Source organism: Pseudophryne corroboree, chromosome 2, assembly GCF_028390025.1.
Source record: "Pseudophryne corroboree isolate aPseCor3 chromosome 2, aPseCor3.hap2, whole genome shotgun sequence".
NCBI classification, from domain to species: Eukaryota; Metazoa; Chordata; class Amphibia; order Anura; family Myobatrachidae; genus Pseudophryne; species Pseudophryne corroboree.
The window spans coordinates 128846177-129134534 of record NC_086445.1 but is presented as its reverse complement, the minus strand read 5'-3'; the positions used below and the strand labels follow the sequence as shown (position 1 = coordinate 129134534).

Sequence of the window (288358 nt, the reverse complement as noted above, 5' to 3'; positions counted from 1 at the left end):
GCTTCCGCTGTCACCCAAAGTTTTTGAACTTGTCACTGACTTATTATGAATGCGCTGCAGGTGACGTATAAGGGAGGATGTTCCGAGGTGGTTAACGTCCTTACCCCTACTTATTACAGCTTGACAAAGGGAACACACGGCTTGACACCTGTTGTCCGCATTTCTGGTGAAATACCTCCACACCGAAGAGCTGATTTTTTTGGTATTTTCACCTGGCATGTCAACGGCCATATTCCTCCCACGGACAACAGGTGTCTCCCCGGGTGCCTGACTTAAACAAACCACCTCACCATCAGAATCCTCCTGGTCAATTTCCTCCCCAGCGCCAGCAACACCCATATCCTCCTCATCCTGGTGTACTTCAACACTGACATCTTCAATCTGACTATCAGGAACTGGACTGCGGGTGCTCCTTCCAGCACTTGCAGGGGGCATGCAAATAGTGGAAGGCGCATGCTCTTCACGTCCAGTGTTGGGAAGGTCAGGCATCGCAAACGACACAATTGGACTCTCCTTGTGGATTTGGGATTTCAAAGAACGCACAGTTCTTTGCGGTGCTTTTGCCAGCTTGAGTCTTTTCAGTTTTCTAGCGAGAGGCTGAGTGCTTCCATCCTCATGTGAAGCTGAACCACTAGCCATGAACATAGGCCAGGGCCTCAGCCGTTCCTTGCCACTCCGTGTGGTAAATGGCATATTGGCAAGTTTACGCTTCTCCTCCGACAATTTTATTTTAGGTTTTGGAGTCCTTTTTTTTCTGATATTTGGTGTTTTGGATTTGACATGCTCTGTACTATGACATTGGGCATCGGCCTTGGCAGACGACGTTGCTGGCATTTCATCGTCTCGGCCATGACTAGTGGCAGCAGCTTCAGCACGAGGTGGAAGTGGATCTTGATCTTTCCCTAATTTTGGAACCTCAACTTTTTTGTTCTCCATATTTTATAGGCAGAACTAAAAGGCACCTCAGGTAAACAATGGAGATGGATGGATTGGATACTAGTATACAATTATGGACGGACTGCCACGGTTAGGTGGTATAAAAAAACCACGGTTAGGTGGTATATATTATAATAATAATACAATTATGGATGGACGGACTGCCTGCCGACTGCCGACACAGAGGTAGCCACAGCCGTGAACTACCGCACTGTACACTGGTTGATAAAGAGATAGTAGTATACTCGTAACAACTAGTATGACACTATGACGACGGTATAAAGAATGAAAAAAAAACCACGGTTAGGTGGTATATATTATAATAATAATACAATTATGGATGGACGGACTGCCTGCCGACTGCCGACACAGAGGTAGCCACAGCCGTGAACTACCGCACTGTACACTGGTTGATAAAGAGATAGTAGTATACTCGTAACAACTAGTATGACACTATGACGACGGTATAAAGAATGAAAAAAAAACCACGGTTAGGTGGTATATATTATAATAATAATACAATTATGGATGGACGGACTGCCTGCCGACTGCCGACACAGAGGTAGCCACAGCCGTGAACTACCGCACTGTACACTGGTTGATAAAGAGATAGTAGTATACTCGTAACAACTAGTATGACACTATGACGACGGTATAAAGAATGCAAAAAAAACCACAGTTAGGTGGTATATATTATAATAATAATACAATTATGGATGGACGGACTGCCTGCCGACTGCCGACACAGAGGTAGCCACAGCCGTGAACTACCGCACTGTACACTGGTTGATAAAGAGATAGTAGTATACTCGTAACAACTAGTATGACACTATGACGGTATAAAGAATGAAAAAAAAACCACGGTTAGGTGGTATATATTATAATAATAATACAATTATGGATGGACGGACTGCCTGCCGACTGCCGACACAGAGGTAGCCACAGCCGTGAACTACCGCACTGTACACTGGTTGATAAAGAGATAGTAGTATACTCGTAACAATTAGGATGACACTATGACGGTATAAAGAATGAAAAAAAAACCACGGTTAGGTGGTAGGTATATAATAATAAATAATACAATTCTGGTCGGACGGACTGCCTGCCGTGTGCCGACACAGAGGTAGCCACAGCCGTGAACTACCGCACTGTACACTGGTTGATAAAGAGATAGTAGTATACTCGTAACAATTAGGATGACACTATGACGGTATAAAGAATGAAAAAAAAACCACGGTTAGGTGGTAGGTATATAATAATAAATAATACAATTCTGGTCGGACGGACTGCCTGCCGTGTGCCGACACAGAGGTAGCCACAGCCGTGAACTACCGCACTGTACACTGGTTGATAAAGAGATAGTAGTATACTCGTAACAATTAGGATGACACTATGACGGTATAAAGAATGAAAAAAAAACCACGGTTAGGTGGTAGGTATATAATAATAAATAATACAATTCTGGTCGGACGGACTGCCTGCCGTGTGCCGACACAGAGGTAGCCACAGCCGTGAACTACCGCACTGTACACTGGTTGATAAAGAGATAGTAGTATACTCGTAACAATTAGGATGACACTATGACGGTATAAAGAATGAAAAAAAAACCACGGTTAGGTGGTAGGTATATAATAATAAATAATACAATTCTGGTCGGACGGACTGCCTGCCGTGTGCCGACACAGAGGTAGCCACAGCCGTGAACTACCGCACTGTACACTGGTTGATAAAGAGATAGTAGTATACTCGTAACAATTAGGATGACACTATGACGGTATAAAGAATGAAAAAAAAACCACGGTTAGGTGGTAGGTATATAATAATAAATAATACAATTCTGGTCGGACGGACTGCCTGCCGTGTGCCGACACAGAGGTAGCCACAGCCGTGAACTACCGCACTGTACTGTGTCTGCTGCTAATATAGACTGGTTGATATTTAAAGAGATATTAGTAGTATACAACAATACTATACTGGTGGTCAGGCACTGGTCACCACTCCTGCAGCAAAAGTGTGCACTGTTAATTAATATAATTGTACTCCTGGCTCCTGCTAACAACCTGCAGTGCTCCCCAGTCTCCCCCACAATTAATTATAAGCTTTTAATTTATACATTGATGACTGTGCAGCACACTGGGCTGAGCTGAGTGCACACAGACTGAGTCACACTGTGTGACTGACTGTGCTGTGTATCGTTTTTTTTTTCAGGCAGAGAACGGATATAGCAGAGAGAAGTGAACGGATATATTATATTAAATAAAAGTTAACTAGCAACTGCACTGGTCACTGACTGTGGTAAACTAACTCTGTCTGCGACTCTGCACAATCTCTCTCTATCTAATCTATCTATCTCTATTCTAATGGAGAGGACGCCAGACACGTCCTCTCCCTATCAATCTCAATGCACGAGTGAAAATGGCGGCGACGCGCGGCTCCTTATATAGAATCCGAGTCTCGCGATAGAATCCGAGCCTCGCGAGAATCCGACAGCGTCATGATGACGTTCGGGCGCGCTCGGGTTAACCGAGCAAGGCGGGAAGATCCGAGTCGCTCGGACCCGTGGAAAAAAAAGTGAAGTTCGTGCGGGTTCGGATTCAAAGAAACCGAACCCGCTCATCTCTAATTTTAATATAATATTATGTACTCCTGGCTCCTGCTATAACCTATAACTGGCACTGCAGTAGTGCTCCCCAGTCTCCCCCACAATTATAAGCTGTGTGAGCTGAGCAGTCAGACAGATATATAATATATATAGATGATGCAGCACACTGGCCTGAGCCTGAGCAGTGCACACAGATATGGTATGTGACTGACTGAGTCACTGTGTGTATCGCTTTTTTCAGGCAGAGAACGGATATATTAAATAAACTGCACTGTGTCTCTGGTGGTCACTCACTATATAATATATTATGTACTCCTGGCTCCTGCTATAACCTATAACTGGCACTGCAGTAGTGCTCCCCAGTCTCCCCCACAATTATAAGCTGTGTGAGCTGAGCAGTCAGACAGATATATATAATATTATATATAGATAGATAATAGATGATGCAGCACACTGGCCTGAGCCTGAGCAGTGCACACAGATATGGTATGTGACTGAGTCACTGTGTGCTGTGTATCGCTTTTTTCAGGCAGAGAACGGATTATAAATAAAAGTGGTGGTCACTGGTCACTATCAGCAAAACTCTGCACTGTACACTACTGAGTACTCCTAATGCTCCCCAAAATTAGTAAATCAAGTGTCTCTCTAATCTATTCTAATTCTAAACGTAGAGGACGCCAGCCACGTCCTCTCCCTATCAATCTCAATGCACGTGTGAAAATGGCGGCGACGCGCGGCTCCTTATATAGAATCCGAGTCTCGCGATAGAATCCGAGCCTCGCGAGAATCCGACAGCGTCATGATGACGTTCGGGCGCGCTCGGGTTAACCGAGCAAGGCGGGAAGATCCGAGTCGCTCGGACCCGTGAAAAAAAACATGAAGTTCTGGCGGGTTCGGATTCAGAGAAACCGAACCCGCTCATCTCTACCTTGGATCTCTCTTTCCGGCAGACACAAGTCTGCTGGGGTTCAAAGACCAGCTGGTGAGAAAATTGTCAAGTCAAGCGGAACGCGACCTGTCAACATCTCCTCCTTCACATTCTCCCGCAACTGGGGGTGCGAGGAAAAGGCTCAGAATTCCGAGCCCACCCGCTGGCGGTGATGCAGGGCAGTCTGGAGCGACTGCTGATGCTGACATCTGGTCCGGACTGAAGGACCTGACAACGATTACGGACATGTCGTCTACTGTCACTGCATATGATTCTCTCACCATTGAAAGAATGGTGGAGGATTATATGAGTGACCGCATCCAAGTAGGCACGTCACACAGTCCGTACTTATACTGACAGGAAAAAGAGGCAATTTGGAGGCCCTTGCACAAACTGGCTTTATTCTACCTAAGTTGCCCTCCCACAAGTGTGTACTCCGAAAGAGTGTTTAGTGCCGCCGCTCACCTTGTCAGCAATCGGCGTACGAGGTTACATCCAGAAAATGTGGAGAAGATGATGTTCATTAAAATGAATTATAATCAATTCCTCCGTGGAGACATTGACCAGCAGCAATTGCCTCCACAAAGTACACAGGGAGCTGAGATGGTGGATTCCAGTGGGGACGAATTGATAATCTGTGAGGAGGGGGATGTACACGGTGATATATCGGAGGATGATGATGAGGTGGACATCTTGCCTCTGTAGAGCCAGTTTGTGCAAGGAGAGATTAATTGCTTCTTTTTAGGTGGGGGTCCAAACCAACCCGTCATTTCAGTCACAGTCGTGTGGCAGATCCTGTCACTGAAATGATGGGTTGGTTAAAGTGTGCATGTCCTGTTTATACAACATAAGGGTGGGTGGGAGGGCCCAAGGACAATTCCATCTTGCACCTCTTTTTTCTTTAATTTTTCTTTGCGTCATGTGCTGTTTGGGGAGTATTTTTTGGAAGGGCCATCCTGCGTGACACTGCAGTGCCACTCCTAGATGGGCCCGGTGTTTGTGTCGGCCACTAGGGTCGCTTATCTTACTCATACAGCTACCTCATTGCGCCTCTTTTTTTCTTTGCGTCATGTGCTGTTTGGGGAGGGTTTTTTGGAAGGGCCATCCTGCGTGACACTGCAGTGCCACTCCTAGATGGGCCCGGTGTTTGTGTCGGCCACTAGGGTCGCTTATCTTACTCACACAGCTACCTCATTGCGCCTCTTTTTTTCTTTGCGTCATGTGCTGTTTGGGGAGGGTTTTTTGGAAGGGCCATCCTGCGTGACACTGCATTGCCACTCCTAGATGGGCCAGGTGTTTGTGTCGGCCACTAGGGTCGCTTATCTTACTCACACAGCTACCTCATTGCGCCTCTTTTTTTCTTTGCGTCATGTGCTGTTTGGGGAGGGTTTTTTGGAAGGGACATCCTGCGTGACACTGCAGTGCCACTCCTAGATGGGCCAGGTGTTTGTGTCGGCCACTAGGGTTGCTTATCTTACTCACACAGCTACCTCATTGCGCCTCTTTTTTTCTTTGCGTCATGTGCTGTTTGGGGAGTGTTTTTTGGAAGGGCCATCCTGCGTGACACTGCAGTGCCACTCCTAGATGGGCCAGGTGTTTGTGTCGGCCACTAGGGTCGCTTAGCTTAGTCATCCAGCGACCTCGGTGCAAATTTTAGGACTAAAAATAATATTGTGAGGTGTGAGGTATTCAGAATAGACTGAAAATGAGTGGAAATTATGGTTTTTGAGGTTAATAATACTTTGGGATCAAAATGACCCCCAAATTCTATGATTTAAGCTGTTTTTTAGTGTTTTTTGAAAAAAACACCCGAATCCAAAACACACCCGAATCCGACAAAAAAAATTCGGTGAGGTTTTGCCAAAACGCGGTCGAACCCAAAACACGGCCGCGGAACCGAACCCAAAACCAAAACCCGAAAAATTTCAAGTGCACATCTCTACTTTTAACACCTTGTGTACTGGAAAGAATCTGTTTTTTCTTATTCTATCCTCAAATAGCGAATCCTGATTGGTCTCTTTCTTAATAATTCATAGTTTTGTATATGTTTTTTAATAAATTATTCACAATATCCAAATTAAACATTCTATCAGTTTCCTGGGTTTCACCAGATTCTGTGCTGGAAATACTCCAGGGGCAAACGCAGGATTTGCAAAGGGGGGGTTCCAGATAGATATATATATATATATATATATATATATATATAAGCCAAAGTGCCGGCGCTCACTTGCTGAAATGAAAAATACCTTGCCCTGGTGCCCTCCCGGGTCAAAATGCCCCAATCTATCCAATGTACAAGGCGGCACTCACGGGTCTATATATACATATATATATATATATATATATATATACACATACACACACACACACTGTGATGCGGGTGGCACTTGGCGGACTTGGAGGCAGTTGTGGTGCTTGGTCCTTTGCACCTGTGTCTCATGGTGGACCCCCGTCGTCAGGGATAGCATTGTCCCTGACGACGGTGGTCCACCCCGGGGCAATAGAAGTTTGCTATACAAATATATATATATATATATATATATATATATATAGCATTCCAAGTCAGCCGGCACTCCCTGCTTCTGTACAGCTGGTCCCGGTGCCCAGTGCAGAATTCCACATATACCTCCAAAGTAGCACGGCACTCACAGGGTCTCGTTTCAGCAAAGTTTTAATTGCGGTGTTTCGAGGTTGACGCCTCTTCCTCAGGACACACCAACGAACCCGGTGTTTACATCAACATATTTCGAGGCTAACGCCTCTTCCTCAGGACACACCAACGAACCCCGTGTTTACATCAACATATTTCGAGGCTGACGCCTCTTCCTCAGGACACACCAACGAACGTTCGTTGGTGTGTCCTGAGGAAGAGGCGTCAGCCTCGAAACATGTTGATGTAAACACCGCAATTAAAACTTTGCTGAAACGAGTCCCTGTGAGTATCATACATATGTATATATCATACATATGTATAGATATATACATATATATATATATATATACAGTATATATATATATATATATATATATATATATATATAAAACATACATACATATACAGTATATATATCATTACAAATTTGGAAACCACAACCCCTTGCCAAAAAAAAAAACATAACGAAAAAAAAAGCACAAAAATGATATATATATTGCACGCACAGTTGCACATAAAGAAATCAACTGCACCTGAAGCTGGACGAGTGCCTCCCGCTCCAGAGTGCCAATTCATCCAACTGGCCGCCGCCCCCGCAAGTCTGCCCACAGCTCCCCTCGGCCGGCCACTGCTGCTGAGTACTGTCCTGCAGCTCCCGTCGGCCACCTGGCTGTCTTCCGCTGCCCGCCGCTGCCTGTATCTTCTATGCTGTGGAAAGCATAGAGAGCTGCCGTCAGCTCCGATCTTGGCGGCAGCGGTAGGGATGGCCGCAGCAGTCACTGTAAAGAGACGGAGACAGAGCCGTCTCCGTCTCATAAAAAAAACAAAACACTTGACCCATCAGGGGGGGGGTTTCTGGGTACTCGGAAACCCCCCCTGCGTGCGCCACTGTACTCTCATTATAATCACCCAGTAACATACTCTGTGAATCTGCATCACAGTCAGCATCCAGACCTTTTTGGGATCTGGATCTTTTAGATCCCTGTAAATCCCTTAATCAAGTGGTAACCAAACTTTTTGGAATCACGGTGCCCTAGAATATCAGAATTTTTTTCATGGCGCCCCTAGGCCAAAAATTTCTTATTGAGAAATTTAGAAAGAAATATAACATTAAGTAGATTGCGTTTATATGTCATCCTCAGGGTCAGTAGTGTGGTGAAGGACAAAATTTGCTTCTGTTTGGCCACATATTACATGACTGCCACCAGCACTGGTTTTGCCTATTATATTGACCATGAATAATTTGCATTGGTCCTGGACCACCAACCCAGGGCACCCCTGCAAGTGTCCCGAGGCACCCCAGGGAGCCACAGCACACAGTTTGGGAACCTCTGCTTAATCCTTCTTTAGTGACTACAGACTTTTTCATGCAGTCCATAAGATCCTGTATATTTTTAGACTGTCCAGCAGAGTATATATTACATTCTGAACAAAACTTGTCACTTTTATCTCCAGAAACACTTTGTCACGTGCAACAGTTTGATAGATGTTTCTTTTTACGGGTGTAGTATGTTATGCCAGCGCTTGGGACCCCGGCTCCCAGCATCCCGGTGCTGGGCTCCCAACCGCCGGCATGCAGGTAGCGGGGTGAGCACAAAAGAACCCCTTGCGGGTACATTGGCGCACTACCGCGCCATGCTATTTATTCTCTCTCCAGGGGTGTCGTGGATACCCGAAGAGGGAGAATAATTGTCAGTATGCCGGCTGTCGGGATTCTGGCGTCGGTATGGTGAGCGCTGGGATCCCAATAGCCGGCATATCAAATGCCTTCCCTTTTTACAGGTATTTTTTTTAGCTCCTGCTTCAGACACACTGTAACAGAGAAACATCTATCACTAAACACCCTAACTATCACTATCTACAGACAGACGTGCCCTAAATGAGAACTTACCTCTCCTGGGAACAAACAGGCTTTAGGGGAAAAGGCTCTTTATCCATAGTGTAGTTAGAAGCAGCAGAATCCAATATAAGGAAAGAACAGAGGTACACTCCATGTGTACAGCGGCGTACAGCGCCATACTTGAACCTTTTGACCTCCTGGCCGGGCGATGCCTGCGCACACCGTCCCGCAAAGCATCACGGGATTGGTGGCGTCACTTCCACCCACCTCCAACCAACATACTTCCGCCCTCCAGTCTCTGTAATTGTCGGGACCGGCGGTAATGAGCGGCGGACGGGGGCTAACAATGCAGCACATCATGCGGCTAATGTTAGACCTCCGGTGAGAGCTATAACATCACTTCGCCACGGGTCCCACACCTTCCAGAACCGCGGCTACACAAAGGCGCATATGCTGGGAAATAACACAGGTAAGCCTCATATTTAAAAAATAAAATAAAAAACTGCTGGGAAAAAGCGCCTCAACGTTAGATTAAAATAGAAAAAAAAAATGGACAATTATGATAAACTTATAAAAGCCACGATTGCTGAGAGACTGCGCTTGCCGGAATACTATGTGTGGTATTGGGACAGAGACAAGAAAAAAACAAACGGCTGCGCTGAATGTCAGGAAAAGTGTATATATGAAGAGAGCCAACGTATAGAAAAATACAATATTTATTAATAGAAAATAAAAATGATTGCAAACATGTATACCGGTAATATAGATCTAATGATTAAAAGGATAAATCACACTACAATTATCTCATAATGTCTGTAATTTCTTGTAGTTGATGCTAAATAGCAGACGTGTTATGGATGGTAAAAGTCCGTGTTCCACAGAATAACGTCAATTACTGCTGTACAGACAGATGGTGAACAGGGTGCACACAGTGATTTCCCAATTGTAATGGTTATGTGTCACTGAATTGAAGCAGATCTCAATACCTCTCCGGTGGGCTGGTCAAAGCCGAGCGTCCTCGGCATATGAGTCCTGCAGTGCCCACGTAAGCTGTGCAGCGGAGGGGAGAAACAAAAGCCGTCTACTCACAAGCTGACTGTGGCGGCGTGCGTGTTGGTGCCGCTGGTGACGGGAGAGAACAAAGGGAAAGTCCAATATGGATCTAGGTCGATCTGCACTTTGTAGTTACACCTGAGCAAGGTGTGTGTGAAGGCGGGTCTTGACGCGTTTCGTCACGCTCCACGTGACTTTTTCGAAGGTAGATTCCTGCCTCCAAAGTATCCGGTATTTAAGGTCTGATCGGCTTAATATGGACAGATGTCTATAATCAGCACTTAATTAAAACAAATGTAATGCAGAAACGAAGGCTCTCTTACACAAATAAACAACAAACAATGATTATATATAGCAGAGGTGACTCACAATAGGTAACAATAGCTAATTAATGATCTATTCTAATAAAGTCCGCAGAGGACTAAAATAAACATATAGAGGTTCTTATAATGAATTTATATATTTAGCAAAGTAGATGAATTTAAACCCTTAATAGCTTAGGGTGCTACAATGAGGAAACATTATTTAACAGCACATATTCTCCGTTAATAAATGTCCCACAACATAATGACGTGGGAAAAAACCAAGAGACGACTCCTGGTTAAATGGTAGATCATTAACATTGTCAAAGTCGAAAAATATTGTAATGCATATGCTTTGTACTAACCCCATGCACATGCCCGCTGCTCGTGCACTCAGTCCGCCGTGCGTGCACATATCCGCAATTTGCGTAGGATCGCTCCGGCGATCATGCGCGTGATATGGGTTTTTACGGCGGAGTTTGTGAGCGCGTAGAGGGTTATTAGAACATTACATATTTAACCCAAATAGTGCATTTTGTACCCATAGTTCCCCTACACCACATCAGCGAGTATCAATAGGTTAAACAGTTCCAGGACTAAGAGATTCGCCTTTGCATGATAGGAAGGGTCAGATAAAGGTTGGAAGGTGATGTCTAGTATCCAGCTGTAGGGTATTTTGAGGGTAACATTCCGGTGTTGGTAAGAGAAAGATAGCATGTTCCAGCGTATAGTTATGTGCAGAAGTAGAATATAGATATTAACTGTATTTACTGTATATTATGTATGCGGCGGGAATCCAGAGGATACCACCCACAAGAGCAGTTGGGGAAAGACATCGCCCATCTATTCAAATCAACCTATGACCTCTTCTGTAATGAAAAGACACATCTCTGTGTCCAATGGACAATGAGATTACAGTGACCATTGTACTGTGTATGTAAGTTGTGTATAAAAAGCCCATTGTTGCCTGGCCGGTCAGAAGACTCTGAACGCTTTCTATCTGACTAGCGGAGGACCGGCCGGGTTGCGCTTGCGAACATTCTCACGTATGTACATTCTCTGTAGCCATTATTCTGTTTAGATTTATCTTGTTAGCCTGTAGTGTATGATTTGTACTGTTTTACCTTTTGGAATAATCCACGGTGGCCTTAGAACCCTGTGGTTTCAACTACAAATCGGTGTTGTGTCTTCACTTTCCTGCAAGGGTTTTAAAGTGTATTTATCTGTATAAGGTTTATAAGTCTTGATAAGGTGTACGCACTGTGGGTACTTTATACTGTCAGCGCTACTTAAGGTTTAAGGTATAACATCGTTGCAGTACTTTGCTGCTAAGGGTTTAAAGTGTAATCATATCATTGCAGTGTATCATTAACAAGGTTTAAAGGTTATCAATTGTGTGTGCGCACGCTGTATGTACTCTGTACACTCAGCACGGCGTGGGTACGCCAAGTACGTACCACGTGCGGGACTCTGTACGCAAATAGCGTACAAAGTGCGTAGCATGTGTATTCAGTCTAGCGGCCATAGCAGCTCTTCGGTAAAAAGTGTATCTAGAGGTATAGCTTTACGGTCTAAGATAATATCAGCATTATCAATTGGGAGCTCGTCCGGTTCTTCCTCATACCCGCAGCCTAGCAGGTTTACGCAGACTTTATCTATCAGCAAAGGGCGGAAAGGTATCCCCCGTAAGCCTTCTCTTGGTCGGTGGATACACAAGTGCTGATTAGATAAGCGTCTGCCCTGCATGGTTTGAAGGGATGCTGGAGGGATCCGTAAGGTAAGAACGCAAAAGCTATTTTTAAAATCTGCAAATTTCTGTTTGGCGCCAAATGCGCACACAACACACGCATACACCTGTATTTTGTACTTTGCATATCTGCTCGCATTATTGCCGTAAGCATTGATTACTAGATTCATTTTGACCTGTACTGAGAAAATTTGTTGCTATTTACTTAAAATAGAGTTAATAGTTAAGGAAGTAAGTGTAAGACGCACACGCAGCCTGGCCTAGTTGTAAAGGTTTATACAGTAGAAACTGTGTGTTGTGTTAAGTAAGTGATTATAGTTAAATATCGCTTACATTTATAGAAGTGTGGGATTTGTAGTACTGCGGACGCACGGCCTTTGTACACGTGTCTCGGACAGAGTACGGGACTGCGTATGCAACGTAAAGGTATACACACGTGGCGTGTTTATGCAACGTGCGTAAAAGTACGACCGCTAAGTACAAATCACACAATAGCATTGTTTTAGTTTAGGCGCGACACGGTAGCCACGCGATAATAGCACAAATTGATCAGTTTCCAATATTTAGTTTAAAAAACTTTTTTACTGTAGTACCTCTGGAACTAAGGCTGTTTTATCTGAATGAAAGTTAATTTTCTGTACAGAAAAACCAAAGTGTATATGAGTGAACGAGCGTGAGTGTGCAAACAATAAAGGTTTTGTGGACCCAGGGAATTTGGGATTCCGTAGGAGACCACACCAGGTGAGTGGACACTTGGTGGCGTATGAGTGGCTTGCTCACGTTAACATTGATTAAGGTACAAAGGAGCAAGTAGTAGATAACAGCAGACCAAAAGGTCAGCGAAGTCAGAAAACCGCTGACAAAGTCAAGCGAAGCTCTGAATACCGCAGACCAAAGGTCAGCGAGGTTTTTGTGTAGAGAGCGCAGCCCAGGTGGTTGGCGTAGAACCCATATAGGCCCGTTCAGATAAGCTCCGGCTGAGGTTTCGCAGCCTGAAAAACGATTCCATTGGTCGCACGGTGGATAAGTAACAGTTACCTATACGCTGGGCGATTGGACCACGCGTTCGTGGGTGCAATACTTAGCTCAACGCGATACCCTTTTACGAGTTTTGTGTAAAATTGCGGGATCATAAGCGCTTAGTGTAGCACACGCAACGTGATTTGTGTAAGGGAGTTTACGCTGGTCACTCAGGAAATCTCTAACGACCAATATTTACTGGGAAGGGTAAGTCACTCCCACACATTTCCAGTAAATAGAGGTTACACAGGGGCCCTAGGTTGGGTACGTACCGGTGCTGACGACAGTGCTTAGGTGTATTGGCCAACGTGGGCGTGAGTGGGTGAGAGCACTCGTTGAACTTTCACCGTTGCCTTATAATTGAGTATTTTGTTTTTTTGTAGGAATTAGCTGAGAAGGCAATACCTGCAAAAGATGGGGGCCAGTTGCTCAAGTAAGGGACGATCAACCAGGGTTCAGGTTGATATTCCGCGGCCCAAGGGGTCGGCGAGGTACATAATGTGTGAGAAATATGGATCACACGCAGAGGTTTTATGCAATGAATGGGAACGTATGACTGCGGAAGATAGGGAATCATTCCCTAAGGTAAGCAGTTTTAATCCAGAGGTGTTGCAGAATTTAAGGATTAGGATATGTCTGTTAAAATCCCGAAAAGAAAGGATCAGACACTCAAACTGTTTACATTTATGGCAACGAGAGAGTGATATCCAAAGGGAACTAGCTCACGCAGCCGGTTCCAACCCTAGCAGGAAACTGATAGCAACTGCACCACCTCCACCGTATATTACAGGGGAGAAAGTGGCTACAGACAATGGCATACTAATATATGATAAGAGTGAACTTGATAAATGTATTAATGCTAACCCGTGCAAGTTGTATCCCATCTTAAACTTCCCTCAGGACTACGAGCAAGAAGATGAGCCCAGCACGATATCGGCACTCTCTCTAGCAGCCACCATACAAGACACACAAGTGGGCACGGCCCAACCAGTAAGAACAGTAGCAAAGGCCCATAGCGGAGGGACAGGTGAGGTCGTGTCCACAGGTAAGTACGGTACAGTACATTATGCAGAGACAATTGCACCTCACATTGTAGAAGCAACCCAGAATGATGTAATTGAACTAAATCCTGTCAGGGTGATCGCAGTCCCCAATGGGAAGACTGACGCTCAGGGAATCACTCCCGTCAGAAACATTGCTATGCATTGTCCTTGGTCCCGGACAGAATTGAGGACAATTATTGTCTGAATTTCCCGATCCCAGAAAGGATCTAGCCGCATGTCAGAGGTTTATCAGAGAATTAGGTAACGCCAACGAACCCACAAACAAAGATTGGCGGACAGTGCTACGGGCATGTTTGCCCTCCAATATTGACCCTGTGAAATTCATTGCTGATTGTAAATTAGACGCAGAAGTACCTCTCACTGATGAGTACACTCAGGAGAATGTACGACAGATCAATCTGCAGTTAGGAGTATATTTCCCTAATGTTGTCAAGTGGAATAAAATCTTTTCCATAAGACAAAAAGAAGGTGAAACTGCTTCTGAATATTTCCATCGAGCACTGCAGGAAATGGCTAGATACACTGGGGTCAAGGACATTAAGGAAAATGTACATCATAGAGAGGTAGCTGTGTCCGTATTAATGGACGGCTTAAAAGAAACGTTGAGAACAAGGGTACAAACCACTCAACCTAACTGGAGAGGTATCTCGGTGGCTGCATTAAGAGAGTCCGCTATCGAGCATGATCGGAACATCATTAAGCACAGGGAGTCACAGGGGGATAAGCTGATGACCGTAAGTATCAAAGCCCTGACAACGAAGCCACATCAGCCAAAACCCCAGACCCCTGATGGTAAGTCGTATGTAGTAAAATTTTATAATTGTCAGAGAGAAGGACATTACGCACGGAATTGTAATTATAAAAGCACACATAATGTATATCGACCCCCTAGACCAGAGTATGACTCACAGCATAACACACGTAATTGGGATCAGGGATTGCACAGGAGGAATTATGAGCCACACGCAGGGGAAACAAGGAGGTACCCACCTAGGAGGGACTGGCAGACCTCTGGAAATTCTCAGCTACCCCCTCACATATTGTAGCTGCCAGCGCGCTGCGGGAGGGTCACAACATACAATAGGGGTTAGGCCACACCTGTAGTTTGTAGCCAGTGAAGTTGATTGCTAGCCTTGGAAATTAACCCGAGGTTACAGTTGATGTAGCTGGTAGATCACTACCTTTCCTTGTAGATACAGGGGCGGCCAGGTCAGTGTTAAATTCAACGGTAGGTATGAAAACCACGGGTAAAACAATTTCAGCAATGGGGGTAACAGGAGTAGTGCAACACTACCCTTTAAGTAGACAAACAGAGATTACGATAGGGCCTTTGCAGACCAAGCACTCCTTTTTGCTAGCTGCATCGGCTCCGACTAATCTACTTGGGAGAGATTTATTGTGTAAGATGAGGCGTGTCATATATTGTACTCCTGAGGGTGTCTTCTTAGATATACCCGAGAATCACGTTCAGGAAGTGCAGGATATGTTAGACACCCCACAAAGGTTAATGTCACACTCTGCTGTTATAGACAAGTGTCCATCCAAGGTAGAGGAAATGATCTCCCAGATACCGGAATCCCTCTGGACCAAAGATGGACAAGACACTGGATTGATGGCAAATGTAGCTCCTGTAGTTGTGCAAGTAAAAGATGGTAGGATAGCTCCAAAAATCCCACAATATCCTCTGAAGCCAGAGGTGGAATTAGGAGTGTACCCAGTCATAGAGCGCTTGCTACAACAGAGCATCCTAGTTAGGACGTCCAGCACTGCCAATAGTCCCATCTTCCCTGTGAAAAAGAGTGGGGGGAGGGGTTACAGGCTAGTGCAGGATCTAAGGGGGATAAACAAGATAGTTGAGAGCCAATTCCCCGTAGTGCCAAATCCAGCTGTCATCCTCATGCAAATTCCTCCTACTGCAAAGTTTTTCACTGTCATTGACCTCTGTTCTGCTTTCTTTTCGGTCCCTCTGCACCCTGACAGCCAATACTTGTTTGCATTTACATACAGTGGAGTACAGTACACCTGGACTCGCTTACCCCAAGGTTTCATTGACAGCCCAAGTATTTTCTCCCAGGCTTTGCATGACTGTTTACAATCCTTTCAAACTGAGAGCGGATCAGTATTAATACAGTATGTAGATGACTTACTGCTGTGTTCAGATTCACTCGAGTCGTCCTTGAAAGACACGAAACAGCTTCTGTTTCACCTTTCTAATACGGGACACAAGGTTTCAAGGGATAAGTTACAGTTGTGCCAGACCAAAGTGAAATATTTGGGACATTGCTTGACACAAGGACTTAGACACCTCACCGCTGATAGAATACAGGCGATTTGCGACATGACTCTGCCACAAACCCAGCAGCAGATCCGCACTTTCCTTGGAATGTGTGGGTACTGTCGAAACTGGATCCCAGGGTTCTCCATACTGGCTTTACCTTTGCAGGAAATGGTCTCCTCGAACAAACCAGATCGGATCTCTCACACAGATGAGTCTGAACTGGCTTTTGAGAGACTTAAACAATGCCTATCACAGGCACCTGCATTAGGCATGCCAGATTATGGGAAACCTTTTGAGTTGTACGGTACGGAAAGTGCTGGGTGTGCGGCAGGTGTCCTAACCCAGAGACATGGTGATGCCAGCAGGCCGGTAGCTTACTACAGTGCACAGTTGGACACCGTAGCACGGTCTCTCCCCACATGCTTGCGAAGTGTTGCAGCGATAGCCTTGCTAGTGAGTAAAAGTGAATATGTAGTGTTGGGACACAACCTGACCATCCATACCCCTCATGCAGTATCAGCCTTACTGAACTCTGCCCAAACCAGACATGTCTCATCAGCACGGTTTACACGGTGGCAATTAGCACTAATGGCCCCTGTAAATATCACCATAAAGAGATGCAGCGCACTAAATCCTGCAACTTATCTCCCAGGTGTGCCTGGACAGGCACAAAGGGTGGAGGATGAGACTGATGGTGAAGGAGGATTTAGTACAGACACTGACACACATGATTGTATGGAATATCTGAACCAAACTTTCACTGCAAGACCCGACATTAGTAACAACCCACTGAAAGGCGTAGACTTTACTTTTTACACTGATGGTAGTTGCCACAGACAGACGGACTCGGGAGACTTGTGTACTGGATACGCAGTCGTAGATGACAAAGGTATCATAGAAGCTGAACCCCTGGGCCCACCGCACTCAGCACAAGTTGCTGAGATGGTCGCCCTAACCAGAGCGTGTGAATTGGCTAAGGGTAAGTCAGCCAATATATATACAGATTCTAGGTATGCCTTTGGAGTAGTGCATGATTTCGGGGGCCCTATGGCGCCTCAGAAATTTCATGACGGCAGCTGGCACACCTGTAGCGCATGCATCCCATATAAAAAGGCTTCTAACAGCGATACAGGAACCTGACAGAGTGGCTGTTATCAAGTGCAAAGCCCACACTTACAGTCAAGACCTAGTGTCACTTGGTAACAGCCGGGCAGACGAAGCTGCTAAATCAGCAGCCAGCACCCCCATACAGACAGATATCACACAACTGATGTTATTCAACACCGTCAACACACAAAAATTAAGTGAAATGCAAAATTTGTGTTCTCCACAGGAAAAGGCAGTCTGGAGGTCAAAAGGATATGGCCAGGAGTCCTCAGGACTCTGGACAGATGGACAAGGTAAGCCAGTAGCCCCCAGAGCATATCTTCCAAGCTTAGCTGAGGCGGCACACGGTCTGACTCATCTGGGCAAAGAGGGCATGTGTAAGCTGGTGAGAGTCTACTGGTGTGCGCCAGGATTCTCTTCTCATGCGGGTAAGAGAGCAATGATATGTCTTATCTGCTTGAGGAAGAATATTGGAAAGTCAATACCAACAGAACCATCCCATATCCCGCCAACAGACGGCCCTTTTCAGGTAATACAAATTGATTTCATACAGTTGCCACCCTGCAGAAATTTAAAATATGTGTTAGTTTGTATTGATGTGTTTTCAAATTGGGTAGAAGCGTTCCCCGCTGCCACAAATACTGCTACGTTCACTGCAAAGAAAATTGTGCAGGAATTTGTGTGCAGATATGGTATCCCTAGGATAATTGAAAGCGATAGGGGTACCCATTTTACAGGTGAAGTCTTTCAGGTTATGTGCAAACTGATGGGAATTAATAGTAAGCTGCATACTCCGTACCGCCCACAGGCGACTGCGAAAGTGGAAAGAGTAAACAGCACTATTAAGAACAAGTTGAGCAAAGTGATGACTGAAACTGGATTGTTATGGCCAGAAGCTTTGCCACTTGTATTGTACAGCATCAGAACCACTCCCAGGTCCCCCCTTAACCTATCACCCTTTGAGATTCTTTTTGGTCGACAACCCCATGTAATGATTGACCCCCAGGATGATTTGAAATGCAATAATGAGGTGACTGTAAAATATATGGTTAAGATGAGCCAGCAGTTGAGGAATCAAAACAGAAATCTAAAGCTGGTGATTCCTGACCTACCAAACAGTAATTGTCATGACATTGAACCTGGGGATTATGTAATGATTCGAAATTTTCTACGCTCAGGTTGCCTCATTGACAGGTGGGAAGGACCGTACCAAGTCTTACTAACCAGCACGACAGCATTAAAGGTTGCCGAGAGAGAGACTTGGGTCCACTTGTCCCACTGTAAGAAGGTCGCTGACCCAGAAAGAGCCTGTGACAAAAAGCAGAGTGTAGAGGAAATCGTATCACTGGAGTGCCTGTTCCGGGAAGGTTGAGAGGCAGGACTGTTGTCACGGCACCTGAGCACGGAGAACTACAAGACCAGAGGCGGTTGTCGCACCAAATTTATTTTTACTTTTTATTGTTTTCTCCATCTCCCATTACCCTTTTTTCCCCCATCCTTGCTCCTTTTTCTCTCCCCTTAACAAGATGGACTTACCCCAAGAGACTGCATTCCGGGTTTTCCTGTTGACCCTGTTGTTGACCAGAGCAGTCTGTTTCGGTGAGAGTACCAGAGAGGTCGAGAAAGGATCCGGAATGGGTTCTGATGGCAAGGACGGATTTGTAGAATTCCAAGAGCAACACATCCACCGAGCAAAGGCGAGTATCAGAAAACGATCTGGTAGTCAAGAAACTAGGAGGCACTGTGAAGGGTTATTGGCTGAGGAAAATTGTATTTGTAGAAACTGTGAAAACATAGTTGAGGACGGGTGCATCCAGAGATGTCAGTCCAGCCTTAATATCAACATGGACCGTCATCCATTGAGTGATTATCACTCACTAGTGGGTAAGGTTTTAAACCAAACAGAATGCTGGGTGTGCTGACAAGTACCTCAAGGTCAGAGCAAGTCAGGACTAGTACCGTATCCTTTAACAATAGATGAGGTACTTGAATTACGGGGTGGGAGACCGGTGGACAAGAAATTTAATATTTCTAGGCCCCCTAGTTTGAAGCTCCACCAATATCACGTGGATAGATCCTTAGTTTGTTTCAACATTTCCAATTCCCGAAGCCGGGAAATTGGGAAGTGACATGGAATAACCAAACCATGGCATTTTCACACAGAGCCGACAGAATGCCCGTAGACTCAGAACTTATACGCCAAATAGCCGACGGTGGAAGGTATTTTCGGTACAGGTATACTCTAGGAAGTAGGACCATGCGGGTTGGAGAAGTATCACCAGGGTACTGTGCACATAGCATACAGCCTGATACGTGTACTGAACAGATGAGAGAGTTAGGGATAGGATTTTTCACTTGGAAGGTTTGCAATATGGTAATGTCATATTCTGTCCCATATGTTCTCCCCGATGATGCATATTTCATATGCGGGAGGAAGGCGTATAGGTGGCTTGCCCCAAACTCAGAGGGATTGTGTTACATTGGAAGAGTGTTGCCAGAAGTTATGACCATAACCCATAATAAGATGAAAGACGTTCACCGCAATGCTCAAGCTCCTTACACTCACACTCACTATGAACACATTGTTAAGAGACACCTTATAGATAGGACAGAGCACGCAGCCTCTGATTTGATCCACGAATCCACCGGGATTCAATTCCTTCTCACGTTAGACATCACCCGTACCGCCAGAGAAATTATAAATTATAGATATATCCAAGCGCTAGCGAACCTGATAGATAATATCACAGAGATGTATGATGACACCTTCAGGTATACAGGGAGGGAGTTGCAAGCTTACAAAACGGAACTGATCCAGCACAGAATGGTTCTAAATTATATCACAGCGGTGACAGGCGGGTACTGTGTCACCTTGGCAACTCAGTATGGTGTGAAGTGCTGCACGTACATTACAAACAGCACTGATGACCCAACTGAGGTCATAGATCAAAAGATGGACGATATCTTGCAGTTGAAGTGGGAGTTCCGGAGGAGACACAACCTTACCCTTACTGTTGTGAGTAATGAACTGACCGGCTGGTTCTCAGGTTTAGGAGAATGGGCTCAAAATGTTATCATGAGCGTAGGAAAGTTTCTCCTTTGTATCCTGGGAGTTGTCATAATGATTGGTTTGATATTTAGGTGTGTTCGAACTTTAACACGGTGCAAGTGCAGTACCAAAGTGATGAGTTTGAGGAGCGGGGGCATTGTTACAGCAACTGATTTAATTTATGACCCTTCAATAGAGACAATGTTGTGATAAAACGTGATTCCTCGGTCCATTTCTTTCACCCGTTTCTCCTTTGTTTTCCCTCAGCAAAAATACACCCATCCGGAGAAGACTTCAATCAACACCCAAGAATGATTACGAAAATGTTATGTGAATGTATTGTACATATGTGCCTTATCCTCATCTCTACAACCTTCAGGTAGTGACACACATAGTCGAAAGGTGATACCCACATATTAGCATTCACATGTGTTCCCCCTCCATGTATCATCAACTAAATGTGCACCCCATTTGTTGGAACAAGAAACCGAAAAGAGCTCGGTAGTGTTTGTTGGCCCACTAACAGGCCCTTAATACGGGATGAGAAGGATTTAATGTATACTTCGCAATACCTCGAAGCTTATCTAGAACATATACGGCACGATGATACATGCCCCTCAGACATGAATTTCATACATACATGCTTTTACTATCCCACTAGGTCATACATTTCCCGCCTACACCTCTCCTCCTACCATCCAATTATTTTATGGATAATGTATGTATTTTTATCCAACTATCTGTAGATATTGTATTGTATATTTTTCTGTTCAATGTTTAGATAGTGGCAGTTATTGTTGACTGCCAAAGGGTGGACTGTCAAAGTCGAAAAATATTGTAATGCATATGCCTTGTACTAACCCCATGCACATGCCCGCTGCGTGCACATATCCGCAATTTGCGTAGGATCGCTCCGGCGATCATGCGCGTGATATGGGTATTTACGGCGGAGTTTGTGAGCGCGTAGAGGGTTATTAGAACATTACATATTTAACCCAAATAGTGCATTTTGTACCCATAGTTCCCCTACACCACATCAGCGAGTATCAATAGGTTAAACAGTTCCAGGACTAAGAGATTCGCCTTTGCATGATAGGAAGGGTCAGATAAAGGTTGGAAGGTGATGTCTAGTATCCAGCTGTAGGGTATTTTGAGGGTAACATTCCGGTGTTAGAGAAAGATCGCATGTTCCAGCGTATAGTTATGTGCAAAAGTAGAATATAGATATTAACTGTATTTACTGTATATTATGTATGCGGCGGGAATCCAGAGGATACCACCCACAAGAGCAGTTGGGGAAAGACATCGCCCATCTATTCTAATCAACCTATGACCTCTTCTGTAATGAAAAGACACATCTCTGTGTCCAATGGACAATGAGATTACAGTGACCATTGTATTGTGTATGTAAGTTGTGTATAAAAAGCCCATTGTTGCCTGGCCGGTCAGAAGACTCTGAACGCTTTCTATCTGACTAGCGGAGGACCGGCCGGGTTGCGCTTGCGAACATTCTCACGTATGTACATTCTCAGTAGCCATTATTCTGTTTAGATTTATCTTGTTAGCCTGTAGTGTATGATTTGTACTGTTTTACCTTTTGGAATAATCCACGGTGGCCTTAGAACCCTGTGGTTTCAACTACAAATCGGTGTTGTGTCTTCACTTTCCTGCAAGGGTTTTAAAGTGTATTTATCTGTATAAGGTTTATAAGTCTTGATAAGGTGTACGCACTGTGGGTACTTTATACCATCAGCGCTACTTAAGGTTTAAGGTATAACATTGTTGCAGTACTTTGCTGCTAAGGGTTTAAAGTGTAATCATATCATTGCAGTGTATCATTAACAAGGTTTAAAGGTTATCAATTGTGTGTGCGCACGCTGTGTGTACTCTGTACCCTCAGCGCGGCGTGGGTACGCCAAGTACGTACCACGTGCGGGACCCTGTACGCAAATAGCGTACAAAGTGCGTAGCACGTGTATTCAGTCTAGTGGCCATAGCGGCTCTTCTGTAAAAAGTGTATCTAGAGGTATAGCTTTACGGTCTAAGATAATATCAGCATTATCAACATCATAGGGTCTGGAGTTCGAATCCAGACGAAAGTATAAGGGTGCTAATTCTCTGTTTCTTTCGTTTTTCTCCTGGTCATTATCATTATTATTTTTATTTTATTTTAACTGTATTCTGATGGGTATTTTAACTGTGTATATATATATATAGTTAAAATTGTCTTTTCTCTGAGTCGTCTCATGGTTTTTTCCCCACGTCATTATGTTGTGGGACATTTATTAACGGAGAATATGTGCCGTTAAATAATGTTTCCTCATTGTAGCACCCTAAGATATTAAGGGTTTAAATTCATCTACTTTGCTAAATATATAAATTCATTATAAGAACCTCTATATGTTTATTTTAGTCCTCTGCGGACTTTATTAGAATAGATCATTAATTAGCTATTGTTACCTATTGCGAGTCACCTCTGCTATATATAATCATTGTTTGTTGTTTATTTGTGTAAGAGAGCCTTCGTTTCTGCATTACATTTGTTTTAATTAAGTGCTGATTAATTATAGACATCTTTCCATATTGAGCCGATCAGACCTTAAATACCGGATACTTTGGAGGCAGGAATCTACCTTCGAAAAAGTCACGTGGAGTGTGACGAAACGCGTCAGGACTCGCCTTCACACACACCTTGCTCAGGTGTAACTACAAAGTGCAGATCGACCTAGATCCATATTGGACTTTCCCTTTGTTCTCTCCCATCACCAGCGGCACCAACACGCACGCCGCCACAGTCAGCTTGTGAGTAGACGGCTTTTGTTTCTCCCCTCCGCTGCACAGCTTACGTGGGCACTGCAGGACTCATATGCCGAGGACGTTCGGCTTTGACCAGCCCACCGGAGAGGTATTGAGATCTGCTTCAATTCAGTGACACATAACCATTACAATTGGGAAAACACTGTGTGCACCCTGTTCACCATCTGTCTGTACAGCAGTAATTGACGTTATTCTGTGGAACACGGACTTTTACCATCCAATTACAGACATTATGAGATAATTGTAGTGTGATTTATCCTTTTAATCATTAGATCTATATTACCGGTATACATGTTTGCAATCATTTTTATTTTCTATTAATAAATATAGCATTTTTCTATACGTTGGCTCTCTTCATATATACACTTTTCCTGACATTCAGCGCAGCCGTTTGTTTTTTTTCAAGCCTCATATTTAAAAATAACAAACTGCTACTCCGTACTACCTTAGGAGACAGGAAAAAGACTGAGGAGCATAGTTGCCTACCCTTCCGCATTTCGGGGGAGACTCCCGGTTCACTGTGGAGTCTCCCGCTGCCCCGCAAAATTAAACAAACCTCCCGGATTCTTCACCTCCCGTTGGGAATTTGCACTGTGCGCGCGCGAGTCTCTAAGTGATGGGGGCGTGGCTTTCAAGAGAAGACATCAAATACTTGCCTACCGCCGTGGCTCGCCCTACGGCAATGTCGAGACAAAAGAGTTTAGGTCCACTACACAAGAGAGATCTGTCTTTCTGCATTCCCGACCGCTCACCCACCACAATTACAGAGAGGGGGAGAAGCACAGGAGCCAGAGGTGGACTGCATCCTCCTGCACTTAAGGTACGACAGTCACTTCTGCCGGAGACACTTCTGACACTCACAGACAGCCTGCACTGCTGCAACAGCAGTGAGACGCCACGCCAGCCCACACGCAGCAACTTGACAGACTCTCATCACAACGACCCCCAGGACTTACATTCCACAGTTCGCTGTAGAGCTCCCATTATTGCCGGTGCCCACCACCCCTCCTCCTCCTCCTCCTCCTCCTTCTTCTCTTCCTTCCAATTTCACTCACTGACTTGTCCCAGATTGCTCATCCTTCCTCACCCTGACCCATTTGTCCGGTTTATGGTCTCATGTTTAAGGTTTACACCATGACCTGGTGTCATTTACTGTAGATTTATTGCAGCTACAGTTCTACAGTATCTTGCCCTGCTGGAGAAAGAATTTATGTCAAATACAGCAAAGACAAACACTTAACCCCCTGCTACACATGGCAATGGTCAAAGCTGACTTCAAAAGGCTCATATATATTACAGGTGAAAAAGACGAAGCTGGAGCTTGAATAAGAAGTGAATAAGATGCTGGCCGAATAAGAAGCTAACTTCAGCCTCGTTGAAAACGTATTGATCTGTAATAAGTTCCAGGCATTTGAATGTAAACTCCACTTTACTGTATACAGTATCCTGGCAAATGCACCATAGAGAAGTCAGTTTAGCAGAGGCATAATGCAGTTGTGGGTTGGGGCTGAAATGCCTGTGGTCAGAATACCAACCACGTCATCCCACGTCATGGGTCGGGAAGCAAGCTACCCCTCACCCCCTTACCCCAACCTTCCCTTACTGCAGCCTAACCCTCCTTTACCGCAGTCTAACCATCCCTTTCTGCAGCCTAACGCTAATCCTCCCTGGTGGTGCTTAACCCTGACCCCCCCTCCCCACAGCCAAAACCTAAACCCTCCCTCCCGCAGCCTAGTCCTAACCCTCCCCAGCAGCCTAAACCAAAAATAGAGGTTCAGACTGCAACCCAAAATGTAAGCTGCCCTCCTGTGACAGCGTCTGTCAAAACCACTGTAACATATCTACTTTGTCTACTGTCACAGTGCAGAGTACAGCTCAATAGAAAGAGTTCTGAGAGCATTGTTGTCTATCCTGACTCATGGTTCACGGTAGAGTCTCCTGCTGCCCCGGATATTTAATCAAACCCTCAAATTAAAGGATCGGAGCTCAAGCCATGACACCAGCTGCAAACCCTAACCCTGAGCCCGCTGGTTCCCCCACCCAGCTCCTGACCAGAAAGCAGCTGACAGGAGCTGGAAAGGAAGGACCCCTCCTAACCTTCCACACTTTGACTATCCGCCACCTGGTGAACACTGGTGTTACTGAGCGGATCCCTCCCACTTGGTAAGTGAAGCCCGGGGGACCTTCATCCTACATCTACGAGGCACGGGTATCAGCTGCTCAACAGCTCCTTACCTGGGGTGGCTTTGCTGGGTGCAGCGGAACCGATCAGTGCCCTCCCCCTGCTGTGTGCATGCAAACCGAGACTGCTTCCTTCACCCTACCCTAGCCTGTACTAGTGTTTGTAGGAATCATTCTCCTAGGCCGGTCCTAGCTGCGGAACTCTACGCTGCTAACTTGCCTCTGATTGATCCTGAGATCTACGTTGTACTTTCTGCTGCTGAGCTAAGCTGTCGTTTCCTGGTGTGGCCCTGACCTTAACATCTCAAGGCTCCGTATTCACTTAGGAGAAGCCTACAGTAGGTCCTGTTCCTTTTCCTCTGGATTTCCCACTGACTGTATCCTCCTTCCATGACACTGGACCCTCTTGACCTTACTACTAACTCATATACATTTCCTGCATTGCTGCCTTATGCTGCTAATCATCCTCTGCTCCCTGATTTTAGAGTCAACCATTGTCCCATATACAGTACAAGGAGATGGACCCCTGCGCTTGTTTTTCATGTGTTCCAAAAGTATTTCTATATCCAGAGTACTGTATGTCCATAAATTAATGTATTGTCAGGGTTTATTGGGTATGTGTATGTTTTTTGAGGTGTGTAAGTGGCGTGACATGTATCAGTTAGCAGCAGTGATCTTAAGGTGGGTACACACGGAACGATTAGAGCCATGATGTGGGTGTTCCCAATCATTTGGAACGACACATCGTGCACATCGGTCCGTGTGTATGACCGATACCGATGGTGATGCGTGCACCTGCGGGTCGCTAACGACAGCCCAAGATCATTTGAACATGCAAGAAGTTCTGGGGCTGTCGTTAGCGATGCCATGCTGCCGAATGCAGCATGGCCCCCACTCCCCCCCCCCCCCACTGCGTTTGTCGCTGCCGGCATCGGAAAGTGTGTATGCACTTGACAGTATGAGTACTTTCGTTTTCACCTACCACATACCTCTGAGTGGCAATAGATACACCCATAGGTGGAGCTAGACACACTCTTTGGACAGAGTATGACACCGCCTTCAATGGCGCTCGACGCACTCCGCGTACCGCATTCTACTGCAAACTAGAATCTCCCTGAAACTAGTTTTGAAAAGTAGGCAAGTATGCTGAGGAGGCTATGGGGGGGATGGACTCATATACCCAGAGTGGGCGGTACCTGCTATGAAAAAACTTCCTGTCTAGACCTAGGGGAATGGGATGTAATCCCAGAGTAATGGCTGCCATGGAGTAGCACAGAAGAAATAGGCATTGCTGGTATAGTGATACAGGCATTGCTAGTACAGTATGAGTACCTATGCTGGTATATAATGATACAGGCATTGCTAGTATAGTATGAGTATCTATGCTGGTATATAATGATACAGGCATTGCTAGTACAGTATGAGTACCTATGCTGGTATATAATAGAGATGAGCGCCGGAAATTTTTCGGGTTTTGTGTTTTGGTTTTGGGTTCGGTTCCGCGGCCGTGTTTTGGGTTCGACCGCGTTTTGGCAAAACCTCACCGAATTTTTTTTGTCGGATTCGGGTGTGTTTTGGATTCGGGTGTTTTTTTCAAAAAACACTAAAAAACAGCTTAAATCATAGAATTTGGGGGTCATTTTGATCCCAAAGTATTATTAACCTCAAAAACATAATTTACACTCATTTTCAGCCTATTCTGAACACATCACACCTCACAATATTATTTTTAGTCCTAAAATTTGCACCGAGGGTCGCTGTGTGAGTAAGATAAGCGACCCTAGTGGCCGACACAAACACCGGGCCCATCTAGGAGTGGCACTGCAGTGTCACGCAGGATGTCCCTTCCAAAAAACCCTCCCCAAACAGCACATGACGCAAAGAAAAAAAGAGGCGCAATGAGGTAGCTGTGTGAGTAAGATTAGCGACCCTAGTGGCCGACACAAACACCGGGCCCATCTAGGAGTGGCACTGCAGTGTCACGCAGGATGTCCCTTCCAAAAAACCCTCCCCAAACAGCACATGACGCAAAGAAAAAAAGAGGCGCAATGAGGTAGCTGACGGTGTGAGAAAGATAAGCGACCCTAGTGGCCGACACAAACACCGGGCCCATCTAGGAGTGGCACTGCAGTGTCACGCAGGATGTCCCTTCCAAAAAACCCTCCCCAAACAGCACATGACGCAAAGAAAAAAAGAGGCGCAATGAGGTAGCTGACTGTGTGAGAAAGATAAGCGACCCTAGTGGCCGACACAAACACCGGGCCCATCTAGGAGTGGCACTGCAGTGTCACGCAGGATGTCCCTTCCAAAAAACCCTCCCCAAACAGCACATGACGCAAAGAAAAAAAGAGGCGCAATGAGGTAGCTGTGTGAGTAAGATTAGCGACCCTAGTGGCCGACACAAACACCGGGCCCATCTAGGAGTGGCACTGCAGTGTCACGCAGGATGTCCCTTCCAAAAAACCCTCCCCAAACAGCACATGACGCAAAGAAAAAAAGAGGCGCAATGAGGTAGCTGACTGTGTGAGAAAGATAAGCGACCCTAGTGGCCGACACAAACACCGGGCCCATCTAGGAGTGGCACTGCAGTGTCACGCAGGATGTCCCTTCCAAAAAACCCTCCCCAAACAGCACATGACGCAAAGAAAAAAAGAGGCGCAATGAGGTAGCTGTGTGAGAAAGATAAGCGACCCTAGTGGCCGACACAAACACCGGGCCCATCTAGGAGTGGCACTGCAGTGTCACGCAGGATGTCCCTTCCAAAAAACCCTCCCCAAACAGCACATGACGCAAAGAAAAAAAGAGGCGCAATGAGGTAGCTGACTGTGTGAGAAAGATAAGCGACCCTAGTGGCCGACACAAACACCGGGCCCATCTAGGAGTGGCACTGCAGTGTCACGCAGGATGTCCCTTCCAAAAAACCCTCCCCAAACAGCACATGACGCAAAGAAAAAAAGAGGCGCAATGAGGTAGCTGACTGTGTGAGAAAGATAAGCGACCCTAGTGGCCGACACAAACACCGGGCCCATCTAGGAGTGGCACTGCAGTGTCACGCAGGATGTCCCTTCCAAAAAACCCTCCCCAAACAGCACATGACGCAAAGAAAAAAAGAGGCGCAATGAGGTAGCTGTGTGAGTAAGATTAGCGACCCTAGTGGCCGACACAAACACCGGGCCCATCTAGGAGTGGCACTGCAGTGTCACGCAGGATGTCCCTTCCAAAAAACCCTCCCCAAACAGCACATGACGCAAAGAAAAAAAGAGGCGCAATGAGGTAGCTGACTGTGTGAGAAAGATAAGCGACCCTAGTGGCCGACACAAACACCGGGCCCATCTAGGAGTGGCACTGCAGTGTCACGCAGGATGTCCCTTCCAAAAAACCCTCCCCAAACAGCACATGACGCAAAGAAAAAAAGAGGCGCAATGAGGTAGCTGTGTGAGAAAGATAAGCGACCCTAGTGGCCGACACAAACACCGGGCCCATCTAGGAGTGGCACTGCAGTGTCACGCAGGATGTCCCTTCCAAAAAACCCTCCCCAAACAGCACATGACGCAAAGAAAAAGAAAAGAAAAAAGAGGTGCAAGATGGAATTGTCCTTGGGCCCTTCCCACCCACCCTTATGTTGTATAAACAAAACAGGACATGCACACTTTAACCAACCCATCATTTCAGTGACAGGGTCTGCCACACGACTGTGACTGAAATGACGGGTTGGTTTGGACCCCCACCAAAAAAGAAGCAATTAATCTCTCCTTGCACAAACTGGCTCTACAGAGGCAAGATGTCCACCTCATCATCATCCTCCGATATATCACCGTGTACATCCCCCTCCTCACAGATTATCAATTCGTCCCCACTGGAATCCACCATGTCAGCTCCCTGTGTACTTTGTGGAAGCAATTGCTGCTGGTCAATGTCTCCGCGGAGGAATTGATTATAATTCATTTTAATGAACATCATCTTCTCCACATTTTCTGGATGTAACCTCGTACGCCGATTGCTGACAAGGTGAGCGGCGGCACTAAACACTCTTTCGGAGTACACACTTGTGGGAGGGCAACTTAGGTAGAATAAAGCCAGTTTGTGCAAGGGCCTCCAAATTGCCTCTTTTTCCTGCCAGTATAAGTACGGACTGTGTGACGTGCCTACTTGGATGCGGTCACTCATATAATCCTCCACCATTCTATCAATGGTGATAGAATCATATGCAGTGACAGTAGACGACATGTCCGTAATGGTTGTCAGGTCCTTCAGTCCGGACCAGATGTCAGCATCAGCAGTCGCTCCAGACTGCCCTGCATCACCGCCAGCGGGTGGGCTCGGAATTCTGAGCCTTTTCCTCGCAGCCCCAGTTGCGGGAGAATGTGAAGGAGGAGATGTTGACAGGTCGCGTTCCGCTTGACTTGACAATTTTCTCACCAGCAGGTCTTTGAAACCCAGCAGACTTGTGTGCGCCGGAAAGAGAGATCCAAGGTAGGTTTTAAATCTAGGATCGAGCACGGTGGCCAAAATGTAGTGCTCTGATTTCAACAGATTGACCACCCGTGAATCCTTGTTAAGCGAATTAAGGGCTCCATCCACAAGTCCCACATGCCTAGCGGAATCGCTCTGTCTTAGCTCCTCCTTCAATGTCTCCAGCTTCTTCTGCAAAAGCCTGATGAGGGGAATGACCTGACTCAGGCTGGCAGTGTCTGAACTGACTTCACGTGTGGCAAGTTCAAAAGGTTGCAGAACCTTGCACAACGTTGAAATCATTCTCCACTGCGCTTGAGACAGGTGCATTCCACCTCCTATATCGTGGTCAGTTGTATAGGCTTGAATGGCCTTTTGCTGCTCCTCCAACCTCTGAAGCATATAGAGGGTTGAATTCCACCTCGTTACCACCTCCTGCTTCAGATGATGGCAGGGCAGGTTCAGGCGTTTTTGGTGGTGCTCCAGTCTTCTGTACGTGCTGCCTGTACGCCGAAAGTGTCCCGCAATTTTTCTGGCCACCGACAGCATCTCTTGCACGCCCCTGTCGTTTTTTAAAAAATTCTGCACCACCAAATTCAAGGTATGTGCAAAACATGGGACGTGCTGGAATTTGCCCAGATGTAATGCACGCACAATATTGCTGGCGTTGTCCGATGCCACAAATCCACAGGAGAGTCCAATTGGGGTAAGCCATTCCGCGATGATCTTCCTCAGTTGCCGTAAGAGGTTTTCAGCTGTGTGCGTATTCTGGAAACCGGTGATACAAAGCGTAGCCTGCCTAGGAACGAGTTGGCGTTTGCGAGATGCTGCTACTGGTGCCGCCGCTGCTGTTCTTGCGGCGGGAGTCCATACATCTACCCAGTGGGCTGTCACAGTCATATAGTCCTGACCCTGCCCTGCTCCACTTGTCCACATGTCCGTGGTTAAGTGGACATTGGGTACAGCTGCATTTTTTAGGACACTGGTGACTCTTTTTCTGAGGTCTGTGTACATTTTCGGTATCGCAACCCTAGAGAAATGGAACCTAGATGGTATTTGGTACCGGGGACACAGTACCTCCAACAAGTCTTTAGTTGGCTCTGCAGTAATGATGGATACCGGAACCACGTTTCTCACCACCCAGGATGTCAAGGCCTCAGTTATCCGCTTTGCAGTAGGATGACTGCTGTGATATTTAATCTTCCTCGCAAATGACTGTTGGACAGTCAATTGCTTGGTGGAAGTAGTAAAAGTGGTCTTACGACTTCCTCTCTGGGATGACCATCGACTCCCAGCAGCAACAACAGCAGCGCCAGCAGCAGTAGGCGTTACACGCAAGGATGCATCGGAGGAATCCCAGGCAGGAGAGGAATCGTCAGAATTGCCAGTGACATGGCCTGCAGGACTATTGGCATTCCTGGGGAAGGAGGAAATTGACACTGAGGGAGTTGGTGGGGTGGTTTGCGTGAGCTTGGTTACAAGAGGAAGGGATTTACTGGTCAGTGGAGTGCTTCCGCTGTCACCCAAAGTTTTTGAACTTGTCACTGACTTATTATGAATGCGCTGCAGGTGACGTATAAGGGAGGATGTTCCGAGGTGGTTAACGTCCTTACCCCTACTTATTACAGCTTGACAAAGGGAACACACGGCTTGACACCTGTTGTCCGCATTTCTGGTGAAATACCTCCACACCGAAGAGCTGATTTTTTTGGTATTTTCACCTGGCATGTCAACGGCCATATTCGTCCCACGGACAACAGGTGTCTCCCCGGGTGCCTGACTTAAACAAACCACCTCACCATCAGAATCCTCCTTGTCAATTTCCTCCCCAGCGCCAGCAACACCCATATCCTCCTCATCCTGGTGGACTTCAACACTGACATCTTCAATCTCACTATCAGGAACTGGACTGCGGGTGCTCCTTCCAGCACTTGCAGGGGGCGTGCAAATGGTGGAAGGCGCATGCTCTTCACATCCAGTGTTGGGAAGGTCAGGCATCGCAACCGACACAATTGGACTCTCCTTGTGGATTTGGGATTTCGAAGAACGCACAGTTCTTTGCTGTGCTTTTGCCAGCTTGAGTCGTTTCATTTTTCTAGCGAGAGGCTGAGTGCTTCCATCCTCATGTGAAGCTGAACCACTAGCCATGAACATAGGCCAGGGCCTCAGCCGTTCCTTGCCACTCCGTGTGGTAAATGGCATATTGGCAAGTTTACGCTTCTCCGACGACAATTTTAGTTTAGGTTTTGGAGTCCTTTTTTTTCTGATATTTGGTGTTTTGGATTTGACATGCTCTGTACTATGACATTGGGCATCGGCCTTGGCAGACGACGTTGCTGGCATTTCATCGTCTCGGCCATGACTAGTGGCAGCAGCTTCAGCACGAGGTGGAAGTGGATCTTGATCTTTCCCTAATTTTGGAACCTCAACTTTTTTGTTCTCCATATTTTATAGGCAGAACTAAAAGGCACCTCAGGTAAACAATGGAGATGGATGGATTGGATACTAGTATACAATTATGGACGGACTGCCACGGTTAGGTGGTATAAAAAAACCACGGTTAGGTGGTATATATTATAATAATAATACAATTATGGATGGACGGACTGCCTGCCGACTGCCGACACAGAGGTAGCCACAGCCGTGAACTACCGCACTGTACACTGGTTGATAAAGAGATAGTAGTATACTCGTAACAACTAGTATGACACTATGACGACGGTATAAAGAAAGAAAAAAAAATACTACGGTTAGGTGGTATATATTATAATAATAATACAATTATGGATGGACGGACTGCCTGCCGACTGCCGACACAGAGGTAGCCACAGCCGTGAACTACCGCACTGTACACTGGTTGATAAAGAGATAGTAGTATACTCGTAACAACTAGTATGACACTATGACGACGGTATAAAGAATGAAAAAAAAACCACGGTTAGGTGGTATATATTATAATAATAATACAATTATGGATGGACGGACTGCCTGCCGACTGCCGACACAGAGGTAGCCACAGCAGTGAACTACCGCACTGTACACTGGTTGATAAAGAGATAGTAGTATACTCGTAACAACTAGTATGACACTATGACGACGGTATAAAGAATGAAAAAAAAACCACGGTTAGGTGGTATATATTATAATAATAATACAATTATGGATGGACGGACTGCCTGCCGACTGCCGACACAGAGGTAGCCACAGCCGTGAACTACCGCACTGTACACTGGTTGATAAAGAGATAGTAGTATACTCGTAACAACTAGTATGACACTATGACGACGGTATAAAGAATGAAAAAAAAACCACGGTTAGGTGGTATATATTATAATAATAATACAATTATGGATGGACGGACTGCCTGCCGACTGCCGACACAGAGGTAGCCACAGCCGTGAACTACCGCACTGTACACTGGTTGATAAAGAGATAGTAGTATACTCGTAACAACTAGTATGACACTATGACGGTATAAAGAATGAAAAAAAAAACACGGTTAGGTGGTATATATTATAATAATAATACAATTATGGATGGACGGACTGCCTGCCGACTGCCGACACAGAGGTAGCCACAGCCGTGAACTACCGCACTGTACACTGGTTGATAAAGAGATAGTAGTATACTCGTAACAACTAGTATGACACTATGACGACGGTATAAAGAAAGAAAAAAAAATACCACAGTTAGGTGGTATATATTATAATAATAATACAATTATGGATGGACGGACTGCCTGCCGACTGCCGACACAGAGGTAGCCACAGCCGTGAACTACCGCACTGTACACTGGTTGATAAAGAGATAGTAGTATACTCGTAACAACTAGTATGACACTATGACGACGGTATAAAGAATGAAAAAAAAACCACGGTTAGGTGGTATATATTATAATAATAATACAATTATGGATGGACGGACTGCCTGCCGACTGCCGACACAGAGGTAGCCACAGCCGTGAACTACCGCACTGTACACTGGTTGATAAAGAGATAGTAGTATACTCGTAACAACTAGTATGACACTATGACGACGGTATAAAGAATGAAAAAAAAACCACGGTTAGGTGGTATATATTATAATAATAATACAATTATGGATGGACGGACTGCCTGCCGACTGCGACACAGAGGTAGCCACAGCCGTGAACTACCGCACTGTACACTGGTTGATAAAGAGATAGTAGTATACTCGTAACAACTAGTATGACACTATGACGGTATAAAGAATGAAAAAAAAACACGGTTAGGTGGTATATATTATAATAATAATACAATTATGGATGGACGGACTGCCTGCCGACTGCCGACACAGAGGTAGCCACAGCCGTGAACTACCGCACTGTACACTGGTTGATAAAGAGATAGTAGTATACTCGTAACAACTAGTATGACACTATGACGACGGTATAAAGAAAGAAAAAAAAATACCACGGTTAGGTGGTATATATTGTAATACAATTATGGATGGACGGACTGCCTGCCGAGTTCCGACTGCCGACACAGAGGTAGCCACAGCCGTGAACTACCGCACTGTACTGTGTCTGCTGCTAATATAGACTGGTTGATAAAGAGATAGTATACAATACATACAACAATATACTACTATACTGGTGGTCAGGCACTGGTCACCACTAGTCACACTGGCAGTGGCACTCCTGCAGCAAAAGTGTGCACTGTTTAATTTTAAATTAATATAATATTATGTACTCCTGGGGGCTCCTGCTATAACAACCTGCAGTGCTCCCCAGTCTCCCCCACAATTATTATAAGCTTTGCCTTTTATACATTGATGTGCAGCACACTGGGCTGAGCTGAGTGCACACAGACTGAGTCACACTGTGTGACTGGCTGCTGCTGTGTATCGTTTTTTTTTCAGGCAGAGAACGGATATAGCAGAGAACGGATATATTATATTAAAATAAATAAAAGTTAACTAACAACAACTGCACTGGTCACTGTGGTAAACTCTGTCTGACTCTGCACAATCTCTCTCTCTCTTCTAATCTAATTTCTAATGGAGAGGACGCCAGCCACGTCCTCTCCCTATCAATCTCAATGCACGTGTGAAAATGGCGGCGACGCGCGGCTCCTTATATAGAATCCGAGTCTCGCGAGAATCCGACAGCGTCATGATGACGTTCGGGCGCGCTCGGGTTAACCGAGCAAGGCGGGAGGATCCGAGTCTGCTCGGACCCGTGAAAAAAACATGAAGTTCGTGCGGGTTCGGTTTCAGAGAAACCGAACCCGCTCATCTCTAGTATATAATGATACAGACATTGCTAATACAGTATGAGTACGGGATGTAGTTATGTGACCGACAGTCACAATAACTCCCCCTGCATCCCGAACCCTCACAATAGCGACAGTTGGCATGCCGACTAGAAGGGACTATTCCACGGCACCCATAGAATGGGAATAGAACCTGTGGCTTGCTGCACTCGCCCCCGAGCCCGCAGCGTGGTGCGTTCCCCCCCTCCTTGCCGGCATTCTGCAGGCCAGATCCTGGCATCGGGATGCTGACCGCCTGGATCCCGGCCACTGGTAATGCGGCCCCAACCCATACCTATGCTGTTATAGAATGATACAGGCATTGCTAGTACAATATGAGCACCTATGCTGGTATAGAATGATATAGGCATTGCTAGTACAATATGAGCACCTATGCTGGTATAGAATGATATAGGCATTGCTAGTACAATATGAGCACCTATGCTGGTATAGAATGATATAGGCATTGCTAGTACAATATGAGCACCTATGCTGGTATAGAATGATATAAGCATTGCTAGTACAATATGAGCACCTATGCTGGTATAGAATGATACAGGCATTGCTAGTACAATATGAGCACCTATGCTGGTATAGAAGGATATAGGCATTGCTGGTATATAATTTGTACAGGCATTGCTAGTATAGTATGAGTACCTTTGCTGGTATAGTATGATACACGCAGTGCCGTTTCTAGCGGCGGGCGAGCCGTGCAACCGCACGGGGCGCCCGCCGCGGCACTTTGTTAATCCTTGTCGCCTCTCCCGAGCGCTCCTGCTCGGGGGGCGGAGTTTCGCGAAATTACGCGTTGCGTCGTGACGTCACGACGCAAACGCGTCATTCCGCAAAGCCCCGCCCCCCGAGCAGGAGCGCTCGGGATAGGCGACAAGGAGAACGAGAAGCAAGAAGGAGGCGGCGGCCGGCGCGAGGGACGTGAGGCGGCGGGACCGAAGAGCGGGAAGACGTAAGTATTCTCTCTCTCTCCCCCCCCCCCTCTCCCCCTTCCTTCTCCTCAGCTTGAAACCTGCCTGCCGCTGCCGCACTGTGTAAAATGGGGGCACCTGCCTATGGGGATACCTGCCTGCCACACTGTGTAATATGGGGGCACCTGCCTATGGGGATACCTGCCTGCCACACTGTGTAATATGGGGGCACCTGCCTATGGGGATACCTGCCTGCCACACTGTGTAATATGGGGGCACCTGCCTATGGGGACACCTGCCTGCTACACTGTGTAATATGGGGGCACCTGCCTGCGTACTGTGTAATATGGGGGCACCTGCCTGCGTACTGTGTAATATGGGGGCACCTGCCTGCGTACTGTGTAATATGGGGGCACCTGCCTGCGTACTGTGTAATATGGGGGCACCTGCCTGCGTACTGTGTAATATGGGGGCACCTGCCTGCGTACTGTGTAATATGGGGGCACCTGCCTGCGTACTGTGTAATATGGGGGCACCTGCCTGCGTACTGTGTAAAATGGGGGCACCTGCCTGCGTACTGTGTAAAATGGGGATACCTGCCTGCGTACTGTGTAAAATGGGGATACCAGCCTTCCACGCTGTGTAAAATGGGGACACCTGCCTGCCGCGCTGTGTAAAATGGGGACACCTGCCTGCCGCGCTGTGTAATATGGGGACACTTGCCTGCTGTAATGTGTAAAAAGGGGACTTTTTTATTTTTATTTTCTCTGACGTCCTAGTGGATGCTGGGACTCCGTAAGGACCATGGGGAATAGCGGCTCCGCAGGAGACAGGGCACAAAATAAAAGCTTAAGGATCAGGTGGTGTGCACTGGCTCCTCCCCCTATGACCCTCCTCCAAGCCTCAGTTAGATTTTTGTGCCCGGCCGAGAAGGGTGCAATCTAGGTGGCTCTCCTGAGCTGCTTAGAATAAAAGTTTAGTTTAGGTTTTTTTTTTTTTTTTTTTTCAGTGAGTCCTGCTGGCAACAGGCTCACTGCATCGTGGGACTAAGGGGAGAAGAAACGGACTCACCTGAGTGCAGAGTGGATCGGGTTTCTTAGGCTACTGGACATTAGCTCCAGAGGGACGATCACAGGTTCAGCCTGGATGGGTCACCGGAGCCGCGCCGCCGTCCCCCTTACAGAGCCAGAAGAGACGAAGAGGTCCGGTGAAATCGGCGGCAGAAGACATCCTGTCTTCAGACTAAGGTAGCGCACAGCACCGCAGCTGTGCGCCATTGCTCTCAGCACACTTCACACTCCGGTCACTGAGGGTGCAGGGCGCTGGGGGGGAGCGCCCTGAGACGCAATATAACAGTATATACCTTAGGTGGCAAAAAGAATACACCACATATAGCTCCTGGGCTATATGGATGTATTTTAACCCCTGCCATTTTTACACAAAAAAGCGGGAGATAAGGACGTCGTGAAGGGGCGGAGCCTATCTCCTCAGCACACAAGCGCCATTTTCCCTCACAGCTCCGCTGGAAGGACGGCTCCCTGACTCTCCCCTGCAGTCCTGCTTCAGAATCAGGGTAAAAAAGAGAAGGGGGGGCATTTTTGGCAGCAAATAACGATAATAACAGCAGCTATAAGGGAATAACACTTATATAAGGTTATCCCTGTATATATATATAGCGCTGGGTGTGTGCTGGCAGACTCTCCCTCTGTCTCTCCAAAGGGCTAAGTGGGGTCCTGTCCTCTATCAGAGCATTCCCGGTGTGTGTGCTGTGTGTCGGTACGCGTGTGTCGACATGTATGAGGAGGAAAATGATGTGGAGGCGGAGCAGTTGCCTGTGTTGGTGATGTCACCCCCTAGGGAGTCGACACCTGACTGGATGATTGTATTTAAACAATTAAGTGATAATGTCAGCAATTTGCAAAAAACTGTTGACAACATGAGACAGCCGGCAAATCAATTAGTGCCTGTCCAGGCGTCTCAGACACCGTCAGGGGCGCTAAAACGCCCGTTACCTCAGTGGGTCGACACAGACCCTGACACAGATACTGAGTCTAGTGTCGACGGTGACGAGACAAACGTAATGTCCAGTAGGGCCACACGTTACATGATCACGGCAATGAAAGAGGCATTGAACCTTTCTGACACTACAAGTACCACAAAGAAGGGTATTATGTGGGGTGTGAAAAAACTACCAATAGTTTTTCCTGAGTCAGAGGAAATAAATGAGGTGTGTGATAAAGCGTGGGTTTCCCCCGATAAAAAACAGCTAATTTCTAAAAAATTATTAGCATTATATCCCTTCCCGCCAGAGGTTAGGGCGCGTTGGGAAACACCCCCTAGGGTAGATAAGGCGCTCACACGTTTATCTAAACAAGTAGCGTTACCGTCTCCTGATACGGCCACCCTCAAAGAACCAGCTGATAGAAGGCTGGAAAATATCCTAAAAAGTATATACACACATACTGGTGTTATACTGCGACCAGCAATCGCCTCAGCCTGGATGTGCAGTGCTGGAGTCGCATGGTCGGATTCCCTGACTGAGAATATTGATACCCTGGATAGGGACAATATTTTGTTAACTATAGAACATTTAAAGGATGCATTACTATATATGCGTGATGCACAGAGGGATATTTGCACCCTGGCATCAAGAGTAAGTGCTATGTCCATCTCTGCCAGAAGAGCGTTATGGACGCGACAGTGGTCAGGGGATGCGGATTCCAAACGGCACATGGAAGTATTGCCGTATAAAGGGGAGGAGTTATTTGGGGCTGGTCTATCGGACCTGGTGGCCACGGCAACGGCTGGAAAATCCACCTTTTTACCCCAGGTCACTTCACATCAGCAGAAAAAGACACCATCTTTTCAAACTCAGTCCTTTCGTTCCCATAAGTACAAGCGAGCAAAAGGCCACTCCTTTCTGCCCCGTGGCAGAGGAAGAGGAAAAAGACTGCACCATGCAGCCGCTTCCCAGGAGCAGAAGCCCTCCCCTGCTTCTGCCAAGTCTTCAGCATGACGCTGGGGCTTTACAAGCAGACTCAGATATGGTGGGGGCCCGTCTCAAGAATTTCAACGCGCAGTGGGCTCACTCGCAAGTGGATCCCTGGATTCTACAGGTAGTATCGCAGGGGTACAAACTGGAATTCGAGGCGTTTCCCCCTCGTCGGTTCCTGAAGTCTGCTTTACCAAAGTCTCCCTCCGACAGGGAGGCAGTTTTGGAAGCCATTCACAAGCTGTATTCCCAGCAGGTGATAATCAAGGTACCCCTCCTGCAACAAGGAAAGGGGTATTATTCCACGCTGTTTGTGGTACCGGGTGGATCCTAAATATTCCAAAATCGCAGCTGATTCCAACGACACGTCTACTGTTCCTAGGAATGATTCTGGACACAGTCCAGAAGAAGGTGTTTCTCCCGGAGGAGAAGGCCAGGGAGTTATCCGAGCTAGTTATCCGAGCTAGTCAGGAACCTCCTAAAACCAGGCCAGGTGTCAGTGCATCAGTGCACGAGGGTCGTGGGAAAAATGGTGGCTTCTTACGAAGCGATTCCATTCGGAAGATTCCATGCAAGAACGTTTCAGTGGGATCTACTGGACAAATGGTCCGGATCGCATCTGCAGATGCATCAGCGGATAACCCTGTCGCCAAGGACAAGGGTGTCTCTCCTGTGGTGGCTGCAGAGTGCTCATCTACTAGAGGGCCGCAGATTTGGCATTCAGGATTGGATCCTGGTAACCACGGATGCCAGCCTGAGAGGCGGGGGAGCAGTCACACAGGGAAGGAATTTCCAGGGCTTGTGGTCAAGCATGGAAACATCTCTTCATATAAACATTCTGGAACTAAGGGCCATTTACAATGCCCTAAGTCAAGCAAAACCTCTGCTTCAGGGTCAGGCGGTGTTGATCCAATCGGACAACATCACGTCAGTCGCCCACGTAAACAGACAGGGCGGCACGAGAAGCAGGAGGGCAATGGCAGAAGCTGCAAGGATTCTTCGCTGGGCGGAAAATCATGTGATAGCACTGTCAGCAGTGTTCATTCCGGGAGTGGACAACTGGGAAGCAGACTTCCTCAGCAGACACGACCTTCACCCGGGAGAGTGGGGACTACACCCGGAAGTCTTCCACCTGATTGTAAACCGTTGGGAAAAACCAAAGGTGGACATGATGGCGTCACGTCTAAACAAAAAACTGGACAGATATTGCGCCAGGTCAAGGGACCCTCAGGCAATAGCAGTGGACGCTCTGGTAACGCCGTGGGTGTACCAGTCAGTGTATGTGTTCCCTCCTCTGCCTCTCATACCAAAAGTACTGAGAATCATAAGAAGGAGAGGAGTAAGAACTATACTCGTGGTTCCGGATTGGCCAAGAAGGACTTGGTACCCGGAACTTCAAGAGATGCTCACGGACGAACCGTGGCCTCTACCTCTAAGAAAGGACCTGCTACTGCAGGGGCCTTGTCTGTTCCAAGACTTACCGCGGCTGCGTTTGACGGCATGGCGGTTGAACGCCGGATCCTGAGGGAAAAAGGCATTCCAGAAGAAGTCATCCCTACTCTGGTCAAAGCCAGGAAGGACGTAACCGCAAAACATTATCACCGCATTTGGCGTAAATATGTTGCGTGGTGTGAGGCCAAGAAGGCCCCTACAGAGGAATTTCAACTGGGTCGTTTCCTTCATTTCCTGCAAACAGGACTGTCTATGGGCCTAAAATTAGGGTCCATTAAGGTTCAAATTTCGGCCCTGTCGATTTTCTTTCAGAAAGAACTGGCTTCAGTACCTGAAGTTCAGACATTTGTAAAAGGGGTGCTGCACATACAGCCTCCTTTTGTGCCTCCAGTGGCACCTTGGGATCTCAATGTGGTGTTGAGTTTTCTAAAGTCACATTGGTTTGAACCACTTTCCACTGTGGACTTAAAATATCTCACATGGAAGGTGTCGATGCTGTTAGCCTTGGCTTCAGCCAGGCGTGTGTCAGAATTGGCGGCTTTATCATATAAAAGCCCTTACTTAATTTTTCATTCTGACAGGGCGGAATTGAGGACTCGTCCTCAATTTCTCCCTAAGGTGGTTTCTGCATTTCACATGAACCAACCTATTGTGGTACCTGTGGCTACCAGGGACTTAGAGGACTCTAAGTTGCTTGACGTTGTCAGGGCCTTGAAAATATATGTTTCCAGGACGGCTGGAGTCAGAAAATCTGACTCGCTGTTTATCCTGTATGCACCCAACAAGCTGGGTGCTCCTGCTTCTAAGCAGACGATTGCTCGTTGGATTTGTAGTACAATTCAGCTTGCACATTCTGTGGCAGGATTGCCACAGCCAAAATCAGTAAAAGCCCATTCCACAAGGAAAGTGGGCTCATCTTGGGCGGCTGCCCGAGGGGTCTCGGCTTTACAACTTTGCCGAGCAGCTACTTGGTCAGGGGCAAACACGTTTGCTAAATTCTACAAATTTGATACCCTGGCTGAGGAGGACCTGGAGTTCTCTCATTCGGTGCTGCAGAGTCATCCGCACTCTCCCGCCCGTTTGGGAGCTTTGGTATAATCCCTATGGTCCTTACGGAGTCCCAGCATCCACTAGGACGTCAGAGAAAATAAGATTTTACTTACCGATAAATCTATTTCTCGTAGTCCGTAGTGGATGCTGGGCGCCCATCCCTAGTGCGGATTGTCTGCAATACTTGTATATAGTTATTGTTACAAAAATTCGGGTTATTATTGTTGTGAGCCATCTTTTCAGAGGCTCCTTTGCGTTTATCATACTGTTAACTGGGTTCAGATCACAAGTTGTACGGTGTGATTGGTGTGGCTGGTATGAGTCTTACCCGGGATTCAATATCCTTCCTTATTATGTACGCTCGTCCGGGCACAGTATCCTAACTGAGGCTTGGAGGAGGGTCATAGGGGGAGGAGCCAGTGCACACCACCTGATCCTTAAGCTTTTATTTTGTGCCCTGTCTCCTGCGGAGCCGCTATTCCCCATGGTCCTTACGGAGTCCCAGCATCCACTACGGACTACGAGAAATAGATTTATCGGTAAGTAAAATCTTATTTTTTCCCCACTGTGGTGGGTGTGATGATATCAGATGAGGCCATGCCCACTTTAATGAGACCACGCCCATTTTAATCAGGCCACACACCCTTGTCGGGAGCGCGCGCGCCTAAGGCGCGCGCATGCTTTTTCTTTTTATGGCTATATGGGGGGGGGCACACTTTTTTTTTTTTTTTTTTAGAGCAATGGGGGGGGGGGGGGGGCGCATTTTGAAATCTCGCACTGGGAGCCAAATTGTCTAGAAACGGCCCTGGATACACGCATTATTAGTATAGTATGAGTACCTATGCTGGTATAGAAGGATAATAAGATTTTACTCACCGATAAATCTATTTCTCGTAGTCCGTAGTGGATGCTGGGACTCCGTAAGGACCATGGGGAATAGCGGCTCCGCAGGAGACAGGGCACAAGAATAAAAGCTTTAGGATCAGGTGGTGTGCACTGGCTCCTCCCCCTATGACCCTCCTCCAAGCCTCAGTTAGGATACTGTGCCCGGACGAGCGTACATAATAAGGAAGGATATTGAATCCCGGGTAAGACTCATACCAGCCACACCAATCACACCGTACAACTCGTGATCTGAACCCAGTTAACAGTATGATAAACGAAAGGAGCCTCTGAAAAGATGGCTCACAACAATAATAACCCGAATTTTTGTAACAATAACTATATACAAGTATTGCAGACAATCCGCACTTGGGATGGGCGCCCAGCATCCACTACGGACTACGAGAAATAGATTTATCGGTGAGTAAAATCTTATTTTCTCTGACGTCCTAGTGGATGCTGGGACTCCGTAAGGACCATGGGGATTATACCAAAGCTCCCAAACGGGCGGGAGAGTGCGGATGACTCTGCAGCACCGAATGAGAGAACTCCAGGTCCTCCTCAGCCAGGGTATCAAATTTGTAGAATTTAGCAAACGTGTTTGCCCCTGACCAAGTAGCTGCTCGGCAAAGTTGTAAAGCCGAGACCCCTCGGGCAGCCGCCCAAGATGAGCCCACTTTCCTTGTGGAATGGGCTTTTACAGATTTTGGCTGTGGCAGGCCTGCCACAGAATGTGCAAGCTGAATTGTACTACAAATCCAACGAGCAATCGTCTGCTTAGAAGCAGGAGCACCCAGCTTGTTGGGTGCATACAGGATAAACAGCGAGTCAGATTTTCTGACTCCAGCCGTCCTGGAAACATATATTTTCAGGGCCCTGACTACGTCAAGCAACTTGGAGTCCTCCAAGTCCCTAGTAGCCGCAGGTACCACAATAGGTTGGTTCATGTGAAATGCAGAAACCACCTTAGGGAGAAATTGAGGACGAGTCCTCAATTCTGCCCTGTCAGAATGAAAAATTAAGTAAGGGCTTTTATATGATAAAGCCGCCAATTCTGACACACGCCTGGCTGAAGCCAGGGCTAACAGCATCGACACCTTCCATGTGAGATATTTTAAGTCCACAGTGGTGAGTGGTTCAAACCAATGTGACTTTAGGAAACTCAAAACAACATTGAGATACCAAGGTGCCACTGGAGGCACAAAAGGAGGCTGTATATGCAGTACCCCTTTTACAAATGTCTGAACTTCAGGCACGGAAGCCAGTTCTTTCTGGAAGAAAATCGACAGGGCCGAAATTTGAACCTTAATGGACCCTAATTTTAGGCCCATAGACAGTCCTGTTTGCAGGAAATGGAGGAAACGACCCAGTTGAAATTCCTCTGTAGGGGCCTTCTTGGCCTCACACCACGCAACATATTTTCGCCAAATGCGGTGATAATGTTTTGCGGTTACATCCTTCCTGGCTTTGATCAGGGTAGGGATGACTTCATCTGGAATGCCTTTTTCCTTCAGGATCCGGCGTTCAACCGCCATGCCGTCAAACGCAGCCGCGGTAAGTCTTGGAACAGACAAGGCCCCTGCTGGAGCAGGTCCTTTCTTAGAGGTAGATGCCACGGGTCTTCCGTGAGCATCTCTTGAAGTTCCGGGTACCAAGTCCTTCTTGGCCAATCCGGAACCACGAGTATAGTTCTTACTCCTCTCCTTCTTATGATTCTCAGTACTTTTGGTATGAGAGGCAGAGGAGGGAACACATACACTGACTGGTACACCCACGGTGTTACCAGAGCGTCCACCGCTATTGCCTGAGGGTCCCTTGACCTGGCGCAATACCTGTCTAGTTTTTTGTTTAGACGGGACGCCATCTTTACGTGGGCGACTGACGTGATGTTGTCCGATTGGATCAATACCGCCTGACCCTGAAGCAGGGGTTTCGCTTGACTTAGGGCATTGTAAATGGCCCTTTGTTCCAGAATGTTTATATGAAGAGATGTTTCCATGCTTGACCACAAGCCCTGGAAATTTCTTCCCTGTGTGACTGCTCCCCAGCCTCTCAGGCTGGCATCCGTGGTCACCAGGATCCAATCCTGAATGCCAAATCTGCGGCCCTCTAGTAGATGAGCACTCTGCAGCCACCACAGAAGAGACACCCTTGTCCTTGGCGACAGGGTTATCCGCTGATGCATCTGAAGATGCGATCCTGACCATTTGTCCAGTAGATCCCACTGAAACGTTCTTGCATGGAATCTTCCGAATGGAATCGCTTCGTAAGAAGCCACCATTTTTCCCACGACCCTCGTGCACTGATGCACTGACACCTGGCCTGGTTTTAGGAGGTTCCTGACTAGCTCGGATAACTCCCTGGCCTTCTCCTCCGGGAGAAACACCTTCTTCTGGACTGTGTCCAGAATCATTCCTAGGAACAGTAGACGTGTCGTTGGAATCAGCTGCGATTTTGGAATATTTAGGATCCACCCGTGCTGACGTAACACTACCTGAGATAGTGCTACTCCGACTTCTAACTGTTCCCTGGACCTTGCCCTTATCAGGAGATCGTCCAAGTAAGGGATAATTAAGATGCCTTTTCTTCGAAGAAGAATCATCATTTCGGCCATTACCTTGGTAAAGACCCGAGGTGCCGTGGACAACCCAAACGGCAGCGTCTGAAACTGATAATGACAGTTTTGTACTACAAACCTGAGGTACCCTTGGTGAGAAGGGTAGATTGGGACGTGGAGATAAGCATCTTTGATGTCCAGAGACACCATATAGTCCCCTTCTTCCAGGTTCGCTATCACTGCTCTGAGTGACTCCATCTTGAATTTGAACCTTTTTATGTAAGTGTTCAAGGATTTCAGATTTAAAATTGGTCTCACCGAGCCGTCCGGCTTCGGTACCACAAACAGCGTGGAATAATACCCCTTTCCTTGTTGTAGGAGGGGTACCTTGATTATCACCTGCTGGGAATACAGCTTGTGAATGGCTTCCAAAACTGCCTCCCTGTCGGAGGGAGACTTTGGTAGAGCAGACTTCAGGAACCGGCGAGGGGGAAACGCCTCGAATTCCAGTTTGTACCCCTGCGATACTACCTGTAGAATCCAGGGGTCCACTTGCGAGTGAGCCCACTGCGCGTTGAAATTCTTGAGACGGGCCCCCACCGTCTCTGAGTCTGCTTGTAAAGCCCCAGCGTCATGCTGAAGACTTGGCAGAAGCAGGGGAGGGCTTCTGCTCCTGGGAAGCGGCTGCATGGTGCAGTCTTTTTCCTCTTCCTCTGCCCCGGGGCAGAAATGAGTGGCCTTTTGCTCGCTTGTACTTATGGGAACGAAAGGACTGAGTTTGAAAAGACGGTGTCTTTTTCTGCTGATGTGAGGTGACCTGGGGTAAAAAGGTGGACTTTCCAGCCGTTGCCGTGGCCACCAGGTCCGATAGACCAGCCCCAAATAACTCCTCCCCTTTATACGGCAATACTTCCATATGTCGTTTGGAATCCGCATCCCCTGACCACTGTCGCGTCCATAATGCTCTTCTGGCAGAAATGGACATAGCACTTACTCTTGATGCCAGGGTGCAAATATCCCTCTGTGCATCACGCATATATAGTAATGCATCCTTCAAATGCTCTATAGTTAACAATATATTGTCCCTGTCCAGGGTATCAATATTTTCAGTCAGGGAATCCGACCACGCGACTCCAGCACTGCACATCCAGGCTGAAGCGATAGCTGGTCGCAGTATAACACCAGTATGTGTGTATATACTTTTTAGGATATTTTCCAGCCTTCTATCAGCTGGTTCTTTGAGGGTGGCCGTATCAGGAGACGGTAACGCTACTTGTTTAGATAAACGTGTGAGCGCTTTATCTACCCTAGGGGGTGTTTCCCAACGCGCCCTAACCTCTGGTGGGAAAGAATATAGTGCCAATAATTTATTAGAAATTAGCAGTTTTTTGTCGGGGGAAACCCACGCTTTATCACACACCTCATTTAATTCATCTGACTCAGGAAAAACTATTGGTAGTTTTTTCACACCCCACATAATACCCTTCTTTGTGGTACTTGTAGTGTCAGAAATGTTCAATGCCTCCTTCATTGCCGTGATCATGTAACGTGTGGCCCTACTGGACATTACGTTTGTCTCCTCACCGTCGACACTAGACTCAGTATCTGTGTCTGGGTCTGTGTCGACCCACTGAGGTAACGGGCGTTTTAGGGCCCCTGACGGTGTCTGAGACGCCTGGACAGGCACTAATTGATTTGTCGGCTGTCTCATGTCGTCAACAGTTTTTTGCAAAGTGCTGACATTGTCACGTAATTCTTTAAATACTATCATCCAGTCAGGTGTCGACTCCCTAGGGGGTGACATCACTAACCCAGGCAATTGCTCCGCCTCCACGTCATTTTCCTCCTTATACATGTCGACACACACGTACCGACACACAGCACACACACCGGGAATGCTCTGATAGAGGACAGGACCCCACCAGCCCTTTGGAGAGACAGAGGGAGAGTTTGCCAGCACACACCCAGCGCTATATATATATACAGGGATAACCTTATATAAGTGTTACTCCCTTTTATAGCTGCTGTTTTTATTATTAGCTGCCAATAGTGCCCCCCCTTCTCTTTTTTACCCTGATTCTGTAGCAGGTCTGCAGGGGAGAGTCAGGGAGCCGTCCTTCCAGCGAAGCTGTGAGGGAAAATGGCGCTTGTGTGCTGAGGAGATAGGCTCCGCCCCTTCACGACGTCCTTATCTCCCGCTCTTTTCTGGAAAAATGGCAGGGGTTAAATACATCCATATAGCCCAGGAGCTATATGTGATGTATTTCTTTTTGCCAACCTAAGGTATATCTGTTATATTGCGTCTCAGGGCGCTCCCCCCCCAGCGCCCTGCACCCTCAGTGACCGGAGTGTGAAGTGTGCTGAGAGCAATGGCGCACAGCTGCGGTGCTGTGCGCTACCTTAGTTGAAGACAGGACCGTCTTGTGCCGCCGATTTCACCGGACCTCTTCGCTCTTCTGGCTCTGTAAGGGGGCCGGCGGCGCGGCTCCGGGACCCATCCAGGCTGAACCTGTGATCGTCCCTCTGGAGCTAATGTCCAGTAGCCTAAGAAGCCCAATCCACTCTGCACGCAGGTGAGTTCGCTTCTTCTCCCCTTAGTCCCACGATGCAGTGAGCCTGTTGCCAGCAGGACTCACTGAAAATAAAAAACCTAAAATAAACTTTTATTCTAAGCAGCTCAGGAGAGCCACCTAGCCTGCACCCTTCTCGTTCGGGCACAAAAATCTAACTGAGGCTTGGAGGAGGGTCATAGGGGGAGGAGCCAGTGCACACCACCTGATCCTAAAGCTTTTATTCTTGTGCCCTGTCTCCTGCGGAGCCGCTATTCCCCATGGTCCTTACGGAGTCCCAGCATCCACTAGGACGTCAGAGAAATAGGCATTGCTGCATACCCTCCAAGTGTACCTTTTTGGAAGGTACGGTACCTTTTTTCTATGGTCTGTACCGATTTTTGAGTCTCCATTTTTCCATTGAAAGTATGGGAAAAGGGATGTGACCACTCTCCCTTTACAAGTGGCCACGCCCCTTTCCTAATTTGTACCGATTTTTATGTGTAAAATGTTGGAGGGTATGTTGCTGGTATAGAATGATACAGGCATTGCTAAATATACTATGAGTAACTGCTGGTATAGACTGATACAGGCATAGCTGATATATTATGATGATAAATGCATTGCTGGCATAATATGAGCATCTCATCTGCTGTACCAGTAATAAGAGTATGAATAGAATAGCATGGCCGCTCTTGCCATAAGATAGTCACTGCAGGCTGGAATTATGGGAGTGTGAGTGGTGACACTGGACAGAGCACAGGGCTCTGTGGGTGGCACAGTCGCTTCCTCATGGTCCTTGCTTCTTACTAGCAGGACATCTGGAATGGCACCCTGCAGCCAGTATTGTTGTGGCAGTGCTGCCTGGCTGTCTGCACAACTGCACGGACACCCCCAGGCAGTGCTTTATTTCCCGGTGCTGGCGGCCCTGCCCCCTCCTTGCTACATTATGATGTCATGCATTTAGGGGGTAGGGCCGGCAGAGCTATTTCACATACAAGCACCACCTGTTACAGCTATAGTTTATATAGTATTCCCTTTGGTGCAGTTTCTGCAAGAAAGAGTTATTATGAGATCCTCTGAGATACATACTGTTTGGCAGAGTCACTCTGTACGGCCGCTATGTTATTCTTCAGATCGACGACCACAAGGCAGGTTGGGAAGGAACATCCGTCTCCCTGGCTGTAGGAAAACAGAGCAGATCAGTTATTAGATAAATGAAGGATAATTACAGCAGTGAGGACAGCCCAGTGATGTGTGCCACACTCTTCCCGCTCCTGCCGGACTGGTCTCTTCCAGACAGCAATAGCCCCATTTATCAATGAAACATAACCCCTTTAGCACTCACTAAAGGGGTTACTGCCTACTTTCACTATTCAGCAAACAGTGGTAGACTAAACTTACCGCTGTTTGCCACTGTACCGCTCTCGCCATCTATAGATTGCCCGCAATGCGGACCAAGCACTGCCTTTTCAGCTTCAGCGAAGCCTTGCGGGCATTGCTGGATTCCCGCCGGGTGATACTGTCATGCTCACATGCAGACTGGATGTCACGCATGCGCATGACTTAGAAGCCAGAGGCTGGCAGCATTAGGCTGCTAGCAGCAGAGCGGAGGATGCCGATGAGAATGGAGACAGCGCTGGACCTTGCCAGAGAGGACCGGCATGCACAGGGGCAATTTCCTGGGGAACCCTGTGGAACTACATCCTGCGAAGTGCAGCTCATAGGCTACTATGGGAAGATTGCAGTAGCAGTGGGGGCCAATATCAGGAATGCTTCACATTCCCAATATTGATTGACATCTGGCAGTACTGCATACCCCCATAGAAACCTATGGGGGATGTGGCTGCCGGTGGAAATGGAGATACCTGCTGCGATCCCGCCTTCTTACATTGCAGGGATACAGAATATTTGCAGCTAGCCCCCGAAAATGGGTGTTTTCGGGGACATAATCGCAAATGTTATTTGATAAATAGGCATCTTACTTAGGGCCACATTGGGGGAACTCCAGACCAAACACATGGGCAAACTATATGTTCCCCCTCCACACCCCATCACCACAGGGTCACAGACAAGACTGGAGAGGTGAGGTAGCGAGGGGAGGGCAACTGCCACTGGTTTACACAGTCACCTGTAAGCCCTCATCTGCTCTGTGGTCCCTAGGCCCTGGCATCTGCAATCCTAATATAAGGACACTGTAAATACTCTTTCTGCCTGTGGCACTTGTTTGTACATTACCAGCGTACCTGGTAAATAGAGGCAGCAGCCAATATCTCTTTTCCTTGCCAAATATTTCTCTGAAGTTGTTGTTTATGTGGAGTGGAAAACCTTCTCTTTGTGGACAACATCCGAAACCAGCCTTGATGGAGTCTAGATTGAGAGCAATATAGAAAATAAGATTTTACACTTACCGGTAAATCTATTTCTCGTAGTCCGTAGAGGATGCTGGGACTCCGTAAGGACCATGGGGAATAGACGGTCTCCGCAGGAGACACGGGCACTTTAAGAAAGACTTTAGACTCTGGGTGTGCACTGGCTCCTCCCTCTATGCCCCTCCTCCAGACCTCAGTTAGAGAAACTGTGCCCAGAGGAGATGGACAATACGAGGAAAGGATTTTTGTTAATCCAAAGGCAAGATTCATACCAGCCACACCAATCACACCGTATAACTTGTGATAAACTACCCAGTTAACAGTATGAACAAACAACATAGTCTCGGTCCAAACCGATGAACTATAATAATAATAATAATAATAATAATTTTATTTATATAGCGCTCTTTCTCCAATAGGACTCAAGGCGCTTAACAGATACACAGCATAATATAGTACAGAAAAATAATGAAGTACATTTTTCATAAAATACAGAAACATGAAGATACTAAAAGAGATACTATGGAAATGCTTGAGTAAACAGGAAAGTCTTGAGTCTACTTTTGAAGGATTCTATAGTTGGGGCCTCTCGCACTGTGCTGGGAAGTGAGTTCCATAGAGTCGGAGCCGCATGACTAAAAGCTCGACCCCCAGATGAATTACGGTAGATTCTAGGTACTGCTAAAAGTCCTTCATCTACAGATCGCAGTAATCGAGTGGGGCAGTATGGGATCAGAAGCTGTTTCAGGTACCTTGGGCCTTGGTCATGTAATGCTTTGAAACTCAGTAAGCCAATCTTGAAGAGGATTCGCCATCTTACAGGCAGCCAGTGAAGGGAGTAGAGGATGGGTGTTATGTGGCTGGAACGGGGCTGGTTGGTTAACAGCCTGGCAGCTGTGTTTTGCACCAGCTGTAAGCGTTGCAATTCTTTTGCTGGTAGACCAAGGTAGAGGGCATTACAGTAGTCTAATCGAGATGATACAAATGCATGTATGACTTTTGGCATATCATCTGAGGGAATTAAGTGCTTGATTCTGGCTATGTTCCTCAGGTGAAAGAATGAGGATTTGATTGTGGCTGATATCTGATGTTTAAGTGTCAAGCCATCATCCAGGACAACGCCAAGATTCCGCACATGATCACTGGTCTGTAATTCTGAATCCCCGAGTGTAAGTCCAGTTGGTTGGCTATGCTGCAGTCTTGTCCTTTGATGTTGCGGTCGTATTATAAGGACCTCTGTTTTATCCGGGTTCAGTCGCAGCCAACTGGCGCTCATCCACTCCTGTAGTTCAGCTAGACAGCCATTCAGGGTTGCTACTGGGTTATCAGTGCCCGGAGCAAAGGACAAGTACAGTTGTGTATCATCTGCATAGCAGTGGTAGACCAGGCCATGGCGCCTGATTATTTCGCCCAATGGGAGCATGTATACTGCAAAAAGCATGGGGGATAGTATAGAACCTTGTGGGACACCACATGGCAATGGCACTGGTGGTGATGAGTATAATCCAGATGATACTCTCTGTGACCTGCCTGTGAGAAATGATTTGAACCAGTTTAGGACTGTGCCATCCAGACCACAGAAGTGTATCAGTCGCTCAATCAGAAGCCCGTGGTCCACGGTATCAAATGCTGCCGAGAGATCCAGAAGGATTAATATTGAACAGTCACCTCTGTCTTTTGCCATCAGAAGATCATTTAACACACACACCAGGGCTGTTTCAGCGCTATGTCTTCTCCTGAATCCTGATTGAAATGGATCATAAATATCATGGGTTGTCAGGCGAGTTTCCAGTTGATTTGCAACCACTTTCTCAATAACCTTTCCTAGGAAAGGAAGGTTTGATACCGGTCTGTAGTTGGACATGCAGTCGGGATCTAAATTAGGTTTTTTAAGAAGTGGTCTAACAATTGCTTCCTTTAGGGGTCCAGGAAAAATGCCTGTCTGCAAAGAGCATTGAACAATTTTTGCAAAGACAGGACCGATTATATCCGTACAACCTATTAGAAGCTTGGTTGAGGCTGGGTCCAGACCACAGGTGGTGGGACGCAAAATCCGAGCAATTTCAGCAGTGTCCTTTACATCCACTGGGTCAAAGCTGGTCCATGAAGGCAGGTAGCTTATATTGGCAGGCTTTGTAGTTTGGCTCTCCTTTGATGGCACTGTGGATATTCCAGCCCGGATGGTGGATATTTTATCTGCAAAGAAGTTTGCAAACTCGTTGCATCTTGCTTGGGAAAGGGTCTCATCAGTCTGCAGGCATGCTGGCTTGCACAGCATCTCCACTGTGCGGAAAAGTTGAGCTGGCCTATTGTTTGCTGCTGTGATCTCATTTGACAGGAACTGTGATTTCTTGCGAGTGATTGTCGATTGATATTCTTCGTTATGCTTTATTAGTTTTATTTTGTCATCCACTAGGTTAGTCTTCCTCCATCGTCTTTCCAGTCTACGCCCCCTTTTCTTGAGCTCACTAACACTGTTGTCGTACCATGGAGCTTGACGATGTGGTTTACGAGGTCTTATACGCACAGGGGCGATAATATCAATTGCAGCCTTAACATCCCTATTATAATAACGGACTAGGGAACAGGGATCTTCACAGGCACCCAGTATAGCAGAGAGATCCATATTTGCTGCAAGAGCCTGGGGAGTCATACCCCTCCTTGGACGGTATCTGGTCAACTCCACGGGCAGAGATCTTATTTGAGGGGTTGCAACTGAGAACCAGAGGGAGTAGTGGTCTGACCAGATGACTGGGTTTATTTTTAGGTCAGTGACTTCTAATCCAATCTGAAAGACAAGATCAAGAGTGTGACCACTTTTATGTGTGGCAGAGGGAATTATCTGTGTGAAGCCCAGACCATTCATTGTGCACAGGAGGTCTTGGCCAAGGCGTGAGAGCTCATCATCCACCCATGCATTGAAATCCCCGAGGATGAGCCATCTTTGATGTTCCAGAACCAGGCCAGCAACAGTGTCTGCAATTTCTTGTAGAAATATCTTTCCATCTCCAGGTGGCCGGTAGATGAGAAGTACTCTGAAACCTAATCCTGTCGAACTCTGGGCAGCAATGCACTCAAATGAGCGAGTAGTTTCAATAGGGTGGACCCTAAGTTTAAGTTCATTTTTGAAGCAGATAGCCACCCCGCCACCCCTGCGGTCCAGTCTTGGGTTGTGGATGACAGAGTAGTTTGTTGGTACCGCAGCCTCTAATATAGGTGCTGCATTTTCATCTAGCCAGGTCTCTGTAATACAGGCTAGATCTGCAGATTCAATAAGGTCAGCAATTGTTGCAGTCTTGTTTCTTATAGATCTGGCATTACAAAGGACTGACCTGATTGGGCATACCAGAGGGCCTTCCGTTTTCTTTATGTTAATTGCAGGAGCTCTGGGTATGGGGGTCACAAAGCGAGAGTTGACAGTTCTGTCCTTCCAAACATAGGGCCGTCTTTTGGGTATTACTTCTATTTGATTGTTCTTTGTGTATGGGGGTGAGCAGGTGGGCAAAGGACGTAGATGGTTACCGGGGGAAATAAGTTTCCTGCCTGCTCGCTTCCCACGAATGCGCCTGTTTTTTCTTTTTAAAATGCCAAGGGATTGGAGAATAGAAGCCTGTGATGGTGTGATAGGAACTGCAGAACGTGGTGGGCGGAGTGAAAGAATGAAGCTGGAGCAATATGTATACATTTGGTCATCAATGACAGATTACTATGAGTTTGAGCTGCATATGATGATGAGAGAGGGAGAGAAAGCAGTGTTTTTTTGTTTTTGTTTTTTTTTCTTCCTTTTTGTGTTTTGTTTTCCCCCAATCGGTATTTGGTCCAAAATTCTAATGGGTTTATGAACAAAGTTATTGCTATAACCTATTGGGTATATTTGAAGCAAGTGATAAATAAAATAGCTGCTGATTTAATCAATTATCCTAGCATAGGCAGACTTTTGGGAAGGTGTTAGAAGCCAATTCCTACTGTGTAGGTGTGAAAAGTCTCAGTGTGAGAGGCCTTTGAAGTAGGTTTCTTGTGTGTGGGGGGAAGTGATAACATGTCCTGGGAAATGGATCCTGAGTTGAAACAGTGAGCCTTCAGCAATTCAGAGCCTGAATATACTGATATTAGTAGATTAATGCAATAAGTCAGTTATTAGTTGCTCAGAGAACAGAGGTGGATGATGTCTTAGTGAGGGGCTAGATGTAGCCAAAGATAGGTTGTAATCCACAGTACCTTATCTGGGCAATGTAACCCTTATGTAAGCAATAACTATATACAAGTCTTGCAGAAGAAGTCCGCACTTGGGACGGGTGCCCAGCATCCTCTACGGACTACGAGAAATAGATTTACCGGTAAGTGTAAAATCTTATTTTCTCTAACGTCCTAGAGGATGCTGGGACTCCATAAGGACCATGGGGATTATACCAAAGCTCCCAAACGGGCGGGAGAGTGCGGATGACTCTGCAGCACCGATTGAGCAAACAGGAGGTCCTCCTCAGCCAGGGTATCAAACTTATAGAATTTTGCAAAGGTGTTTGAACCCGACCAAGTAGCAGCTCGGCACAGCTGTAGTGCCGAGACCCCTCGGGCAGCCGCCCAAGACGAGCCCACCTTCCTAGTGGAATGGGCCTTAACCGATTTTGGAACGGCAATCCTGCCGTAGAATGCGCCTGCTGCATCGTGTTACAGATCCAGCGAGCAATAGTCTGCTTTGAAGCAGGGCCGCCAACTTTGTTGGCTGCATACAGGACGACCAGTGCTTCTGTTTTACTGATCCTAGCCGTTCGGGCCACGTAAATTTTCAAAGCCCTGACCACATCAAGGGACTCGGAATCCTCCAAGTCACGTGTAGCCACCGGCACGACAATAGGTTGGTTCATATGAAAGGATGAGACCACCTTAGGCAGGAACTGAGGATGGGTCCGCAATTCCGCTCTATCCATATGGAAAACCAGATAAGGGCTTTTATGTGATAAAGCCGCCAATTCCGAAACTCGCCTAGCCGAAGCCAAGGCTAACAACATGACCACCTTCCAGGTGAGATATTTCAACTCCACTGTCTTAAGTGGTTCAAACCAATGTGACTTAAGGAAACTTAACACCACGTTAAGGTCCCATGGCGCCACTGGAGGTACAAAAGGAGGCTGAATATGCAGTACTCCCTTCACAAAAGTCTGTACTTCAGGTAATGAGGCCAATTGCTTTTGAAAGAAAATGGATAAGGCTGAAATCTGAACTTTTAATGGAGCCTAATTTTAGGTCCAAATTCACTCCAGTTTGTAGGAAGTGAAGAAAACGGCCCAGGTGGAATTCTTCCGTAGGAGCATTCCTGGCCTCACACCAAGAAACATATTTTCTCCATATTCGGTGATAATGTTTAGATGTCACGTCCTTCCTAGCCTTTATTAGCGTAGGAATGACCTCATCCGGAATACCTTTTTCCGCTAGGATCCGGCGTTCAACCGTCATGCCGTCAAACGCAGCCGCAGCAAGTCTTGGAACAGACAGGGACCTTGTTGTAACAAGTCCTGCCTTAGAGGAAGAGGCCACGGATCTTCTGTGAGCATTTCTTGCAGATCCGTATACCAGGTCCTTCGTGGCCAATCTGGAACAATGAGAATTGTTCTCACTCCTCTTTTTCTTATTATCCTCAACACCTTGGGTATGAGAGGAAGAGGAGGAAACACATATACCGACTGGAACACCCACGGTGTCACTAGGGCATCCACCGCTACCGCCTGAGGGTCTCTTGACCTGGCGCAATACCTTTGTAGCTTTTTGTTGAGACGGGATGCCATCATGTCTATTTGGGGTAGTCCCCACCGACTTGCAAACTGCGCGAAGACTTCCTGATGAAGTCCCCACTCTCCCGAATGCAGAGCGAAGTAAGATCTCCGCTTGACGTAGGGCGTTGTATATGGCCCTTAGTTCCAGGATGTTGATGTGAAGACAAGTCTCTTGACTTGACTAAAGTCCTTCGAAATTTCTTCCCCGTGCGACCGCTCCCCAACCTCGGAGGCTCGCGTCCGTGGTCACCAGGATCTAGTCCTGAATGCCGAACCTGCGGCCCTCTAGAAGGTGAGCACTGTTTAGCCACCCCAGGAGAGATACTCTGGCCCTGGGGGACAGGGTGATCCGCTGACGCAATTGAAGATACGACCCTGACCATTTGTCCAATAGGTCCCATTGGAAGGCCCTTGCCGTATGGAATGGCTTCGTGTGTTGCCAGTATCTTTCCCAGAACTTGAGTGCAATGATGTACTGACACTTGTTTTGGTTTCAACAAGTTCATGACTAGAGTCATGAGTTCCTGCGCTTTTCCCTTCGGAAGAAAAACCCTTTTCTGGTCTGTGTCCAGAATCATGCCCAAGAAGGGCAGAAGAGTTGTAGGATTCAGCTGCGACTTTGGAATATTGAGAATCCAGCCGTGTCGCTGTAACACATTCAGTGAAAGTGATACGCCGCTCAGCAACTTCTCCCGTGATCTCGCTTTTATGAGGAGATCGTCCAAGTACGGGATAATTGTGACACCCTGCTTGCGCAGGAGCACCATCATTTCCCCCATTACCTTAGTGAAAATTCTCGGGGCCGTGGAAAGCCCAAACGGCAACGTCTGAAATTGGTAATGACAATCCTGTACCGCAAATCTCAGGTACGCCTGATGAGGAGGATATATGGGGACATGCAGGTATGCATCCTTTATGTCCAGAGATACCAAAAAATCTCCCCCTTTTAGGCTGGCGATGACCGCCCTGAGTGATTCCATCTTGAACTTGAACCGTTTTAAGTAAAGGTTCAGGGGTTTTAAATTTAAAATGGTCTGACCGAACCGTCCGGTATCGGAACCACACACAGAGTTGAGTAGTACCCCTGCCCTCTTTGAAGCAGGGGAACCCCTACCACCACTTGCAGACACAATTTTTGAATCGCATGTAACACTATCTCCCTTTCCAGGGGTTGTTTCGGTAGGGCCGATTTGAAAAAAACGGCGAGGAGGCACTTCTTCGAATTCCAGTTTGTAACCCTGGGAAACAATTTCTATTGCCCATGGATCCACCTGTGAGTGGACCCAGACGTGGCTGAACAGTCAAAGACGTGCCCCCACAGGAGCTGACTCCCTCAGGGGAGCCCCAGCGTCATGCGGTGGATTTAGCAGAGGCTGGGGAGGACTTCTGTTCCTGGGAACTAGCTGTGTTGTGCAGCTTTTTCCCTCTGCCCTTACCTCTGGCAAGAAAGGACGAACCACGTGCTCTCTTGTTTTTATTGGAACGAAAGGACTGCATTTGATAATGAGGCGCTTTCTTAGATTGTGAGGGAATATATGGCAAAAAATTTGATTTACCTGCTGTAGCCGTGGAGACGAGATCCGAGAGGCCCTCTCCGAACAATTCCTCACCCTTGTAAGGCAACAACTCCATATGCCTCCTTTAGTCGGCATCACCTGTCCATTGCATGTGCCACAGGACCCGTCTAGCAGAAATCGGCATAGCGTTGACTCTAGAACCCAGTAGACTAACGTCTCTTTGGGCATGTCTTATATATATATATATATAAGACAACATTTTTTACATATAAATATATATATGTATATATATATATATATATATATATATATATACTAGGGACAATAACATGGTATCCTTATCTAGGGTTTCAATCTCCGCTGATAAGATATCTGTCTACGCTGCTACAGCGCTATAAACCCATGCCGACACAATCGCCGGTCTGAGTAGTGTACCAGAATGTGTGTAAATGGACTTCAAAGTACTTTTACCGCATGCTATCTGCAGGATCCCTGAGGATAGCTGTAAAGTCAGCGCTACCTTTTTGGGTAAACGTGTAAATGCCTTGTACACCCTAGGGGAAGATTCCCATCGTATCCTGGCCCCATAAGAGAAAGGATACTCCCTGAGAATTCTTTTTGGGAAGCTGCAGCTTCTTGTCTGGAGATTCCCGCTCTTTTTCTTCATGAGAGGAGGGAAATTTACCTCAGCTTTCTTCCCCTTAAACATGTGTACCCTCGTGTCAGGGACAGAGGAGTCATCAGTGATAAGCAAAACATCTTTTATTACAATAACCATATATTGAATACTTTTCTGCCAGTTTGGCTGTACTTTGCATTATCGTAGTCGACACAGGAGTCAGACTCTGTGTCGATATCAGTGTCTATGATTTTGGATAGTGAGCGTTGTGAGACTCTGAAAATCTCTGTGACATAGGGACAGACATGGGTAGATTCCCTGTCTGTTCTCTAATCTTTTGTGTAATAATTCATCTTAGCCCTTAATTTCACATATCCAATCCGGCGTCGGCGTTGTCGACGGCGACACCACACACACACACATTTGCTCCATCTCCTCCATAGGATAGCCTTTTACCTCAGACATGTCGACACACACGTACCGACACACCACACACTCAGGGAATGCTCTTCTGAATACAGTTCCCCCACAAGGCCCTTTGGAGAGGCAGAGAGAGAGTATGCCAGCACACACCCCAGCGCAATATGACCCAGGAAAAACACAGCAATTTAATGTTTACCCCGTAGCGCTGTTATTATTATCTGCGCCGAAATATGTGCCCCCCCTCTTCTTTAAAATCCTCTCTTCTACCGTGGTATAAGCAGGGGAGAGTCCGGGGAGCTTCCTCTCAGCGGTGCTGTGGAGAAAAACATGGCGCTGGTGAGTGCTGAGGGAGAAGCCCCGCCCCCTCGGCGGCGGGCTTCAGTCCCGCTAAAAGTGTAAAATTGGCGGGGGCTCATGCATATATACAGTGTCCAGCTGTATATATGCTCTCTTTTGCCAAATAAGAGGTTTATATTGCTGCCCAGAGTGCCCCCCCTGCGCCCTGCACCCTTACAGTGACCGGAGTATGTGAGGTGTATGGGAGCAATGGTGCACAGCTGCCGTACTGTGCGTTACCTCAGTGAAGCTCACAAAGTCTTCTGCCGCCTTTTGAAACCTTCTTTCTTCTCATACTCACCCGGCTTCTTTCTTCTGGCTCTGTGAGGAGGACGGCGGCGCGGCTCTGGGACGAACGTCCAGGGCGAACCTGTGTTCCGACTCCCTCTGGAGCTAATGGTGTCCAGTAGCCTAAGAAGCAGACCCTATCATTTAAGTAGGTCTGCTTCTCTCCCCTCAGTCCCTCGATGCAGGGAGTCTGTTGCCAGCAGTGCTCCCTGAAAATAAAAAACCTAACAAATATACTTTCTTAGCAGGAAACTCAGGAGAGCTCCCTGCAGTGCACCCATCTGCCTCTGGGCACAGTCTCAAACTGAGGTCTGGAGGAGGGGCATAGAGGGAGGAGCCAGTGCACACCCAGAGTCTAAAGTCTTTCTTAAAGTGCCCATGTCTCCTGCGGAGCCCGTCTATTCCCCTTGGTCCTTACGGAGTCCCAGCATCCTCTAGGACGTTAGAGAAAACATGATAAGATCATAAAAAAGGGTGCACAGAATAAGGGGGCAGATGTATTAACCTGGAGAAGGCATAAGGAAGTGATAAACCAGTGATATGTGCAAGGTGATAAAGGCAGCAGCCAATCAGATCCTAACTGTTAATTTACATAATGGAGCTGATTGGCTGGTGTCTTTATCACCTTGCACATATCACTGGTTTATCACTTCCTTATTCCTTCTCTAGGTTAATACATCTGCCCCAAGGTGCTGTAACGCATCGCAACCAAGCAGCTGTATTAGTATTAGTAATGTTAGGGACCCATGTGATGAAGTCACCTGGCCGCGGTACATGGGCCCGCATATTTGCGCAAATGTATGCTAAGAACTTCAATTATACTCCATGTTAATTGTGACGGTTTATTTCAATTATTTTTACTATTAGTGTTCTTAGTGCTAAGAGTGTACATCTGCATCTCTCTTCCTCCAGCATACTACTGTGTGGTGTAATGTGAATAAAGGATAATACTGTGCAATGTGAATAATGGACAATACTGTGTGGTGTAATCTAAATTGGTACTATTCTGTGCCAACGTCCTTTCCACATGAAGCCACCCCCTTATATTTTCTAGGCGTGCACTGGCCCTATTTAAAGCATGGGGGGCCAAAGGAAACTTTTGCACTGAGATCCACAAGTTCTAGAAGCAGCCCTGTCACCAATTTAGGATTTTTAAATATTTTTTCTTTTTAAATGTAACATGCACCTAATTCAGTACAGAAGAGGGGGCGCCAAAAACTACCCTTGCTCCGGGCACCATGGCACCTAGCTACACCTCTGAATAGACCCCTAACAGTCAATACATCAATCCCTGAGCAGCTGGGAGACTGAGACTGGAGAGCTGCAAGAGACTGTCAGAGTGTACTGTAATAAGCTGACCATGGGCAACCACAGGGGAAACCACTGCCTGGGGAAGCCACCTCCTCTGGGAATCAGGTCCCACACTGTGCACTTGAATTATGCAGTATACATATGTTGCCTTATACTGCACATGACTATGGTATATTCTCTACAGTGCATTGCTGTTATTAATCTGGTACATTATCATGCATGCACTAGCAGTATTTACTATATATATTTATCAAGGGGCCCAGCCCATGCTTTGTGGCGGATGGCCACACCCACTCTGGAGGCTGGCCGCACCCCTAAACACAGGCCTCTAACACTGCATTCTCCTGGTGTGCCCTTCGTTTCCCAGTCTGACACTGGGCAGGGAAGACTGGTGACTGCTGACAGCACTGCTACTACAGAGCTGTCAGGAATATAGGAGAGAGGTATGAGACTGTCCTGGTTGCCCATGCCTCACTGGCAGAAGTTGCTGAGTACTGCCCCTAATTAGTCACGCCTCACAAACCCAGTTATAACTCACCCTGACAGCTATGCCAGGCACACATAGTACATAGTAGCAGGGCCAAATGTTTTGCAGCTTACTAGCCATTTATATAAATGTACTTGCTTTGTTTACTTATGTAACTTAGCCATGTGGTTAGAGAAGCACCTCTCCACGATCCACTATACACACTATTGCTGGGCAGTGTCAGTGTTGATGCGGCCGTGGGAGACACGTCACTTCCGGCGGCGACGCACTTCCGCCGGAAGTCAGGCGCCGAGCAGCGCTAAATGTAAACAGACCACTGTGTTTTGATAACAGTGGGTCTGTGTAACAAACCGAACTGGAAAAGATACTGTGGCTAACAGACAATCACCACCACTCATCCAAGGCACCATATCTTTAAACTTATTAAGTATTATACTACTTCCGGTTTCGCCGAAGACGCAAACCGGAAGTAATTTGCATAATTAAGTACTAATCGATGTGGGTATAAATAAGACCTCACTACAGTATGATGTAATCTCCTGATGAAGCCCTAAGCCAGGCGAAACGCGTTGAGAAACTGAACTACCGACTTGCCGACCTACCTTTGCCGACATTTATGTCATTTAAGCTAAGCCATATATTTTTATATATATTTTTTGTATACTTAAATAAATTTGAACTTTTCTTATATGAATTATTGATTGGAGCATTGCTATATTATCCAAAGGTTTCCATATGACCACCACCCTCTGATGAGGACCAGGATACAAGTATTTATACTGACATGCACAAATTATTACTTTATCTGGTACGCATGTAATTTTATGTGAGACGTAAAATTTGACACTATTTTCTGAGTAATTACTACGCTATATAGCGATTCCCTGTCTCCTGACTCTATCTAGATTTCGACAGAGACGTGGACTAAAAGACCAGGGGATCGATAGGCATTGAGTCAAGCCGTAATCCGGTACGCAATATTATTCTTGCGTGTGACAAAAACTAATTTAAAGGATACTACACTATAGGCGCTCTGTTGTTTCTTCCTCTATTTTCAGATTCCCCTTTGGGCTACGCATACCTAGTGGCACTTTTTGAAGAACTGAGCAGCCACCCGTTAAAACGGGGAAAGTGTGGACTGTTTGGCAATTAAACCAAATACAAGTTTTGGAAGAACTCATTTATTGGATTGGTCATTTGACCAAATTTATTTGTGACTTTAGATTGCACTTTTACAGTAAGGAACTTCGCATAATCTGGACAAGCGCACTGATTTACTCATTTACAATATTTCTGGCTACAGGCCTATTAGCATCCTGCGCGAGAAAATGTAAAAGCGCCCCCCCCCCCCCCCCCCCCCCATATGTGCGCGCCTTCGGCATGCACGCGCTCCTGGAAAAGTGGGTGTGGTCTCCTGGGAAAGTGGGCGTGACCTCGTAACTTTATATCATCAAACTATAAATATATTTTCACACCCCCTCTACGCACACAATTAGCAGCCTTACACATAACATCCACAGTAGTGTTCCTTACACACAATGTCTCCAGTATAGTGCCAGATACACATAATGTGCAGTGCCAGCTACACATGACATGCCACGCAGCAGTGCCAGCTACACGTGACATGCCCCCCAGCAGTGCCAGCTACACGTGACATGCCCCCCAGCAGTGCCAGCTACACGTGACATGCCCCCCAGCAGTGCCAGCTACACGTGACATGCCCCCCAGCAGTGCCAGCTACATAAATGGCCACACAGTGCAAGAAATGTCCCCACAGTTCCAGATACATAAATGCCCCCACAGTGCAGATATGCCCCCACAGTGCCAGATACATAAATGCCCCCAGTGCCATATACATAAATGCCCCCACAGTGCCAGATACATAAATGCCCCCACAGTGCCAGATACATAAATGCCCCCACAGTGCCAGATACATAAATGCCCCCACAGTGCAGATATGCCCCCACAGTGCCAGATACATAAATGCCCCTACAGTGCAGATATGCCCCCACAGTGCCAGATACATAAATGCCCCCACAGTGCAGATATGCCTCCACAGTGCCAGATACATAAATGCCCCACACAGTGCCAGATACATATATGCCCCACACAGTGCCAGATATGCCCCTAATGCCAGATACTCTTGTCCCCACAGTGCCAGATGTGCTACCAATGCCAGATACACATGTCCCATGCCCCCAGTGCCAGATACACATGTCCCATGCCCCCAGTGCCAGGTACACATGTCCCATGCCCCCAATGCCAGATACACATGTCCCATGCCCCCAGTGCCAGCCATGTCCCCAGTGCCAGATATCCCCCCCCCCCCCACCTGCCCCCGTGCTGCTCACCGCAAGTCTGCTCCTGTGGGTTGAGGCTGCTGACCGTGCTGCTTTGTAGCCCTCAATCTCCAGCGGCCGCTTCAACTAGGCGCCGGCCCGCAAGCCAATCAAAGCTCGCGGTCCGGCAGCCAATCAGCCTCAGCTGACGGACCGCGAGCTCTGGTTGGCTCACGGGTCGGCGCCGGTTGGCGGGAGCGGGGGAGACAGACAGTGCAGTGCTGCAGGGACGGCTCCAGGCTCCAATATGGCGGCCAGAGCTAGCGGCGCCCATTAAGTGCGGCGCCCTGTTCGGCCGCTCTATTGGAACATGCCTGGAGCCGGCCCTGCTTAGTAGCATATGGATCAAGGGGGTATTCAGCTCCTTTTAGTAGTGAGTCACAGACAAGGACAACCTGCAGCAGGAACAGCCTGGGGAGGGGACGGCCTGAGATTTCCAGTCATGACAGTAGCTGACCAATAACTACGGGGTCACAAAACAGTATACAGTAAACTATTACACCTTATTCCATTGTTTTATCATTTTACATATTATGAAGCCCCATGCCCATTTCCTGTGAGACACAGTAATAGAAACTCGGAGGCAGAACTCCAGAGGGTTACAGGTAGAAGTTCCTTCTATAGCAAGTTCCGTACACCTAGTGAGTGACCATCTGCGCTTCCCAAGTGTTGATGGAGTAATATACCTATCCAAAGTCCAAACTAGTGTGGCTGGATCCACCTTACCCCACATGGAAATGGGAAGAAATAACTTCCTGTATAAATCTTTTTCTAATTTTGGCACTGCACGCCTGGTGTATATCTTTGGAAATGCATCGAGTGTATGAAAGCACTGCAGTTTATAAGGGCAGCATGTCTGTGTAAGACTGAAATAGGAAATCATGTGCAAAATTAGTATTTGGTGTGAGAAGGTGTTACCTTGACCACCGCATTCCTCTGCTTGAATGCTTATCAGGTAGTCTCCTCTGTGTGTACGTTGTATTCTGATGTACCATCTTTTAACCCTGGGTATATCATCACTACCACTGTCCTTTTAAAGGCTGCATATACGCAATAAACACTACTTTTCCTACAAGACTGTAACCATGTGACATACACATACAGATAATAGCTAACACTCTAATTTCATTAATCTATCTATCTATCTAATCCCTTAGACATCCTGGTATGCCTCATTAATGCCGTTACCTATAGTGGACATGTTCTTCGCTAGGAGCCAGGAGTGAAAGTGCAAGAAGGGCAAGTTATCCAATAAGAATATGATGGACACCACAAGCAGCAAGATGAGGTTGACTTGTGCTCGGAGGGTCAGAGTGCCATTCTGCAAGGGGTAGAAAAATTGTTTTTATACTGAATTATATGCAATAGAGTCTAAAACGTTGAAAAATCATCCAAAGTATTACCAACACTAGTCCTCAAAGCCTGGGCCAGAGGTTCTCAAATGTGGTCCTCAAGGCACCCCAACTGTTGAGATTTTAAGTTTATCTATGTTTGGCCACAGGTGACTTAATTAGCACCTTAGTCAATTTGTATAAACCATCTGTACAGAGCCATGGATATACCTAAAACCTGGACGGTTGGTGTGCCTTGAGGACCGAATTTGAGAACCTCTGGCCTAGGCTCTTAGCAGCAATATCAGGTAGACAAATAGCATGGGGATGCAGAGGCAACGGAGTCGGCTGCGGCCGGGCTCCTGCTCTGTAGGGGAGCACCTTTCCTCCTGTTCCGTGTTCAGGGACACCATTCAGTTAAGTTAATTGACAGTCACCGCTATCTCTTCCGTGGCTGACTCCTCTCCCTCACTAGTCCCTGCACCTTACAAGTCACACCCTCTTTATTATAGATGCACATTTTAAAAGTGTCATACCAAGGATTAGAACCCATGACTTAAACACTGGAAGCAGGCACGTTACCGATGCAGCAATTTGCTCCTGTATAGGAAGCATGAAAATTCTAACTATATGAAGTCACTTCTCTGACAATTACAAGTAACTTCATAAAGTTAGAATTCTCAGGCTTTTTATACAGGAGCAAATATCTCCATCTGTAAGGTGCCTGCTTCCAGTATAAAAGGACATGGGTTCTAATCCTGGGTAACACACTTGTTAAATAATTGTTAGAGAAATAATCAGCATTGTGACGACTGGGCAGATCTATGAAGTTTGTGGCTACACACTACATATATCTGCCTAGTTGCAATGGTTTTGAATTGACAATTATGATTAGCTTCATATAATTAGAATCCGCAAGCTAGCTATGCAGGAGCAAATAGCTTGATAAGTAAGGTGTCTATTTTCCGTGTAACAGGTCACGGGTTGCAATGCTGTGTATGACTGTTAAGAATTGAGTGATTTAAAATAAATGACACTGAAATGTAAATATACATACTTTTTTTTTCAGAACACTCCATACACACGCACACACACACACACACACACCCACACACACCCACACACACACACACACACACACACACACACACACACACACAAACACACACATATTATATATATATATATATATATATATATATATATATATATATATATATGTATATAGGTGGAAAGAAATCGGCGGCACTCCAGGACTTCCAAGTAGTAAAAGATGTGTATTAAAACATCACAAAATACAAAATGTGACCGACGTTTCGGGGACCGTAGCCCCTTTTTCAAGGTGTATGTGATGGGTGCAGAAAGCTTACCTTATATGCCGTGAAATACCCGCCAAAGGTGATGAGGACAGACGCCTCTGGCCACTCCGTCTCCGCTGCGCTCCCTGGACTTCCGGGGTCCGCTACGGATGACGTCACGCGTCCGTGCGTCGGGTTGCCATAGTAGCAGCCGCCGCGTCAGATCGCGCTGGCTGGGGCTGTCAGATAAAGAAATAAACAAGTGAAGTATGTTAAAATACGGAACATCCTTGCGATATACAGTTGATCGAGCTTGACCTAATAAAGCAACGTGGCAAAACTCATTATCGTGCAAGAACATGGGAAGGGAAACATAGTGAGGGGAGTGCTGTGTTTATAGTAGTGGAACTGTAAACATGATGATAGCGCACAACCTATATTATATCACATGGACAGCTGTCGCAAACATATTTGCTCTTGCTGGAAAAGAAATTGTTGTAAAAGTTATTAATTATGATGAGTTAGGTGCATAAATGTCCAATCATGGTTACACTCCACAATACATACTGGCTGAAGCCCCTATATCGAAACACCACTAGGTGTGGACAGATTACCTAGTCACCATATAGACGGAGACACCATCAATTGAACACAAAGAGTGGTAAATGATAGGCAGTGGAACCCCGTCTATCTCCTGTACGCTGGGGTATTTTTTGGAAAGTCCGTCTTGTTCAAGCCTTCAAATGTCCCACATGATCTGTCCAGTTAATGGAGAGAGTTCCAAGCAATTTTTTTTTTATTCAGACCCATGGGGCTTGTTGTGTTGAGTTTGAAGATCCATCTCGCTTCCAATCTGAGGAGTTTCCCTCCTCTGTCTCCCCCACGTATAGAATCTGGTACATGGTCTATGATGATGTGCTTGAAGGAGTTAAGTGGATGTCTCATCTCGGCAAAATGCCTGGCTATTGGTTGGTCTATTTTCTTACCAGTCAGGGCTTGATTGATGGCTGATCTGCGTAGGGCCATACGTTCTCTGGCTGTCCTAATGGTTTTACCCACATAGCCTTTGCCGCATGGACATACAATTAAATAGACTATGTATTTGGAGGTGCAGGTTAGGACATGTTTTATATGTCCCACTTTCTCGGACGGGAAATTTAAAGGAAGACCCAGTCAGCATATGTGTACATGTAGTGCACCCCAGGCACCTATAGCACCCAGGGAGTTTCGTTAAGAAATTAGAAGAGGGTATGTTGCTAAACCCAGTTATATCCGAATGGACTATGCTATACTTTATATTCCTTCCTCTCATGAAGTAAGACATGGGTCTCTTGGATCTGAAACACTTGAGATTCTCATCTGTCGCCACTATAGGCCAGAGGGCTCTGACTGCTCTCTGAACCACAGGGCTAGATGTAGTGTATGTGGTCTTCCATGGAATCACCTGATGGGCTGCTTCTTTGGTCTTGGTGGACAATATGGACCCTCTGTCCATTGATAGGACTTCTTCCTTCTGATATTTTAATAGGGACAAATCATATCCTCTCTGGACAAATTTATGGACTACCAAATCAAGTTGGGCCGCCAATGTTGCTCGTTCACTATTGATCCTAGCTGTTCTCAGCATTTGGGACTTTGGTAGTCCTTTGATCAGGGATTTTGGGTGATGGCTGTTAGCCCTTAAAAGGTTATTTTTATCAGTCGGTTTTGTGTATACTGTTGTGGATATGACCTGATTCGAAAATACTATATGGATATCCAGATAATCGGCCTCTGTGTCACTACATTTAAAGGTGAACTTAATCGGTGAGTTACTGGAGTTGATGTCTCATCAATTGTATGAACTTGTCTTCACCTCCTGTCCACAACATGAAAATGTCGTCTATGAATCTTGTATATAGCAAAATATGCTCTGATATACTGTCATCATTGAAGAAAAATGTATTTTCTTCCTGGAACATAAAGATGTTTGCGTAGGACGGGGCAACTGAGCTCCCCATGGCACAGCCCGACTGTTGTTCATAAAATTTCCCGTTAAAAAGGAAATAATTTCTCCGCAGCGTCAGTTCCAGTAATTGTAAGAACAACCCATGTCCGATGCAATTACTGGAACTGACGCTGCGGAGAAATGATTTCCTTTTTAACGGGAAATTTTATGAACAACAGTCGGGCTGTGCCATGGGGAGCTCAGTTGCCACGTCCTACGCAAACATCTTTATGTTCCAGGAAGAAAATAAATTTTTCTTTAATGATGACAGTATATCAGAGCATATTTTGCTATATACAAGATTCATAGACGACATTTTCATGTTGTGGACAGGAGGTGAAGACAAGTTCATACAATTGATGAGACACATCAACTCCAGTAACTCACCGATTAAGTTCACCTTTAAATGTAGTGACACAGAGGCCGATTATCTGGATGTCCATATTGTATTTTCGAATCAGGTCATATCCACAACAGTATACACAAAACCGACTGAAAAAAAATAACTTTTGAGGGCTAACAGCCATCACCCAAAATCCCTGATCAAAGGACTACCAAAGTCCCAAATGCTGAGAACAGCTAGGATCAATAGTGAACGAGCAACATTGACGGCCCAACTTGATTTGGTAGTCCATAAATTTGTCCAGAGAGGATATGATTTGTCCCTATTAAAACATCAGAAGGAAGAAGTCCTATCAATGGACAGAGGGTACATATTGTCCACCAAGACCAAAGAAGCAGCCCATCAGGTGATTCCATGGAAGACCACATACACTACATCTAGCCCTGTGGTTCAGAGAGCAGTCAGAGCCCTCTGGCCTATAGTGGCGACAGATGAGAATCTCAAGTGTTTCAGATCCAAGAGACCCATGTCTTGCTTCATGAGAGGAAGGAATATAAAGTATAGCATAGTCCATTCGGATATAACTGGGTTTAGCAACATACCCTCTTCTAATTACTTAACGAAAGCCCCTGGGTGCTATAGGTGCCTGGGGTGCACTACATGTACACATATGCTGACCGGGTCTTCCTTTAAATTTCCCCTGTCCGAGAAAGTGGGACATATAAAACATGTCCTAACCTGCACCTCCAAATACATAGTCTATTTAATTGTATGTCCATGCGGCAAAGGCTATGTGGGTAAAACCATTAGGACAGCCAGAGAACGTATGGCCCTATGCAGATCAGCCATCAATCAAGCCCTGACTGGTAAGAAAATAGACCAACCAATAGCCAGGCATTTTGCCGAGATGAGACATCCACTTTACTCCTTCAAGCACATCATCATAGACCATGTACCTGATTCTATACGTGGGGGAGACAGAGGAGAGAAACTCCTCAGATTGGAAGCGAGATGGATCTTCAAACTCAACACAACAAGCCCCATGGGTCTGAATGAAAAAATTGCTTGGAACTCTCTCCATTAACTGGACAGATCATGTGGGACATTTGAAGGCTTGAACAAGACGGACTTTCCAAAAAATACCCCAGCGTACAGGAGATAGACAGGGTTCCACTGCCTATCATTTACCACTTTTTGTGTTCAATTGATGGTGTCTCCGTCTATATGGTGACTAGGTAATCTGTCCACACCTAGTGGTGTTTCGATATAGGGGCTTCAGCCAGTATGTATTGTGGAGTGTAACCATGATTGGACATTTATGCACCTAACTCATCATAATTAATAACTTTTACAACAATTTCTTTTCCAGCAAGAGCAAATATGTTTGCGACAGCTGTCCATGTAATATAATATAGGTTGTGCGCTATCATCATGTTTACAGTCCCACTACTATAAACACAGCACTCCCCTCACTATGTTTCCCTTCCCATGTTCTTGCACCATAATGAGTTTTGCCACGTTGCTTTATTAGGTCAAGCTCGATCAACTGTATATCGCATGGATGTTCCGTATTTTAACATACTTCACTTGTTTGTTTCTTTATCTGACAGCCCCGGCCAGCGCGATCTGACGCGGCGGCTGCTACTATGGCAACCCGACGCATGGACGCGTGACGTCATCCGTAGCGGACCCCAGAAGTCCAGGGATCGCAGCGGAGATGGAGTGGCCGGTGGCGTCCGTCCTCATCACCTCATCACCTCATCACTAACACTATAACACCAAGATGGCTGCATCACCTTTTGCATGCTCCTGATCATCTCCATAAAACAGCTGAAATTCACCACAACTGACCTATAAATCATCATAAATATCCAAGGACTTACCTTTAACTTGTTCTACTCTACGCGGACATCTGATCAAAACCAACGGATTGCATTCCTGCGCTGAGATACACACGAGATTGAAACCTCTGCAACTCTCCACTTAGAAGTCCTTCAGTTTGGAATATACTGTGCTCTGATTGGACATCCCAGACAAGGTACTGTGAACTAGGGATGTGCACTTGAAATTTTTCGGGTTTTGTGTTTTGGGTTCGGTTCCGCGGCTGTGTTTTGGGTTCGACCGCGTTTTGGCAAAACCTCACCGAATTTTTTTTGTCGGATTCGGGTGTGTTTTGGATTCGGGTGTTTTTTTCAAAAAACCCTAAAAAACAGCTTAAATCATAGAATTTGGGGGTCATTTTGATCCCAAAGTATTATTAACCTCAAAAACCATAATTTCCACTCATTTTCAGTCTATTCTGAATACCTCACACCTCACAATATTATTTTTAGTCCTAAAATTTGCACCGAGGTCGCTGGATGACTAAGCTAAGCGACCCTAGTGGCCGACACAAACACCTGGCCCATCTAGGAGTGGCACTGCAGTGTCACGCAGGATGGCCCTTCCAAAAAACACTCCCCAAACAGCACATAACGCAAAGAAGAAAAAAAGAGGCGCAATGAGGTAGCTGTGTGAGTAAGCTAAGCGACCCTAGTGGCCGACACAAACACCTGGCCCATCTAGGAGTGGCACTGCAGTGTCACGCAGGATGGCCCTTCCAAAAAACACTCCCCAAACAGCACATGACGCAAAGAAGAAAAAAAGAGGCGCAATGAGGTAGCTGTGTGAGTAAGATAGGCGACCCTAGTGGCCGACACAAATACCTGGCCCATCTAGGAGTGGCACTGCAGTGTCACGCAGGATGGCCCTTCCAAAAAACACTCCCCAAACAGCACATGACGCAAAGAAGAAAAAAAGAGGCGCAATGAGGTAGCTGTGTGAGTAAGCTAAGCGACCCTAGTGGCCGACACAAACACCTGGCCCATCTAGGAGTGGCACTGCAGTGTCACGCAGGATGGCCCTTCCAAAAAACACTCCCCAAACAGCACATGACGCAAAGAAGAAAAAAAGAGGCGCAATGAGGTAGCTGTATGAGTAAGCTAAGCGACCCTAGTGGCCGACACAAACACCTGGCCCATCTAGGAGTGGCACTGCAGTGTCACGCAGGATGGCCCTTCCAAAAAACACTCCCCAAACAGCACATGACGCAAAGAAGAAAAAAAGAGGCGCAATGAGGTAGCTGTGTGAGTAAGATAGGCGACCCTAGTGGCCGACACAAATACCTGGCCCATCTAGGAGTGGCACTGCAGTGTCACGCAGGATGGCCCTTCCAAAAAACACTCCCCAAACAGCACATGACGCAAAGAAGAAAAAAAGAGGCGCAATGAGGTAGCTGTGTGAGTAAGCTAAGCGACCCTAGTGGCCGACACAAACACCTGGCCCATCTAGGAGTGGCACTGCAGTGTCACGCAGGATGGCCCTTCCAAAAAACACTCCCCAAACAGCACATGACGCAAAGAAGAAAAAAAGAGGCGCAATGAGGTAGCTGTGTGAGTAAGCTAAGCGACCCTAGTGGCCGACACAAACACCTGGCCCATCTAGGAGTGGCACTGCAGTGTCACGCAGGATGGCCCTTCCAAAAAACACTCCCCAAACAGCACATGACGCAAAGAAGAAAAAAAGAGGCGCAATGAGGTAGCTGTGTGAGTAAGATAAGCGACCCTAGTGGCCGACACAAATACCTGGCCCATCTAGGAGTGGCACTGCAGTGTCACGCAGGATGGCCCTTCCAAAAAACACTCCCCAAACAGCACATGACGCAAAGAAGAAAAAAAGAGGCGCAATGAGGTAGCTGTGTGAGTAAGCTAAGCGACCCTAGTGGCCGACACAAACACCTGGCCCATCTAGGAGTGGCACTGCAGTGTCACGCAGGATGGCCCTTCCAAAAAACACTCCCCAAACAGCACATGACGCAAAGAAGAAAAAAAGAGGCGCAATGAGGTAGCTGTGTGAGTAAGCTAAGCGACCCTAGTGGCCGACACAAACACCTGGCCCATCTAGGAGTGGCACTGCAGTGTCACGCAGGATGGCCCTTCCAAAAAACACTCCCCAAACAGCACATGACGCAAAGAAGAAAAAAAGGGGCGCAATGAGGTAGCTGTGTGAGTAAGCTAAGCGACCCTAGTGGCCGACACAAACACCTGGCCCATCTAGGAGTGGCACTGCAGTGTCACGCAGGATGGCCCTTCCAAAAACACTCCCCAAACAGCACATGACGCAAAGAAGAAAAAAAGAGGCGCAATGAGGTAGCTGTGTGAGTAAGCTAAGCGACCCTAGTGGCCGACACAAACACCTGGCCCATCTAGGAGTGGCACTGCAGTGTCACGCAGGATGCCCTTCCAAAAAACACTCCCCAAACAGCACATGACGCAAAGAAGAAAAAAAGAGGCGCAATGAGGTAGCTGTGTGAGTAAGCTAAGCGACCCTAGTGGCCGACACAAACACCTGGCCCATCTAGGAGTGGCACTGCAGTGTCACGCAGGATGGCCCTTCCAAAAAACACTCCCCAAACAGCACATGACGCAAATAAAAATGAAAGAAAAAAGAGGTGCAAGATGGAATTGTCCTTGGGCCCTCCCACCCACCCTTATGTTGTATAAACAGGACATGCACACTTTAACCAACCCATCATTTCAGTGACAGGGTCTGCCACACGACTGTGACTGAAATGACGGGTTGGTTTGGACCCCCACCGAAAAAGAAGCAATTAATCTCTCCTTGCACAAACTGGCTCTACAGAGGCAAGATGTCCACCTCATCATCATCCTCCGATATATCACCGTGTACATCCCGCTCCTCACAGATTATCAATTCGTCCCCACTGGAATCCACCATCTCAGCTCCCTGTGTACTTTGTGGAGGCAATTGCTGCTGGTCAATGTCTCCACGGAGGAATTGATTATAATTCATTTTAATGAACATCATCTTCTCCACATTTTCTGGAAGTAACCTCGTACGCAGATTGCTGACAAGGTGAGCGGCGGCACTAAACACTCTTTCGGAGTACACACTTGTGGGAGGGCAACTTAGGTAGAATAAAGCCAGATTGTGCAAGGGCCTCCAAATTGCCTCTTTTTCCTGCCAGTATAAGTACGGACTGTCTGACGTGCCTACTTGGATGCGGTCACTCATATAATCCTCCACCATTCTTTCAATGGTGAGAGAATCATATGCAGTGACAGTAGACGACATGTCCGTAATCGTTGGCAGGTCCTTCAGTCCGGACCAGATGTCAGCATCAGCAGTTGCTCCAGACTGCCCTGCATCACCGCCAGCGGGTGGGCTCGGAATTCTGAGCCTTTTCCTCGCACCCCCAGTTGCGGGAGAATGTGAAGGAGGAGATGTTGACAGGTCGCGTTCCGCTTGACTTGACAATTTTGTCACCAGCAGGTCTTTGAACCCCAGCAGACTTGTGTCTGCCGGAAAGAGAGATCCAAGGTAGGTTTTAAATCTAGGATCGAGCACGGTGGCCAAAATGTAGTGCTCTGATTTCAACAGATTGACCACCCGTGAATGCTTGTTAAGCGAATTAAGGGCTCCATCCACAAGTCCCACATGCCTAGCGGAATCGCTCCCTTTTAGCTCCTCCTTCAATGCCTCCAGCTTCTTCTGCAAAAGCCTGATGAGGGGAATGACCTGACTCAGGCTGGCAGTGTCTGAACTGACTTCACGTGTGGCAAGTTCAAAAGGTTGCAGAACCTTGCACAACGTTGAAATCATTCTCCACTGCGCTTGAGACAGGTACATTCCACCTCCTATATCGTGCTCAATTGTATAGGCTTGAATGGCCTTTTGCTGCTCCTCCAACCTCTGAAGCATATAGAGGGTTGAATTCCACCTCGTTACCACTTCTTGCTTCAGATGATGGCAGGGCAGGTTCAGGCGTTTTTGGTGGTGCTCCAGTCTTCTGTACGTGGTGCCTGTACGCCGAAAGTGTCCCGCAATTCTTCTGGCCACCGACAGCATCTCTTGCACGCCCCTGTCGTTTTTTTAAAAATTCTGCACCACCAAATTCAAGGTATGTGCAAAACATGGGACGTGCTGGAATTTGCCCATACTTAATGCACACACAATATTGCTGGCGTTGTCCGATGACACAAATCCACAGGAGAGTCCAATTGGGGTAAGCCATTCCGCGATGATCTTCCTCAGTTGCCGTAAGAGGTTTTCAGCTGTGTGCGTATTCTGGAAACCGGTGATACAAAGCGTAGCCTGCCTAGGAAAGAGTTGGCGTTTGTGAGATGCTGCTACTGGTGCCGCCGCTGCTGTTCTTGCGGCGGGAGTCCATACATCTACCCAGTGGGCAGTCACAGTCATATAGTCCTGACCCTGCCCTGCTCCACATGTCCGTGGTTAAGTGGACATTGGGTACAACTGCATTTTTTAGGACACTGGTGAGTCTTTTTCTGACGTCCGTGTACATTCTCGGTATCGCCTGCCTAGAGAAGTGGAACCTAGATGGTATTTGGTAACGGGGGCACACTGCCTCAATAAATTGTCTAGTTCCCTGTGAACTAACGGCGGATACCGGACGCACGTCTAACACCAACTTGTTGTCAAGGCCTCAGTTATCCGCTTTGCAACAGGATGACTGCTGTGATATTTCATCTTCCTCGCAAAGGACTGTTGGACAGTCAATTGCTTGGTGGAAGTAGTAAAAGTGGGCTTACGACTTCCCCTCTGGGATGACCATCGACTCCCAGCAGCAACAACAGCAGCGCCAGCAGCAGTAGGCGTTACACGCAAGGATGCATCGGAGGAATCCCAGGCAGGAGAGGACTCGTCAGAATTGCCAGTGACATGGCATGCAGGACTATTGGCATTCCTGGGGAAGGAGGAAATTGACACTGAGGGAGTTGGTGGGGTGGTTTGCGTGAGCTTGGTTACAAGAGGAAGGGATTTACTGGTCAGTGGACTGCTTCCGCTGTCGCCCAAAGTTTTTGAACTTGTCACTGACTTATTATGAATGCGCTGCAGGTGACGTATAAGGGAGGATGTTCCGAGGTGGTTAACGTCCTTACCCCTACTTATTACAGCTTGACAAAGGCAACACACGGCTTGACAAATGTTGTCCGCATTTCTGGTGAAATACTTCCACACCGAAGAGCTGATTTTTTTGGTATTTTCACCAGGCATGTCAACAGCCCTATTCCTCCCACGGACAACAGGTGTCTCCCCGGGTGCCTGACTTAAACAAACCACCTCACCATCAGAATCCTCCTTGTCAATTTCCTCCCCAGCGCCAGCAACACCCATATCCTCCTCATCCTGGTGTACTTCAACACTGACATCTTCAATCTGACTATCAGGAACTGGACTGCGGGTGCTCCTTCCAGCACTTGCAGGGGGCGTGCAAATGGTGGAAGGCGCATGCTCTTCACGTCCAGTGTTGGGAAGGTCAGGCATCGCAACCGACACAATTGGACTCTCCTTGTGGATTTGGGATTTCGAAGAACGCACAGTTCTTTGCGGTGCTTTTGCCAGCTTGAGTCTTTTCAGTTTTCTAGCGAGAGGCTGAGTGCTTCCATCCTCATGTGAAGCTGAACCACTAGCCATGAACATAGGCCAGGGCCTCAGCCGTTCCTTGCCACTCCGTGTGGTAAATGGCATATTGGCAAGTTTACGCTTCTCCTCCGACAATTTTATTTTAGATTTTGGAGTCCTTTTTTTACTGATATTTGTTGTTTTGGATTTTACATGCTCTGTACTATGACATTGGGCATCGGCCTTGGCAGACGACGTTGCTGGCATTTCATCGTCTCGGCCATGACTAGTGGCAGCAGCTTCAGCACGAGGTGGAAGTGGATCTTGATCTTTCCCTAATTTTGGAACCTCAACATTTTTGTTCTCCATATTTTAATAGGCACAACTAAAAGGCACCTCAGGTAAACAATGTAGACGGATGGATACTAGTATACTTATGGATGGACGAGCGACTGCCGACACAGAGGTAGCTACAGCCGTGGACTACCGTACTGTGTCTGCTGCTAATATAGACTGGATGATAATGAGATGAAATCAATATATATATATATATATAATATCACTAGTACTGCAGCCGGACAGGTATATATATTTGTTTCTTTGTAAATGTGACCAACGCTCTACTTATATAAGTAATACTGGGGTGGCAGCAGTACGTGTGAGAGGTTAAACCCAGAAACCTCCAGTATTTAAAGTTCAAACAGGATTTACACAACTGCGCCTACTTGCAAAATAAATTGTCAGTATAAGTGAAAGAACCACGGAATAATATGTAGTATGAAAAATACTGACGTTTATTTGTATATAAATAATATAGGGTCAAAATTTGCTTTTACCCAAATGTATGAAAAAAATGATAGTGATAATCATGAAGTTGGGCAAAGAATGATGATAAAAAAAAAAAAAAAAAAAAAATATATATATATATATATATATATAAATAATATAAAAAAAGAAAATGAAAAATATAAAGTGGAAATGAAAAAATTAGAAAAAATATGTCTAAGTCCCAAAATGTCTGGTGTGAGCAGAGTGTGGCGTCCCACCTCTTTTCCACCTTATTGTCGTTTTTTACTATCCGGTATCACAGTATAGATTGATATTTCTGGATTAGCAGGAATGTTGAATTCCACAGTTAGTCACAGTATCGCTGTGGGGTACCCCAATCTGGACAGTGGTGGGATGAGGTGATCAGGGTGAAGGTAAAATTAAATATCCCCGGACTCCCCGCTAACCTCCTCCGTCCTGTGCAGCAGGAGACGTCCGCAAACACAGACGTCTGCCAGTGTTCAAAACCGGAGGGACGCGGTCATGCCTCTGGGGGGAAGGTATCGACGACTTCTGGACCCACAAGGGGACTGTCCGCCGTGAACCTTCCCTCCTACGGGGTGTATTACCTTTTCTCCTGCGCTCGATCCCGTCACACACTTCCACTCCTTTCTTCTGTCTTCTCTCAGCCTGACGATCGGTGCTCCGCTCTCAGGTCTGTGTCCTCTCGGCCGTGCGGCTCCGTTTCTCCTCCACAGTGTCTCTTGCGAATCAGTTTGTTCCGTCCAGATATATTTCAAAATACTGTTGTTTTCTATAGATGATATGGAGAGTGGTGATGCAATGCTCAGTTCCTTCTCCAACGCGTATCGACCCGTTTGGGTCTTCCTCAGGGAGTCCTTATTCACCATCTTAGTTGAGGGCTTTTTATACCCATACTTGATTGTATCATCCCAAAAAGGGGTGTGTCCATACTACCTCTGTATAAGCTAAATGGATACAATGTGTGTTTGGATTTGTCACATAGTTAAACAGGCTTGTATAAGAAAACGATGATTGCTATTTGTGGCTGTGTGCAAAACCAAAGAAAAACAACTAATAATGTATATAACAAAATAAAATAAAATAGAATAAAATAAACATCTTGTATAATCTTCTTATGTTGATTCTGCAAATAATAAGTTTTAATACTAGAAATAAAAAAACTCTTTTTCTTCGTTTGTTTTAGAAATGATTGATTTAGCCGTATGTATACAATCTAACACAATTCATTTTGTATTTTTATGTTGATATATATTATCAATTTATCTACGGGAATAAAATAAATGAAATACATTGTTTTTATTGACTTCCTTTGATAGTTATTGGTATAATAGAAGATACAGCTTATTGTGAGAAAAGCTATTTCCCAGTAGTTATACCCAATTGTTGTGTGTTATTTAGTGGTTATGCGTAATTGCTGGTTTTTTGAAATACGTGGATGAGCTGAGGTTATGCAGAAGACCTTCACATGATATAACAGGATGTATCTTCTTACATGTTGTTTGTGCACTGGAACATATTTATGATGGTATGAAATGTAATACTGACATTTTGTGATGTCATGCTAGCCATTAAATAAACTAGACGGAATATAGGCTCTGAATATTCATCAGTTCATCACTATTGACCTCACTTCATTGTCTAAGTTCAAACCCTGTGGTCTCAGTGTTTTTAGCGTGTACATCCATCTTAATTCCTCTTTGTTTATTTTTTTCAAAAAGTCTCCTCCTCTCCAATTTGGTGGTACTAACTTAATTCCCAGTATCTTCAAACCTGTCGAGTTGCTGTCGTGTGTTTCTTTGAAATGCTGTGACAAATTGTGTGTTTCTAAACCGTGTTTGATGTTTCTGACATGTTCAGCTATTCTCGTTTTAAGGGGTCTTGTTGTTCTCCCTACATACTGTAGTTTGCACGGGCATTCAGCTAGGTAGATCACCCCTTTGCTGTGGCATGAGATGTGTTCTTGTATATCAAAAACTTCTCCTGTTTTGTTGGAAATAAAGTTGGTGACCCTTTTGGTGCTCACTTTGTGTGTTCTACAGTAGTTGCAGGTGCCACAATGAAAAAAACCTTTATTGAGTTTCTGTCCTAACATGGTAGTCTGTATTTTTTCTACTTTTCTAAGGTGACTATGTGACAATCTTGATTTTAGGTCTGGTGCTCTTTTGTAGATAACTTTTGGCCTTGATGGGAGTTTGTCTGCTAAGATGTCGTCTTCTAGTAGAATATGCCAGTGTTTGTATAGGATTTTTTCTAACTGCCGGTTGTTTGTGCTGTATTGTGTAATGAAGGCTGTTTTGAAAGCTTCATTTGTTGTGTCTTTATTCTTGTATGTTAGGAGGGTGTTTCTGTCTATTTCTTTTGCTTTTTCTAAGTCTTTCTCCAGAGTATCTTCCTTGTAGCCTTTATCTATAAATTGGCATTTCATTTCTTCTGCTTGTGTTTCGAAATCCTCTATTTTTGTACAGTTTTTTCTAATCCGTTTAAACTGGCCTAGTGGGATGCTCTTTAGCCAGTTCGGGTGATGTGCACTACTGTTTAGAATGTAGCTATTCACGTCTACACTCTTCTGAAAGGTTTTTGTATAGATAGTAGAATTTTCTATGAAAATCGTTATATCTAAAAAATTCACTGTCGATTTGCTGTGTTCTGTAGTGAAAACCAAATTCTTATTGTTTGCATTGATGTATTTGAGAAATTCTAAAAGTCTTTCTTCTGTGCCCTGCCAGATGAAGATCACGTCGTCTATGTATCTTCGCCATAGGACCAGGTTTGCCCCAAAGCCATGCCCGCACCATATGTTGGTATCCTCCCAGTGACTCATGAATAGATTGGCATAACTCGGAGCAAACCTGGTCCCCATGGCTGTTCCTTTGGTCTGTCTGTAGTATGTGTCGTTGAACCAAAAATAGTTGTGTTCTAAGATGAATCTTGTGCATTCTATGATAAATTCTGTTTGTCTTGGGTCTAGATTCTGATCTAAAGAAAGAAAATGTTTTACAGCTGTTATTCCCTGTTCTTGGTTAATTACTGTGTACAGTGAGGTGACGTCACTTGTACATATCCAGTAGTCGTCTGCCCAAGTGACGTCTCTCAGTGTTCTGATGATGTCAGTGGTGTCCTTTATGTATGATTTTTGTGTTTTTACGTATGTCTGAAGGTATGAGTCTATATACTGTGATAGATTCGATGTGAGAGAGCCTATTCCTGATATGATCGGTCGACCTGGTGGGTTATGTCTGTCTTTATGTACTTTTGGCAAATAATAAAATATTGGAAGTATGGGATTGTCATTATTTATGAATTCGTGTTCTTTTTTGTTCAGAATTCCTACATCTAAACCTTCTTTTGTTAGTATGTCCAAGCTTCTTTTGTAGTTTTTGGTGGGGTCTTGTGTGAGGGTTTCATATGTTTCTTTATCACTTAAAATTCTGAGTGATTCATTTATGTATGCTTTCTTGTCTAGCAATACGACCCCCCCCCCTTTGTCTGCAGGTTTTATCACTAGTTCTTTGTTGTCACTGAGATCCTTTAATGCGTTTTTTTCAGTTTTTGTCAGATTAAGTGTCTTAGGTTTTGTTTCTATTTTGTCTATGTCCCTTGTTACCAAATGTTCGAATGTGTTGATTAGTGAACCTCTCATGTATTGTGGGTAGAATGTGGATTTGGGTTTTAGATCTGAGTGCTTGTATGTTCTTTCTGCATCTTTTTGTTCAGTGAATGCAATTGGTCCTTTGTTGTAATATTTAGCGAGTGTTAGTTTTCTTGTGAACTTGTGTAAGTCTAAGTATGTTTCAAATTTATTTAACTGTTTTGTCGGTGCAAATTTCAAACCTTTGTTTAATAGGGAGACGTGTTCCTTTTTTAGTGTGACTGTGCTCAGGTTAAATATCCCTTTGTTTTCTATCTCTGGTTGTTGTTCCTTTTGTGTCTTCCTGTTTCTTCCACCTCTACATCCTCGTCTAGTTCTATTAATTTTCTTTTGTTTGGTGTTGCTGTTTTCTGGTCGCAGGACCGGAGGCCTGCACTCTTTCCTAAAAAATGGTCTGCACATGTTTCTTGTGTTATCGGTTCGCTAGCTACTGTGTCTTTCTCAGTGGTGGAGATGTCCTCAAGGTGAGCTGAAACTTGGAAACCTTTTTCTAGGGACAGTCTAGCTAGTTTTTCATAGTCGATTTCTTCTTCAATACTGTATGTGGAAAAATCTGTATCTAAAGTGCTGTCCAGGATAGAGTGATATTGTGTGTCTTCTCTGCTTTTGTTGCCTGCTGTATTGTATGTTAATCTAGGATTTTTTGAGTGCAATCTTGTCATGTATTGTTGATAGGTGAGATTTAGTCTTTTGTACACAGGTGTGGTGTGTAACTGTTTTTTTGTTTTGTTGGGGTCTGTCTTTCTTGGAGTTTTCAGTAAAGTTGATGTGTGTTTTTGTTTAGCTGTGAATTTTTTGTCTGGCTTCTTTTTGCCTATCTTGTCCCTTAGGATTTTTGATTCCTTGGTTGCTATTATGTCCTCCTCTGTTCGTCTCAATCTGTTTTTCGATACTGTTTCTAATTCTTGAAATTCTTTGTCCTCCTTATGTTCTTCTAGAGCTACTTGTAGTGACTCTATTTCTTTCTCTAATTCTTTGAGTTCATTATCGTGTGTATTGATAATTAACTGAATCAGTTGCATGGAGCAGTCTTGTAGTATGTTTTCCCATTTCTTTGTAAACTGTGGATTATCTTTATTATGTGTAGGGATTTTCTTGATTCTAAGACCCTTAGGTATCAATTTGTGTGATAAGTACCAATTAAGTGTTTTATTGTCCCACCATAGTTTGGATTCTTTAGTTGCTAGTCTTTCCAATTTCAAAAATAGATCACAGAATTTGTTTACACTATCGTGCGTGGCAGTAGTGTGTTCTATATTGTTGAAGATTTTGTCCGCCCTACTGGCTCTATCTTTTCTTAAGTCTAGTATACCCATATAAGGAGCTGCTGATGACCGGGTTTGTAGAATCTGTTTCTTTGTAAATGTGACCAACGCTCTACTTATATAAGTAATACTGGGGTGGCAGCAGTACGTGTGAGAGGTTAAACCCAGAAACCTCCAGTATTTAAAGTTCAAACAGGATTTACACAACTGCGCCTACTTGCAAAATAAATTGTCAGTATAAGTGAAAGAACCACGGAATAATATGTAGTATGAAAAATACTGACGTTTATTTGTATATAAATAATATAGGGTCAAAATTTGCTTTTACCCAAATGTATGAAAAAAATGATAGTGATAATCATGAAGTTGGGCAAAGAATGATGATAAAAAAAAAAAAATAAAATAAATATATATATATATATATATATATATATAAATAATATAAAAAAAGAAAATGAAAAATATAAAGTGGAAATGAAAAAATTAGAAAAAATATGTCTAAGTCCCAAAATGTCTGGTGTGAGCAGAGTGTGGCGTCCCACCTCTTTTCCACCTTATTGTCGTTTTTTACTATCCGGTATCACAGTATAGATTGATATTTCTGGATTAGCAGGAATGTTGAATTCCACAGTTAGTCACAGTATCGCTGTGGGGTACCCCAATCTGGACAGTGGTGGGATGAGGTGATCAGGGTGAAGGTAAAATTAAATATCCCCGGACTCCCCGCTAACCTCCTCCGTCCTGTGCAGCAGGAGACGTCCGCAAACACAGACGTCTGCCAGTGTTCAAAACCGGAGGGACGCGGTCATGCCTCTGGGGGGAAGGTATCGACGACTTCTGGACCCACAAGGGGACTGTCCGCCGTGAACCTTCCCTCCTACGGGGTGTATTACCTTTTCTCCTGCGCTCGATCCCGTCACACACTTCCACTCCTTTCTTCTGTCTTCTCTCAGCCTGACGATCGGTGCTCCGCTCTCAGGTCTGTGTCCTCTCGGCCGTGCGGCTCCGTTTCTCCTCCACAGTGTCTCTTGCGAATCAGTTTGTTCCGTCCAGATATATTTCAAAATACTGTTGTTTTCTATAGATGATATGGAGAGTGGTGATGCAATGCTCAGTTCCTTCTCCAACGCGTATCGACCCGTTTGGGTCTTCCTCAGGGAGTCCTTATTCACCATCTTAGTTGAGGGCTTTTTATACCCATACTTGATTGTATCATCCCAAAAAGGGGTGTGTCCATACTACCTCTGTATAAGCTAAATGGATACAATGTGTGTTTGGATTTGTCACATAGTTAAACAGGCTTGTATAAGAAAACGATGATTGCTATTTGTGGCTGTGTGCAAAACCAAAGAAAAACAACTAATAATGTATATAACAAAATAAAATAAAATAGAATAAAATAAACATCTTGTATAATCTTCTTATGTTGATTCTGCAAATAATAAGTTTTAATACTAGAAATAAAAAAACTCTTTTTCTTCGTTTGTTTTAGAAATGATTGATTTAGCCGTATGTATACAATCTAACACAATTCATTTTGTATTTTTATGTTGATATATATTATCAATTTATCTACGGGAATAAAATAAATGAAATACATTGTTTTTATTGACTTCCTTTGATAGTTATTGGTATAATAGAAGATACAGCTTATTGTGAGAAAAGCTATTTCCCAGTAGTTATACCCAATTGTTGTGTGTTATTTAGTGGTTATGCGTAATTGCTGGTTTTTTGAAATACGTGGATGAGCTGAGGTTATGCAGAAGACCTTCACATGATATAACAGGATGTATCTTCTTACATGTTGTTTGTGCACTGGAACATATTTATGATGGTATGAAATGTAATACTGACATTTTGTGATGTCATGCTAGCCATTAAATAAACTAGACGGAATATAGGCTCTGAATATTCATCAGTTCATCACTATTGACCTCACTTCATTGTCTAAGTTCAAACCCTGTGGTCTCAGTGTTTTTAGCGTGTACATCCATCTTAATTCCTCTTTGTTTATTTTTTTCAAAAAGTCTCCTCCTCTCCAATTTGGTGGTACTAACTTAATTCCCAGTATCTTCAAACCTGTCGAGTTGCTGTCGTGTGTTTCTTTGAAATGCTGTGACAAATTGTGTGTTTCTAAACCGTGTTTGATGTTTCTGACATGTTCAGCTGTCACATAGTCACCTTAGAAAAGTAGAAAAAATACAGACTACCATGTTAGGACAGAAACTCAATAAAGGTTTTTTTCATTGTGGCACCTGCAACTACTGTAGAACACACAAAGTGAGCACCAAAAGGGTCACCAACTTTATTTCCAACAAAACAGGAGAAGTTTTTGATATACAAGAACACATCTCATGCCACAGCAAAGGGGTGATCTACCTAGCTGAATGCCCGTGCAAACTACAGTATGTAGGGAGAACAACAAGACCCCTTAAAACGAGAATAGCTGAACATGTCAGAAACATCAAACACGGTTTAGAAACACACAATTTGTCACAGCATTTCAAAGAAACACACGACAGCAACTCGACAGGTTTGAAGATACTGGGAATTAAGTTAGTACCACCAAATTGGAGAGGAGGAGACTTTTTGAAAAAAATAAACAAAGAGGAATTAAGATGGATGTACACGCTAAAAACACTGAGACCACAGGGTTTGAACTTAGACAATGAAGTGAGGTCAATAGTGATGAACTGATGAATATTCAGAGCCTATATTCCGTCTAGTTTATTTAATGGCTAGCATGACATCACAAAATGTCAGTATTACATTTCATACCATCATAAATATGTTCCAGTGCACAAACAACATGTAAGAAGATACATCCTGTTATATCATGTGAAGGTCTTCTGCATAACCTCAGCTCATCCACGTATTTCAAAAAACCAGCAATTACGCATAACCACTAAATAACACACAACAATTGGGTATAACTACTGGGAAATAGCTTTTCTCACAATAAGCTGTATCTTCTATTATACCAATAACTATCAAAGGAAGTCAATAAAAACAATGTATTTCATTTATTTTATTCCCGTAGATAAATTGATAATATATATCAACATAAAAATACAAAATGAATTGTGTTAGATTGTATACATACGGCTAAATCAATCATTTCTAAAACAAACGAAGAAAAAGAGTTTTTTTATTTCTAGTATTAAAACTTATTATTTGCAGAATCAACATAAGAAGATTATACAAGATGTTTATTTTATTCTATTTTATTTTATTTTGTTATATACATTATTAGTTGTTTTTCTTTGGTTTTGCACACAGCCACAAATAGCAATCATCGTTTTCTTATACAAGCCTGTTTAACTATGTGACAAATCCAAACACACATTGTATCCATTTAGCTTATACAGAGGTAGTATGGACACACCCCTTTTTGGGATGATACAATCAAGTATGGGTATAAAAAGCCCTCAACTAAGATGGTGAATAAGGACTCCCTGAGGAAGACCCAAACGGGTCGATACGCGTTGGAGAAGGAACTGAGCATTGCATCACCACTCTCCATATCATCTATAGAAAACAACAGTATTTTGAAATATATCTGGACGGAACAAACTGATTCGCAAGAGACACTGTGGAGGAGAAACGGAGCCGCACGGCCGAGAGGACACAGACCTGAGAGCGGAGCACCGATCGTCAGGCTGAGAGAAGACAGAAGAAAGGAGTGGAAGTGTGTGACGGGATCGAGCGCAGGAGAAAAGGTAATACACCCCGTAGGAGGGAAGGTTCACGGCGGACAGTCCCCTTGTGGGTCCAGAAGTCGTCGATACCTTCCCCCCAGAGGCATGACCGCGTCCCTCCGGTTTTGAACACTGGCAGACGTCTGTGTTTGCGGACGTCTCCTGCTGCACAGGACGGAGGAGGTTAGCGGGGAGTCCGGGGATATTTAATTTTACCTTCACCCTGATCACCTCATCCCACCACTGTCCAGATTGGGGTACCCCACAGCGATACTGTGACTAACTGTGGAATTCAACATTCCTGCTAATCCAGAAATATCAATCTATACTGTGATACCGGATAGTAAAAAACGACAATAAGGTGGAAAAGAGGTGGGACGCCACACTCTGCTCACACCAGACATTTTGGGACTTAGACATATTTTTTCTAATTTTTTCATTTCCACTTTATATTTTTCATTTTCTTTTTTTATATTATTTATATATATATATATATATATATATTTTTTTTTTTTTTTTATCATCATTCTTTGCCCAACTTCATGATTATCACTATCATTTTTTTCATACATTTGGGTAAAAGCAAATTTTGACCCTATATTATTTATATACAAATAAACGTCAGTATTTTTCATACTACATATTATTCCGTGGTTCTTTCACTTATACTGACAATTTATTTTGCAAGTAGGCGCAGTTGTGTAAATCCTGTTTGAACTTTAAATACTGGAGGTTTCTGGGTTTAACCTCTCACACGTACTGCTGCCACCCCAGTATTACTTATATAAGTAGAGCGTTGGTCACATTTACAAAGAAACAGATTCTACAAACCCGGTCATCAGCAGCTCCTTATATGGGTATACTAGACTTAAGAAAAGATAGAGCCAGTAGGGCGGACAAAATCTTCAACAATATAGAACACACTACTGCCACGCACGATAGTGTAAACAAATTCTGTGATCTATTTTTGAAATTGGAAAGACTAGCAACTAAAGAATCCAAACTATGGTGGGACAATAAAACACTTAATTGGTACTTATCACACAAATTGATACCTAAGGGTCTTAGAATCAAGAAAATCCCTACACATAATAAAGATAATCCACAGTTTACAAAGAAATGGGAAAACATACTACAAGACTGCTCCATGCAACTGATTCAGTTAATTATCAATACACACGATAATGAACTCAAAGAATTAGAGAAAGAAATAGAGTCACTACAAGTAGCTCTAGAAGAACATAAGGAGGACAAAGAATTTCAAGAATTAGAAACAGTATCGAAAAACAGATTGAGACGAACAGAGGAGGACATAATAGCAACCAAGGAATCAAAAATCCTAAGGGACAAGATAGGCAAAAAGAAGCCAGACAAAAAATTCACAGCTAAACAAAAACACACATCAACTTTACTGAAAACTCCAAGAAAGACAGACCCCAACAAAACAAAAAAACAGTTACACACCACACCTGTGTACAAAAGACTAAATCTCACCTATCAACAATACATGACAAGATTGCACTCAAAAAATCCTAGATTAACATACAATACAGCAGGCAACAAAAGCAGAGAAGACACACAATATCACTCTATCCTGGACAGCACTTTAGATACAGATTTTTCCACATACAGTATTGAAGAAGAAATCGACTATGAAAAACTAGCTAGACTGTCCCTAGAAAAAGGTTTCCAAGTTTCAGCTCACCTTGAGGACATCTCCACCACTGAGAAAGACACAGTAGCTAGCGAACCGATAACACAAGAAACATGTGCAGACCATTTTTTAGGAAAGAGTGCAGGCCTCCGGTCCTGCGACCAGAAAACAGCAACACCAAACAAAAGAAAATTAATAGAACTAGACGAGGATGTAGAGGTGGAAGAAACAGGAAGACACAAAAGGAACAACAACCAGAGATAGAAAACAAAGGGATATTTAACCTGAGCACAGTCACACTAAAAAAGGAACACGTCTCCCTATTAAACAAAGGTTTGAAATTTGCACCGACAAAACAGTTAAATAAATTTGAAACATACTTAGACTTACACAAGTTCACAAGAAAACTAACACTCGCTAAATATTACAACAAAGGACCAATTGCATTCACTGAACAAAAAGATGCAGAAAGAACATACAAGCACTCAGATCTAAAACCCAAATCCACATTCTACCCACAATACATGAGAGGTTCACTAATCAACACATTCGAACATTTGGTAACAAGGGACATAGACAAAATAGAAACAAAACCTAAGACACTTAATCTGACAAAAACTGAAAAAAACGCATTAAAGGATCTCAGTGACAACAAAGAACTAGTGATAAAACCTGCAGACAAAGGGGGGGGGGTCGTATTGCTAGACAAGAAAGCATACATAAATGAATCACTCAGAATTTTAAGTGATAAAGAAACATATGAAACCCTCACACAAGACCCCACCAAAAACTACAAAAGAAGCTTGGACATACTAACAAAAGAAGGTTTAGATGTAGGAATTCTGAACAAAAAAGAACACGAATTCATAAATAATGACAATCCCATACTTCCAATATTTTATTATTTGCCAAAAGTACATAAAGACAGACATAACCCACCAGGTCGACCGATCATATCAGGAATAGGCTCTCTCACATCGAATCTATCACAGTATATAGACTCATACCTTCAGACATACGTAAAAACACAAAAATCATACATAAAGGACACCACTGACATCATCAGAACACTGAGAGACGTCACTTGGGCAGACGACTACTGGATATGTACAAGTGACGTCACCTCACTGTACACAGTAATTAACCAAGAACAGGGAATAACAGCTGTAAAACATTTTCTTTCTTTAGATCAGAATCTAGACCCAAGACAAACAGAATTTATCATAGAATGCATAAGATTCATCTTAGAACACAACTATTTTTGGTTCAACGACACATACTACAGACAGACCAAAGGAACAGCCATGGGGACCAGGTTTGCTCCGAGTTATGCCAATCTATTCATGAGTCACTGGGAGGATACCAACATATGGTGCGGGCATGGCTTTGGGGCAAACCTGGTCCTATGGCGAAGATACATAGACGACGTGATCTTCATCTGGCAGGGCACAGAAGAAAGACTTTTAGAATTTCTCAAATACATCAATGCAAACAATAAGAATTTGGTTTTCACTACAGAACACAGCAAATCGACAGTGAATTTTTTAGATATAACGATTTTCATAGAAAATTCTACTATCTATACAAAAACCTTTCAGAAGAGTGTAGACGTGAATAGCTACATTCTAAACAGTAGTGCACATCACCCGAACTGGCTAAAGAGCATCCCACTAGGCCAGTTTAAACGGATTAGAAAAAACTGTACAAAAATAGAGGATTTCGAAACACAAGCAGAAGAAATGAAATGCCAATTTATAGATAAAGGCTACAAGGAAGATACTCTGGAGAAAGACTTAGAAAAAGCAAAAGAAATAGACAGAAACACCCTCCTAACATACAAGAATAAAGACACAACAAATGAAGCTTTCAAAACAGCCTTCATTACACAATACAGCACAAACAACCGGCAGTTAGAAAAAATCCTATACAAACACTGGCATATTCTACTAGAAGACGACATCTTAGCAGACAAACTCCCATCAAGGCCAAAAGTTATCTACAAAAGAGCACCAGACCTAAAATCAAGATTGTCACATAGTCACCTTAGAAAAATAGAAAAAATACAGACTACCATGTTAGGACAGAAACTCAATAAAGGTTTTTTTCATTGTGGCACCTGCAACTACTGTAGAACACACAAAGTGAGCACCAAAAGGGTCACCAACTTTATTTCCAACAAAACAGGAGAAGTTTTTGATATACAAGAACACATCTCATGCCACAGCAAAGGGGTGATCTACCTAGCTGAATGCCCGTGCAAACTACAGTATGTAGGGAGAACAACAAGACCCCTTAAAACGAGAATAGCTGAACATGTCAGAAACATCAAACACGGTTTAGAAACACACAATTTGTCACAGCATTTCAAAGAAACACACGACAGCAACTCGACAGGTTTGAAGATACTGGGAATTAAGTTAGTACCACCAAATTGGAGAGGAGGAGACTTTTTGAAAAAAATAAACAAAGAGGAATTAAGATGGATGTACACGCTAAAAACACTGAGACCACAGGGTTTGAACTTAGACAATGAAGTGAGGTCAATAGTGATGAACTGATGAATATTCAGAGCCTATATTCCGTCTAGTTTATTTAATGGCTAGCATGACATCACAAAATGTCAGTATTACATTTCATACCATCATAAATATGTTCCAGTGCACAAACAACATGTAAGAAGATACATCCTGTTATATCATGTGAAGGTCTTCTGCATAACCTCAGCTCATCCACGTATTTCAAAAAACCAGCAATTACGCATAACCACTAAATAACACACAACAATTGGGTATAACTACTGGGAAATAGCTTTTCTCACAATAAGCTGTATCTTCTATTATACCAATAACTATCAAAGGAAGTCAATAAAAACAATGTATTTCATTTATTTTATTCCCGTAGATAAATTGATAATATATATCAACATAAAAATACAAAATGAATTGTGTTAGATTGTATACATACGGCTAAATCAATCATTTCTAAAACAAACGAAGAAAAAGAGTTTTTTTATTTCTAGTATTAAAACTTATTATTTGCAGAATCAACATAAGAAGATTATACAAGATGTTTATTTTATTCTATTTTATTTTATTTTGTTATATACATTATTAGTTGTTTTTCTTTGGTTTTGCACACAGCCACAAATAGCAATCATCGTTTTCTTATACAAGCCTGTTTAACTATGTGACAAATCCAAACACACATTGTATCCATTTAGCTTATACAGAGGTAGTATGGACACACCCCTTTTTGGGATGATACAATCAAGTATGGGTATAAAAAGCCCTCAACTAAGATGGTGAATAAGGACTCCCTGAGGAAGACCCAAACGGGTCGATACGCGTTGGAGAAGGAACTGAGCATTGCATCACCACTCTCCATATCATCTATAGAAAACAACAGTATTTTGAAATATATCTGGACGGAACAAACTGATTCGCAAGAGACACTGTGGAGGAGAAACGGAGCCGCACGGCCGAGAGGACACAGACCTGAGAGCGGAGCACCGATCGTCAGGCTGAGAGAAGACAGAAGAAAGGAGTGGAAGTGTGTGACGGGATCGAGCGCAGGAGAAAAGGTAATACACCCCGTAGGAGGGAAGGTTCACGGCGGACAGTCCCCTTGTGGGTCCAGAAGTCGTCGATACCTTCCCCCCAGAGGCATGACCGCGTCCCTCCGGTTTTGAACACTGGCAGACGTCTGTGTTTGCGGACGTCTCCTGCTGCACAGGACGGAGGAGGTTAGCGGGGAGTCCGGGGATATTTAATTTTACCTTCACCCTGATCACCTCATCCCACCACTGTCCAGATTGGGGTACCCCACAGCGATACTGTGACTAACTGTGGAATTCAACATTCCTGCTAATCCAGAAATATCAATCTATACTGTGATACCGGATAGTAAAAAACGACAATAAGGTGGAAAAGAGGTGGGACGCCACACTCTGCTCACACCAGACATTTTGGGACTTAGACATATTTTTTCTAATTTTTTCATTTCCACTTTATATTTTTCATTTTCTTTTTTTATATTATTTATATATATATATATATATATATATATATTTTTTTTTTTTTTTTTATCATCATTCTTTGCCCAACTTCATGATTATCACTATCATTTTTTTCATACATTTGGGTAAAAGCAAATTTTGACCCTATATTATTTATATACAAATAAACGTCAGTATTTTTCATACTACATATTATTCCGTGGTTCTTTCACTTATACTGACAATTTATTTTGCAAGTAGGCGCAGTTGTGTAAATCCTGTTTGAGGTATATATATTTATTATGTAATGACTGATGACGGACCTGCTGGACACTGTCAGCTCAGCAGCACCGCAGACTGCTACAGTAAGCTACTATAGTAGTATGTATAAAGAAGAAAGAAAAAAAAAAAAAAACCACGGGTAGGTGGTATACAATTATGGATGGACGAGCGACTGCCGACACAGAGGTAGCTACAGCCGTGGACTACCGTACTGTGTCTGCTGCTAATATAGACTGGATGATAATGAGATGAAATCAATATATATTATATCACACTAGTACTGCAGCCGGACAGGTAGATATATTTATTATGTAATGACTGATGACGGACCTGCTGGACACTGTCAGCTCAGCAGCACCGCAGACTGCTACAGTAAGCTACTATAGTAGTATGTATAAAGAAGAAAGAAAAAAAAAAAAACCACGGGTAGGTGGTATACAATTATGGATGGACGAGCGACTGCCGACACAGAGGTAGCTACAGCCGTGGACTACCGTACTGTGTCTGCTGCTAATATAGACTGGATGATAAGGAGATGAAATCAATATATATATATATATAATATCACTAGTACTGCAGCCGGACAGGTATATATATTTATTATGTAATGACTGATGACGGACCTGCTGGACACTGTCAGCTCAGCAGCACCGCAGACTGCTACAGTAAGCTACTATAGTAGTATGTATAAAGAAGAAAGAAAAAAAAAACCACGGGTAGGTGGTATACAATTATGGATGGACGAGCGACTGCCGACACAGAGGTAGCTACAGCCGTGGACTACCGTACTGTGTCTGCTGCTAATATAGACTGGATGATAAGGAGATGAAATCAATATATATTATATCACACTAGTACTGCAGCCGGACAGGTAGATATATTTATTATGTAATGACTGATGACGGACCTGCTGGACACTGTCAGCTCAGCAGCACCGCAGACTGCTACAGTAAGCTACTATAGTAGTATGTATAAAGAAGAAAGAAAAAAACAAAACCACGGGTAGGTGGTATACAATTATGGATGGACGAGCGACTGCCGACACAGAGGTAGCTACAGCCGTGGACTACCGTACTGTGTCTGCTGCTATTATAGACTGGATGATAAGGAGATGAAATCAATATATATATATATATATAATATCACTAGTACTGCAGCCGGACAGGTATATATATTTATTATGTAATGACTGATGACGGACCTGCTGGACACTGTCAGCTCAGCAGCACCGCAGACTGCTACAGTAAGCTACTATAGTAGTATGTATAAAGAAGACAGAAAAAAAAAAAAACACGGGTAGGTGGTATACAATTATGGATGGACGAGCGACTGCCGACACAGAGGTAGCTACAGCCGTGGACTACCGTACTGTGTCTGCTGCTAATATAGACTGGATGATAATGAGATGAAATCAATATATATATATATAATATCACTAGTACTGCAGCCGGACAGGTATATATATTTATTATGTAATGACTGATGACGGACCTGCTGGACACTGTCAGCTCAGCAGCACCGCAGACTGCTACAGTAAGCTACTATAGTAGTATGTATAAAGAAGAAAGAAAAAAAAAAAACCACGGGTAGGTGGTATACAATTATGGATGGACGAGCGACTGCCGACACAGAGGTAGCTACAGCCGTGGACTACCGTACTGTGTCTGCTGCTAATATAGACTGGATGATAATGAGATGAAATCAATATATATATATATAATATCACTAGTACTGCAGCCGGACAGGTATATATATTTATTATGTAATGACTGATGACGGACCTGCTGGACACAGTCAGCTCAGCAGCACCGCAGACTGCTACAGTAAGCTACTATAGTAGTATGTATAAAGAAGAAAGAAAAGAAAAAAAACCACGGGTAGGTGGTATACAATATTATATATATATATTATATACAATTATATATATATATATATTAAACTGGTGGTGACTGGTGGTCAGGTCACTGGTCACACTATCAGCAACTTGCAAGTAGTACTCCTAAGCAGACAATCACAATATATATTATACTGGTGGTCAGTGTGGTCACAATGGCAGTGTGGCACTCTGGCAGCAAAAGTGTACACTGTACGTTATATGTACTCCTGAGTCCTGCTCTCAGACTCTAACTGCTCCCCACTGTCAGTGTCTCCCCCACAAGTCAGATAATATACAGTCACACTATCTATCACTTCAGCAAGTAACTAGTACTCCTCCTAATGCTCCCCAAAATTACTACTGTGTCTCTCTCTACTGTCTCACTCTCTTCTCTATAAACGGAGAGGACGCCAGCCACGTCCTCTCCCTATGAATCTCAATGCACGTGTGAAAATGGCGGCGACGCGCGGCTCCTTATATAGAATCCGAGTCTCGCGATAGAATCCGAGCCTCGCGAGAATCCGACAGCGGGATGATGACGTTCGGGTGCGCTCGGGTTAACCAAGCAAGGCGGGAAGATCCGAGTCGCTCGGCCCCGTGTAAAAAAACATGAAGTTCGGGCGGGTTCGGATTCCGAGGAACCGAACCCGCTCATCCCTACTGTAAACTACAACCTATATTTGGCTCCATCCAGCCCCTCACTTAGACATCATTCACCTCTGTTCTCTGAGCAAAAAATAACTGACTTCTTGCATCAATCAACTAATATACAGCATATTCAGGCTCTGAATCACTGAAGGGTCACTGCTCACTTCAATTTGCAAGAGCCATTCCAAAGGACACATGTTATCACTACCCCCACAAGAAATTTACTTCAAAGGCCTCTCACACTGAGATCTTTCACACCTACACAACAGGAATTGGATTCTAACACCTCACCACAAGGCTGCTTTTAGTTTTGACTAAATCAGCAACAGAAAAAGCAGTTATTTTATTTACAGTATCACTTGTTTCAAATATACCCATTGTATTAAGGAGCAGCAATAGGTTACAGCAACAACGATTATAGTGATTACAATCTAAGATGGCGCCGCAGATGGCTGCCTCGGAGCTACGCAGCTCAGCCAAAATACCTGTTTCCCCTTGTTTTCCCTTGCCCTTGTCTACCCCACCGGTGACCAAATACAGCAGGGAAGCCCTCCTAAGTTGGAGTGCTCCCGAGGTGCTTACCACACGTTCGGGCCCGTCGGCGGACGGATCAGCGGCCCTTGCAGCCCTCGCTGCCCTGTGAGGCAAGGATGCAGACGTTGTGGACAACGAAGTGGATGACCGAGCGGCCGCGCCCCCCCGCAGCCCAGGTGGTGACTGGCGGATGGATCACCGGCCCCGGAAAGAGAATGACGGAGGCCCTCATGTCGGCCCTAGTAGAAGGACCTGGACTCAGAGGAGAGGCTGTCGCGCAGGCGCCCTAGCGAGGTGGCGGCGGCGAGGGCACCGGTCTGCACTTCCCGCGATCCTGCTTTCGAATGTGCGCTCACTGGCAAACAAGTTCGACGAATTGTCCCTCCTTCTGGGCAGCGCAGGGTCAGGCATTACAGGGTCAACCGTCCTCTGCTTCACGGAGACGTGGCTGGACGACCATATTGTGGACAACCCGATGTCTCTGCCGGGCTTCAGTCTCTTCAGGGCCGATCGCTCCAAGGTTCTCTCAGGAAAAACGAAGGGTGGTGGCATCTGCTTCTACATCAACGACGGATGGTGCACCAATGTCACGTTCATAGGCAAATCATGCAGCCCTCACCTGAAGATGCTGAGTATCAACTGCAACCCCTTCTATTCCCCCCGGGAATTTGCCTCAATTGTCCTTGTGGGAGTGTACATCCCGCCCCTCGCCTGCGCGAACGAAGCCCTGCACCACCTGGCCATATGTATATCCGACATAGAACAAAAACACCCAGACTCTCTGCTTATAGTACTGGGTGACTTCAACAGAACTAACCTGAGCAAGGAGCTACCTAAGTACAAACAACAAGTCACGTATTCCACTAGAGAAGGGCGCACCCTTGATCACTGCTACACTACCCTCAAGTCTGCCTTCCGGTCTATCCCGCGTGCTGCACTCGGCCTATCTGACCACTGCCTCGTCCACCTACTACCTACCTATACACAGAAGCTGAGAGCAGTTAAGCCTGTCGTTAAGACTGTTAAGAAATGGACCAATGAGGCCAAGATGAAGCTCCAGGCCTGCTTTGACTGCACGGAATGGGGGGTCTTTGAAGCCTCGGCAACCGACCTGAATGACTTGACAGACACTGTCACATCCTACATCAGCTACTGTGAGGACATGTGTGTACCTACCAAGACTTACCGCATTTACAACAACAACAAGCCCTGGTTCAATGCCCAGCTCAGGCAACTTCGTCAAGCCAAAGAGGAGGCCTATAGCAGCGGTGACAGAGCACTATACAACCGTACTAGGAACTCTCTGACTAAAGGAATCAGGCTAGCAAAAAAGCGGTTCTCGGACAAGCTGACAAACGATCTCTCCACCAATGACCCCGTATCTGTATGGAAAGGAATGCAATCCATAACCAACTATAGGAAAACATCAAAGTCCACCGCCATGCACCAAGACCTTGCAGATGAACTGAACCACTTTTATAGCAGGTTCGCAAAAGAAGTCCCCTGCAACCCAAACAATCACCTCTACGATGCCCCGAACACTGACTGCCAAACCCCAGGCACTGCAAGTCACCCAAGAAGAAGTGGAGGCATTGTTTAAAAGGGCCAAAACCAGGAAAGCTCCTGGTCCTGATGGAGTGTCACCATCTGCCCTAAGAGCATGTGCGGGTCAGCTTGCCCCCATATTCACCAAGATCTTCAATAAATCGCTGGAGCTACAGAAAGTCCCTTCCTGCCTCAAAAGGTCTACTATAGTCCCGGTCCCCAAGAAACCCACTATCACGAACCTGAACGACTGCAGGCCGATAGCACTGACGTCTGTGGTCATGAAAACGTTCGAGCGTCTGGTTTTGAATCACCTGAAAACTGTGACTGGCCCCCAACTGGACCCCCTGCAGTTCGCCTATCGCTCGAATCGGTGTGTCGAGGATGCAGTCAACCTGGGCCTGCACTACATTCTACAGCACCTAGACATTCCCGGTACCTATGCGAGGGTCCTGTTTGTCGATTTCAGCTCGGCCTTCAATACAATCGTCCCCAGCATCCTCCACCCCAAATTACTTCGCCTAGGGGTCCCAGAAGCTACCTGTTCCTGGATAATAGACTTCCTGACAGATAGGACACAGGTGGTGAAAGCGGGGGAATTCACCTCTCCAGCACGGTCCATTAGTACAGGGGCCCCTCAGGGCTGTGTCCTCTCACCCCTGCTCTTCTCCCTGTACACAAATGACTGTACCTCAGAGGCGCAATCAGTAAGGATCATCAAATTCGCCGATGACACCACCGTCATCGGCCTTATCAAGGATGGGGACGAAACGGCCTATAGACGGAAGTAGACCGACTGGCCCAGTGGTGCATCCACAACAACCTTGAGCTCAACCCCCTCAAAACTGTCGAGATGATAGTGGACTTCAGGAAGAAGTCATCTAGTGCACCTCCGCTAACGATTGCTGACAGTGTGGTATCGCTAGTGGACTCCTTCAAGTTTCTAGGGACCACAATCTCCAGGGACCTTAAATGGGGGTCCAACGCTGACGCCACTGTTGGGAAAGCGCAGCAGAGGTTGTTCTTCCTCAGGCAACTAAGGAAGTTCAACATCCCAAAGAAGCTTCTGCTCCTCTTCTACTTCGCGATTGTGGAGTTGGTACTGTGCTCCTCGATACTCGTATGGTACAGCTCCGCCAGCGCGAGGGACAGATGCAGGCTCCAAAAGGTGGTCAGAACCGCAGAGAAGATTATCGGGGCCGACCTTCCCTCAGTCCAGGACCTGTACTTGTCCAGAGCTAAAAAGCGGGCAATGAAGATAGTAAAAGACCAGCTACACCCCGGCCACAGCATGTTTAACTTGCTTCCTTCAGGCAGGCGTTACAGGGCTGTCCCTGTCAGATCCACCAGAAGCCTCAAAAGTTTCTTTCCCCAAGCGGTCCGCCTGCTGAACTCCTGAACATTGACTGACTAGACGTACATGTAACTAACTTGGGTCCCTACGGTATACCTATCTGTGTAACTTTACTTGCCCACACACACACACACACACACACACACACACACACACACACACACACACACACACACACACACACACACACACACACACACACACCTGCTTACCTGTTATCTACTTGGCTGTTGTATAGCAAACCGAAGACAAATTCCTAGTATACGCAAGTATACCTGGCCAATAAAGCTGATTCTGATTCTGATTCTTTGGCGAGTATTTCACGGCATATAAGGTAAGCTTTCTGCACCCATCACATACACCTTGAAAAAGGGGCTACGGGCCCCGAAACGTCGGTCACATTTTGTATTTTGTGATGTTTTAATACACATCTTTTACTACTTGGAAGTCCTGGAGTGCCGCCGATTTCTTTCTACCTATTGCTACAATATTCCGGAGGGCACCTGGGCCGGCTATTGGATATATTTAGGGAGTGCCGGGCTGCTCCATTCCATATATATATATATATATATATATATATATATAGATGGCAATGGAGGCGGCACTCCCTGCACTCTTATTGACAAACTGACACTGTACCACCACATACAGTACTAACGTTTCGGATAGTTTAATCCTTCATCAGAGTACAAGATGAAGGATTAAACTATCCGAAACGTTAGTACTGTATGTGGTGGTACAGTGTCAGTTTGTCAATAAGAGTCCAGGGAGTGCCGCCTCCATTGCCATCCATATTAATATCCACTGAGGAGGGCACCGTGGCTGTTGCTGACTGCTTGAGTGCCGGGAACTTTGTATTGTATATATATATATATATATATATATATATATTAAAAGTATCTATATATGGGGGGGGCACCAATATTTATCCGAACTTCCGCCACTGTCATAATGTCCTGCAGCCAGTCCAAGCAGCTCAGCAGCTCTGCTGGGGGGCATACAGGAAGATGAGGTGCCCTACAAGCCATGCCCCTGTGACTCATGACACAGATGTCGACTAGCAGGTACTATCCCCACATGTGGGTGTTGAGCTCAGCAAACCCGCAAGGGGTTTGCTGTGTTCGACCCCCCCTGCCGGCATTCCGCTGCCGAGATACCGGCGTCGGTATGCTGAACGCTGGTCACGTATACCCAACCCTGTTCAGCATGTGTATGCATGCAAACCAAATAATCTGCTAAGGGCATGCAGTCGGGCACTTCTATCAGAAACGAGGCCTATTGCCACAGTCAGGAAATAACAATACACACAGACTAATTGTGGTCATCGCGCAACAGGATTTACCAATAGTTACATTATCTGGTCATTACCCTGGTTTTGGAGAATATTATAATAAAAAAAGCTAATGTAAGAATCCCATTCATTAAAGAATAATACTACTTGGACAGGCTGCAACGTTGCAACCGTGATGCAGGTGTGAGGAACATCGACTCCCAGAGTGCCCCCATGGCTGCGCAGGAATAGCCGCAGGAGCAGCGACGCTGGTGCAATGTTTTATGCTTATAGAGACACGCCTATGAAATGGTCACGTCACATCTGTCTTTTTACAGACATTCCCCATTACCTCCCCCAAACGATCTTTTCCGGTCACTCACTCTGCGACTGACTGCTCACTGCGAGCAGCATCACAGAGGTACCTCGGGGCGTGCGCACTGCAGCGCATTCGCAGTTGACAGATAATCGCTCAATTGCGACACCACTGAATTAGCAAACGCATCTGAATCAGGCCCAGTGTTGGCTGTCAGTAATCCCAGACCACATATATATACATGTGGTGCTTCATGTGACAGGATTATCATTATATTGGTATTTATATACAGACATAGTGCTGTGCTGTGTAATGCCGGCGGTAATACAAGCTCCTCACTCTGCGTCATGGTTACAATTTAATACAATGACTGTGGGGAATGAAATATACAGAACTGTGATTTCAAATGTTTGGGAGTGTAGAAACTATTATAAACAATCCCAACCACAGCCAATCATGGAGCTAATGTTATACCACCTTAGTGTGGTGCCTGGTGCACACCATACAATGAGCTCTGGCTGTGGTTGACAATGAGGCACTGTCCTCAGTTGACTGTCATTAGGTCTGACTGTGGGCCTGATTCCCAGATGGACAGAAATGCAATGCTGCATGCCAGCATTATTGTATTTCCTCCTGTTCTGAAGGAGGGACATACAGGAGATGTCTCAGTAGACGAGACGTGTCCTGCATGTAGCTGCCATCCTAGCACTGAGACCGACATCGCAAGCTGGGATCCAAAGATGCTCCCGATAGTCAACTGACCAACGGAAGCAGGGGCTGCAAGGTCAGGAAGTCTGTGTGGTGACACGGAGATGCCTGTCTCTCCCCTCCTAGAAAATGGTGGCAAGCGTCCACATTTCTGGGAATGCAGGCCTCCCCTCCCTACACCTTCAACGCGCTGCCTGGCAGAGGGGAAGTGCGGGCGAGATCACAAGGCCTGTTCTGCGCATCCACAGATTCCTGATAATCGAGAAACTGCGTGCTGCAGTGGAACTAAATCAGGCCTGAATTAGACCCTGTGTACATTATATAGTGTGGTAATATTGGGAACATATGGACACCGCACAGGGGACAGGGGTGTGACTTAGCTGCCAAAATAAACAGTTAATATTTAAAAAAACATAAAAGGTCATAAATAATCCAAGCAACAACTAATAGGTCAATGCAATTTATAATAATACAAACACATATACAACAGAAAGAATAATAGAAAATTCTCACTTTGGAGGATGTTATGATGTGATACAGTACTGTACCAGAGATGAAGAGGAAGTACAGTATTCCGTATAGCACCGTCAGCAGGAATGACTTACGATTTGAAAATCCAATACAGTTATTCACCCTGTAAATAAACAAGACTTATTATTTTCAGAAAAAGCAATGAACATAAAGTACTTCAGACAGGCGGAGAGGTTGTAGGTTGTATACTGCACATACCAGGAACAGTGATGGTCCATCTTCAGGACACAGCTGCAAGATACAAAAATAAAAATAAATCACAAACATGTTTGTTTATACACTAAAATCAAATGGATATCAGCTACTCACTAGCTAAGTGCACTATGCAGCATCCTATAAACTACAAAGCAATAATACAGTATGTACAGACATGGACAAATTTGTTATATCTCATTACAATAATGCTTCATTCATCCTAAAAAGTGATGAAAGTAAAAGCAATTGTCTCGTGAATACCTGCATGCCTTTGCTATATCACAGGATTAGGCAAAGAAACGGAATAATTATAAAATACTAGGTGCTTCATCGCGCCCTACGGGCGCTCTTCACACCGTCGCAAGGGGCTACGCCCCCTTAACCCTTGCATGCCTTTCTCGGGTTCAATATTTGTATTATATGGAGTATTACCTGCATTCCTTTGTTAGTGGTTAAATATTGCACAATGAAAGGGCGTGCATTTGTGAAGGAGGCGCAGCCCCTTGCGACGGCGTGAACAGCACCTGCAGGGCATGATGTACAGAATGTAGCGGGTGCGGGGGGGACTGCGGATGGGGGAGGGTGTCTGTAGACGCTGCGGGTGGAGGAGGGGGCGGATGCGTGGGGGGGCCCGGATGGGGAAGGGTCGGGGGGTGCTACGGATGGGGGAGGGGCAGAGGAGTGGGGGCTGCAGATGGGGGAGGGGTCCAGAGGCACTGCAGGTGGGGGAGGGGCAGGGGTGCCATGGGTGGGAGAGGGGCAGGTGCGGGGATGTTGCGGATGGGTGAAAGTTTCCAGAGGTTTTGTGGGATGGGAAGGGGCAGGGGTGGGGTAGGGGGTCTGGAGGCACCATGGGTGGGGGAGGAGCAGGTACAGGTGGTGCGGCAGATGGGGAAGGGGGTCTCGAAGCGCTGCAGGTGGTGGAGGGGCAGGTGTAGGGGTGCCGTGGGTGGGGGAGGAGTGGGGGGGAACCACGGATTGAGGAGGGTGTCTGCAGATGCTGTGGGTGGAGGGGAGGCAGGTGTGGGGGGAGACATATATGGGGGGTGGATGGTGGAGGTGGCCTGGAGGTGCTGTGGGTGGTGGAGGGGCGGGGGAGTGGGAGCCGTGGGTGGTGTAGGGGGTCTGGGGGCACTGTGTATGGGGGAGGGGTGGGGTGCCGCATGTGGTGGAGGGGAAGGTGCGGAGGTGTGGTGCATTGGGGAGGGGTCTGGAGGCGCTGCGGGGACTGTACCTGCCAAAAAGGTAGTTGGAGGGTATGCAGTAACAGGGCCAGGACAGGGGTGACAGGGCCTGGAGAGGGGTGACAGGGTCAGAACAGGGGTGACGGGGCCAGGACAGGGGTGACGGGGCCAGGACAGGGGTGAAGGGGCCAGGACAGGGGCAAAGGGGCCAGGACAGAAATGACAGGGACAGGATAGGGGTGACATGGCCAGGGTAGGGGCGGCAGGACCAGGACAGGGGTGACAGGGCCATTATAGGGTTGACAGGGCAAGCACAGGGCTGACAGGGCCAGGATAGGGGTAACGGCCAGCATAAGGGTGACAGGGCCAGGATAAGGGTGAAATAGCCAGGATAAGGGCCAGGATAAGGGTGAAATGGCCAGTATACGGGTGAAAGGGCCAGGATAAGGGTGACAGGGCAAGGCCAGGGGTGACAGGGACATGACAGAACACAGGGCACGGGAGAGATTGGTATTAGGGACAGAACAGTGGTGACAGACAGATGTGTCTTAGCGGAGTCACTGCTGCTGGCTGCTGCTGTTCCTCTCCAACCTGTTGGGATCTGCTGCTGGTGGAGACTTGGCATGGCTGACTCTCTCAGGCTGGAGTCCTGCTTCCTCTGCCCGTCCGCATCCCTCCCCCCCTCCTCAGTCACACACCGCAGACCTCACACAGCTGCCAGGCACTGTGGTAAGGGGAGACTGGGAGTGACTGGTTAGTCCCCGGGAGATGCTGCGGCTGGAGGGAGGAGGGGGTCATATTGCATGCACGCGGCACGGACCTCGCGGCTGCCGGGCACTGTGGTAAGGAGAGACTGGGAGTGACTGGTTAGCTCCCAGGAGACGCTGCGGCTGGAGGGAGGAGGGGGTCGGAGCCTGCAATCAGCGCGGATTTCTGCAGCGCTACCCGCCGGCTAAAGTGTGTGAAGGAGCTGGACGCACCTCACTGCGGGTGGCAGCGCTGCAGCTAGCGGTGGGGTTGCCGGGGCTGGAGATAACAGAGGCACTATGGAACCTGCACAGCGGCAGGTGCCCCACAAAACTGCAGCTAAGAAGCGTGGAGTGTGCCAGAAAGTGACGCTCCTTCACGCCAGAGAGCCCCTGCTGAGTTTGCTGATGTGGGGGGTCAAGCACACAGTGAGCCGGTGCCCGTCTGTCTGTACGGCATACCCCCTCACACAACCCCATACCTCCCCACTGTCCCGATTTTCGCGGGACAGTCCCATTTTTTTGGGTCTGTCCCGCTGTCCCACCCGTGGCCCGCAGTGTCCCGCGGTGAAGGGGGATAAGTTGGGAAGATCCTGAACTCGCTGTTCTGCTTAGCAGAACAGCGGTGAATAGATGCGCACAGTGTCTATTTAGTGGAGACAGGAGGAGAGGGGGCATCAGGGGGTACGGATTAAGCGGGGGTTCCGGCAGCAGAGCCGGATTAAGGGGGGAGGGCCAGGGGGTACGTACCGTGGGCCCCACAGTTTTAGGGGCCTCCCTGGCTGGAGTAGCTCTGTCCCAGCTCTTAAGCTCCCCGTCCTGCCAGTAACAGCAGCAGCATTGTGCTACAGCCAGCGCACGCTGCTGCGTGTTGGCAGGTCTGTGGTGTTGCAGGGAGGCAGCAGCCTCCCTGCTTTCTTCTGCCTGTGCGGGTGTGTAGGGGGGAGCGACCACCCCCTCTGGATTTACCCCTAGCTGAGGGGCCAAAATCCCATGGGAAAAAAAATCTCCGGAATTTGCATAAGGGGGCGTGGCCACGCAGCCGCGATTAAATCACGCCCCCAAACCCACAGCAGGCACAGCAATGAGATAGGGCCCCCCTGTCTCAAGTGCCCTGGGCCCCCCGGACTCATAATCCGCCCCTGGGGGCATGCCAGCAGCTCACAGAGCGCTGGGCATGCCCCCTCACTGACGAAAACGGGGGCCCTCTGGTGAAGACACGCCCCTTTTCGTTGGCCACGCCTCCTTTTCGCCGCATGTGTGTCCCTCCTGCCTGAAGAAAGCTGGTAGGTATGCACCCCTGCCTGTGCCATGCCCATACCATCTGCTTCTGCTCCTAGTCTCCTATAGATTTGCCCAGATCTGTGACTCATTTGACTAACTCCGCCCAGTATTGTGACTCCGCCCAGCGTTAGAAAATGAGTCACAAAGTCACAGATCTGGGCTATTATATAGGAGATTGCTTATTCTCCAAAATGGCCTAGACAGATATGTTGGTACCCCTTAGAAAAGATAATAAATAATTGGATTAAACTAATTGTTTTCTTTAATAAGTCTAACACGTCTTCAATCTTCTAATCAGTCATTCAGCCAATTTCAATGGCTAAAAGTAGTCACTCTGGTGTTTGGTATCATCGTGTGCACCACACTGAACATGGACCAGAGAAAGAAAAGGAAAGAGTTGCCTGAGGAGATCAAAAGGTTATAGACAAGCATGTTAAAGGTAAAGGCTATAAGACCATCTCCAAGCAGTTTGATCTTCCTGTGACTACACTTGCAAATATTATTAAGAAGTTTAAAGTATTGTGCTAACCTCCCCGGAAGTGGCTACAAGAGGAAAATCAACAACAAATTAAATCGAAGGATAGTGAGAATGGTAGCAACAGAAACAAGGTAAACTTCCAAAAAGATGCAAGATGCAAGGTATGTTAGTGTCTGATTGCACCATCTGATGTTTTTTGAGTGACAGTGGGCTCCATGGAAGTGACCCAGGAGGTACAACATAAAAAAAAAAAAAAAACACACTGGAATTTACTAAAATGCATATTGACACAATGGGGTATATGCAATTCCGTTTTTTATTGAATATGTCGAATTCCGGCACCCGCCGGCCGGAATTCGACGGTCGAATTGTGTCGAATTTAAAAACGGGCGAAAAAGGGCCGCAATTCGCTCGTTTTTAAATTCGACACAATTCGACCGTCGAATTCCGGCCGGCTGGTGCCGGAATTCGACATATTCAATAAAAAACGGATTCGACAGTCCCGCTGTCGAAAAACAGACCAATTGACGGATTTTGATTCGATTTTTAAAAATGTTAAATAAACTGTAAAAAAACCGGGGGGAAAATTGTGTGGGGTCCCCCCTCCTGAGCATAACCAGCCTCGGGCTGCGGATGGGGGGCTGATAGCCTTGTTGTCAATATAGGTAAGCATGTATGTAATAAAGTTTTACTTTCACGGTGGTTGTGTCCTGTTTTTATTTGGGTATTTTTTTTGCAGTAGAACTACAGGTACCAGCGCCCGCCCCCCCCCCCCCCCCCCGTGTGCTGGTACTTGTGGTTCTCCAAGTACCGGCTTGCGGGGACTTGTAGTTCTTCTGCAAAAAACAATATTCTTACATTTTCAACAAGGCTATCAGCCCCCCATCCGCAGCCCATGGGTGGCTGGGGGGGGGGCCCTTGATTGAAGGGGTCCCCACTCCTCCAGGGTACCCCGGCCAGGGGTGACTAGTTGGATATTTAATGCCACGGCCGCAGGGAGCGGTATAAAAGTGTCCCCCGGCTGTGGCATTATCTGTCCAGCTAGTGGACCCCGGTGCTGGTACAAAAAATACGGGGGACCCCTACGCTTTTTGTCCCCCGTATTTTTTGCACCAGGCGCAGAGCCCGGTGCTGGTTGTTAAAATACGGGGGATCCCCTGTCATTTTTTTCCCCGTATTTTGGCAACCAGGACCAGCTCAAAGAGCCCGAGGCTGGTTATGCTTAGGAGGGGGGACCCCACGCAATTTTTTTCAGATTTTTCCCCATTCCATAAAAAAAATATGTATATTTTAAAAAATATATAAATAATACTTGTGCCTCCTAAATAGACAAACCAAGTACCTAATCTCTTCTAGTATAAATAGATATGCTATTAGCAATAAAAAAAACACAAAAAAAACATGTTTTTAAAAAAAATTATTACATTCCGCCAGCAAAGTGAGGCGGATTGAAAATGACGAATTTACTGACGAAAAGCACTGTTGTCGAATTTACATTCTTCAATTGAATATACTTTTGTCGAAAAGCCGCATTTGTACCATTACAGAAATGTCGAATTTGTCAAATGTCGAATTTCAAAAAGTCGAATTTGAAAAGTCAGTTTTTTTGACGAAAAGTACTGTATTGCATTGTCGAATTTTTTTGGGGGCGAAAAAGTCAATTTTTTCGACATTTTCGGGAATTCGACCGCAATTGCATATACCCCAATGCTTCTAAGAGAATGTCCTTTGGAAAGACAAGTCAAACCTGGAGATTTTTGGCAAGTCACAGTAGCTCTATGTACACAGATGAAAAAATTAAACTTTCAAAGAGAAGCACACAGTGGCGGATTTAGGGGGGGGGGGCACTCGGGCCCGTGCCCCCCCTGTCATTTGTGACCCCCCCCCGGTGCCGCCGCCGCATAGGGAGATGACGGGCGCCCGCTGAGATTGTGTTACCAGCGGGCGCCAGTCTCCCTGCACAGCGGCAGCCGGAGGCAGGAGCTCAGTACTGAGCTCCGGCTTCCGGCGCTGTCACTGCGCCGTGCGCTATGGGAGAGACGTCAGTCATGACGTCTCTCTCATAGTGCTGAGTGACTGAGGAGCGGACGCCAGGAGGAGGAGGACTGCAGCGGCGCGGGAACGGGGCTCGGTAAGTATGTTTTTTTCTTCCTTAATGCATCTACTGGGGGCTAACTATGGGGGACATTACTACTGGGGGGCATCAACAAGGGGCATTACTACTGGGGGGTCAAACTACTGGGGGCATTATAACTGGAGCATCTACTGGGGGCATCACTACTGAGGGGTCATCTATTGGGGGCAGCTACTCGGGGCCATATTTACTGGGGGCCATCTACTGGGGGCATTACTACAGGGGGGTCATCTATTGGGGCAAACTCGTAGGGGGGCATTATTACTGGGGGGTCATCTATTGGGGGCAGCTACTGGGGCATTATTACTGGGGGGCATCTACTGGGGGCATTACTACTGGGGGGGTCATCTATTGGGGGCAGCTACTGGGGCATTATTACTGGGGGGCATCTACTGGGGGCATTACTACTGGGGGGGTCATCTATTGGGGGCAGCTACTGGGGGACATTTTTCCTGGGGGGCATCTACTGGGGGCATTATTACTGGGGGGCATCTACTGGGGGCATTACTACTGGCGGGTTGTCTATTGGGGGCAAACTCCTAAGGGGCATTACTACTGGGGGCAAACTACTGGAGGACATTATTACTAGGGGGCATCTACTGGGGGCAAACTGCTGGGGGACATTATTACTGGGGGGGGGGGCATCTACTGGGGGACTATTACTGGGGGCCAACTACAAAGGTGCTAACTACTGGCGGTGTAACTACAGGGGCATTACTACTGGCGGCTTAACTACAGGGGCATTACTACTTGGGGGCTAAACTAAGGGGGGGGGGGTAAACTACTGGGGTCATGACTGCAGGGGAATTACCACTGGGGGCATAATGACTGGGGGCATTACTACAGGCAACATTACTACTGGGGGCAATACGGGCATTGCATAAGGGGCACCACTACTATGGGGTCTATATAAGGGGCACTACCAGTACAGTGGACATTGCATAATGAGCGCTACAACTGTGGGCATTGTATAAGAAGCGCCACCTCACATGCACCGAAGCCGCACGCAAATGTACTTGCCCCTTCCATGGTGCCCCCCCTATCATTTTCTTCTGGATCCGCCCCTGGAAGCACACCATACCGACTGTAAACTGGGATGCGGTCTGGATACCACCAGTCAAAATCCTGATGTTGAGAATGCCGACGGATCGCTGAGGTGAGTTTGAGGGTTAGGCTGTGTGGGTGGGGGAGGGCTAGGGTTAGCCTGCAGGAGGGGATGGTTAGGGTTAAGCTGCGGGAGGGAATAGTTATGGATAAGCTGCAGAAGAGTGTGTTAAGGGTACTATACCCATATTCTTATCCGTACCTGCATTCTCAATGTAAGGATTCCAGTGTTGGGATCCCGGCTGCCGGGATTTCATACCCAGGAGGTTTGGTTATGTTTGGGGTTGCATTGCAGAGCTTGGGGAGCCATGAATGTGTGCAGAGCACAGTGACATCTCAAGAACATTAAAAACTGTAAATAAACAGTATGTGATTATATTTTCTATTTCATTATATTAATAACTCCCTTCCTATTTAGCTTGTTTTGAACCAATAACGCAGCACCGAGATTTAGAATATTAGAATATTTGAAAACTTAATATTAGAATCTGGGACTAAATATATTATTATTATTATTATTATTATTATTATTATTAAATTTTATTTATAAGGCACCACAAGGGTTTCACAGCGCCGTACAAAGGACAGTAGGAGAGAGAATTGACAGCATAGGAAAGGAATGAGTTAAACATCTTGGGAGGGGTGGACCTAGCTGGAAGGAAAGTACAGCCCTTTGGAAAAAGGGGAGGGTTAGTATATATAGGGAAGGATAGGCATTTTGTCTCTCTCTTGTTGGTGAAATTGCCTTGTGCTGGGTGAGTGCTGCAGTGCAGAATATTCCCCAAAGTTTTATTATAGGGCAGCACTTACTTACAATAACTCCTTTAGCAATGTCTTCCCGTCCTCGTCGGTCAGCTGGGACCCCAGCCCGATACCGCATGTCCGGCGGTGGGGCTGGGCCCGAAGACGGGGTGGCTGGCCTGGGGGACGGGGCCCGTCCCCTGGGACCTCCACAGGTGCGGGAAGGCAAGCGGGACGGCGGGCCGATTCGGCCTCGCCGCTTGAGGCCAGGGCAGCGTTGCCGTCTGGGCGCGGGCGGCGGGGTGGGCCAGGGGCTTTGCCGGGTCGCCCGGAGGTGATAGGGCAGCAACCCTCACCTCCGAATACTGCGGAGGAGACATTGGTGGCCAGTGCCCACGGGCGCGCGCATGCGCGCCGCGCTGGGCGCCTTTCCGTGGAGCCGCAATCGGCTCCGACTATGCCCCCCTTGCCGAGGCCGAGTGGTGGTGCCAGGCAGGGGGGGGGGGGGCCGGGCGGGAGACATTGTTTAGCCGAGCGAGGCCTGTCGCGGGGCCTCGCCCGGCAGAAGTTTCGGAGGTCCCTGCCGGAGGATCGCGGGCGGGAGGCAGTGAGACGCGCGCACGGCGTGCGCGCGCGCCCACGCTCGCCTCAAGGCGAGGCAGGCCTCCTCGTCTCCCCATCCCTCTCCCCTTCAGCCGGAACCCGGCGAGGGTCGGGGGGGAGGAGGAGGGGCAGCGATCAACCAGGTATAAACAGGGTATAAGTGATATCTCCCGACGCGGGGGCCACCCGGCAGGCGGAGGTAGCTCCAGCCTGGCGGGGGGTGGGTGCCCCCAGGGAATTACCATGGGCATGGCACAGGCCAGGCTGCAGGTGCCGGAGGTTCCCGGGGCGGGGGACCGGGCCACGGCACCTCAGGGGCGTAGGCGGTTCCCCGTCTGGGCCATCTGGGTGCCAGGCAGCGGGGCACCGTGGGACAACTCTTGGGCGCCGGGTGGATCGGCGCACGCCGCCGCCGGCCCGGGAGCCCGCGGGGGTCGGCGCCACGTCCTGGGGTGGTAATGACCCTCCCGGTACGCTGGCGTCGGCCCTGGCAGCGGTTGTGTCGGCGCTGGCGCGGCCCCAGAGTTGGCAAGCGGTTCCGGTGCGCCGCCGCCGGCGGGCGGTTCCAGTTCGCGCGCAATGTCTGCAGCCCAGCGGGTTGCTCGCGCCTGCCGCGAGCTAGGAGTGGCCGCGGCGCAACTCCATCAGCAGCCCCGGCGGGGCGAGTGGGAGCTTTTAGAGGGAACGCCTGCCCCCCGGGGTGCGAGGCGCGCGCCGCGACTGCTGTTTGGGCCCTCTTCCCCTTTTTCTCCTTCAGGTGAGCGCGGAGATGCGGAGATGACGGAGTCGGAAGATGAGGATGTCGGTTCTGTCATGCCGGAGGATTCCGGATCTGAGCAGTCAACGGCATCAGGTGAGACGGAGCAGTTGGGGTCGGGCTCTTGCACGCGATCGAGTTCCCGCAGCTCCTCTTCTTCCTCTTCCTCCTCTTCTTCCCCCCTGCCGTTGCAAGCGTCCGAAGTCAGTAGCACGACTAGGGCGAAGAAACGCGCAACGAAATTCGCCAAGAGGGCGGCGGGGCGGCAGGCGAGGCGGAAGAGGTGAAGGCGGCTTAGCAAGGACGCTCGCAGGGCCAAGAAGCGACGCGACCTGCCCGGTGTAGTTCGCTGTGAATACACTGCCGTTATGCGGGGGCTATGGGACAGCTGCCGCAGAAAGATTCGCAGGGGGGACTAGGTCGATGTGTCGTCTTGACAAAAGACGCGAAGAAGGACTTTAAAGCGGCGGCAGCAAAGAAGGGCATCGGGGCCGAGGCCTTCCGTATCTTCGATAACTGGCTGGCTGGTTTTGGGTCTTCGCGGCTTGTTACCTAGAAGATAGGCCGGACGAGCACATGAATATTATTCGGTATCTGCATCTCGTACATGATATGCAACCAGTGCCAGATTAAGGTCCACATGGGCCTGGAGCTGAAAATCAGTAAAGGCCTAGTGTGTGCTGCTGCAGGTATGATAAGCGCTGTGGTGGTATAACTAGTGATGTGTGGGCGTGGTCTATATAGGGGGGTATGGCCTGTGTCACAGTTTCTCCATATTTCTATTAGTGTTCATCCTGCATACCTAGCCATTGCAGTAAATTAAATTAATAATGCAGATATCATTACAGTGACCACCATATAATACAGATAGCATTGCACTGGCAGCCATATAATACAGAGAGCACTGAAGTGAATGCCATATAATACAGAGTGCTTTACAGTGACTGCTAGATAATACAGAGAGCACTACAGTGACATTCATATTATACAGAGAGCATCAGTGGCCGTTGATAAAACAGAGAGCACCGTAGTGCCTGTCATGTTATATACCAAGCATCCAATTGACCACCACACAATACAAAGAACATTGTAAACCAATATAAAATAGACAACTCAAACTACCACCATAAAATACAGAAGACATCACAGCCACACACCATGGCTTCTGGAATTTAAAAAATCATACAGCAAGTAAGTATTTCTATGGTAACTATCTATAATCAGTAGTTATTGGAATTAATGGCACCGCTCAAGTGTGATGTATTTGAACAGGGATATCCCACCAAATATAAAGGGCCGTGACTTTGTGGGGAAGGGCATGGCTACAGAATAGCACTATTTCACATTACACTGCACAATAGTGTCCATTATATACAGTATATTATTATTTTTTTTAAAACACATAATACCCCAAGTAGTTCAATATATACACATACTGCCCCCAGTAGTGCCATTTACACAATGCCCCCAGCAGTGCCAGTAACATAATGACCCCAGTAATGCCAGTTGCACAATGCCCCCAGTAGTGCTAGATACACAGTGCCCCCAGTAGTGCCAGTTACACAGTGCCCCCAGTAGTGCCAGTTACACAGTGCCCCCAGTAGTGCCAGTAACACAATGCCCCCAGTAGTGCTAGATACACAATGCCCCAGTACAGCCAGATACACAGTGCCCCAAGTAGTGCCAGTAACACAATGCCCCCAGTAGTGCCAATTGCACAGTGCCCCCAGTAGTGCTAGATACACAATGCCCCCAGTAGTGCTAGATACACAATGCCCCCAGTAGTGCCATTTACACAATGCCCCCAGCAGTGCCAGTAACATAATGACCCCAGTAATGCCAGTTGCACAATACCCCCAGTAGTGCTAGATACACAGTGCCCCCAGTAGTGCCAGTTACACATTGCCCCCAGTAGTGCCAGTAACACAGTGCCCCCAGTAGTGCCAGTAACACAATGCCCCCAGTAGTGCTAGATACACAATGCCCCCAGTACTGCCAGATACACAGTGCCCCAAGTAGTGCCAGTAACACAATGCCCCCAGTAGTGCCAATTGCACAGTGCCCCCAGTAGTGCTAGACACACAGTGCCCCCAGTAGTGCTAGATACACAATGCCCCCAGTAGTGCTAGATACACAATGCCCCCAGTAGTGCTAGATACACAATGCCCCCAGTAGTGGCAGTTACACAGTGCCCCCAGTAGTGGTAGTTACACAGTGCCCCCAGTAGTGCCAGTAACACAATGCCCCCAGTAGTGCTAGATACACAATGCCCCCAGTACTGCCAGATACACAGTGCCCCAAGTAGTGCCAGTAACACAATGCCCCCAGTAGTGCCAATTGCACAGTGCCCCCAGTAGTGCTAGACACACAGTGCCCCCAGTAGTGCTAGATACACAATGCCCCCAGTAGTGCTAGATACACAATGCCCCCAGTAGTGGCAGTTACACAGTGCCCCCAGTAGTGGTAGTTACACAGTGCCCCCAGGAGTGCCAGTTACACAGTGCCCCCAGTAGTGCCAGTTACACAGTGCCCCCAGTAGTGGTAGTTACACAGTGCCCCCAGTAGTGCCAGTTACACAGTGCCCCCAGTAGTGCCAGATACACAATGCCCCTAGTATAGTGCTCACCTCCGCTGCTGCTGCTCCTGCTGCCTATTCCAGTGTCTGAAGGGAAGGGAGGAGAGCGCAGCACCTGTCCCTCCTGCCCCTCATTGTGTCAGTCTGTCACGTTTCCGGCAGCCATTTGAAATACGGCGCCGGCTTGTGAGCCAATCAAAGCTTGCGGGGCAGCAGCCAATCATGAGCCACCGCTGTGGTCCACAAGCTCTGATTGGCTGACGGCTGAGCTACATTTTAAATGGCCAAAAAAGTGTGAGCTACTGTATGCACACAGGAGAGATGCACGCTGTGCTCTCCTCCCTTCAGACACGGGAAGTGGCGGCAGCAGCAGGGTAGGCCACAGACATCCTGGAACGCCATTCCTGATGATGCCATTTTAGAAAAGACCTTTAGGAACGGTGTTCTGGGGTTTTCCAGTCCAAAAATAGCCCTAGATAAAAACAAAACAGAGAGAGAGGAAGAGAAGGAGAGAGATGGGGAGGGAGGGATAGGAAATAGAGAGAGAGATGGAGAGGAGTGGAGAGGGATAGGGAATAGAGAGAGAGAGGAGGGACAGAGAATAGAGAGAGCGGGGGTGGGATAGGGAATAGAGAGAGAAAGCCAGAGGAGGGGGGAGGGAAAAGGAAGAGCGAGAGGAGGGGGAGGGATAGGGAATAGAGAGAGCAAGTGAGAGGAGTGGGGAGGGATAGGGAATAGAGAGAGAGAGAGCAAGAGGAGGGATAGGGAATAGAGAGCGACAGGAGGGGGGAGGGATAGGGAATAGAGCGAGAGGAGGAGGGGGATAGGCAATAGAGAGAGCAAGAGGAGGGGGGAGGAATAGGGAACACAGAGAGAGGGGGAGGGATAAAGAATAGAGAGAGGGGGGAGGTATAGGGAATAGAGAGAGTGAGAGGGGGGAGGGATAGGAAATAGAGAGAGGGGGAGGTATAGGGAATAGAGAGAGTGAGAGGAGGGGGAGGGATAGGGAAAAGAGAGAGAGAGGAGGGGTGGGCAATAGAGAGAGCCAGTGCCGTAACTAGACATTTTGGCGCTGTGTGCAAGAAATGGCATCGGCCACCCCCCTTTATGTAAAATAGGGGCAGTGTGCGCAGCAGGCACACATAACAAATATAGAGGCGTGGCTTCATGGAGAAGGGTTGCGGCCACAAAATAATACCAATTCATATTACAGTACATAGTAGTCTCCATTATTCAAATTTCGCTGCACAGTAGCGCCACTACACCAGGTAGAGCCCCTTTTACACATTACGGCAGACAGCGTCCCCCTTTTTACACATTACGGCAGACAGCGTCCCCTTTTTACACATTACGGCAGACAGCGTCCTTTTTACACATTACGGCAGACAGCGTCCCCCTTTTCTCTATCGTCCTAGTGGATGCTGGGGTTCCTGAAAGGACCATGGGGAATAGCGGCTCCGCAGGAGACAGGGCACAAAAGTAAAGCTTTCCGATCAGGTGGTGTGCACTGGCTCCTCCCCCTATGACCCTCCTCCAAGCCAGTTAGATTTTTGTGCCCGGCCGAGAAGGGTGCAATCTAGGTGGCTCTCCTAAAGAGCTGCTTAGAAAAGTTTAGCTTAGGTTTTTTATTTTACAGTGAGTCCTGCTGGCAACAGGATCACTGCAACGAGGGACTTAGGGGAGAAGAAGTGAACTCACCTGCGTGCAGGATGGATTGGCTTCTTGGCTACTGGACATCAGCTCCAGAGGGACGATCACAGGTACAGCCTGGATGGTCACCGGAGCCTTGCCGCCGGCCCCCTTGCAGATGCTGAAGTAAGAAGAGGTCCAGAATCGGCGGCAGAAGACTCCTCAGTCTTCTAAAGGTAGCGCACAGCACTGCAGCTGTGCACCATTTTCCTCTCAGCACACTTCACACGGCAGTCACTGAGGGTGCAGGGCGCTGGGAGGGGGGTGCCCTGGGAGGCAAATGAATACCTATTTTGGCTAAAAATACCTCACATATAGCCTCCGGAGGCTATATGGAGATATTTAACCCCTGCCAGAATCCGTTAAGAGCGGGAGACGAGGCCGCCGAAAAAGGGGCGGGGCCTATCTCCTCAGCACACAGCGCCATTTTCCCTCACAGAAAGGCTGGAGGGAAGGCTCCCAGGCTCTCCCCTGCACTGCACTACAGAAACAGGGTTAAAACAGAGAGGGGGGGCACTAATTTGGCGTTAGAAATATATAAAAAAGATGCTATAAGGGAAAACACTTATATAAGGTTGTCCCTATATAATTATAGCGTTTTTGGTGTGTGCTGGTAAACTCTCCCTCTGTCTCTCCAAAGGGCTAGTGGGTCCTGTCCTCTATCAGAGCATTCCCTGTGTGTGTGCTGTGTGTCGGTACGTGTGTGTCGACATGTATGAGGACGATGTTGGTGAGGAGGCGGAGCAATTGCCTGTAATGGTGATGTCACTCTCTAGGGAGTCGACACCGGAATGGATGGCTTATTTAGGGAATTACGTGATAATGTCAACACGCTGCAAGGTCGGTTGACGACATGAGACGGCCGACAAACAATTAGTACCGGTCCAGACGTCTCAAAAACACCGTCAGGGGTTTTTAAAACGCCCGTTTACTTTAGTCGGTCGACACAGACACAGACAGGGACACTGAATCCAGTGTCGACGGTGAATAAACAAACGTATTCCTTATTAGGGCCACACGTTAAAGGCAATGAAGGAGGTGTTTCATATTTCTGATACTACAAGTACCACAAAAGAGGGTATTATGTGGGATGTGAAAAAACTACCGTAGTTTTTCCTGAATCAGATAAATTAAATAAAGTGTGTGATGATGCGTGGGTTCCCCCCGATAGAAAATTATGGGCGGTATACCCTTTCCCGCCAGAAGTTAGGGCGCGTTGGGAAACACCCCTTAGGGTGGATAAGGCGCTCACACGCTTATCAAAACAAGTGGCGGTACCGTCTATAGATAGGGCCGTCCTCAAGGACCAGCTGACAGGAGGCTGGAAAATATCATAAAAAGTATATACACACATACTGGTGTTATACTGCGACCAGCGATCGCCTCAGCCTGGATGTGCAGAGCTGGGGTGGCTTGGTCGGATTCCCTGACTAAAAATATTGATACCCTTGACAGGGACAGTATTTTATTGACTATAGAGCATTTAAAGGATGCATTTCTATATATGCGAGATGCACAGAGGGATATTTGCACTCTGGCATCAAGAGTAAATGCGATGTCCATATCTGCCAGAAGATGTTATGGACACGACAGTGGTCAGGTGATGCAGATTCCAAACGGCACAAAGGTGTATTGCCGTATAAAGGAAGAGGAGTTATTTGGGGTCGGTCCATCGGACCTGGTGGCCACGGCAACTGCTGGAAAATCCGCCGTTTTTACCCTAAGTCACATCTCTGCAGAAAAAGACACCGTCTTTTCAGCCTCAGTCCTTTCGTCCCTATAAGATCATATCTGCCCAGGGATAGAGGAAAGGGAAGAAGACTGCAGCAGGCAGCCCATTCCCAGGAACAGAAGCGTTCCACCGCTTCTGACAAGTTCTCAGCATGGCGCTGAGACCGTACAGGACCCCTGGATCCTACAAGTAGTATCCCAGGGGTACAGATTGGAATGTCGAGACGTTTCCCCTTCGCAGGCTCCTGAAGTCTGTTTTACCAAGGTCTCCCTCCGACAAGGAGGCAGTATGGAAAAAAAAAAAAAAAAATTCACAAGCTGTATTCCCAGCAGGTGATAATTAAATTACCCCTCCTACTACAAGAAAAAGGGTATTATTCCACACTATATTGTGGTACTGAAGCCAGAAGGCTAGGTGAGACTTATTCTAAAAATTTTTTTGAACACTTACAAAGGTTCAAATCAAGATGGAGTCACTCAGAGCAGTGATAACGAACCAGGAAGAAGGGGACTATATAGTGTCCCGGGACATCAGGGATGCTTACCTCTATGTCCCAAATTTGCCCTTCTCACTAAGGGTACCTCAGGTTCGTGGTGCAGAACTGTCACTATCAGTTTCAGACGCTGCCGTTTGGATTGTCCACGGCACCCCGGGTCTTTACCAAGGTAATGGCCGAAATGATGATTCTTCTTCGAAGAAAAGGCGTCTTAATTATCCCTTACTTGGACGATCTCCTGATAAGGGCATAGTCCAGGGAACAGTTGGAGGTCGGAGTAGCACTATCTCGGATACTGCTACAACAGCACGGGTGGATTCTAAATATTCCAAAATCGCAGCTGATCCCGACGACACGTCTGCTGTGCCTAGGGATGATTCTGGACACAGTCCAGAAAAAGGTGTTTCTCCCGGAAGAGAAAGCCAGGGAGTTATCCGAGCTAGTCAGGAACCTCCTAAAAACAGTGCATCATTGCACAAGGGTCCTGGTAAAAATGGTGGCTTCCTACGAAGCAATTCCATTCGGCAGATTTCACGCAAGAACTTTTCAGTGGGATCTGCTGGACAAATGGTCCGGATCGCATCTTCAGATGCATCAGCGGATAACCCTATATCCAAGGACAAGGGTGTCTCTCCTGTGGTGGTTATAGAGTGCTCATCTTCTAGAGGGCCGCAGATTCGGCATTCAGGATTGGATGCTGGTGACCACGGAGCCCAGCCCGAGAGGCTGGGGAGCAGTCACACAAGGAAAAAATTTCCAGGGAGTGTGATCAAGTCTGGAGACTTTTCTCCACATAAATATACTGGAGCTAAGGGTAAATTTATAATGCTCTAAGCTTAGCAAGACCTCTGCTTCAAGGTCAGCCGGTATTGATCCAGTGGGAAAAACATCACGGCAGTCGCCCACGTAAATAGACAGGGCGACACAAGAAGCAGGAGGGCAATGGCAAAAACTGCAAGGACTTTTCGCTGGGCGGAAAATCATGTGATAGCACTGTCAGCAGTGTTTCATCCCGGGAATGGAAACTGGGAAGCAGACTTCCTCAGCAGGCACGACCTCCACCCGGGAGAGTGGAAACTTCATCGGGAAGTTTTTTCCACATGATTGTAAACCGTTGGGAAATACCAAAGGTGGACATGATGGCGTCCCGTCTGAACAAAAAACGGGACAGGTATTGCGCCAGGTCAAGAGACCCTCAGGCAATAGCTGTGGACGTTCTGGTAACACCGTGGGTGTACCAGTCGGTGTATGTGTTCCCCCCTCTGCTTCTCATACCTAAGGTGCTGAGAATTATAAGACGTAGAGGAGTAAGAACTATACTCATGGCTCCGGATTGGCCAAGAAGGACTTGGTACCCGGAACTTCAAGAGATGCTTACAGAGGTCTTATGGCCTCTGCCGCTAAGAAGGGACTTGCTTCAGCAAGTACCATGTCTGTTCCAAGACTTACCGCAGCTGCGTTTGTCGGCATGGCGGTGGAAAGCCGGATCCTAAGGGAAAAAGGCATTCCGGAAGAGGTCATTCCTACCCTGGTCAAAGCCAGAAAGGAGGTGACCGCACAACATTATCACCACATGTGGCGAAAATATGTTGCGTGGTGTGAGGCCAGGAAGGCCCCACAAAGAAATTTCAACTCGGTCGTTTCCTGCATTTCCTGCAAACAGGAGTGTCTATGGGCCTCAAATTGGGGTCCATTAAGGTTCAAATTTCGGCCCTGTCGATTTTCTTCCAGAAAGAATTGGCTTCAGTTCCTGAAGTCCAGAAGTTTGTCAAGGGAGTATTGCATATACAACCCCCTTTTGTGCCTCCAGTGGCACTGTGGGATCTCAACGTAGTTCTGGGATTCCTCAAATCACATTGGTTTAAAACCAGTCAAATCTGTGGATTTGAAGCATCTCACATAAAAAGTGACCATGCTCTTAGCCCTGGCCTGGACCAGGCGAGTGTCAAATTGGTGGTTTTTTCTCAAAAAAGCCCATATCTGTTTGTCCATTCGGACAGGGCAGAGCTGCGGACTCGTCCCCAGTTCTCTCCCTAAAGGTGGTGTCAGTGTTTCACCTGAACCAGCTTATTGTGGTGCCTTGCACCTACTAGGGACTTGGAGGACTCCAAGTTGCTAGATGTTGTCAGGGCCCTGAAAATATGTTCCAGGACGGCTGGAGTCAGGTAAACTGACTTGCTGTTATCCTGTATGCACCCAACAAACTGGGTGCTCTTGCTTCTAAGCAGACTATTGCTAGTTGGATGTGTAATACAATTCAGCTTGCACATTCTGTGGCAGGCCTGCCACAGCCAAAATATGTAAATGCCCATTCCACAAGGAAGGTGGGCTCATCTTGGGCGGCTGCCCGAGGGGTCTCGGCTTTACAACTTTGCCGAACAGCTACTTGGTCAGGGGCAAACACGTTTGCTAAATTCTACAAATTTGATACCCTGGCTAAGGAGGACCTGGAGTTCTCTCATTCGGTGCTGCAGAGTCATCCGCACTCTCCCGCCCGTTTGGGAGCTTTGGTATAATCCCCATGGTCCTTTCAGGAACCCCAGCATCCACTAGGACGATAGAGAAAATAAGAATTTACTTACCGATAATTCTATTTCTCAGAGTCCGTAGTGGATGCTGGGCGCCCATCCCAAGTGCGGATTATCTGCAATACTTGTACATAGTTACAAAAATCGGGTTATTATTGTTGTGAGCCATCTTTTCAGAGGCTCCGCTGTTATCATACTGTTAACTGGGTTTAGATCACAAGTTGTACGGTGTGATTGGTGTGGCTGGTATGAGTCTTACCCGGGATTCAAAATTCCTCCCTTATTGTGTACGCTCGTCCGGGCACAGTACCTAACTGGCTTGGAGGAGGGTCATAGGGGGAGGAGCCAGTGCACACCACCTGATCGGAAAGCTTTACTTTTGTGCCCTGTCTCCTGCGGAGCCGCTATTCCCCATGGTCCTTTCAGGAACCCCAGCATCCACTACGGACTCCGAGAAATAGAATTATCGGTAAGTAAATTCTTATTTTTACACATTACGGCAGACAGTGTCCCCCTTTTTACACATTACGGCAGACAGCGTCCCCTTTTTACACATTACGGCAGACAGCGTCCCCTTTTTACACATTACGGCTGACAGCGTGCCCTTTTTTACACATTACGGCTGACAGCGTGCCCTTTTTTACACATTACGGCAGACAGCGTCCCTTTATTACACATTACGGCAGCCTCCCCCTTTTTACACATTACGGCAGACAGCGTCCCCTTTTTACACATTACGGCAGACAGCGTGCCTTTTTTTACACATTACGGCAGACAGCGTCCCCTTTTTACACATTATGGCTGGTGGAGCCACCTTTTACTCATTACGGCAGGCAGAGCACCTTACAGCCCCCCTACCCTTAGGCTGTAATGTAGTGTACTTTAGTGTAGTGTGTGGGCAGCCACTTACATGATTTCTTCTTCTTCCTGTAGCTGTGCTGCTGCTGGCTCCTGACCCACCGCCCCTCTGTACACTACACTGCAGGCCAAGAGAGGGGGGCGGGCCGCAGGAGCGCTGTACACAGGGGCCAAGAGAGGAGGGGCCGTATAAGGGAGCGCAGTAGTCAGGTACGGACAGTGGGAGCACAGGGGGAATATGCGCTCTAACTAGGTGTGCGCTGTGGGCAATGCCCCTTCTGCATACGCCTAGTTACAGCGCTGGAGAGAGCAAGAGGAGGGGGGAGGAATAGGGCATAGAGAGAGAGAGAGAGCGAGAGGAGGGGAGAGGGATAGGGACGAGAGAGATAGGGGGAGGGATAGGGAATAGAGAGATAGGGGGAGGGATAGGATATAGAGAGGAGGGGGTGAGAGCAGCACTGGATGAAGTAGAACATATAGGAATGGGCACAAAACACACAAACTGGAGTGGGGGGTGTAAGTGGTGGGATAAAGAAAACGTGTAGGCTACTGTATGCACACTCACCTAGTCTGAGTGGGATCCGCACTGGGTGAGGAAGCAGAGGTCCATTTTACAAGGTGGAGCCAGCACAGCAGAGCGAAGGTGTGACTGACTCCAGGGCTGCTGTCTTCTGGCAGCATCATCACATCACTGCGGTTGTGGGACCACTGAGCCTGCATATCCTCTCCCCTCCCCCCCCCCCCGCATCTACTGCGGTCCTAGCTCTGTGCAGAAGGCGGGAGTTATAGCCAGAGGAGAGAGGGGGGTGGTAGCGTGTCCGCAGTCTGCTGTTCGTGGCCGTTCGGTGCAGCGAGCGAGCGGAGCTCCGGGCGACTGGGGGCGGAGCTTCGGGCGGCTGGGGGCGGAGCTTCAGGATGTTTTGTGGGCGGATGGGCTTTCTGCTGCTGATCGCGGGTTGAGGACGGGAGGTGGGAGCGGAGCGGACCGGGATGTGAGCTGGGCTGTTAGTGTTGAGTCTGTCTTCAGCCTCGTGTGACAGGATTTGCTTTCACTTGTCAACATTGGCTGCACATCACTGCAGGGGAGGCTGTGGGCCTATTTTCATGGGAGGGCCTGGAGCTGCAGCTCCACCCGCCCCATTGTTAATCCGGCTCTGTATGCAACGCACGTCGTCGGGCACTAAATGGCGTAGATATGATTAGGAGTTCCGGGAGAAGCAGGACGGATTACAGGTGATGGACTTTGGGTTTTAAGGACGTGGAAGTCTGGCTCAAGGTCACTCGGGCCTCGCAACAGGGCAAGGAGCCCCGGAACGCGGGGGCGGACGGGCTCCGCGCAGGTTCGTCCGCCCAGGGGCCCGGCGCGGACGGCGGATCGGCAATGCCAGGTAAGTCGGCCGTCCGTGCAGGGGGACAGGCCGCCACAAAGGGAAAATGCTTCGCGTTTAACAACGCGACATGTTCCTTTGGCAAGCAGTGTCGGATTCGACACTCATGCCTGCAATGTGGCGGTTCCCACCCGGCCTCCTCCTGATTCAAAGGTAGTCGTCAAGGTACCCGGGGTAAGCAAACTTACCCAAGATCGGCCGTGAGCGGGAGCGCTCCGCAGAGCGCCAACGCCAATTAATTTGGATACAATGGGCGAGGGGTTGGATTGGTATCCAAATAGGGCCGACGCGTTATTTTTGTTTTCAGGTTTGCGTTTTGGTTTTCGCTTGCATGTTGCGAGCGAGGTTACGGCGAGGGCTCAAAGGAACCTCCAGTCTGCTCGTGCCTTACCTTTGGTACTGCGGGAGAAGGTAGACAAGGAGGTCAGGCTGGGCAGGATGGAGGGGCCGTTTCCATCAACCCCGGTGGAAGGCTTAGTCATCTCCCCAGTGGGTGTGGTTCCCAAGAAGACTCCAGGCGCTTTTAGGCTTATCCAGCATTTTTCTTACCCGTCGGGAGCGTCGGTCAATGACGCGATACCACCGGCTCATTGCTCGGTGGGGTATCAATCGTTTGACGAGGCGTGGGAGCTGGCCCGCAGCTACGGTGCTGGGGCCTTCATGGCAAAGATTTACGTTGAGTCCGCTTTTCGGTTGCTGCCGCTACATCCGGACTCATTTCGCTTTATGGGTTTCCGGATTGGAACGGAATATTTCATCGACAAATGCTTGCCGATGGGATGTTCCGTTTCATGCTCATGTTTCGAACAATTTAGCACATTTCTACATTGTGCGTGGAGTCTTCGTCGGGAGGTCATGGGGTCGCGCCATTACCTCAATGACTTCCTGTGTACGGGACCAGCTAACTCACCGCGATGCGGCGACTTGCTTTTCAGCATCCGAGCTCTGTTTTGTCACTTCGGAGTTCCCGTGGCCGAAGATAAAACAGAGGGGCCGGTCTCCTGTTTGTCAATTTTGGGGATCGAGATTGACACGGTGGCGGGATCGTGCCGTCTGCCTAGAGACAAAGTGGTCAAGCTCCGCGACGCCATTTGCCGGTTCGAGGGGTTGCGCAAGGTAAAACTGCGGCAGGCGCAATCCTTGCTGGGCATGTTGAACTTTGCTTGTCGGGTAATCCCGATGGGCGGGGTTTCTGCCGGAAGCTAAAAAGGGCGACTGCGGGGTGTGCCAGACCACACCATTTAGTGCGTTTGTACCAGAGATTAAGAGGGATTGGCCGTAGGGGCCTCGTTCCTGTAGGACTTCAACGGGGTGTGTATGCGGCAGGCCCCAACGGTGGACAGCGCTAGGTTGCAGCTGTTCACCGATGCAGCGGGGGCCGCTGGATTCGGTTGCTATCTGGAGGGATCTTGGTGCGCGGCCTCGTGGCCGGCGGTATGCGTCGCGAAGGTTTAACTAAGGACCTTTTGCTTCTTGAGCTTTTCCCCATTATGGTGGCGCTGGAGGTCTGGGGCGATCGCCTGGCTCATCGCAGCATCTTGTTTAGATGTGACAATATGGGCGTGGTGCATGCGATAAATAACCAGAGGGCGAAGTCGCTGGTGGTTCTGCGGGTGCTGGGGCAGTTGCTGTTGACATGCCTACGTCGGAACGCGTGGTTCCGCGCGCAGCATGTGCCGGGGCTGGAGAACGGAATTGCTGACGCGTTGTCACGAGGGCAGTGGGAAAGGTTTTGTTTGTTGGCACCCGAGGCCGACGAGCATGGTTTTCATTGTCCCGGTTATGTTTGGCAGGTGATCGGGCCGGACTGGAGGGTTTAGCGTTGCGGTCAGTCGCGCCAACCACGCTTAAGGCTTACAGGCAAGCTTGGAGCGAATGGGAGGAGTTTGTTCAAGGATGAAATTCACAAGGTAAGAGCGGGCATCGGATGATGCTTTCTTTTATTTGGCAGCTGTATTGTTTCGGGTAGGTCCAGAGCGGTGGTATCCCGATACTTGGCTGGGATTTCGTTTTCAGCAAAATACAGGGCGTCCCCGACGTGACTAAGAGTGGGATTCTGCTGACGGCGATGAAAGGATGGGCGCGAGTCGCGCCGACGCCGCCTGACAGGAGGCGGCCCATTGATGCGGCCTTGTTGCCGGCTGTCATCAGGGCGGTTGGAGGTGTCGCGTCGTCTATATTTGAGTCGCTGTTGTTCAGTTTGGCGTTCTCAATGGCTTACCACGGGGCCTTTAGGGTTTCGGAATTGGTAGCGCCTTCTAAGCGAGCAGATTCGCGCATGCTTGTCAGGGACGTGGTGGTGGGTGAGAGGTCCTTGCTCTGCAGATTGCGTCGCGCTAAGGCGGACCAGGTGGGGAGAGGTCGATGGGTCACCTTGGTTCCGGCACTTGAGGAGAGCATTTGCCCAGTAAGTTTGGCAGTGCAGTATGAGGCAGTACGGCCCGACAGTCGGGGGTCATGGCTGCTGCATTATGACGGGCTGCCGATGACGAAGTATCAATTTCATTGGATGCTGGGTCGATGTTTTGCGAGCTTGGGCCTCCCACCCGCTGCGTTCGGGACGCATTCCTTTCGCATAGGAGCTGCGACGTCGGCAGCGGCGGCGGGATGTTTCATGGCTGAGATCCAGGCAGTGGGGCGATGGAAGTCGTCAAGTTACAGACGGTATATTCGCCCCGTTGCATGAGATGTTGGCTCGCGCGTACTTTTTGTTCAATTACAGTTGTTTAATTATGTTGTTACAGTTCAGTACGTTATGGTGTTATGCGTTTGTCTGTCTACCCGTTTTTATCCTACTCGGGGATTAGCTACTCGCCGTTGCGGGCTTGAGCCGGCAGCGGGGGTCTGGAGTTATTTTGCGATTTTTGCCTGACTTGACGGACTGAATTCTAATCCACAATTCGGCTAATCTGTTCTAATCAGAGTCCCTCAGCAGGTCTTTACGCTTTCACCTCCAGCTGAGTTATTACATGTTTTACCCCTTTCTCTGACGTCCTAGTGGATGCTGGGGACTCCGTAAGGACCATGGGGAATAGACGGCTCCGCAGGAGACTGGGCACATCTAAGAAAGATTTAAGACTATCTGGTGTGCACTGGCTCCTCCCCCTATGACCCTCCTCCAAGCCCCAGTTAGATTTCTGTGCCCGGCTGAGCTGGATGCACACTAGGGGCTCTCCTGAGCTCCTAGAAGAAAGTATAGTTTAGGTTTTTTATTTTCAGTGAGACCTGCTGGCAACAGGCTCACTGCAACGAGGGACTAAGGGGAGAAGAAGCGAACCTACCTAAGTGGTGGTAGCTTGGGCTTCTTAGGCTACTGGACACCATTAGCTCCAGAGGGATCGAACACAGGACCCGACCTCGTCGTCCGTTCCCGGAGCCGCGCCGCCGTCCCCCTTACAGAGCCAGAAACAAGAAGGTGGTCCGGAAAATCGGCGGCTGGAGACTTCTGTCTTCTCCAAGGTAGCGCACAGCACTGCAGCTGTGCGCCATTGCTCCTCATGCACACCACACACTGCGGTCACTGATGGGTGCAGGGCGCTGGGGGGGGGGGGGGGCGCCCTGAGCAGCAATAATAACACATTGGCTGGCAAAACTAACACCATATATAGCCCCAGAGGCTATATAGGTGTATATTAACCCCTGCCAGAAACGATAAAATAGCGGGAGAAAGCCCGCCGAAAAAGGGGCGGAGCCAACTCCCTCAGCACACTGGCGCCATTATTCCCTCACAGCTTCGCTGGAAGGAAGCTCCCTGGCTCTCCCCTGCAGTCCTGCACTACAGAAAGGGTAAAAAAGAGAGGGGGGGGGGCACAATTTAGGCGCAGTATATATATATTATAGGCAGCTATAGGGGAAAACACTCTGTATAGTGATATCCCTGTGTTATATAGCGCCCTGGTGTGTGCTGGCATACTCTCCCTCTATCTCCCCAAAGGGCTTTGTGGGGTCCTGTCCTCTGTAAGAGCATTCCCTGTGTGTCTGCTGTGTGTCGGTACTGCTGTGTCGACATGTATGATGAGGATAATGATGTGGAGGCGGAGCAAATGCCTGTGAATGTGATGTCACCCCCTGCGGGGTCGACACCAGTGTGGATGGACTTATGGAAGGAATTACGTGACAGTGTCAGCTCCTTACATAAAAGGTTTGACGACCTAGGACAGCCGGCTACTCAGCTTGTGCCTGTCCAAGCGTCTCAAATGTCATCAGGGGCTATAAAACGCCCGCTACCTCAGATGACAGATACAGATGTCGACACGGATACCGACTCCAGTGTCAACGATGATGAGACGAGTGTACCCTCCAATAGATCCACCCGTTATATGATTGAGGCTATGAAAAATATTTTACACATTTCTGATGATACCCCAGGTACCACAAAAAAGGGTATTATGTTTGGTGAGAAAAAACTACCAGTAGTTTTTCCTGCATCTGACGATTAAATGAGGTGTGTGAGGAAGCGTGGACTTCCCCAGATAAGAAATTGATCATTTCTAAACGGTTAATGGCTGCGTACCCTTTCCCGCCAGAGGATAGGTCACGCTGGGAAACACCCCCTAGGGTAGATAAAGCATTGACACGCTTATCAAAGAAGGTGGCACTACCGTCTCCGGATACGGCCGCCCTAAAAGAACCTGCTGATAGAAAGCTGGAAAGTACCCTAAAAGCTATATACACACACACTGGCATTATATTGAGACCCGCTATTGCATCAGCTTGGATGTGCAGTGCTGCTGCTGCGTGGTCAGACTCCCTGTCGGAAAACATTGATACCATGGATAGGGACAATATTTTGCTAACGATTGACCATATAAAAGACGCGGTCTTATACATGCGTGATGCACAGAGGGATATTTGCCGGCTGGCATCAAAAATAAGCGCTATGTCCATTGCCGCCAGACGGGGGTTATGGACTAGGCAATGGTCAGGTAATGCTGACTCCAAGCGGCACATGGAAGTTTTACCCTATAAAGGGGTGGAACTTTTTGGGGAAGGTCTTTCAGACCTCGTTTCCACAGCTACTGCTGGGAAATCGACTTTTTTGCCACAGGCTACCCCACAGCAAAAGAAAGCACCGTATTATCAGGTACAGTCCTTTCGGCCCCAGAAAAATAAGCGGGCTAGAGGCTCATCCTTTCTGCCGAGGGGCAGAGGAAGGGGGAAAAAGCTGCAACACACAGCTAGTTCCCAGGAGCAGAAGTCCTCCCCTGCGTCCGGTAAGTCCACAGCATGACGCTGGGGCTGCTCAGGCGGAATCGGGAACGGTGGGGGCACGTCTCAGGTTTTTCAGCGCACAGTGGGCTCTCTCACAAGTGGATCCCTGGGTCCTTCAAGTAGTATCTCAGGGGTACAGGCTGGAATTCGAGACGTCTCCCCCCCCCCGCCGTTTCCTAAAATCTGCCTTGCCGGCAACTCCCTCTGCCAGGGAGGCAGTGTTGGTGGCTATTCAAAAACTGTACTCACAGAAAGTGATCGTCAAGGTACCCCTCCTTCAGCAAGGAAAGGGTTACTACTCCACAATGTTTGTGGTACCGAAACCGGACGATTCGGTGAGACCCATCTTAAATTTAAAAACCTTAAACACTTATATCAAAAGGTTCGAGTTCAAGATGGAATCGCTCAGGGCGGTTATTGCGAGCCTGGAGGAGGGGGATTACATGGTATCCCTGGACATCAAGGATGCGTACCTGCATGTCCCCATTTACCCTCCGCACCAGGAGTACCTCAGATTTGTGGTACAGGACTGTCACTATCAGTTCCAGACGCTGCCGTTCGGGTTATCCACGGCACCGAGGGTCTTTACCAAGGTAATGGCCGAAATGATGATACTCCTTCGCAAGAAGGGAGTTTTAATTATCCCGTACTTGGACGATCTCCTGATAAAGGCGAGGTCCAAAGAACAGTTGATAGTGGGGGTGGCACTTTCTCAGGAAGTGCTACAACAGCACGGCTGGATTCTAAACATTCCAAAGTCACAGCTGGTCCCGACGACACGTCTTCTGTTCCTGGGAATGATTCTGGACACAGACCAGAAAAGAGTGTTTCTTCCACTGGAAAAAGCCGAGGAATTGTCATCTCTGGTCAGAGACATCCTAAAACCAGGAAAAGTGTCGGTACATCAATGCACACGAGTCCTGGGAAAAATGGTAGCTTCGTACGAAGCAATTCCATTCGGAAGGTTCCACGCAAGGACGTTCCAGTGGGACCTGTTGGACAAATGGTCCGGGTCCCATCTCCAGATGCAACAGCGGATAACCCTATCGGCCAGAACCAGGGTGTCGCTGCTGTGGTGGCTGCAGAGGGCTCATCTACTAGAGGGCCGCAGATTCGGAATACAGGACTGGGTCCTGGTGACCACGGATGCCAGCCTTCGGGGCTGGGGGGCAGTCACAAAGGGAAGAAATTTCCAAGGACTGTGGTCAAATCAGGAGATTTCTCTTCACATAAATATCCTGGAGCTAAGGGACATTTACAATGCCCTAAGCCAGGCAAGACCCCTGCTTCAAAACCAGCCGGTACTGATCCAGTCAGACAACATCACGGCGGTCGCCCATGTAAACAGACAGGGCGGCACGAGAAGCAGGATGGCGATGGCAGAAGCCACAAGGATTCTCAGATGGGCAGAGAATCATGTGTTAGCACTGACGGCAGTGTTCATTCCGGGAGTGGACAACTGGGAAGCAGACTTCCTCAGCAGGCACGACCTCCACCCGGGAGAATGGGGACTTCATCCAGAAGTCTTCCAAATGCTGGTCAACCGGTGGGAAAAACCACAGGTAGACATGATGGCGTCCCGCCTCAACAAGAAGTTGAAAAGATATTGCGCCCGGTCAAGAGACCCTCAGGCGATAGCGGTGGACGCTCTAGTGACACCATGGGTGTACCAGTCGGTTTATGTGTTTCCTCCTCTACCTCTCATACCCAAGGTACTGAGAATAATAAGAAGGCGAGGAGTGAAAACCATACTCGTGGTTCCGGATTGGCCAAGAAGAGCTTGGTACCCGGAACTTCAAGAGATGCTTACAGAGGACCCTTGGCCTCTGCCGCTCAGACAAGACCTGCTGCAGCAGGGACCCTGTCTGTTCCAAGACTTACCGCGGCTGCGTTTGACGGCATGGCGGTTGAACACCGGATCTTGAAGGAAAGGCCCCGACGGAGGAATTTCAACTGGGTCGATTCCTGCACTTCCTGCAAGCAGGGGTGATGTTGGGCCTCAAATTGGGGTCCATAAAGGTCCAGATTTCGGCTCTGTCGATTTTCTTCCAAAAAGAACTGGCTTCACTACCCGAAGTTCAGACTTTTGTCAAAGGAGTACTGCATATTCAGCCTCCTTTTGTGCCCCCAGTGGCACCTTGGGATCTCAATGTGGTTTTGGCATTCCTGAAATCACATTGGTTCGAACCACTTAAGACTGTGGATTTAAAATATCTCACGTGGAAAGTGGTCATGCTGTTGGCCTTGGCGTCGGCCAGGCGGGTTTCAGAATTGGCGGCTTTGTCTTGTAAAAGCCCTTATCTGATTTTCCATATGGATAGGGCAGAATTGAGGACTCGTCCTCAGTTTCTCCCAAAGGTGGTCTCAGCTTTTCACTTGAACCAACCTATTGTGGTGCCTGCGGCTACTAGGGACTTGGAGGATTCCAAGTTGCTGGACGTAGTCAGGGCCCTAAAAATTTATATTTCCAGGACGGCTGGAGTCAGAAAGACTGACTCGCTGTTTGTCCTGTATGCACCCGCTAAGCTGGGTGCTCCTGCTTCTAAGCAGTCTATTGCGCGCTGGATTTGTAGCTCTATTCAGCTGGCGCATTCTGCGGTAGGCTTACCGCAGCCTAAATCTGTAAAAGCCCATTCCACACGGAAGGTGGGCTCATCTTGGGCGGCTGCCCGAGGGGTCTCGGCTTTACAACTTTGCCGAGCAGCTACTTGGTCGGGGGCAAACACGTTTGCAAAATTCTACAAATTTGATACCCTGGCTGAGGAGGACCTGGAATTCTCTCATTCGGTGCTGCAGAGTCATCCGCACTCTCCCGCCCGTTTGGGAGCTTTGGTATAATCCCCATGGTCCTTACGGAGTCCCCAGCATCCACTAGGACGTCAGAGAAAATAAGAATTTACTCACCGGTAATTCTATTTCTCGTAGTCCGTAGTGGATGCTGGGCGCCCATCCCAAGTGCGGATTGTCTGCAATACCTGTACATAGTTATTGTTACAAAAATCGGGTTTTGTTGTGAGCCATCTCTTCAGAGGCTCCATTTGTTATCATACTGTTAACCGGGGTTCCTATCACGTGTTATATGGTGTGATTGGTGTGGCTGGTATGAGTCTTACCCGGGATTCAAAAATTCTTCCTTATTGTGTCAGCTCTTCCGGGCACAGTTCCTAACTGAGGCTTGGAGGAGGGTCATAGGGGGAGGAGCGAGTGCACACCAGATAGTCCTAAATCTTTCTTAGATGTGCCCAGTCTCCTGCGGAGCCGTCTATTCCCCATGGTCCTTACGGAGTCCCCAGCATCCACTACGGACTACGAGAAATAGAATTACCGGTGAGTAAATTCTTATTTTTTTTACCCCTCCCCCCCCCCTTTTTGTTTATTTTCTTAATTTTGTTTTCATCTTTCCCATTTGTGTGTTCATGTTCTGCTTCAAATTGGCTGGAAGCTCGTGCAGATCGGCTAGGCCGAGACTGCTGCAATATACGGAAACAAAATTTTCTTTTTGGCAGATCCTTCAGGTTAATCCAATAAATTAAACAATGGTATAGATGATTAGTAACCACTTTTACCCCCTTTTCCTCCTCTTCAGGTTGGTTGGAAGATGACTTGCTTATTTGGGTGGTTGGCCACTCTTATGTGTATTGGGCCGCCCAGTTTTGGCCTCGGAGGGGGCACAGATGTTTCCTAGGGCTCGAGGAGTTCGTTGGCTTGGTTGGCAAGGGATGATGTGGACGGAGTTGAGAAGTAGACTAGTGAGTCAGGCCAGCAAGCATGGAGCCCTAGGGTGTTGGTTGTCCATTTAGGTGGCAACGACCTGGGGAAGAGGACTTCTTTGGAGATGCGGTGGGCCATGATACAGGATCTGGCAAGTTTGGCCGCAGCATGGACCAATTGTGTATTGGTGTTCTCCTTGATGGTGCCAAGGTTGAGTTGGCAAGGTGTGGCGGACGGTCGCGAAATTGAGGAGGCCAGGCAGAAGGTGAATGGGGCGGTGGCGAAGTGGGTGTTGTCCCACGGAGGCCAAGTGGTTCGCCACCCTAGGATTCGGTTCAGAGACAGTCACCTTTTTCGGCCTGATGGTGTGCATCTATCCAATGAGGGGATGATGCTTTTCCTGGAGGATCTGTTCCTAGTGTTGCAGGATTTAGGGTGAGGTTATGGTGGCGGTGCGAAGACTCTGGGAAAGAGTCTTTCGCTGTTGGCGGAAAAGAACGGCAGTTTGTAGTTGTATGGTAAGCTGTAGTGATTTACAGTTTGATTTGGTTTAGGTGCACTCACCTCCATCGACTTATTGGCCGCTCGACCACCCGACCGGGAGGCAGCGGAATGGGCACCCATCAGGGTGGGAAGTCACTGTGGGGGTTGAGCTAGCACCTATTACCGTTTTGATAGTTTGTAGTTAAATTAGGATGGTTTTGATTTTAGCATTTTAAGGTTAGCGTCAGTTTAATACAGCCGTTCTTTTTCTGCCACCATATGCCGGCTGAATCGGCATCTTAACAAAGTTTTCATTTACAGGTTTGCTATGGTTAGGGTCAAATAAATAGCTAGCAATTTTTCTGCCAAATTCAAGTCTCCGTGTCCTTATTTATTGGTATTAGAGGTAACGAATGCTTTACTTAGAATGAAGGGGTCCACCAAATGTCACTAGGATGTTTACAGGGAGACAAAACTTATCATTACAGTAAATAAATAACAGAAATAGAGTACAGGTAACAAGGAGCACCACAATTCTCAAGACATAATACAGCTAAGATGTAAGTATTGTGAGGGAGTGATCAGTGTACTACTAGGGGCTGGCTGCCACAGATAGAGAGGAGCCTTTACCAGCAGGAGAAAAAGCGGGTGAAGATGGTCGCTGAGTAGGGGAGAGCTGCGAGTGAAATGTGTCGAGAAGAGGGCTTAGATAACAAGAGGAAAGAGGGCACTGCTCTGAAGAGCTAACAATCTAGTGGGAAGTGTCGACAGACAGATGACATGAGGTGCAAGCAGGCGGGAGGAAGCCTGATGGCAGTATTTAAGCAAAGCTGAGATGTTCAAGGCATGAGGCAGGGGGATGGACGAGTGGCCTCAGGATCTAATTACTATAAGGAATTTGTGACAGCATCGTTTTTTAAACTTCCTCTCTTTTTGGGAGGGATGTATTAACATACATCGCCGCCCATAGCAGCGATGTTGATCGCATATGTACTAATATATGCGATCAACATCGCAATGCGGTGACGGAGGCCCCCCCGCGATACCTGAAAGGTGGTGTGCGGTGGTGTGGAAGGGTACCAACAAAATTTGAACACACGTGTATATGTACGCACATCTATCTACAGTATCTATCTATCTATCTATCTATAGTATCTATCTACAGTATCTATCTACAGTATCTATCTATCTATCTATCTATCTATCTATAGTATATATCTACAGTATCTATCTATTTATCTATCTATTTATCTATCTATCTATCTATCTATCTATCTATATATCTATCTATCTATCCATCCACAGACATGTGTACACACTGTATACAGACATGTCTATATACTGTATAAGCCTTGGACAGTTTACCAGCAGATAATTAGAGAATGCGCAGACTTACACGTCACAGGTGGCACAGTGGTGGCAATGGTCAGGTTTAATCATCTCACATTTCTCACAATATCTGATCTCTATATAAAGAGAAAACAAAGATTAATGAATAAAACCCAACTGTACAGCAAGAAACAGACAGTGTTTATGTGTGGTGACTGTAGGTGTGCTCTGCACTCAGCAGGTGTTAGGCTACGGCCACACATAGCGGCCAAGCGGGTCCCATTCCATGGCCGGGGATGGGGGTTGTGTGTTCACACAGATCCTGTTCTGCGGGATCCCGCAGAACAGGATCCGTCCGCACTGTGTGAACACATACATTTCAATGTATGTGTTCACCTTGAAATCCCATTGTCCTGCCATCCGGATCCGGTGGGGGCGGGACTGCCACACATGTGCAGTCTCCTTGCGTCCAAGCGGGTCCCGCTGAACGGGACCTACTTGGCCGCTATGTGTGGCCGTAACCTTACAGTGGAATGAGTGAGTCATGTCATCATCTCAATTCCATTTTCCTTTCCTATATAATGACAAAGCCACTGACTGGACAAGAGATATAGGCAACCGGACAGACTACAAGAGCCGCACATTATCCTTAATTATACAAAATAAAAAACAGTCCCACTTTACTGAGAGGGTTTTAGTGATTATAATGTATACAACAATTCTCAGTCCTAAGCTAGATGTGACATCATTCACAGGGGCTGATTCACATCTCAGCAATGTCTGCGCAGCTGCTCCGGATCGGCCCTGGAAGGCGCTACGTAGCCAAGAGCCATTGCTCATTTTCCTTCACACCACAAAGATTGACTACTGTAATAGATGGTAATGTGCGCAGCCCAACATTGCAGTGATATCCTCTGGGATATCGCTGAGAGTGGAATCAGCCTGACAGAACTGCAGAGTCCAGTCCAATGACCAGGGCTGGATTAAGGACCACATGGGCCTGGAGCTAAAAATGTTCAAGAAGTGAGAGAGGAGGAGCTGTGGTCAGTGCTGTGTGGGTGTGGTCATTGCTGTGCAGGCGTGACCAGTGCTGTGTGGGCGTGACCAGTGTTGTGTGGGCGTGTCCAGGGCCATGTGGGCATGCACACCCCCTAGCCTACTCTATCAGCCCCACTGACTCCAGAAAGACATAAAAACAGAAAATTGACATTTTTGGAGAAAACTAGAAATACAATTTGAATACTTATGATTTATTGCCAGCTGATCACCATCATCCTGCCATGCTGATTTTTATGTAGAGGCTTGGAGCTGCAGCTCCATCTGCCCCATTATTAATCTGGCCCTGACAATGACTCATCACCAGGCACAGTGACAGACAAAAGTTTCTATTCATGAAGCAGTGAAAACAGTGGAGAAACAGACCAGTGGAGAAGTTGCCCAAAGGCAACCAATCAGCATCTCCCATACATCTTATAAAATGTACTTATAAAGGTTTCCTTCAAAGCTGATTGGTTGCCATGGGCAACTTTCCCACTGTTCCTTTTCTCCACTTTTTTCACTGCTTCATTAATAGACCCCAATGTGTTCTCATTACACACAGCCACAAATGCAAACACAAACAGTCGGCACCACACGTGTCAGGAATACTGTGTGTCAGGCTTCTCCGATGTCCGGCTAATACTATTATCCAGGGCTCTGTGACATACAGCACGATGTTGGGACAAGAAAGTCTCATCAGAGAATGTCACAGGATACAGGTATCTGCCCATGTGTAACTCACTGCTACATAGTACATGTGACAAATCCTTATTGGTGTTCTGTCCTCTCAGTGTATATCTACACATGGCCATTTGTCTGTGGCCCCCACCATCTACCACTGCCCCAAGCATTATTAGGAACTGACAAATATGAAGAATAGATTTCAGCAGCTCCAATGATTCTTCCTGGCAGCACAGTAGGGCATACATGGCAGGAAGGGCACCAGTGTGGCACAGCAATCAGAGAAATAGAAGTTCCATGTGTAGACTTGTATGAATGATAAAGTCACAGGTAAAACATATGTACATTTAAAGTTTGTCCACACGCAGGCAATAAGAGTCATGCTGTACCCCATACTGCTATGTGCCATGTACATTTATAAATAAAGGGAAAGACATCTGCAGAGCTCAACAGCTCCCCCTACTGTACCTCCTATGATACTGATGGGCATGCTTTTAACAGCTTCTGTGAGAATATACTTCTTGTATTCCTTACGCTTCTCCTCCTGGTACAGCTCCTTGTCATACATGGGTAACTGAAACTAAAAGACAGACACAGGATAACTTCAGGGAGGTGACTGGTGAAAGCAAACGCTGTACTGTGCGACCAATACAAAGTACTGTCACTAGTGATATATGTAGAGACGCTTTGGGATGACACACGGGCCTACATTTCAAGTAATATTTGTGCCCATTTTCACCCATTTTCAGTGGCTACTCACAAATACTCAGTATGCCCTATATGCATTTATGGGATGGGGTGGGTGGGGGCGAAGGGAAAGGGGAGTGGGATTTACTGAATTTAGCTTTGCATTCCAGAGCATGGCCCTGGTAGCTGATGGCGTCAGTAGTTGCAGCCTATAGGCTACAGTCCTCAGTAGGTACCAGGGAGGGCTGTGGATCATTAGATCGACAGTGTCTAGGTCCAGGGAGGGCTGTGGATCATTAGATCGACAGTGTCTAGGTCGACATTGTTTAGGTCGACCACTATAGGTCGACAGAGTTGGAAGGTCAACAGGGTTTCTAGGTTGACATGTGCTATGTCGACAGGTCAAAAGGTCGACATATTTTTATTTTATTTTTGGTGTTGTTTTCTTCATAGAGTGACCGGGAACCCCAATTAGTGCACCGTGTCCCCTTGCATGGCTCGCTTCGCTCTCCATGCTTCGGGCAAGGTGCCTCGCTCCACTACCACTTCGCTCGGCACAGATTACCATTCCAATCGTAGTCCACGTGGATCGTTAAGTATTAAAAAAGTTCAAAAAAAGAAAAAAAATGTGAAAAAACTCATGTCAACCTTTTGACCTGTCGACCTAGCATATGTCGACCTAGAAACTTTGTCGACCCTCCAACCCTGTCGACCTATAGTGGTCGACCTAAACATTGTCGATCTTCAGACCAGATCCCCCAGGGAGGGATCCTTACGATGTCTTCCCGGGACTCTCCACTTGTGCATACAAGGGGTCGGCTGTAATGACCCCCGAGATCGCCAGAGATGCAGGATGCTGGCCAATTTTGGAAGTTTTGTTAAAGGGGCAATCACTTACAAGTCATGGTCTTACCCACAAGCATTATAACATGTGGCTTTTAGTGTTTATTTTGCTCGTAAACGGGATTGAAAATCTCACCCCCTATTCTCAATGACCCTGTACCCCTTCATATTATTAGCATTTAGGGCGAGTTGTGACAGATTGATGCGGCTTGTTCCGTTTAAAGGTGTGAATAGTAAGAAAACACTTATTTAATTTATCCATTCATTTTGATGGAAAAGTATTGGGAACATTCCCACTTGTGCTACACATGCATTAGTAGTTCCCAAAATCGGTCCTCAGGACCGCACACAGGTCATGTTTTCCAGGTCACCCGGTAGGTGCACTGTGTATCACCAGCGGCCACTTTTTAATAATTCACAGGAAAACTTGAACTGTGTGGGGTCCTGAGGACTGAGATTGGGAACCACTGAGCTACAGTACAGGATAAAATCTTCCTATCTTGTCATACATAGATACAGGGGCGTAGCCATAACTTTGTGGGCCCAATAGCAACATTTTGAAGGGACCCCCATCCCAATGCTTCTAGAGAGACACCTCTCTGCATCAGTTATTAATTTTGGGCCCTATAATAGTGCCCTAGTTCATTTTCTGACCCGTAGTAGAACCTTATTTAATGTTAAGCCCCATAGTAGTACCCTAGTTTCTTTTAAGAATCACAGTAGTGCTTAAGTTCACCCTATGTCACATTTCAGAGTGGCCAGTACACATTATGCCGCACAGTACCTCCAATTCACATTATGATATATAGTGCTCTGTCAGAGACGTAGCCAGACCTTTGTGGGCACCATAGCAACATTTTGAAGGGGCCCCCGTCCCAATGCTTTTAGAGAGACACTACTCTGCAGCAGTTGTTAATTTTCTGCCCTATAATAGTGCCCTAGTTCATTTTCTGAACCATAGTGGAGCCTTATTTAATGTTATGCCCCATAGTAGTGCCCTAGTTTCTTTTATGAATAGTAGTAGTGCTTAAGTTCACCCTATGTCACATTTCAGAGCTGCCAGTACACATTATGCCGCACAGTACCCCCAATTCACATTATGATATATAGTGCTCCTCGTTCATATTGTGCCTCATTACAGTGCCCGCAGCCCCGGTTCATATTATATTACATTAAAATGCCCTCCAGGTAATTTTATACCACACTACAATGAGCAGGTCCAGGGGCATACCTAGATATATTGCAGGCCCCAAGGAAAAAGTTTGAAAGGACCCCTATATACCACCCAATGGTGAAAAATGTATATAACATATGTAACTTTAACAGGGAAGGTGGGCCCCTCTCAGCTCTGGGCCCCATGGCAGCTGCACTGCCTGCACCTATGGTAGCTACACCCTTGCTCCCTGTTCATATTTTGCCTCATTACAGTGTCCCGGTTCATATTATATAACATTAAAATTCCCTTCAGTTCATTTTATACCACACTACAATGAGCAGGTCCAGGGGCATACCTAGATATATTGCAGGACCCAATGAAAAAGTTTGAAAGGAACCCTACTTACCACCCAATGGCGAAAAATGTATATAACACATGCAACTTTGACAGGGAAGGTGGGCCCCTCTCAACTCTAGGCCCCATAGCAGCTGCACTGCCTGCACCTATGGTAGCTATGCCCTTACATAGATATATGTAAAAGCTGTATACTTACAAATGCGTGTCAACCACAGTAATGGTTAGCATTACTACCTCATAGTGATGAGCGGGTTCGGTTTCTCGGAAACCGAACCCCCCGAACTTCACGCTTTTTACACGGGTCCGAGGCAGACTCGGATCTTCCCGCCTTGCTCGGTTAACCCGAGCGCGCCCGAACGTCATCATCCTGCTGTCGGATTCTCGCGAGGCTCGGATTCTATCGCGAGACTCGGATTCTATATAAGGAGCCGCGCGTCGCCGCCATTTTCACACGTGCATTGAGATTGATAGGGAGAGGACGTGGCTGGCGTCCTCTCCGTTTAGAGTAGACTAGAGAGTAGTAGAGACACTTGATTTACTAATTTTGGGGAGCATATTAGGAGTACTACTTGCTGATAGTGTGACCAGTGACCACCAGTTTAATTAATCCGTTCTCTGCCTGAAAAAAAACGATACACAGTGTGACACAGTCACATACCATATCTGTGCTCAGCCTCAGTGTGCCCTCAGTGTGCTGCATCATCTATGTAATACTGTATATCTGACTGTGCTGAGTGCTCACTGCTCACACAGCTTAATTGTGGGGGAGACTGGGGAGCAGTTATAGCAGGAGTACATATTTTAACAGTGCACACTTTTGCTGCCAGAGTGCCACTGCCAGTGCCAGTGTGACTGACCAGTGACCACTGACCACCAGTATATTGTGATTGTCTGCCTGAAAAAGTTAAACACTCGTCGTGTGGTGTTTTTATTCTATAAACGCATTCTGCTGACAGTGTCCAGCAGGTCCGTCATTATATAATATATACCTGTCCGGCTGCAGTAGTGATATATATATATATATTATATCATTATCATCCAGTCTATATTAGCACTGCAGCAGACGCAGTACGGTAGTCCACGGCTGTAGCTACCTCTGTGTCGGCAGTCGCTCGTCCATCCATAATTGTATACCACCTACCCGTGGTGTTTTTTTTTTTCTATCTTCTTGATACTAGTAGCTTACTTTAGGAGTCTGCAGTGCTGAGCTGACAGTGTCCAGCAGGTCCGTCATTATATAATATATACCTGTCCGGCTGCAGTAGTGATATATATATATATTTTTTATATCATTATCATCCAGTCTATATTGGCAGCAGACGCAGTACGGTAGTCCACGGCTGTAGCTACCTCTGTGTCGGCAGTCGCTCGTCCATCCATAATTGTATACCACCTACCTGTGGTGTTTTTTTTTTTTTCTATCTTCTTGATACTACTAGTAGCTTACTTTAGGAGTCTGCAGTGCTGAGCTGACAGTGTCCAGCAGGTCCGTCATTATATAATATATACCTGTCCGGCTGCAGTAGTGATATATATATATATTTTTTATATCATTATCATCCAGTCTATATTAGCAGCAGATGCAGTACGGTAGTCCACGGCTGTAGCTACCTCTGTGTCGGCAGTCGCTCGTCCATCCATAATTGTATACCACCTACCTGTGGTGTGTTTTTTTTTCTATCTTCTTGATACTAGTAGCTTCATTTAGGAGTCTGCAGTGCTGAGCTGACAGTGTCCAGCAGGTCCGTCATTATATAATATATACCTGTCCGGCTGCAGTAGTGATATATATATATATTTTTTATATCATTATCATCCAGTCTATATTAGCAGCAGACGCAGTACGGTAGTCCACGGCTGTAGCTACCTCTGTGTCGGCAGTCGCTCGTCCATCCATAATTGTATACCACCTACCTGTGGTGTTTTTTTTTTTTTCTATCTTCTTGATACTAGTAGCTTACTTTAGGAGTCTGCAGTGCTGAGCTGACAGTGTCCAGCAGGTCCGTCATTATATAATATATACCTGTCCGGCTGCAGTAGTGAGATATATATATATTTTTTATATCATTATCATCCAGTATATATTAGCAGCAGACGCAGTACGGTAGTCCACGGCTGTAGCTACCTCTGTGTCGGCAGTCGCTCGTCCATCCATAAGTATACTAGTATCCATCCATCTCCATTGTTTACCTGAGGTGCCTTTTAGTTGTGCCTATAAAAATATGGAGAACAAAAATGTTGAGGTTCCAAAAATAGGGAAAGATCAAGATCGACTTCCACCTCGTGCTGAAGCTGCTGCCATTAGTCATGGCCGAGACGATGAAATGCCAGCAACGTCATCTGCCAAGGCCGATGCCCAATGTCATAGTACAGAGCATGTAAAATCCAAAACACCAAATATCAGTAAAAAAAGGACTCAAAAATCTAAAATAAAATTGTCGGAGGAGAAGCGTAAACTTGCCAATATGCCATTTACCACACGGAGTGGCAAGGAACGGCTGAGGCCCTGGCCTATGTTCATGGCTAGTGGTTCAGCTTCACATGAGGATGGAAGCACTCAGCCTCTCGCTAGAAAAATGAAAAGACTCAAGCTGGCAAAAGCACAGCAAAGACCTGTGCGTTCTTCGAAATCACAAATCCATAAGGAGAGTCCAATTGTGTCGTTTGCGATGCCTGACCTTCCCAACACTGGACGTGAAGAGCATGCGCCTTCCACCATTTGCACGCCCCCTGCAAGTGCTGGAAGGAGCACCCGCAGTCCAGTTCCTGATAGTCAGATTGAAGATGTCAGTGTTGAAGTACACCAGGATGAGGAGGATATGGGTGTTGCTGGCGCTGGGGAGGAAATTGACCAGGAGGATTCTGATGGTGAGGTGGTTTGTTTAAGTCAGGCACCCGGGGAGACACCTGTTGTCCGTGGGAGGAATAGGGCCATTGACATGCCTGGTGAAAATACCAAAAAAATCAGCTCTTCGGTGTGGAAGTATTTCAACAGAAATGCGGACAACATTTGTCAAGCCGTGTGTTGCCTTTGTCAAACTGTAATAAGTAGGGGTAAGGACGTTAACCACCTCGGAACATCCTCCCTTATACGTCACCTGCAGCGCATTAATCATAAGTCAGTGACAAGTTCAAAAACTTTGGGCAACAGCGGAAGCAGTCCACTGACCAGTAAATCCCTTCCTCTTGTAACCAAGCTCACGCAAACCACCCCACCAACTCCCTCAGTGTCAATTTCCTCCTTCCCCAGGAATGCCAATAGTCCTGCAGGCCATGTCACTGGCAATCCTGACGAGTCCTCTCCTGCCTGGGATTCCTCCGATGCATCCTTGCGTGTAACGCCTACTGCTGCTGGCGCTGCTGTTGTTGCTGCTGGGAGTCGATGGTCATCCCAGAGGGGAAGTCATACTCGTAAGACCACTTTTACTACTTCCACCAAGCAATTGACTGTCCAACAGTCCTTTGCGAGGAAGATGAAATATCACAGCAGTCATCCTGCTGCAAAGCGGATAACTGAGGACTTGGCATCCTGGGCGGTGAGAAACGTGGTTCCGGTATCCATCATTACTGCAGAGGCAACTAGAGACTTGTTGGAGGTACTGTGTCCCCGGTACCAAATACCATCTAGGTTCCATTTCTCTAGGCAGGCGATACCGAAAATGTACACAGACCTCAGAAAAAGACTCACCAGTGTCCTAAAAAATGCAGTTGTACCCAATGTCCACTTAACCACGGACATGTGGACAAGTGGAGCAGGGCAGGCTCAGGACTATATGACTGTGACAGCCCACTGGGTAGATGTATGGACTCCCGCCGCAAGAACAGCAGCGGCGGCACCAGTAGCAGCATCTCGCAAACGCCAACTCTTTCCTAGGCAGGCTACGCTTTGTATCACCTCTTTCCAGAATACGCACACAGCTAAAAACCTCTTACGGCAACTGAGGAAGATCATCGCAGAATGGCTTACCCCAATTGGACTCTCCTGTGGATTTGTGGCATCGGACAACGCCAGCAATATTGTGTGTGCATTAAATATGGGCAAATTCCAGCACGTCCCATGTTTTGCACATACCTTGAATTTGGTGGTGCAGAATTATTTAAAAAACGAGAGGGGCGTGCAAGAGATGCTGTCGGTGGCCAGAAGAATTGCGGGACACTTTCGGCGTACAGGCACCACGTACAGAAGACTGGAGCACCACCAAAAACGCCTGAACCTGCCCTGCCATCATCTGAAGCAAGAAGTGGTAACGAGGTGGAATTCAACCCTCTATATGCTTCAGAGGTTGGAGGAGCAGCAAAAGGCCATTCAAGCCTATACAACTGAGCACGATATAGGAGGTGGAATGCACCTGTCTCAAGCGCAGTGGAGAATGATTTCAACGTTGTGCAAGGTTCTGCAACCTTTTGAACTTGCCACACGTGAAGTCAGTTCAGACACTGCCAGCCTGAGTCAGGTCATTCCCCTCATCAGGCTTTTGCAGAAGAAGCTGGAGACATTGAAGGAGGAGCTAACACAGAGCGATTCCGCTAGGCATGTGGGACTTGTGGATGGAGCCCTTAATTCGCTTAACAAGGATTCACGGGTGGTCAATCTGTTGAAATCAGAGCACTACATTTTGGCCACCGTGCTCGATCCTAGATTTAAAACCTACCTTGGATCTCTCTTTCCGGCAGACACAAGTCTGCTGGGGTTCAAAGAACTGCTGGTGACAAAATTGTCAAGTCAAGCGGAACGCGACCTGTCAACATCTCCTCCTTCACATTCTCCCGCAACTGGGGGTGCGAGGAAAAGGCTCAGAATTCCGAGCCCACCCGCTGGCGGTGATGCAGGGCAGTCTGGAGCGACTGCTGATGCTGACATCTGGTCCGGACTGAAGGACCTGACAACGATTACGGACATGTCATCTACTGTCACTGCATATGATTCTCTCCCCATTGAAAGAATGGTGGAGGATTATATGAGTGACCGCATCCAAGTAGGCACGTCAGACAGTCCGTACTTATACTGGCAGGAAAAAGAGGCAATTTGGAGGCCCTTGCACAAACTTGCTTTATTCTACCTAAGTTGCCCTCCCACAAGTGTGTACTCCGAAAGAGTGTTTAGTGCCGAAGCTCACCTTGTCAGCAATCGGCGTACGAGGTTACATCCAGAAAATGTGGAGAAGATGATGTTCATTAAAATGAATTATAATCAATTCCTCCGTGGAGACATTGACCAGCAGCAATTGCCTCCACAAAGTACACAGGGAGCTGAGATGGTGGATTCCAGTGGGGACGAATTGATAATCTGTGAGGAGGAGGATGTACACGGTGATATATCGGAGGATGATGATGAGGTGGACATCTTGCCTCTGTAGAGCCAGTTTGTGCAAGGAGAGATTAATTGCTTCTTTTTTGGTGGGGGTCCAAACCAACCCGTCATTTCAGTCACAGTCGTGTGGCAGACCCTGTCACTGAAATGATGGGTTGGTTAAAGTGTGCATGTCCTGTTTATACAACATAAGGGTGGGTGGGAGGGCCCAAGGACAATTCCATCTTGCACCTCTTTTTTCTTTCATTTTTCTTTGCGTCATGTGCTGTTTGGGGAGTGTTTTTTGGAAGGGCCATCCTGCCTGACACTGCAGTGCCACTCCTAGATGGGCCAGGTGTTTGTGTCGGCCACTAGGGTCGCTTAGCTTACTCACACAGCTACCTCATTGCGCCTCTTTTTTTCTTTGCGTCATGTGCTGTTTGGGGAGTGTTTTTTGGAAGGGCCATCCTGCGTGACACTGCAGTGCCACTCCTAGATGGGCCAGGTGTTTGTGTCGGCCACTAGGGTCGCTTAGCTTACTCACACAGCTACCTCATTGCGCCTCTTTTTTTCTTTGCGTCATGTGCTGTTTGGGGAGTGTTTTTTGGAAGGGCCATCCTGCGTGACACTGCAGTGCCACTCCTAGATGGGCCAGGTGTTTGTGTCGGCCACTAGGGTCGCTTAGCTTACTCACACAGCTACCTCATTGCGCCTCTTTTTTTCTTTGCGTCATGTGCTGTTTGGGGAGTGTTTTTTGGAAGGGCCATCCTGCGTGACACTGCAGTGCCACTCCTAGATGGGCCAGGTGTTTGTGTCGGCCACTTGGGTCGCTAAGCTTAGCCATCCAGCAACCTCGGTGCAAATTTTAGGACTAAAAATAATATTGTGAGGTGTGAGGTGTTCAGAATAGACTGAAAATGAGTGGAAATTATGGTTATTGAGGTTAATAATACTTAATAATCAAAATGACCCCCAAATTCTATGATTTAAGCTATTTTTTAGGGTTTTTTGAAAAAAACACCCGAATCCAAAACACACCCGAATCCGACAAAAAAAATTCGGTGAGGTTTTGCCAAAACGCGTTCGAACCCAAAACACGGCCGCGGAACCGAACCCAAAACCAAAACACAAAACCCGAAAAATTTCCGGTGCTCATCACAGTACCTCACAGCACTGAGGTCATGGGTTCAAGTCTCACCATGGCGCTAACTGTGTGGAGTTTGTATATTCTCTGCATGCTTGCGTGGGTTTCCTCCGGGTACTTCGGTTTCCTCCCATAATCCAAAAATATACTGGTAGGTTAATTGGCTCCCAACAAAATTAACCCCAGCGTGAATGTTTGTGGTGTACATATGATAGGGAATATAAATTGTAAGCCCCACTGGGGCAGGGACTGATGTGAATGGACAAATATTCTCTGTAAAGCGCTGCAGAATATGTGTGCGCTGTATACTGTAAACAACTGGTAATAAATTATAAATAAATGTAATGTATGGCACTTATATCTTATCTCTATACTTTCTACATAAATAACATGTCATGTGTATCCATGCACTCTATATGACATCAATTGGAGTTACAGAAGAGAGCTGTGGTGATGTAATATATATGTAATGAGATGGTATTTACCTGTTTGGGTGGGTTAGCTGGACGTGCAAATACCGTCATCCAATACGACCACATAAACATGACAAAAAACAGGTGGAAAAACACCAAGTTGGTAACTAGAAAAGAGAAAGAAAAGTCTGTAACACAATTCATCACAGATTACTCCTGTTTCCTATTTTGTATTTTTACAGACTCACAAGACCTGAAAAACCTGGAAGTCTGCAGGTGTTGTGGGACTATAAATTCCAGCATCCCCAGCAGCCTCATAGTTCCACCAAGACCTACAGACCCCAGCTTACTGCCTCTGTTCACCAACAATTATGACCAGAGTAAATATGCCCAGTACAGTTACCTAGTGAATGTAACCCTCTCCAGCTTTGCATGTGGGGAAATGGGACACTGCGGCACAATATACTGAGTATTGGTCACAAACGCCCTATTTGGTCAGGATTACAGTCTAATTAATAGAAAACGGCATTTCTTAGAGACTGATGGATACAGGAATATAAATGTATGACAATATCTGGAGCACTAAGAAGCCTCAATGTAGCCTATGGATTTATGTCTTCATATGATGCTTAGGTATTCTAACCTGCACAAATTTCCAGAGGTCATCACAATCGTGGCCCAACCCCAATTAAAAGGACACAGACCTTCATAGTCCTTTTCTCTTGGACACGATCCTAAACACTGAAGCCATCATTTGGCACATTGCGGTTTACATAATACTGCATATCAGCTTTTGTTCTGCATCACATAAACAAAGAAATGCCCCATTTTCTGTGGGTATAGATATATGCTGCACGTGTTTATGAGTATTATATATATATATATATATATATATATATATATATTTCATAGCAGTGAAAGCAGCATTCCAAAACTAGTAGATAATAAAAACTTAAAAAATCCGGTGCCCTCCACGGGTAACCATACGGTGACCAAACACGGACTACAGCAGTTGACGCCACTCACGGCTCCAATAGAAGGAAGACACAGACGCAGTCTAAGGCAACGTTTCAATGTTAAAAGTGTAACATTTTCATCAGGACAAAAGTGACGCTGCGGCCGGCGCTTCATGATGACATCATTTGAACTGAGCGTGGTGCGGCGGGCGTGCAGCTCCACGGACAGTCGGACCTGGATATAAAAGTAAGTGGTTTTTTAATGTGCTTTTGTTCTGATGAAAATGTTACACTTTAACATTGAAACGTTGACTTAGACTGCGTCTGTGTCTTCCTTCTATTGGAGCCGTGAGTGCCGCCAGCTGCTATACTATACATATACATATATATATATATATATATATATATTAGTGCTGGGCAAGATAACGCGTTATTAATGCGTTAACGCCATAAGGCAATAACGGCGATAATATTGTTAACGCCGTTAATGCTGCTGCGCCGGAAGAAGCCGCCGGAAGCAGTTATTCATCTGACCCCCTTGATGGAGAAGCCGCTGGATGCCGCCGGAGAAGAGGAAGCCACCGGATGCCGCCGGAGAGGAGGAAGCCGCCAGCCGCCATAACCTCTTGAGACCGAGACATCTTCACAATATCTCTGTGAGTACTGGTTTTTATACAGAGCCTAAGCTCTAAGAGTTCTAAGCTAGAACACAAGCAGTGGGACTGGGTGAGTGGGATCCCGTAGCGCGCGCTGGCCAGAACTGGGTAACTTAGTTACGCGGCTGAGGAGAAACCTCAGTCGCGTGGGTTGCAGCGAGCAGGGCAGCCCTTCTCTTCTCTGGCGGGTGCCGTTGTGGGACTGGATGAGAATGGTTCCGCAGCGTGCGCGCAAGTTCTATCAACGCCGCTGTGGGACTGGATGTGACGGGTTTATGTACATTGGGGCTGATATTGCTTATATTAACAGGAGAGTTAGTGGAAGTTTGGGCCTCCTTCGTTCATTAAGGTCTCCCTGCTAAGCTATTATACTCCCTTTTATTGCTGGGGTGCCTAATCTGCTATAAACAAAAAATACAGTTTGTTTTACTTTTTTTAAATAAATTTTATTTTATTTATTTAAAAATGTTTTCACAGAAAATGGAGAAAGGAACCGAAATCTTACATGGACATTTTCATTTTAAATCTCTACCAGATGGCACAGTTGATAAAACCAAAGTTATTTGTAAACACTGCAAAGCTGAATTTTCTTATCACCGGAGTACTTCGATTCTGAAGTATCACTTAAATGCAATACACACCGTTGATGCCAGCAACTCACCCACTCAAACAAACAGTGGAGGCAAGCTTCGGCAGACTACATTGGATACAGCGTATGGGAGAAGTATAGATAAACAAAAGCAAGAAAAGCTAACAAATAACATAGCGAAGTGGATAGCTACAAACTGCAGGCCAATTAGTATTGTCGAAGATGTCGGTCTGAGGAATGTTCTTAGGATTGCAACGAATGACAGCACGTATGAGCCTCCCTCAAGACGCACCATCACAAGAAGAATGACTTGTATGAAAAGGAGAGTACTACAAAAGCGATGGCGTTACAATGTGTACCACATGTTGCTCTCACTGGAGATTACTGGACATCGCTGGGTAACCATAATTACCTCGGAGTTACAGTGCATTATATTGATGAACACTGGGAGCTACATTCACATGCTCTGACTGTAATGAAAACAGAAGAGAGACATTTTGCTGAAACGTGCGCTGAACATTTTATTCATGTTGCACAGGAGTGGAACATTTCAGATAAAGTCGGCACACTTAGCACAGATAGTGCAAGAAATATGATTGCTGCTGCAAGACACCTGCCTTTTGAACATGTCCCCTGCACTGCGCACAGTCTCCAGCGTTCTGTCACAGTATCTCTGCAGAACAGTGCGTTTGACAACGTCCTGGCCAAATGCAGAAAAGTTGAAGGCCACTTTAAACACAGTCCAGCAAGTGCTGCAGAATTACAAAAACAACAATTTCAACATAGACAAAATAAGGAGTCGCTTATACAAGATATTCCAACCAGATGGAATTCGACTCTGGACATGATAAAAAGTGTCTGTAGAAATGAACAGGCACTGAGGGATGTCCTCACCACACACAACAACAAGATTGTCATGCCAACTACAGCTGAAATGGACAAACTGCAGAGGTTGGAAACGCTACTGGAGCCCTGCAGGTATATTTTACATACTTCATATATTTAATTTTTCCACTGTCCTGTCTGTAAAAAATATAGCATGAATGGGATGTAGTTAGGTAGGTTTAGGCACTTACTGGTGGTGGGTAGGAAGCAGGGAGGGTTAGGGTTAGTAGGGAGCAGGGATGGTTAGGGTTAGTAGGGAGCAGGGAGGGTTACGGTTAGTAGGGAGCAGGGAGGGTTAAGGGTAGGGAGGGTTAGTATACTTACCGGGGACTTTTGGGTATCTGGATTCCAGGATGCCGCTGTCGGTCTTCTGACCACCAGCATTCTTCCGTACCCAAAGAAATGGGTTTGATTTTTTTTTACTGTTGCAGGTATGTGACTGAACTTCTGGGAGGAGAAAAGTATGTTTCATGCTCTGTGGTTCTGCCTGCTTTTTGCCATCTCTCTCGGTTCATGGAGAGTTCAGATGATGACCCAGCCTACGTGGTCAAATTTAAGTCTACATTCAGAACAGACCTGGAGACACGCAAAGAAAATGCCAACATTGCATATCTGAAGATTGCTACCGCATTGGACCCTAGATTCAAGGACCTCAAGTGTATACCCAGAGCTGAGAGGGGTGAGGTGGGGCCTTGGAACAGAGGTTTGTTGCAGAGAAACCTGTGGAAGCAACAACATCAGAGCCACCAAATAAAAAGTTAGCCCTATTGGCTGCTTCATCAGAGTCTGATTCTGAACAGGAGGAAGATTCAGTTGAGAACAGTGTGCGTCGATTCAGAGCGGAGCCCACCATCAGTACAGAGTCCTGTCCATTAGAGTGGTGGTCCAAACATGCAGGCTCACACAGCAGGCTGGCCTCCATTGCACAGAAGTACTTGGCCACACCTGCAACATCAGTACCCTGCGAAAGGTTGTTTTCTCTTGCTGGTCATATTGTACAGAAGAAGAGAGTTTCTTTATCATCTGAAAATGTAAATAACCTTGTGTGTCTTAGCAACTGGCTTGGTGCAGAGCAGTAAATAGGTTACACACCTAAAATATATCTGTCCAATCTGGTGGGAAGAAAAATCTGGGTAAGAAAACAGATTTAGATTCTCAGAAAACATATTTTATTTTTTAATTTTAATTTTTAAAGTTTTTTAAATGCTACTGTGTTAAGGGAAAACTGCAAACCAAATGTTTTTGCTGTGTAGTTCATATAGAAGTACTAAAAGTGCGCAATACACTACTTTTGAATTCATTATTGTCTTTAGTCGGCTAACAATACGATTAATCGCTATTAATCGCATGAAATCCTGCGATTAATTGCGATTAAAATTTTTAATCGTTGCCCAGCACTAATATATATATATATATATATATATATATATATAAAATATATATATATATATAATAAAAGGGGTTCCTTAATGTGCTATAATTGCGTATTTATGTTGAGGTCCAACCACAACAATTAGTTTTCATTTGTACACCAAATGCTGGTATTAGGCAGCTTACCCAAAAAAGGCCCCTTGCCAATTTGGGCTGGCGGAGTTAATGTAAGAATATTTTTTTTGTGGCGCACTCGCATTTATTAAATATTTTTGTTCTCTGTTAATATTAAATATACAGTATTTCACGCGTTTCGTCTATGGCGACTTCTTCAGGGGTATTAGTTCTTAGATAATTGAATTGCATAGCATTAGCATTTGCAAAGCATTTGGACTTCAGGCTATACAGAGGTGATTGATTGCTGCTAGTCAATACAAGGTTTGACAACTAATAAGAACTCCAATACAAATTCTTTTGATATTGACCACAAGTCTCACGAAATTGAAAACATCCATTTTTGAGAATTCATGTGAGAATAATCTCTATATATCCAGCACAATGGCCTGTTCTTGTATGTGATGCATTTTCTCAAAAAATTCCATCTGAGAGAATTATCTTAATCATTGTAAGATGACAATTCAATCATCTAAGAACTAATACCCTGAAGAAGTCGCCATAGATGAAACGCGTTGGTTGAAATACTGTATATAGGACAAAATAGGGCTTGCAAGCCCCCAAATCGTTGACATCTGTTTGAAATAAGATAATGCAAATGAATTTTTTATTTTATTCTAATTTTAATAAAAACAGTTTTTACAAATTGGGTGTATTTGTTTATGAGGTCATAGTGATCTATACTCTGTCCATATCCTTGATAAAAAAATATTTATTGAATGAGAGCACTCCCCCCCAAAGAGAATATTCTTTTATATATATATATATATATATATATATATAGAGAGAGAGATAGATATCTCCTGTCTGTCTTCCATTCCCCTTTAGCCTGCATGCTCTAGAGCATGAATGGTCCTCTTTCTAGATGTGCTTTGCCTTCCTTCACTCACAGTATACCATCACCTCCTCCCCTTTGCAAACAACATCAAACTTTTGATCCATGTTCTGCGGAATTCTATACAAGTTACTTTTTTAATTACTACGTCCATAAATTATATATATATATATAACAGGCGAAGAGTGGCACTCTCAGGACTTCAATCAATCAAAAAAAGGACACAGCGGTCACAATCTCGGTCTAATCGACGTTTCGATAATTTAATATCGTCTTCAGGATAACCAGAGTGAATACAAGACAACATTTAAATACCTACTCACCACCCCTTGTGTGTCCACGCCATCGCTGCGGGCGCCGGGTCCTCGGACGACAGCAATTTGCGTCGCGCACTTCCTGTGCGCCCGGACACTCGAGCGGTTGCCTGGAGACCAACACGATCATGTGACATAAACAAACAGTGAACCGGCATTGCAGGGGCGTACAGGTCTGATGAACACATCAATTGGGAGATAAAGCAAATCTGTCTGAGCCTATACAAACTAAAAGCATGGTCGCCATACATATCAGAACGAGCATGTATAACTTGTTAAGGGGAGACACACAGCTCCCGGGTACATTAAGCGTTGATTACATAATAATATAAATACATTCCTCATATATATATAAATTCACATATTGTAAAGCATAGACAGTAATGATATGCTAATCCCCCTACATAAAACTAATATTTATCTGACGTCCTAGTGGATGCTGGGAACTCCGTAAGGACCATGGGGAATAGCGGCTCTGCAGGAGACTGGGCACAACTAAAGAAAGCTTTAGGACTACCTGGTGTGCACTGGCTCCTCCCTCTATGAGCCTCCTCCAGACCTCAGTTAGAATCTTGTGCCCGGCTGAGCTGGATGCACACTAGGGGCTCTCCTGAGCTCCTAGAAAAAGAAAGTTTATTTTATGTTTTTTATTTTCAGTGAGATCTGCTGGCAACAGACTCACTGCTACGAGGGACTAAGGGGAGAAGAAGCGAACCTACCTGGTTGCAGCTAGCTTGGGCTTCTTAGGCTACTGGACACCATTAGCTCCAGAGGGATCGAACACAGGGCCCGACCTCGATCGTCCGGTCCCGGAGCCGCGCCGCCGTCCCCCTTACAGAGCCAGAAATAAGAAGATGGTCCTGAAAATCGGCGGCAGAAGACTTCGGTCTTCAACAAGGTAGCGCACAGCACTGCAGCTGTGCGCCATTGCTCCTCATGCACACCTCACACTCCGGTCACTGATGGGTGCAGGGCGCTGGGGGGGGGAGGCGCCCTGAGCAGCAATATTAACACCTTGGCTGGCAAAAAAATCACAATATATAGCCCTAGAGGCTATATATGTGAAAAATACCCCTGCCAGAGATCCATAAAAAAGCGGGAGAAGTCCGCCGAAAAAGGGGCGGGGCTATCTCCCTCAGCACACTGGCGCCATTTTCTCTTCACAGTGCAGCTGGAAGACAGCTCCCCAGGCTCTCCCCTGTAGTTTTCAGACTCAAAGGGTTAAAAAGAGAGGGGGGGCACTAAATTTAGGCGCAAATCTGTGTATTATAGCAGCTATAAGGGAAAAATCACTTTGGGTAGTGTGAATCCCTGCATTATATAGCGCTCTGGTGTGTGCTGGCATACTCTCTCTCTGTCTCCCCAAAGGACTTTGTGGGGTCCTGTCCTCAGTCAGAGCATTACCTGTGTGTGTGTGCGGTGTGTCGGTACGGCTGTGTCGACATGGTTGATGAGGCTTATGTGGAGGCGGAGCAGATGCCGATAAATGTGATGTCGCCCCCTGTGGGGCCGACACCAGAGTGGATGGATAGGTGGAAGGTATTAACCGACAGTGTCAACTCCTTACATAAAAGGCTGGATGACGTAACAGCTGTGGGACAGCCGGCTTCTCAGCCCGCGCCTGCCCAGGCGTCTCAAAGGCCATCAGGGGCTCAAAAACGCCCGCTACCTCAGATGGCAGACACAGATGTCGACACGGAGTCTGACTCCAGTGTCGACGAGGTTGAGACATATACACAATCCACTAGGAACATCCGTTGCATGATCTCGGCAATGAAAAATTTGTTACACATTTCTGACATTAACCCAGGTACCACAAAAAAGGGGTTTTATGTTTGGGGAGAAAAAGCAGCCAGTGTTTTGTTCCCCCATCAGATGAGTGAATGAAGTGTGTGAAGAAGCGTGGGTTCCCCCGATAAGAAACTGGTAATTTCTAAAAAGTTACTGATGGCGTACCCTTTCCCGCCAGAGGATAGGTCACGTTGGGAGATATCCCCTAGGGTGGATAAGGCGCTCACACGTTTGTCAAAAAAGGTGGCACTGCCGTCTTAGGGTACGGCCACTTTGAAGGAGCCTGCTGATAAAAAGCAGGAGGTTATCCTGAAGTCTGTATATACACACTCAGGTACTATACTGAGACCTGCAATTGCCTCAGCATGGATAGTGCTGCTGCAGCGTGGTCTATTACCCTGTCAGGACAGGGATACTATTTTGCTAATAGAACATATTAAAGACGTCGTCTTATATATGAGGGATGCACAGAGGGATATTTGCCGGCTGGCATCCAGAATTAATGCAATGTCCATTCTGCCAGGAGGGTATTAGGGACCCGGCAGTGGACAGGCGATGCTGACTTTAGAAGGCACATGAAGATTCTGCCTTATAAGGGTGAGGAATTGTTTGGGGATGGTCTCTGGGACCTCGTATCCACAGCAACAGCTGGGAAGAAAAAAAAAATTACCTCAAGTTTCCTCACAGCCTAAGAAAGCACCGTATTATAAGGTACAGTCCTTTCGACTTCAGAAAAGCAAGCGGGTCAAAGGCGCTTCCTTTCTGCACAGAGACAAGGGAAGAGGGAAAAAGCTGCACCAGACAGCCAGTTCCCAGGATCAAAAATCTTCCCCCGCTTCCTCTGAGTCCACCGCATGACGCTGGGGCTCCACAGGTGGAGCCAGGTGCGGTGGGGGCGCGTCTCGGGAACTTCAGCGACCAGTGGTCTCGCTCACAGGTGGATCCCTGGGTTCTGCAAGTAGTATCACAGGGATACAAGCTGGAGTTCGAGGCGACTCCCCCTCGCCCTTACCTCAAATCAGCCTTGCCTGCTGCCCTCGAGGGGAGGTAGTACTGGCGGCAATTCACAAGCTGTACTTCCAGCAGGTGATAATCAAGGTACCCCTCCTTCAACAAGGCCGGGGTTACTATTCCACAATGTTTGTGGTACCGAAACCAGACGGTTCGGTGAGACCCATTCTAAAATTGAAATCCTTGAACACTTATATACGAAGGTTCAAGTTCAAAATGGAATCGCTCAGGGCGGTTATTGCAAGCCTGGACGAAGGGGATTACATGGTATCACTGGACATCAAGGATGCTTACCTGCATGTCCCCATTTACCCTCCTCACCAGGAGTACTTCAAAATTGTGGTACAGGACTGTCATTACCAATTCCAGACGTTGCCGTTGGTCTGTCCCCGGCACCGAGGGTATTTACCAAGGTAATGGCCGAAATGATGATACTCCTTCGAAAAAAGGGAGTTATAAAATAATTATCCCGTACTTGGACGATCTCCTTATAAAGGCGAGGTCCAGGGAGCAGTTGTTCGTCGGAGTAGCACTATCTCGGGAAGTGCTACAACAGCACGGCTGGATTCTGAATAGTCCATAGACGCAGCTGGTTCCTACGACGCGTCTACTGTTCCTGGGTATGGTTCTGGACACAGAACAGGAAAAAGGGTTTCTCCCGGAGGAGAAGGCCAAGGAGTTGTCATCTCTAATCAGAGACCTCCTAATACAAATACAGGTGTCGGTGCATTAATGCACGCGAGTCCTGGGAAAGATGGTAGCTTCTTACGAAGAAATTCCATTTGGCAGGTTCCATGCAAGGATCTTCCAGTGGGATCTGTTGGACAAGTGGTCCGGGTCGCATCTTCAGATGCATCGGCTGATAACCCTGTCTCCAAGGGCCAGGGTGTCGCTGTTGTGGTGGCTGCAGAGTGCTCATCTTCTAGAGGGCCGCAGATTCGGCATACAGGACTGGGTCTTGGTGACCACGGATGCCAGCCTTCGAGGCTGGGGGGCAGTCACACAGGGAAGAAACTTCCAAGGACTATGGTCAAGTCAGGAGACTTCCCTACACATAAATATTCTGGGACTAAGGGCCATTCACAATGCCCTAAGTCAGGCTAGACCCCTGCTTCAACACCAGCCGGTGCTGATCCAGTCAGACAACATCACGGCGGTCGCCCATGTAAACCAGCAGGGCGGCACAAGAAGCAGGATGGCGATGGCAGAAGCCACAAGGATTTTCCGATGGGCGGAAAATCATGTGTTAGCACTGTCAGCAGTGTTCATTCCCGGAGTGGACAACTGGGAAGCAGACTTTCTCAGCAGGCACGACCTCCACCCGGGAGAGTGGGGACTTCATCCAGAAGTCTTCAAATTGATTGTACACCATTGGGAAAGGCCACAGGTGGACATGAGGGCGTCCCGCCTCAATAAAAATATATTGCGCCAGGTCAAGGGACCCTCAGGCGATAGCTGTGGACGCTCTGGTAACACCGTGGGTGTACCAGTCGGTGTATGTGTTCCCTCCTCTGCCTCTCATACCCAAGGTACTGAGAATAATAAGGAGGAGAGGAGTAAGAACTATACTCGTGGTTCCGGATTGGCCAAGAAGAGCTTGGTACCCAGAACTTCAAGAAATGATCTCAGAGGACCCATGGCCTCTGCCGCTCAGACAGGACCTGCTGCAGCAGGGGCCCTGCCTGTTCCAAGACTTACCATGGCTGTGTTGACGGCATGGCGGTTGAACACCGGATCCTAAAGGAAAAAGGCATTCCGGAGGAAGTCATTCCTACGCTGATTAAGGCTAGGAAGGATGTGATCGCAAAATATTATCACCGCATATGGCAAAAATTTGTTGCTTGGTGTGAGGCCAGGAAGGCCCCAACGGAGGAATTTCAACTTGGTCGATTTCTGCACTTTCTACAGTCAGGAGTGACTATGGGCCTAAAATTGGGTTCCATTAAGGTCCAGATTTCGGCTCTGTACATTTTCTTCCAAAAAGAACTGGCTTCACTGCCTGAAGTTCAGACTTTTGTTAAGGGAGTGCTGCATATTCAGCCCCCGTTTGTGCCTCTAGTGGCACCGTGGGATCTCAGCGTGGTGTTGGATTTCCTGAAGTCGCATTGGGTTGAACCACTTAAATCCGTAGAGCTAAAATACCTCACGTGGAAAGTGGTCATGCTGTTGGCCTTGGCGTCGGCCAGGCGTGTATCAGAATTGGCGGCTTTGTCATGCAAAAGCCCTTATCTGATTTTTATATGGATAGGGCGGAATTGAGGACTCGTTCCCAATTCCTTCCTAAGGTGGTATCAGCTTTTCATGTGAACCAACCTCTTGTGGTGCCTGCGGCTACGTGGGACTTGGAGGACTCCAAGTTACTGGACGTAGTCAGGGCCCTGAAAATATATGTTTCCAGGACGGCTGGAGTCAGGAAAATTGACTCGCTATTTATCCTGTATGCACCCAACAAGCTTGGTGCTCCTGCTTCTAAGCAGACTATTGCTCGCTGGATCTGTAGCACGATTCAACTTGCACATTCTGCGGCTGGACTGCCGCACCCTAAATCTGCAAAAATCTGCAAAAATGTTTGAACCCGACCAAGTAACAGCTCGGCAAAGTTGTAAAGCCGAGACCCCTCGGGCAGCCGCCCAAGAAGAGCCCACTTTCCTCGTGGAATGGGCTTTTACAGTTTTGGACATGTTGGATCTGCCTGGTTTCAGGGAACGGACCAATCCTTTAACTTCCTGGTCCAAGGACCGGTTGAAGCACCTAAGTGAGGGATTCATACTGATGGGATCAAAGTTTGAAGCACAGATCGCAATACGATCGCAATACGATACTTCATGCGAGCAGCCAACATCCCATTTCAACTAAGAAGGGACTACCGTTCTCACAATTTTTGAGAATACACCGTATATCGGATGACATTGGTAACACTGAGAGGGAGATTGATAATATTATCAAGCAATTCATGACCAGAGGCTACAAATACGTGGACCTTATTAAAGCTAAAGAGAAAGCCCTGGCGATTCCACGGTCCAAAACCCTGATTCCGTCTGTGGACAGGAAAGAACGTCTGGGTGACTGTATTCCGTTCGTGCAACAGTTTACGCCAGCTAGTCCACGTATAGCCAAGATAGTCAAGAATTTGTGGCCTGTGGTGACAGCAGATCCTGAGCTGACTATGTTAAAGAACACTAAAGTATTGTCTAGTTATACTAGAAACAGGAATTTAAAGGATTGGCTTGTCAAAAATGATGTTTCCAGTGCTAGAAGTAGTGGGCCCAGCTCTTTTCTTACTAGAAAAGCAGGGTGCTATAGATGTACCGGATGTACAACATGCAGCTACATGGAGTATGGCGATTCCTTTGCCCACCCACACTCCGGGGAACGGATCGCTATACGCCATGTGCTGTCATGTACTAGCACCTACGTTATTTGCATTATTCGATGTCCTTGTGGTCTCCTCTATGTGGGGAAGACCACCAGGATGTTTAAGGAACGTATGGCACTTCATAGATCTGCCATAAGACATGCCCTGGAGGGGGGCAAGGGTGGATCCAATCAACCAGTGGCCAGACATTTTAAACTGTTTGGTCATGGTCTGTCCACATTGTGGTACAAAATTATTGATACTGAACCCAAACATCTGAGGGGGGGTGATAGGGGCAAGGCCCTCCTACAGAGAGAATCAAGGTGGATACACCGCTTAAATACGATTACCCCAAAAGGGTTAAATGAGAACCTCCCGCTCAATTGCTTTCTGTGAAGATATATGTGCCCATAACATCTTGCTCTGTTTACGTCTAGTTGTTCTGTTCAGCAACAGGATGTTTCTTTGTTATATTAGTTTTATGTAGGGGGATTAGCATATCATTACTGTCTATGCTTTACAATATGTGAATTTATATATATGAGGAATGTATTTATATTATTATGTAATCAACGCTTAATGTACCCGGGAGCTGTGTGTCTCCCCTTAACAAGTTATACATGCTCGTTCTGATATGTATGGCGACCATGCTTTTAGTTTGTATAGGCTCAGACAGATTTGCTTTATCTCCCAATTGATGTGTTCATCAGACCTGTACGCCCCTGCAATGCCGGTTCACTGTTTGTTTATGTCACATGATCGTTTTGGTCTCCAGGCAACCGCTCGAGTGTCCGGGCGCACAGGAAGTGCGCGACGCGAATTGCTGTCGTCCGAGGACTCGGCGCCCGCAGCGATGTCGTGGACACACAAGGGGTGGTGAGTAGGTATTTAAATGTTGTCTTGTATTCACTCTGGTTATCCTGAAGACGATATTAAATTATCGAAACGTCGATTAGACCGAGATTGTGACCGCTGTGTCCTTTTTTTGATTGATTGAAGTCCTGAGAGTGCCACTCTTCGCCTGTTATTTATATGATTCATCGATCATTTGTGGAGGCACCTGGGCAGTTATTGTTGTGTTCATGAGAGTGCCGGTCCCTACACTATTTTATATATATATATATATATATATATATATATACATACACACACACAGTATACTGCCCAAGGACCGGCACTCCAATGATTAATTAAACTTAGCTGGTGCCATCACATATACAGTAGTACATACATTTGCTGCGGTGCGGCACTCGGCATAAAAAGTAGTCAGCAGACTTGGATGTAAATAGCATCCAAGTCTGCTGACTACTTTTTATGCAGAGTGCCGCACCGCAGCAAATGGTATATATATATATATATATATATATATATATATATGGTTACGGATCAGAGCGGCACTCATACGACTTCAATCAAATGATCAGGACATCACCCCGTCTTCGCTAAAGACGGGGTGATGTCCTGATCATTTGATTGAAGTCCTATGAGTGCCGCTCTGATCCGTAACTATACATGCAATTGCTTTTGCTGGAGAGGGCACCAGGCGTTTTGAATGTTTGTATGCTAATGAGTGCCGGGTCTGGAACTGACTATATATATATATATGTATATATTAGTGATGAGCGGGTTCGGTTCCTCGGAAACCGAACCCCCCCGAACTTCACCCCATTTTACACGGGTCCGAGGCATACTCGGATTCTCCCGTATGGCTCGGTTAACCCGAGCGAGCCCGAACGTCATCATCCTGCTGTCAGATTCTCGCGAGATTCGGATTCTATATAAGGAGCCGCGCGTCGCCGTCATTTTCACTCGTGCATTGGAAATGTTAGGGAGAGGACGTGGCTGGCGTCCTCTCTGTTTATTAATGTTGCTGCAAATATTTGTGCTTATTGCTTAATTGTGGGGACTGGGGAGCAGCTGTATTATATAGGAGGAGTACAGTGCAGAGTTTTGCTGATCAGTGACCACCAGTTTTATCCGTTCTCTGCCTGAAAAACGCTCCATATCTGTGCTCAGTGTGCTGCATATACTGTATCTGTGCTCACACTGCTTTATTGTGGGGGCTGGGGACCAGCAGTATTATATGGGAGGAGTACAGTGCAGAGTTTTGCTGACCAGTGACACTGACTACCAGTATACGTTGTCTGCCTGAAAAACGCTCCATATCTGTGCTCAGTGTGCTGCATATATCTGTGCTCACACTGCTTTATTGTGGGTACTGGGGACCACCAGTATATTATATAGGAGGAGTACAGTGCAGAGTTTTGCTGACCAGTGACCACCAGTATACGTTGTCTGCCTGAAAAACGCTCCATATCTGTGCTCAGTGTGCTGCATATATCTGTGCTCACACTGCTTTATTGTGGGTACTGGGGACCACCAGTATATTATATAGGAGGAGTACAGTGCAGAGTTTTGCTGACAGTGACCACCAGTATATATAGCAGTACGGTATGGAAGGCCACTGCTCTACCTACCTCTGTGTCGTCAAGTATACTATCCATCTAGATTCTATACCTGTGGTGCATTTTAGTTTTGCAGTTTGCTGACAGTGACCACCAGTATATATAGCAGTACGGTACGGAAGGCCACTGCTCTACCTACCTCTGTGTCGTCAAGTATACTATCCATCTAGATTCTATACCTGTGGTGCATTTTAGTTTTGCAGTTTGCTGACAGTGACCACCAGTATATATAGCAGTACGGTACGGAAGGCCACTGCTCTACCTACCTCTGTGTCGTCAAGTATACTATCCATCTAGATTCTATAACTGTGGTGCATTTTAGTTTTGCAGTTTGCTGACAGTGCCCACCAGTACATATAGCAGTACGGTACGGAAGGCCACTGCTCTACCTACCTCTGTGTCGTCAAGTATACTATCCATCTAGATTCTATACCTGTGGTGCATTTTAGTTTTGCAGTTTGCTGACAGTGACCACCAGTATATATAGCAGTACGGTACGGAAGGCCACTGCTCTACCTACCTCTGTGTCGTCAAGTATACTATCCATCTAGATTCTATACCTGTGGTGCATTTTAGTTTTGCAGTTTGCTGACAGTGACCACCAGTATATATAGCAGTACGGTACGGAAGGCCACTGCTCTACCTACCTCTGTGTCGTCAAGTATACTATCCATCTAGATTCTATACCTGTGGTGCATTTTAGTTTTGCAGTTTGCTGACAGTGACCACCAGTATATATAGCAGTACGGTACGGAAGGCCACTGCTCTACCTACCTCTGTGTCGTCAAGTATACTATCCATCTAGATTCTATACCTGTGGTGCATTTTAGTTTTGCAGTTTGCTGACAGTGACCACCAGTATATATAGCAGTACGGTACGGAAGGCCACTGCTCTACCTACCTCTGTGTCGTCAAGTATACTATCCATCTAGATTCTATTCCTGTGGTCAGTGCTGTTTCTAGCGGCGGGCGAGCCGTGCAACCGCACGGGGCGCCCGCCGTGGCACTTTGTTACTCGTTATCGCCTCTCCCCGAGCGCTCCTGCTCGGGGGCGGAGTTTCGCAGAATGACGTGTTGCGTCGTGACGTCACAACGCAAACGCGTCATTCCGTGAAGCTCCGCCCCCCGAGCAGGAGCGCTCGGGGAGAGGCGATAAGGAGAATGCATGGAAGGAGGAGGCGGCTGGCGGCGCGAGGGACGTGAGTCGGCGGGACCGAAGAGCGGGAAGACGTAAGTATTCTCTCGACCCCTCTCTCCCCCTTCCTTCCCCCCCACTTGAAACCTGCCTGCCGCACTGTGTAAAATGGGGACACCTGCCTGCCGCACTGTGTAAAATGGGGACACCTGCCTATGGGGATACCTGCCTGCCGCACTGTGTAAAATGGGGGCACCTGCCTGCGTACTGTGCAATATGGGAATACCTGCCTGCCGCACTTTGTAAAATGGGGGCACCTGCCTGCGTACTGTGTAAATTGGGGATATCTGCCTACCGTACTGTGTAAAATGGGGATACCTGCCTGCCGCACTGTGTAAAATGGGGATATCTGCCTTCCGTACTGTGTAAAATGGGGATACCTGCCTGCCGCGTTGTGTAAAATGGGGATACCTGCCTGCCGCGCTGTGTAAAATGGGGACACCTGCCTGCCGCGCTGTGTAAAATGGGCACACCTGCCTGCCGCGCTGTGTAATATGGGGACACCTGCCTGCTGTAATGTGTAAAAAGGGGACTTTTTTATTTTTATTTTTTTTCCCCTGTGGTGGGTGTGATGATATCAGACGAGGCCACGCCCACTTTAATGATACCACGCCCATTTTAATCAGGCCACACACCCTTGTCGGGAGCGCGCGCGCCTTCTTTTTCTTTTTATGGCTATATGGGAGGGGGGGGCACGCATTTTTTTTTTAGAGCAATTGGGGTGGGGGGGGGCGCATTTTTAAATCTTGCACTGGGAGCCAAATTGTCTAGAAACGGCCCTGCCTGTGGTGCATTTTAGTTTTGCAGTTTGCTGACAGTGACCACCAGTATATATAGCAGTACGGTACAGGAGGCCACTGCTCTACCTACCTTTGTGTCGTCAAGTATACTATCCATCCATACCTGTGGTGCATTTCAGTTGTGCGCAGTATATATAGTAGTAGGCCATTGCTATTGATACTGGCATATAATTCCACACATTAAAAAATGGAGAACAAAAATGTGGAGGGTAAAATAGGGAGAGATCAAGATCCACTTCCACCTCGTGCTGAAGCTGCTGCCACTAGACATGGCCGAGACGATGAAATGCCATCAACGTCGTCTGCCAAGGCCGATGCCCAATGTCATAGTAGAGAGCATGTAAAATCCAAAAAACAAAAGTTCAGTAAAATGACCCAAAAATCAAGATTGAAAGCGTCTGATGAGAAGCGTAAACTTGCCAATATGCCATTTACGACACGGAGTGGCAAGGAACGGCTGAGGCCCTGGCCTATGTTCATGGCTAGTGGTTCAGATTCACATGAGGATGAAAGCACTCATCCTCTCGCTAGAAAAATGAAAAGACTTAAGCTGGCAAAAGCACAGTAAAGAACTGTGCGTTCTTCTAAATCACAAATCCCCAAGGAGAGACCAATTGTGTCGGTTGCGATGCCTGACCTTCCCAACACTGGACGGGAAGAGCTTGCACCTTCCACCATTTGCACTCCCCCTGCAAGTGCTGGAAGGAGCACCCGCAGTCCAGTTCCTGATAGTCAAATTGAAGATGTCACTGTTGAAGTACACCAGGATGAGGATATGGGTGTTGCTGGCGCTGGGGAGGAAATTGACAAGGAGGATTCTGATGGTGAGGTGGTTTGTTTAAGTCATGCACCCGGGGAGACACCTGTTGTCTGTGGGACGAATATGGCCATTGACATGCCTGGTCAAAATACAAAAAAAATCACCTCTTCGGTGTGGAATTATTTAAACACAAATGCGGACAACAGGTGTCAAGCCGTGTGTTGCCTTTGTCAAACGGTAATAAGTAGGGGTAAGGACGTTAACCACCTAGGAACATCCTCCCTTATACGTCACCTGGACCGCATTCATCAGAAGTCAGTGACAAGTTCAAAAACTTTGGATGACAGCGGAAGCAGTCCACTGACCACTAAATCCCTTCCTCTGGTAACCAAGCTCCTGCAAACCACACCACCAACTCCCTCAGTGTCAATTTCCTCCTTCCCCAGGAATGCCAATAGTCCTGCAGGCCATGTCACTGGCAAGTATGACGAGTCCTCTCCTGCCTGGGATTCCTCCGATGCATCCTTGAGTGTAACGCCTACTGCTGCTGGCGCTGCTGTTGTTGCTGCTGGGAGTCAATCGTCATCCCAGAGGGGAAGTCGGAAGACCACTTGTACTACTTCCAGTAAGCAATTGACTGTCCAACAGTCCTTTGTGAGGAAGATGAAATATCACAGCAGTCATCCTGCTGCAAAGCGGATAACTCAGGTCTTGTCAGCCTGGATGGTGAGAAACGTGTGTCCGGTATCCACCGTTAATTCACAGGCAACTAGAGACTTGATTGAGGTACTGTGTCCCCGGTACCAAATACCATCTAGGTTCCATTTCTCTAGGCAGGCGATACCGAAAATGTACACAGACCTCAGAAAAAGAGTCACCAGTGTCCTAAAAAATGCAGTTGTACCCAATGTCCACTTAACCACGGACATGTGGACAAGTAGAGCAGGGCAGACTCAGGACTATATGACTGTGACAGCCCACTGGGTAGATGTATTGCCTCCCGCAGCAAGAACAGCAGCAGCGGCACCAGTAGCAGCATCTCGCAAACGCCAACTCTTTCCTAGGCAGGCTACACTTTGTATCACCGCTTTTCATAAGAGGCACACAGCTGACAACCTCTTACGGAAACTGAGGAACATCATCGCAGAATGGCTTACCCCAATTGGACTCTCCTGGGGATTTGTGACATCGGACAACGCCACCAATATTGTGCGTGAATTACATCTGGGCAAATTCCAGCACGTCCCATGTTTTGCACATACATTGAATTTGGTGGTGCAGAATTATTTAAAAAACGACAGGGGCGTGCAAGAGATGCTGTCGGTGGCCCGAAGAATTGTGGGCCACTTTCGGCATTCAGCCACCGTGTGCCGAAGACTGGAGCACCAGCAAACAGTCCTGAACCTGCCCTGCCATCATCTGAAGCAAGAGGTGGTAACAAGGTGGAATTCAACCCTCTATATGCTTCAGAGGATGGAGGAGCAGCAAAAGGCCATTCAAGCCTATACATCTGCCGACGATATAGGCAAAGGAGGGGGAATGCACCTGACTCAAGCGCAGTGGAGAATGATTTCAACGTTGTGCAAGGTTCTGCAACCCTTTGAACTTGCCACACGTGAAGTCAGTTCAGACACTGCCAGCCTGAGTCAGGTCATTCCCCTCATCAGGCTTTTGCAGAAGAAGCTGGAGACATTGAAGGAGGAGCTAAAACAGAGCGATTCCGCTAGGCACGTGGGACTTGTGGATGGAGCCCTTAATTCGCTTAACCAGGATTCACGGGTGGTCAATCTGTTAAAATCAGAGCACTACATTTTGGCCACCGTGCTCGACCCTAGATTTAAAATCTACGTTGTATCTCTCTTTCCAGCAGACACAAGTCTGCAGAGGTTCAAAGACCTGCTGGTGCGAAAATTGTCAAGTCAAGCGGAACGTGACCCATCAACAGCTCCTCCTTCACATTCTCCCGCAACTGGGGGTGCGAGGAAAAGGCTAAGAATTCCGAGCCCACCCGCTGGCGGTGATGCAGAGCAGTCTGGAGCTAGTGCTGACATCTGGTCTGGACTGAAGGACCTGCCAACGATTACTGACATGTCGTCTACTGTCACTGCATATGATTCTCTCACCATTGAAAGAATGGTGGAGGATTATATGAGTGACCGCTTCCAAGTAGGCACGTCAGACAGTCCGTATGTATACTGGCAGGAAAAAGAGGCAATTTGGAGGCCCTTGCACAAACTGGCTTTATTCTACCTAAGTTTCCCTCCCTCCAGTGTGTACTCCAAAAGAGTGTTTAGTGCAGCCGCTCACCTTGTCAGCAATCGGCGTACGAGGTTACTTCCAGAAAATGTGGAGAAGATGCTGTTCATCAAAATGAATTATAATCAATTCCTCCGTGGAGACATTCACCAGCAGAAATTGCCTCCAGAAAGTACACAGGGATCTGAGATGGTGGATTCCAGTGTGGACGAATTAATAATCTGTGAGGAGGGGGATGTACACAGTGAAAGGGGTGAGGAATCGGAGGATGATGATGTGGAGGACATCTTGCCTCTGTAGAGCCAGTTTGTGCAAGGAGAGATTGATTTCTTCTTTTTTGGTGGGGGCCCAAACCAACCAGTCATTTCAGTCACAGTCGTGTGGCAGACCCTGTCGCTGAAATGATGGGTTCGTTAAAGTGTGCATGTCCTGTTTATACAACATAAGGGTGGGCAGGAGGGCCCAAGGACAATTCCATCTTGCACCTCTTTTTTCTTTCATTTACTTTGCATCATGTGCTGTTTGGGGACTATTTTTTTAAGTGCCATCCTGCCTGACACTGCAGTGCCACTCCTAGATGGGCCAGGTGTTTGTGTCGGCCACTTGTGTCGCTTAGCTTAGCCATCCAGCGACCTCGGTGCAAATTTAAGGACTAAAAATAATATTGTGAGGTGTGAGGTGTTCAGAATAGACTGAAAATGAGTGGAAATTATGGTTATTGAGGTTAATAATAATATGGGATCAAAATGACCCCCAAATTCTATGATTTAAGCTGTTTTTGAGGGTTTTTTGTAAAAAAAACACCTGAATCCAAAACACACCCGAATCCGACAAAAAATTTTCAGGGAGGTTTTGGCAAAACGCGTCCGAATCCAAAACACGGCCGCGGAACCGAAACCAAAACACAAAACCCGAAAAATTTCCGGTGCACATCTCTAGTATATATATATATATGAAGTAGTCAGGTTTTAAGACTCTGTGATAGTGTAGGACCTGCGTGAAGGTGGGGTACCTTGAAAATCGGTATACAGGCTTCCGTGCATTGGCCAATCCACCAACTAAACCCCCATCATTTATTTATTGAATTGTTGAGGATAAGTGAGTTTACTTTGGTGAGTGCTGGGTTCTTTGTATATATATATATATATATATATATATATACACATTATATCCTGATGAAATGGAAGTGTCATGACACGTTGTGATCTCCAAATTGAAGCCAGATTGATTTTATTTTAATACAGAAGTGCGCTTCTATATGGCTTGATGGATCTGGATCGAACACATACCATTCATTATCCAACTCAGGGGCGTAGCCAGACCTTTGTGGGCCCCATAGCAACATTTAGAAGGGGCCCCCGTCCCAATGCTTCTAAAGAGACTCTTCTCTGCCGCAGTTGTTGATTTTATGCCTTATAATAGTGCCCGAGTTCATTTTCTGAACCATAGTGGAGCCTTATTTAATGTTTAAGCCCCATAGTAGTGCCCTAGTTTCTTTTATGAATCGTATTAGTGCCTAAGTTCACCCTATGTCACATTTCAGAGCTGCCAGTACACATTATGCCGCACAGTACCTCCAGTTCACATTATGATATACAGTGTTCCCTGTTCATATTGTGCCTCATTACAGAGCCCCGGTTCATATTATATAACATTAAAATTCCCTCCAGTTCATTTTATACTACACTACAATGAGCACCTAGATATATTGCAGGTCCCAAGGAAAAAGTTTGAAAGGACCCCTACGTACCACCCAATGGCGAAAAATGTATACCACCTTCCCTGTAACTTTGACAGGGAAGGTGGGCCCCTCTCAGCTCTGGGCCCCATAGTAGCTGCACTGCCTGCACCTATGGCAGCTACCCCCTTGATCCAACTTCAAATACTGGTGGGATTTAAACAAAAACAATCCACCCCTTTCCGAGTCAAGGCAATATATCTGCTATATATATATATATATATATATATTTAAAACTTGTTGGTCTGTTTGTTTGTATGTCTAGTTGGATTGCATTCGGATACCCCTGCACCGATTGGGATGAAACCAACATAAGGTGGTCCTGGCCAGGTTTTGGGGACTTGGGGTCCCAGTTGGACCTCCCATTGATGTCCGCTGGCCAGAACTTTGACCCTGGGAGCTTGTTCTGGGCTTTCCACTGGATGGATTTGGAAGAAAACTTTAGAGTGGTAACATTGCATCCCAGAAAACATACAAGGTGGTTGGGGTCCCAGTCAGACATCCCATTGTTGTTTTCTGTCCAGAATTTTAACCTGATGAGCCTGTTCTGGGCCAGCTGCTGTATGGATTTTGAGGAAAACTTCACAGAGTGGTTACATTGGATCCCAGAAGACGTATTTACCTAATTTTCAAGTGTACTAACGCCTAGCCGCCCGGTTAACGATGTGAAGAGAACTGCCAGCTTTTTCTGGCATTACCCTATATAAGCCTATGGGCTTCTTACCGCATCCCGCCGCCTTCACCGACCAGCTCAGCTCACTCCCCCTCCTCCTATGTGCAGAAAGCTTTTCACAGTCCCGGAGCCCTATTGCCTCCTCCCCCAGCAACACAGATAGCTGTCCTTCCGGCTGCAGGTAGGAGAAGGAGGAGCACGGGACTGGCTGCAGACAGCACGTCCCGGGGGTGAGAGGTAAAGGAGACCCCCGCACACCCTCTTACCCGGTACAGCAGGCTTCGCAGGGGCAGCTGTTAACACATTGCAAAGCTAATCACATATGTCAGTACATATGTGGTAAATATCAATGTGATAAGTGGAAGAATATATTCCGCATTCTTATTACATCCCGGCCTATGTTTACCTATGTGTGTGGTCACTATTAATATTATTTTTATTAATAGACTTTTTTTTTTATTGCATTGGACAATGATCAAAATGCAAAGTAATATGTGCATGCTCACAGATAAGAAGAGCCAACATGACGGAACACAACGGACCAATTAGACATGAGTACTGACAGATGGCCATCAAGTAGATGGAACAACAGATATTGGTGGGCCCATAAAGATGACTAAACAAGGAAGTACAGAAGTTACAATTAAATCAAGTTGGAATTTGCCAAAATAAAGTTTGCTTGCACCCCCATGATCACACTGAAATTGGAGGGTAATCGTCAACCATTCGTAGAAGATACCAGGAGGTGTTACTTAAGGAGTTTCAAATTTGGGACTGAATATCTGTGGCCTCTTTCCGACTTTTCAATATTTTGTTTTTGTTTCTTTGCCTCTTTTTTTTTTGTACTTCCTCCACCCATGCCATGCGAAAGAGATAAAATAGTCTGGTTTCGGTCGTGACGTGTTCCCGTCTCTCTGATGGTCACGGATGAATCTGTGGCCATCATCTGTTATCCTATAATATTGCACTAGTTATATCTAACTACGAAATATAATATTGAGTATTTTAATCTTCCCCACATTTTGCACTGTGTATTGTATCTTTTATATTATGTCTTCTCTGTTATTTTTCACATTGCTTCTGAGAATATTGTTACTTTTTCTATAGAAATACTTCAATAAAGAAAGAAATGTTTAAAAAAAAAATAGTTTGTATTTAAAAAGAGATAAAGTAGGGGGGTCTAGAATACATCCACACCTGTAAGATAGACTGATGGGCAGCTGCACTGACCGCCAGTTGTAGTCGTTTGCTTCTCTTAGAAATTTTAATACCGCTTGGGAGAATTTTTTATAGACATTTTGATTATATTTTGTTTCCTATTTTCCATCTGAGGAAGTAGGACCTTATTCAGTAAGGATTGTAATTTCTGCTAAAAAGCAATTGCTGTGATCAAAAGTTGTCGCCCAGAAACTGAGAAAAACACCCATTGCAGAAATTGCTAATGCATTGCAATATGAGGGCTGATCGCAAAACCATACGCAATTCACGGAACATCGAAGATGTTTCCTATCTGCGCCAGGCAAGGTCATCCACAATTCTTGTGACACAAGAGGCTGGAAGTGGTCATCGCTGATGTCAGAGGCCTTCCTTAATAACGCTTAGGCACGCATGCATTTTTTCAGACACACCCAGAAAACGGCAGGTTTCTGCCCAGAAAGAAATGCTGGCTTCCTGTCAGTCAAACAGCGACTGCATTGCGACCACGATGTGTACGCAATTTCTGTTGCTATTTTTACTCGCGCATGCACAGTCATTCAATAATCGGATGGATTGCGAATCGCTAATTTTGCAATCCTTACTGAATGAGGTCCAAAATCTTTGTTTTCACTCATCTATTATTTCACACAATGCAAAGCAGCATTCTGCATAATCAGTTTTGTAACAAAATAAAACAAACCATCCTATATAATAAAAGGCAAACACTGCTCCTTACCTCTATGGGGGAATTTAAAGTCTTTTTCACACCGGCGGCCACTAGATAACGTCCAACGGAGCAATATGAGTGTGGCTCCGTTCGGCCATGTACAGCCGCCGACGCTGACTTTACTGTTATGTTGTTTGGTCATTTTGATGGGCTGGTAACTTGTCAAATCAAAATACAAAATAAAATAATAAAATGGCTACTGTAAAACAAATACTAGTTATTTAAGAACTTACCTTTTTCAATGTTGAATTTTACTGTCACTGTAGTAAAAGAAAGAGAAAAATATTATTATTTATTACTGTCTCCAGTGTAAACCAGTGTTACTGTAGCTGTTTCTGACATACACTTAAAAAATGTCTTTAGAATGACATAAAACATGGATACACCTTCTATAGCTGATAATAGAAAAGAAAGTATTCATCTGAAACTATCAGACTGTTTAAAGGTGATGCCCACCGTCAGACAACTGCTTACCTCCTAACTGTCCCGAATTTATTGGGAAGGTCCTGCTAATTGGACACTGTCCCGATGTCCCACCTGCAGGCCGCAGTGTACCGCGGGAAGGTGGGGGTGGGGGGGTTGCAGTTGAGAGAGCCAGTGATCACCGCTGCTCTGCAAAGCAGACGGTGATCACTGAATAAATGCCGTGCGCATGCATGTGGGATCTATCAGAGCAAGGAGGACAGCCGAGAACTGTCCAGCCGCTCAAGGAGCTCTGGACACGCCCCCGAATGATGAAAAGGGGGTCTCTGAGCTAGGCCACGCCCCTCAACTTGAGACCCACCGCTCCACCCGAAGCCCCGCCCCTTCCCCTTCCCTCCGACGTAGCATGTCCCTTCTAAGGAGCCACGAAAGTTGGGAGGTATGCAACTGGAATATATTAGATAGCACTGTACATGCTATATTCTAGTTAAAGGACATTAAACATTAATCTTCAATAATCCAACAATCCCATCTGCATCTTCCACTAGATACATAGTTAAAATATTGTAAAATAAACGATTTGAACCTTAAGCCTACACTCACATGCATCACATACCCCCCAACCAGCAGCGTTTTAAGAGAGGAGGAGGCCCGGGTGCAGCCTCCTCCGTTCGGGCCCCCTTCTCTCTGCCGGCAGCGGGGAGAGTCTAAGCACTACAGTGCTCAGAATCTACTGCGCATGCGCAGATCCCCGGGAAAATGGTGCGGCGGCCATTTCCCCTCAGATTTCTCTACTGCGCAAGCGCAGAACTCCGTGAAAATGGCCGCTGGGCCATTTTCACAGAGTTTAACACCGCCGTGGACGTCGCCGCGGGACTCCGGAGAGGTGAGTACTCACAAAATGGGTGCAGCGTGTGCGGTGGGGGCCCCCTCTGGACTCAGGAGCCCGTGTGCACCGCACACACTGCACCCATTATAGAAACGCCAGTGCTCCCATCATTGTGGGGGACGTAGTTGGGGCTTTCGCTGAAGATGCAATCCTGAGAACTGGGCGTGGACTCATGGCCTGTTGCGCACATTTTGGGGAGCGACTGTTCATCACACCTGTACTAGAGTATGGCTCAGCGCTCCAGGGCAGTCCCCCACCTCTCCTGGCACAATGCTGATGACTCGCTAAAGTGATCACTTAACACATTGCAAGGACAGGATCCTTTCAGAGCAACTGTCCCAGCATGTGCATTTTATAGATGCTTGCAAATCTCAAGTTCGTATTGCCGCGAATAGCAGTGATAATGAATAAATATGCCCCATAAAGCCTTCAAAGGTAGAGTACTGTGCTGCAAAGACACACACATCATGTAACATACATTATGCACTGTACTGTATACAAATATATATATCACATATACCCAGTGGTGGAACTAGCGAGCGGTGGGCCCAGGTGCGACAAAATGCTTTGCCCCCCCCCCCCCCATCCCATCCAAGTCCACCCCCTCACCCCTGGAGAGGATCTGGTGAGGGGGACCTGCTCAGGGCCAGAGAAATGGATACCTAGCAACAGTGCCGTAACTAGACATTTTGGCACTGTGTGCAAGAAACGGCATCGGAGCCCCACCCCTGCATGCAAAAGAGGGGCAGTGCGTGCCGTAGGTGCGTGCAAAAATACATAGGGGCATGGCTTTGTGGGGAAGGGGTGTGGCCACAAAATAATACCAATTCATAAAACGGTGCACAGTAGTCTCCATTATTAAAATTACGCCGCACAGTAGCACCACTACACCAGGTAGAGACCCTTTTACACCTTACGGCGGACAGATTCCCCTTTTTACACATTATGGCAGACAGCGTCCCCTTTTTACACATGGCAGCAGACAGCGTCTTCTTTTTACACATTACGGCAGACAGCGTGCCCTTGTTACACATTACGTCAGACAGCGTCCTCTTTTTACACATTACGGCAGCCAGCGTGCCCTTGTTACACATTACGGCAGAAAGCGTCCCCTTTTTACACATTACGGCAGACAGCGTGCCCTTGTTACACATTACGGCAGACAGCGTGCCCTTGTTACACATTACGGCAGACAGCGTGCCCTTTTTACACATTATGACAGACAGTGTGCCCTTGTTACACATTACGGCAGACAGCGTTCCCTTGTTACACATTACGGCAGACAGCCTTCCCTTTTTACACATTACTGCAGACAGCGTGCCCTTTTTACACATTATGGCAGACAGCATGCCCTTTTTACACATTACGGCAGACAGCATCCCCTTTATACACATGGCGGCAGACAGCGTCCTCTTTTTACACATTACGGCAGACAGCGTGCCCTTGTTACACATTACGGCAGACAGCGTCCCCTTTTTACACATTACGGCAGACAGCATCCCCTTTTTACACATGGCGGCAGACAGCATCCCCTTTTTACACATTACGGCAGACAGTGTCCCCTTGTTACACATTACGGCAGAGAGCGTGCCCTTGTTACACATTATGGCAGACAGTGTGCCCTTTTTACACATTACGGCAGACAGCGTGCCCTTGTTACACATTACTGCAGACAGCGTGCCCTTGTTACACATTACGGCAGGCAGATTTCCCCTTTTTACACATTACGGCAGACAGTCCCCCTTTTTGGAAAGAAAGAAAGAAAGAAAGAAAGAATTATACTTACTCTCTCCGCTGGCTCAGGCTCCTCGGTGCAGCTTCTGGCAGAGATCCCGGGCAGGAGAGAAGGAGGAGGAAGGAGGTGGAGGAGGGAGCTGCAGCAGCGCTGTGTTATTGGTGGAGGTGCTGCTGCTGCTGTCCCAGTCCTTCACCACAGGCTGTCCTCCACCGCTGTGAATGCTGGGATGCGCTTCACAGCGGCGGAAGACAGCCTATAGTGAAACAGAGGGACAGCAGCAGCAGCGCCTCCACCAATAACACAGCGCTGCTGCGGCTCCCTCCTCCACCTCTCTCCTCCTCCTTCCCCCCTTGGCAGCTGCGCTTCTCTCCTCTCCTTTGTCCTGCGGGCGGCTGTGTGCTGCGGGCAGCGGTTACCTGCAGCACACAGCGGCATGTAATGAGTCAGTTTAACTCATTACATGCTTTGGGCCCCTGGACAATGGCGGGCCCCAGTACAATGCACTGGTTGCACTGGCGGTAGTTCCGCCTCTGCATATACTGTATTATGCACTGTACACACAAATCCACACATTATATATCAGCACACATCATATAATATTAAGAAGCCCTATACAATTCATACTTCTTTTATTCAAGGCCGTAGAGAGATTGCCCGGGCCCCGGTAAAGCAGGGGAGTGGCCTAATTAGAGGTGCAGCCATGCCCCTTTTTTAAACTTGAAATAAATAAAAAAAAGCACTGCTTATGCACCGAACTACACAGGGGTCGGTCCCCCTGCAGACAAAGGAGACTGCTGCCTCCCTGGACCCGCCGCAGTCAGTAGGGAACACAAATAGTACTTACAGATACACAGCTCATATACATAGGCATAGTAACACCAGCATAATAGCAGGGACAAGAAGAGCATGGGGATCCAGCGAAGCAACCGCAGTGCCATGATGATCGACAGCGGTCAGTAGCTACTGCTGACTGATCAGCTACTGTCAGCAGCACTGTCTGTAGAGAACCTCAGCCACACCCACATTGAGATGTCACACCCACATTGTGATGTCACAGCCATGGCTGCATGGTTCTCAGTCCAGCTGTGCTGAAGGAGTGCTCAGATTTGCTCTTCACAGAATAAAGCAGTGACGTGCGGTGAGGTGAGACGGAGCCTTTCCTGTCATACTCCAGTATTCTCCAGAGTTTTGCCTGTACAAATTAGTCATTCAATGAATTGCCCAAATAGCAGCAAGAAAAGCAAGCAAAATAGTAGTGTGATGTATGGCTCAAAAAATTCAACAAAACACAGGAATCATCACGTTACATACCACAAAGTATGTATATGAGATTAAGGGGATGTAGTTAAGTGACCGGCGGTCAGGAATACCTCCCCCTACATTGCACCCCTTCACAAACCCGACGGTCGGCATGACGACCAACAGGGACTATTCCCACTCGTGGCTGTCCACGACACCCATAGTGTGGGAATAGAACTTGTGGCAAGCGCAGAGTGGTGAGTGCAGCGTGGCAAATGCAGTGTGGCGAGCACAGCCAGCCTGCAAAGGGCTTGTTGCGCTGCCCACCCTGCTGGCATTCCGCTGCCGGGATCCCGGTGTTGGATTGCTGACCGCCGCTCATGCATACCACACCCGAGATTAAGACATATTGAGAAATAAAATAAATATTTCACACATTAACATAAAGCTGCATTGTTTTTGACCCTACTTATGCCTTGATAATGAACAGCGAACTATCACTCTACAACCTAAAATACAAAATACAGATATGATATACATGGGCATAAGAGTAATATTTGCAATATTAGATGCAGACACCTACCCATTTCTTTTGTTGTGCTAAATACAAGAAAAAAAAAAGAAACTGTCTCCTCATGTAACGGCCCCCAAAAGACCAGAAAGCAGAGTTAAAATACCTACAGTGGAGGGCAAAGTTAGTTTCCACAGGTACATTAATGACGTTCCAGTAAAGTGGGTACACACGGAGAGATCCGTGCTTAAATTCTAAGCTATCTGACTAGATTAAGCACGGATCTCTCTGTGTGTATCCCCTACAACAATAGCGCTATCGCCGGTGCTAGATTGGCCTGCATGCAGGCACAATCTAGCATATCGCTCATTTCACCCGCTGGGTGAAATGAGCGCCCCCCCATCCCCCCCCCCCTCGCTCAGCACACATCGTGCTGTGTGCTGAGCGGGGGGAGAGATGTGTGCTGAGCAGTCTGTGATAGATTGTGATAGATCACTCAGCACACATCTCTGCCCATGTGTACTGGGCTTTAGTAGCAGAGCTAACTGAAAACTACAAGAAACAAAAAAAAGGACCAGAGGTGCTGAGCTTTGAAAAGTGATAAAATGCCCAGTGATAAAGTACCAACCAACCAGCTCCTAACTGTCATTTTTTAAACCCATCCTGTGACATGGCAGTTAGATGCTGATTGGCTGGTACAGTGTTACTGTGAAATTGATGACTTCTCAAGGCTTAGTACATCTCCCTCAGAATCAGATATACTGACATCAACAAATGATTTCTGAGGTCACCAGTACGGAACAGTCACCATGTGTGTCTCCAGATTGCAATTTACAGCCTGTACCGTAGAAGAAACAGGCGCCAGGGGATCCAAAAACAAATTGGAAGAGGTAACACTATGATAATGGGTGTATGAAGATCTAGAAATGGCAATTTTGGAAAAACAACAAGCCTTAGAGGCAATAGACTCAACACTGAGGTCATTATCAGTTGGATCATCAATCCCAGTCACTTTGTGACCATGGGGCAGATGTATTAACTGGAGAAGGGATAAAGAAGTGATAAACCAGTGATAAGCGCAAGGTGATAACGCAGTCATTATGGATTTGAAAAATGACAGTTAAGAGCTAATACGTTATCACCTTGCACTTATCACTTATTTATCTCTTCTCCAGGCTTAATACATCTGCCCCAGTGTCGGTACACCCAAACAGGGGGGCAGATAAATTAAGCCTGGGGAAGGGATAAAGATGTGATAAAGCAGTGATAAGTGGAAGGTTATAACGCACCAGCCAGTCATTATGGATTAGAAAAATGACAGGAGCTGACAGGCTGGTGCGTTATCACCTTGCAGTTATCACTGCTTTATCACTTCTTTATCCCTTCTCCATGCTTAATACATCTGCCCCAGGGAGATTGATCATCCAGGGGAGCTTGTTGCAGTTCAAAAAGAAACAGTAAGCGACTAGATAAGGTAGCAGAATTTGAGGTATCTCTATTGCGAGCTGGGTAGCAAAAACATTAGTGTCAATAATTTCCTGCATGGCCATCACCCCTGATATGACAAAAGAAAAACATAAAAAAAAACAGGTAATGAAAAGCGAGTGCAAATAGCGCAAGCGTTTTTAAACTTCAAGGCCGTAGGATTGCATGGGCCTTGCACAATTAGCAGGTTAGCAAACAGTTAAAGAGGTCTGGGGGGTTGGATTTTAATTAGAATAATGGGAGTGTTAGGGAGGAGCTAGCAGACATTTTCATAGAGACAGTGGTTTCATCTGCCTCTTTCTCTCCAGAATTTTCCCACCCTCTCTCCCCAGGTCACCTAATGTTTCCCCACCCGTTTTTCTTTTTCTTTGCCGGTTGGGGTTTGTCAGCCTATCTCTGTGGCGGGAAAGAACGGTGGTTACAGTGGCTATTGCGCCGCTGTTTGGAGGTGCGCTCTTTGCCCAATACATTGTATACTCTGGCCCTCCATACCGGGGTTCATTGGGCTTGGCTGTCTGGCCGGCCCTATTGCGGTGTATTGGGGATAGAGTTAAAGACTCAGTGCTTATTGGCGTAGCCAATGAGATAAAGTCATGTCATCGACATGCGTAGCGGCAATAAGTCGTAATGTCACTGCTAAGTCGTAATGTCACTGCTTAAAAATTCTTTCTTATTTGCCACCATACTTAAAGTATTATAATTAAAATTAATAATGGTTGACCGATTTTAATGGCATTTCAATGGTCTGTGTCGTTATTTCTCTGTGTCGTTATTTCTAGATAAGTTAAGTTAGCTCACATTTAGGGGGTAATTCCAAGTTGATCGCAGCAGGAAATTTTTTAGCAGTTGGGCAAAACCATGTGCACTGCAGGGGAGGCAGATATAACATGTGCAGAGAGAGTTAGATTTGGGTGGGTTATTTTGTTTCTGTGCAGGGTAACTACTGGCTGCTTTATTTTTACACTGCAATTTAGATTGCAGATTGAACTCACCACACCCAAATCTAACTCTCTCTGCACATGTTATATCTGCCTCCCCTGCAGTGCACATGGGCCCTCATTCCGAGTTGTTCGCTCGGTAAAAATCTTCGCATCGCAGCGATTTTCCGCTTAATGCGCATGCGCAATGTTCGCACTGCGACTGCGCCAAGTAAATTTGCTATGTACTTAGTAATTTTACTCACGGCTTTTTCATCGTTCTGGCGATCGTAATGTGATTGACAGGAAATGGGTGTTACTGGGCGGAAACAGGCCGTTTTATGGGCGTGTGGCAAAAAACGCTACCGTTTCCGGAAAAAACGCAGGAGTGGCTGGAGAAACGGAGGAGTGTCTGGGCGAACGCTGGGAGTGTTTGTGACGTCAAACCAGGAACGATAAGCACTGAACTGATCGCAGATGCCGAGTAAGTCTGAAGCTACTCAGAAACAGCTACGAGGTGTGTAATCGCAATATTGCGAATACATCGTTCGCATTTTTAAGATGCTAAGATTCACTCCCAGTAGGCGGCGGCTTAGCGTGAGCAACTCTGCTAAAATCGCTTTGCGAGCGAACAACTCGGAATGACCCCCATGGTTTTGCCCAACTGCTACCAAAGTTCCTGCTGCGATCAACTCAGAATTACCCCCTTAGTTGTAAGGTTATTGTGCAGTGATGTCATGCGGTCCAACATCGGCCGATAGAAAGTTTATGAAGAGAGCACCTCTAAAGGAGAAATACTGTAAATGTCTATGTGCCCCACCACGAATGCAGTGAGATTAACCATCACTAGGTGATGCTAGACACACAGAAACAAAATATGGGCATAAATACTATAACTGTTCATAGAGAAACTAGTGATTAGTATCAGTGATATTAAACACAGAAAAGCAGTATTATATAGTCAAAATATTAATGCAATTAGAACAGCGTCGAGCAAGAACACTGAAATAGGGATTTGTGTCCCTACAAGAACAGAGGAGTGCTCCAGCCCACAGGTGAGAGTTACAGGTATGTCCCAGTTCCTGCAGCAGAAAGATGTCACTCCAAAAGTCAGGGAACGTAGGTCTGAGGATAAGGGGCAAGTCCACTGTAGAGGCTTACTACTGCAGCACTGGTGAGGTGCGCCGACAGACTGCTAGCAGAGAGGTGTGAGTAGGGTTACCACCTCATCCCTTTAATTCTGGACACATTAATTACACAGGTTCTGTGGCTGGCTGACTTCAAGACTCCATTTCACCTGGTTTTAATCAGCCACATAACATGTGTAATTAATATGTGTCCAGAATTAAAGGGATGAGGTGGTAACCCTAGGTGTGAGAGGCAGTCTAAATAGCAGGAGCTGCCAGTGTGATGCAGCAACAGCACCTCGAGGGAGGAACAATGCGGCTCAACAGCCGTCTATGCTTAGACCCAGTAAGGAAGGTTCCACCACCCAGCAGTCGGTCCCAACAAACGATCAGGAGAACAATAGTAAGCAACTTCGGGAGCAGGGGAACCAGGAACAGGTGCTGCGTCTCAGTCATTGGGCCACCCACAATGTGTTCATTGCGAGGCATCTCTCGCTGAAAGCAGCATTAGAAAAGAGGGAGATGCAGAATACCAGCAGCCACCAGTGTCAGAAGTCAGGATCAGAGATGAGAGGTGAGTCACCAACTCACACCAGGAATAACATGCTAGAACCAAGTTGGAGAAAGGACCTCTACCATCAGGGGGAGGAGCTAGGCCAGCGGGGTAGTTCTTTTACTAGCCATGCCACTAACTATTCCCTTTAGTAACCCGATGGCGAGCGGCGCAAGCCACCGAGCCCGCAGCATGGCAAGTGAAGCGAGCCTGCGAGGGTACATTTTGGGTACCCTGTTCTGGCATGGCTCCTCCCTCTTGTGGTGTGGCTCCTCCCCCTGGTGACATCAGAGGTCCTTTCTTCAACTTGATTTTAGCCATAACAAATAGCATACCCTGTTCACAGCCAGCGATATCTGTTCCAGAGGCAGGAACCGCCGATGGTACGGGATATAGAAGGATCCAGCAACAGTCAAGTCCCCCTCGGTAAAGTTGTGACACACTAATGGCAGGACTCCGGTGGATAAGGATCCCAAGTGCCAAAACACACACCAATGCAAACTCCTGCCGATGCTGAATACAGGCAGACTAGTGCAGGTGCATAAGTTGGGGAGTAGGTCAGGGACGTGCAGTCAGGGGAGGCAGGGGAGGCAGTGCCTCCCCTGTCATAATGATTAAAATAATAAAAAGAAGATATTTATAACACAGTCTGTTATAAATATCTTTTTTCATTATTTTAATAATTCTTCCCCCCCCACCCCCCCTGTGGCTGCTTGTGAGGGTGGGAGGCATTGGGAGAGGTGCCTCCCGCTGCTAACACTAAAAGTCCAGGCAGCGGGGGGCGGGCAGGGGGCAGGGGGCAGCAATGGGCTGTGAAAGCCCATTGAAAATGAATGGGGAAGCGGCACCTATACTGGTGCCGCAATGACAGGGGCGTGCATTCAGCCCCGATGAATGCACGCCCCTGTCAGAGCCCCAGATGTGATTGGCCCAGCGGATCCAGTGCTGGATCCGCTGTCCAATCACTAGCGAGCCCCCTTCCCGGCTGCAGCGGGCGCCGTGGGCTGTGTTTGCGCCCGCTGCAGCCAGCGCCGCTGAGCGGCGCTACTATGGGAGAGACGTCATGAGTCATGACGTCTCTCCCATAGTACAACAGAGACGAGCCGGCGGACGGAGACTGAGGACAGCGCTAATGGAGCTGTGCTGCTGGAGCGGTAAGTATGTGTGTGTATTTTTTTTATTTTTTTTATGTGTGTGTTGGGGGCAGAGCAACAGGGGTTCAGCAACTGGGGGGCACAACAACAAGGGGCACAGCAACAGGTGCACAACTATAAGGGGCAGAGCAACAGGGGCACAGCAAAAGGGGCACAACTATAAGGGGCACAGCAAAAGAGGCACAACTATAAGGGGCACAGCAAAAGGGGCACAACTATAAGGGGCACAGCAAAAGGGGCACAACTATAAGGGGCATAGCAAAAGGGGCACAACTATAAGGGGCACAACTATAAGGGGCACAGCAAAAGGGGCACAACTATAAGGGGCACAGCAAAAGGGGCACAACTATAAGTGGCACAACTATAAGGGGCACAACTACAAGGGGCACAGCAACAGGGGCACAACTATAAGGGGCACAACTACAAGGGGCACAACTATAAGGGGCACAGCAAAAGGGGCACATCTACAAGGGGCACAGCAACAGGGGCACAACTATAAGGGGCACAGCAAAAGGGGCACAACTACAAGGGGCACAACTACAAGGGGCACAGCAAAAGGGGCACAACTACAAGGGGCACAACTACAAGGGGCACAGCAACAGGGGCACAACTAGAAGGCGCACAGCAACAGGGGTACAGCAAAAGGGGCACAACTACAAGGGGCACAGCAACTGGGGGGCACAACTACAAGGGGCACAGCAACTGTGGGTCACAACTACAAGGGGCACAGCAACTGGGGGGCACAACTACAAGGGGCACAGCAACTGGGGGGCACAACTACAAGGGGCACAGCAACTGGGGGCACAATTACAGGGGTCACAGCTACTGGGGGCACAGCTACTGGGGGCAAAGCTACAGGGTGCACAGTGATTGGGGTCACAGCTACTGGGGGCAAAGCTACAGGGGGCACAGCGACTGGGGGCACAGCGACTGGGGGCACAACTACTCGGGGCACAGCTAGGGGGCACAGCTATTGGGTGCAAAGCTACAAGGGGCACAGCGACTGGGGTCACAACTACTGGGGGCACAGCGACTGGGGCAAAGCTACAGGGGTCACAGCGACTGGGGGCACAACTACTCAGGGCACTGCTACAAGGGGCACAGCTACAACGGGCACAGCTACAGGGGGCACAGCCACAAGGGGCAAAGCTACAGGGGGCACAGCTACAAAGGGCACAGCGACTGGGGGCACAACTACAGGGGTCACAAGTACTCGTGGCACTGCTACTGGGGGCACTGCTACAGGGGGCAAAGCTACTAGGGGTACAGCTACTAGGCTCACAACTATTGGGGGAGCCTGCTCCATCATCCCAGCTAGCAGCAGCACTCTCCCCTTTCTATGGTAACGTCCTCCCGCGTCAGCGAGTGTATAATATTCATTAATTTCTCTCTCTCCTCCTGTGGATTACTTTGTTTGTAAGTATAATTTTCATTTTTACAGGTACCGGCCCTATTGGATTCTACTGGACAAGTGGACGTGACCGGCGTGGGATGTAGGTAAGTAATCTCTCTCTCATTTTTACAGGAACCACCTATTGGATTCTACATGGACAAGTGGACGTGATCGGCGTGGGATGTAGGTAAGTATGTGTGAGTGTGTAAGTGTGTTTTAATACATTTTTACTTTCACGGTGTGTGTGTTGTGTTTTTATTTGGGTATTTTTGTTGTTGTAGAACTACAGGTACCAGCGGGCCCGTTATTTCCCCGCATGCTGGTACTTGAGGTTCTCCAAGCACCAGCAAGCGGGGGAGGCTTGCTGGGCCTTGTAGTTCCACAACAAAAAACAATATTCTTTTTTATACACACTTATGGCTATCAGCCCGGCACCCACCGCCCAGGGGTGCTGGGGACAGCCTCGGGCTCCACCCCTGGCCCTTGGGTGCCTGGAGGGGGGGGACCTCTTGATTTAAGGGGTCCCCACTCCTCCAGGGAACCCCGGCCAGTGGTGACTAGTTGGGGGGGGTAATGCCACGGCTGCAGGGACCTACATAAATGTGTCCCCCGGCTGTGGCATTATGTCCCTGGCTAGTGGAGCCCGGTGCTGGTTTTAAAAATACGGGGGACCCCTACATCTTTTGTCCCCCGTATTTTTGGAACTAGGACCGGTCTAAGAGCCCGGTGCCGGTTGTCTAAATACGGGGAACCCCTGTCCAATTTTTCCCAGTATTTAAACAACCAGGACCGGCTCAAAGAGCCCGAGGCTGGTTATACTTAGGAAGGGGGACCTCACGCATTTTTTTTTTACATTTTTTAAGCCATTCAGACCCTTCTCCATTAAGCCCTGGACAACAAAATTGCATTCATGTCCTCCTCCCACTCCCTTCCCAAACACTAATTTTAATTTTTTTCTATAAAAATGTACAATATATCACAAGTATGATGAGCAGGCAGGCAGCGGGCATTGGCGGCATCGGATTGAGATGTAAATTAGTGGCGGAGGGCTGGGTCAATTGATGGTGGGCGAGTTTGTAAGCCATTGGCGGTGGCAGCAGGCATCGGCTCAGAGGCAGTAGCAGGCATTGGCTCGGCGGCGGTAGGGGTCATCGGCAGGATTCGGCGGACATTATGGCTGTAGTGCCTCACCAGCCTCTGACCTCACTGCACGCCACTGGAGTAGGTAGCAGATGACAACAGATAAAGATTAGGCACCAAGAGCAAGGCTAAAAGGAGGTCATACTTGCGCCACCCTCTGGAAGTCCTCTAATCATTTTTATAGTCAAAACTCTGGAGTAAAAAGACTGACAGGTAAGTCAGTGCCTCTTCTTCCTACCTTTTCTGCACATCTATAATCAACACTCACCAAATTTCCAGAAGTATATACTGCTGCACCTGTGTATAATTCCTATATGGACCTCTGGGCTCAATAATTGTGTGTAAATCTTGCTCTGGTACTAACCAGTGCCTCCCAGCCATTTACCTCACTTCCCTGGAATAAGGTAGCTTACTTCATACTGCTTCTGGCCACAGTCACCTGAAAGTTGGCAGGTGAAATCCATTCTAAACAGGGGTGTGTATGCTAGGCATTAGAGGAGAGCCTACTAGTGCCTTTGAGACATTAGGACCCATCAACAGACCTTAGCCAGTCTCTCCTCCAAAAATGGAAGGGGCAATCAGGGATATACAGTATGCAGGGAGGACTTGATAAGACTATTAGAGCTATGCAAGGCGCTACCAGAGAACTATGCAAGGTGGCAATGGAAAGTGCACTCATAAAGTTATACTGTTCAAGGATAATGAGATGGTATGGAGGGGGTAATCAGTAGGGATGAGCGGGATCAGTTCCCCGGGAACCGATCCCACCCGAACGTCCTGATCCGCGCCGGGATCCAAGTCCGGCTCGGAACTTCCCACCAGACTCGGATCTCAAAACAATGCAAAACGTCATCATCTCATTGTCAGATTCTTGCGGGTTTTGGATTCTATAAAAATCCCCAGTGGTCGGCGCCATCTTCACTCCGACATTGGAGAGTGTACTGGATCGACGTGTCTGTCTGCAGTAGTGGGTGGCATGGCGTGGGGCGGGTGCTCTGTCTGCTGTATCAGCCAGGGGTGCTCTGTCTGCTGTGTCCGTCCAGGGGTGTCCTGTCTGCTGTATAAATCATGGGGTGCCTTGTCTGCTGCATAAGTTTAGGGGTGCACTGTCTGCTGTATAAGTCCTGGGGTGCCCTGTCTGCTGTATCAGTCCAGTGGTGCCCTGTCTGCTGTATAAGTCCAGGGGGTTCCTGTCTGCTGTATCAGCCAGGGGTGCTCTGTCTGCTGTATCAGTCTAGGGGTGCCCAGTCTGCTGTATAAATCATGGGGTGCCTTGTCTGCTGTATAAGTTTAGGGGTGCACTGTCTGCTGTATAAGTCCTGGGGTGCCTTGTCTGCTGTCTCAGTCCAGTGGTGCCCTGTCTGCTGTATAAGTCCAGGGGTGCCTTGTCTGCTCTGTCAGCCAGGGGTGCTCTGTCTGCTGCATAAGTCCAGGGGTGCCCTGTCTGCTGTATAAGTCCTTGGGTGCCCTGTCAGCCGTATCAGTCCAGGGGTGCCCTGTCTGCTGTATAAGTCCTTGGGTGCCCTGTCAGCCGTATCAGTCCAGGGGTGCCCTGTCTGCTGTATCAGTCCAGTGGTGCTGGTAAGTTTGCCGTATCAGTCCAGGGGTGCCCTGTCTGCCGTACCAGTCCAGGGGTGCTCTGCCTGCTGTATCTGAAAAAGGAGTGCTCTGTCTGCTGTATCTGAAAGGGGTGATCTATCCGTTCATCCAGGGGCTTTGCCCCAGTGTAAAATTAAAATAATAAAAGTAAAAAACAAAAAGCCTAAAATTATAATTAGAAAAAATACATATATATTTTTGTTTGTGCTGTACCCCAGTGTACTATACAATTTTTTTTTTTCAGAAGTACTGTGACACTGCCAGTCAGACCACAGTATATTATTTCTAGAGATGTGCGTCTGGCATTTTTCGTGTTTTGTGTTTTAGTTCTAATTCCACTTTCGTGTTTTGGTTTTGGCTTAGTTTTAAAACCACCCTTTCGTGTTTTGTTTTTGGTTTTGGAAGATTTTTGGGGAAAAAAACATAAAAATGGCTAAAAACACAGAATTTGGGGGTAATTTTGATCCTACGATATTATTAACCTCAATAACATTCATTTCCACTCATTTCCAGTCTATTCTGAACACCTCACACCTCACAATATTGTTTTTAGGCCAAAAGGTTGCACCGAGGTAGCTGTATGACTAAGCTAAAAGACACAAGTGTGCGGCACAAACACCTGGCCCATCTAGGAGTGGCCCATCAGACAGGAGGGCAGATATAAAAAAAAGGCCCCAAACAGCACATGATGCAAAGAAGAAAAAGAGGTGCACCGAGGCTGCTGTATGACTAAGGCAAGCAACACAAGTGTGCGGCACAAACATCTTGCCCATCTAGGAGTGGCACTGCAGTGTCAGACAGGATGGCACTTTTCAAAAACTAGATCCCAAACAGCACCTCATGCAAAGATGTAGAAGAGGTACAATGAGGTAGCTGTATGACTAAGCCAAGCGACACAAACAATTGGCCCATCTAGGAGTGGCACTGCAGTAGCAGACAGGAGGGCAGATATCCCAAAAAAAAAGCCCCAAACAGCATCTCATGCAAAGATGTAGAAGAGGTGCAATGAGGTAGCTGTATGACTAAGCCAAGCGACACAAACAATTCCCACTGGAACTAAATGGCAAAATCACTGGAATTAAATGGCAAAATCACTGGAATTATATGTCCAAATCACTGGAATTAAATGGCAAAATCACTGGAATTATACTGCAAAATCACTGGAATTATACGTCCAAATCACTGGAATTAAATGGCAAAATCACTGGAATTATACTGTAAAATCACTGGAATTATACTGCAAAATCACTGGAATTATACGTCCAAATCACTGGAATTAAATGGCAAAATCACTGGAATTATACGGTAAAATCACTGGAATTATACGTCCAAATCACTGGAATTATACGTCCAAATCACTGGAATTAAATGGCAAAATCACTGGAATTATACTTTAAAATCACTAGAATTATACTGCAAAATCACTGGAATTATACGTCCAAATCACTGGAATTAAATGGCAAAATGAAGGTTGAGGGCCTCCATCGTCATGCGAAGTTAAACCACTAGTCATGAACATAGGCCAGGGCCTCAGCCGTTCCTTGCCACTCCGTGTCGTAAATGGCATATTGGCAAGTTTACATTTCTCCTCAGACCATTTAAATTTCTTTTTTTGGGTTTTTTACTGAACTTTGACTTTTTGGATTTTACATGCCCTCTACTATCACATTGGGCATTGGCCTTGGCAGACGACGTTGATGGCATTTTATCGTCTATGTCATAGCTAGTGGCAGCAGCTTCAGCACTAGGAGGAAGTGGTTCTTGATCTTTCCCTATTTTATCCTCCAAATTTTTGTTCTCCATTATATTTCTGGAGTTATATAAAACAATATGCGGCACAGGAGCACTGGACATTTGGCAGCAGAGGATACCACTGTGACTGCCTTGTCATTGGAATGACTGATGGCTGATCAGTGGCGGATTTGCCGCTAAGCAACCTAAGTGGATGCCAAGGGCCCGCCGGGTCAGGGGGGCCTGAAGCGGGCCCCCCCTTGTGTCACTGAGACACGCTGCCGCTCAGTCCGGTGGCAGCGTGTCTCAGCTGTCAGCCTGTCAGGAGAGAAGAGCGCGCCAGCGCGGCTGTGTCTGGCGCGGCGGCGTATAGCGGACTTCAAACCAGCCGCCGGTTCGTGAGCCAATCAGAGCTCGCGGACCGCCAGCCAATCAGGAGCCGCCGGTCCGCAAGCTCAGATTGGCTCACGAACCGGCGGCTGGTTTGAAGTCCGCTACATGCCGCCAGCGCCAGACATAGCTGCGCTGGCGGGCGCTCTCCTCTCCTGACTGACACTGTCACCCTGCCTCACTCACAGCCGCCCGGAGGAGCAGCAGCAGCAGTGCAGCAGCGGTAAGCAGCTGCAGCACTGGCTGCTGTGGGGGCAATTGTATACCTGGCACTATGGGGGCAATTGGCTGATACTGTGGGGTATTTGTATGTATACCTGGTACTGTGAGGGCAATTGGCTGGCACTGTGGGGCATTTGTATGTATACCTGGCACTGTGGGGGCAATTGGCTGGCACTGTGGGGCATTTGTATGTATACCTGGCACTGTGGGGGCAATTGGCTGGCACTGTGGGGCATTTGTATGTATACCTGGCACTGTGGGGGCAATTGGCTGGCACTGTGGGGCATTTGTATGTATACCTGGCACTGTGGGGGCAATTGGCTGGCACTGTGGGGCATTTGTATGTATACCTGGCACTGTGGAGGCAATTGTTTACCTGGCACTGTGGGGGCTTTTGTATACCTGGCACTGTGTGGGTATTTGTATACCTGTCAGGTATACAATTGCCCCCACAGTGCCAGATCAACAATTGCCCCCACAGTGTCAGGTATTACGTGACACTGTGGAGGCAATTGTGGATCTGGCACTGTGGGGACATTTGTGGATCTGGCACTGTTGGGGCATTTGTGGATCTGGCACTGTGGGGGCATTTGTATACCTGGCACTGTGGGGGCATTTGTATACCTGGCCACTGTGGGGGCAATTGTGGATCTGGTACTATGGGGGCAATTGTGGATCTGGCACTGCACTATTGGGGGCATATGTCTGTGTATCATGTCCCATTTTAATTGGCCACACCCATTTTCTGGGCGCGCGCGCCTTAGGCGCGCGCACACAGTGCCTTTGTGGGGCACTCTCTGTCTGATTGGTCGCCACTTAGCCCCGCCGGGAGTGCACACAGACGCTCTCATTCTAGTGAATGGGGCGCGTGTGTGTCACGGACATGCGCACGCCCCAGACGCGGTGATAGGCCCAGGCACAGACGGAACTCCATCTGTAATGTAAGTAAGTAAGTCAGAACAAAAATATAGTGCTATGGATTGTTTGAGGTAGGGGGGCCCCAAATCGGTATTTCGCTTAGGGCCCCATGAGCTCTAAATCCGCCTCTGTGGCTGATGCATAGGACACTACCACTGGTCTGATGCAGGACAACACAGCAAGACTGTAATGGACTTGTTGTTATTATTATTATTATTATAATACGGCAGCACTGGACATATGGCAGCAGCGTATACCACTGTGACTGCCTGGTCACTGGAATGGCTGATGGCTGATGCACAGGACACTACCACTGGTCTGATGCAGGACAACACAGCAACACTGTAAGGGACTTGTTGTTGTTATTATTATTATTATTATTATTATACGGCAGCACTGGACATATGGCAGCAGAGTATACCACTGGGATTGCCTGGTCACTGGAATGACTGATGGCTGATGCACAGGACACTACCACTGGACTGATGCAGGACAACACAGCAACACTGTAAGGGACTTATAATGCGTCTATTCAATTATTGTGCTTGACATTAACTATACACTTTAAGCTAGCTTATCAACTAAAAATAACAACACGGACACAACTGCGTTGGATTAAATGGTCATTGAATTTATTAATTGGAATGACCTCACTCGTAGTGGGTGGCCAGGAAAACGCTACCACTAACCAGCTCTAGTCACGATCTTACAAAATGGCAGCGACTAAACGCCCCATCTATATATATCAGCATAACCTGTGTTGCGAAGGTCTCACCACCCCTTCCTATAGCAGAGAGAGGACGCTCCCCAAGGAAGCGCCCCTCGCCCCCCCACAAGGGCAGGACACACTCGCCGTCCTTCAAAAGGGGTAAGTGCCCCACAACACCACTTATGCTACAAGTGACCGCTGGCCAGTAGCGCCTTCCCGCCCACTAAGTCTGAAAGAAAGATAATAGTAAGCCAAATTGAAAAGGGCCAAATTAGAGAGCCAATAGGGCGGGTGGGTGGGCTTCCAGACGACAAGAGGAAGTACTCTGGAAGATTCTACCCTAAATGTACTACTCCCCTACACTCCCACTCCCCTACACTCACCGATAGGCTGGCCCTACCCAATTATCACTCACTCAAAACTCTGATCTGCCTAGCAACAATTGACCTTCTTTAACCAATCACAAAATTGCCAGACTCTTATATAGATATCGTGCCCAGTCAGGCACTCTCCTTATCTTATTATTTTTATTATACAGCAGCACTGGACATATGGTAGCAGAGTATACCACTGTGACTGCCTGGTCACTGGAATGACTGATGGCTGATGCACAGGACACTGCCACTTGTCTGATGCAGGAAAACACAGCAACACTGTAAGGGTCTTGTTGTTATTATTATTATTATTATTATTATACGGCAGAACTGGACATATGGCAGCAGAGTATACCACTGTGATTGCCTGGTCACTGGAATGACTGATGGCTGATGCACAGGACACTACCACTGAACTTATGCAGCACAATACACCACCACTGAACTGATGCAGCGCAACACAGCAGCAGTGGACATATGGCAGCAAGAGGACACAACCACTGTGACTGGACAAATATTAGAGATGAGCGCCTGAAATTTTTCGGGTTTTGTGTTTTGGTTTTGGGTTCGGTTCCGCGGCCGTGTTTTGGGTTCGAACGCGTTTTGGCAAAACCTCACCGAATTTTTTTTGTCGGATTCGGGTGTGTTTTGGATTCGGGTGTTTTTTTCAAAAAACACTAAAAAACAGCTTAAATCATAGAATTTGGGGGTCATTTTGATCCCAAAGTATTATTAACCTCAAAAACCATAATTTACACTCATTTTCAGTCTATTCTGAATACCTCACACCTCACAATATTATTTTTAGTCCTAAAATTTGCACCGAGGTCGCTGTGTGAGTAAGATAAGCGACCCTAGTGGCCGACACAAACACCGGGCCCATCTAGGAGTGGCACTGCAGTGTCACGCAGGATGTCCCTTCCAAAAAACCCTCCCCAAACAGCACATGACGCAAAGAAAAAAAGAGGCGCAATGAGGTAGCTGTGTGAGTAAGATTAGCGACCCTAGTGGCCGACACAAACACCGGGCCCATCTAGGAGTGGCACTGCAGTGTCACGCAGGATGGCCCTTCCAAAAAACCCTCCCCAAACAGCACATGACGCAAAGAAAAAAAGAGGCGCAATGAGGTAGCTGTGTGAGTAAGATTAGCGACCCTAGTGGCCGACACAAACACCGGGCCCATCTAGGAGTGGCACTGCAGTGTCACGCAGGATGTCCCTTCCAAAAAACCCTCCCCAAACAGCACATGACGCAAAGAAAAAAAGAGGCGCAATGAGGTAGCTGTGTGAGTAAGATTAGCGACCCTAGTGGCCGACACAAACACCGGGCCCATCTAGGAGTGGCACTGCAGTGTCACGCAGGATGTCCCTTCCAAAAAACCCTCCCCAAACAGCACATGACGCAAAGAAAAAAAGAGGCGCAATGAGGTAGCTGACTGTGTGAGTAAGATTAGCGACCCTAGTGGCCGACACAAACACCGGGCCCATCTAGGAGTGGCACTGCAGTGTCACGCAGGATGTCCCTTCCAAAAAACTCTCCCCAATCAGCACATGATGCAAAGAAAAAGAAAAGAAAAAAGAGGTGCAAGATGGAATTGTCCTTGGGCCCTCCCACCCACCCTTATGTTGTATAAACAAAACAGGACATGCACACTTTAACCAACCCATCATTTCAGTGACAGGGTCTGCCACACGACTGTGACTGATATGACGGGTTGGTTTGGACCCCCCCCAAAAAAGAAGCAATTAATCTCTCCTTGCACAAACTGGCTCTACAGAGGCAAGATGTCCACCTCATCTTCACCCTCCGATATATCACCGTGTACATCCCCCTCCTCACAGATTATCAATTCGTCCCCACTGGAATCCACCATCTCAGCTCCCTGTGTACTTTGTGGAGGCAATTGCTGCTGGTCAATGTCTCCGCGGAGGAATTGATTATAATTCATTTTAATGAACATCATCTTCTCCACATTTTCTGGATGTAACCTCGTACGCCGATTGCTGACAAGGTGAGCGGCGGCACTAAACACTCTTTCGGAGTACACACTTGTGGGAGGGCAACTTAGGTAGAATAAAGCCAGTTTGTGCAAGGGCCTCCAAATTGCCTCTTTTTCCTGCCAGTATAAGTACGGACTGTGTGACGTGCCTACTTGGATGCGGTCACTCATATAATCCTCCACCATTCTATCAATGTTGAGAGAATCATATGCAGTGACAGTAGACGACATGTCCGTAATCGTTGTCAGGTCCTTCAGCCCGGACCAGATGTCAGCATCAGCAGTCGCTCCAGACTGCCCTGCATCACCGCCAGCGGGTGGGCTCGGAATTCTGAGCCTTTTCCTCGCACCCCCAGTTGCGGGAGAATGTGAAGGAGGAGATGTTGACAGGTCGCGTTCCGCTTGACTTGACAATTTTGTCACCAGCAGGTCTTTCAACCCCAGCAGACTTGTGTCTGCCGGAAAGAGAGATCCAAGGTAGGCTTTAAATCTAGGATCGAGCACGGTGGCCAAAATGTAGTGCTCTGATTTCAACAGATTGACCACCCGTGAATCCTTGTTAAGCGAATTAAGGGCTGCATCCACAAGTCCCACATGCCTAGCGGAATCGCTCCCTTTTAGCTCCTTCTTCAATGCCTCCAGCTTCTTCTGCAAAAGCCTGATGAGGGGAATGACCTGACTCAGGCTGGCAGTGTCTGAACTGACTTCACGTGTGGCAAGTTCAAAGGGCATCAGAACCTTGCACAACGTTGAAATCATTCTCCACTGCACTTGAGACAGGTGCATTCCACCTCCTATATCGTGCTCAATTGTATAGGCTTGAATGGCCTTTTGCTGCTCCTCCAACCTCTGAAGCATATAGAGGGTTGAATTCCACCTCGTTACCACTTCTTGCTTCAGATGATGGCAGGGCAGGTTCAGTAGTTTTTGGTGGTGCTCCAGTCTTCTGTACGTGGTGCCTGTACGCCGAAAGTGTCCCGCAATTCTTCTGGCCACCGACAGCATCTCTTGCACGCCCCTGTCGTTTTTTAAAAAATTCTGCACCACCAAATTCAAGGTATGTGCAAAACATGGGACGTGCTGGAATTTGCCCATATTTAATGCACACACAATATTGCTGGCGTTGTCCGATGCCACAAATCCACAGGAGAGTCCAATTGGGGTAAGCCATTCCGCGATGATCTTCCTCAGTTGCCGTAAGAGGTTTTCAGCTGTGTGCGTATTCTGGAAAGCGGTGATACAAAGCGTAGCCTGCCTAGGAAAGAGTTGGCGTTTGCGAGATGCTGCTACTGGTGCCGCCGCTGCTGTTCTTGCGGCGGGAGTCCATACATCTACCCAGTGGGCTGTCACAGTCATATAGTCCTGACCCTGCCCTGCTCTACTTGTCCACATGTCCGTGGTTAAGTGGACATTGGGTACAACTGCATTTTTTAGGACACTGGTGAGTCTTTTTCTGACGTCCGTGTACATTCTCGGTATCGCCTGCCTAGAGAAGTGGAACCTAGATGGTATTTGGTAACGGGGGCACACTGCCTCAATAAATTGTCTAGTTCCCTGTGAACTAACGGCGGATACCGGACGCACGTCTAACACCAACATAGTTGTCAAGGCCTCAGTTATCCGCTTTGCAGTAGGATGACTGCTGTGATATTTCATCTTCCTCGCAAAGGACTGTTGAACAGTCAATTGCTTACTGGAAGTAGTACAAGTGGGCTTACGACTTCCCCTCTGGGATGACCATCGACTCCCAGCGGCAACAACAGCAGCGCCAGCAGCAGTAGGCGTTACACGCAAGGATGCATCGGAGGAATCCCAGGCAGGAGAGGACTCGTCAGAATTGCCAGTGACATGGCCTGCAGGACTATTGGCATTCCTGGGGAAGGAGGAAATTGACACTGAGGGAGTTGGTGGGGTGGTTTGCGTGAGCTTGGTTACAAGAGGAAGGGATTTACTGGTCAGTGGACTGCTTCCGCTGTCACCCAAAGTTTTTGAACTTGTCACTGACTTATTATGAATGCGCTGCAGGTGACGTATAAGGGAGGATGTTCCGAGGTGGTTAACGTCCTTACCCCTACTTATTACAGCTTGACAAAGGGAACACACGGCTTGACACCTGTTGTCCGCATTTCTGGTGAAATACCTCCACACCGAAGAGCTGATTTTTTTGGTATTTTCACCTGGCATGTCAACGGCCATATTCCTCCCACGGACAACAGGTGTCTCCCCGGGTGCCTGACTTAAACAAACCACCTCACCATCAGAATCCTCCTGGTCAATTTCCTCCCCAGCGCCAGCAACACCCATATCCTCCTCATCCTGGTGTACTTCAACACTGACATCTTCAATCTGACTATCAGGAACTGGACTGCGGGTGCTCCTTCCAGCACTTGCAGGGGGCGTGCAAATGGTGGAAGGCGCATGCTCTTCACGTCCAGTGTTGGGAAGGTCAGGCATCGCAACCGACACAATTGGACTCTCCTTGTGGATTTGGGATTTCGAAGAATGCACAGTTCTTTGCTGTGCTGCTTTTGCCAGCTTGAGTCTTTTCATTTTTCTAGCGAGAGGCTGAGTGCTTCCATCCTCATGTGAAGCTGAACCACTAGCCATGAACATAGGCCAGGGCCTCAGCCGTTCCTTGCCACTCCGTGTGGTAAATGGCATATTGGCAAGTTTACGCTTCTCCTCCGACAATTTTATTTTAGGTTTTGGAGTCCTTTCTTTTCTGATATTTGGTGTTTTGGATTTGACATGCTCTGTACTATGACATTGGGCATCGGCCTTGGCAGACGACGTTGCTGGCATTTCATCGTCTCGGCCATGACTAGTGGCAGCAGCTTCAGCACGAGGTGGAAGTGGATCTTGATCTTTCCCTAATTTTGGAACCTCAAAATTTTTGTTCTCCATATTTTAATAGGCACAACTAAAAGGCACCTCAGGTAAACAATGGAGATGGATACTAGTATACAATTATGGACTGCCTGCCGACTGCAGACACAGAGGTAGCCACAGCCGTGAACTACCGTACTGTACTGTGTCTGCAGCTAATATAGACTGGTTGATAAAGAGAAGATGTCTATGTAACTATGTATGTATAAAGAAGACTGAAAAAAATCCACGGTTAGGTGGTATACAATTATGGACGGACTGCCTGCCGAGTGCAGACACAGAGGTAGCCACAGCCGTGAACTACCGTACTGTACTGTGTCTGCAGCTAATATAGACTGGTTGATAAAGAGAAGATGTCTATGTAACTATGTATGTATAAAGAAGAATGAAAAAAAACCACGGTTAGGTGGTATACAATTATGGACGGACTGCCTGCCGAGTGCAGACACAGAGGTAGCCACAGCCGTGAACTACCGTACTGTACTGTGTCTGCAGCTAATATAGACTGGTTGATAAAGAGAAGATGTCTATGTAACTATGTATGTATAAAGAAGAATGAAAAAAATCCACGGTTAGGTGGTATTACAATTATGGACGGACTGCCTGCCGAGTGCAGAGACACAGAGGTAGCCACAGCCGTGAACTACCGTACTGTGTCTGCTGCGACTGGATGATAAATGATATAAAAAATATATATATATCACTACTGCAGCCGGACAGGTATATATTATATATTATATAATGACGGACCTGCTGGACCCTGTCTGTCAGCAGAATGAGTTTTATTTTTATAGAATAAAAAAAAAAAAACACACAAGTGAAGTCACACGACGAGTGTTTAACTTTTTCAGGCAATCACAATATAAGTATACTACTAACTATACTGGTGGTCAGTGTGGTCAGGTCACTGGTCAGTCACACTGGCAGTGGCACTCCTGCAGCAAAAGTGTGCACTGTTTAATTTTAATATAATATGTACTCCTGGCTCCTGCTATAACCTATAACTGGCACTGCAGTAGTGCTCCCCAGTCTCCCCCACAATTATAAGCTGTGTGAGCTGAGCAGTCAGACAGATATATAATATATATAGATGATGCAGCACACTGGCCTGAGCCTGAGCAGTGCACACAGATATGGTATGTGACTGACTGAGTCACTGTGTGTATCGCTTTTTTCAGGCAGAGAACGGATATATTAAATAAACTGCACTGTGTGTCTGGTGGTCACTCACTATATAATATATTATGTACTCCTGGCTCCTGCTATAACCTATAACTGGCACTGCAGTAGTGCTCCCCAGTCTCCCCCACAATTATAAGCTGTGTGAGCTGAGCAGTCAGACAGATATATATAATATTATATATAGATAATAGATGATGCAGCACACTGGCCTGAGCCTGAGCAGTGCACACAGATATGGTATGTGACTGACTGAGTCACTGTGTGTATCGCTTTTTTCAGGCAGAGAACGGATATATTAAATAAACTGCACTGTGTGTCTGGTGGTCACTCACTATATAATATATTATGTACTCCTGGCTCCTGCTATAACCTATAACTGGCACTGCAGTAGTGCTCCCCAGTCTCCCCCACAATTATAAGCTGTGTGAGCTGAGCAGTCAGACAGATATATATAATATTATATATAGATAATAGATGATGCAGCACACTGGCCTGAGCCTGAGCAGTGCACACAGATATGGTATGTGACTGACTGAGTCACTGTGTGTATCGCTTTTTTCAGGCAGAGAACGGATATATTAAATAAACTGCACTGTGTGTCTGGTGGTCACTCACTATATAATATATTATGTACTCCTGGCTCCTGCTATAACCTATAACTGGCACTGCAGTAGTGCTCCCCAGTCTCCCCCACAATTATAAGCTGTGTGAGCTGAGCAGTCAGACAGATATATATAATATTATATATAGATAATAGATGATGCAGCACACTGGCCTGAGCCTGAGCAGTGCACACAGATATGGTATGTGACTGACTGAGTCACTGTGTGTATCGCTTTTTTCAGGCAGAGAACGGATATATTAAATAAACTGCACTGTGTGTCTGGTGGTCACTCACTATATAATATATTATGTACTCATGGCTCCTGCTATAACCTATAACTGGCACTGCAGTAGTGCTCCCCAGTCTCCCCCACAATTATAAGCTGTGTGAGCTGAGCAGTCAGACAGATATATATAATATTATATATAGATAATAGATGATGCAGCACACTGGCCTGAGCCTGAGCAGTGCACACAGATATGGTATGTGACTGACTGAGTCACTGTGTGTATCGCTTTTTTCAGGCAGAGAACGGATATATTAAATAAACTGCACTGTGTGTCTGGTGGTCACTCACTATATAATATATTATGTACTCCTGGCTCCTGCTATAACCTATAACTGGCACTGCAGTAGTGCTCCCCAGTCTCCCCCACAATTATAAGCTGTGTGAGCTGAGCAGTCAGACAGATATATATAATATTATATATAGATAATAGATGATGCAGCACACTGGCCTGAGCCTGAGCAGTGCACACAGATATGGTATGTGACTGAGTCACTGTGTGCTGTGTATCGCTTTTTTCAGGCAGAGAACGGATTATAAAGTAAACTGCACTGTCCTCACTAGTAAACTCTCTCCACTCAGTCTCTACACTTCTACAGTAACAGTACTCCTCCTAGTCAGCTCCAGTAAATCTCTCTCAGTCTCTTATAATCTAAATGGAGAGGACGCCAGCCACGTCCTCTCCCTATCAATCTCAATGCACGTGTGAAAATGGCGGCGACGCGCGGCTCCTTATATAGAATCCGAGTCTCGCGATAGAATCCGAGCCTCGCGAGAATCCGACAGCGTCATGATGACGTTCGGGCGCGCTCGGGTTAACCGAGCAAGGCGGGAAGATCCGAGTCGCTCGGACCCGTGAAAAAAAACATGAAGTTCTGGCGGGTTCGGATTCAGAGAAACCGAACCCGCTCATCTCTAACAAATATAGCACAAGACACGGACACTGAGAGAACGGAGACACATCCTCTCTCTACACTCTCCAATGCCGGAGTGAAAATGGCGGGGACGCGCGGCTCCTTATATGGAATCCAAACCCCACGAGAATCCGACAGCGGGATGATGACGTTTTGCCTCGTTCTGGTTTCCGAGTCAGGCGGAAAAATCCGAGCCTGACTTGGATCCGGGCTCGAATGGTGAAGTCCGATACGGTTCGGTTCTCTGAGAACCAAACCCGCTGATCCCTAATTATTTCCTACTCTAACACGTACAGTATTGTGCAACGCTGTCGGTGAAGTCAACCACAGTGTGTAATTATTATATATATTTCTGACGCATTTGTGCGACACTGTAACCGCCGATATGTGATTTATAAAAAAACTTCTACATATTTCTGACTCATTCTTGCAATGCTGTCAGTGAAGGTCAACCGCAATGTGTAATTATATATATATTAATGACTCATTGGTGCGACACTGTAAACGCCGGTGTGTGAAATAAAAAATAATAATACATATTTCTGGCTCATTTGTGCAACACTGTAACCTCCGGTGTGTGATATAAAAAATACTTCTACATGGTCCGGACTAAAGGAGTTGCCTATAGTTAGTGACATGTCTACTGTCACTGCATATGATGCTGTCACCATTGAAAGTTGATGATTATTTCAGTGAAAGCATCCAAATAGGCATGTCAGACAAAAATAGAGTACTTGCAGTTGTGCGCCCCACTGGGACAGTCAATTTTAGAATATAGTGTTAAATGTCAAACTCAGTCAAATCCACAAATCCAAGGTTATCTCTAGACGATCTTGTGGTCAGCTACTTCTTCCCTGAGAAAAATTTTTCTACGTCACACCACAAAATCCTTTTCCTTATGGCAGTGTGACCTTAATAGGGCTTCTAAGTCCACACTCGTCCAAATATAAAGAAAAGAGAGGAGGATATAATAGTGAAGTATGTTTTAATTTAAAAAATACAGTTAATAGTATAAATACAATTCGAATCCACCAATATGATACTACAGCATTCGTACCAAATTCTGTGGGGTGTCAAGCATGCCCACCCACAAACAGCGTGAAATTATTCGATACCCTTCCGGGTTCAGGCACCGGATCACTACTGAGAATGGCCACTCCTGATCCTCCCCACAGGAAAGCTGGTATATCTGTCTGGTCACCAACGCGTTTCTGCTCTAAAATGACCCTTTTTCAAGGCATGTCAGACAGTCCATTTCAATACTGGCAGGAAAAAGAGGCAACTTGGATGCCCTTGCACAAACTGGCTTTGTTTTACTTAAGCTGCCCACCCTCCAGTGTGTACTCAGAAAGAGTTTTTAGCGCAGCCGGGAACCTTGTCAGCGATCGGTGTAGGAGGCTACTTCTCCAAAATGTGGAAAAGATGATGTCTATCAAAAAGAATGTCAAATTCCTTGAGGAAGTCCTTTACCAGCAATGACCTCCAAAAAGTACAGAAGAACCTGTGATGGTGGATTCCAGTGGGGACGAATTAATAGTCTGTGATGAATAGGATGTACACACTGATGGGGTGAGGAATTGGATGCTGATGACGACATTGTGCCTATTTAAAGTACTAAAGCCCGTTTGTGCACTGCCCATTGTCAGCTTGTTTTGTGGGGGTCCAATCATTTCAGCCACAAGTGACAGTCCATGCCGCTGAAATGATTGGTTTGTTAAACTTTGCATGTCCTGTTTAATATACAACAGAAGGGCGAGTGGGAGGTCCCAAAGACAATTCCATCTTGCACCTATTTTCTTTGTATTATGTGCTCTTTGAAATATTTTTTTCCATAGTTTATAAAACTGAGATCCTGTCTGCCACAGCGGTGCCGCTCCTAGATGTAATAGATATTTGGGGGTTGGGGGCTGCGCTAATACCACTTTGTTTATAAAGTAGCTGCTGGGAGAAAAAAGGGGGTTTATCCACTCCCCCTATCTATGGATAATGTAAAAAGAAAAAGGGGATCCCCCGCGCTCACTCTACACAAAGTTCAGGCACACATAACTTTGTTAAAAGATTTTTTATTTTATTGTTAATGGTTAATATAGTTTTTCAGAAATAAAAAAATGTTTTAAAAAAAATTAAGTTCATATATAAAAAAGTTGTTTTGAAACTGTAAATTCATATATATAAAAAAAAATTCATATATATATATAAAAAATTCATAAACATAAAAAATTATTTCTATATGAGAAAAACTTAATATATATATATATATATATATATATATATGTACAGAAAAAACCTAATACCGGTATACAACAGACATATAAGACAATACAAGATAGTGGAAAAAAGGAGTAAAGGAATAAATGATAATTTAGACAGACACGCTTCAGCGTTTTACTCTGTCTGTATTCCTATTTATGTTTGTATCTCAGAATGCACCATTTGTATGTCTCTATTATGTTCGTGTATCAATCTGTGTATATACACAAGTCTTTATCAGAGGTGTTCAGCTCGTCCTTATGCAGAAGGGGGCGTCCCTCTAGTGAAGGGAAAGTAGACTGATGTGAAAAAGTTCTCCGTGGGTTAGAGGGTATATTGTGAAGAATCTTCTTTCCCCACTAACCTTATGGATGTCTTCCCGTGCTGGAGACTTATGTCTCAATTCGTCCAGAGGATGTTGGTGTATGCCGGCAGACAGATCAGCTGTTCACAACGGCGGTCCGGCTTGTAGGCTTTTCCAATCCGTTGCTGGAATTGGATTTAAATTGCTGATATCTCTCACAGAGACTCCATAGCCTCCTTTTCCCCAAGCAGTGTTGTATACCGGTATTAGGTTTTTTCTGTACATATATATATATATATATATATATATATATATTAAGTTTTTCTCATATAGAAATAATTTTTTATGTCTATGAATTTTTTTTATATATATATGAATTTTTTTATATATATATGAATTTACAGTTTCAAAACAACTTTTTTATATATGAACTTAATTTTTAAAAAAACATTTTTTTATTTCTGAAAAACTATATTAACCATTAACAATAAAATAAAAAATCTTTTAACAAAGTTATGTGTGCCTGAACTTTGTGTAGAGTGAGCGCGGGGGATCCCCTTTTTCTTTTTACCGCTCCTAGATGTGCCACGTGTTTGTGCCGCCCACTTTTGTCGCTTAGTTTAGTCATCCAGCTACGTCAGTGCAACCTTTTGGCATAAACTGGATGAAAACAATATTGTGAGCTGTGAGGTGTTCAAAATAGACTGTAAATGAGTGAAAATGAATGTTAATGAGGTTAATAATACTGCAGGAACAAAAATATCCTAAAATTCTTTTTTTTTTTTTGCTGATTTTATGATTTTTATAAAAAAATACAGATCGAAAACCAAAATCCGCAAGAGCGGTTTTGACAAAACCAATACAGATCCAAAAAATGAAGGAAATTCAGATCCAAAACCAAAACACCAAACCTGAAAAATGGCCCGGCGCACACCCCTACTTTCAACCAGGGCTATAACATGCAGGGGCTGACTGGCAGCTTTTAGCCTGGGTGCAAATGCAATTAAGTGGCCCCCAGGTTTTCTACTAGTGCATGGTTATTGCAAAATGGACTGCTATAAAATATAGGAAGCAATATACAATAACCCATACTTCCCAACATTTTCTGGCTTCAGCTTGGGACCTGAACATTGAGTGTGTCCAAAAAGGAGGCGTGATCTTGGCTGTATGGAGGCGTGGTCTTGGAAGGGAAAGTTTGGCCTTGTGGCATGTCCCCTGTTTTCATCATTTTGGGAGTATGCCCAGTGCTCCCCGAGCAGTTGGGCAGACCCCTGGCTCACCTACTGCACCATTCAATGTCCACCTCACAACACCACAGATGCCTTTTCAAAGTCCTCACCGTCACGTACAAGGCCCTCTCCAACTCCACTGCTCCCTACATCCCCAACCTCATCTCTACATACTCCTACCCACCATCTCCAGTTGGCCAATGACCGTAGTCTTTCCTGCACCTTGGTTACCACATATAGCTCCCAAATCCCAGATTTCCCCATGCACTGCCTCCTGCCACTGGAATTGTCTCTCAGACTATACTCCTGCCGCATAGCTTCAAACGTGCACTGAAAACCCACTATTCCTAAAAGCATATATTTACCTATACCATCTTGGATCCATCTCTCCCATTCCGCCATCTCTCCCATTTTCACTTCCCTATTTGCCCAATAGGGAAAAAATGGCCCGATAAGGAAAAATAAAACACATTGGCCCCCAACGGGGAGCGGGGGGACTACATTGGCCCTCAACAGGAAAAAAAACAAACACACTATATCATTAACAAGCTGCTGTGATGACCTACATACCGTATAAATACCAGTAAAGGCACCTATCACATTACACTGCCAGGGGAGCACATAATTTTATATTGGTTGTGTATCCCTTTTCATTACACCAGTACATGTTCCACTTGCAATATACAAGCAAAGTTGGCCACTGTGTTACACCAACATGGTTCCTAATAAAAATTAGTCATAGGATACTCATCATGTTACATCATATACCCAGTCGCGTCACATTATTATGACCACCAGCTAATAGCCAGAGTAACCCCCGTGTGCAGAACGGGCAGCAGCTAGATAGGCTGAACTGTCATTTTAGACACATGTCTGGTAGCTCCCAGGTTCATTTTGATGGTGAGCTGCTCCACTGTAGCATTTGGGCCCGCCCTCATGCACTTTCGTAGCCGACGTTCACCTCCCATATCAATGATGTGTGGTTTCCATGTCAGTTACTCGCAATTATGCCATTTGTCCAGTCATGATACACCTTCACCACAGCAGCACGTGAACAGTTCACAAACTGCGCTGTTTCAGAAATACTACCAACCTTGGCCCAAATGCCGATAATCATCCCTTTTTTGCAAGTTGGATAAACTTTTACCCATGACAGGAATGAGTGATCTGTGTGCAGATGGCCTATCACACACCTTATATACCCACCAAGCCAGCGCACGACATGTGGCGTACTTCATGGGCTACACACTACCTATGTCAAATGTAGGAGGTGGTCATTATAATGTGACTCAACGTGTAGATTTTGTACCTCATTATACCAAAAGAGATGACCAACACATCACAGTATACTGGTGGAGATCCCAGTAACATGAGTAATTCATTTTAACAGCTTCTGGGGTAATGTGGGAAGCAGACCCAAAGGGAGAAGTTTGTAAAAGCTCCTCATGCTTATTCTGGGGGAGCCAGAGACAGCCAAAAGTGGGACAAGAGGTCAGCCCAGGGCCGAAACTAGGGGGGGGCTAGGGGGGCATGTGACCCAGGCGCAGGATTTAGAGGGGCGCTGAGAGAGACCCGGCGGCAGTGCCGTTTCTACTCCTTATCGCCTCTTCCGAGCGCTCCTGCTCGGGGGGCGGAGTTTTGCGGAATGACGCGTTGCGTCGTGACGTCACAACGCAAACGCGTCATTCCGCGAAGCCCCGCCCCCCGAGCAGGAGCGCTCGGGGAGAGGCGATAAGCATGAAGGAGGAGGCGGCCGGCGCGAGGGACGTGAGGCGGCGGGACCGAAGAGCAGGAAGACGTAAGTATTCTCTCTCTCTCTCTCCCCCCCCTCCTTCCCCCCCAACTTGAAACCTGCCTGCCGCTGCCGCACTGTGTAAAATGGGGACACCTGCCTATGGGGATACCTGCCTGCCGCACTGTGTAAAATGGGGGCACCTGCCTGCGTACTGTGTATTATGGGGGCACCTGCCTGCGTACTGTGTAATATGGGGGCATCTGCCTGCGTACTGTGTAATATGGGGGCACCTGCCTGCGTACTGTGTAATATGGGGGCACCTGCCTGCGTACTGTGTAATATGGGGGCATCTGCCTGCGTACTGTGTAATATGGGGGCATCTGCCTGCGTACTGTGTAATATGGGGGCACCTGCCTGCGTACTGTGTAATATGGGGGCATCTGCCTGCGTACTGTGTAATATGGGGGCACCTGCCTGCGTATTGTGTAATATGGGGGCATCTGCCTGCGTACTGTGTAATATGGGGGCACCTGCCTGCGTATTGTGTAATATGGGGGCACCTGCCTGCGTACTGTGTAATATGGGGGCACCTGCCTGCGTACTGTGTAATATGGGGGCACCTGCCTGCATACTGTGTAATATGGGGGCATCTGCCTGCGTACTGTGTAATATGGGGGCACCTGCCTGCGTACTGTGTAATATGGGGGCACCTGCCTGCGTACTGTGTAATATGGGGGCACCTGCCTGCGTACTGTGTAATATGGGGGCACCTGCCTGCGTACTGTGTAATATGGGGGCACCTGCCTGCGTACTGTGTAATATGGGGGCACCTGCCTGCGTACTGTGTAATATGGGGGCATCTGCCTGCGTACTGTGTAATATGGGGGCACCTGCCTGCGTTCTGTGTAATATGGGGGCACCTGCCTGCGTTCTGTGTAATATGGGAGCACCTGCCTGCGTACTGTGTAATATCTGGGCATCTGCCTGCGTACTGTGTAATATGGGGGCATCTGCCTGCGTACTGTGTAATATGGGGGCATCTGCCTGCGTACTGTGTAAAATGGGGATATATGCCTGCCGCGCTGTGTAAAATGGGGATATCTGCCTGCCGCACTGTGTAAAATGGGGATACCTGCCTGCAGTGTTATTGTTGGTAATGTAGATGTAGTGTAGTGTAGTGTAATGAAGTAATATATAATACAGCATATAGGGTATGTAGTACAGTGTATAGGAGCATGTAATGTAGTGCAGCATATAGGGGATGGTGTAGTAGTGTAGTGCAGCATATAGGGGATAGTGTAGTAATGTAGTGCAGCATATAGGGGCATGTACGTAGTGTAGTGTATAGGAGCATGTAATGTAGTGCAGTGTATAGGGGATAGTGTAGTAATGTAGTGCAGCATATAGGGGCATGTACGTAGTGTTAGGAGCATGTAATGTAGTGCAGTGTATGGGAGATAGTGTAGTAATGTAGTGCAGCATATAGGGGCATGTACGTAGTGTAGTGCAATATAAAGGGCACTTAGTGTAATCATGTAGTGCAGTAATGTGGTGCAATGTGTGGGGACACACAGGGGCTATGTGACAGATGCTTAGGACATTTGGGGCACATGAGGCGCAATTTTGTTCAATGGTATCCCCTTTCTAAATATTTGATAACATGATAATTTTTTGTGTAATGCGGGGGGGCGCCAAAATGCTTCCTTGCCCCGGGTGCTGACAAGTCTAGTTACGGCCCTGGGTCAGCCAATTAATATATATAAGGTACACCCATCCAGGAAACGTTCCAAATGGCAGTCATAAGAAGAGTTTATTTACCTGATGAAGTCCAGCTATGTTATCTCACAGTGGGGTCTTCATGGACCGGAGTCCAGCGGGAAATACCCCATATTCCCGGCAGCTCAATCCGCCCATGGTGCTGGCACTGGCAGCTACTGCTATTCTGGGTCTGGCAGCAGGCCCTCTATTGCACTGCAGACAGTGAGACTCTGGGAGTGTGGAGCGGGTCCACGAGACATCATGATGTCACACCGTAGTTGCACAGTGCTTCTCTGGGAACGTTTTGCAGCTCAGCACCAGTATTGATGATATTAATACTGGTCTGAGCCCCTTTACTGAGCCTCAGTAAAACATTGAACTAGAAGGCAGCCTTTGTGATGGATCATGGATGGGACAGATTTCGTGGGGTACAGCCAGGGCCGGATTAAGCCGTCGGGGGGCCCAGGGCACCAAAGACAGGGGGGCCCCCACCAGCAACCTCCCCCCGCAGGGGCAAACGCAGGATTGGGAAGGGGGGTTTCCTTTGATGCACGCACGTATGTTTGTATGTTTTTGTGTGTGTGTGTGTGTGTGTGTGTATATATTTATATATATATATATATATATACACAGTATATAATACACACACACACGTTACATAGAACACATATACACAAATGCACACATAGACACCCACATACACACAAATACATACACATAAAACACATATGCACATATAGCAAAATTTACACACATACATATAAACAAATAGAACATATACACAAATACATATACACACAAACACACACACATATAGAACACAAACTGTGTGCACACTTACACTCACTGAAGCCTGCCCTGAGGAAAGGGGTGAGGATGCCGCAGGACATATTGCTGGGAGGGAGCCAGGGGCACAGTTCACCATTCTGACGTGAATGGCGGCACACGGCCACGAGGGGGCGGGGCTCCGAATGCCAGCCGTAGGACCATGGCCATTGAAAAAAAAACTTTGGACCACACCCATGACCCGACCCGACCCGACCCCCCCCCCCCCCTTCCCCAGCACGCACGCACACAAAGCAGCGGGGAGGAGAAAGACTCCCGGCTGCCGGGGAAGGAGGATTCCGCACTGCCAGCGGGCGTGCAGTGTCTCGCTCGCGACCGTGCGTGCGGTTCCCTCCTCACGGGCAGCACGGGTCAGGGACTGATACAGGCAACAATCTCTAGCCTCCGCTGCTGCCAGGAGAGCTGCTGCTGGCGGTGGAGGCTGGAGATTGCTGCCTGTATTAGAGCGGGACAGAGCAGCTTTGGTAGCGGGGCCCCTTATGACGGAAGGCCTGGGGTACTGACCCCCTGGGCCCCCCCCTTAATCCGGCTCTGGGTACAGCCACTGCTCCTTGCAACCCACCGGGCCCTAGGTAGGTGCATAGGTTTCCTTGTGGGAAATTCGGGCCTAGTCCTCCTCCTTTTTGTTCATGATATATGGTATTTATTGTTTTTGTTAAGTACCAACTTATGCTGTGCAGAATATGTTTTGATCACAAAACAGGATTATGATATAGGATTATACCTTCAGACCATTTTTGCAGCCTTAGGCAATTTTTGTTTTCTGACAGCATACAACACAATGATAGGTTACAGCAGGAAGCGGTCACAATGCTGACATCAGAATCCCTACTAGCAGTGAAATACCAATGCCGGAATCCCGACGCCACAGGATTTCCTCCCTCTATGGGTGTCCACGACACCCATAGAGGGAGAATAAATCCTGTGGCAAGCGCAGTGTGCCAGCGTGACCGCAGCATGGTGAGCACAGAGAGCCTGCAAGGGGCTTGCTAGCGCGCACAATGCTGCCAGCATATCGGTGGTCGGGATCCCGCTGTCAGTATACTGACAGCCAGGATTCTGTCCACCAGCTTTACATACCGATCCCGTTACAGTGTACCTGTCGCTTACACTTAGTGGGGAAATTATGCTGCAATCACATGGGTCCTGGTTCAGCAGAAAATAAATAACTCTGCATCCACTGCATGAATGCAATGGCTAAATTCTCTTTTATGTTCACAAGTCACCACATAGTGACAGTGTGACACTAAGGGGTATATTCAATAAGAGTCGGGTCCATTCCGACATGCAGTTGTCGGAATGGACCTGACAACACCTATTCAAAGAGCGGGCAAATCTGACTGTCGGATTTGGCCGCTCCCGGTGTCCTGTCCTGCTGATGTCAGCGGCTGCCGGGTGCGCTGACAGCAGCAGCAGGGGAGCTGTCAGCAGCTGCCGTAGGAATGGGGGGGGGGGAGATGCCTGCGGCGGTGGGGAGAGCAGCGGAGGAGGAGGAGATGGAGCGGAAGAGAGGAGGAGACAGAACGGAAGAGAGGAGGAGACGGGGGGGAGGAGATGAGAAGATGGGGTGAGTAGCGGCTGCAGCAGGGTAACTGGAGACTCACGGCAGCGTCCACCCGGCTCCAGCAAGCAGGCCCTTGATGGAGCCAGGAGGAAGCTGCCTCCTGCTACTGCCGGGACATCGCTATTGGAGCCGGGTGGACGCTGCCGCTGGGTTCCTGCGCGCCCCCCCCCCCCCCCCCCCCCCATCTTCTGCTCTCAGCTCCCTCACCTCAATCCAACTTTTTTTAAAGTCGGATTGAGATTGTCGGAAACGGGGCTAAAACCTGTCGGGTTTGGCCCCGCTTCCGACAATGCACGCTGATTGCATAATTTCCGACAGCATTCCAACAAGTCGGGTTTCCCGACGTGTCGGATAAAACGGGGCCGTAATGAATAGGTCGGAAACCCTTCCGACCTAAAACTGTCGGAAGCTGCCGTCTTTCCGACAAGACGGCAGCTTCCGACAGTTATTGAATATACCCCTTAGGGTAAATTTACTAAAGCTTCTTAAAGTGAAAAGTAATGATGTTGCCCATAGCAACCAATCAGATTCTCTCTGTCATTTCTTTTTTGCATCCTAGGATATGATAGAGAAAATCTGATTGGTTGCTATTGGCAACATCACTTCTTTTCACTTTTAAAAGCTTTAGTAAATTTACCCCTAACTGCTATTACTGTGTTTTTCAACAGACAGTAACTTAACTTTATTTTTTACCAGTGTTTGCCTGCAGCTTCGCTTGCGTGGATGTCTGTTATTGCTCAGCGGAACTAATGTTACAAAGAGAGTAGTGCCATCTAATATTGTGATATATATATTTTTATTGTATACATTTGTCACTCTAATATTGTGATATATATTTTTATTGTACATATTGATCACAAAATTTCTTTGTCAACAATATTTGCAGTTTTTCCTTCAGGAATTAACACACAAAGATATTTAGGGCTACTAACTCATGAGCAAGCCACGTAAAGCTGCCCATGGGAGAAGCAGCTAGTCCTGAGATCTACGCCTGCAGCCCTGAGCGTTTGCCCCTGTGACTTGTTGATTGTCATAGCGAAGCAGATGCTTACAGGAAACTACAGGTACTTGAAAAGGAAAATTGTTGGTGATAAGGGGTATACATGGCATAAACACAGTCTCACCTGTGCCACATCCCGTTAGAATATCTGCCTCAATTATGTTCCTCTGCAGATCAGTCACCTTAAGTTGGGTTCCATTGCTTAAATTGTACGGTGTCAAGTTCTGCAGAAGCATGATCAGAGCACCAACTATAAATGCAATGCAATGCGCTGAAAGTCCAGCTGCACTAAGGGGGTCATTCCGACCCATTCGCACACCGGTTTGTCGCTGCGGTGCGAACGGGTCCGGAATGCGCATGCACGGCTGCCGCACTGTGCACGCACGTCGTTGCCTGGTGACAGGGGTCGCCAGGTTACGTCGCGGACAACGTAGAAAACGGTCGCAGAGACGACCGCAAGAAGATTGACAGAAAGAAGGCGTTCCTGGGCATCTCCGGACCGTTGGCAGCCATTTTCGGGGAGTGGAGAAGAAAACGCAGGAGTGTCCAGGAGAATGGAGGGCGGATGTCTGACGTCAAAGCCGGCCCCAGCATCGCTGATATCGTCGCACAGGGTAAGTATGTCCAGGGCTAGTCTTGATCTGCTTGAAATTTTTTTAGCTTAGCAGGGCTGCACAAGCGATCGCAGCCCTGCTAAGCTAAAATACACTCCCCCATAGGTGTGTACTAGTTCATCGCAGCAGCAGCAAAAAGTTGCTGGCTGCGATCAACTCGGAATGACCACCTAAGTGAGTTCAGAAATTCCACACATATAGTAATTTTAGACCCGAGGAGCCTGCATACTGCATGTGGAGAATGTCAAGCACCTGTTTTTTCCTTTATGACTCCTATCCCTGATGTCACATTGAAATCATACATACCTCAGTTTCATTCTAGGTCAGTAAGCACTGCAGTGAGAAAGCAATCCAAATTCATCCAATAGTTTTTATGTGATGCCAGAACGAACAGACAAAAATTCAGATTTTTGTTTTTCTGTCTCCATATTCATAAACAGTCCCTAGAAGTATATTTCTCAAAAAATATTGCTACAGGATGTTCAGACACAACCTTTACAGATTTATTATATGAATGGATTATTATCTTCATTGTTTGTGTTTAAATTCTATATTTATCTGTGTGGCCAATTAACTAATTGTTTTCCCAAAAAGCCACTGTGCTCTAAAAGGTCTCTACCTGAAGATAAATATATTTTCTTTTTTTTTCCATCTCACCTTGAGGACGTGGAAAATGAGAAGCATCTCAGCATGAATAGCCACAAAGGACTCTGTAGAATTACGTTAACATGTCTTTGGAAATTACTGCTAATTAAAGCACAGACAGAAAGGAGGTCTGAATGACAAAAGGGACAACTCAACAAAAACAATATAAAATGCTTATTTTGTAGACAAGACAATGAAAAGCTATATAAAGACCATAAATGCAGGAATGAGGAACATTGAGAAATGGTCAAGAACGTGGCATCTACAGTTTAATAGAGATGTGCACTGGAAATTTTTCGGGTTTTGTGTTTTGGTTTTGGGTTCGGTTCCGCGGCCGTGTTTTGGGTTCGAACGCGTTTTGGCAAAACCTCACCGAATTTTTTTTGTCGGATTCGGGTGTGTTTTGGATTCGGGTGTTTTTTTCAAAAAACCCTAAAAAACAGCTTAAATCATAGAATTTGGGGGTCATTTTGATCCCAAAGTATTATTAACCTCAATAACCATAATTTCCACTCATTTTCAGTCTATTCTGAACACCTCACACCTCACAATATTATTTTTAGTCCTAAAATTTGCACCGAGGTCGCTGGATGACTAAGCTCAGCGACCCAAGTGGCCGACACAAACACCTTGCCCATCTAGGAGTGGCACTGCAGTGTCACGCAGGATGGCCCTTCCAAAAAACACTCCCCAAACAGCACATGACGCAAAGAAAAAAAGAGGCGCAATGAGGTAGCTGTGTGACTAAGCTCAGCGACCCAAGTGGCCGACACAAACACCTGGCCCATCTAGGAGTGGCACTGCAGTGTCAGGCAGGATGGCCCTTCCAAAAAATACTCCCCAAACAGCACATGACGCAAAGAAGAAAAAAAAGAGGCGCAATGAGGTAGCTGTGTGACTAAGCTCAGCGACCCTAGTGGCCGACACAAACACCTGGCCCATCTAGGAGTGGCACTGCAGTGTCAGGCAGGATGGCCCTTCCAAAAAACACTCCCCAAACAGCACATGACGCGAAGAAAAAAAGAGGCGCAATGAGGTAGCTGTGTGAGTAAGCTCAGCGACCCTAGTGGCCGACACAAACACCTGGCCCATCTAGGAGTGGCACTGCAGTGTCACGCAGGATGGCCCTTCAAAAAAACACTCCCCAAACAGCACATGACGCAAAGAAAAAAAGAGGCGCAATGAGGTAGCTGTGTGACTAAGCTCAGCGACCCAAGTGGCCGACACAAACACCTGGCCCATCTAGGAGTGGCACTGCAGTGTCACGCAGGATGGCCCTTCAAAAAAACACTCCCCAAACAGCACATGACGCAAAGAAAAAAGAGGCGCAATGAGGTAGCTGTGTGACTAAGCTCAGCGACCCAAGTGGCCGACACAAACACCTGGCCCATCTAGGAGTGGCACTGCAGTGTCAGGCAGGATGGCCCTTCCAAAAAACACTCCCCAAACAGCACATGACGCAAAGAAAAAAAGAGGCGCAATGAGGTAGCTGTGTGAGTAAGCTAAGCGACCCTAGTGGCCGACACAAACACCTGGCCCATCTAGGAGTGGCACTGCAGTGTCACGCAGGCTGGCCCTTCCAAAAAACACTCCCCAAACAGCACATGACGCAAAGAAAAATGAAAGAAAAAAGAGGTGCAAGATGGAATTGTCCTTGGGCCCTCCCTCCCACCCTTATGTTGTATAAACAGGACATGCACACTTTAACCAACCCATCATTTCAGTGACAGGGTCTGCCACACGACTGTGACTGAAATGACGGGTTGGTTTGGACCCCCACCAAAAAAGAAGCAATTAATCTCTCCTTGCACAAACTGGCTCTACAGAGGCAAGATGTCCACCTCATCATCATCCTCCGATTCATCACCGTGTACATCCCCCTCCTCACAGATTATCAATTCGTCCCCACTGGAATCCACCATCACAGCTCCCTGTGTACTTTGTGGAGGCAATTGCTGCTGGTGAATGTCTCCATGGAGGAATTGATTATAATTCATTTTAATGAACATCATCTTCTCCACATTTTCTGGAAGTAACCTCGTACGCCGATTGCTGACAAGGTGAGCGGCGGCACTAAACACTCTTTCGGAGTACACACTTGTGGGAGGGCAACTTAGGTAGAATAAAGCCAGTTTGTGCAAGGGCCTCCAAATTGCCTCTTTTTCCTGCCAGTATACGTACGGACTGTCTGACGTGCCAACTTGGATGCGGTCACTCATATAATCCTCCACCATTCTTTCAATGGAGAGAGAATCATATGCAGTGCCAGTAGACGACATGTCCGTAATCGTTGTGAGGTCCTTCAGTCCGGACCAGATGTCAGCATCAGCAGTCGCTCCAGACTGCCCTGCATCACCGCCAGTGGGTGGGCTCGGAATTCTGAGCCTTTTCCTCGCACCCCCAGTTGCGGGAGAATGTGAAGGAGGAGATGTTGACAGGTCGCGTTCCGCTTGACTTGACAATTTTCTCACCAGCAGTTCTTTGAACCCCTGCAGACTTGTGTCTGCCGGAAAGAGAGATCCAAGGTAGGTTTTAAATCTAGGATCGAGCACGGTGGCCAAAATGTAGTGCTCTGATTTCAACAGATTGACCACCCGTGAATCCTTGTTAAGCGAATTAAGGGCTCCATCCACAAGTCCCACATGCCTAGCGGAATCGCTCAGTGTTAGCTCCTCCTTCAATGTCTCCAGCTTCTTCTGCAAAAGCCTGATGAGGGGAATGACCTGACTCAGGCTGGCAGTGTCTGAACTGACTTCACGTGTGGCAAGTTCAAAAGGTTGCAGAACCTTGCACAACGTTGAAATCATTCTCCACTGCGCTTGAGACAGGTGCATTCCACCTCCTATATCGTGCTCAGTTGTATAGGCTTGAATGGCCTTTTGCTGCTCCTCCAACCTCTGAAGCATATAGAGGGTTGAATTCCACCTCGTTACCACTTCTTGCTTCAGATGATGGCAGGGCAGGTTCAGGCGTTTTTGGTGTTGCTCCAGTCTTCTGTACGTGGTGCCTGTACGCCGAAAGTGTCCCGCAATTCTTCTGGCCACCGACAGCATCTCTTGCACGCCCCTCTCGTTTTTTAAATAATTCTGCACCACCAAATTCAAGGTATGTGCAAAACATGGGACGTGCTGGAATTTGCCCATATTTAATGCACACACAATATTGCTGGCGTTGTCCGATGCCACAAATCCACAGGAGAGTCCAATTGGGGTAAGCCATTCTGCGATGATCTTCCTCAGTTGCCGTAAGAGGTTTTTAGCTGTGTGCGTATTCTGGAAAGCGGTGATACAAAGCGTAGCCTGCCTAGGAAAGAGTTGGCGTTTGCGAGATGCTGCTACTGGTGCCGCCGCTGCTGTTCTTGCGGCGGGAGTCCATACATCTACCCAGTGGGCTGTCACAGTCATATAGTCCTGAGTCTGCCCTGCTCCACTTGTCCACATGTCCGTGGTTAAGTGGACATTGGGTACAACTGCATTTTTTAGGACACTGGTGAGTCTTTTTCTGAGGTCTGTGTACATTTTCGGTATCGCCTGCCTAGAGAAATGGAACCTAGATGGTATTTGGTACCGGGGACACAGTACCTCAAACAAGTCTATAGTTGGCTCTGCAGTAATGATGGATACCGGAACCACGTTTCTCACCGCCCAGGATGCCAAGGCCTCAGTTATCCGCTTTGCAGCAGGATGACTGCTGTGATATTTCATCTTCCTCGCAAAGGACTGTTGGACAGTCAATTGCTTGGTGGAAGTAGTAAAAGTGGTCTTACGACTTCCCCTCTGGGATGACCATCGACTCCCAGCAGCAACAACAGCAGCGCCAGCAGCAGTAGGCGTTACACGCAAGGATGCATCGGAGGAATCCCAGGCAGGAGAGGACTCGTCAGAATTGCCAGTGACATGGCCTGCAGGACTATTGGCATTCCTGGGGAAGGAGGAAATTGACACTGAGGGAGTTGGTGGGGTGGTTTGCGTGAGCTTGGTTACAAGAGGAAGGGATTTACTGGTCAGTGGACTGCTTCCGCTGTCGCCCAAAGTTTTTGAACTTGTCACTGACTTATGATGAATGCGCTGCAGGTGACGTATAAGGGAGGATGTTCCGAGGTGGTTAACGTCCTTACCCCTACTTATTACAGCTTGACAAAGGCAACACATGGCTTGACAAATGTTGTCCGCATTTCTGTTGAAATACTTCCACACCGAAGAGCTGATTTTTTTGGTATTTTCACCAGGCATGTCAATGGCCATATTCCTCCGACGGACAACAGGTGTCTCCCCGGGTGCCTGACTTAAACAAACCACCTCACCATCAGAATCCTCCTGGTCAATTTCCTCCCCAGCGCCAGCAACACCCATATCCTCCTCATCCTGGTGTACTTCAACACTGACATCTTCAATCTGACTATCAGGAACTGGACTGCGGGTGCTCCTTCCAGCACTTGCAGGGGGCGTGCAAATGGTGGAAGGCGCATGCTCTTCCCGTCCAGTGTTGGGAAGGTCAGGCATCGCAACCGACACAATTGGACTCTCCTTGTGGATTTGTGATTTCGAAGAACGCACAGTTCTTTGCTGTGCTTTTGCCAGCTTAAGTCTTTTCATTTTTCTAGCGAGAGGCAGGGCCGGCGCCACCACTAGGCAGCTTTAGGCAGCTGCCTATGGGCGCCGGCCACTTGAGGGCGGCAGCTCACGCTGCCGATGAACCCTTCTCCATCCTCTTCTTTAAGAGGAATATTACAGGCATTAGCGGGCCGAGGAGCGGAAGACAGTTGCTATAGCAACTGTAACAATATCCGACAGCACACTGCTTACGCTATGTGAATAAAGTATTAGAGCCGCTGCCGATGGGTTACACTGACACTGTCCGTGCAGCCAGCTGATAACAGATGGGCGGCCGCGTCATCCCTTTAGCACGGGCAGTGTCAGTGTAACCCATCGACAGCGGCTCTAATACTCTATGCACAAAGAGGAAGCAGCGTGCTGCTGGATATTGTTACAGTTGCTGTAGCAACTGTCTTCCGCTCCTCGCCTTGTTAATGCCCATCATACTCCCGCCCTGGCTGCACCATGAGGAGAAACTGCCACGAACTCACCCAGGACATTACACCCGCCCCGTGAATTGTAAGAGCTCCATTTAATATATAAAGGGTCAGGGTGGAAGGGGGGAAATACTTAGGGAGTGGGGGAATCATTCAATCTATATAGTAAAGGGCGAGGGTTAGGGTGTATATTTAAATATATAAAAGGTAGAGGTGATGGGGTGCAGGAAGGGGGAAAGGAATGACACATATATATGTGTATATATATATATATGTATATATATATATATATATACACACATATATACACATGCACATATATATATATATATATATATATATATATATATATATATATAAACAGAAAAAGAAAGAGGCGGCACTCGGAGACTTGCAAATAAAGGTGTATTCACAGTGGCATCTACGTTTCGGGGACCAAACTCCCCTTCGTCAGGATAAAGTGACAGTGCATCAAACAAACTTAAATAGCATAACTCATTACTCACCCCATGTGCACATGAGTTCAATCATCCGTTTGTTACCAACTGGGCATCCGTCGGAGCCTCCGCTCCGTGCTTCCGCCCTGATCAGCGTGGACCGGAAGTGACGTCGCGGGACCCCTCCGTTGTGTCCATGGCAACGCTACGTGTTATACAAATGTAACATCAGTGCAAAAAACGATAACACTACAATCATATCAAAAAGCAAAAAACAGTACATCAACACTTACATAGGATATGATTGTGCATAAAAAAGTGATATTTAGCTAAGACTTACTTTACATATTCTTATATAAAATTCGTTATATATGCCATTATATGCCCATGCGGGCGTTATTATATAGGCAAAACAGAGTGCCAATTCAAAGTTAGGATGGCACAGCACAGGCTGGCCATTAGAAATGCACTAGCCACAGGAGGGGGTGACCAGCCTGTTGCTAAACATTTTGCTGAATTTCGCCACGGTATGGCCACCCTCAAACACCGCATCATAGATCACGTCCCGGAAGCTTTACGGGGGGGCAATAGGGGCAAGAGGCTCCTACAACTCGAATCCATGTGGATCCACAGGTTAAACACGCTAAAACCCAATGGGCTGAATGATAATTTGGGCCTAATTAACTTTATTTAATAACCACCTTTTTGGTCAGGTCGTCAGTAACAATTTATGCTCTTTCATTAAACATACCTCTTGTTCTGGCCCAGTAATAGATCCAGTAAAAGGGCAGCGAGTAAGGGCTGTCAGTTTGGATAAGCCGTCTACTTTGTAATAATAGCATGACAGTTTAAGGGTTAATTGAAACCCGAAATAAAGGATGCCTGATGGACATTCCAAACTATTAATCAGAATGATAGGGCCAGGTGTAATATGCTACCGTTTTTATAGGAATTTCACGATCATGTAATTAACATGTTTTAATATAAGAATATGTAAAGTAAGTCTTAGCTAAATATCACTTTTTTATGCACAATCATATCCTATGTAAGTGTTGATGTACTGTTTTTTGCTTTTTGATATGATTGTAGTGTTATCGTTTTTTGCACTGATGTTACATTTGTATAACACGTAGCGTTGCCATGGACACAACGGAGGGGTCCCGCGACGTCACTTCCGGTCCACGCTGATCAGGGCGGAAGCACGGAGCGGAGGCTCCGACGGATGCCCAGTTGGTAACAAACGGATGATTGAACTCATGTGCACATGGGGTGAGTAATGAGTTATGCTATTTAAGTTTGTTTGATGCACTGTCACTTTATCCTGACGAAGGGGAGTTTGGTCCCCGAAACGTAGATGCCACTGTGAATACACCTTTATTTGCAAGTCTCCGAGTGCCGCCTCTTTCTTTTTCTGTTTATCTACACCGGAGGGGAACCTGCGGATGGGGAAGGCACAGGAGCAAGCTATATCCCGCTGCGGAGAAAGTGAGTGCCGGGGTTAAAGCACAAGGATATATATATATATATATATATATATATATATATAATAAACTAGGTACCGGCCCGTGAAAATGACGGAACATCGTAACAGTAATGTCAGAGCTGGTGACTGTGTGCGCCCAAATGGAGCAACACTTGAACTACTCGATCGGGCACCATATAGTCACTGCCAGCACACAAAACACTTGAATTCCCCCCATACAGATGAGGAGCAGCATTAGTGTTTAATTACATAGTGGGTGTATGTATATATATATATATATTTAGTGGTCGAAGTGGGCTGGTATGCGGCGGCATGGCATACCGGCACTTCTCCACAGACCCGGAAGTTTTTTGTTTTGTTTTTAAATGGCTGAGCGTGCTCATGTTCCCCCCACCGCTGCTCCCAGTCACGGCGGTCGGTGCCGGAGCTCTGTACCACACTACTCCCCAGCAGTTACAGCGGACACACACTCCCCCTTCCCTCCTCCAGCAGCCGTCCATGCACAGTGCCAAGATTCCTTCAATTATTCAACCGGGCGGCCACGTCACCATGGGTCTGCTTAGACGCTGGCGCTCGAATCCTCCTGCTGCCGGCTTCCTCTTCGGGCTCTGCCTGGGTCCGCGCTGTGGGACTCCCTTGTTGACAGTGACAGCCCGCAGCTCAAGCTAAGGTTGACTGGACATGGCGGCGGTGAGTGACTGCTGGAGAGCCCTGTGCCCTCCTGCCGCCCCATTCCCCATGTGTGTGGACCCTCCCTCTGTGTGCGTGACACCTTGTGCCCCCCTGTCCGTCCCCCCACTGCCTTTGTGTGTATGTCACCCAGTGCTCCCCTACTCCTGTTGTCCTGTGTGATGACCCCTCCTGCCCATGTATGGTGGTCTGTACACCCCCTGCATGTGACACCCTGTCCCCCATGTTTCGGCTCATACCTTGTGCTATAATGTCAATTTTGGCTCATTCCGTGTACAATAATGTGAATTTCGTCTCATTCAGTGTGCTACAATGTGAATTTCGGCTCATTTAGTGTGCTACAAGGTGAATTTCGGCTCATTCAGTGTGCTACAAGGTGAATTTCGGCTCATTCAGTGTGCTACAATGTGAATGTCGGCTCATTCAGTGTGCTACAAGGTGAATTTCGGCTCATTCAGTGTGCTACAATGGGAATGTCGGCTCATTCAGTGTGCTACAATGTGAATGTTGGCTCATTCAGTGTGCTACAATGGGAATGTCGGCTCATTCAGTGTGCTACAATGTGAATGTCGGCTCATTCAGTGTGCTACAATGTGAATTTCGGCTCATTCAGTGTGCTACAATGTGAATTTCGGCTCATTCAGTGTGCTACAATGTGAATGTCGGCTCATTCAGTGTGCTACAAGGTGAATTTCGGCTCATTCAGTGTGCTACAATGTGAATGTCGGCTCATTCAGTGTGCTACAAGGTGAATTTCGGCTCATTCAGTGTGCTACAATGTGAATGTCGGCTCATTCAGTGTGCTACAATGTGAATGTCGGCTCATTCAGTGTGCTACAAGGTGAATTTCGGCTCATTCAGTGTGCTACAATGTGAATGTCGGCTCATTCAGTGTGCTACAAGGTGGGGTGGGGGGGGGGGTGTAGCAGGCTGAAATTTTGCCTAGGATGTTGAGAAGCCTTGCACCGGCCCTGGCGAGAGGCTGAGTGCTTCCATCCTCATGTGAAGCTGAACCACTAGCCATGAACATAGGCCAGGGCCTCAGCCGTTCCTTGCCACTCCGTGTGGTAAATGGCATATTGGCAAGTTTACGCTTCTCCTCCGACGATTTTATTTTAGATTTTTGAGTCCTTTTTTTACTGATATTTGGTGTTTTGGATTTTACATGCTCTGTACTATGACATTGGGCATCGGCCTTGGCAGACGACGTTGATGGCATTTCATCGTCTCGGCCATGACTAGTGGCAGCAGCTTCAGCACGAGGTGGAAGTCGATCTTGATCTTTCCCTATTTTTGGAACCTCAACATTTTTGTTCTCCATATTTTAATAGGCACAACTAAAAGGCACCTCAGGTAAACAATGGAGATGGATGGATACTAGTATACTTATGGATGACGAGTGACTGCCGACACAGAGGTAGCTACAGCCGTGGACTACCGTACTGCGTCTGCTAGTATAGACTGGATGATAATGATATAAAAAATATATATATATCACTACTGCAGGACAGGTATATATTATATAATGACGGACCTGCTGGACACTGTCAGCAGCAGATTCCTAAACTACTAGTATGAAGAAGATAGAAAAAAAAAACCCACCACAGGTAGGTATACAATTATGGACGAGCACTGACGACACAGAGGTAGCTACAGCCGTGGACTACCGTACTGCGTCTGCTAGTATAGACTGGATGATAATAATATAAAAAATATATATATATCACTACTGCAGGACAGGTATATATTATATAATGACGGACCTGCTGGACACTGTCAGCAGCAGACTCCAAAACTACTAGTATGAAGAAGATAGAAAAAAAAAAACCCACCACAGGTAGGTATACAATTATGGACGAGCACTGCCGACACAGAGGTAGCTACAGCCGTGGACTACCGTACTGCGTCTGCTAGTATAGACTGGATGATAATGATATAAAAAATATATATATATCACTACTGCAGGACAGGTATATATTATATAATGACGGACCTGCTGGACACTGTCAGCAGCAGACTCCTAAACTACTAGTATGAAGAAGATAGAAAAAAAAAAAACCACCACAGGTAGGTATACAATTATGGATGAGCACTGCCGACACAGAGGTAGCTACAGCCATGGACTACCGTACTGCGTCTGCTAGTATAGACTGGATGATAATGATATAAAAAATATATATATATCACTACTGCAGGACAGGTATATATTATATAATGACGGACCTGCTGGACACTGTCAGCAGCAGACTCCTAAACAACTAGTATGAAGAAGATAGAAAAAAAAAACCCACCACAGGTAGGTATACAATTATGGACGAGCACTGCCGACACAGAGGTAGCTACAGCCGTGGACTACCGTACTGCGTCTGCTAGTATAGACTGGATGATAATGATATAAAAAATATATATATATCCCTACTGCAGGACAGGTATATATTATATAATGACGGACCTGCTGGACACTGTCAGCAGCAGACTCCTAAACTACTAGTATGAAGAAGATAGAAAAAAAAAACCCACCACAGGTAGGTATACAATTATGGACGAGCACTGCCGACACAGAGGTAGCTACAGCCGTGGACTACCGTACTGCGTCTGCTAGTATAGACTGGATGATAATGATATAAAAAATATATATATATCACTACTGCAGGACAGGTATATATTATATAATGACGGACCTGCTGGACACTGTCAGCAGCAGACTCCTAAACTACTAGTATGAAGAAGATAGAACAAAAAAAACCCACCACAGGTAGGTATACAATTATGGACGAGCACTGCCGACACAGAGGTAGCTACAGCCGTGGACTACCGTACTGCGTCTGCTAGTATAGACTGGATGATAATGATATAAAAAATATATATATATCACTACTGCAGGACAGGTATATATTATATAATGACGGACCTGCTGGACACTGTCAGCAGCAGACTCCTAAACTACTAGTATGAAGAAGATAGAAAAAAAAAAAACACCACAGGTAGGTATACAATTATGGACGATCACTGCCGACACAGAGGTAGCTACAGCCGTGGACTACCGTACTGCGTCTGCTAGTATAGACTGGATGATAATGATATAAAAAATATATATATATATATCACTACTGCAGGACAGGTATATATTATATAATGACGGACCTGCTGGACACTGTCAGCAGCAGACTCCTAAACTACTAGTATGAAGAAGATAGAAAAAAAAAACCCACCACAGGTAGGTATACAATTATGGACGAGCACTGCCGACACAGAGGTAGCTACAGCCGTGGACTACTGTACTGCGTCTGCTAGTATAGACTGGATGATAATGATATAAAAAATATATATATATATCACTACTGCAGGACAGGTATATATTATATAATGACGGACCTGCTGGACACTGTCAGCAGCAGACTCCTAAACTACTAGTATGAAGAAGATAGAAAAAAAAAACCCACCACAGGTAGGTATACAATTATGGACGAGCACTGCCGACACAGAGGTAGCTACAGCCGTGGACTACCGTACTGCATCTGCTAGTATAGACTGGATGATAATGATATAAAAAATATATATATTTCTCTGACGTCCTAGTGGATGCTGGGACTCCGTAAGGACCATGGGGAATAGCGGCTCCGCAGGAGACAGGGCACAAAATAAAAGCTTAAGGATCAGGTGGTGTGCACTGGCTCCTCCCCCTATGACCCTCCTCCAAGCCTCAGTTAGATTTTTGTGCCCGGCCGAGAAGGGTGCAATCTAGGTGGCTCTCCTGAGCTGCTTAGAATAAAAGTTTAGTTAGGTTTTTTTATTTTCAGTGAGTCCTGCTGGCAACAGGCTCACTGCATCGTGGGACTAAGGGGAGAAGAAACGGACTCACCTGAGTGCAGAGTGGATCGGGTTTCTTAGGCTACTGGACACTAGCTCCAGAGGGACGATCACAGGTTCAGCCTGGATGGGTCACCGGAGCCGCGCCGCCGTCCCCCTTACAGAGCCAGAAGAGACGAAGAGGTCCGGTGAAATCGGCGGCAGAAGACATCCTGTCTTCAGACTAAGGTAGCGCACAGCACCGCAGCTGTGCGCCATTGCTCTCAGCACACTTCACACTCCGGTCACTGAGGGTGCAGGGCGCTGGGGGGGGAGCGCCCTGAGATGCAATATAACGGAATACCTTAGGTGGCAAAACAGAATACATCACATATAGCTCCTGGGCTATATGGATGTATTTTAATCCCCTGCCATTTTACACAGAAAAGCGGGAGATAAGGACGTCGTGAAGGGGCGGAGCCTATCTCCTCAGCACACAAGCGCCATTTTCCCTCACAGCTCCGCTGGAAGGACGGCTCCCTGACTCTCCCCTGCAGTCCTGCTTCAGAATCAGGGTAAAAAAGAGAAGGGGGGGCATTTTTGGCAGCAAATAACGATAATAACAGCAGCTATAAGGGAATAACACTTATATAAGGTTATCCCTGTGTATATATATATATATATATATATATAGCGCTGGGTGTGTGCTGGCAGACTCTCCCTCTGTCTCTCCAAAGGGCTAAGTGGGGTCCTGTCCTCTATCAGAGCATTCCCGGTGTGTGTGCTGTGTGTCGGTACGCGTGTGTCGACATGTATGAGGAGGAAAATTATGTGGAGGCGGAGCAGTTGCCTGTGTTGGTGATGTCACCCCCTAGGGAGTCGACACCTGACTGGATGATTGTATTTAAACAATTAAGTGATAATGTCAGCAATTTGCAAAAAACTGTTGACGACATGAGACAGCCGGCAAATCAATTAGTGCCTGTCCAGGCGTCTCAGACACCGTCAGGGGCGCTAAAACGCCCGTTACCTCAGTGGGTCGACACAGACCCTGACACAGATACTGAGTCTAGTGTCGACGGTGACGAGACAAACGTAATGTCCAGTAGGGCCACACGTTACATGATCACGGCAATGAAAGAGGCATTGAACCTTTCTGACACTACAAGTACCACAAAGAAGGGTATTATGTGGGGAGAGAAAAAACTACCAATATTTTTTCCTGAGTCAGAGGAAATAAATGAGGTGTGTGAAAAAGCGTGGGTTTCCCCCGATAAAAAACAGCTAATTTCTAAAAAATTATTAGCATTATATCCTTTCCCTCCAGAGGTTAGGGCGCGTTGGGAAACACCCCCTAGGGTAGATAAGGCGCTCACACGTTTATCAAAACAAGTAGCGTTACCGTCTCCTGATACGGCTACCCTCAAAGAACCAGCTGATAGAAGGCTGGAGAATATCCTAAAAAGTATATACACACATACTGGTGTTATACTGCGACCAGCAATCGCCTCAGCCTGGATGTGCAGTGCTGGAGTCGCATGGTCGGATTCCCTGACCGAGAATATTGATACCCTGGATAGGGACAATATTTTGTTAACTATAGAACATTTAAAGGATGCACTACTATATATGCGTGATGCACAGAGGGATATTTGCACCCTGGCATCAAGAATAAGTGCTATGTCCATCTCTGCCAGAAGAGCGTTATGGACGCGACAGTGGTCAGGGGATGCGGATTCCAAACGGCACATGGAAGTATTGCCGTATATAGGGGAGGAGTTATTTGGGGCTGGTCTATCGGACCTGGTGGCCACGGCAACGGCTGGAAAATCCACCTTTTTACCCCAGGTCACTCCACATCAGCAGAAAAAGACACCGTCTTTTCAAACTCAGTCCTTTCGTTCCCATAAGTACAAGCGAGCAAAAGGCCACTCTTTTCTGCCCCGGGGCAGAGGAAGAGGAAAAAGACTGCACCATGCAGCCGCTTCACAGGAGCAGAAGCCCTCCCCTGCTTCTGCCAAGTCTTCAGCATGACGCTGGGGCTTTACAAGCAGACTCAGATATGGTGGGGGCCCGTCTCAAGAATTTCAACGCGCAGTGGGCTCACTCGCAAGTGGATCCCTGGATTCTACAGGTAGTATCGCAGGGGTACAAGCTGGAATTCGAGGCGTTTCCCCCTCGTCGTTTCCTGAAGTCTGCTTTACCAAACTCTCCCTCCGACAGGGAGGCAGTTTTGGCAGCCATTCACAAGCTGTATTCCCAGCAGGTGATAATCAAGGTACCCCTCCTGCAACAAGGAAAGGGGTATTATTCCACGCTGTTTGTGGTACCGAAGCCGGACGGCTCGGTGAGACCAATTTTAAATCTGAAATCCTTGAACACTTACATAAAAAGGTTCAAATTCAAGATGGAGTCACTCAGAGCAGTGATAGCAAACCTGGAAGAAGGGGACTATATGGTGTCTCTGGACATCAAGGATGCTTATCTCCACGTCCCGATATACCCTTCTCACCAAGGGTACCTCAGGTTTGTAGTACAAAACTGTCATTATCAGTTTCAGACGCTGCCGTTTGGATTGTCCACGGCACCTCGGGTCTTTACCAAGGTAATGGCCGAAATGATGATTCTTCTAAGAAGAAAAGGCATTTTAATTATCCCTTACTTGGACGATCTCCTGATAAGGGCAAGATCCAGGGAACAGTTAGAAGTCGGAGTAGCACTATCTCAGGTAGTGTTACGTCAGCACGGGTGGATTCTAAATATTCCAAAATCGCAGCTGATTCCAACGACACGTCTACTGTTCCTAGGAATGATTCTGGACACAGTCCAGAAGAAGGTGTTTCTCCCGGAGGAGAAGGCGAGGGAGTTATCCGAGCTAGTCAGGAACCTCCTAAAACCAGGACAGGTCTCAGTGCATCAGTGCACGAGGGTCCTGGGGAAAATGGTGGCTTCTTACGAAGCGATTCCATTCGGAAGATTCCATGCAAGAACATTTCAGTGGGATCTACTGGACAAATGGTCCGGATCGCATCTGCAGATGCATCAGCGGATAACCCTGTCGCCAAGGACAAGGGTGTCTCTCCTGTGGTGGCTGCAGAGTGCTCATCTACTAGAGGGCCGCAGATTTGGCATTCAGGATTGGATCCTGGTAACCACGGATGCCAGCCTGAGAGGCTGGGGAGCAGTCACACAGGGAAGGAATTTCCAGGGCCTGTGGTCAAGCCTGGAAACGTCTCTTCATATAAACATTCTGGAACTAAGGGCCATTTACAATGCCCTAAGTCAAGCAAAACCTCTGCTTCAGGGTCAGGCGGTGTTGATCCAATCGGACAACATCACGTCAGTCGCCCACGTAAACAGACAGGGCGGCACGAGAAGCAGGAGGGCAATGGCAGAAGCTGCAAGGATTCTTCGCTGGGCGGAAAATCATGTGATAGCACTGTCAGCAGTATTCATTCCGGGAGTGGACAACTGGGAAGCAGACTTCCTCAGCAGACACGACCTTCACCCGGGAGAGTGGGGACTTCACCCAGAAGTCTTCCACCTGATTGTAAACCGTTGGGAAAAACCAAAGGTGGACATGATGGCATCACGTCTAAACAAAAAACTGGACAGATATTGCGCCAGGTCAAGGGACCCTCAGGCAATAGCAGTGGACGCTCTGGTAACGCCGTGGGTGTACCAGTCAGTGTATGTGTTCCCTCCTCTGCCTCTCATACCAAAAGTACTGAGAATCATAAGAAGGAGAGGAGTAAGAACTATACTCGTGGTTCCGGATTGGCCAAGACGGACTTGGTACCCGGAACTTCAAGAGATGCTCACGGACGAACCGTGGCCTCTACCTCTAAGAAAGGACCTGCTACTGCAGGGGCCTTGTCTGTTCCAAGACTTACCGCGGCTGCGTTTGACGGCATGGCGGTTGAACGCCGGATCCTGAGAAAAAAAGGCATTCCAGAAGAAGTCATCCCTACTCTGGTCAAAGCCAGGAAGGACGTAACCGCAAAACATTATCACCGCATTTGGCGTAAATATGTTGCGTGGTGTGAGGCCAAGAAGGCCCCTACAGAGGAATTTCAACTGGGTCGTTTCCTTCATTTCCTGCAAACAGGACTGTCTATGGGCCTAAAATTAGGGTCCATTAAGGTTCAAATTTCGGCCCTGTCGATTTTCTTCCAGAAAGAACTGGCTTCAGTACCTGAAGTTCAGACATTTGTAAAAGGGGTCCTGCACATACAGCCTCCTTTTGTGCCTCCAGTGGCACCTTGGGATCTCAATGTGGTGTTGAGTTTTCTAAAGTCACATTGGTTTGAACCACTTTCCACTGTGGACTTAAAATATCTCACATGGAAGGTGTCGATGCTGTTAGCCTTGGCTTCAGCCAGGCGTGTGTCAGAATTGGCGGCTTTATCATATAAAAGCCCTTACTTAATTTTTCATTCTGACAGGGCGGAATTGAGGACTCGTCCTCAATTTCTACCTAAGGTGGTTTCTGCATTTCACATGAACCAACCTATTGTGGTACCTGCGGCTACCAGGGACTTAGAGGACTCTAAGTTGCTTGACGTTGTCAGGGCCTTGAAAATATATGTTTCCAGGACGGCTGGAGTCAGAAAATCTGACTCGCTGTTTATCCTGTATGCACCCAACAAGCTGGGTGCTCCTGCTTCTAAGCAGACGATTGCTCGTTGGATTTGTAGTACAATTCAGCTTGCACATTCTGTGGCAGGATTGCCACAGCCAAAATCAGTAAAAGCCCATTCCACAAGGAAAGTGGGCTCATCTTGGGCGGCTGCCCGAGGGGTCTCGGCTTTACAACTTTGCCGAGCAGCTACTTGGTCAGGGGCAAACACGTTTGCTAAATTCTATAAATTTGATACCCTGGCTGAGGAGGACCTGGAGTTCTCTCATTCGGTGCTGCAGAGTCATCCGCACTCTCCCGCCCGTTTGGGAGCTTTGGTATAATCCCCATGGTCCTTACGGAGTCCCAGCATCCACTAGGACGTCAGAGAAAATAAGATTTTACTTACCGATAAATCTATTTCTCGTAGTCCGTAGTGGATGCTGGGCGCCCATCCCTAGTGCGGATTGTCTGCAATACTTGTATATAGTTATTGTTACAAAAATTCGGGTTATTATTGTTGTGAGCCATCTTTTCAGAGGCTCCTTTGCATTTATCATACTGTTAACTGGGTTCAGATCACAAGTTGTACGGTGTGATTGGTGTGGCTGGTATGAGTCTTACCCGGGATTCAATATCCTTCCTTATTATGTACGCTCGTCCGGGCACAGTATCCTAACTGAGGCTTGGAGGAGGGTCATAGGGGGAGGAGCCAGTGCACACCACCTGATCCTTAAGCTTTTATTTTGTGCCCTGTCTCCTGCGGAGCCGCTATTCCCCATGGTCCTTACGGAGTCCCAGCATCCACTACGGACTACGAGAAATAGATTTATCGGTAAGTAAAATCTTATTATCACTACTGCAGGACAGGTATATATTATATAATGACGGACCTGCTGGACACTGTCAGCAGCAGACTCCTAAACTACTAGTACAGCGGTGGCCAACGTGTGGCTCTTGAGCCACATGCGGCTCTTTCTTCATTCAAATGTGGCTCCCAACAGTCAAAGTCACGTGACCACAAGAGATCTGTAAACCGCTGCACTCCAGCTAGACATGCAGCAGCACTATGCAGACTGAGAACTGAGGGAGTCAAATACACATAGGGGAGCTGGCTGGAGTGACATAGTCGGGTGCTGGCTGGAGTGACACATGGGGGAACTAAAGTGTATTATGTGAATCTGGCTTTTCAATATATTTTCTGCGGATCTGGCTTTTTAAAGTACAGGTTGAGTATCCCTTATCCAAAATGCTTGGGACCAGAGGTATTTTGGATATGGGATTTTTCCGTATTTTGGAATAATTGCATGCCATAATGAGATATCATGGTGATGGGACCGAAGTCTAAGCACAGAATGCATTTATGTTACATATACACCTTATACACACAGCCTGAAGTCAATTTTAGCCAATATTTTTTATAACTTTGTGCATTAAACAAAGTATGTGTACATTCACACAATTCATTTATGTTTCATATACACCTTATATACACAGCTGAAGGTCATTTAATACAATATTTTTAATAACTTTGTGTATTAAACAAAGTTTGTGTACATTGAGCCATCAAAAAACAAAGGTTTCACTATTTCACTCTCACTCAAAAAAGTCCGTATTTCGGAATATTTGGACATGGGATACTCAACCTGTATTTGATGTAGAAGTGACTTTTTCCTTGTATTTTATGTTGGATCTGGCTTTTTCAATGTATTTTATACCGGGGCGTGGCCTAGCAGGCACAAGGTCACACCCCATTTTTGCAAGTGCACCTTCGGCTCGAAGCCGGCTCTTTGATGTACCTAACAAGATTTCTTGGCTCTTTGTCTCTGACTGGTTGGCCACCCCTGTACTAGTATGAAGAAGATAGAAAAAAAAAAACCACCACAGGTAGGTATACAATTATGGACGAGCACTGCCGACACAGAGGTAGCTACAGCCGTGGACTACCGTACTGCGTCTGCTAGTATAGACTGGATGATAATGATATAAAAAATATATATATATATATCACTACTGCAGGACAGGTATATATTATATAGTGACGGACCTGCTGGACACTGTCAGCAGCAGACTCCTAAACTACTAGTATGAAGAAGATAGAAAAAAAAAACCCACCACAGGTAGGTATACAATTATGGACGAGCACTGCCGACACAGAGGTAGCTACAGCCGTGGACTACTGTACTGCGTCTGCTAGTATAGACTGGATGATAATGATATAAAAAATATATATATATCACTACTGCAGGACAGGTATATATTATATAATGACGGACCTGCTGGACACTGTCAGCAGCAGACTCCTAAACTACTAGTATGAAGAAGATAGAAAAAAAAAAACCACCACAGGTAGGTATACAATTATGGACGAGCACTGCCGACACAGAGGTAGCTACAGCCGTGGACTACCGTACTGCGTCTGCTAGTATAGACTGGATGATAATGATATAAAATATATATATATATCACTACTGCAGGACAGGTATATATTATATAATGACGGACCTGCTGGACACTGTCAGCAGCAGACTCCTAAACTACTAGTATTAAGAAGATAGAAAAAAAAAACCCACCACAGGTAGGTATACAATTATGGACGAGCACTGCCGACACAGAGGTAGCTACAGCCATGGACTACCGTACTGCGTCTGCTAGTATAGACTGGATGATAATGATATAAAAAATATATATATATCACTACTGCAGGACAGGTATATATTATATAATGACGGACCTGCTGGACACTGTCAGCAGCAGACTCCTAAACTACTAGTATGAAGAAGATAGAAAAAAAAAAATACCACCACAGGTAGGTATACAATTATGGATGAGCACTGCCAACACAGAGGTAGCTACAGCCGTGGACTACCGTACTGCGTCTGCTAGTATAGACTGGATGATAATGATATAAAATATATATATATATCACTACTGCAGGTATATATTATAATATGATGAATGACGGACCTGCTGGACACTGTCTGTCAGCAGAATGCGTTTATAGAATTTAAAAAAAAACACCACACGAGTGTTTAACTTTTTCAGGCAGACAATATACTGGTGGTCACTGGTCAGTCACACTGGCAGCAAAAGTGTGCACTGTTATGTACTCCTGCTATAACTGCTCCCCAGTCTCCCCCACAATTAAGCTGTGTGAGCAGTGAGCACTCAGCACAGTCAGATATACATAGATGATATTATCATGCAGCACACTGAGGCTGAGCACAGATATGGTATGTGACTGTGTATCGTTTTTTTTCAGGCAGAGAACGGATTTTAAATAATAAATAAAACTGGTGGTCACTAGTATAACTATCAGCAAAACTCTGCACTCTCTGAGTACTCCTAATGCTCCCCAAAATTACTAAAATTAAATTACTAGTAAATCAAGTGTCTCACTCTCTATCTAAACAGAGAGGATGCCAGCCACGTTCTCTCCCTATCAATCATAATGCACGTGTGAAAATGGCGGCGACGCGCGGCTCCTTATATAGAATCCGAGTCTCGCGATAGAATACGAGCCTCGCGAGAATCCGACAGCGGGATGATGACGTTCGGGCGCGCTCGGGTTAGCCGAGCAAGGCGGGAAGATCCGAGTCTGCCTCGGACCCGTGTAAAAAGGCTGAAGTTCGGGGGGGTTCGGATTCCGAGGAACCGAACCCGCTCATCTCTACAGTTTAATGCAAAAAAATGCAAAATCATGCACTTGGGTCTCAAAAACCCAAAGACAAAATATAGTATCAAGGGTACTACAATGGAAACTACTGAGGAGGAAAGGGATTTAGGAGTCACTATTTCAAGTGACTTGAAGGCAGGAAAGCAATGCAACAAAGCAATGAGGAAGGCAAGTCAGATGCTTGGTTGCATAGGGAGAGAATCAGTAGCAGGAAAAAAGAAGTGATAATGCCACTGTATAGGTCATTGGTACAGCCCCATCTGGAATACTGTGTCCAGTTCTGGAGATCATATCTCCAGAAGGATATAAATACATTGGAGAGTGAACAAAGAAGGGCAACTAAAATGGTGCATGGCCTACATCACAAAACTTACCCGGAGAGGCTAAAAGATCTTAACATGTATAGTTTGGAGAAGGGAAAGGGGGAACATGATAGAAACTTTCAAATATATCAAGGGTCTTAACCAGAGGCGTAACTAGGGTTTTTGGAGCCCAGGGCAAGGTTAGGAATGGCGGCCCCCCAACCTTCCCCCCCACCACCTAAAAAAAAAAAAAGGACCACCTAAAAAAAAAAAAAAAGGAAAGAAAAAAAACCTTAGAAAAAAATCCACAAATAGTGTACGCGCACCGCAGGCGCGCGCTGAAAAAATGGGCGTGGTCACATACCAGAAGGGGTGCGGTCACCGAAAATGGGGCGTGACAACATGACACGCCACCTGTTTCACATCCCACTGGGAACATTCTTTTCAATTCAACATGCACCTTACCTGTATGATGGTTTCTCACAATATGGAACCTCTGAAGAACTGTATCCTCTGAGGCAGATGGCATCTTCAGTCAGTATTCACTATTCATGTGAGAGATCCCATCGTCCAGAAGATGCCTGTTTGTGCTGGAATATTAACAAGGTCAGCATCATGCAACAGTGGTTCAACAAGACTCACATATTGTCCCTGTGTCACATCCTGCCCCTGCGTCTCTCAGCCACACCATCATCTCCCTCTCGTGTCATCTCTCAGTCACACCATCACCACCCCCTGCAACATCTCTCAGCCACACCATCACCTCCCCCTGCATCATCATTAAGCACACCATCACCTCCCCCTGCATCGTCATTAAGCACACCATCACCTCCCCCTGCAACGTCTCTCAGCACACCATCACCTCCCCCTGCAACGTCATTCAGCACACCATCACCTCCCCCTGCGTCGTCATTAAGCACACCATCACCTACCCCTGCGACGTCTCTCAGCACACCATCACCTCCCCCTGCGACGTCTCTCAGCACACCATCACCTCCCCCTGCGACGTCATTCAGCACACTATCACCTCCCCCTGCGTCGTCTCTCAGAACACTATCACCTCCCCCTGCGTCGTCATTCAGCACACCATCACCTACCCCTGCGACGTCTCTCAGCACACCATCACCTACCCCTGCGTCGTCTCTCAGCACACGCCATCGCACTCTGTGTCTCTGTGTGTGTTCCACGTGCTGGGAGCTCATGCTGCTGCTGTCAGGGAGACTGTACGCCCTGTGCTGGCATTCTGACAGAGAGGGCGGGATGCATAAAAATACACTGCCGTCCCTCGCCACCTACCGCAGCGATGCTAACATATGCGATTAACATCGCAATGCGGTGGAAGAACCCAACCCCCCCCCCCCCCCGTGATGTTGAATAGAGATACTCACACTGCTGGTGGGGAGGGGGCATAGAGATACACTGCTGGCGGGGAGGGGGCATGGAGACACACTGGTGCGGGAAGAGGGACATGGAGACACACACCGCTGATGGGGGGGACATGGAGACACACACACTGCTGTTGGGGGGGCATGGAGACACACACTGCTGATGGGTGGAGGGGGACATGGAGACACACACACACTGCTGATGGGGGGGCATGGAGACACACACACACACTGCTGATGGGGGGGCATGGAGACACACACACACACTGCTGATGGGGGGGCATGGAGACACACACACACACTGCTGATGGGGGGGCATAGAGACACACTGCTGATGGGGGAGAGGGACATGGAGACACACACACACACACACTGCTGATGGGGGGACAGGGATATGGAGACACACACACACACACTGCTGATGGGGGGTCATGGAGACACACACACACTGCTGATGTGGGGGGGCATGGAGACACACACTGTTGATGGGGGGAGGGGGACATGGAGACGCTCTGGTGTGGGGAGGGGGACATGAAGACACACACTGCTGATGGGGGGAGGGGGACATGGAGACACACACACACTGCTGATGTGGGGCATGGAGACACTCAGGGACACACACACAGAGGTGCCCTCACCTTGATGATTTGTAGCCTCCAGCAGCTCCTCCCTCCTCTTCCATGCTGCCAGACAGGGCCCAGGAGAAGAGGGTAGAAGATCCCGATGTAGCCCCGCCCCCTTCTCGGGTCAGATGAGCATGTGCTGGGCTCCACCAATCTGGGCTCAGCACATGCTCCTCTGACCCCACTGTCACAGGTTACTCTCTGCTGCTGCTGCTGCTCGTTATCTCACAGCAGGCTCCCGGCAGCAGCAGCAGCACATTAATGGGGCGGGCGAGCAGGTACGATGCCCTGGCCCGCGGCACCCCCTTCTGCTGGGCCTGCCACGGCACCCAGGGCACGTGCCCTGCTCGACCCACCTTAGTTACGCCTCTGGTCTTAACAAGGTTCAGGAGGGTAACATTCTTCAAAGGAAGAGAAGTAGAACTCAAGGACATACACTGAGATTGGGGGGGGAAGGGGGGTTCAGGGGAAATTTAAGGAAGACTTACTTCACAGACAGGGTAGTAGATAAGTGGAATAGCCTCCCATCAGAGGTGGTAGAGGCTAAGACTGTAGAACAATTTAAACATGCTTGGGATAGGCATATGAATATCCTTACACAGAATTAAGGACATAGGCTATTGTTGGCGGCGGAAGCCATTACTGGGGCCCTGCGGTGAAGAAAGTCTATTTAACAAGGAAAAAGAAAAAGGACCTTATTAAAAAAAAAGGGTGTATATGTATATACTAGGTGATTCATCGCACCATACGGGCGCTCTTCACACCGTCGTAAGGGGCTACGGGGCTTAACCCTTGCACGCCCTTGTGGCATGCAATATATGTATTATATGAAGTATTACCTCCAATCATAATTGTGTGAGTGGTTAAATATTGCACGGACAAAGGGTGTGTGATGGTTAAGGAGTCGTAGACCCTTGCAACAGTGTGAACAGCGCACGCAGGGCCTGATGAATCACCTAGTAGGTGCTGTGGTTGGGGGAATAGCGGGTGCGGGGGAGACGCGGATGGGGGAGGGGGTGCCGTGGGTGGGGAAAAAGAGGTTGTGGGCGTGCCGCAGGTGAGGGAGGGGCTGGTGTGGTGGTGCCACAGGTGATGGGGGGTGCGTGCGTGCTACGGGTGGGGTTTCCGGAGCAACCGCGGGTGGGGGAGGGGCAGATGCAGGTGTGTGGCGGGTGGGGGAGGGGGTCCGGAGCCACCACGGGTGGTGGAGGGGGGGGGGGTGTGAGGGTGCCGTGAATGGGGTTCGGAGGTACTGCGAGTGAAGTAGGGGCAGGTAATGCTTCTCCTGCTACTCCTCCTGGAAGCAGCTAAGCTGCTGTCCTGCCTTTGGCAGTGGCTCTCCCGGAGACTCACACAGCAGCCAAGCAGCCAGTCACTATTGTTAGCGCTGGTGTCTCAACGCGCCACATTGCTTCGGCGCTAAGGACTGCTGGGAGGTGTAGTTTATTTTGTGCCCCTACTTCCCTGTAATACGGCGCATTGGAACACCGGCACTAACAATAGTGACTGGCTGGCAGAACTGACTGACTCACTGAACCAACATAAAGGGTGAGAGTGCTGTGCAGTGTCAGTGACACTGCTCACCCACTGCACTGCACAGCACTGTCACCTTTTACATTGATTCAGCTTCCAGACATTACCCTCCGCTATATCATCTGACATCCACTCCATCCGTTACATTAGCCATCTCGGGGCTTCCAGGCTGGCAGCCCAGGTGCTGTGTTGCAGAGTCAGGGCCCCTGGGGATCTGGGCACGGCCATGGCGGGGAGGCACTACTGTGACATCATGTGCAGAGGAGGCTCCGAGGCTAAGAGAGTATGCAGTGCAGGGAGGGCTATGAAAGACTTCCGCTGCACCGATTTCATACATATTTATGCCGGGGGGCCGCAGCAGCATTTGTTCCACCTGCGTCGTGGCTTAGGAGTGGGGATTGTTGATGCCGTAGGGGGCAGGCCTACTGGCAGCAGGACTAGTGATGAGCGGGTTCGGTTTCTCGGAAACCAAACCCCCCCGAACTTCACCTTGTTTACACGGGTCCGAGGCAGGTTCGAACCTTCCCGCCTTGCTCGGCTAACCCGAGCGCGCCCGAACGTCATCATCCCGCTGTCGGATTCTCGCGAGATTCGGATTCTATATAAGCAGCCGCGCGTCGCCGCCATTTTCACTCGTGCATTGGAGATGATAGGGAGAGGACGTGGCTGGCGTCCTCTCCGTTTATTGTAGAAGACAGAACTTGATTCATTGGTTGTTTATTGCTTAATTGTGGGGAGGATTGGGGAGCAGCTGTTAGGAGTACAGTGCAGAGTGTTGCTGATAAGTGACCACCAGTTTTTATCCGTTCTCTGCCTGAAAAAAATGCTCCATACCATATCTGTGCTCAGTGTGCTGCATAATATATCTGTGCTGAGTGCTCACACTGCTTAATTGTGGGGACTGGGGAGCAGCTATAGCAGGAGTACAGTGCAGAGTTTTGCTGACAGTGACCACCAGTATACGTTGTCTGCCTGAAAAACACTCCATATCTGTGCTCAGTGTGCTGCTTTATTGTGGGGACTGGGAGTGGGGACCACCAGTATAATTAATATTATATAGGAGGAGTACAGTGCAGAGTGCACTGCTGTACCTACCTCTGTGTCGTCATCCATTAAGTATACTATCCATCTACATTCTATACCTGTGGTGCATTTTAGTTTTGCAGTTTGCTGACAGTGTCCACCAGTATACTATATATAGCAGCACGGTAGGCCACTGCTGTACCTACCTCTGTGTCGTCACTCGTCATCCATTAAGTATACTATCCATCTACATTCTATACCTGTGGTGCATTTTAGTTTTGCAGTTTGCTGACAGTGTCCACCAGTATACTATATATAGCAGTACGGTAGGCCACTGCTGTACCTACCTCTGTGTCGTCACTCGTCATCCATTAAGTCTACTATCCATCTACATTCTATACCTGTGGTGCATTTTAGACAGTTTTGCAGTTTGCTGACAGTGTCCACCAGTATACTATATATATATACTTATAGCAGTACGGTAGGCCACTGCTGTACCTACCTCTGTGTCGTCACTCGTCATCCATTAAGTATACTATCCATCTACATTCTATACCTGTGGTGCATTTTAGACAGTTTTGCAGTTTGCTGACAGTGTCCACCAGTTTATTATATATATATACTTATAGCAGTACGGTAGGCCACTGCTGTACCTACCTCTGTGTCGTCACTCGTCATCCATTAAGTATACTATCCATCTACATTCTATACCTGTGGTGCATTTTAGACAGTTTTGCAGTTTGCTGACAGTGTCCACCAGTATACTATATATATATACTTATAGCAGTACGGTAGGCCACTGCTGTACCTACCTCTGTGTCGTCACTCGTCATCCATTAAGTATACTATCCATCTACATTCTATACCTGTGGTGCATTTTAGACAGTTTTGCAGTTTGCTGACAGTGTCCACCAGTTTATTATATATATACTTATAGCAGTACGGTAGGCCACTGCTGTACCTACCTCTGTGTCGTCACTCGTCATCCATTAAGTATACTATCCATCTACATTCTATACCTGTGGTGCATTTTAGACAGTTTTGCAGTTTGCTGACAGTGTCCACCAGTATACTATATATATACTTATAGCAGTACGGTAGGCCACTGCTGTACCTACCTCTGTGTCGTCACTCGTCATCCAATAAGTATACTATCCATCTACATTCTATACCTGTGGTGCATTTTAGACAGTTTTGCAGTTTGCTGACAGTGTCCACCAGTATACTATATATATACTTATAGCAGTACGGTAGGCCACTGCTGTACCTACCTCAGTATCGTCACTCGTCATCCATTAAGTATACTATCCATCTACATTCTATACCTGTGGTGCATTTTAGACAGTTTTGCAGTTTGCTGACAGTGTCCACCAGTATACTATATATATATACTTATAGCAGTACGGTAGGCCACTGCTGTACCTACCTCTGTGTCGTCACTCGTCATCCATTAAGTATACTATCCATCTACATTCTATACCTGTGGTGCATTTTAGATAGTTTTGCAGTTTGCTGACAGTGTCCACAAGTTTATTATATATATACTTATAGCAGTACGGTAGGCCACTGCTGTACCTACCTGTGTCGACACTCGTCATCCATTAAGTATACTATCCATCTACATTCTATACCTGTGGTGCATTTTAGACAGTTTTGCAGTTTGCTGACAGTGTCCACCAGTATACTATATATATACTTATAGCAGTACGGTAGGCCACTGCTGTACCTACCTCTGTGTCGTCACTCGTCATCCATTAAGTATACTATCCATCTACATTCTATACCTGTGGTGCATTTTAGACAGTTTTGCAGTTTGCTGACAGTGTCCACCAGTATACTATATATATATATATATATACTTATAGCAGTACGGTAGGCCACTGCTGTACCTACCTCTGTGTCGTCACTCGTCATCCATTAAGTATACTATCCATCTACATTCTATACCTGTGGTGCATTTTAGACAGTTTTGCAGTTTGCTGACAGTGTCCACCAGTATACTATGTATATACTTATAGCAGTATGGTAGGCCACTGCTGTACCTACCTCTGTGTCGTCACTCGTCATCCATTAAGTATACTATCCATCTACATTCTATACCTGTGGTGCATTTTAGTTTTGCGCAGTAAATATAGTAGTAGGCCATTGTTATTGATATTGGCATATAATTCCACACATTAAAAAATGGAGAACAAAAATGTGGAGGTTAAAGGGAAAGATCAAGATCCACTTCCACCTCGTGCTGAAGCTGCTGCCACTAGTCATGGCTGAGATGATGAAATGCCATCAACGTCGTCTGCCAAGGCCGATGCCCAATGTCATAGTAGAGAGCATGTAAAATCCAAAACACAAAAGTTCAGTAAAATGACCCAAAAATCAAAATTAAAAGTGTCTGAGGAGAAGCGTAAACTTGCCAATATGCCATTTACGACACGGAGTGGCAAGGAACGGCTGAGGCCCTGGCCTATGTTCATGGCTAGTGGTTCAGCTTCACATGAGGATGGAAGCACTCATCCTCTCGCTAGAAAAAAGAAAAGACTTAAGCTGGCAAAAGCACAGCAAAGAACTGTGCGTTCTTCAAAATCACAAATCCCCAAGGAGAGTCCAATTGTGTCGGTTGCGATGCCTGACCTTCCCAACACTGGACGGGAAGAGCTTGCGCCTTCCACCATTTGCACGCCCCCTGCAAGTGCTGGAAGGAGCACCCGCAGTCCAGTTCCTGATAGTCAAATTGAAGATGTCACTGTTGAAGTACACCAGGATGAGGATATGGGTGTTGCTGGCGCTGGGGAGGAAATTGACAAGGAGGATTCTGATGGTGAGGTGGTTTGTTTAAGTCAGGCACCCGGGGAGACACCTGTTGTCCGTGGGAGGAATATGGCCATTGACATGCCTGGTCAAAATACAAAAAAAATCAGCTCTTCGGTGTGGAATTATTTCAACACAAATGCGGACAACAGGTGTCAAGCCGTGTGTTGCCTTTGTCAAGCTGTAATAAGTAGGGGTAAGGACGTTAACCACCTCGGAACATCCTCCCTTATACGTCACCTGCAGCGCATTCATCATAAGTCAGTGACAAGTTCAAAAACTTTGGGTGACAGCGGAAGCAGTCCACTGACCACTAAATCCCTTCCTCTTGTAACCAAGCTCCTGCAAACCACACCACCAACTCCCTCAGTGTCAATTTCCTCCTTACCCAGGAAAGCCAATAGTCCTGCAGGCCATGTCACTGTCAAGTCTGACGAGTCCTCTCCTGCCTGGGATTCCTCCGATGCATCCTTGAGTGTAACGCCTACTGCTGCTGGCGCTGCTGTTGTTGCTGCTGGGAGTCGATCGTCATCCAAGAGGGGAAGTCGGAAGACCACTTGTACTACTTCCAGTAAGCAATTGACTGTCCAACAGTCCTTTGCGAGGAAGATGAAATATCACAGCAGTCATCCTGCTGCAAAGCAGATAACTCAGGCCTTGGCAGCCTGGGCGGTGAGAAACGTGGTTCCGGTATCCATCGTTAATTCAGAGGCAACTATAGACTTGATTGAGGTACTGTGTCCCCGGTACCAAATACCATCTAGGTTCCATTTCTCTAGGCAGGCGATACCGAAAATGTACACAGACCTCAGAAGAAGACTCACCAGTGTCCTAAAAAATGCAGTTGTACCCAATGTCTACTTAACCACGGACATGTGGACAAGTGGAGCAGGGCAGACTCAGGACTATATGACTGTGACAGCCCACTGGGTAGATGTATTGCCTCCCGCAGCAAGAACAGCAGCGGCGGCACCAGTAGCAGCATCTCGCAAACGCCAACTCATTCCTAGGCAGGCTACGCTTTGTATCACCGCTTTCCAGAATAGGCACACAGCTGACAACCTCTTACGGCAACTGAGGAAGATCATCGCAGAATGGCTTACCCCAATTGGACTCTCCTGGGGATTTGTGACATCGGACAACGCCAGCAATATTGTGCGTGCATTACATCTGGGCAAATTCCGGCACGTCCCATGTTTTGCACATACATTGAATTTGTTGGTGCAGAATTATTTAAAAAATGACAGGGGCGTGCAAGAGATGCTGTCGGTGGCCCGAAGAATTGCGGGCCACTTTCGGCATTCAGGCACCGCGAACAGAAGACTGGAGCACCACCAAACATTCCTGAACCTGCCCTGCCATCATCTGAAGCAAGAGGTGGTAACGAGGTGGAATTCAACCCTCTATATGCTTCAGAGGATGGAGGAGCAGCAAAAGGCCATTCAAGCCTATACATCTGCCCACGATATAGGCAAAGGAGGGGGAATGCACCTGACTCAAGCGCAGTGGAGAATGATTTCAACGTTGTGCAAGGTTCTGCAACCCTTTGAACTTGCCACACGTGAAGTCAGTTCAGACACTGCCAGCCTGAGTCAGGTCATTCCCCTCATCAGGCTTTTGCAGAAGAAGCTGGAGACATTGAAGGAGGAGCTAAAACAGAGCGATTCCGCTAGGCATGTGGGACTTGTGGATGGAGCCCTTCATTCGCTTAACCAGGATTCACGGGTGGTCAATCTGTTGAAATCAGACCACTACATTTTGGCCACCGTGCTCGATCCTAGATTTAAAACCTACGTTGTATCTTTCTTTCCGGCAGACACAAGTCTGCAGAGGTTCAAAGACCTGCTGGTGAGAAAATTGTCAAGTCAAGCGGAACGTGACCTGTCAACATCTCCTCCTTCACATTCTCCCGCAACTGGGGGTGCGAGGAAAAGGCTAAGAATTCCGAGCCCACCCGCTGGCGGTGATGCAGGGCAGTCTGGAGCGAGTGCTGACATCTGGTCCGGACTGAAGGACCTGCCAATGATTACTGACATGTCGTCTACTGTCACTGCATATGATTCTCTCACCATGGAAAGAATGGTGGAGGATTATATGAGTGACAGCATCCAAGTAGGCACGTCAGACAGTCCGTACGTATACTGGCAGGAAAAAGAGGCAATTTGGAGGCCCTTGCACAAACTGGCTTTATTCTACCTAAGTTGCCCTCTCTCCAGTGTGTACTCCGAAAGAGTGTTTAGTGCAGCCGCTCACCTTGTCAGCAATCGGCGTACGAGGTTACTTCCAGAAAATGTGGAGAAGATGATGTTCATCAAAATTAATTATAATCAATTCCTCCCTGGAGACATTCACCAGCAGCAATTGCCTCCAGAAAGTACACGGGGACCTGAGATGGTGGATTCCAGTGGGGACGAATTAATAATCTGTGAGGAGGGGGATGTACACAGTGAATGGGGTGAGGAATCGGAGGATGATGATGAGGTGGACATCTTGCCTCTGTAGAGCCAGTTTGTGCAAAGAGAGATTGATTGCTTCTTTTTTGGTGGGGGCACAAACCAACCAGTCATTTCAGTCACTGTCGTGTGGCAGACCCTGTCGCTGAAATGATGGGTTCGTTAAAGTGTGCATGTCCTGTTTATACAACATAAGGGTGGGAGGGAGGGCCCAAGGACAATTTCATCTTGCACCTCTTTTTTCTTTCATTTTTCTTTGCATCATGTGCTGTTTGGGGACAATTTTTTTAAAGGGCCATCCTGCCTGACACTGCAGTGCCACTCCTAGATGGGCCAGGTGTTTGTGTCGGCCACTTGTGTCGCTTAGCTTAGTCACACAGCCACCTTGGTGCGCCTCTTTTTTTCTTTGCATCATGTGCTGTTTGGGGACAATTTTTTTGAAGGGCCATCCTGCCTGACACTGCAGTGCCACTCCTAGATGGGCCAGGTGTTTGTGTCGGCCACTTGTGTCGCTTAGCTTAGTCACACAGCCACCTTGGTGCGCCTCTTTTTTTCTTTGCATCATGTGCTGTTTGGGGACAATTTTTTTGAAGGGCCATCCTGCCTGACACTGCAGTGCCACTCCTAGATGGGCCAGGTGTTTGTGTCGGCCACTTGTGTCGCTTAGCTTAGTCACACAGCCACCTTGGTGCGCCTCTTTTTTCTTTGCATCATGTGCTGTTTGGGGACAATTTTTTTGAAGCGCCATCCTGCCTGACACTGCAGTGCCACTCCTAGATGGGCCAGGTGTTTGTGTCGGCCACTTGTGTCGCTTAGCTTAGTCACACAGCCACCTTGGTGCGCCTCTTTTTTTCTTTGCATCATGTGCTGTTTGGGGACAATTTTTTTGAAGGGCCATCCTGCCTGACACTGCAGTGCCACTCCTAGATGGGCCAGGTGTTTGTGTCGGCCACTTGTGTCGCTTAGCTTAGTCACACAGCCACCTTGGTGTGCCTCTTTTTTTCTTTGCATCATGTGCTGTTTGGGGACAATTTTTTGGAAGTGCCATCCTGTCTTGATTGACACTGCAGTGCCACTCCTAGATGGGCCAGGTGTTTGTGTCGGCCACTTGTGTCGCTTAGCTTAGTCACACAGCGACCTTGGTGCGCTTCTTTTTTTCTTTGCATCATGTGCTGTTTGGGGACTATTTTTTTGAAGGGCGATCCTGCCTGACACTGCAGTGCCACTCCTAGATGGGCCAGGTGTTTGTGTCGGCCACTTGGGTCACTTAGCTTAGTCACACAGCTACCTCATTGCGCCTCTTTTTTTCTTTGCATCATGTGCTGTTTGGGGACTATTTTTTTGAAGTGCCATCCTGCCTGACACTGCAGTGCCACTCCTAGATGGGCCAGGTGTTTGTGTCGGCCACTTGTGTCGCTTAGCTTAGCCATCCAGCGACCTCGGTGCAAATTTTAGGACTAAAAATAATATTGTGAGGTGTGAGGTGTTCAGAATAGACTGGAAATGAGTGGAATTTATGGTTATTGAGGTTAATAATACTATGGGATCAAAATGACCCCCAAATTCTATGATTTAAGCTGTTTTTTAGGGTTTTTTGAAAAAAAACACCCGAATCCAAAACACACCCGAATCCGACAAAAAAATTTCGGTGAGGTTTTGCCAAAACGCGTCCGAATCCAAAACACGGCCGCGGAACCGAACCCAAAACCAAAACACAAAACGCGAAAAATTTCCGGTGCACATCACTAAGCAGGACATAGGATGCTGCAGTAAATGGATTTTCTCTTACGTCCTAGAGGATGCTGGGGACTCCGTAAGGACCATGGGGTATAGACGGGCTCCGCAGGAGACATGGGCACTCTAAAGACTTTAGAATGGGTGTGCACTGGCTCCTCCCTCTATGCCCCTCCTCCAGACCTCAGTTAGATCCTGTGCCCAGAGGAGACTGGGTGCACTGCTGGGGAGCTCTCCTGAGTTTCTCTGAAAAAGACTTTTGTTAGGTTTTTTATTTTCAGGGAGCGCTGCTGGCAACAGGCTCCCTGCATCGTGGGACAGAGGGGAGAGAAGCAGACCTACTTAAATGATAGGCTCTGCTTCTTAGGCTACTGGACACCATTAGCTCCAGAGGGTCGGAACGCAGGTCTCACCCTCGCCGTTCGTCCCGGAGCCGCGCCGCCGTCCTCCTCACAGAGCCGGAAGATTGAAGCCGGGTTAGTATTAAGAAGAAAGAAGACTTCAAAGGCGGCAGAAGACTTTAGATCTTCACTGAGGTAACGTGCAGCGGTAACGCTGTGCGCCATTGCTCCCACACATAACACACACAGCGGGCACTGTAATGGTGCAGGGCGCAGGGGGGGCGCCCTGGGCAGCAATATTAACCTCAAGGGACACTGGCATAGAGATGGGATACAGCAGAGGCGGTATATTGAAAACCCCCCGCCAGTATAAATAATTTGAGCGGGACCAAAGCCTGCCGCTGAGGGGGCGGAGCTTGGTCCTCCAGCCCTAACCAGCGCCATTTTCTCCACAGTACACTACAGAGAAGCTGGCTCCCCGGACTCTCCCCTGCTGAACACGGTTACAGAGGGCAAAAAAGAGGGGGGGCACATTTAATTGGCGCAGTGAGTGTAATCATATATATATTTATATAAAAGCGCTGTACTACTGGGATTTTATTCCGGTGTCCGGTGGCGCTGGGTGTGTGCTGGCATATTCTCTCTCTGTCTCTCCAAAGGGCCTTTTTGGGGGACTGTCTCCATATAGATATATCCCTGAGTGTGTGGGGCTGTCGGTACGTGTGTGTCGGCATGTCTGAAGCGGAAGGCTCATCTAAGGAGGAGATGGAGCAGATGATTGTGGTGTCTCCGTCGGCAACGCCGACACATGATTGGTTGAATATGTGGAATGTTTTAAATGCAAATGTGTCTTTATTACATAAGAGATTGGACAAAGCAGAGTCCAGGGATAAAACAGGGAGTCAATCCATGGCTTTGACTGTGTCGCAGGGCCCTTCAGGGTCTCAGAAACGTCCACTGTCCCAAGTTGCAGACACTGATACCAACACGGATTCTGACTCCAGTGTCGACTACGATGAGGCGAGGTTACACCCAAGAGTGGCCAAAAGTATTCATTATATGATTATTGCAATTAAAGATGTTTTGCATATCACACATGACCTCTCTGTTCCTGACACGGTGGTATGCATGTTTAAGGAAAAGAAACCTGAGGTAACCTTTCCCCCATCTCATGAGCTGAATGAGTTATTTGAAAAAGCTTGGGAAACTCCAGACAAGAGACTGCAGATTCCCAAGAGAATTCTTATGGCGTATCCTTTCCCGGCACAGGACAGGTTACGGTGGGAATCCTCGCCCAGGGTGGACAAGGCTTTAACGCGTTTGTCCAAAAAGGTGGCGCTACCGTCTCCAGACACGGCAGCCCTCACGGATCCTGCTGATCGCAGACAGGAGACTACCTTAAAATCAATTTATACACATTCGGGTGCCTTGCTCAGACCGGCAATAGCGTCGGCTTGGGTTTGTAGCGCAGTAGCGGCGTGGACAGATACATTGTCAGCTGACATTGATACCCTAGATAGGGATACCATTTTATTGACCTTAGGTCACATTAAAGACGCAGTCCTATATATGAGAGACGCTCAGAGAGACGTTGGGCTGCTAGGTTCGAGAGCCAACGCATGGCGATTTCTGCTAGGCGAGCCCTGTGGACCCGCCAATGAATGGGTGATGCCGACTCAAAGAGACATATGGAAGTTTTGCCTTACAATATCAGATGCAGTCCTTTCGGTCACATAAGTCAAGAAGAGGTCGGGGCTCTTCCTTCCTTCCTCGGCAGAGGTAAGGGTAGACGGAAAAGAATGCCGGCTACGGCTAGTTCCCAGGAGCAGAAGTCCTCCCCGGCTTCTACTAAATCCACTGCATGACGCTGGGGCTCCACTGAGGGAGTCCGCCCCGGTGGGGGCACGTCTTTGACTCTTCAGCCACGTCTGGGTTCAGTCGGACGTGGATCCTTGGGCAATGGAAATTGTATCCCAAGGCTACAAGCTGGAATTTGAAGACGTGCCTCCTCGCCGGCTTTTCTAATCAGCTTTACCAGCTGCTTCCCCAGAAAGGGAGATAGTTTTAGCTGCAATCCAAAAACTGTGTCAACAACAAGTGGTTGTCGAGGTTCCCCTAGTTCAACAGGGGAAGGGGTACTATTCAACCCTATTTGTGGTCCCGAAACCGGATGGCTCGGTCAGACCCATTCTAAATTTAAAATCCCTAAACCTGTATTTAAAAAAATTCAAATTCAAGATGGAATCGCTCCGGGCAGTTATCTCCAGCCTGGAAGGGGGGATTTTATGGTGTCACTAGACATAAAGGATGCATACCTTCATGTCCCCATATATCCCCCTCATCAGGCGTACCTGAGATTCGCTATACAGGACTGTCATTACCAGTTTCAGACGTTGCCGTTTGTGCTTTCCACGGCCCGAGGATTTTCACCAAGGTAATGGCGGAAATTATGGTGCTCCTGCGCAAGCAGAAAATCACAATTATCCCGTACTTGGACGATCTCCTGATAAAAGCGAGATTGAGAGATCAGTTGCTGAAAAGCGTGTCGCTCTCCCTGAGAGTGTTGCAGCAACATGGCTGGATTCTGAATCTACCAAAGTCACAGTTGGTTCCAACGACTCGGCTATCTTTCTTAGGCATGATTCTGGACACGGAACAAAAGAGGGTTTTTCTCCCGATGGAAAAAGCCCAGGAACTCCAGAACATGGTCACAGACCTGTTGAAACCGAAAAGAATGTCAGTCCATCAATGCACTCGAGTACTGGGAAAAATGGTGGCAACTTACGAGGCCATCCCCTTCGGCAGGTTTCACGCGAGGACATTTCAGTGGACCTTCTGGACAAGTGGTCCGGGTCCCATCTTCAAATTCATCAGAAAATAAGCCTGTCCCCCAGGGCCAGGGTGTCTCTCCTGTGGTGGCTGCAGAGTGCTCACCTTCTCGATGGACACAGGTTCGGAATTCACGACTGGGTTCTGGTGACCACGGACGCGAGCCTCCGAGGATGGGGAGCAGTCACACAAGGAAGAAATTTTCAGGGACTATGGTCAAGCCAGGAGGCTTGTCTACACATCAACGTACTGGAATTGAGGGCCATATACAACGGCCTACGACAAGCGGAGAATCTTCTTCGCGAACTACCGATTCTGATTCAATCAGACAACTTCACAGCCGTGGCTCATGTAAACCGCCAAGGCCAGACAAAGAGCAGGGTGGCAATGGCGGAAACCACACGGATTCTGCGCTGGGCGGAAAATCACGTAAGCGCTCTGTCAGCAGTCTTCATTCTGGGAGTGGACAACTGGGAAGCAGACTTCCTCAGCAGACACGATCTCCATCCAGGAGAATGGGGACTTCATCAAGAAGTTTTTGCAGCGATAACAAGTCTTTGGGGACTTCCTCAAATAGACATGATGGCGTCACGCCTCAACAAAAAGCTTCGGAGGTATTGTGCCAGGTCAGGGACCCTCAGGCAGTAGTGGTAGACGCCCTGGTGACACCATGGGTGTTTCAGTTGGTCTATGTATTCTCTCCTCTTCCTCTCATCTCCAAAATATTGAGAATCATAAGAAGAAAAAGAGTGCCGACAATACTCATTGTTCCAGATTGGCCTCGAAGGGCCTGGTATTCAGATCTTCAGGAGATGCTCACAGAAGATCCATGGCCTCTTCCTCTCAGGGTGGACCTGTTGCAGCAGGGGCCCTGCGTGCTCCAAGACTTACCGCGGTTACGTTTGACGGCATGGCGGTTGAACACCAGATCCTAGCTGAGAAAGGTATTCCGGAGGAAGTCATCCCTACTCTGATAAGGGCTAGGAAGGAGGTGACGGCGAAACATTATCACCGTATCTGGAGGAAGTATGTATCTTGGTGTGAAGCCAAGAATGCTCCTATGGAAGATTTCCACCTGGGCCGTTTTCTCCACTTTTTACAGACAGGAGTGGATATGGGCCTGAAGTTAGGTTCAATTAAGGTACAGATTTCGGCCCTATCTATATTCTTTCAGAAGGAATTGACTTCTCTCCCAGAAGTCCAGACTTTTGTAAAGGGAGTGCTGCACATCCAGCCTCCTTTTGTGCCCCCAGTGGTACCATGGGACCTTAACGTGGTGTTACAGTTCCTTAAGTCACACTGGTTTGAACCTCTTCAAACAGTTGAGTTGAAATTTCTCACTTGGAAAGTGGTCATGTTGTTAGCCTTGGCATCTGCGAGGCGGGTGTCCGAATTGGCGGCTTTGTCTCACAAGAGCCCCTATCTGATTTTCCATGTGGATAGAGCAGAGTTGAGGACTCGTCCTCAATTTCTGCCTAAGGTGGTTTAATCGTTTCATATGAACCAACCTATTGTGGTGCCTGTGGCTACGGGGGACTTGGAGGATTCCAAATCTCTTGATGTAGTCAGGGCCTTAAAAGTTTATGTAGCCAGGACGGCTCGGATTAGGAAAACAGAGGCACTGTTTGTCCTGTATGCAGCCAACAAGTTGGCGCCCCTGCTTCTAAGCAGACTATTTCCCGCTGGATCTGTAACACGATTCAGCAGGCTCATTCTACGGCTGGATTGCCGGTACCAAATTCGGTAAAGGCCCATTCCACAAGGAAGGTGGGCTCTTCTTGGGCAGCTGCCCGAGGTGTCTCGGCATTACAACTTTGCCGAGCAGCTACTTGGTCGGGTTCAAACACTTTGCTAAATTCTACAAGTTTGATACCTTGGCTGAGGAGGACCTCATGTTTGCTCAATTGGTGCTGCAGAGTCATCCGCACTCTCCTGCCCGGTCTGGAGCTATGGTATAATCCCCATGGTCCTTACGGAGTCCCCAGCATCCTCTAGGACGTAAGAGAAAATAAGATTTTAAACCTACCGGTAAATCTTTTTCTCCTAGTCCGTAGAGGATGCTGGGCGCCCGTCCCAGTGCGGACTAAATTCTGCAAGACTTGCATATAGTTTTTGCTTACATAAGGGTTATGTTACAGTTTTGATCAGTCTCGGGCTGATGCTGTTTTGTTTCATACTGTTAACTGGTTCGTATATTCCATGTTATACGGTGTGGATGGTGTGGGCTGGTATGAATCTTACCCTTAGATTAACAAAAATCCTTTCCTTGTACTGTCCGTCTCCTCTGGGCACAGTTTCTCTAACTGAGGTCTGGAGGAGGGTCATAGAGGGAGGAGCCAGTGCACACCCATTCTAAAGTCTTTAGAGTGCCCATGTCTCCTGCGGAGCCCGTCTATACCCCATGGTCCTTAGGGAGTCCCCAGCATCCTCTACGAACTAGGAGAAAAAGATTTACCGGTAGGTTTAAAATCTTATTTTTTCCCCCTATCTACAGCGCAGAGACTTGCTGCAGATGCAGTGTCATAACCTCCAACTGTACCTTTTTGGCAGGTACAGTACCTTTTTTTATGGTCCGTACCGATTTTTGGCTCTCCAAACTTCCATTGAAAGTATAGGAAAAGCGGCGTGGCCACGCCACTGTGCCCGTGCCCCCTCTTCAAATTTGTACCGATTTTTATGTGTAAATTGTTGGAGGGTATGTTGCTGCAGATGCAGTGGGCCTATTTTGAGGTGTGGACCTGGAGCTGCAGCTCCATCAACCCTATTGTTAATCCTGCTCTGGGAACACACAGCAGCCAAAGGGCAGAGCCTCCCATTGGATGTAACCTGTGTGCGTGGGAGGGCGTTTCTCGCCCAATCAGCTGTGAACTGGGTGTGATAGACCTGCTGCTAACCCAATGAGAGCTCTTAGCCACACCCAGCATTATCCACACAGTCACAGAGTGACAGATCTGGGCTATTATATAGGAGATACATGAATATATATATAACTGTGCGGAGTTTGTATATTCTCCCCGTACTTGCGTGGGTTTCCTCCGGGTTCTCCGGTTTCCTCCCACAATCCAAAAATATACTGGTAGGTTAATTGGCTCCCAACAAAATTAACCCTAGTGAATGTGTGTGTGTGTACATGTGATAGGGAATCTAGATTGTAAGTTCCACTGGGGCAGGGACTGATGTGAATGGGCAAATATTATCCGTAAAGCGCTGCGGAATATGTGTGCGCTATATAAATAACTGGTAATTAATAATAATAATATATATATATATATATATATATATATAGTATCAATATTACCAGGAGCACTCACCAGTCTTCTTAAGCCTTTTATTGTCATAACATCAGATAATCAGCATAGGGGTATCAATGTTTCGGTCCCACGTAGGGACCTTTGTCAAGATCACAAGCCAACACGGGTAGCTCACATATATACCCATATAGCCGTCCCCCCTATCAGCCAAGAGGAAACACCTGATGATATATCAAAAGAATAAAAAAAACACTAAAAACATGTATAAACATATCACATACGATGCAAATCAACACATATATACACATATCCAAAACGGGTGTGTAGATTCCTCAGTGCTCCATGTGTAAAAACAGTGAGAGAACAGCGTGCGTTCCACTGCGCCGCACTTCCGGTATTTGGAACGCATGTTCCAATCACCTGACCTGAAGTGCGTGTTAAATCACTGTAAACATCGCTTTTAGCGCCCCCGTGGTAACCGCGCTGTTCTGTCAGCTGTAGACCACCTCAATGTACATTCCAATAGTACAGAGATGCCATTATTATAAGATTAGATACTTAACTAGTATATCATATATTTTATTTTATAGTGAACTATATTTATAATTAACCATTATAGTAAAACCACAGTATTTTACTTAACATGGTTCACTGTAGAGTCACACATAATAGGGTGCACTATAATGAGTAAACAGCATGTGTATCAGCACATAGGGTGCTATCGCTGTGTGAATTGCACTACTTGTAGAAGTATGACCTCGGGCGAGTATTTCTATCATCCACATACCGGACGAAAAATCAAAATTCGCCACAGAGTGAGCTGTACCTCTGATTTTGTGATATATACGCTTACATGTCCATGCTCTTTAATGTATGTGGGCAAAACTATTCGCTCATTTCATGAGAGGATGGCGAATCATCATCTGTCCATTAGAACAGCGCTGACTGAGGGACACTCTGACAAACCGGTAGCCAGACACTTTCACGAGGCACAACATACTCTGGCGTCATTAAAATGTATGATTATTGTATGTATGATTAGTGACCGTGTCGCTCCTCTTAGGAGGGGCGGTGATAGGACGAAGTTATTACTTTGTCATAAGGCGATGTGGATTCACCGATTGGACACAGTGCACCCCCGAGGCCTGAATGAAGGCATACATTATGGTATTTTTTTGGACTTAGGCCCTCATTCCGAGTTGATCGGTCGCAAGGCGAATTTAGCAGAGTTACACACGCTAAGCCGCCGCCTACTGGGAGTGAATCTTAGCTTCTTAAAATTGCGACCGATGTATTCGCAATATTGCGATTACTAACTACTTAGCAGTTTCAGAGTAGCTCCAGACTTACTCTGCCTGTGCGATCAGTTCAGTGCTTGTCGTTCCTGGTTGACGTCACAAACACACCCAGCGTTCGCCCAGGCACTCCCACCGTTTCTCCGGCCACTCCTGCGTTTTTTCCGGAAACGGTAGCGTTTTCAGCCACACGCCCCTGAAACGCCGTGTTTCCGCCCAGTAACACCCATTTCCTGTCAATCACATTACGATCGCCGGAGCGAAGAAAAAGCCGTGAGTAAAAATACTTTCTTCATAGTAAAGTTACTTGGCGCAGTCGCAGTGCGAACTTTGCGCATGCGTACTAAGCGGATTTTCACTGCGATGCGATGAAAAAGAACGAGCGAACAACTCGGAATGAGGGCCTTAGTAATATGCATCTCTCTTCTGGAGGACTGGAGGATATTACTATTTTTTTCATATTTTTTCATTTTTTTCATATATTTTTTATTTTTATTTTTTTATTATTACTTTTATTATTTTTGGTCTGTGTTCTGAACTATGGTCTGTGTGCTAGCCCTATAAAACAATGGCCCTCATTCCGAGTTGTTCGCTCGCTAGCTGCTTTTAGCAGCATTGCACACGCTAGGCCACCGCCCTCTGGGAGGGTATCTTAGCTTAGCAGAATAGCAAACGAAAGATTAGCAGAACTGCTACTAAATATTTTCTTGCAGTTTCTGAGTAGCTCCAGACCTACTCCTAGATTGCGATCAGCTCAGTCCGTTTAGTTCCTGGTTTGAGGTCACAAACACGCCCTGCGTTCGGCCAGCCACTCCCCCGTTTCTCCAGACACTCCCGCTTTTTTCCCTGACACGCCTGCGTTTTTTAGCACACTCCCGGAAAACGCTCAGTTACCACCCAGAAACGCCCCTTTCCTGTCAATCATTTACCGATCAGCAGTGCGACTGAAAAGCATCGCCCGAACACCAGCAAATCTACTAAGTTTTGTGTTAAATAACTTAGCGCCTGCGCTCTGCGTACCATGCGCATGTGCAGTTAGCACAGGGCCGGCAACAGAAATTTTGGGGCCCAGTACACACAAATTTTTGGGGCCCTCTATCCTCTGATGTAGGTACAGGCTGGTCGGCCATTTGCTTATTTTAACCCGCGTCTCACTCCACCCTCATCTTCCCCCCCCCCCGTATCTCTCAGGCTCCTCCTCGCCCCTCAGCCTACCCATTCCCAGGTGTCTCTCAGCCTCCCATGTTTCTCAGCTTCCCCATTCCCCTGTGTCTCTCAGCCTCCTCTTCCCCTTGCACCTCAGCCTTCTCATGTCTTCCAGAATCCCCCGGTGTCTCCACCACTAGACCCATGTCTCCTCAGCCAACACTTACCTCATCTAAATTCACTGCTGAATCTGCTGTTCCATCTTAAGAGACGGCTTGGCTCATATGCTCACTGTCCAGCAGCATAGCATCATGATGTCACACGTGTTGCACCGCACTTGGCACAAAAATGAGATTTATGGTAAGACTTACTGTACCATTGTTAAATCTCTGCACTGTAGCGGGCACAAGATCGGCGTCCAAAGGAAGCATCCTGGGAGGCGGAAGTATCAAAGGCATAAAACCTGATGAATGTGTTCACTGAGGACCAGGTAGCCGCCTTGCACAATTGTACTAGGGCCGCGCCACAGCAGGCAGCCCAAGAAGGTCCAACAGACCGAGTAGTAGCAGGAGCTGGAAGACCAGCCTGTACATAAACATGTGCAATCACCATTCTAATCCATCTGGCCAAGGTCTGCTTATTCGCAGGCCAGCCATGTTTGTGAAAACCAAAAAGGAAAAAGAGAGAATCAGATCTCCTAAGAGAAGCCATTCTCTTCACATATATACGGAGAGCCCGTACCACACCCAAAGACCATTCTTTGGAGGACAAATCAGGAGAGATAAAGACTGGAACCAAAATCTCTTGGTTAAGGTGGAAAGACGACACCACCTTAGGCAGAAAACCAGGGCGAGTTCTAAGAACCGCACGGTCACTGTGAAAAATCAGAAAGGGTGACTGACAGGATAAGGCACCCAAGTAAGAAACCCTTCTAGCAGAGGCAATGGCCAGCAAAAATAAGACCTTAAGTGTAAGCCATTTACGGTCCATGGACTCAAGAGGTTCAAACTGAGACTCTTGGAGGGCATCCAGAACAACCGACAAATCCCAAGGAGACACAGGAGCGACATAGGGAGGTTGAATCCATAAAACACCCTGAGTGAAAGTATGAACGTCAGGCAGAGTTACAATTTTTCCTTGAAACCAAATCGACGAGGCTGAAATATGAACCTTGAGGAAGGTCAGACGAAGGCCTAAGTCCAGGCCCTGTTGCAGAAAAGCCAAAAGTTTGGCAGTACTGACTTGTATGCATCATAATTCTTTGCCACACACCAGGTGAAGTAAGATTTCCAGACCCTATAATAAATCAGAGCCGAAGCTGGTTTATGGGCTTTCAACATAGTTTGAATGGCCGCCTCAGAAAATCCCTTGGCCCTCACAACTGATGCTTCAAGAGCCACGCCGTCAAAGCCAGTTGGGCAAGATCCTGGTAGACACAAGGGCCCTGAGGAGGTCTGGGGTTGCGGAAGTAGAAGAGGACGCTCTATCGAGAGACCCTGTAGGTCTGAGAACCAATGCCGTCTGGGCCACGCTGGAGCGATTAGAAGTAGTAATCCTCCTTCTTGCTTGGACTTCCATATTACCCTGGGCAGGAGTGACACTGGAGGGAACACATATGGCAGCTGAACACTCCATGGAATAGCCAGGGCGTCCAGGAACGCTGCTTGAGTATCCCTTGTCCTTGCTCCGATGACGGGAACCTTGTGATTGTGTCGAGACGCCATGAGGTCTACATTTGGTAGTCCACACTTCTCCATTAGGAGTTGAAAGACTTCTGGATGAAGGCTGCACTCTCCGGTGCGTACGTCCCGACGACTGAGGAAGTCTGCTTCCAAGTTGAGGACCCCCGGAATGAACACTGCCGATATGGCTGACAGACGGCGTTCTGCCCATAGAAGAATCTTTGACACTTCCATCGTTGCCATGCGGCTTCGAATGCCGCCTTGATGATTTATCTACGCCACCATGGTGGCATTGTCCGACTGTACTGGAACAGGCCTGTTCTGTACCAGAGGCAGGGCCAGTTTCAGAGCATTGAACCAGAGCCGGCCATAGGCATAGGCAAACTAGGCAATTGCCTAGGGCATTTGATATGCCTATGGGCATCAGCAGCTTCTGCTGATTAAAATGATATGCAGCATGCCTATATTCTGTGTGTAGCATTTCATATGCAGATACAGCCACAGTCTCACACAGTATATAGGCATGCTGCATATCATTCTAATCAGCAGAAGCTGCTTGTGCATCCTAGCCACATAGCAATGCAAATAAGATGCATTTTCATAAAAAAGGTGTGCCCGACGTTCGCATTGAGGCAATATTTATCAGGACACATCTGTATCCAAGCAGAGGCAGAGGTCACAGTGTTAGTGGCAGTGTGAGTGCTGTGTGCATGTGAGTGGGTTGGTTGTGCAGTAGTGTTCGGAATATGTGTAAGGAGCATTATGTGTGTCATGTAAAAATGCATTAATAATGTGCAACATATGTGTAAGGGGCACTATGTGTGTCATTATGTGTATAAGGGCATTAATAATGTGCGGCATATGTGTAACAGGGTACTACTGTATGTGTGTCATTATGTGTATAGGGGCACTAATAATGTGAAGCAAATGTGTAGGGAACACTATGTGTGTCATTATGTGTATAAGGGCATTAATAATGTGCGGCATATGTGTAAGGGACATTATGTGTAAAAGGGCATTAATAAGGTGTCTCATATGTGTAAGGGGCATTACTGTGTGGAATGTGTGTAAATGCATTACTAATGTGTGGCATTATGCGTATAAGGTGCTCTACTATGTGGCGTTGCGTATAGAAAGGGAACTACTGTGTCATCTAATGTGAATAAAGAGCAATAGGGTGTGGTGTAATGTGAATAAGGAGCAATTCAGTGTGATGTAATGTGAATAAGGGGCTCTACTGTGAGGAGTAACATTTATAAGGTAAAGTGATACTACTGTGGGATGTAATATGAATTATGGACACTATTGCATGATCATATGTGAATAAAGTTGCAGTACTGTGTGGCGTAATTGGAATTGGGGTTATTGCGTGGCCATGCCCCTTGCCAGCAAAAACACACCCCTTTTTGGGCTGTGCGCCAAATGTGCATACTGTTCCTATTTAAAATATAGGGTGTACAAGGTCAGAGGCGGAACCAGCGGTGGTGCTAGGGGGCACCAGCCAAAATCTTGCCTAGGGCATCATTTTGGTTAGGGCCGGCTCTGCATTGAACACTGCCCGCAACTACAGAATGTTTATCGAAAGGAGAGAATCCTCCCTGGTCCACCGACCCTGAAGAGAGTGTTGCTCCAACACCGTGCTCCAACCCCGCAGACTGGCATCCGTCATTAAGAGGACCAAGTTGGAGATCCAGAAGGTATGACCCCTGCTCAATTGTTGGTCCTGGAGCCACCAGCTCAGAGACAGACGAACTTCCGGAGTCAAGGAAATCATGTGAGACCTGATCCGGTGAGGCAGGCAGTGCCACTTGGAAAGGTTTAACCGCTGCAGAGGGCGAGAATGAAATTGAGTATACTCTACCATGTCGAAAGCCGACACCATGAGGCCTAGTACTTGCATCGCCGAGTGTATTGACATACGAGGGCGAGAGAGGAAGTATCGTATCCTGTTCTGAAGTTTCAGGACCTTCTCTGGAGACAAGAACAGCCGTTGGTTGTGTGTGTCCAGTAATGCCCCCAGGTGTACCATGCTCTGAGCAGGAACCAGCTAGGATTTCTTCCAGTTGATGAGCCACCCGTGGGCTTGCAGGAATTGGATCATCAGTTCCAGATGACGGAGGAGAACCTCTAGGGAGTTCACCAGGATCAACAAGTCGTGCAGATACGGCAGGATCCTGATACCCTGATGGCGGAGAAGGGCAGTCATGACCGCCATGATCTTGGTGAAGTTTCGCGGAACCGTGGTAAGTCCAAAAAGCAAGGCCTGGAATTGATAATGTAGGTTGCCAATAGCAAACCACAGATATTGCTGATGCGACATGGCAATAGGTATATGTAGGTAAGCATCCTGTATGTCCAGGGATACCATATAGTCCTTGGGCTCCAAGGCCAGAACAATACAGCAAAGAGTTTCCATACGGAATTCGGATACCTTCACAAATTTGTTCAAAAACTTGAGGTTGAGAATGGTCCTTGAGTATCCATTTGGTTTCGGAACTAGGAACAGCGTTGAATAGTACCCCCTGCCTCTTTGAGCCAGAGGCACCGGCACTATCACTCCTGTGCCGGGCCGGCTCCAGGCCTACTAGCACCCTGAGCGAGAAAATGTAAAAGCGCCCCCCCACCCCATGCGCGCGCAGAAGGTACGCGCACTCCTGGAAAAGTGGGCGTGGCCTTGTAACTTCATATCATCAAACTATAAATAAATATATTTTAACACCCCCTCTACGCACACAATTAGCAGCCTTACATATAACAGCCACAGTAGTGTACCTTACACACAATGGGGGTCATTCCGAGTTGATCGCTAGCTGCCGTTGTTCGCAGCGCAGCGATCAGGCTAAAAAGCGACATTTCTGCACATGCGTATGGTACGCTAGGCACATGCGCGGTGTACTTTCACAACAAACAATGTAGTTTTACACAAGGTCTAGCGACTCTTTTCAGTCGCACTGCTGATCGGTGAGTGATTGACAGGAAAGGGGCGCTTCTGGGAGGAAACTGACCATTTTCCGGGAGTGTGCTAAAAAACGCAGGCTTGTCAGATAAAAACGCAGGCGTGCCTGGGGAAACGGGGGAGTGGCTGGCCGAACGTAAGGCGTTTATGTGACGTCAAAACAGGAACTAAATAGTCTTAAGTGATCGCAAGGTAGAAGTAGGTCTGCATGAAAGTATTTTGGAGCAGTTCTGCGAACCTTTCAGTCGCACTTCTGCTAAGCTAAGATACACTCCCAGAGGGCTTAGCGTTTGCATTGCTGCTAAAAGCAGCTAGCGAGCGATCAACTCACAATGAGGGCCCATGTCTCCAGTATAGTGTCAGATACACATAATGTCTCTAGTATAGTGCCAGATACACATAATGTGCAGTGCCAGATAGACATGATGTGCCCCCCCAGCAGTGCCAGCTACACATGACATGCCCCACAGCAGTGCCAGCTACACATGACATGCCCCGCAGCAGTGCCAGCTATACACATTATGCCCCCCAGCAGTGCTAGCTACACATGATAGTGTTCACTTTTTAGGGCAGGGTGCTGATTATTTTTATTATTATTATTATTATTATTATTATTATCCTTTATTTATATGGCGCCACAAGGGTTCCGCAGCGCCCAATTACAGAGTACATAAATAATCAAACAGGAAAACAGCAACTTACAGTTGATGACAGTATAGGACAAGTACAGGGTAAATAAACATAGTTACATCAGCAGATGACACTGGAATAAGTATCAGGTGGCAGAAGACTGCTGGAGTTGATGCAGTTGAAAATTATTAAAGTAAGAAAGGATAAGCACATGAGGAAAGAGGGCCCTGCTCGTGAGAGCTTACATTCTAAAGGGGAGGGGTAGACAGACAGGGGTGACACAGATGGGGTACATGGAGAGTGTAGAACAGAGGGTTAGGATGAGATTTGGCTGGGTTTGGAGAAGAAGTGGGTCTTGAGAGCCCGTTTGAAGTTTTGTAGAGAGGTGGAGAGTCTGAGGGGGAGAGGTAGGGAATTCCAGAGAAGTGGTGCAGCACGCGAAAAATCTTGGAGGTAGGAGTGGGAGGAGGCGATCCGTAGGCAGGAAAGTCGTCGTGCATTAGCAGAGCGAAGAGGACGTGTGGGAATGTAAAGGGAGATAAGATCACAGGGAGATGTAGATGGGAGAGGAGTGGGTGAGGGCTGATCACAGGGAGGGCACATTTTTAAGTTAGGAGGGCAAAATGATGTACATACTATAATGCTTGTTGTTACCATACCTATATGATAAAGCATGGACAGTGCGCGCCGAAAAATTTTTAGGGGCGTTGCTTCGTGGGGAAGGTGCGTGGCCACATAATAGTGGCAATTCGCATTACACCACATAGTAGTGCAGCTAATACACACTGCACCAGGTAGAACCTCCTATACACTTTGCCCCAGGCACAGCACGTTAGACACTTTGCGCCAGGCACAGCACGTTAGACACTTTGCGCCAGGCACAGCTTGTTAGACACTTTGCGCCAGGTAGAGCACTGAGACACATTGCGCCTGGTAGAGCACTGAGACACATTGCCTAGCCACAGACGCCTAGCGGGAACACTACATGATATTCTCCCCAGCAGTGCTAGCTACACATGACATGCCCCGCAGCAGTGCCAGCTACACATGACATGCCCCGCAGCAGTGCCAGCTACACGTGACATGCCCCCCCCAGCAGTGCCAGCTACACGTGACATGCCCCCCAGCAGTGCCAGCTACACGTGACATGCCCCCCAGCAGTGCCAGCTACACGTGACATGCCCCCCTGCAGTGCCAGCTACACGTGACATGCCCCCCAGCAGTGCCAGCTACATAAATGGCTACACAGTGCCAAATATGTCCCCACAGTTCCAGATACATAAATGCCCCCACAGTGTAGATATGCCCACACAGTGCCAGATACATAAATGCCCCCCCAGCAGTGCAGATATGCCCCCACAGTGCCAGATACATAAATGCCCCCACAGTGCAGATATGCCTCCACAGTGTTAGATACATAAATACCCCCACAGTGCCAGATACATAAATGCCCCCAGTGCCAGGTACATAAATGCCCCCACAGTACCAGATACATAAATGCCCCCACAGTGCAAATATGCCTTCACAGTGCCAGATACATAAATGCCCCCACAGTGCCAGATACATAAATGCCCCCAGTGCCAGGTACATAAATGCCCCCACAGTGCCAGATACATAAATGCCCCCACAGTGCAGATATGCCCCCACAGTGCCAGATACATTAATGCCCCCACAGTGCAGATATGCCCCCACAGTGTCAGATACAAAAATGCCCCCACAGTGCAGATATGCCTCCACAGTGCCAGATACATAAATGCCCCCACAGTGCCAGATACATAAATGCCCCCAGTGCCAGGTACATAAATGCCCCCACAGTGCCAGATACATAAATGCCAACACAGTGCAGATATGCCCCCACAGTGCCAGATACATAAATGCCCCCAAAGTACAGATATGCCCCCACAGTGCCAGATACATAAATGCCCCCACAGTGCAGATATGCCCCCACAGTGCCAGATACATAAATGCCCCCACAGTGCCAGATACATAAATGCCACCACAGTGCCAGACACATAAATGCCCCCACAGTGCAGATATGCCTCCACAGTGCCAGATACATAAATGCCCCCACAGTGCCAGATTCATAAATGCCCCCACAGTGCCAGATACATAAATGCCCCCACAGTGCAGATATGCCGCCACAGTGCCAGATACATAAATGCCCCCACAGTGCCAGATACATAAATGCCCCCACAGTGCCAGACACATAAATGCCCCCACAGTGCAGATATGCCTCCACAGTGCCAGATACATAAATGCCCCCACAGTGCCAGATACATAAATGCCCCCAGTGCCTGATACATAAATGCCCCCACAGTGCCAGATACATAAATGCCCCCACAGTGCAGATATGCCCCCACAGTGCCAGATACATAAATGCCCCCACAGTGCCAGATACATATATGCCCCACACAATGCCAGATATGCCCCTAATGCCAGATACACTTGTCCCCACAGTGCCAGATATGCCCCCAATGCCAGATACACATGTCCCATGCCCCCAGTGCCAGACATGTCCCCAGTGCCAGATATCCCCCCCCCAGTGGCGGATTTAGCGGGGGGCGATGAGGGCGAACGCCCCCCCTACACACACCGGCGCCGGGATGGATGGCCGGGTCCCGCCGCGGCGATCATCTGCGCAGCCGCAGCCAGGCAGCACATCCGGCTAGCGGCCGGCCCTACGATCAGCTGCGGCAGCCGTAGCCAGCACTGTGGGAAGCCTGGCTGCTGCTAGCCAGCTACCGCAGGTGCCCATGATGCCACTAAGTGCCTTCTCCGGCACCCGCTACCTGAGCCCTGCCGCTATGGTAGATGCTAGAATCAAGTGGGCTAAGGGACCTTTTCCGTCTGGGGGAGGAGTCACAACACAAGGGGGAGGAGCAAGGCCAGCGGGATAGTTCCTCTACTATCCACGCCACCAACTATTACCTTTAGTAATCAGGTGGCGAGCGAAGCGAGCCACCGAGCCCGAAGCGTGGCGAGCGAAGCGCGGCGAGCGAAGCGAGCCCGCGAGGGTACTTTTCGGGTACCCTGTTTGCCCGTAGCTCCTCCCCCTGGTGACGTGTCTCTTCCCCTAGATACGTCAGAAGGTCCCTTCTCCCACTCCGAAATAGAATCAACCCTGCCGCTATATCCCGCAGCCTGACTGTCCCGCTTCCGGGAGTACCGCACCCGCTCCCGGACGGATCATGCTGTCTCACGGAGTCTCCCAGATGGTGCTCGGATGTCTGATCGTGGCTGTCAGCTTCGCCGCCCTGGCTCTAACCACCTCTGCAAGGGTCAGACACTCATGCCCCTTCTGGGCAGGCTTAAGTTCTCGGTTAGTACACTAGAACTTCCCTCCCAGCTATTACTGGGATGCCAGTTGAATGTCTTCTTGCTGTGTGGATCTCAGTGTGATCACCTGTATACACTGTAGTATTACTACACATCTGTATAGGGCAGCACCAGCCCGAGCACAATGTTTTCTTTCTGCACATGGATGTATAGACTGCACTAGTGAATGTGCCAACTATGGGAAATATTAACATGAGCTATTGATGACTTGTGCCACATTTATGTGCAGTAACCATAAGCTAGCAACTCATGTCAGCACTGCCAGGTGGCATTTACAGATGCCCCTCATTTCTGAGTGTGTGCTTATACACTATAGAATCTATATACAATTGGTCACACTACAGGTGATATATATGTCATCTATAGGTGTTACAATTTATATTAATAGCTACCTATTGGAGTATTGATGTACGGATTTTAGGTCTTTAGTTTTTGATAGTTAAATGCATTCCAAAATTGTGGGTTCTATATTAAGAAAATGTGATGAGACTCTTTCAGGTTCAGCAGCCACTGGTCACCTTTTACCATGCTGGGAACAATAGGTAGCTGCAGTGGGCACCCCCCTCCCCCCAAAAAACATCTGACACACTCTCCCTCCATCTCCCCCATTGTTGCTGGGTGACTGATCCGTGTCTGCCCCCCTCCTTATTCTAGCTCCTCATCATCACCTCTTCCAAAAGGATATTCCGGCTATAAGGAACACCCTTTCCCCACTGCAGCCTCATCCGTCACAGGATGGGGAAGTACCAGGAGCTGCTCCAGGCTGCGGACCTCACAATGTTTTAAGTGGGAGGGGCATAACTAAGTGGGAGGAGTAAGATCAGAGAGGGGAGGAGTCAATATTAATTTTTAATCCGCTAAAGTCTAGATCCGCCACTGCCCCCCCCCCCCCCCCCCAGTGGCAAACGCAGGATTTTTAGAGGGGGGTTTCCAAATGTCAGTCCACAATCTCCCACTCTACAGAACGTTTGAGCAAGTGCGGGAATCTGGGGAGCGGCAGAAGAACCTAGTACCGACCCTGGACATTAATGTAAACTGGTCTTTTTATACACTGGATACTATATGGAATACATTATTATTTATCACTAGATGGTCTCTAGTATAGACTGTATCAAACAAAGTGGTCAGGAAAAGGTTAAACATATCATAATAAATAAATTAATTAATACACAAACATAATAGAACCAGTACTGCACTTTCTAAGTATGTGATACTCTAGTTTTGCTACTAGTTCCTTCTTGGATATCTGTAGTGTCTAGTCAACGTAATTATCAGATGAGTTATAAGGAATGTGTAGAATTTACTTTTCAATTTTCTGTTCCCGCAGGTTGATTCAACCCCAGAGAGAGAATTGCCAGATGACTTGGAATAAGAGTACCAATTTTAATACTCTTTACGGAACAAACAACTACAGTGATGATTGATCTTTTTATCCATAAGTCAGTAACAGACACACATGGAAACGAAATTATTTATTATACCGGAAAATCACGTTCAGTGAATACTGTATGGGATCAATCTTCTGTTCTGTTGAAAAGGTTAGTATAACATATACATTGGAATAATATTTTAAACAATGTACCTTACACATTTCATTATAACAATTAACGATAATGTTTTCCCCCTGTTTCAGTACTGAAATTCCCAGACCTTACTTTCAATAACCCTAAAGTTCAGCTGACTATTCGTACGTTGGTGCACATTTGTGAACGGATAACCCTGTAGGTGTTCCTCTGTGGTCTTCTAAGGAGCTCAAGATGGATCACTAAAGATCACCTGGTGCTTTAATTCCAGATTTATCAACGATGCCACTTGTATAATCCAATTTTTTATTATACCCGAGGTCGTTACCTCTCTTGTCTATGGATATTAGTATTAATTAATGTGTCACTTAAAATAAATCTGTCAATCTTTTGCTGGCCGAGTGACTCCTGTCTTATCCGCTGACTGTTGCTTACTAGTCTTTTATTATAAGTCTCTACTGAGATCTATCGAGGCTGGATCTATCTATACTCCCTTCCAGACTGTGTTTAGAGATATCTGGCGTCGCTATCATTACACCATAAGCAGTTAACAGGCAGGTGGTAACTATTGTATTGCCTCTGACTTTCTCTTACATAGATGTTTACTCTCTTTCTCTCTCTTCTATTCTGTGATAACTGTAGTCGAGTGCTCTCCTGAAGGTGCTTTACTCACTACCTGTTGCTATTCATGCAACGAAGTATACTTAAACTAGGCAGCGATCTGTGAGAAGAGTAGGGAGTCTGACTATACAGCGACCTGTGAGAGGAGTAGGGAGTCTGTCTATGCAGTGTCCTGTGAGAGGAGTGGGGAGTCTGTCTATGCGGTGTCCTGTGAGAGGAATAGGGATTCTGACTATACAGCGTCCGGTGAGAAGAATAAGGAATCTGATTATACAGTGTCCTGTGAGAAGAATAGGGAGTCGGGTTCGGCCCTGGTTTTTATATCTGTTACTAGCTTGGACACTATTTAATGCACTCTAAGCGTGCGGCCTCCGTCTCAGCTCAGTGTCACTTACAGATTCAGGTGCCGTCACTATCCAGTATCGCTCACCAGCCACTCCCGTACTAACGATCCGTCTCCTCCTCTCCTTCTGTCACTCTTCTCAGATAAAGATCACCGACGCTCCACTTTGCTCCAGCCTCTACTCTGCTGCCACCCTGTGGTCCTCTTTCGGTAAGTCACGGCTTACTATCACCTTCGCTGACGCCGCTTTCCGCTCCCCGTCTCAGAAGTCTGCCGAGTAGTGACTCCTCTCTCCCTCAGGTCTCCTCTGACGACGCCAACAACTTTCCGCTCGAGCCCTCTGGACTTTTATATCTCTCCCCAGAGTGCCCGTATGTCTTCCGCCGAGCGCTCGTGGTCTTTCAGTTTGCCTTGCATCCGTTCTCTCTGTAATAGGTCAAAGTTCACCCGTTCTGCCCGAGCACTCTATGTAACCATAGGAAATTATGTAATCCAGTCACTCTATAATACTAGTCAGCTCTTGACCTCCTTACGGGTGTTACCCGAAGTCGGGTCCATATCTCTAAGTGATACCCTGATACAGGTAGTCAGTGACGTCTCTATTCCTGGGTATCACATACCTCCCCGGTAATCGGATGTGTATCCTTACACATCTATTTAATACATATTAACGTTGCAACAAACATTTTTAATTTACTATTGCTAACAGTACAACAATTCATACATTCAGTACAAGTCATTTACTTCTCTAAGTTTTCTATTCAACCATTATACCTAATAACAGTTAGCTTCTTATACCTCTTTAAACTTTCTATTGCATTACTTTTAATTCTGATAACGAGTAGGTAATTTCCCTCTTGTGCTTCTCTCCGAACGCCTCAATATCATACTCTCAGGCCGTTCGGAATCGATAACGGTTGTAGTTATACTTTCATTACCCCCTAGGTAAGGGAGTTTTCCGAACGTGGTCAATATTGGCCAGCAAAGATTCATCATCTCGTCTGGATACGTATTTAGTTCTGACGTCATTTCTGGAGATAAGACTGTTCCATCTTTCGGTTCTGGCCAGTTAGGACATAGTTTTAACTGATCTCGATGTACTAAACTTTGTCGCGTTCCATCCTCTAACCTAATGAGGTACACTTCGATGTTTGGATTCGGTTTTTCTATGACTCTATATGGAAGTGGTTCCCACCTATGATCCAATTTACTTTGCCGTCGATTGTTTTTTCGTAATACCTTGCATCCTATTGGCAATGGTTCCGCTTGAGCGTTCAAATTGTAATATAACTCTTGCCGTTCGTGTACAGTCTCCCTACGTTGGTTAACTAATTCTTGTGCTACCCTCATGCGCCGTTGATGTTCGGTTACCCAATCAGTTTTCAGAAACGGCTCAGGTGTGATTTTTCTATTGAAACTCATATCTACTGGTAGCCTCCCTTGTCGGCCAAAGAGCAAATAGTAGGGAGTATATCCGGTCGAACTGTGCGTAGTATTATTATAGATAAACATGAATTCTGTCAACAACAATGGCCATTCTTGTCGTTGCTGCTCTGAAAGGGTCCGTAGCATTTGTATTAGCGTTTGGTTAGTTCTTTCGCAGAGCCCATTTCCTTGGGGATGATATGGGGTGGTTTTAATCTTTCTACATCCGTATAAAGAACATAGTTCTTGGAATAGGTTAGATGTAAATGCCGGCCCTTGATCCGTTAAAATTTTATCTGGGAATCCATATGGTCTCACAAAGGCCCTCCAAAAGATTTCTGCTGTGGTTTTTGCTGTCATATCCTTGACTGGCAGAGCTACTGCAAACTTGGTATAATGATCCACGATCATGATTGCGTATTCATACCCTAGTTTACTCTTCTCCAGTTTGAGATGATCGATGGTAACTAGTTCTAGTGGTTGGCAGCTGGTTATTGGATGGAGCGGGCCCATTTCCGTCGGAAGGGGTGTCCTCCGGAGAGTACATTCAGAACAATTCTGGCACCATTCTTCTACACTTTGGCGGATTCCAACCCAATAAAATCGTTGTCTGATGTTTGTTTCAGTTTTCTGAATTCCGAAGTGTCCTGATCGATTATGGTAGGCATTCAATAATATAGATACTTTGTTAAGAGGAATCAGTACTTGGATGACCGTTAGATGGGTCTTCGGATGGATACTTTTCCGGACTATAACATTCTGGTGTAGTTCTAAACGATCTCGCTGTCTCCATAACTTGACTACTTCAAATGCTGCTACTTGTCTTTCTGTCTTTGTCAAGACTTCTTTTTTCAGTAGTAACCTTTTCAATTGACAAAAAGGTGGGTATTCTTCCTGCCATTGCCGCCATTCGCTCAAATCAATTCCTTCTGCCGTAGTTTCCGATTTATTTCTCTTAGAGATAGTATTGTGTTGTAACACTAGTTTCTGGTCTCCTTGAAAAGGCGGCAATTCTATCAATTCCGCTTGATCTTCCACTTCGGATTCCTCTTGATCGGGAAGGCGGGATAATGCATCAGCATTCTTGTTATTTTGTCCTGGCCGATATTGGATGGTGAATTGATAGTTAGATAATCGTGCATACCATCGTTGCTCCAACGCTCCCAGTTTAGCGGTAGCAAAGTGGGCTAATGGATTACAATCAGTGTAAACTACAAACGGAGTAGCCATTAAATAATCTCGGAATTTCTCTGTGATGGCCCACACTAATGCCAGAAACTCTAATTTAAAAGCGCTATAATTAGCATCATTACGTTCCGTTTTCCGCAGGCCTCGGCTGGCATATGCTATGACTTTTTCTTTACCATCTTGTAATTGGGCAAGTACGGCACCGAGCCCTTGTTGACTAGCGTCAGTTTGCAGGATAAAAGGTTTACTGTAATCTGGGTACGCTAGGAGTGGTGATTGGGTCAAAAGTTCCTTTAGATGTTCAAAAGCGACTTGTTGCCTTGAAGTCCATGCAATCGGTAGACGTTTGCTCTGGCTGACTTGCGGTACGTCCCGAAGTAACTCATGTAATGGCGCAGCTATTTTAGCAAAATTTTTCACAAAACGCCTATAATAACCCACGAATCCCAGGAACCTTCTTACATCCTTGACCGTCTGGGGTATTGGCCATTCTTGGACGACTCTAATCTTTTCGGGATCTGGAGCTACTCCCTCGGAACTCACTAAATGTCCCAAGTAATGAACCTGTGGTTTTAATAAGTGACACTTGACTGGATTTACTTTCAGTCCGTAATGGGCTAGTTGTTGCAGAACTTCTTGTAGATGTTGTAAATGCTCTGAATAAGACTTAGAAAAGATAATGATATCGTCTAAATATAATAGGATCATTTCAAAGTTCTTATGCCCCAAACAATGTTCCATCATCCTTTGGAAAGTTGCCGGGGCATTACATAATCCAAAGGGCATTCGTTTAAATTCATAGAGTCCCATGGGTGTGGTAAAAGCCGTTTTTTTCTTGGTCTTCAGGTGCCACCATAATCTGCCAGTATCCACTCGTTAGATCTAGCGTGGAGAAATATTTAGATGATTTCAAGGCCGCTAACGACTCTTCTATTCTGGGAAGTGGATAAGCGTCCCGGTGAGTGATCTGATTTAGCTTCCTATAATCAACGCAAAACCGTAACTGACCGTTTTTCTTTTTGACTAGTACCATCGGGGCAGCCCAGGGGCTATGGCTTTCCTGGATGACACCAGTGACCTTCATATCCTCTAACATTTGTCGAACTGGCTGATATAGAGCCGGGGCTACAGGGCAATGTTTTTCTCTTATAGGTATTGCATTCCCTGTTACGATATGATGTTTTACGGTCGTAACTGTGCCAAAATCCAATGGGTTTTGGCTAAAAGTCTGTGGATTCCCCTTTACCACTTGTAACACTCCTTCTTTTTGTTCTAAAGGGGTGTCCTCACCTCCAATTTGGATACCCTTCCACCATTCGTTTTTTATATCCTCTTCCGCGCTGGTAACATCATCACTTGGTCGATGAACCCGGGTCTGGGCATGCAGTACATCCTGAAAAGTGACCCACGTGAGTTTGGCAATCGGTCTTTGACGATACAATTTAATCCGGTGGTTGCGAGGGTTCATGATCCGAATTGGCACTCGTCCGTTCTTAATATGCACTAAACAATGGGCCACCACAATTCCGTCTTCTTTATTCCCTTCACAAGGTTCAACCAGGGCCTCATAACTTTTTCCCCTCGGGCCACAGCGAGCCTTGCCCCAAACTATTACTTCTGAATTGGGAGGCAACTTGATGGGCTTACCATCAGTAATCCTTACTTTACCCAAGGAACCTTTGACTGTGCAGGGTCTTAATGGTCTTTTGTATAATATTCCGATCAGGGGACAACTGATCAGCTAGGGACCGCTTAAGGATCGCAATTAGCTCATCCGGGCAACTTTGCAGAATATTCATCCCTAAGATTATTGGGATCGCGTTAGGGTCACTAGTATGGGTAATCAGACATCCTTGCCGAGGTAATTCCGTGTCTCCGATTTTTACATTAGCCTCCCAATAGCCCACACACGAGATGCTTGATCCGTTACTGGCTATTAACTGTAACCAGGCTGGTGGAGGGGACACCATTTGCTGTTCTCCCCAGTATTGAATGAAGGTGGAATGTTGAATGGTGGTTATTTGTGAACCGGTATCCACCATAGCCGTAATCTCTATTCCATTGATAGAAATCCGGATATGCGGACATTGTCCCACGTACTGGGCCCACCATTCTTCAGACTTTGGACCTATTCGGGTGTCTCCCCCCGAGGCTCGGCCCCCAACCTCGGGACATTGGAGTTTAAAGCCTCCGTCGGTTCACAGTTTCGTTCGATATGTCCCGGTCGTTGACATCGCCGACAAATCGGACGTCCTTGAGGATCAAACTGATCGGTACTTCTTCTGCCGCTTATTGGTGGTGGAGTCCACCAATCGCTCCTGGTTCTCCGGCGTTCCCTGGACCACCGATTTTCATTTGAAATGGAGGCCTGTTTCCTAGTGACATTCTGAATTTCTTTACTCATCTCGGTCATGCCCATTACGAGCTCTTTCATTTGGCTCTGTAGAGTTCGGATTGGGTCCATTGTAGGTGTCTGGAAATTCTGACTGCCAATGTCAGTGACTCTCTTGTTCCGTACTGGATGAAGAGAGCCGTCTTCACCGGGCATCTGACCTTCCAGATAACCTGGCATCTCCGGAAAACTGACCTCTTGGGTTACCTCGGTCCCAACTACTTTGATCGCGGCCTCTTTAAAATCTAAGAAGGACTGATCAGGTTTCTGCATTCTGAGTAGTCTGAGTTGAGCTCTTACGCCTTCTCTATTTGCCCCTTCAATCAATTGGGATACTAGAGTCTCATCACTATTTTCCATTTCACTCTCATCCACTGTTCGGATTGCTTTTAAGGCTTCCTGCAAGCTTAACGCAAAATCTCGAAGTGTTTCACCCAGGCGCTGTTTCCTAGCATAAAATCTCATCTTTAGTTCTGAAATGGTATGCAGCTCGAATGTAGTAGCTAATCGCTGTAGTATCTGTTCAATGGTCTTCCTCTCCCCAGCGGGCCATGAAATAACCTCACGCTGTGCGGATCCTTTCAATTGTCCGATGAGAATCTCAACCTTTTGTTGTTCGTTTAAGGGATAGAGACGAAACATGGACTTCATCTTATTCTTGAAATCAGTCAATGTATTCCCTTCGGAATTAAGTCTATCTCCATAGTAGGTGGGAAGCCACGGGGCCCCGAAATAGTAGGGTAACGTTATTGGATTTATTTGAGCCATACTAGGGATTCCCGAGGTGGACTGGCTGGATTCTCCACTAGCGGAGGGAGTGGACTTCTCCTGTTCCTTGGACATGTCTTTAGAGTAAAATCTGCCCCGTGTTGGTTTAGGTATCCTGTTCGTGACGCCAAATAAATTTGCAATGTGATACTCTAGTTTTGCTACTAGTTCCTTCTTGGATATCTGTAGTGTCTAGTCAACGTAATTATCAGATGAGTTATAAGGAATGTGTAGAATTTACTTTTCAATTTTCTGTTCCCGCAGGTTGATTCAACCCCAGAGAGAGAATTGCCAGATGACTTGGAATAAGAGTACCAATTTTAATACTCTTTACGGAACAAACAACTACAGTGATGATTGATCTTTTTATCCATAAGTCAGTAACAGACACACATGGAAACGAAATTATTTATTATACCGGAAAATCACGTTCAGTGAATACTGTATGGGATCAATCTTCTGTTCTGTTGAAAAGGTTAGTATAACATATACATTGGAATAATATTTTAAACAATGTACCTTACAAATTTCATTATAACAATTAACGATAATATTTTCCCCCTGTTTCAGTACTGAAATTCCCAGACCTTACTTTCAATAACCCTAAAGTTCAGCTGACTATTCGTACGTTGGTGCACATTTGTGAACGGATAACCCTGTAGGTGTTCCTCTGTGGTCTTCTAAGGAGCTCAAGATGGATCACTAAAGATCACCTGGTGCTTTAATTCCAGATTTATCAACGATGCCACTTGTATAATCCAATTTTTTATTATACCCGAGGTCGTTACCTCTCTTGTCTATGGATATTAGTATTAATTAATGTGTCACTTAAAATAAATCTGTCAATCTTTTGCTGGCCGAGTGACTCCTGTCTTATCCGCTGACTGTTGCTTACTAGTCTTTTATTATAAGTCTCTACTGAGATCTATCGAGGCTGGATCTATACTCCCTTCCAGACTGTGTTTAGAGATATCTGGCGTCACTATCATTACACCATAAGCAGTTAACAGGCAGGTGGTAACTATTGTATTGCCTCTGACTTTCTCTTACATAGATGTTTACTCTCTTTCTCTCTCTTCTATTCTGTGATAACTGTAGTCGAGTGCTCTCCTGAAGGTGCTTTACTCACTACCTGTTGCTATTCATGCAACGAAGTATACTTAAACTAGGCAGCGATCTGTGAGAAGAGTAGGGAGTCTGACTATACAGCGACCTGTGAGAGGAGTAGGGAGTCTGTCTATGCAGTGTCCTGTGAGAGGAGTGGGGAGTCTGTCTATGCGGTGTCCTGTGAGAGGAATAGGGATTCTGACTATACAGCGTCCGGTGAGAAGAATAAGGAATCTGATTATACAGTGTCCTGTGAGAAGAATAGGGAGTCGGGTTCGGCCCTGGTTTTTATATCTGTTACTAGCTTGGACACTATTTAATGCACTCTAAGCGTGCGGCCTCCGTCTCAGCTCAGTGTCACTTACAGATTCAGGTGCCGTCACTATCCAGTATCGCTCACCAGCCACTCCCGTACTAACGATCCGTCTCCTCCTCTCCTTCTGTCACTCTTCTCAGATAAAGATCACCGACGCTCCACTTTGCTCCAGCCTCTACTCTGCTGCCACCCTGTGGTCCTCTTTCGGTAAGTCACGGCTTACTATCACCTTCGCTGACGCCGCTTTCCGCTCCCCGTCTCGGAAGTCTGCCGAGTAGTGACTCCTCTCTCCCTCAGGTCTCCTCTGACGACGCCAACAACTTTCCGCTCGAGCCCTCTGGACTTTTATATCTCTCCCCAGAGTGCCCGTATGTCTCCCGCCGAGCGCTCGTGATCTTTCAGTTTGCCTTGCATCCGTTCTCTCTGTAATAGGTCAAAGTTCACCAGTTCTGCCCGAGCACTCTATGTAACCATTGGAAATTATATAATCCAGTCACTCTATAATACTAGTCAGCTCTTGACCTCCTTACGGGTGTTACCCGAAGTCGGGTCCATATCTCTAAGTGATACCCTGATACAGGTAGTCAGTGACGTCTCTATTCCTGGGTATCACAAGTACACATTCTCCCACCTCGTGTTAAGGCTCCTGTCTCTTCTTCCTGGTAGCTACTCTCTGGTCCAGAGCACTGATGGAAGACTCAGATCCACACACACAGCAAACTTGGTAGAAGAAGCTACTACCACTGGGCATGTGCAGTGGTAAACGGGTGATGTGGCACTAGCTCTAGTAATCATATTATATACCATTGCTATTGTTGCCATAATGTGAGCCACTTGCCAAGAGGAGGGGGGTTTCTGTGCAACCGGAAACCCCCCTGCGTTTGCCTATGCCCCCCCTCCCACTTGCCGCCGTGCTGCTCACCACGCTTCTGTTGCTGAGTCTGCTGCTGCTCTTTAGCTGAGGGCAGGGAGGAGAACGCAGCGTGCTCCTCTCCTAGCCCTCAATCTCTGGCGGCTGCGGCGGTGTACAGCTTCAACTGGGCGCCGGTCCGCAAGCCAATCAAAGCTTGCGGTCTGGCAGCCAATCAGCCTCATCTGCCGGACCGCGAGCTCTGGTTGGCTCATGGGCCGGCGCCGGGGGAGTGGGGGTTACACAGGGGCCGGGCTTTGCATGTAGTGCACGTCTCTGCTATGAGACGGACACTGCAGTGCTGCAGCTGTAGGGACGGCTTCAGGCTCCAATATGGCGGCCAGAGCTAGCGGTGCCCATAAAGTGCAGCACCCTGTTCGGCCACTTTATTGGAAAATGTCTGGAGCCGGCCCTGCTCCTGTGTCCACCAATTGCAGAGTATTGTACCACCAATTGCAGAGTTTTTGCTTTCAATGGATCCGAAGGGATATTTGTCGAGTAAAACTGGCGTTTCCGTGAGTGACGACTTCCCTCACCCAGGCGTCTGAAGTGGTCTGTAACCATACCTGGGCGAACCGCAGAAGTCGGCCTCCCACCCTAGGATCCCCCAGAGGGAGGCCCGCCCCGTCATGCAGCGGGCTTGTATGGTTTGGAAGCAGGCTGTCAGGCAGCCCAGGAATCTTTAGGTTTGGGCTTAGAGGTTTTGGAAGTGCGAGCCTGTTTCGGGTACGCCTGACCCTTTGCTTTACTTGGAGGTCGAAAGGAACAAAAGGTGGTACTTTTAGCCTTCGGAGCCGAAGGATTAGTACTCGGCAGACATGCAATTTTAGCAGACGCTAAGTCAGCAACAATCTTGTTCAGATCTTCCCCAAAAAGGATGTTTCCCTTAAAAGGGACCACCTCCAAGGTCTTTTTAAAGTCCAGATCCACAGACCAGGACCACAACCACAGAATCCGGCGACCCAGAATGGACGTAGTAGACGCTTTGGCTGCCAGCACACCGGCATCAGACACCTCCTCCTGAATGTAATGACGGCTATGGCAATATATGAAAGACACTGTCTGGCATTGTCAGAAAAATTAGGAGGTAGCTCGTGAACCCAGGCTTCAATAGCTTTTGCAGCCCAAGAAGCCGCTATAGTAGATCTATGCACAGCACCCACAAGAGTGTAAATAGACTTCAAGCAACCTTCCACACGCCTATCCATCGGTTCCTTCAGAGAGGTGACGGTAGTGACAGGCAGAGTAGAAGACACCACCAGACGTGCAACATGTGAGTCCACCAGCAGCGGCGGTGTTTCCCAATTTTTACTTAACTCTGCAGCGGGGGGATAATGAGCTAGCATCTTTTTAGACAGGGAGAATTTCTTTCCTGGAGACTCCCAGGATTCCTGACGTATATCAACTAAATGGTCAGAATGTGGAAAAATGAATTTAGTAACCTTCTGACGTTTGAACTTATCAGGTTTCTTAGACGTATCTGGAGGTTCAGTTTCATCATCGATCTGAAGAACCAGTTTGATAGCCTCCAAGAGGTCAGGATTATCCACCTGTGTTGTAGATTCCCCATCAGAAGCATCTGCATCAGTGCCTGATGGGTCACTTAGTATATATGTTATCTTCATCGGATGAAGTATCCGAAACATGCGTGGATTGTGAGGAACAAATGGCCTGCTTAGATGACCCTTTGGTCCTAGGGGGGGTAAGGGTCAGGCTTTTGTTTAACCATGGACTGATTTAACTGCTGTAACTGAGTCGACAGAGAATCCACCCATGGTGGATTTACAACAGGGACAATATGTGATTGTACAGGCACAGGAGGTCCTACAGGGGGCGCAAGTCTCGTTACTAGCGTAGTCAGTAAATTAGAAAAAGCAGCCCAAGGTGGGTCTTGGTGTGCCATCGGTGCTGCAGGCTGACCGAGGGGTACAGAACCCCCAATACCTGGGCCCTCAGCTGGAACATTTTCCTCAGATAAATCCGCTGCGTCAGCGCTGCATGACGCAGGATCAGCCACAGATCTCCCGCCCTGTGACGCAGACATTATTGGAGGGTGTAACAGTACAATATAGCCAGACACAGTACCTGACAAAAAAACCCTGTGGAGTGCGATTGCAATGCAGATCACAAACAGAGGATTTAAGTGGTATAAGGTGACTGAAATACACAGAAAAAAATATCCAAACAGTATATCCTGTGAAACACTGTATATATAAGACCGTGATGCACAGAATATAGGGATAGCAATATGTGTGAGATACACAGAATATGAACCACACAGCAGCTATTGGCACACACAATCACATGTACAATGCAGAAATTATTACAAACAACAATAAAACTGCACTGGACTAGCAATACTAAGTAAAGCTATGTATGTATACAGATATAACAATGCACAGTAAATACTGGATGTATATCACAGGATACTTGTACTAAATGTCCCTATAGTTATGCACTTGTTCTTAACTAACACTGTCTAAACGACACGTAGAATACTTAAGTGTCCTGTAAATGCACAGCGCTGATGATGCAGGCGGCTTTACAGAGGAGACAGTGCCCAGCAGTCCCAGAAACAGCACAGCTCTGTGTAATGGTGCACAAACGCTGACAGGCAGTGAGAGAGAGATAGAGAGAGAGAGAGATGCAGCTCCAGGGCGGGAACATCTGCTGTTGATGGCGCCTGGGGCTGGGGCTACAGGTCAGAGCCTTATCCCCTCTGCTGGACTTCACCACCGGGTACTATGGAGCCTGTAGTAAACGGATTTTAGTAAATCCGACCTGTGCTCCTTGCCCTGGTGAATATAGTGGGGTCCCTGCACGGCCACAGTGTCCACACCAGCGGCGCGGTCCGTCTCCGGAGACTGCAACCGGATCGCGATTTCGGCGGGTCCCGCCTGGGGGATGCTCTTACCTGCTCCCTATCATGCGGCCACGCAATCCAGGAGAGCAGCGGCGGTATGTGTGCCTGATGAGTACCCGGCAACCAGGGCGCGGGAGTATACAACGCAGCTGGGGGAGGTGAGGGAGCCGCAGCACGATATGTCAGTATGACATATAGCACCAAGCTGCGGCCCTTAAAGTCTTCTTTCTTGTCAGAAAAGCTCTTTTCAGGGCTGCCTAGCGCAGCCCTCCCTGTTAGCTGCCTGCACTGCAGGCACCAACTTACAAACTGAGCTCCAGTGCCTGGAGGTGGGGCTATAGAGGAGGCGGTGCAGTGCATCCTGGGAACAGTCAAAGCTTTAGCCTGTTGGTGCCTTGGATCAAGATCTAACTCTACAGCCCGATGTTATTCCCTGTGGAATACCAGTGTACCCCACTGCAGAAACAATTTTTTGTGTGCCAGCTACCGGCGGCCGGCCAGACGCGCTCCCATTCCTAGGCAAGATTTTTGTTGGTGCCCCCTTGCTAATAATCCCACCACCTTCATTGCAGCAGGTCTCGGTGCAATGCACCAATTGCAACACCGCTAGTTCAGCCTCTGACCGAGTACCCTATCCGTTAACCCCATACAACAACCCCAACGCCCCTTATCCCATACATCCCCAAAATGTCCCACAGTGCACATATGCCCCTTATCTCCCCATATCCAACCTCTGTCTCCATATCCCTATACACACCCTACTCCGCCTGCCCCCCTATATACACCGCATATCCCTCTATCCCTGCACAACCTACTCCCCATGTTTTACCACATACACTGCATACCCCACACCATACCCTACTCCCCCTGTCCCCCCACATACAACAAACATCCCTCTGCTCCAATATAACCAGCACTCCCTGTCCCCCCACATACACCTCATATCCCTCTACCCCACACACACCCTAATCCCTTTGTCTCCTCACATAAAACCCATAAACCTCTACCACCACCTCACAAGCCCTAGTCTTCCCACATATAACCCTCTACCCCAACACATAACCTAGTTCCCTGTTCCCTCACATACACCCAATAATCCTCTACCCCACCACACACCCTAATCCCACTCTCCCCTCACATGCACACCCCATAACCCCCCCTTCCCTGTGCAGTCCGTACCTAGGTAGTGATCTCATGACCTCATCCATTTGCCAATCGGCCGGAGCTCCAGCAGCAGTGCATGGCCCCTTCAGCTCAGTGTCTGCTACGGTGGAGCCACTCTCCAGCTCAGCGTCAGCTCCACTCAGGTGCCCTCAGTGTAGCTGGGTGGGACGAGTGCGGCGGAGGAGATGAGACAGCCACGAGCAGGGAGCAGAGCAGTACCCAGCCAGAGGTACTGCTGCTGGCAGCGTCTGTCATCCTCCTTTTGAGGGTGTACAGGTTCCGGTAGGCGGGTGTGTGAGGGTGCTGCCGCCAGAGTATACAGTGGAGGACCATGTGCAGGGTGAAAGAAGGGGGAGGGAGGAGGCCGACTCTGGTGCAGAGCCCTCCCCCTAGTTTAGCTACCAGGTTGAGCTCCGGCCACTGTGTGCAGCAAGGGCACTGCACAGCAACCAAAATGAATCGCTACAGTGCGGCACAGCAAAGGGGACACAGGAACTTGACTCTCGAGATTCCTGAGGGTCTGGGGCCCCTTGGAATCTCGGGCCCGTTACAAGTGTCCCCTTTGTCCCCCCCTGTCGCCGGGCCTGCCTTAGTGCCGGAATGCTTTGGCACTAAGGGCTGCTGGGAGGTGTAGTATATTTAGTGCGTCTACTTCCCTGTAATGCGGTGCGTTGGGACACCAGCGCTAACAATAGTGATTGGCTGGCAGAACTGACTGACTCGCTGAATCAATGTAAAAGGTGAGAGTGCTGTGCAGTGTCAGTAGCACTGCACACCGACTGCACTGCACAGCACTGTCACCTTTTACATTGATTCAGCTTCCAGACATTTCCCTCCGCGATATCACCAACTCCATCCGTTACATTAGCCATCTCGGGGCTTCCAGGCCGGCAGCCCAGGTGCTGTGTTGCGGACACAGGGCCTCTGGGGATCTAAGCGCGGCTGTGGCAGGGAGGCACTACTGAGAGTATGCGGTGCAGGGAGGGCTATGAAAGACTTCCACTGTTCCGCTTTCATACACACCTATGCCGGTGGCAGCAGCAGCTTTTAATCCACCAGCGCTAAGGCTAGGGAGTGGGGATTGTTGATGCCGGAGGGGGCAGGTGAACTGGCAGCAGGACATAGGACGCTGCAGTAAAAGGATCCCCCCCACCCTATCTACAGCGCAGAGACTTGCTGCAGATGCAGTGGCATACCCTCCAACGGTACTTTTTTGGCAGGTACCGTACCCTTATTTTATGGTCAGTACCGATTTTTAGCTCTCCAAACTTGAATTGAAAGTATAGCCTTTTCGAATTTGTACTGATTTTTATGTGTAAATTGTTGGAGAGTATGTTGCTGCAGATGCAGTGGGCCTATTTTGGGGTGTGGACCTGGAGCTGCAGCTCCATAAGCACTATTGTTAATCCTGCTCTGGGAACACACAGCAGCCAAAGGGCAGAGCCTCCCATTGGATATGACCTGTGTGGGAGGGTGTTTTTTGCCCAACCAGCTGTGGACTGGGTGTGATAGACCTGCTGCTAACCCAATGAGAGCTCCTAGTCACGCCCAGCATTATCCACACAGTCACAGGGTGACAGATCTGGGCTATTATATAGGAGACTAGGTGATTTATCGTGCCATACGGGCGCTCTTCACACCGTCGTAAGGGGCTACGCCCAGCGCCAGATTAAGGTCCTCATGGGCCTGGAGCTGAAATTTATGAAAGGCCTATTGTGTGCTGCCGCAGGGGGTGTGACCAGCATAGTTTTCACTTTGACAAAGGGACAAGTTAGCCCCGAAACATTGGTCTGTGGGGGGTGATTCAATTGGGAGCTAGGTATAGCGAGTTAAAAAAAACTTGCTTTCCTCTGTCCAATTTTGGATTACCATGGGTATGAGCATTCCCGATACCTGCGGTATCCAATTTTGAAAAAAATGGTTGCAGTGTTTTCAGCACCAAAAACCCTGCGCCCCGTAAAAAAAAAAATGAAACTCACCTCTCCTTAGGTGTCCGGAGGTCTTGCAGCTCCTGATGGTCTCCCCTCCGTCTGAGGTGGGGGCTGCTGGGAGGCTTTGGGGGATGCTGGGAGGTGCAAGGGCTGCTAGGAGATGTAGTTGTCCCAGCTGCAAGCTCCGAGGGGTCACACACACACACACACACACATTGATACACACTTGCTACAGAGGACCATCTCCCGACGCTGGATGCAGAAGACACAGCTTCAGAAGGCCAGTACTTACTAATTAGGTTACCTGGAAACTTGCGATTGCTTAATAAGTCCTCGCGGGGAGGGGGGGGGGGGCTGCGTGAAAAAGACGCAGTGAATTCTATAGAAATCACTGCATCCTATTTTCAGTCCACTAATTGCATACCAAAACCCTGCGGTTGCGTGACAAAACATGCGCCACAGGGTTTTTCAAATTTCCCGCTGCCAATTGAATCTGCCCCTATGTATGTGACTTTCATACAAGCATTCTCCAGTCTTCGAGTGCCGCTGCCTGTTTGTTTACAGTTATGTTCACCAGGGGGCAGAGAAGCAGCTATTTAACTTTTTGGAAGAGTGTCGGGCTATTTTACAATTTATATCTAATCTCTCTCTATGCATATTTATATATATTACATATATACATACTGTTTATATATACTGTGGGTGTGTGTATAATAATAAATATATATATATATATATATATATATATACACATGATCCAGTCGGGATCCTGGTTGTCAAAATACCAGCGCTGGAAACCCGACACTGTTCAGATTGCCGACACCTGCATCCCGAATAGGGTCACAAGCCCAGCGCAGGAATACTGACCACCGGAATCCTGAACAAGCATCGGCTGGGAACACTGACAAGTAAGTCGCCAGGGAGAGGTTAAGTTTAGGCTGCGGCGGGAGGAATAGGGTTGCAGGGGGGGGGGGGGGGTTCAGGGGTTGGGATTAGCCTGCTGACGGAGTATACTGTACTTACCTTCCCATGTTGGGATTCATAATATTGGGATACCGCGGTCTGTTTTCTGGACCGCCGGCATCCTGACCACCAACAAATCCTTCCCAACTATATCTATATCTCTCTCTCTCTCTCTATATATATATATATATACTGTATATACACACAGTATATATATATATATATATATATATATATATAAAGCCACATGTCATGCGGCACTCCACTTCATAAATGTAATCAAGAAATGCCGGTGCCTTCCAAATGAAGAAATTTGTACATTGAAACATTGACAGTTCCACTCAGCATATACAGAAATGTGTGTGATATATATATATATATATATATATATATATAATATATCTATCACACACATTTCTATATATGCTGAGCATAAATATATTCATAATATATACACAAAGTACATATACATCTATATTTATTCATAAATATATATATGCATCTGTTCATATATTATACAGACTCATATAGAACATATTATATACATATATATCTCTTTATTAAACAGTGCCTCAGACTGCACTGCATACCATATTACAGCCAGGCAGCAGGTCTGTGACCTCACCTCAGTCAGGACTCGGAGAATCAGACACGCTGCTGCCGGGCCGCCTTCATGGAGCTGCTGACTGTCAGGTTCAACTGGCTTGGCGGTGGAGTCGTATGCCACAGCCAGCTGTCGGGATGCTAGCCTGCTGGGCGCGGGAGTGACCGTGCGGCACATTTTTGACGTCACGCGCCGTAACATCATGCCACAGGGAGGAGTCGCCGAGTTATTGCACATATATGTGGCTCAAGGAGGGCTTGGAAAGCCTTCCACTGTGCCACCATTGTAGCATTGTAAGTAAAATATCTATGGTGACGGAGGGGCATGATCCACTGGCTTGGTGGGGGTGTTGCGGACGGGAGGGGGAGGGGGAGGGGAGGGGCGGGGGCTTGGGCGGCTACTGACAGGCTGCAGTAGAAGGATTATTTTCCCCTGCCTATTGCAGCACAACAATCTGCAGAAGCTGTGGGCCTATTTGGACAGTGGGCCTGGAGCTGCAGCTCCATCAGCCCCATTGTTAATCCGGCCCTGGCTACGCCCCCTTTACCCTTGCACGCCCTTGTGGCATGCAATATTTGTATTATATGAAGTATTACCTCCAATCATAATTGTGTGAGTGGTTAAATATTGTACGGACAAAGGGCATGCGATGGTTAAGGGGTCATAGCCCCTTGCAACGGCGTGAACAGCGCACGCAGGGCCTGATGAATTACCTAGTAGGTGCTGTGGTTGGGGGAGTGGCAGGTGCGGGAAGACACGGATGGAGGAGGGGGTCCAGGGGTGCTGCGGGTGGGGAAGAGGTGGTTGTGGGGTGCCGCGGGTGGGGGAGGGGCTGGTGTGGTGGTGCCATGAGTGGGGGAGGGGTGGGTGCTGCAGATGGCGGTTTGGAGAAACTGCGGGTGGGGGAGGGGCGGATGCGGCATGTGGGGGAGGGGGTCCGGAGCCACCATGGGTGGTTGATGGGGGGGTGTTGGGGTGCCGCGGATGGGGCCCAGAGGTACTGCGAGTGGGGGAGGGGCGTGTAATGCTTCTTCTCCTGGAAGCAGCAAAGCTGCTGTCCTCCCTTTGGCAGTGGCTCTCCCAGAGACTCACACAGCAGCCAAGCAGCCAGTCACTATTGTTAGCGCTGGTGTCCCAACGTGCCGCATTACAGGGAAGATGTGCTCAGTAAACTACAGCTCCCAGCAGGCCTTAGTGCCGGAATGCTTTGGCGCTAAGGGCTGCTGGGAGGTGCAGTTTATTTAGTCTACTTCCCTGTAATGTGGCGCATTGGGACACTGGCGATAACAATAGTGATTGGCTGGCAGAACTGACTGACTCGCTGAATCAATGTAAAAGGTGAGAGTGCTGTGCAGTGTCAGTGACACTGCCACCCACTGCACTGCACAGCACTGTCACCTTTAACATTGATTCAGCGTCCAGACATTACCCTCCGTGATATCACCCACTCTGTCTGTTACATTAGCCATCTCGGGGCTTCCAGGCCGGCAGCCCAGGTGCTGTGTTGTGGAGTCAGGGCCTCTGGGGATCTGGGCGCGGCTGTGGCAGGAAGGCACTACTGTGACATCACGCGCAGAGGAGGCTCCAGAGCTCAGAGAGTATGCGGCACAGGGAGGGCTATGAAAGACTTCCGCTGCGCCGCTTTCATACACATCTATGCCGGTGGAACTTTTGTTCCACCTGCGCCGTGGCTAAGAAGGGAGGATTATTGATGCCGGAGGTGGTAGGCGCACTGGCAGCAGGACATAGGACGCTGCAGTAAAAGGATCCCCCCCATCTACAGCGCAGAGACTTGCTGCAGATGCAGTGGCATACCCTCCAACTGTACCTTTTTGGCAGGTACAGTACCTTTTTTTTATGTTCTGTACCAATTTTTGTACCCGTGGCCACACCCCCTTTTCTTTTTTTTATGTTCTGTACCGATTTTTGTACCCGTGGCCACACCCCCTTTTCAAATTTGTACTGATTGTAACCCCCCCTAATGCCCTAATATGAGATTCTTAATTTCTCACCAAGGGATGGTTACTCAATCTAATAATGTGCCTCCACCCAAGCTACTGCTTTACAACAGGCTGCCTGGGATGCCTGATTTCTGTTAGTATGTAAATTGTGGTGATTATGTTATCTATAGATATATATCAGTTAATCACATATTACTCATGTACCTGTTCTTCTTTCCAGCTCTTCAATCAACGTCCAGCAACAGCAGACGGTAAGTATAATATTTTTAATAAAATATAACACATCCCATATATATATATATATATATATATATATATATATATATATATATATATATTGTAAATTCCTAGCTACCCCACATTCCTATACAATTTAATTGCATGCAATACACAAAAAGACTATCTGGTTTAAACCTCATTAAATAAGTGACCCGGGTACTCTTAATGCAGTGGATAGTGCACTATTTGGGCCCATAAAATTCACAAGAGTAATAACAATTTAACATTACACTTAAGTAATAACATTTTCCTTTCTCTTTCAATTTGTTGATGAACTGCTCAGCTCAAGACAGAATGTTACTGTTGCAATTTCTGTTCTGTAGAATGTCACTTATGTATCCTTTTCTCTAGCTAAATAGAAAGTATCTATTCCTTCGAGTGGGTTATTTATTTTCCACAATAAAAGTATGCTTGTATCTACACAATATTATATCCAACTCCTTTGTGAAGTTTATCTCTGGTAGTCTTGTCTCTTTAAAGGAACAATGCTCCCCTGTACTTTACAATACAAATGTCTTTTAATTCCACAGAGGCTTCGTTTTAGACTGTCTCTTAACCAATGTTCTCATTAAAGGTATTAAATGATATATATTAAACAACCTTGGTTGGTTCAATATCTCAGCTCTATGCTGTAAACACCTTATAAAGTTACATATGATATAGCGGGGATAATATTGGTAACTTTTTATACTGGTAGATTATGATGTAAAACCATCTCCTTGCAGTTATGAATCTTCTACCTGTTATTTCAACCTAAAGACCACACTCAGTAGTTCAATCTTGGGTCCCACTGGCTCCTAAGTATATTAAGTACTCCTTATAGTACATCAGTTCAAGGTACAATCCGGGTACTACCGGCTCTCATTCCCCTCTACTTGGCATTAAAGTTAGGCTGTTTGTATAGAGAGAGTCAGTAACTGTAGATGTAATTATTTAAACAATTCATATATCCATGTTACCCCCACTCACTGGAATCATGCAGGGCTTTCAATTTCTCCAGGGCACTACCATAATGCTGTGTTACCAGAGGAAAGCACTATGAGTTAGGGCGGCTATCACCCGCTATGCTCTCTATATTTGTAGGCTGCCTCCTTAATGGTCAATGGTCGTGGCTTAGTGCTGCTGTTTCAATCCTAGTCTATTGTAAGTTAAGTGTTCATCAGCCCACTACTGTCTGCTGTGCATAGTATGAAGTAAGTGGTTGCTTTGTTATCACTTACATATCCACAGCACAGCGGTACTGCTCTGGGTTCTCCCCCGACTCCTCCTCTGATCAGCAACTTTCAGCCGGGCGCCGCCCCTCCACTACTTATTGGGCCTCTGCTTCGGGCTCTGCCTCTAGTGGGAAGGATAAGCTATCGCTGCCGCTGGCGTCAGTGGTGCCATGGTGTCACTTCTGCTGGATCTCGTTGCCCACCACCGCTCGTCTGAATATCACTGCCGGTAAAGAATCTCAGCAGCGGCTCCCAGCGCGATCTCCGCTTCTCCGCCTGACACCTCAACACTAAAAGGTCAGTCAGCAGCAGCCTCCTAGCGATTGCCCTCTCTGGCTGCGCTCCCCAAGCTACTCCTGCCGCCGCTGTAATGTTCACAGCGATACAGCTCTTAGCAGCGCTGGAGACAGGGGTGCGAGCACTGAGAGGGGGATCTGCAGTCTAACGTCCGCCGGCGGGAGCGCCTTATATATACCTAGCTACCCGCTCGCGGACTTTTTCTCTTGCACACGGCCGGCTGTTACCGGCTCGTGGCCCCACTTTAGTACTGCACACGGCCCTCTGTTACCGGCTCGTGGCCCCCTCTAATACTGCACACGGCCCTCTGTTACCGGCTCGTGGCCCATTCCTGTTATGCACATGGCCCTAAGCCACCGGCGCGCGGGTCCTCCGCCCACAGCAGCAACAACCACTCAAAACCCTATCCACTAACATTAGTATATTATTAAACCCACCTCACCTATCACTGTGCTATCCTGCCCCTCTACTAATCTACAAACACAGCTCTGATGGGTATATATATATATATATATATACATATACAGGCACAAATAAATGTACACATTACCCTACTGTTTATAAATATATATATATATATATATATATATATGCTATTTCCCACATATGAATTTCAGTACTGTATATTCACTTTATTATAAATACTACACATATTGATTTCATTAATATATGTACATATTACCAAAATACAATTATATAAATTTGTAACCTCTATGTCTATTTATACATATTTATTATATTATGTAGCCTGATATAAGGCTACAATCTCCCCCTGGTGATCCATGATCCAGTATAGATTATCTGCTGGATCACCACCTTATTACGTAAATAATCATACCTTAAGCTCTCCCTGTCTCATGTTTAATCAGGTAAGCATTAAAAATATGGCCATAACGATACAGTGTTAGAATGTGTCACCCTAGGTATAGTACATGGTATCCCTAGTTGATCATATGTAAGTATAGTAGGGGGCCGACACATCCTTTTTGGCCTATCCCACACCTGTTCCTCCTCTATCTCACTATAAGGATGCGAAGATCTATCAGAATTATCTGATACTCTCCTACTTTCAGTATTATGATATTCCAGATTTTCTTCCCAAGGGTTATTATCACTGAGCTTTTGGATTTTACCTTCCACATGTCCTAGGGGACCCTCAGTAACATGTTTATCAGTAAATTTGTCAAAACCCAAACATTCATTCTTATAATAATACCCTTGTATCTCTGGCTCATCATCTATGTCATCTACAATACTCAATTCATTATGTATTGCATTTCTATTTCCCGTTCTTTCATTAGTTGTGCTGGTAGTATCATTTAGTTCAAGCCCTTCTAACCGAACTTCTTTCCCTATAGGTAATAGATGCTGCCTATGATATGTCAGTATCCTGTTTTCTCCTACCTCAGGCTTGATCTTATATACAGGTAAGTTTGAAAGTTTCTCAACAATCACGAAAGGATCTTCCCTCCACCTATTTGAAATTTTAAGCTTTCTAGGTGTCCCTAGGTGTCTCAGTAAGACTCGATCCCCTGGAACTAACTCATGGTCACGTATTCTCCTGTCATATCTGGTCGTATTTTTTAATCCCAATTTCCTGGCTGCACATTCAGCTATATCATAAGCCTCCTGTAGTTCCTCCCTTAACTTCTTTATGTATTTTATGTGAGAGATAGCAGGTTTGTCACTAGTAGATATCCCCATACATACATCTATGGGAAGCCTGGCTTCACGACCAAACATTAAGTAGTAGGGGGAATACCCTGTGGCTTCATTTTGTGTACAGTTATATGCATGTACTAAACGGTCAGTATGTCTTTTCCAGTACCTTTTATCAAGAGGATTTAACGTTCCCAACATATCCAACAAGGTTCTGTTGAACCTCTCAGGTTGGGGGTCACCTTGTGGATGATATGGGGTTGTCCTTGATTTAGTTATTCCACAGATTACACAAAGCTCTTTTATTAGTTTACTTTCGAACTCTCTACCTTGGTCAGAATGAAGTCTGTTTGGAAGACCATAATGGACAAAAAAATTGTTCCATAATGTGTTTGCTACCGTAGTTGTCCTTTGGTTTGGTGTTACGTATGCCTGGGCATATCTGGTAAAATGATCAGTTATCACTAATATGTGGCATTTCTTTCCTGGCTCTACTTCTAGTGTCAAAAAATCCATGCATACCAAATCCAAAGGCCCATTACTTTTAAAATTTACCAAAGGGGCAATTTGCTTAACTACAGTTTTCCGAACTATACAATTTCCACAGTTTCTACAATAGTCTTCTATTTCTTCCCTCATTCCTGGCCAATAAAACCTATCAGATATTAACTTAAAGGTTTTATCATACCCTAAATGGCCATGGTCATTGTGCAAAGCTTTCATCACTATATTTCTGTGCTTTTTAGGCAGAACTAACTGTTGCCTTTCACTTCCTCCTTGTTTTTTAGTTACACGATATAATAGCCCATTTGTTAAGAATAACTTGTTCTTCTGTTGTTCCAATAACTTAGCTTCTTTGTTAACTAGCGAGGGCTTATGATCCCAACTCTGTATAATTTTTACTATTACATCTCCTATGTCTGGATCTTGATTTTGATCAGTTTGTATTTGACCTCTCCTAAGTTTTGGCAATCCTTCTAACTCCAAATTACTCAGCCAGCAGTATGATAATGGAAGAGCTTTGCAAGTGGCTCCTAAAGAACTTAACATTTCCCTTGGCATCATTTCTCCAATTTGTATTTGATGACATATCCCTTTCACATCTCCCATAGGCACTTCAATCCATTCTTCTTTAACGTCACTGTTGCCTTGGTTGGGGATCCTGGACAGTTAGTCAGCATCAATGTTATTAATTCCTGGTCTATATTTTAAAGAAAAATTGTATAAGGCCAATGATGCAAGCCATCTGTGTCCGGTAGCATCGAGTTTTGCTGTTGTTTGTATATATGTTAAGGGGTTATTGTCAGTGTGTACCTCAAAAGGTACACCATATAAATAATCGTGGAATTTTTCTACTACACACCACTTTAAAGCTAAAAATTCCAACTTATGTGTAGGATAGTTTCTTTCACTAATGGATAGGCCCCGGCTAGTAAAAGATACAGGTTTCAGTTCACCTTGGTACTTCTGATATAATACCCCTCCTATTCCTTCTTGTGAAGCATCTGTGTGAAGCACATATGGAAGGGATGGATCAGCATATGCTAAGACTGGAGCACCAGTCAGTTTTTCTTTTAAAGCTTGAAAAGCTATTTCACATTTATGGTCCCATCTATTTCCGAATGGTTCACTTGGTTTGAACCAATAGTTGGAAATTGTTTTAGTAGCTTTCTTTTTATTATTTGGAGGATAACCCTTAGTCAAATCAGTGAGAGGCTTTGAAATTTTAGAATAATTTGGGACAAAACGGCGGTAATAACCGCAGAACCCTAAAAAAAGATCTAAGTTCTTTCAATTTAGTTGGACGGGGCCAATTCTTCACTGCATCCACTTTGGCAGGGTCAGTTGACACCCCTTCCCTCCCTACAATGTGTCCCAAATATTTCACAGAGGACCTACATAATAGGCATTTATCGATGGATAGCTTCAATCCTCCCTCTATTAATCTATCCAACACTTTTAATAGACGGGAGTTATGTTCAGCAAGCGAATTTCCAAAAACAATAATATCATCTAGGTAGACAATAACTTCTCTGTAATTCATATCCCCTATAACTTTCTCCATAGTCCTTTGAAAAGTAGCAGGGACTCCCTTTATACCTTGCGGCATCTTCAAGAATTTAAAGAATCCCAATGGGCAGATAAATGCTGTTTTTTCTCTGTCTTCTGGGCACATAGGGATCTGATAAAATCCATTTCTTAGGTCGAGTACAGAAAACCACCTGCTCCCTTGTAAGCAATCTAATGCCTCATCAATCTTAGGAACTGTGTACTGGTCTGGTACAGTTCGAGAATTCAGTGTTCTATAATCTACACACATACGGATCTTTCCATTTTTTTTCTTGCTATTACAATTGGAGAAGCATATGGACTACGGGACTCTATAATGATTTGGTTCTCCAGTAATCCCTTCAGATGTAACCGAACGTCTTCAAAATCCGCAGGTGCTATCCTACGGGAGCGCTCTCTAAAAGGACTTGTATCATTTAACTTTATGCCATGCTCTACTCCTTTTGCTTCTCCTAAATCCCATTCTCCTGTTGAGAATGCTTGTTTCCTGCATTCTAATTCCTTAATTAAAGAGGTCTTGTCTTCTTTTAATATGTCACTTTCCTGAAAACAAACATCAAATTCGTTCCTACTTTCGCTAAGATTTATTTCTGGTTGCACCAGCAAGGTATGTCCTACATCCACAACTCGTCCATCTTCATTCTGGCACCAATTTGATAGTGCTTGGTATAGCTGGGTGTTAGTCCCCACAATCACAGGGGGTCCATTTCTTTCTTCTGAATTTCAGGACATATAAGAGCAATAAAAGGTACTTCTAAAGGCTCTTCAGAGGTTTTCCTATCAAATTCAAGGGTTACTTGCACATAACCCAAGTAGGGATATTTTTCAACACTTAATCCCCAGATGACTAGCCCACTGAGTGGTTTTATGGGTACATCTGATATATGATCAATATACCATGTTTCAAAAATTATAGACACCTGGGATCCACTATCTAACAGTACCTTACAATTATTCCCATTAATAGATGCAGGAACTATGGGGGTAGGCCCCAATAAACCCTCTGGCACTTTCCCATTCCACCAGGAATTCCCCATTGCACAGTAGCTGACTTCTAGGGGGACTGTGAGGGGTTCACAGCCCTCCCCTTTTCGTTTCCCTGCCCCGTAGAATTTCCTTGATGTGCGTTATAATTGGTTACAGGAGTTCTTGAAGATGATCCATCAGTATTAGCATTACATTCAAAAGCTCTGTGTCCCATTCTACCACATCTAAAACATCCTCTTCCCCTATTATTGTAAGAATTTCCTCTTCCCATGCCTCGATCAGAAGAATTGTTATTACTCCTCTGAGAAGAGTTTCCTGAGTTTCTACTACTTTGAGAGGATATAAATTGATCTATTTTCTTATTTTGCTCCTCTATCATTTTAACTATCTTATCTTCAAAAGGATTTACTTCTACAGAGGGTTGAACGACTTTAACCTTTTTTATTGTTTTTTCTCTCATTTCAATTAGTACTTCTTCCTGCTTTATTTCTTTTAACAATTCATTAAAAGTAAGAGTAGGTTCCCTTGTTCCAGAGCATCTAAATTTCTGGGCCACAGAATCAGTTGTCAATGCTCCCCTCAGTAACTGTTTCATTCTGCTTCTATCTACTTCATCCCGAGTAATTCCACCCTTTTCTACTATCTTGTATAAAAGTTTGTCCAATCTTATTAAGTATGCACTTAACTTTTCTCCAGGTTCCTGGAACGTATGATGCAATCTAGATGTTAAATCCCCTACATCTTCTAATGTACCATAGGCATAATCTAGAGCCTCGAAATACGTCTCAAGAGTAGCTTGTGGATTACTTCGTCTAGCTGCCTGTATTATTCCCATGGCAGGCCCCCTTAGGTTTTCAACCACTCTTTGTCTTTTTATTTGATCAGGGCATTGCCATTCCTCGGCTTGCTGAACAGCAGCTTCCTTCCAAGACTCGTACGTTTCTTCACCTAGTGGTACAGGCACCATCCCCGAAAATATTCGTAATCTCCTGTAGCTCCCTTCATAGTGCCAGCGTTCTAACTGGGTAACTATCTACCATCGTCTCAAACTGCGACCCATCTACATTTTCACCATTTCCTTGTGTATTACTATGTGCATTTTCCCTTTCAGGGGTATCCCTAGAAGTGGATATATGTGCATTACTAGCTTCCTCATCTTTCCTCTTAGGCCAGATAATATACCACCGCCTCCCAATTTCCTCATTTGCCATTATCATTATTGGTATCATACATGGATCTAATTCCCTTTCAGTCTCTATTAATATGGCTATTTCCTCTCTCCATTTATCCACAATCTTAGGTCTTTTAACCCCATATAATTTGTCTATAATTGTTCTTATGACTTCTTCATCTGAAAATTCAGAGAAATTTCCTCCTATTGCTATACACTTTTTAGGATTTTTCTCATTTTGCATACACCAAGTGTATATATCCTCTCCTGTTAAATTCTCCATTCTTACTAAACTCGTAATCTCAGCAGACTTGCCTCCAAATGTAACCCCCCTAATGCCCTAATATGAGATTCTTAATTTCTCACCAAGGGATGGTTACTCAATCTAATAATGTGCCTCCACCCAAGCTACTGCTTTACAACAGGCTGCCTGGGATGCCTGATTTCTGTTAGTATGTAAATTGTGGTGATTATGTTATCTATAGATATATATCAGTTAATCACATATTACTCATGTACCTGTTCTTCTTTCCAGCTCTTCAATCAACGTCCAGCAACAGCAGATGGTAAGTATAATATTTTAAATAAAATATAACACATCCCATATATATATATATATATATATATATATATATATATATATATTGTTTCCTAGCTACCCCACATTCCTATACAATTTAATTGCATGCAATACACAAAAAGACTATCTGGTTTAAACCGCATTAAATGAGTGACCCGGGTACTCTTAATGCAATGGATAGTGCACTATTTAGGCCCATAAAATTCACAAAAGTAATAACAATTTAACATTACACTTAAGTAATAACATTTTCCTTTCTCTTTCAATTTGTTGATGAACTGCTCAGCTCAAGACAGAATGTTACTGTTGCAATTTCTGTTCTGTAGAATGTCACTTATGTATCCTTTTCTCTAGCTAAATAGAAAGTATCTATTCCTTCGAGTGGGTTATTTATTTTCCACAATAAAAGTATGCTTGTATCTACACAATATTATATCCAACTCCTTTGTGAAGTTTATCTCTGGTAGTCTTGTCTCTTTAAAGGAACAATGCTCCCCTGTACTTTACAATACAAATGTCTTTTAATTCCACAGAGGCTTCGTTTTAGACTGTCTCTTAAGCAATGTTCTCATTAAAGGTATTAAATGATATATATTAAACAACCTTGGTTGGTTCAATATCTCAGCTCTATGCCGTAAATACCTTATAATGTTACATATGATATAGCGGGGATAATATTGGTAACTTTTTATACTGGTAGATTATGATGTAAAACCATCTCCTTGCAGTTATGAATCTTCTACCTGTTATTTCAACCTAAAGACCACACTCAGTAGTTCAATCTTGGGTCCCACTAGCTCCTAAGTATATTAAGTACTCCTTATAGTACATCAGTTCAAGGTACAATCCGGGTACTACCGGCTCTCATTCCCCTCTACTTGGCATTAAAGTTAGGCTGTTTGTATAGAGAGAGTCAGTAACTGTAGATGTAATTATTTAAACAATTCATACAGTATATCCATGTTACCCCCACTCACTGGAATCATGCAGGGCTTTCAACTTCTCCAGGGCACTACCATAATGCTGTGTTACCAGAGGAAAGCACTATGAGTTAGGGCGGCTATCACCCGCTATGCTCTCTATATTTGTAGGCTGCCTCCTTAATGGTCAATGGTCGTGGCTTAGTGCTGCTGTTTCAATCCTAGTCTATTGTAAGTTAAGTGTTCATCAGCCCACTACTGTCTGCTGTGCATAGTATGAAGTAAGTGGTTGCTTTGTTATCACTTACATATCCACAGCACAGCGGTACTGCTCTGGGTGCTCCCCCGACTCCTCCTCTGATCAGCAACTTTCAGCCGGGCGCCGCCCCTCCACTACTTATTGGGCCTCTGCTTCGGGCTCAGCCTCTAGTGGGAAGGATAAGCTATCGCTGCCGCTGGCGTCAGTGTTGCCATGGTGCCATGGTGTCACTTCTGCTGGATCTCGTTGCCCACCACCGCTCGTCTGAATATCACTGCCGGTAAAGCATCTCAGCAGCGGCTCCCAGCGCGATCTCCGCTTCTCCGCCTGACACCTCAACACTAAAAGGTCAGTCAGCAGCAGCCTCCTAGCGATTGCCCTCTCTGGCTGCGCTCCCCAAGCTACTCCTGCCGCCGCTGTAATGTTCACAGCGATACAGCTCTTAGCAGCGCTGGAGACCGGGGTGCGAGCACTGAGAGGGGGATCTGCAGTCTAACGTCCGCCGGCGGGAGCGCCTTATATATACCTAGCTACCCGCTCGCGGACTCTTTCTCTTGCACACGGCCGGCTGTTACCGGCTCGTGGCCCCCCTTTAGTACTGCACACGGCCCTCTGTTACCGGCTCGTGGCCCCCTCTAATACTGCACACGGCCCTCTGTTACCGGCTCGTGGCCCATTCCTGTTATGCACACGGCCCTAAGCCACCAGCGCGCAGGTCCTCCGCCCACAGCAGCAACAACCACTCAAAACCCTATCCACTAACATTAGTATATTATTAAACCCACCTCACCTATCACTGTGCTATCCTGCCCCTCTACTAATCTACAAACACAGCTCTGATGGGTATATATATATATATACATATACAGGCACAAATAAATGTACACATTACCCTACTGTTTAAGAAAACATCTCCTATATAATAGCCCAGATCTGTGACTTTGTGACTCATTTGCTAACACTGGGCGGAGTCACAACGCTGGGCGGAGTTAGTCAAATGAGTCACAGATCTGGGCAAATCTATAGGAGACTAGGAGCAGAAGCAGATGGTATGGGCATGGCACAGGCAGGGGTGCATACCTACCAGCTTTCTTCAGGCAGGAGGGACACACATGCGGCAGAAGGGGGGCGTGCCAACGAAAAGGGGTGTGGCTTCACCGTAGGGCCCCCATTTTCGTCAGTGAGGGGGCATGCCCAGCGCTCTGTGAGCTGCTGGCATGCCCCCAGAGGCGGATTATGAGTCCGGGGGGCCCAGGGCACTTGAGACAGGGGGGCCCTATCTCATTGCTGTGCCTGCTGTGGGTTTGGGGGCGTGGCCTAATCGCGCCTGCGTGGCCACGCCCCCTTATGCAAATCCTGGAGAGATTTTTTTCATGGGATTTTGGCCCCTCAGCTTGGGGTAAATCCAGAGGGGGTGGTCGCTCCCCCCTACACACCCGCACAGGCAGAAGAAAGCAGGGAGGCTGCTGCCTCCCTGCAACACCACAGACCTGCCAACACGCAGCAGCGTGCGCTGGCTGTAGCACAATGCTGCTGCTGTTACTGGCAGGACGGGGAGCTTAAGAGCTGGGACAGAGCTACTCCAGCCAGGGAGGCCCCTAAAACTGTGGGGCCCACGGTACGTACCCCCTGGCCCTTCCCCCTTAATCCGGCTCTGCTGCCGGAACCCCCGCTTAATCTGTACCCCCTGATGCCCCCTCTCCTCCTGTCTCCACTAAATAGACGCTGTGCGCATCTATTCACCGCTGTTCTGCTAAGCAGAACAGCGAGTTCAGGAGCTTCCCAACTGACCCCCCTTCACCGCGGGACACTGCGGGCCACGGGTGGGACGACGGGACAGAACCAAAAAAATGGGACTGTCCCGCGAAAATCGGGACAGTGGGGAGGTATGGGGTTGTGTGAGGGGGTATGCCGTACAGACAGACGGGCACCGGCTCACTGTGTGCTTGACCCCCCACATCAGCAAACTCAGCAGGGTCTCTCTGGCGCGGAGGAGCGTCACTTTCTGGCACACTCCACGCTTCTTAGCTGCAGTTTTGTGGGGCACCTGCCGCTGTGCAGGTTCCATAGTGCCTCTGTTATCTCCAGCCCCGGCAACCCCACCGCTAGCTGCAGCGCTGCCACCCGCAGTGAGGTGCACCCAGCTCCTTCACACACTTTAGCCGGCGGGTAGCGCTGCAGAAGTCCGCGCTGATTGCAGGCTCCGACCCCCTCCTCCCTCCAGCCAAAGCGTCTCCTGGGAGCTAACCGGTCACTCCCAGTCTCCCCCTTCTACAGCGCCCGGCAGCCGCAAGGCCCGCGCCGCGTGCAAGCAACGACCCCCTACTCCCTCCAGCCGCAGCGTCTCCTGGGGGCTAACCAGTCACTCCCAGTCTCCCCTTACCACAGTGCCTGGCAGCTGTGTGAGGTCTGCGGTGTGTGACTGAGGAGGGGGGGAGGGATGCGGACGGGCAGAGGAAGCAGGACTCCAGCCTGAGAGAGTCAGCCATGCCAAGTCTCCACCAGCAGCAGATCCCAACAGGTTGGAGTGGAACAGCAGCAGCCAGCAGCAGTGACTCCGGTAAGACACATCTTTCTGTCACCACTGTTCTGTCCCTAATACCAATCTCTCCCGTGCCCTGTGTTCTGTCATGTCCCTGTCACCCCTGGCCTTGCCCTGTCACCCGTATCCTGGCCATTTCACCCGTATCCTGGCCATTTCACCCTTATCCTGGCCATTTCACCCTTATCCTGGCCCTGTCACCCTTATCCTGGCCCTGTTACCCCTATCCTGGCCCTGTCACCCCTGTGCTTGCCCTGTCAACCCTATAATGGCCCTGTCACCCCTGTCCTGGTCCTGCCGCCCCTACCCTGGCCATGTCACCCCTATCCTGTCCCTGTCATTTCTGTCCTGGCCCCGTTGCCCCTGTCCTGGCCCCGTCACCCCTGTCCTGGCCCCGTCACCCCTGTCCTGGCCCCGTCACCCCTGTTATGACCCCGTCACCCCTGTCCTGGCCCCGTCACCCCTGTCCTGGCCCTGTTACTGCATACCCTCCAACTACCTTTTTGGCAGGTACAGTCCCCGCAGCGCCTCCAGACCCCTCCCCAATGCACCACACCTCCGCACCTTCCCCTCCACCACATGCGGCACCCCACCCCTCCCCCATACGCAGTGCCTCCAGACCCCCTACACCACCCACGGCTCCCACTCCCCCGCCCCTCCACCACCCACAGCACCTCCAGGCCCCCTCCACCATCCACCCCCCATATATGTCTCCCCCCACACCTGCCCCCCCTCCACCCACAGCATCTGCAGACACCCTCCTCAATCCGTGGTCCCCCCCCACTCCTCCCCCACCCACGGCACCCCTACACCTGCCCCTCCACCACCTGCAGCGCTTCGAGACCCCCTTCCCCATCTACCGCACCACCTGTACCTGCTCCTCCCCCACCCATGGTGCCTCCAGACCCCCTACCCCACCCCCGCCCCTTCCCATCACACAGCACCTCCGGAACCCTTCACCCATCCGCAACATCCCGCACCTGACCCTCTCCCACCCATGGCACCCCTGCCCCTCCCCCACCTGCAGTGCCTCTGGACCCCTCCCCCATCTGCAGCCCCCACTCCTCTGCCCCTCCCCCATCCGTAGCACCTCCCGACCCTTCCCCATCCGGGCCCCCCCACGCATCCGCCCCCTCCTCCACCCGCAGCATCTACAGACACCCTCCCCTATCCTCAGTCCCCCCCGCACCCGCTACTATCTGTACATCATGCCCTGCAGGTGCTGTTCATGCCGTCGCAAGGGGCTGCGCCTCCTTCACCAACGCACGCCCTTTCATTGTGCAATATTTAACCACTAACAAAGGAATGCAGGAAATACTCCATATAATACAAATATTGAACCCCAGAAAGGCATGCAAGGGTTAAGGGGGCGTAGCCCCTTGCGACGGTGTGAAGAGCGCCCGTAGGGCACGATGAAGCACCTAGTATATATATATATATATATATATGCTATTTCCCACATATGAATTTCAGTACTGTATATTCACTTTATTATAAATACTACACATATTGATTTCATTAATATATTTACATATTACCAAAATACAATTATATCAATTTGTAACCTCTATGTTTATTTATACATATTTATTATATTATGTAGTCTGATATAAGGCTACATGATTTTTATGTGTAAATTGTTGGAAGGTATGTTGCTGCAGATGCGGTGGGCCTATTTTGGGTTGTGGACCTGGAGCTGCAGCTTCATCAGCCTCATTGTTAATCTTGCTCTGGGAACACACAGCAGCCAAAGGGCAGAGCCTCTCATTGGATGTAGCCTGTGTGGGAGGGCGTTTCTCACCCAATCAGCTGTGGACTGGGTGTGATAGACCTGCCACTAACCAAGGGGTGAGCAATTATTTCAGCTGGGGGGCCACTTAACACATTCCATTGAATAATCGAGGGCCGCACACAAAATATCCCCTCCCTCCCTGAGCACGCACAGGTACAAGGTATAACAAAAACACACACAGGTGGGTACAGGGGCCCTCATTCCGAGTTGGTCGTTCGCTAGCTAGTTTTAGCAGCCGTGCAAATGCATAGTCGCCGCCCACGGGGGAGTGTATTAAAATAGCATCCTGTGCAGCAGAGCGCCTGCAAACACATTTTGTGCAGAAAAAGAGCAGCCCTGTAGTTACTTATTCTGTGCGATGATTGCTGCGACGAGTGACACAGTAATGACGTCAGACACCCGCCCTGCAAACGCCCGGCCACGCCTGCGTTTTCCCAAACACTCCCAGAAAACGGTCAGTTGCCACCCAGAAACTCCCACTTCCTGTCAATCTTCTTGCGTCCGCCAGTGCGACTGAAAACGTCGCTAGATCCTGTGCAAAAGCACGCCGGCCATTGTACCCGAACGGTACGACGCGAATGCGCATTGCGGTGCATGCACAGTTTAGCCCCGTTTGGCCTTGATCGCTGCGCTGCGAAAATCCGTAACTCGGACCCCCAGGGGTGTGTCACAAAGCGTCAGGGGGTGTTCACTGTCAAAAACGTCAGGAAGGTAGGGGTACAGGGTGCCATATACACTGAGGTAGGGGTACAGGGTGTCATATATATAGAGGCAGGGGGTACTGGGTATCAAACACGGGGGGGGGGGGGTACAAGGTGTGGAACACATACACAGGGGTAGAAGGGTACTGGGACA

The 288358-nt window shown here is 47.0% G+C and overlaps 1 protein-coding gene and 1 long non-coding RNA gene across 2 annotated transcripts; one reads left to right on the top strand and one right to left on the bottom strand.

Annotated features, from left to right (window-relative positions):
- Positions 1-48774: 48774 nt before the first annotated feature.
- LOC134990547 (palmitoyltransferase ZDHHC20-like) lies at positions 48775-203579 on the bottom strand. Its single transcript, XM_063950694.1, has 9 exons — positions 203468-203579; positions 142599-142693; positions 133105-133216; positions 130985-131054; positions 99890-99922; positions 99674-99794; positions 64359-64491; positions 49954-50077; positions 48775-48889 (listed from the first exon to the last, which is right to left on the bottom strand). The coding sequence occupies exons 1-9, from the start codon at positions 203577-203579 to the stop codon at positions 48775-48777; spliced, it is 915 nt and encodes a 304-aa protein (XP_063806764.1).
- A 6034-nt stretch (positions 203580-209613) lies between these two features.
- LOC135050566 (uncharacterized) lies at positions 209614-262746 on the top strand. Its single transcript, XR_010241668.1, has 4 exons — positions 209614-209716; positions 254982-255192; positions 262179-262389; positions 262485-262746. It is a non-coding gene; the product is annotated as an uncharacterized LOC135050566 (long non-coding RNA).
- Positions 262747-288358: the final 25612 nt, after the last annotated feature.

What these genes read in the sequence shown, in the direction of transcription:
- LOC134990547 (XM_063950694.1), bottom strand. Translation starts at nt 203,579, where the DNA reads ATGCTTCTGCAGAACTTGACACCGTACAATTTAAGCAATGGAACCCAA. An exon ending in CAGCTAACCCACCCAAACAG is followed by an intron (nt 133,217 to 142,598) that starts GTAAATACCATC and finishes TCTGTCTTTTAG; the next exon opens with TTTCAGTTACCCATGTATGA. An exon ending in CACTGTGCCACCTGTGACGT is followed by an intron (nt 99,923 to 130,984) that starts GTAAGTCTGCGC and finishes TGTATCTTGCAG; the next exon opens with CTGTGTCCTGAAGATGGACC.